The sequence below is a fragment of the Alternaria hordeiaustralica genome, assembly GCF_023758085.1.
Source record: "Alternaria hordeiaustralica strain BMP 2776 chromosome Unknown scaffold_26, whole genome shotgun sequence".
In the NCBI taxonomy this organism is placed as follows: Eukaryota; Fungi; Ascomycota; class Dothideomycetes; order Pleosporales; family Pleosporaceae; genus Alternaria; species Alternaria hordeiaustralica.
The window spans coordinates 164,456-387,674 of record NW_026056798.1 but is presented as its reverse complement, the minus strand read 5'-3'; the positions used below and the strand labels follow the sequence as shown (position 1 = coordinate 387,674).

General features: G+C 52.7%; 58 protein-coding genes and 2 non-coding genes across 60 annotated transcripts; 34 read left to right on the top strand and 26 right to left on the bottom strand.

Moving 5' to 3' along the window:
• Positions 1 to 1,977: 1,977 nt before the first annotated feature.
• Positions 1,978 to 2,220, top strand: J4E84_009202 (uncharacterized protein; the record flags this gene model as incomplete). Its single annotated transcript, XM_049391765.1, has 1 exon — positions 1,978 to 2,220. A coding segment is annotated over one exon (243 nt), but the record flags the coding sequence as incomplete, so codon positions are not given.
• A 2,941-nt stretch (positions 2,221 to 5,161) lies between these two features.
• Positions 5,162 to 6,519, bottom strand: J4E84_009201 (uncharacterized protein; the record flags this gene model as incomplete). The annotated part of the gene is made up of 7 exons (XM_049391764.1): positions 5,162 to 5,212; positions 5,275 to 5,350; positions 5,402 to 5,491; positions 5,538 to 5,629; positions 5,678 to 5,804; positions 6,151 to 6,242; positions 6,292 to 6,519. 7 exons carry the CDS (start codon positions 6,517 to 6,519, stop codon positions 5,162 to 5,164), a joined length of 756 nt encoding a protein of 251 aa, XP_049240629.1.
• Positions 6,520 to 10,215: 3,696 nt separating this feature from the next.
• J4E84_009200 (uncharacterized protein) lies at positions 10,216 to 12,070 on the top strand (the record flags this gene model as incomplete). Its single annotated transcript, XM_049391763.1, has 2 exons — positions 10,216 to 10,823; positions 10,870 to 12,070. 2 exons carry the CDS (start codon positions 10,216 to 10,218, stop codon positions 12,068 to 12,070), a joined length of 1,809 nt encoding a protein of 602 aa, XP_049240628.1.
• Positions 12,071 to 12,526: 456 nt separating this feature from the next.
• Positions 12,527 to 13,522, bottom strand: J4E84_009199 (uncharacterized protein; the record flags this gene model as incomplete). The annotated part of the gene is made up of 3 exons (XM_049391762.1): positions 12,527 to 12,806; positions 12,858 to 13,184; positions 13,245 to 13,522. 3 exons carry the CDS (start codon positions 13,520 to 13,522, stop codon positions 12,527 to 12,529), a joined length of 885 nt encoding a protein of 294 aa, XP_049240627.1.
• A 5,371-nt stretch (positions 13,523 to 18,893) lies between these two features.
• Positions 18,894 to 19,576, top strand: J4E84_009198 (uncharacterized protein; the record flags this gene model as incomplete). Its single annotated transcript, XM_049391761.1, has 2 exons — positions 18,894 to 19,002; positions 19,056 to 19,576. 2 exons carry the CDS (start codon positions 18,894 to 18,896, stop codon positions 19,574 to 19,576), a joined length of 630 nt encoding a protein of 209 aa, XP_049240626.1.
• Positions 19,577 to 19,886: 310 nt separating this feature from the next.
• On the bottom strand, positions 19,887 to 20,570 carry J4E84_009197 (uncharacterized protein; the record flags this gene model as incomplete). The annotated part of the gene is made up of 2 exons (XM_049391760.1): positions 19,887 to 20,055; positions 20,113 to 20,570. 2 exons carry the CDS (start codon positions 20,568 to 20,570, stop codon positions 19,887 to 19,889), a joined length of 627 nt encoding a protein of 208 aa, XP_049240625.1.
• Positions 20,571 to 22,831: 2,261 nt separating this feature from the next.
• On the top strand, positions 22,832 to 23,594 carry J4E84_009196 (uncharacterized protein; the record flags this gene model as incomplete). Its single annotated transcript, XM_049391759.1, has 2 exons — positions 22,832 to 22,913; positions 22,966 to 23,594. The coding sequence occupies 2 exons, from the start codon at positions 22,832 to 22,834 to the stop codon at positions 23,592 to 23,594; spliced, it is 711 nt and encodes a 236-aa protein (XP_049240624.1).
• Positions 23,595 to 29,429: 5,835 nt separating this feature from the next.
• J4E84_009195 (uncharacterized protein) lies at positions 29,430 to 32,246 on the top strand (the record flags this gene model as incomplete). The annotated part of the gene is made up of 3 exons (XM_049391758.1): positions 29,430 to 29,887; positions 30,583 to 31,564; positions 31,626 to 32,246. The coding sequence occupies 3 exons, from the start codon at positions 29,430 to 29,432 to the stop codon at positions 32,244 to 32,246; spliced, it is 2,061 nt and encodes a 686-aa protein (XP_049240623.1).
• Positions 32,247 to 32,865: 619 nt separating this feature from the next.
• On the top strand, positions 32,866 to 34,985 carry J4E84_009194 (uncharacterized protein; the record flags this gene model as incomplete). The annotated part of the gene is made up of 2 exons (XM_049391757.1): positions 32,866 to 34,540; positions 34,591 to 34,985. The coding sequence occupies 2 exons, from the start codon at positions 32,866 to 32,868 to the stop codon at positions 34,983 to 34,985; spliced, it is 2,070 nt and encodes a 689-aa protein (XP_049240622.1).
• Positions 34,986 to 35,448: 463 nt separating this feature from the next.
• Positions 35,449 to 36,744, top strand: J4E84_009193 (uncharacterized protein; the record flags this gene model as incomplete). Its single annotated transcript, XM_049391756.1, has 1 exon — positions 35,449 to 36,744. The coding sequence occupies one exon, from the start codon at positions 35,449 to 35,451 to the stop codon at positions 36,742 to 36,744; it is 1,296 nt and encodes a 431-aa protein (XP_049240621.1).
• A 2,191-nt stretch (positions 36,745 to 38,935) lies between these two features.
• J4E84_009192 (uncharacterized protein) lies at positions 38,936 to 39,524 on the bottom strand (the record flags this gene model as incomplete). The annotated part of the gene is made up of 2 exons (XM_049391755.1): positions 38,936 to 38,947; positions 39,111 to 39,524. The coding sequence occupies 2 exons, from the start codon at positions 39,522 to 39,524 to the stop codon at positions 38,936 to 38,938; spliced, it is 426 nt and encodes a 141-aa protein (XP_049240620.1).
• A 663-nt stretch (positions 39,525 to 40,187) lies between these two features.
• Positions 40,188 to 41,406, bottom strand: J4E84_009191 (uncharacterized protein; the record flags this gene model as incomplete). Its single annotated transcript, XM_049391754.1, has 3 exons — positions 40,188 to 40,496; positions 40,549 to 40,760; positions 40,812 to 41,406. 3 exons carry the CDS (start codon positions 41,404 to 41,406, stop codon positions 40,188 to 40,190), a joined length of 1,116 nt encoding a protein of 371 aa, XP_049240619.1.
• Positions 41,407 to 41,885: 479 nt separating this feature from the next.
• Positions 41,886 to 43,199, top strand: J4E84_009190 (uncharacterized protein; the record flags this gene model as incomplete). The annotated part of the gene is made up of 1 exon (XM_049391753.1): positions 41,886 to 43,199. The coding sequence occupies one exon, from the start codon at positions 41,886 to 41,888 to the stop codon at positions 43,197 to 43,199; it is 1,314 nt and encodes a 437-aa protein (XP_049240618.1).
• Positions 43,200 to 43,930: 731 nt separating this feature from the next.
• On the bottom strand, positions 43,931 to 65,829 carry J4E84_009189 (NRPS; the record flags this gene model as incomplete). The annotated part of the gene is made up of 6 exons (XM_049391752.1): positions 43,931 to 49,695; positions 49,745 to 53,896; positions 53,950 to 58,219; positions 58,267 to 61,479; positions 61,532 to 65,256; positions 65,352 to 65,829. The coding sequence occupies 6 exons, from the start codon at positions 65,827 to 65,829 to the stop codon at positions 43,931 to 43,933; spliced, it is 21,603 nt and encodes a 7,200-aa protein (XP_049240617.1).
• Positions 65,830 to 69,839: 4,010 nt separating this feature from the next.
• J4E84_009188 (uncharacterized protein) lies at positions 69,840 to 74,645 on the top strand (the record flags this gene model as incomplete). Its single annotated transcript, XM_049391751.1, has 7 exons — positions 69,840 to 70,052; positions 70,106 to 70,634; positions 70,693 to 70,919; positions 70,976 to 71,489; positions 71,540 to 72,321; positions 72,388 to 74,318; positions 74,372 to 74,645. The coding sequence occupies 7 exons, from the start codon at positions 69,840 to 69,842 to the stop codon at positions 74,643 to 74,645; spliced, it is 4,470 nt and encodes a 1,489-aa protein (XP_049240616.1).
• A 235-nt stretch (positions 74,646 to 74,880) lies between these two features.
• Positions 74,881 to 75,709, bottom strand: J4E84_009187 (uncharacterized protein; the record flags this gene model as incomplete). The annotated part of the gene is made up of 2 exons (XM_049391750.1): positions 74,881 to 75,539; positions 75,598 to 75,709. 2 exons carry the CDS (start codon positions 75,707 to 75,709, stop codon positions 74,881 to 74,883), a joined length of 771 nt encoding a protein of 256 aa, XP_049240615.1.
• A 1,178-nt stretch (positions 75,710 to 76,887) lies between these two features.
• Positions 76,888 to 78,531, top strand: J4E84_009186 (uncharacterized protein; the record flags this gene model as incomplete). Its single annotated transcript, XM_049391749.1, has 2 exons — positions 76,888 to 77,353; positions 77,402 to 78,531. The coding sequence occupies 2 exons, from the start codon at positions 76,888 to 76,890 to the stop codon at positions 78,529 to 78,531; spliced, it is 1,596 nt and encodes a 531-aa protein (XP_049240614.1).
• A 420-nt stretch (positions 78,532 to 78,951) lies between these two features.
• On the top strand, positions 78,952 to 82,779 carry J4E84_009185 (uncharacterized protein; the record flags this gene model as incomplete). Its single annotated transcript, XM_049391748.1, has 1 exon — positions 78,952 to 82,779. The coding sequence occupies one exon, from the start codon at positions 78,952 to 78,954 to the stop codon at positions 82,777 to 82,779; it is 3,828 nt and encodes a 1,275-aa protein (XP_049240613.1).
• A 340-nt stretch (positions 82,780 to 83,119) lies between these two features.
• Positions 83,120 to 85,376, bottom strand: J4E84_009184 (uncharacterized protein; the record flags this gene model as incomplete). The annotated part of the gene is made up of 3 exons (XM_049391747.1): positions 83,120 to 83,620; positions 83,676 to 85,022; positions 85,068 to 85,376. 3 exons carry the CDS (start codon positions 85,374 to 85,376, stop codon positions 83,120 to 83,122), a joined length of 2,157 nt encoding a protein of 718 aa, XP_049240612.1.
• Positions 85,377 to 85,604: 228 nt separating this feature from the next.
• Positions 85,605 to 86,972, top strand: J4E84_009183 (uncharacterized protein; the record flags this gene model as incomplete). The annotated part of the gene is made up of 3 exons (XM_049391746.1): positions 85,605 to 85,608; positions 85,831 to 86,529; positions 86,578 to 86,972. The coding sequence occupies 3 exons, from the start codon at positions 85,605 to 85,607 to the stop codon at positions 86,970 to 86,972; spliced, it is 1,098 nt and encodes a 365-aa protein (XP_049240611.1).
• A 1,162-nt stretch (positions 86,973 to 88,134) lies between these two features.
• J4E84_009182 (uncharacterized protein) lies at positions 88,135 to 89,854 on the top strand (the record flags this gene model as incomplete). The annotated part of the gene is made up of 2 exons (XM_049391745.1): positions 88,135 to 88,324; positions 88,374 to 89,854. 2 exons carry the CDS (start codon positions 88,135 to 88,137, stop codon positions 89,852 to 89,854), a joined length of 1,671 nt encoding a protein of 556 aa, XP_049240610.1.
• Positions 89,855 to 90,210: 356 nt separating this feature from the next.
• J4E84_009181 lies at positions 90,211 to 90,299 on the top strand. Its single transcript has one exon. It is a non-coding gene; the product is annotated as a tRNA-Asp (tRNA).
• Positions 90,300 to 92,976: 2,677 nt separating this feature from the next.
• J4E84_009180 (uncharacterized protein) lies at positions 92,977 to 95,135 on the bottom strand (the record flags this gene model as incomplete). The annotated part of the gene is made up of 3 exons (XM_049391744.1): positions 92,977 to 94,251; positions 94,304 to 94,805; positions 94,855 to 95,135. 3 exons carry the CDS (start codon positions 95,133 to 95,135, stop codon positions 92,977 to 92,979), a joined length of 2,058 nt encoding a protein of 685 aa, XP_049240609.1.
• A 764-nt stretch (positions 95,136 to 95,899) lies between these two features.
• On the top strand, positions 95,900 to 98,285 carry J4E84_009179 (uncharacterized protein; the record flags this gene model as incomplete). The annotated part of the gene is made up of 2 exons (XM_049391743.1): positions 95,900 to 97,057; positions 97,104 to 98,285. 2 exons carry the CDS (start codon positions 95,900 to 95,902, stop codon positions 98,283 to 98,285), a joined length of 2,340 nt encoding a protein of 779 aa, XP_049240608.1.
• Positions 98,286 to 98,662: 377 nt separating this feature from the next.
• Positions 98,663 to 100,299, top strand: J4E84_009178 (uncharacterized protein; the record flags this gene model as incomplete). Its single annotated transcript, XM_049391742.1, has 2 exons — positions 98,663 to 98,905; positions 98,962 to 100,299. The coding sequence occupies 2 exons, from the start codon at positions 98,663 to 98,665 to the stop codon at positions 100,297 to 100,299; spliced, it is 1,581 nt and encodes a 526-aa protein (XP_049240607.1).
• Positions 100,300 to 101,549: 1,250 nt separating this feature from the next.
• Positions 101,550 to 101,637, bottom strand: J4E84_009177. The gene has a single exon. It is a non-coding gene; the product is annotated as a tRNA-Val (tRNA).
• A 364-nt stretch (positions 101,638 to 102,001) lies between these two features.
• J4E84_009176 (uncharacterized protein) lies at positions 102,002 to 103,051 on the top strand (the record flags this gene model as incomplete). The annotated part of the gene is made up of 1 exon (XM_049391741.1): positions 102,002 to 103,051. One exon carries the CDS (start codon positions 102,002 to 102,004, stop codon positions 103,049 to 103,051), a length of 1,050 nt encoding a protein of 349 aa, XP_049240606.1.
• A 3,883-nt stretch (positions 103,052 to 106,934) lies between these two features.
• On the bottom strand, positions 106,935 to 109,783 carry J4E84_009175 (uncharacterized protein; the record flags this gene model as incomplete). The annotated part of the gene is made up of 5 exons (XM_049391740.1): positions 106,935 to 107,103; positions 107,724 to 108,508; positions 108,556 to 109,243; positions 109,290 to 109,542; positions 109,591 to 109,783. 5 exons carry the CDS (start codon positions 109,781 to 109,783, stop codon positions 106,935 to 106,937), a joined length of 2,088 nt encoding a protein of 695 aa, XP_049240605.1.
• A 2,850-nt stretch (positions 109,784 to 112,633) lies between these two features.
• J4E84_009174 (uncharacterized protein) lies at positions 112,634 to 114,748 on the bottom strand (the record flags this gene model as incomplete). Its single annotated transcript, XM_049391739.1, has 4 exons — positions 112,634 to 113,775; positions 113,824 to 114,135; positions 114,181 to 114,445; positions 114,530 to 114,748. 4 exons carry the CDS (start codon positions 114,746 to 114,748, stop codon positions 112,634 to 112,636), a joined length of 1,938 nt encoding a protein of 645 aa, XP_049240604.1.
• Positions 114,749 to 115,774: 1,026 nt separating this feature from the next.
• J4E84_009173 (uncharacterized protein) lies at positions 115,775 to 116,779 on the top strand (the record flags this gene model as incomplete). Its single annotated transcript, XM_049391738.1, has 1 exon — positions 115,775 to 116,779. One exon carries the CDS (start codon positions 115,775 to 115,777, stop codon positions 116,777 to 116,779), a length of 1,005 nt encoding a protein of 334 aa, XP_049240603.1.
• A 332-nt stretch (positions 116,780 to 117,111) lies between these two features.
• Positions 117,112 to 118,764, top strand: J4E84_009172 (uncharacterized protein; the record flags this gene model as incomplete). Its single annotated transcript, XM_049391737.1, has 2 exons — positions 117,112 to 117,135; positions 117,190 to 118,764. 2 exons carry the CDS (start codon positions 117,112 to 117,114, stop codon positions 118,762 to 118,764), a joined length of 1,599 nt encoding a protein of 532 aa, XP_049240602.1.
• A 442-nt stretch (positions 118,765 to 119,206) lies between these two features.
• J4E84_009171 (uncharacterized protein) lies at positions 119,207 to 120,666 on the bottom strand (the record flags this gene model as incomplete). The annotated part of the gene is made up of 2 exons (XM_049391736.1): positions 119,207 to 120,452; positions 120,569 to 120,666. 2 exons carry the CDS (start codon positions 120,664 to 120,666, stop codon positions 119,207 to 119,209), a joined length of 1,344 nt encoding a protein of 447 aa, XP_049240601.1.
• Positions 120,667 to 121,073: 407 nt separating this feature from the next.
• On the top strand, positions 121,074 to 122,016 carry J4E84_009170 (uncharacterized protein; the record flags this gene model as incomplete). Its single annotated transcript, XM_049391735.1, has 3 exons — positions 121,074 to 121,113; positions 121,169 to 121,425; positions 121,552 to 122,016. 3 exons carry the CDS (start codon positions 121,074 to 121,076, stop codon positions 122,014 to 122,016), a joined length of 762 nt encoding a protein of 253 aa, XP_049240600.1.
• Positions 122,017 to 122,305: 289 nt separating this feature from the next.
• Positions 122,306 to 123,233, top strand: J4E84_009169 (uncharacterized protein; the record flags this gene model as incomplete). Its single annotated transcript, XM_049391734.1, has 2 exons — positions 122,306 to 122,491; positions 122,559 to 123,233. The coding sequence occupies 2 exons, from the start codon at positions 122,306 to 122,308 to the stop codon at positions 123,231 to 123,233; spliced, it is 861 nt and encodes a 286-aa protein (XP_049240599.1).
• Positions 123,234 to 124,489: 1,256 nt separating this feature from the next.
• On the top strand, positions 124,490 to 125,285 carry J4E84_009168 (uncharacterized protein; the record flags this gene model as incomplete). The annotated part of the gene is made up of 2 exons (XM_049391733.1): positions 124,490 to 124,872; positions 124,931 to 125,285. 2 exons carry the CDS (start codon positions 124,490 to 124,492, stop codon positions 125,283 to 125,285), a joined length of 738 nt encoding a protein of 245 aa, XP_049240598.1.
• A 3,795-nt stretch (positions 125,286 to 129,080) lies between these two features.
• J4E84_009167 (uncharacterized protein) lies at positions 129,081 to 131,108 on the top strand (the record flags this gene model as incomplete). Its single annotated transcript, XM_049391732.1, has 8 exons — positions 129,081 to 129,254; positions 129,304 to 129,478; positions 129,526 to 129,748; positions 129,800 to 129,915; positions 129,963 to 130,092; positions 130,143 to 130,190; positions 130,244 to 130,558; positions 130,613 to 131,108. The coding sequence occupies 8 exons, from the start codon at positions 129,081 to 129,083 to the stop codon at positions 131,106 to 131,108; spliced, it is 1,677 nt and encodes a 558-aa protein (XP_049240597.1).
• Positions 131,109 to 134,329: 3,221 nt separating this feature from the next.
• J4E84_009166 (uncharacterized protein) lies at positions 134,330 to 134,657 on the bottom strand (the record flags this gene model as incomplete). Its single annotated transcript, XM_049391731.1, has 2 exons — positions 134,330 to 134,544; positions 134,630 to 134,657. 2 exons carry the CDS (start codon positions 134,655 to 134,657, stop codon positions 134,330 to 134,332), a joined length of 243 nt encoding a protein of 80 aa, XP_049240596.1.
• Positions 134,658 to 135,707: 1,050 nt separating this feature from the next.
• On the bottom strand, positions 135,708 to 138,691 carry J4E84_009165 (uncharacterized protein; the record flags this gene model as incomplete). Its single annotated transcript, XM_049391730.1, has 3 exons — positions 135,708 to 135,928; positions 135,977 to 136,258; positions 136,309 to 138,691. The coding sequence occupies 3 exons, from the start codon at positions 138,689 to 138,691 to the stop codon at positions 135,708 to 135,710; spliced, it is 2,886 nt and encodes a 961-aa protein (XP_049240595.1).
• A 927-nt stretch (positions 138,692 to 139,618) lies between these two features.
• J4E84_009164 (uncharacterized protein) lies at positions 139,619 to 141,625 on the top strand (the record flags this gene model as incomplete). Its single annotated transcript, XM_049391729.1, has 3 exons — positions 139,619 to 140,148; positions 140,201 to 140,945; positions 141,002 to 141,625. The coding sequence occupies 3 exons, from the start codon at positions 139,619 to 139,621 to the stop codon at positions 141,623 to 141,625; spliced, it is 1,899 nt and encodes a 632-aa protein (XP_049240594.1).
• Positions 141,626 to 141,952: 327 nt separating this feature from the next.
• UBC1_2 (Ubiquitin-conjugating enzyme E2 1) lies at positions 141,953 to 142,687 on the bottom strand (the record flags this gene model as incomplete). The annotated part of the gene is made up of 4 exons (XM_049391728.1): positions 141,953 to 142,092; positions 142,148 to 142,361; positions 142,441 to 142,486; positions 142,644 to 142,687. 4 exons carry the CDS (start codon positions 142,685 to 142,687, stop codon positions 141,953 to 141,955), a joined length of 444 nt encoding a protein of 147 aa, XP_049240593.1.
• A 961-nt stretch (positions 142,688 to 143,648) lies between these two features.
• On the bottom strand, positions 143,649 to 144,823 carry J4E84_009162 (uncharacterized protein; the record flags this gene model as incomplete). The annotated part of the gene is made up of 2 exons (XM_049391727.1): positions 143,649 to 144,568; positions 144,616 to 144,823. The coding sequence occupies 2 exons, from the start codon at positions 144,821 to 144,823 to the stop codon at positions 143,649 to 143,651; spliced, it is 1,128 nt and encodes a 375-aa protein (XP_049240592.1).
• Positions 144,824 to 145,302: 479 nt separating this feature from the next.
• Positions 145,303 to 146,637, top strand: FEN1 (Elongation of fatty acids protein 2; the record flags this gene model as incomplete). The annotated part of the gene is made up of 4 exons (XM_049391726.1): positions 145,303 to 145,401; positions 145,451 to 145,455; positions 145,505 to 146,066; positions 146,116 to 146,637. 4 exons carry the CDS (start codon positions 145,303 to 145,305, stop codon positions 146,635 to 146,637), a joined length of 1,188 nt encoding a protein of 395 aa, XP_049240591.1.
• Positions 146,638 to 149,367: 2,730 nt separating this feature from the next.
• J4E84_009160 (uncharacterized protein) lies at positions 149,368 to 150,446 on the bottom strand (the record flags this gene model as incomplete). The annotated part of the gene is made up of 2 exons (XM_049391725.1): positions 149,368 to 150,233; positions 150,443 to 150,446. 2 exons carry the CDS (start codon positions 150,444 to 150,446, stop codon positions 149,368 to 149,370), a joined length of 870 nt encoding a protein of 289 aa, XP_049240590.1.
• Positions 150,447 to 151,302: 856 nt separating this feature from the next.
• On the bottom strand, positions 151,303 to 152,683 carry J4E84_009159 (uncharacterized protein; the record flags this gene model as incomplete). The annotated part of the gene is made up of 2 exons (XM_049391724.1): positions 151,303 to 152,094; positions 152,144 to 152,683. 2 exons carry the CDS (start codon positions 152,681 to 152,683, stop codon positions 151,303 to 151,305), a joined length of 1,332 nt encoding a protein of 443 aa, XP_049240589.1.
• A 3,293-nt stretch (positions 152,684 to 155,976) lies between these two features.
• On the top strand, positions 155,977 to 157,089 carry J4E84_009158 (uncharacterized protein; the record flags this gene model as incomplete). The annotated part of the gene is made up of 2 exons (XM_049391723.1): positions 155,977 to 156,389; positions 156,543 to 157,089. 2 exons carry the CDS (start codon positions 155,977 to 155,979, stop codon positions 157,087 to 157,089), a joined length of 960 nt encoding a protein of 319 aa, XP_049240588.1.
• Positions 157,090 to 159,325: 2,236 nt separating this feature from the next.
• On the top strand, positions 159,326 to 160,569 carry J4E84_009157 (uncharacterized protein; the record flags this gene model as incomplete). The annotated part of the gene is made up of 3 exons (XM_049391722.1): positions 159,326 to 159,651; positions 159,701 to 159,786; positions 159,842 to 160,569. 3 exons carry the CDS (start codon positions 159,326 to 159,328, stop codon positions 160,567 to 160,569), a joined length of 1,140 nt encoding a protein of 379 aa, XP_049240587.1.
• Positions 160,570 to 164,936: 4,367 nt separating this feature from the next.
• Positions 164,937 to 167,462, top strand: AP1B1 (AP-1 complex subunit beta-1; the record flags this gene model as incomplete). Its single annotated transcript, XM_049391721.1, has 7 exons — positions 164,937 to 165,013; positions 165,066 to 165,086; positions 165,141 to 165,272; positions 165,323 to 165,960; positions 166,008 to 166,576; positions 166,624 to 166,800; positions 166,848 to 167,462. 7 exons carry the CDS (start codon positions 164,937 to 164,939, stop codon positions 167,460 to 167,462), a joined length of 2,229 nt encoding a protein of 742 aa, XP_049240586.1.
• Positions 167,463 to 167,790: 328 nt separating this feature from the next.
• Positions 167,791 to 169,490, bottom strand: J4E84_009155 (uncharacterized protein; the record flags this gene model as incomplete). The annotated part of the gene is made up of 2 exons (XM_049391720.1): positions 167,791 to 168,408; positions 168,462 to 169,490. 2 exons carry the CDS (start codon positions 169,488 to 169,490, stop codon positions 167,791 to 167,793), a joined length of 1,647 nt encoding a protein of 548 aa, XP_049240585.1.
• A 1,988-nt stretch (positions 169,491 to 171,478) lies between these two features.
• On the top strand, positions 171,479 to 173,135 carry J4E84_009154 (uncharacterized protein; the record flags this gene model as incomplete). The annotated part of the gene is made up of 5 exons (XM_049391719.1): positions 171,479 to 171,824; positions 171,874 to 171,926; positions 171,994 to 172,245; positions 172,304 to 172,952; positions 172,999 to 173,135. The coding sequence occupies 5 exons, from the start codon at positions 171,479 to 171,481 to the stop codon at positions 173,133 to 173,135; spliced, it is 1,437 nt and encodes a 478-aa protein (XP_049240584.1).
• A 319-nt stretch (positions 173,136 to 173,454) lies between these two features.
• Positions 173,455 to 174,519, bottom strand: J4E84_009153 (uncharacterized protein; the record flags this gene model as incomplete). The annotated part of the gene is made up of 3 exons (XM_049391718.1): positions 173,455 to 173,836; positions 173,912 to 174,236; positions 174,315 to 174,519. The coding sequence occupies 3 exons, from the start codon at positions 174,517 to 174,519 to the stop codon at positions 173,455 to 173,457; spliced, it is 912 nt and encodes a 303-aa protein (XP_049240583.1).
• Positions 174,520 to 175,621: 1,102 nt separating this feature from the next.
• On the top strand, positions 175,622 to 177,472 carry J4E84_009152 (uncharacterized protein; the record flags this gene model as incomplete). The annotated part of the gene is made up of 1 exon (XM_049391717.1): positions 175,622 to 177,472. One exon carries the CDS (start codon positions 175,622 to 175,624, stop codon positions 177,470 to 177,472), a length of 1,851 nt encoding a protein of 616 aa, XP_049240582.1.
• A 784-nt stretch (positions 177,473 to 178,256) lies between these two features.
• Positions 178,257 to 179,174, top strand: J4E84_009151 (uncharacterized protein; the record flags this gene model as incomplete). Its single annotated transcript, XM_049391716.1, has 1 exon — positions 178,257 to 179,174. One exon carries the CDS (start codon positions 178,257 to 178,259, stop codon positions 179,172 to 179,174), a length of 918 nt encoding a protein of 305 aa, XP_049240581.1.
• Positions 179,175 to 181,395: 2,221 nt separating this feature from the next.
• J4E84_009150 (uncharacterized protein) lies at positions 181,396 to 182,854 on the top strand (the record flags this gene model as incomplete). Its single annotated transcript, XM_049391715.1, has 3 exons — positions 181,396 to 181,832; positions 181,887 to 182,482; positions 182,532 to 182,854. The coding sequence occupies 3 exons, from the start codon at positions 181,396 to 181,398 to the stop codon at positions 182,852 to 182,854; spliced, it is 1,356 nt and encodes a 451-aa protein (XP_049240580.1).
• Positions 182,855 to 197,212: 14,358 nt separating this feature from the next.
• Positions 197,213 to 198,033, top strand: J4E84_009149 (uncharacterized protein; the record flags this gene model as incomplete). The annotated part of the gene is made up of 2 exons (XM_049391714.1): positions 197,213 to 197,530; positions 197,581 to 198,033. 2 exons carry the CDS (start codon positions 197,213 to 197,215, stop codon positions 198,031 to 198,033), a joined length of 771 nt encoding a protein of 256 aa, XP_049240579.1.
• Positions 198,034 to 199,193: 1,160 nt separating this feature from the next.
• Positions 199,194 to 201,089, bottom strand: J4E84_009148 (uncharacterized protein; the record flags this gene model as incomplete). The annotated part of the gene is made up of 2 exons (XM_049391713.1): positions 199,194 to 200,247; positions 200,299 to 201,089. The coding sequence occupies 2 exons, from the start codon at positions 201,087 to 201,089 to the stop codon at positions 199,194 to 199,196; spliced, it is 1,845 nt and encodes a 614-aa protein (XP_049240578.1).
• Positions 201,090 to 202,938: 1,849 nt separating this feature from the next.
• On the bottom strand, positions 202,939 to 210,912 carry J4E84_009147 (uncharacterized protein; the record flags this gene model as incomplete). The annotated part of the gene is made up of 4 exons (XM_049391712.1): positions 202,939 to 202,971; positions 203,027 to 207,315; positions 207,363 to 208,256; positions 208,302 to 210,912. The coding sequence occupies 4 exons, from the start codon at positions 210,910 to 210,912 to the stop codon at positions 202,939 to 202,941; spliced, it is 7,827 nt and encodes a 2,608-aa protein (XP_049240577.1).
• Positions 210,913 to 211,825: 913 nt separating this feature from the next.
• On the top strand, positions 211,826 to 213,611 carry J4E84_009146 (uncharacterized protein; the record flags this gene model as incomplete). Its single annotated transcript, XM_049391711.1, has 2 exons — positions 211,826 to 212,191; positions 212,376 to 213,611. The coding sequence occupies 2 exons, from the start codon at positions 211,826 to 211,828 to the stop codon at positions 213,609 to 213,611; spliced, it is 1,602 nt and encodes a 533-aa protein (XP_049240576.1).
• A 276-nt stretch (positions 213,612 to 213,887) lies between these two features.
• Positions 213,888 to 214,661, bottom strand: J4E84_009145 (uncharacterized protein; the record flags this gene model as incomplete). Its single annotated transcript, XM_049391710.1, has 2 exons — positions 213,888 to 214,550; positions 214,653 to 214,661. 2 exons carry the CDS (start codon positions 214,659 to 214,661, stop codon positions 213,888 to 213,890), a joined length of 672 nt encoding a protein of 223 aa, XP_049240575.1.
• A 667-nt stretch (positions 214,662 to 215,328) lies between these two features.
• On the bottom strand, positions 215,329 to 217,043 carry J4E84_009144 (uncharacterized protein; the record flags this gene model as incomplete). Its single annotated transcript, XM_049391709.1, has 3 exons — positions 215,329 to 216,361; positions 216,420 to 216,904; positions 216,954 to 217,043. The coding sequence occupies 3 exons, from the start codon at positions 217,041 to 217,043 to the stop codon at positions 215,329 to 215,331; spliced, it is 1,608 nt and encodes a 535-aa protein (XP_049240574.1).
• A 1,074-nt stretch (positions 217,044 to 218,117) lies between these two features.
• On the bottom strand, positions 218,118 to 218,689 carry J4E84_009143 (uncharacterized protein; the record flags this gene model as incomplete). Its single annotated transcript, XM_049391708.1, has 3 exons — positions 218,118 to 218,227; positions 218,331 to 218,415; positions 218,483 to 218,689. 3 exons carry the CDS (start codon positions 218,687 to 218,689, stop codon positions 218,118 to 218,120), a joined length of 402 nt encoding a protein of 133 aa, XP_049240573.1.
• Positions 218,690 to 223,219: the final 4,530 nt, after the last annotated feature.

Genomic DNA, 223,219 nt, shown 5'->3' with positions numbered 1-223,219 from the left:
ATAAAAAATACTTTATAATTAACTATATTTTACTTAGTATATTCTACTAAGTAAGATATAGTATATTATTCTTATTAATAATATAATAATAGTACTTATTTGCAAAGTATATAGTAGAGAGAGAGTTATAGAATATTTATTTGTTTTATTTGTACTATACATCTTTTTATACTAAATTAATTCTAAACTATTCTAGAAATAATTTACTTAGAAATAGTACCTAACTATCTACTAGAACTACTACTCTTAGAGGAAGTAGGTAAACGCTTAGAAGAAAAGTACAAGAAGAACTAGCAAGATTTGCACTTGTTCTCTTTATTCTAGAAGAAGGTATAATCTAAATCTATTAGAAATAATCCTAAATTGTTCTAGAAATAATCTAAATAAAACTTACCTTAAACATAGTCTATATCTAGGCTATTAATGTTGCACGCCTAGCAGAAGAGCTTATCTTTAGGCTAATTATTATAGTAGTCTCTAACTATGTTAGTTATAGTAGTAAAGTTAAGCTGTAAAAGTTAGAAACAATTTAAAAACGTTTAAGAAATAATTTACCTATTCTCTCTCTAAATTATTAACCTAGACAATGTCCTAGAGAGGGTGTTTCTAGTCTTTCTAGTCTTTCTTCTCTTCCTTATTATCTAGTGCAGCAGCAAAGTTCTTAAAATTGTTATAGTCTAAATTATTTGCTAATTAATCTAACTTATAGTCTAAATTATTTAATAAATAATCTAACTTAGATTTGTTATTAGATCTCTACTAGGCGGGAGCCTGTATAGGCGTAGAGTTAGCGGGAAGAGCAGAAGAGTTAGCAGAGAGAATAGCGGGAAGGCTAGTAATAGCGTTGTAAGTAGCTATAATCTAAACATAGAAACCTAGGTAGAATTAATTAAGAATTAATTAAGAAATAATTTAAATAAACTTACGCATCTTAGCTTAGATCTAGGCGTTAGTAGAATTTCTAACTTGCCTAGCAAACGCTATTCTTAGCTAGTAAGCTTAGCGCAGATAGTTTCTAAGCGCAGCGCAACTTATGTACTTTTACTAGAAGAAATATTAGAAACAATTAAGAAATAATCTAGAAACAATTTATACTCTATAAAGAATTCTGCCTTAGATCCTAATATAGTAGTATAGCTAACCTATATAGACAATAGGTTTACTCTGCGCGTTAGTAGAAAAAGGTAGGCACCTAAATAGGTGTTAGTTAAGCTAGAGAAATTGCTTGTAAGCAGGCTAAATTTATTAGAATTATTTGTAGATTAATCTAGAAATAGTTTATACGTTTTCTTAGAGTACACTCTAGATTTAGTAGGCTATTATAGGTAGCGTAGTTTAGTAGAGAGGTTTAGTAGAGTTGTGTTATTATTGTTTAGGTAGGATTGTTTCTAAAATAATCTGTAATTAATCTGCTAAGGCGCTACCTTAGCGTGCGCATTAACTGCGCACAGATGCCTTAGCATGCTATGTCTTAGCGCGCCCTTAGTTAGATGGCCTGCGTCCTGGGCACGCGTCTTCGCTCCACTTCAACGTCATTTCTCGTCACGTCTCTTGCCTTCGTACGATCCACACTGTGATCGCGTCCTTTTCTTCCGCGTACACTAATTTCCGATCCTCGAGCATGAGTTAGTGCAAGCCACCTGGGCAAAGCTGTACCACGTTTGTCTGCTACAGGCTCGTAAGGGTTGAAACGACGGCTATCGCATTGCCAGTAATCCAAGGCCACAGCCTTTGACACCGGACATACAGTTCATCCGTAAGCCCTTTCGCTTGTCTTCAAACCTTGCATAGATCGAGTAGGCGCGCGGTCCTCTGTATGCAAACATTAGGAGGGTTGCCAACTGAGAGACAAATACGGTGGTAACAAACTGATCGGACAGCGCGTGGCTGTGATATGGCCGTCGAGACACCAGCAGAAGAGCTAACGTGTTACTCAGCCTAGTCTCACATTACCCGTCCACGCGCCTCCACTCTTAGTGTTATGATCTCGACGTCGACATACTGGCTATCCTACTCCCGCGCGACCGCACTTGCACCTACGCTCTCAGCATGGCTCGCTTTGCCGACCTTCCTACTGAGCTCGAGCTCCAAATCGCGTCACATCTCTCCTCCAAAGATCTCGCCTCCTATGCGCGCATCGGCAAAGTCCAAGCCAAGGTCGCACGCGAGCATCTCTACTCCGCACCGACGATCGAACAACCAATGAGGGGCATCGGCTAATGATGCTGCTACGCACATTGTTCGCCCGCCCTGAGCTCCTCAAAAGCATACACTCGATATCGCTCGCTGTCGTGAACTGTACTATGCCTTTTGACATCGGTTCGACAGCAGGCGAGGCCGAAGCCAAACGTATCGATTGGGACACGACTCGCAATGCCCGTTATATTGAGGTCGATAGGATTGTCGACAGCCCTTATTGTTTGGAATACAAGGACGTGTATGAGCAACTCGTCTTCCGCCTCAAAAAAGTCATGGGCAATCATGACTCCGAGCGGTATTGGTTTTCGCATATTGTGCAATGGCGCTCTGCAGCTCTCTACGGTGGATTACTCCGAATCCTGCCTAATCTAGGGCGATTGGAGCTTGCATGCTACACCAAGCTACATGAAGGAATATACCTGCCTACAGATGAGAGAGATCCAAAGTTTTCGCAAAGGCTCTTTGCTTCCACGCCGTGGCGCACAGGCTCGGTGCGTTTCCCATTGTTGAGCGAGCTACATGTCAAGTGCGGACTCTTGATCAATAGCACTCATCTGTTACCCAACCTGAGGACCTTGAGAGCTGGTGAGCTCGCCGATGTCCCCCAACATAACGTTCCGTCCCAAGTACGCTTACACCATTTATCTGCTTGCATTTCCCTGTGGCGAAGAAAAGATCCGTGTTGGGCTACGCCTCAAATATATCACCTTGATGGTGGTGCCATGTTAGAAGTACAAAACATCAATTTACGCTTCCGGACACTGGCCGTCAGCAGTATTGAAGGTCCCTTCCGATACGGCCCTATCCGTTCTCTTGCTCAGATATTGGAACGTCTACATGTGTCTAAATCAGCTTTAGAGACGCTATCCGTAAAACCCATCGACCATAGCGAACTCCTACACTGTCGGTTTCCAGTTAATCCTGATGGGTTGATATCGGACTTCAGCATGTTCACCCGCCTACGAGAGCTTATTTTGCCCTTTCGACCATCTACAGATACTTTGGAGGATAAACTACCTCCAAGTCTGGAAAAGCTTAGTCTGCTGTGCACCAGAGCAGTTTCTCCAACCTCGGTCGAACATACCCTTCAACACCGGCTCAAGTACGGCAGCTTCTCGCGTCTCGATCTTTTCCTCTTGTCTGAGGCCCACGTGAACATCAATCACAAAGCCTGGGGTACGTTCAAGAAAGCTGGTGTGCCTGTGTATATCTGGGTGCGGCAGTCTGTGCTTCTGTGTGAAATGCCTGTGTAGGGTAGGAGGGCTTGGGGAACGGCATTGGCATTTCCGGATGAATCAACAGAAAACTAGGCAGATTGTATGAGGAGCGATCATATTGATGCAAAGCCGGACATGGCTGTGGGACCATGGCGGACGCCAAGAGACTAAGAGAGTAAACGCGTCTTCACGTGATCTGGGGCTGCTCTCCCTCTGGGCAGCACCTTCCAAGCCTGGGCCACACCACTCAGCAAACACTCCGACTCAGTGAGTGTCAACATATTCTGAGTCTCCGCGTCTTCCAACACCGCCATCATCGCAGCTCGCGGTTATTGCACGGCAGACTGCAGTGCCTCCAGCCAAGTCCCTGGTTGCGCTCTTCCACCTCCGGGTCACGACTAGCGCTCGAGAGTTTTCGTGTTACGACTTTCTCTCGCTATCATCTAGCTTTTAGGCAGCCCGGGTCCCACTTCAACGCCTACCTACTCACGAAACCCGTCGAGCTGGACGGCGCCTACTCCAACACATTTTCGCACAATCCGATACCACAGGCTTTGCCGTCAACATGTCGCTCTCCAGCTCCGCTGCTGTCTGCCAAGCTACTCCAGGTGACAAGCCGTTCAACTTCGTCGCTCTTCCCCTCGAAGTCAAGGAGCTTATATACAAGCACGCCCTGTTCGCTGGCGGCCATTTTAAGTACAAACTCTACGTTCACTCTAGAAACTTTGCCAATAGCGCACTTCAGAACTCTTTCCCAGCGATTTGTTTCACCAACAAGCTCGAGCGCATCATCGCTTCACGACTCTACCTGCGATACCAAACAATCTCCTAGGACGAAAGTGACTCACCAGTTCTTGAAGCTTTCCTATCACAGTTCGGACAAGCCAATGAGGGACTAGGGTGGTTGAAGCATGTTGAAATTGCCTGTTACGGAAACTTCTGTGATTTTAGCAAAGCTGTACCTTTGATCAAGGTGTGCACCGCCCTAAAGACAGTCATGTTCCTCATACTACCAGGAGATCTTTACAAATGGGATGAAGCCAAATTGGAAGGTAGACCTAGCACCGGTACTGAGATCTTCGAGCGCCTGCGTCTACATGGCTTAGCCGACTGTGGTCATTTGACCAAGGTTCGATTCTACGTATTCGAGGGTCGTCGTGCGGGAGTCGGGGGCTTGAAGGAGTTTATCCAGGACTTTTCATGCGACTTTCTGGCGCTGCACGGATCAACAGCTTTCAAAAAACTCGATATCGGTATCAGTGATGAGTGTGGTCTGATGTGGGTGTTGGAGCCGCAGGTATGAGAGAAGATGTACAGACATGGCGCGGTCAAGCAATTATCAGCGGGTCTTTTGCTGCATGCAATTATTACTTCACAAGAGCAGTGGGTGGGTGTAATAGTGAGCGCTGGGGTATACATTGATGTGCGTCACAATACAACCAACGCAGATGTGAGTTATTGAGGTCGACGCGAAGCTGGGTGAAGGTGAAGGCGAGGTACAATAAGATACCTCTCTTTTGTCGGCGCGATTCAGTACCCACCAGTGTGTAGGCCCTTGATTGCGAGTAATACGATGTTTAGGGTCTGAGCTTGAAGACAAATTATGTATCACTAGGAATCTCATTTCATCTTTCCTAGTGGCGAGTGCTTACACACTCTGCAGTGCATGCCCGTGTCGATTTGACAGTCATATGAAAGAACGCCTGGGGGGCTAAGGCTGAGAAAGACTAAGCTCGATACGCCACCTACTCGCCGTGCAGCGTGTCGAAGTAGCAGTCGACAGACTTGATCTTGTTCTGTCCATTGCCGTTAGTTTATATGTCCTTGTCAAAAGGGGCTAAATATCTAGTGCACTCACATCCAATCCGATAGTAGCAAGATTTGCAATGGATTCGCGGGCCGAGTACGACGGGTTACCTTGGCATTTGGAATTCCTAGCTTGGGTCAGCCTTGTATCACTTGTGAGCCTGCTTGATGAGACCTACTCGTATAATTTGCAGGTAAAAGGCCTGTCCCTATTGTTATAGCCGTCGGGACACGGAGTTAAAATGACCGAGGAAGCCCAAGGGTTGTCCCTACAATGTATCAGCAAATGTACATGGTGGAGTCTGGTGCGCTTACTCCCTGATTACCCTACAGCCACTATCGCCCTGGTGGCAGGAGTAGGCGACACTTCTGCTACCTTGGTAATCGGGTTGTTCAAATAGGGCAAGCTAAATAGCTATCAGCGAATTGATCAATAGGACGACGATGCGCCATACCAAGTGCGGATCTTCGGCGCTGGTGTCTGCGGTACCGATGTCTGCGGTGCTGGTGTCGGAGTGGCGCTCAGAACGAGCATCGACTCCAGCGACGTGAGCATCCTTATCCTGGAAGCACTGCATGGACCTAATCGTCTCCTGTTCATCATGGTCAGTAAAGGAACGCTTCTTTCACGACGTCCAGACTTATTGGTACTCACATCGAATCTCGGCGTCGACTTTGTGAGATCGTCGATAGACGTGCGCGTCAAAAGAAACCTAGAAGTATAGTCGCAGGTCGGTGTGCTAGCTAACGTTACTCTCGTACCGCAGATGAGCTTGCTGGATAAGACCTACGAGAAGAAGAAACATGCGAATGTCTTGTTCCCAGTTGGTGAGCCGTGGGGGCATGTTTGTAGAGTGAGCGAAGAAGCCCATGGCTCAGAGCTTGAATATGTTAGTCATGGTGAAGTGGACAGACTCGGTGCACTCACGCGCCGTCTGCGAGGCAACCATTCATTCCTGTAGCGCATAGGTAGGCTTTAGCTCGCCTGCCTTGCTTGTAAGGTCCTTCGTAGAGGTGTACCTAGAGGGCAGTTAGAGAAGATAAGTAAGAGGTAGTGGTGTGCACGTACAGCAGCCGGAAAAGGGTTAATGTCTGCAGTGCTGACGTCGGTAGCCTCGGAGATGCCGTCGAGCTTGACGCGGGACGCGCTAGCGAAGATATCCTGAGGCATGATCACGTCGCTGCCGTCGATGACCATAGGCTCATCGCCGACCTCGATCACGGTGCCATCGGTCTTTTGCAAAGTGAAGCCTGCTGCAACCGAAAGCAGCGTCAGAAAGAGGATGAGGAGACGCATAGCGGGCGAGAGATTACTGTAGGGGGACGAAGTGATGAGTCGAATTGGGAAGGAGTTGATTTGACTTGTTGGTGGAGGAAGAAGTAAGAGGTAAGGATTGCAGCGGGAGGGCAGGCTTATGTGTTGGGAAGAGTAAGTAAAGGCAGGCTAATTCCAGAGCCAGCAAGTGAGTGCCCGTTTGCCAACATTCCGATCTTTAGTGAAGCCGAGGCCTATGTCCGACTTCTGTGTCACGTATGAGAAGTCAGTCGATTGCACGTGCTTTCGCGCAAACGACGCCGCGAGAGAGCTGGTTAATAACACATGTTGGCCTTTCGCTTTCACTTATCAGTGATTGTTGTAGAGGCTCATGATATAGGGCACTAAATCAATGTACTCATTTGAGGTTAGGAAACGCTGAGGCAAGCCTCCGCTAGCCCTCCCAGGTACTCCCTCAGATGTTCGTGACACCCAGCTTTTCTTCCCTTTGGCCTACTATGGCGAAGCTGAAGGAATCTAAACTGCATCCTACAAGCGTGTTTCTCTCGTAAACCGAGTCGCATATTGATTCATCATCACCTGGACGGCCCGTCTGTATGCAGCCCTGCCTTCACCTCAAATCCGAAGTCGTACGAAGACGCGACACCTGGTGGTGACCTACCCAAATGTGTGCTCCATGAAGACGTTTGGAGAAACGACACCTGGCGCATCAACCATCAGTTGTGGCGATTCTTAGGTAGTCCGAGTATAGAGAGTGCGTCTGGTCAATGTTGAAGTTCAGAGCATGGCAGCGGGTGCTCATACGACAACCCCGCGGGTGATCGGCGCTAAGGCCTCTGAACTCTCATTGGCCCCCGCTATCGCCCACAGTTAGGCAGCGACTACCACCAGAGGACCCCGAGCCTCGTAGCCTTCGCCCTAGACCTGCCACAATGCATCAATCAAGTGTTGGCAATCTGCTTAACCTACTCCCTCGACCTCCATGGACGCAGCCACTCAATTGGGATCTAGGAATGAACTGGGGTGGCGAAAAACGCGTCTTCTTCCCTGCGTACGTAAGGCACCGTGACGGCAACAATACATCGCAACCATCGCCTACCGGGTTTTCTTCATTCCAAAGGCTTCCCACCGAACTTCAGCTCCGTATCCTCTCATGTTGTTCGATACCAACCCTGTGGCAGCTCATGCGAACGTCATCCATGCTACGCATCGAGTCATCAAAGCTATTTTGGGGACATCCCGATGCCTCTTTCCTCCTGTCTAGTTGTTGGATTAGTAGAGGCGGCTATTCTGGTCATACTTGCGTCGACCTTGCGTTCCTTGCCTACGTACAAAACGTAGAGATTGAGTACAGCTGCCTGCACTACTGGCTTTGGCCGAAACGAGAAGCAAAGGCATCATTCCGCCTAGAAGACGTGCAACAAGAGATTGTGGCTGGATTCTGGTCTACATTGAAGAAGAGATGCCCGGCAGCTAAGAGGGTAGTGTTCAATCAGAATTTGATGCTCTGCGACGTCATGGAGGAAGTCGAGAAGGTGCCACTATGCCTGGAAGTATTGTTACGAGCTTCTCCAAAAGACATCGTCGCTGAGGCAGTCATCATGCAGACGCGAGAGAAAGGTGAAAATTGGAAAACCGACTTGTACAACTATAGGGAGAAGCCGCAGTGGAGAAATGCATACTTTCGGCCTCTTGGAGATGGAGGCTGGGAATATCTTGATGCGACAACGCGTAACAACACAGTACTAGTGCCTGGACGGCTATTTCGCGGTATAGTCGGGCAGTTTGAGAAAGATAGCTTTATTTTGGATAGGATCATCTTTCAAGAACGCGCGTTCTGGCCTCTCGTCATAGAAGCCTTGGACCGACACCACTTCGATGATGGGAAAAGCAATGCTTTCGAATGCCCTAAGCCCGAATGCACAGTGAGATTTACAAAGGCTGGCGAATGGACGATACATGCAGCGACTACGTCACATGGCTACGCTCGAGCTGGGGATGATCTCTTTGATATACTGCCTACAGAACTGCGAGGGGAATTCGAGGACAGACACAATGTTCTGATGATGAAGAGACAGGAATTGAGGGAGGACTACACAAAGATCTTGAAAGATTGGAACGAAGAAGGCGGGGAAAAGAGAAAAAGAATGGAACAAGAATATCTTCAACAACTGGAAAACGATCCAGATTGGGCGACAGACCAGCCGGCGGCAGATCACCGGATCTGGAGGAATTTCACAAGCATGATGGACCTGACCTAGAATGGATAGTGAACAGGATTTGCGACCTGGCTGAGAGTGTATAATGACATTTCAGGGAACTAGTTCGGTCGCGACTCGGTAGTTTCAAAGGGTCGCATGCCGGTAGTCGGAAAATGCAGTGATCCATGCAAACTAGATCGTTTGGAGTCTCACGGGCGCGACATGAGCTTGATCAGGATCAGTAATGCTATCAAATGCCCAATTCGCGGTAGAGCCGGCTCGGTTTGTTCGCTTCCGTACAGTGTCTTCGGTACCAACTCAACCATGAGTTCGAGATCAGGTGCATCGGCAAATTATCAAGAGCTGAACGATCCGGTAATGTGTTTACTCAACAGGCTACGGATATCACCCCACTCCACCTCCGATGGGTCCAGCGCATGCACCGAGAAGCTCAGTCGGACACCGACTTTGCCATCTCGAACTATCGGGCCGTAAAAATTTCTCGCTCCTCATATACGCTACTAGGCGTGTCTATATGCAAATTTTGAGCCTCATGCTACCCACAACGCGTCTCGAAGCACGCGTGGGCCGTTCGGAGCTGTCGGAGCATCCAAAAACGGAAAGCCGACCGCCACTATAACGTGTTTTCGCGTGGCAGACCGTCTGGAAGTCAGCAAGTTGCAGGCCCCACGTGCAAATGTCGGGGCAGGTCGGAGGTGGATCGAGAAATCGATAGTGGAGATTCCGCGGAGGAGTGAATCGTGCACCAGCAGCCGGTGTGCCATGGGGGCGAGGCGCCAGGCGTTCGAGACGGTAGCCGAGCTGACGTCACGGGTCGCATTCTTAACTTCGATAAACAAGGCTAAGACGCGTGGCGCAGCTTGGCGCGGACGATCGGCGCAGCTTGGTCTGCCTTCTTTCGATGCTTAGAGGGCGGGCGGGGGCCTTGTGTTGGAGGCTTAAAAGCCAAGATCAGGTGTTGCGAAACCATCTGTGGTGTGGGGATCGTGCGAAGATAAGACTTGCAATGCAGTCAAGGATGACGTAGCCCACCTTCTACTAATTACTCGGTGTACACCCGACAGTGAGGAGATGGCAAGGCGTCCCGCGCGTCTGTCCAAAGCCAATACTACCTTCGCTTCGGTCGACGCGCACTTAAGTTTCGACCCATATTTAATGCTACATCGCCTGGTCTGAGAGGTCCCGGGGACAGTGTCCAACGGCCTCTAGCACCAACGCGCCATAGCGCTCAAGCCCTGTCAGCCGTGGAAGCTGTAATATGACGTTTCGAGGATTCGAGCGCGTGCCTTGTGATGCGCACAGTGTGCATTGGGCTCTTTGGAGCGTGCACCCGCGCCTCTGGATTCACTGCGCGTCTTATAAGTTGCTTCTTCCGCCTGCGTGACGTCTGGGTTTTCTCACCTTACCCCAGATTCTTCCACCCAGTCCCCGCAACTGGTTCCCGGGTTGACTACTTCCAACCAACAACCCGCCCAAGCGCATTGCTGTCGACAATATGGCGTCTGCAGCAGAGCGTAAGCCCGAAATCCACGACATGGACACCGTCAACAAGAACGAAGCTGGTGACGCTGAGAAGAAGAGCGCTTCCGACGGTGACCTTCATCACACTGAGAACCCGGCCGATCACGCCATCACCGCTGCCGATAAAGAACACTATGAGAAGTACGGCACCTACGATCGCTACGAAATCACCGAGGAAGACTGCTACGACGAGCTCGGGTTTTGCTTTCCAACATGGAAGAAATGGACCATTCTCAGCATCGTCTTCATGGTGCAGGTCAGCATGAACTTTAACACCTCGCTGTACAGCAACGCCGTCGGGGGTATCTCTGAGGAGTTCGGCGTCAGCAAGCAGGCAGCGCGTCTGGGTGCAGCCATCTTCCTCATCACGTACGCGTTCGGCTGTGAGCTTTGGGCTCCCTGGAGTGAAGAGCTAGGACGATGGCCCATCCTCCAGCTCAGTCTCTTCTTTGTCAACATCTGGCAAATTCCCGTGGGCATTGCGCCCAACTTCGGTACCATCCTTGGATTCCGTGCACTCGGCGGTCTCTCTACTGCAGGTGGTTCAGTCACTCTCGCCATGGTCGCGGACATGTGGGAACCGTAAGTACTTCGCGCCTTCATTCGAGTTTCATACTAACAGTGTTAGTGACAACCAACAATACGCCGTCGCATTCATCGTCTTCTCCTCGGTCGGCGGATCGGTCCTCGGACCCATCGTGGGTGGCTTCGTCGAACAATTCCTCGCCTGGAGGTGGAACATCTGGATTCAGTTGATCTTCGGTGGAGCCGTCCAAATCGCCCACGCCATCTTCGTCCCCGAAACCCGTACCACCGTCCTCATGGACCGGATCGCTAAGAAGCGCCGCACAGAAGGCGAGAAGAACGGCAAGCCCAACAACATCTGGGGACCCAACGAGCTCAAGACGTTCAAGGAACGTTTCAGTGTCCACGAGATTCTCGTTACCTGGGTCCGTCCCTTCCGCATGTTCGTCACGGAACCCATCGTGCTCGTTCTCTCCCTGCTATCCGGTTTCTCCGATGCTATCATCTTCATGTTTCTGCAGTCATACGCACTCGTATACGAGCAATGGAACTTCTCCGCCTACGCTATTGGACTGACCTTCATCGCTATCGGTATTGGCTACTTCATCGCATGGTTCTCGTTCTTCCCAGCTATCAAGCGGAACGAGCGCCTCCGTCGCGACCACCCCGATGATGAGAGGTCTCAATACGAGGCGCGTCTTTGGTGGTTGCTGTACACCGCGCCATGCCTTCCCATCGGTCTTATCATCTTCGCTTGGACAAGCACTGGCCCACCAATCCACTGGATTGGATCTCTGATTGGATCAGCAATCATTGGTATCGCCAACTACGCCATTTACATGGCAACCATCGACTACATGATCTGCGCGTACGGTCCTTACTCAGCTTCCGCGACTGGTGGCAACGGTTGGGCTCGTGACTTCCTCGCTGGTGTTCTTACACTCCCCGCCACGCCTTTCTTCTCCAATATTGGCGGAGAAAACCATCTCGCGTACGCGTCCACGATCCTCTTCGCTATATCTCTTCTTCTCGTAGTTTCGGTCTACGTCATCTACTGGAAGGGTCCTGAACTCAGGAAGCGCAGTCCCTTCGCACAGCAACTTAGTGCTGCTCGTGACGAGACTGGTGGCCGTCGCGTCAGCAGCCTTCCAGGCATGTACGGTTCTCGCGCAAACTCGTTCGCGCAGCAGGGCGGCTCGATGCCCAACTCTCGCAGGGGTAGTGTGGTGCGCGGTGTTCCGGGTGGCGAGAACAGGTACGCGATGCACCGCAGGCAGAGTGCGCGCAGCGCCGGAGGTGCTTGAGCGTCGCTTGTGTTTCTTAGTAATACAGACGATACGGCATAATGATATCTTAATGTTCATAAATTGATTATGTGTTGCTCTCGTGAAGATGTTGGTGACGGATGGCGATCCCAAGCCTTGTGATCTGTGCTGGCTCTTACATAATCGAATTTGCCTTGCTGTTGCCGTTGTTGCGCGACTTCCTCTCGAGACACCACGAACACTAAAATCCTCGTTATTTTTATACCAATACAATGACGCGACCGCTGGTGGGATAGCACGAGCAATCTTATGACGAAGAGCGCATGTGCCTTCATACTGCGGACGCCACCAAAGAACATCTCGCCGACCCAGCGGCCTAGCGAGGTTTGCGCCGAAAGCATTTCGCCCACACGCGAAATAACGGGACTGTATCCACCAGGTCCAACCAATACCTCTAAGAGACAAAGATAAGTTTGTCTTATCGCCATCGTGTTATTATACAACCGCATTCGGGACTGTCTTTGGTGTTATCTCCTCCGGGTTGACAGGGGTGTCCATATCATTTCCATGTGTGTGTGTACTCTCTTCGAGCCTGCTCTTTCTCGAGAAGAAGCGCAAGATCTTCTTCTCGACATCAATACCCTTAGCCTGCCAGGTTATTGCTTCCTCGAACTCATCGAACTTCACGCCAGCTTCTTTCGCGCGTTTACGGATCCCACGAGTTCGGAACAGCCAGACCCAGTGTGAGACGACCATACTCATCTCGATGGCACAGCTAAGCATCGTTAGTCTTATTCACTGATAACATGATTACCACAATACATACCATAATGCGTACATGGTCCCGAAGAGCACGTCAAACTCGTTCTGGGCTACGAGAGCCATCAGCGAGAAGAACGCGCCGTTCCAATCGATGGCCAAGAAGATGAAGTCTATACCTACGACACGGCCCCGTCTCTTGAGTAGCTCAAATGGGATAGGTATGTAGCCTGAGATGAGAGTGAGAAAGGCGACGATGCCGATCAATAGGACTGGCCACTCCAACCCGTCGGCGTATGGCTGTCGGATAGCATAAACAAGACCAACTTCTACCCCTGCGAATAAGACGAGAAGAGCGAAGAGCAGAAGGGATGCAGTCCAGGTTCGCCATTTCCTAATCCTGGTTAGCCGTCCGATCTTGCCAGGCAATGTCGTTTCATCTCGATGGACTCACCGGCTGTAAATAAGACACTGCGCCCAACTAACACCGCACAACACACAGAAGCACTGCGGCTGGACGATAAGCGGAATGTTGAATTGCTGCGCGATGGCGTACACTCCGAAGGGCACCCCACTAATTGACCATAGCAGCATCATGGACTCAGGCAGTCCATCTGTTTTCTTGGTTCTCCAGTTCCGGTATATTTGCGGTAGTAATTGGACGCACCAGAATACTGTTCCAATGGTCCCGAGTACGTTCGCAGCTAAAGGTATTGACGTCTGTGGCGCCATTGCACGTCGGCGGAATGAATTCGAGAATGAACAACACTGAGTATGATACCAAGGGTTGTGGAGTTGGAAGCTCTATCGCAACTCAGGTAAGAGATATTAGTGTGTCCTAAGCATCGGTGGCGAACTAGAAAGTGAAATTGCTGGCCCGCTATCTAGCTCATATGCCGACCAGTGAGAGCGCGGTGCAACAGCGGCTCAACCACGAAATCGCAACTTGGGAAACCCGTTATCCTTTCACTCTTTCTCCGCTTCCTAGATGGGCGAAGATTAAGCCAATCCTACTGGTGTATCCTGCGTTCGCTTGGTCCCGTGCTGCGGGTAGCTAGGATCACGCTATACGAGTCTAGAAGTTCGATAGCAAGTGGTGCATAAGCTTTCCCCACTCTTTTCTACGGATGCCGATCCGGGTTGTAGGCCCTCGGTATGCTGTCCGAGTCTTTTTGTCTGAGATGCTTCTTTCAGGATTCGCGCGCGGGCTTCAAGTCTTCACGTGAGGGACTTTGAGTGTGCATATTGGTCGGGTTAGTAAATCGATAACGGTGGTTTACCAGGGTTGTTCGTCGGAATGGTCGTTCCCATACTCAACCATGGTCTACAATACTTCTAGTTCGAGAGGAATATGTTATCCGATCCATCTTTCGTGTCTCTCGGGCTCTTTGTCAACTCCTTAGCTGTCTATTCATTTCCATTAGAACTGTCACTACTGTCGTCAATTCTGTTTTCTAACGATACTCTACCCCAATTGACTTGGGAAGCTTTAGACAAGTACCACAGTGAGTGGTATTAATGCCTGTGAGCTCTATGAAGAATGTATGACGGAATCGTTAATGCGTTAAGAAGACTGTAGATCCGAAAGAAAGATGGGTATAAGGAAGTAGCCGCATCGCTATTGCGTTATGCACGTAGTGAATATGCGGGTGCATACACGGCTGCCTATGGCTACCACTTCGCATATATATTCCGTGCTCTATTGACTGCATAACACAGAAGATCGTCCTATCAACCTACAACAAACCCTTCAACACATACCGCGTACCTTTCGCAAACTCACTACCTTTCGCAAACTCACTATGGCCGCCGCAACCCAGCCCGATGGCTTCTTGACTCTTCCCGCCGAGCTCCAAGTCAAGGTCTACAAATACGTTCTTGCCGCCGCTCCGAAAGCACCTGGCCCAGGTAATCTCGCACCATATGTCGGTCTCCTTCTGTCGTGCAAGAAGGTTGCCTCCGACTTCGAGTACGAATGGGCTAAATACTACAACGCGCGTCTCCAACATATCGTCAAGAACACTTGCTTTCGCCCATTGCCTGTCAAACAGTATGGGCATGCGGCGCATCTTCGTATCTTAGTCACACAGCCGGGGCCGGGCCCAGGGCCATACATTTACGATGTACGAGCACCACCAGACTTCATGGAAATGACGCGGTTCTACACCCTGAGGCTATCCTACCCAGCTCGCGATCTTACAGTAGATCAATTTCTCTCCTTAGGTCAAGCACTTCAACTCCAGGCCCTGCAGTCAGGAGTCGCATCAAGCGGAGTCTTCCCTCGGGTTGACTTCAGGGCGCAGGAAATACACTGTTCTTCTAAACCGATTTTTGAACGCCAACACTCCCAGAGTAGCCAGCATGGAAGCCAGAGCGATCATGTTCGGCGTCTGACCCTCGAATCCATACCAGCTGAGATTCGGGATCAGATTTTGTACCATGTGCTATCCGAGGGTCCGACTATGGAACAGATTTGCGATTTGTTGGATGTGTTCAATAACTCGCCTATGATCCAGGGCCATATTATGTACCGCGCCTTCGGAGACCGTTGGTTCAGGTTTCGGTGAATATAGCAAGCGGGGCACATGGAGGAGGTTTTGAAGGTGTCGATGATCCAGAAGCAAACGAGCCACGTAATGAGAGCACTGATGAGATCTTGATGTATGTAGCAGGGTCCAGGAAGGGAAAGCATCCAAACTCCAGTTTTCAATAGTTCGTTCATGAAGCCATCACCAAAATCGACAGTGTGTTAGTGAATCTTTTGTACTCGGCCTGGTGTAGCTTCCGTTGACGTCTTCTCATTTTGCGTGCCAAGTCGTACTAGCGTATCAGCAGATGTCCTCATCGTGTCTTCCGGGTCGAAAATCTCCTGCGCTACGTTGCGCCATTGTTTGAGCGAGATCTATGTATAGTGTGGGGATATCTGTCGACGGAATTGAGCGGAGCCCTGTCAGCCCATTTGGGTGATTATGTAAGACGAGCTAAGTGAGCGGCGCCGATCTTCATACGTCACAACCCCCTCACATCAGTCACCGCCAACTCCATCAGCACTACGTCGGGCATTTTTTTCGTGAATTTACCTATTTCCAGCTAAATCGCAGTCAGAGCTATCTGCCTTAACAATTTTCCGATACCGTGATGTACGGCAACGTCTTTCTCACGTAATGACGATGAAGCTAGAAATATGGCAAGTGCGCTCGGCCGGAGGCACTACCACTGAAAACCACCGAGATCCGCTACCCTAAACCACGCGGTGACCAGAGGGTCATAACGATCGCGATCAGCACTCATCTTGCAGCAAAGACATCGTTGGCTGCTGTTGAGGAGAAGCAAACCAAAGCCACCATCACATCTCATTCGCAACTCGCCCAATCAGCATATGCGGCCCAAGATCCCGACAGCCATCCAAGACACGATCGACGTCATTATAGACCGTTGTTCTGCTCGAGGCATCTCAAGCGATCCAATTCCGTTGTAAGAAGTGTTCGCATCGAGGTGTATCGTGATGTGCAGAGCTCAGGTGTCATTCCGATGGAACGCCTATCATGCACGCGCGTCGATGGCCTCTTGTCGTTACCGGATCTTTACATCCTGAACTTTGTGGGGTAGCGCCATCGGCTCCGCGATCCCCCAATAGTGCAAGCCACGGGCCGCTTCAAACAACGAAATTTTCTTAACAGCCTTGGTAGGCTCTACCTCATATCTCGCTATGCATCCCACGCCATCCGCAACGAATGCCTCCTAGGAATCCCCATGGGCGAAGAGATCGCTCCACCCCAAGATTTCGGTGCTTGGGGTCCGTTTGTTCGCGACAACTATCGCCCTATACGTGTGACCCGCGCGGACATAGCTGTAGCGGCTGCAGCATTCGGGTTGACCAACTTCTTCGCCATAACCGCAGCCTTCATCGCCATTAGGCAGACGAAAGCATGTCGGCGCCCGAGGACCAGTGTCTATATCTGGATGGTTTGGCTGGAAATCGCGGCTTCGGTAGCTCTCGCCATCGATTGCCTGTTGTATTTGTTGAGGATTATAGAACCTAGCTTTTACTTCTTCTTCTCAGTCCGCAAGTATACCGTGGCCTTGGCATCTGTACTTGGCTGACATCAGCAGTGCTTTGCTGGGTTTTTCAGATTCAGTTACTGCCTCAAATTATCATCAATCGCATTCGTATCATCCTTGGGGATCGGGTCAAAGGCCGGCGCCTCGTCGCAGGCGCCGCGATCTATGTGACCTTGATCAATATCAGCGTGTTCATTATCTGGATACCTGCGCGGCTGCAAATAAGCTCAAAGTACGCCTGCAATCCGTTTTTCACGAGTACGCCTACTAATGGACGCAGTTGGGTTCGAATTAACGCTATTTGGGATCGCACCGAGAAAGTATTATTTCTTCTCCTCGATGCATACCTCAATTGGTACTTCATCCGCGTCGTTAATGCGGATCTGGTTAAGAACGGCCTAAGCAAGTACAATCGCCTGGTTCGTTTCAACAAGCGCATCATCGTCGTGTCTCTCCTCTTGGACGTCTTGATCATTGGCGCAATGAGCATCCCCAATGGATTTGTGTGAGTTTGGCTTGTTCAAGTACACCCTCGCTCAACACGACTAACTTTTACAGCTACGCTATGTTCCATCCTCTTGCATACCTGGTCAAGCTCAACATAGAAATGTCAATGGCTCACCTTATCAAGACCATAGCCCTAGGCAGCCCGAACCCTGGTAACGACCCTTCACGACTCTTGACTTTCTCGTCTTCGCCCGGTGAAGACATGTTCAATGCAGATATGTTTGCGGAAGTACCACAGCAACGGCGTTCGCTCATTCGCGGTTTGTTCGGCAGCGACCATATCTCGTTCTCACAAGAAGATGTCCGTATGAGAAAACCGGGAGATTCCTCTACAGGTAGCACATCCGTGCCTGATTATGAATTGCCGTCTTGGAAACCTAGGGCGGAGAAGGAGCCTGATATGATTGGCAGCAATAATCTCAGCTCTGAAGCGAAGAACAACACGAGAACCCACCAAGAGAACTGTCGTCAGGAGAGCAAGGTGCCGAGCAGGACCAGAAGTCTGGATGGAGGACCAAACATCCCCATGCCGGCGGCAGTACATCTTCCTCATCGAGCAAACATGTCGGAAGTTGGTTGAACAATTCTTGCGAATCGCTACATTCATTACCTAGCAACTACTCAGACCTGGGGTACAATCCTCTTGACGCTAGTTCTATGTCTTGTTGCCGACTACGAATCGCAACGAGCCAGCTCAACGCGATCCGGGACCATTGACCTACCAAAGGGATGCGTAATGGGACCAGTGACGCTGCTGATTTGAAGCAAATCGCATTACCTCAGCAGATCGCCATTACATACGCCCCTTGATCGTCATGTAAGAGGTACGAGGCTGCATGCAGGCTTCTCATGTCACACAGCGTCTTCGTGTCGCTTGAGCGCACGATTTCCATATCCAACGGCATAAGAAAGTGGCGCATACACTTATCAATCCTCCGCATGAGTTTGCAGATGCGAGGGTAATGCCGCACAAGAACCGGAGATCAGACATGTTACTGATTGAACGACACACTATTCGGGCCAGGGCTGTTCCGATAGTATTGGGGGGTTGCTTCTACGACATTACCACACCAAACGTGTCACGGGCGGCTGCTTGTCCGTGTGCCCTTAGGAAGATTTCACACAGACTATTGGGATGAAGTGCAACAACGCATACGTGTCGCAATACCCCTGATCTAAACTGTTCTTTCGTTTGGCCGCCAATCATGAATAAATCCATTGGTCAGACTCGCTCGTACAAGCGCTATGGGTATTTACTGCTGTGAAACAAACATGCCGCGAGGGGAAACATGCGCGTGGTATACCTAGCCGATAACCGAAGACTATTGACTGAAAGAGATTGTCTTCCCGCTTGGTACTCTGTGTCATGATGTTGCCTGGTAAGAAATACGCGGCACATAGGTATCACGAGAGGACGAATCAAATGATTGTTTGATATCCAAATATAAGAACCAGCGTCACCCACCTGAACGTGTGACTTCTCAATCGATCAACTTCACCAATGTTCCATACAACAAACCCACTGCGTCTCAATATGAAGTACCATCTGTCTTTCGTGGCTTTCATCGCCATCGGCTTTGCCGCCGCAGAAGGCATTCGGGGCGAAGCTCGCATCGAGAAGAAAAGATCGGATTCAGATCTGTGTATGCACACCCCTTCCATCCAGTCATATAAATCCCAAGACTGACAACCTCAGATTCCGTTCCCGTCCCCGACTCAGTGCACATAGAGTCGTACCCTGCAATGCCACCGCCGGTAGAGCCTACCGACATCAGCTCCGACGACTCGTGCTCCACGGCCCTTACCACAATCACGACCACGCGTACCGTCTCCGTCATCACGCAAATCCCTTCCAGCCTCGCTAGTGTAACCGGTACCGTCGATATGAGCTCCTCCATGCCTTCTCAGTCAGCGCCTTCGACTAGTGAGACCGGCCTCATAGAACTCACTACTTGGCTTGCGCCACAGCCATCGAGCGATACGACGACGGATCTCATTCCCGCCCCGAGCAGTGTCGCTTCTGATGGTGAGGAGAGCAGTGCTGCGCCTCCGTATGCTCCTGCTCCTAGTGATACGACGACGGCGACCGCTATTATTGAACCGACTCCGTCCACGTCGAGTGCTTCGGAGCTGCCGGGGTTTACGGATGCTGCTGGGACGGTCGGGGTGCCGGTGATTGTTGCTGGGGTTCTTGGGTGGGCTGCTTTGGTGCTGTAGGAGTGAGGTAGATGTGGTGACTTGGTATTGGGAGGGGTGAGTAGATAGTAATGACACGTAGAGGTAGAATCCATATTCATTAACAGCTGATTTAAGGAGCGTGTTTGCGATACCGTACTAGCTTTCAGCAATCTGATTGAGCTCTTCAACCCGTCGTATTCTATTCAGAGCCATAGTGCAGGCTACCGAAGTGAAGATGGCAAAGCGACTGATCCTGATGATTACATCCAACATGCGAAACGATATGGGAACGACATCGCTATCTCTTGTCGCCCACAAAACGACTCGAATAGGATTCCATTAGAGCAGTCTATCCCTGCCAGTTGGGATCCTCAGCCTGAAGAGCGCGAGCAACAGCCTCGTCGTCAGCCTCCTCAGGGTTGATGCCAATGCGTGCCTCCTCGCCAGTGAGAGCAATGGAGCCCTGCTGTCTACCAGTCATGCAGCAAGAGTAGAACAAGCTAGCCCACAGGAAGACCCTAAGTACGCAATCTGATCAGTACAGACCCTTGTGGTATCGGAAAGTGATGACCTACCAATTGAAGAAGTTCAACCAAAGCAACAGTCCCTGCCATGTGTTGATCTTGACTCCGCTAATCCACAGTCCCCGCTCTCCAGCAAAGTGTGCATCTCCCTTTGCTGGTGTACTGGCAACATGTCCAATGAAGCCTATGATTGACATGCCAATCGCAGCTGCCATTTTGAAGCACTGGTACTTGATGTACCTCTGCTTGGAGAGGGTACCAGCGACGGCGCGCCTCTGTTCTCGGCGGACGAGGTAGACGGTAGTGATGGAGGTCAAGAGGGGAGTGTAGAGGAGGCTCAAAGTAAAGAACTTGCGCTCCGATGGGATTACGAGGGTGAAGAAGGCGGCGACTACGGCTAGGACTGCGATGCCCATCTGGCAGTTTTGAATGATGCGCAAGCGGGGAGAAGCATCGCGAGGAAGGGCGGAGAAGGGCCCGAAGCTCGTGGGTAGGTTCATGGACGGCATCTTGGGGGAAGGTACGCCGTTACCTTCGTGGTAGCAAGAAATGAGAGGAAGCAGATGTAAGCACACGATGCGGGCCTCGCAGCGTTCTTTATCGTGGGGCTGGCAGCTTCACCGGTTGCGCCTCAGGAACAACGGGATACATACCCCTGTCAGCCACAGACCTCAGAATCCCAAATTTGGCATCTTTCTATACTCAAATTCGCGCGCCCTGGTGGGGAGGTGGTGCGCGATTGGGCCGGGTGCCTGGAACTGGGGCGCGCGATACCGCAAGCGTGTCGCGTAGTTTAGGCGGCCAGCCTGGCGTAGGCGGACGTCGTGTCAAGCTGTCAGCACGCGATCTGGTTTTTGGCGAGCGAGGCTAGGAGCTTGTAGGTGTTGATGTATTGAATATGTAGCCCGGCGGTTGTCAAGATGGTGGTGAGAGATGCAAGCCATTCGCTGTTTGGAAACTGGGTATGTCTTGGGCCGTCAGCACTGCGCTCAAACTCGAATAATGCAATGAAGGTGTCAGCGGGCTGTGTGCCATCGCTATCACTCGAGGTGTTGAATTGGACATCGTCATAAGACTTGCTCGTCGTTCCTACTCTCGTAATATCTGCATTTACTTTTGCGATCTGAGTATGCGTTGTTTCCGCTAACGCGCCATGCTCTTTGCGCCTGAGGCAGTCATCAATACGAGAGATTGGATCATCGGTAGCATTAGCGACCTCAAACACCAGCATCAAAAGCCACCCGTTGTCGCTGGTCGCATGATCAGGTTTCGAGATCGATGAGGGATTCGACCAGATCCTCTCGCACGCGAAGCGGCTCATCTGCGCCAGACATGGCATGAACTGAACTGTCCTCTTCGTCGGGTGGTTGAGCGCATACAGGTACTCGGTAGATGCGAGATCTTGGACGCGTGAAGTCTCGTATAAGGCTAGATAGTTATCCAGGCCATCGCTGCGTTTCTGTGCGCGATAACGGCGCGCGCGTTGGAAGCCCGGGAGGCATACACGCTCGGGCAGGTGCTCGTTGGTCCACCAATCGTTCAGCGCATCTGGATCAACTGTGGCAGAGTCAACAGATCCCCATAGGATGAGGATACCGTTAGTCGTTTGCGACGCGATTGAGGGAGATGCCATCTCATGCCAAGGCGAGTTGGGCGGTGCGGGGTTCACTACGCTGGCCAACGTCTGGTTGCTGATAACACAACTAGCCGCACTTTCAGTTTGATACGAATTGTGCGTATGTCGCAAGTTGGCTCAGAAGACTCGAAGGGATTACTTTGCCCAGGCTGGTGTTATTGCACGCGCGCAGTGCTGCTCTTATCGGACCTTACGGTGATTTGCCAAGTGGGGCAGCTGCCGGTTGTTCCTGCAGTTCTCCGCGCAACGATCATCACACGCTTCTCCTTGCTACCAACCTGCCCTTGTCCAACATGCCCAGGGGGTGACAAAACGCTCTTCACCATGCGGCAAAGTCTGAAAAAGCCGATGATCGGCAATTCGCACGTTCGTCCGATGGTCGCGGCCTGAAACTGGTATTCCCAAGCCTCGGCCGGCGAGAATAACGTCTCAGTTTCTGCCGGTGCCATGAAATTCTCGAAGGCTATGCGCTTCGCCACGGCGCGGCGCATCGCCAGATGACCTGCTCCTCGAATCGTGCAGCAGCTTTTACGGCCGAGGAGAATTATAATCTCGCTCACTTGCATCCGAAAATCGATAACGCTCGCGCCAAAGGGATCGCTGCCTCCTAAGCATACATCGAATCGGTAGAAGACTCTGCCTTTGCAGACAAACTGGAACGAACAATCCCTTGCTCTTGATCCGCGATCTTCGCGCGTGGGAACCGGTGAACAACGTCTGGGAACCATGTCAAGCTCTTGTCAAATTCATCTACCGGCACTATGAGCATGACAACGCACCCTATGCCTGCTACGTTTGCAAGATTAATTGGCTGGATAGCTCCGCTGGATGGCATTGTCTAATTTCCCACAAGATAACCCACACGGCTAACGCAGATCGACACTAGCATTCAGCCTGTCTGCGGCAACTAGCCGAACAAGCCTTGTTACCAAGGTCAGGGGAAAATATTAAGTAGCAATGCGCCTCCTCGTACAGGCGTCTGCACGCCGTCAAGCCTCAGCTCCTCGTATCGTCAGTCGTTTTTGCGACCACACACTCATTTATACCCAATCCAGTCATTCTTTGTACTTGCGCAACTCCGACCGTTATACCCTAATCTAATCCTTGTTTTTTACGAGACCCACCAAGCCCACCATGCGTCAATCCATTGCTATCCTCTCCATCCTGGCAAGCGCGGCTTGTGCTGAAGACGTCGTCAGCTTCTTTTTCCCTGGTGGTACGTCACTCTAGTTCGAGGAACACCGCAGATCAAAGGCTAACAAGCGCAGGCTACGACGGCATCGACCCTGTCGCAACCATCAACACCGCCAACCCCTCCACTACCGAGTTCCACATCGCATGCCCCACGGGCGTCGACGATAGCGAGTGCGGCTGGGGCCCCGGCCTCGATGTCACCATCCTCTCGCAAACGCGCTTCCAAGCCCAAATGTCCACCGACACGATATCCATGAGTCTCGGATGCGACTATAACGAGAAGGCAGTCGAGATGACTTGCACGGTGAACCAGCTCGGTGGCAATGACGATACCGGCGGCAAACCCATCACTGCGACACTCTCCAGTGATGACGTGCAGTTCCTTTCTGCAACCGTCGTTGCTGGAAACAGCCTCTTGACTCCTGCTGCAAGTGCCGCGACCAGCATGACTGCCTCTGCGCAAGCTGGCAGCACTGTTGCTACTACTATGAGGAGTGCTAGCACAGGCGCGATGACACCCAGTGGATCCATCATGCCGACTAGCACCATGGTTTCCTCGGCTTCAGCGTCTACACCTACTGTCAGTGGATCTGGATCGGCGTCCGCGTCTCTGCCCGAGAGCACCGGTGCCGCTTCCAAGTACGGCATTGAGGGCTCGGCGCTACTGGCACTTGCTGGTGCTGCTGCGCTGAACCTCTGGTGAAAGCGCCAGTGAGTAGTTGGTAGATGATAAATAATAAACGTTAACGAAAACCGTCCTTGGCAACAAAGACGCGATTTATCAATTCGTCAGAACCCAACCGCAACCCATGTGTCAATTTGTGGCTTACTAACTACGATCTTCCAGCCATCCCGTTATCTCTAATCATCGAGCTGAAAGTTTTTGTTTGTTGATAGACGACCAGTACTCACTGGTGGACAGCCCGGCTCAGACCGCCACACAGTCCACGCATCCTCCCCAGTCACGGCATCCCGAGTCCGAACATTTTCCAGCACAACCGTAGCAGGCACAGGCCCTTCGATGAACCGATGCAGCTCAACAACACGCAACCTATCGAGGCGATAACCCAAAGCACAACCGCAAATCTTCTCAGCAAACTTGAAAGCCAAGGCGTCAGCTGGCTGAAAGACTATACGTTCCATCGTGTGGGGGGGTCTTTTCCTTGTAAGCAAGTACGCTGAGGAGTTGAAACGAAGCGTGTGTAGACTTTTGAGCCTTCTGCACAAGTACCTGAGCTTTTTAGCATTCTTAAGTTGTAATCTCCCCATTGGGTCGACATTATCGTTGCATTCCCAGAGGATAGTCAGGTCTGTGATAGGCGCGATGTCGCTCTCGAGGAAATTTGCAAATGGGTGCCGCCCGTTGTAGTCCAGGGTCAGATGTGTGAGACTGCTGATGTTGATACATGACCAATCAAGGTTGGTAGACAAAGTCAGACTTTTGATATCCGTCATGCCCAGACCTTGACTCAGTCGACGGATACCAGTTTCTTCCTCTCGCTTTAGAAACCAGCCAAGATTTCCAGATACGTTGTTGGAACTAGGAGCTGCTTTGGCGTAGATCTCGACGGCGCGCAGTTGGGGCAAAGCCGCCAGTATTAAACTAGCGACCATGAGTTCGCTCGGGCAGGAGAGGCTCTGTATCCATCGCGCGTGACCTGCGCCGGATCGCTGGGAGCCATCGGGAAGAGTGTATACGATGTCGGCCATATCTGCTGCTAAACTGCCCGGGGCATGGTCCGACGATTCGCTTAGGTATTGTAATGGCCGTATAGGCACGCCTTGCCATAACCAAATGGCTAGACTGCCCACATTTTTCACGAGATCGGGGCGCTCGATGATTGTACGCAAGAAATGCAGCATCGGTGATGCATAAAAGCCATCGTACGACGGTTCGCGGTCTTGTAATTAGCGCGGTAGCGATACATTTTTGAACAAGGATTCTTGCGCTATGGGTGCAAGCCGCTTGCATGTCAATGCTAGATTCACTAGTGGTTGCGCGCTTTCTCTATGTTTCTGCCGTGTCTCTGCGGCACTTTGAGGAAGTGTAGCTGTCGGCGGATCTTTGGGATGGAGAGGAAGCCGAGTGGGCAAGCCATAGCCAGCGTTTTTGTCGATTTTCACGTCGGGCTCTAGGTAGCTGGCAATCTGGAGCAAGAGCTCATTAGGTAGGTCAAGTAGTGAGGGTTTGCTAGTCATAGACATGCTGGTTTCGGATGCCTAGATATGGTGATCAGGATTCCTTGAGCTTGAGACGTGAACGAAGCATGACCGAATTATAAGCGGTCCATAGAGACCGTAGATATGAAGGTCGTAAAAAGACAAAAGAGGTGTTCATGATTCACAACGCCAATTACAAACAAACACTGTTCAGGATCGTTCTGGTGCATTCGTACTACGTGTCGAGCTATATGAATCTCATTCCCGCACTGTAAGAGTCAACATTCTAATTCAGTCGCCAACTCTTGCTTCGTGCTCCTTCCAGAGTTATGCACTTTGGATACTTCCTCTTGCCCGCGCATTCGCAGTTCGGACGACGAGAGTCGCCACAGTCAGGTATGCAAATATATCTAGAAACCCGAAGCTCATGATGACGCTAAACCCCAACACAGCGTACACCAGCCGTCCGTACACTAGGAACTTTAACATATTCCTGCTCGACCTTGGAAAGTGTGTTTCGTATGTCAAACGAGTAAACGCAAAGCCTGCAATTATGAAGAAAACGGCAGGTGCGACATCCTCGCCAGAACGCGCGCCAGAACGCGAGCGGTCATAGATTGCATGTCCAGTTGCAATGTCGCATATGAGTCGTAATTCAGGGAAGCGTTCCATTAAACCATACGAGTATGTGCCATATGCAACGTGCAAAGCTGGATCGTGGATAGCGACGTACGATGGAGGTGGATTCCCGAATCGCTGATAAGCCAGGCAGAAGACAGCGACAGGAGCGACGATGGCGAATATGGGAAGAGTGATGAATAGAAACGCGCGCGAGGCTTCGTCGTGCACGATAATAATGAATACGTCGAACCATGTCAGTACCTCGCCGTTGTACATTGTGATCTCGCTGCTTGATGCATCCATGTCTTCGACGCCGAACGGGGTCCATCCGAGTTTGCGGTCGTGCCACTGGAACCAGGGTGTTCGGCATACCCTGCCGAGAAGAGCAGTGGGTTTGGTGCGAGGGAGTAGTGGAAGGAGCTTCTGGCGACACAGGAGACATTGTTCTACATCGTTCGTGGCGCGCCGGTAGGTCTCGAAACAGTGCTGGCCAACAATGTGTCCGCATGGTAATCTTATGGGTAGGCATTCGGGTCTTGAGTCACTTCCCTCGTCGTCGTCTTCTTCTTGGCTAAAGTACGCGCGTAGGCATATCCAGCAGTCTTGTTCGATAAGATCCGTGGGATCGACGTAGGTAAACTGGTAGGCGTATCGTGTACTGAACAGAACATGAGAGAGTGACTTTTCCAGGGTGCTCATTGTGGAAAGTAAGATACGAGAGAGTGGTAGAGTATGGGGGCCACAACGAAAACGACAACAAGTTTACCGATATTGACTAACATATTTGCGGAGCCGACCTTCACGCATTTGAGCATGTTGAAGATATGGTCTACAAGACTTCCATTCGATCGGAATCAGTGTTGTAGAGTGGTGATTCAATTGTTGTAGTCGAATGTAGCAAGTCATGGAAGGTATATATCCTTGGAATTTGATCGTCGACTAGTATTATATGGGGATATTGACGCCAGGGTACACTGTTCACGCGAGTGCAGCTTCGTTAGGCGCTCCCAAGTCCTCCAGATCCGGTGAAGGAGCGGTAAATGGCGTGAAATTTGCGCTCATATGAGGTGTACTGTAGCCCACTGATGTTGCAGTCGAGGTAGAGTCAGTGTTATGATCCCGGCGAAGGACGAGTGCAAGGATGTAATTAAAAGGGTTCGCTGACCGCAATTTGCGCACGTGGCCTGAGACGGTACAACTCGGGCGAGAGGTCCGTAGAGGTTAGCAAGTTCCATAGTGAATCGCGTTACGATTGTGCAACTGCCAAGAGCTCTTTCCTCTCTCACCACCAGAAGCCTACCCGATGCAGTTAGCGTGGCTCGAGCGTGGCTCAAGGCCACAAGCAACATTGAACAATCCAGCCTTTTACACAATCAAAACCAACAGATCTGTACTTCCGGAATAGATTCAACTCACAACCCGCCGCCATGTCGCAATCCAGGACCGCGATACTGCGACTTCCCGATGAGCTCCTGGTCAGTATCACTGGCGGAGTCGAAATCGTAGATCTCCACGCTCTCTCGCTCACTTGTCGTCGTATGCGTCCAATAGCACAAGAAGGTCTTATCAAACGAGCGACTGTCGAGCCCGCAAACCTGTGGAAGCTGAACGCGATGTTGCGAATTCACCCAGATCTGGTCGCGTCCTTCACCCATCTTCGTCTCGGACCAATGACGATGGACGTAGCGCGTGTTTCATGCCGAAAATACTACACCGCATGGGAACTCAGCAGGGGTTGCTATGAGCATAGCATGACAGACGCGGAAAGATCGACAGTATGCTTTTTCGAGAGCATGACCGTTCTCTTTACTCTTGCGCATAGTCTGAAGGCTACATCCTTCAATGGGATGTCCGGCGCCATCTTCAATGAAGTCAACGGCGCATATCATGCGTTCGTCCGTCACAACAAGCCTGCAACCATATCAACGCATCAACCAATCCGACAAGCGAGATCGAATCTTCAAGAGCGACTCGAGGAGATCAATGTCGAAGTTAGTCTTGTCAGTGAATATCTGCACAACAGTCTGATCATGGGCCTGGACCCGGTAGACTTTTCAAGTCTCAAGCGGCTGGTGATCCCATACCAATACCTATTCGACAAGCTATGCATCCACGACAGGGTTACGTTCGGACATCGCATTCGTGATCCAGCAACGGCTGAGCTTCGCCACGTACTCCCTTCATCGCTCGAGTCTCTCCGTACGAGCATTAGCCATGAAAATTTATGGCCAGGCACACAGTGGCTCGATAATCTGATAGCTGACGATGTCAACTTTCCAAGATTGCGCGAAGTCCAGCTGCTGTATCCGTATAACATCGTCTCCATGGGCTGGCATTATAGATCCATTCCCTATTCCAACAACAAGGAGTTCCCGGCTGCGCTTCGGAGATGGCGGGCATCGCGTGTTGGCCTAACCACCGCTTTTGGCACTACTAAATTCCGCGAGATAGGATGGGAGGCACCGAGCGGTAACCTGACTACCGCCTGGGATACTAGGAAACTTTACGCGGACGCGAGACAGCCAGAAAGGCATTATACCCCCGGTGATCTCATCCCTGTCATCGAGAAGTGTCTGGCCACTACACATGATCAGCTAGAGAAGGAACCTGAGATGATGGCAGCACTTGGCTATGTGCTAAGGTCTTCTTGATGGCGCCGTCTTCGACAGTATCACGGGGCTGTCTAATAAGTGGGCCTGATATGTGAAGTATTAGTTGGAAGGGGTTATTGCGACAATTCGATATGGAAAGACGACCTGAGTCTGTGAAAATGGGTGACAGCAGACACGTAAGGTGGGCCTTGTCCAACGAAGCTGCGGTGGACTCGAAAGGCAGATCATTCAGCGAAAACAAAAAGACGAATAAAAAAGTTAAGGTTAATGTGAAGATTGTTGCAGTGATGTAGTGCCAGGCGTCGTGTTGGTGTTGTGAAGAAGCGATGGGTTGCTCGCCCCCGTCTGCTGTTGCGCACGCGCCCTGACATCATTACCGGTCCCACTCGCTCGTCGCTCCTGCCTCCCTCTCGCCATCTTCTGCCGCCCCCCACGACATCAAAATCTAGACCTTCTGGCTATTTCAGACGCCTGCCCCCGATACCCGCGCAGACGATCCCATGAAGCCTATTCCAGCTGCCAGCTTCACATATGACGACATGTTCGCGATGCTGCGCAGGGGGCTGTGTGGCCGCACGCGCTTGAGCTGAGGCGCACCCCTTCACGGCCACGATCCGCGACAGGGGCTCAGCAGCGCATTTGTCGCTCTTATGGTCTAGATTCACGTGCGACGCACTCGATATGACGTCGGTCGAAGCTCTGGATATACCAAAATTTCGGACAGAGCTGCAGTGCTCTAACGGGCTCGCATGCTGTAGAGCTGAAGACGGATAGAGGGCGCATCCACGGGTCCAGACCGCCATCGTCGTAACCGCAGGACCTGGGATGATGTCGTTGTGGTGTGTATAACGTCGATCAGGCTCACTTGTGCGCAAGGCATCTACTCTACGGTGTGCTTGTCGTGCCAGAGAGGGGGAGATGAGGGAGGTGGAGAGTTTATGATCTCGATGGGAGAGATCTGGACTCTTCAGACCATGGCTACGTCGCTAACGACGGCGTTGGGTATACTACGCGATGCGCTGACGTCCAGTGTACAAAGGATAAGCATTGTACACTGACTTGGAGAAAGCTATCACCACATCCACAGATACCACATATCCAGACCCACTACACAATCAGCCTCGCACCAGTCTCCTCACTTCCACATGCGCGAACCAAGACACACGTTGTCCAAATCGATCGAACCGAACGAGCAAATTCCCCCGAGCCTACCTCTGAACGCCGACCTTAGTATTACAATGACATTTGAGAGCAAACCCCGGCGCTCTACAAAGAGGTACCGCGCGGTCAAGCGGCCTGACGGTATCATTGTCGAGCATCCTCAGTATCGACCAGCAGGCACGTCGCAGAAGCCCACAAGAAATCCCGAACGGAACTTGGTCTCATTAGATCACGTCGGTACACAAGAAAAGCACACACAAGGAGCAGGTCCGAACAGTATGGAGCACGACCTCATGGGTATAGGCATGGGCATGGACATCTTTGTTCGCGCCGTGCCCGTCGATGCTATGGGCAGTGACAACTACACTAGACTGGGGAGAGGGAGGGGAGGATACAACGAGGTTGCGCGCGAGCTCACACCTGTTCATATCATGGCAAACGGGTGCAAACAGCAGTCCTATGCCGACTTTAATCCGATGGCTCGCTTCCTTAGCGAGCGAGGGCCCTGGAGCCCTCACTCTTCTCGAGAAGATTCAGGAAAAGACCATGGATCCCACTCAGCTGCAGCTTCCTCAGTGCCAGGATCAAAAAGGAAGGTGCTGTGGTGACTGTCGGATCCACCTTCTCGGGCTCTCGTCTATGCAAGCCATTGCAGACGAGGCATATTATCCGGTGGCCGTGTGCTTGGTGTGTCTCGTTTAGACACTTCCAATCGGAAACCGAGTGCCGAACCGATGGCCGATGGTTGTATGAATTGTGGCTGGAATGCCGGGAATCACGACTGCAGGACGGGCCGGGGAATGTATGGACCAGCGGCAAGCGACAACACATCTGCATCTTTGCAGACATACGCCCGTAGTAATACGAGCGAGCATGCCGATTGTGTCGCCACTGAGTATATCAGCCAATTCGTAACCCTGTTACTGTTTTACTCTAACACTTGCTTGTCATTGCCGTGCGCAGCGTCACTACCACGCTTGCCGCAGCACCGATGAGATATGACCCATGATGCGCCAGGCGTCGCCAATCCTGCAGCAGCGCCTTTCTGGAATGCGAGCTCCACATAAGAGCTGTGGCGCGCTCGGTTTGCGACTGCATTCATTATCTATATCAGGGTTGCCCTCAACCCCTTCTCAGCGCGGCGAAACCCAAGAAGGCCATAAACCCCTGCGCTACTCACTACAGTCACCAGTCGTATTTCTCCAGCAAGATGGCGGTACTTGATGTCTTCCAGCGGTTTTCAGATATCAAACCCCTCTTCTTCGCAATAGTCGGACTAGCCTTGACAGTGTGCGCTATTGGCGCACTATCCTACTCGCATCGCGTCCCTAAGAATGCGCCACCTCAAGTCAAAGACGATCTTCCAGTCGTCGGAGCTCTTGGTTTCTGGACCCGAAGATGGGAATGGTGGAGCGAGCGACGCGACCAGTCCAAGACGGGAACCTTCTCTTTCCATGCTGGACCGAACATGATTGTTGCGCTTTCAGGAGACAAAGGGCGCCAGCTGTTCTTCGAGTCGAAAGATCTGGGCTTCACCGAAGGATATGCTGTGTTGTTCGGTAACTCGCCCAAAGTTTCCAGGACCATTACTGCCGAGGATAATAATCTCAGCTTCAGCGCCATGTTTCATCGCCGTCTGAACTTCTTCTTGAAGAACGACCAATTCCGTCGCAAGCTGCCTATCTTGATATCCGACACAAAACAAGCTCTCGAAGCCATCAAGAATGAGCCCAGTGGCCGCACCAATCCCTTCGAGAGCCTGTACCGGATCGTCTTCCGTCTCACCATCCGCATGGTAGGCGCTACTGAGATTGCCGAAGACCCTCAGATGCTGGAGGAGGTTCTAAAGATGTTTGAGACGATTGAAAGCAGCTCTACCGCTACGTCAGTCTTGTTCCCGAAGCTCCCTTCACCGGCTCTCTTGAAACGAAACTGGGCAGGAGCGCAACTCTATATGATGATCGACAAAATCATCAAGAAGCGTGCGGCAAGCGACGAGAAGCACGATGATGCGCTGCAGTACTTGTTGGATCAGGGTGATCGCGCCGAGAGAGTCTCTCAGTTCGTCATTGGAGCGTTGTTCGCTGGTTTACTCAACAGCGGTATCAACGTAGCCTGGGTAAGTAAATCCAAGCCTCCCTATACCTTGCACCTATAGAATGTAAGCTAATGTTAATTAGGTTATGTCCTATCTCGCCACCTCACCCGAATGGCTCGCCAAAGCGAACGACGAAGTCCGCAGCAATGCGGCGAGGTACGCTAAGAACCCGAACGCGCCCTTGCTCCAGCAGCTCGACGACGTACCTGTAGAGGCATGGGAGGGCGAGTTCCCAGTCATCGACATGTGTCTACGAGACTCTCTACGCCTGAACCTGCTCGGCACGGCCTTCAGGCGGAACATCAGCGGCAAGAACATACCCACGGGTAACGGCGACGAGGTCATACCACCCGGCGCATTCGTCACATACGCCCCGGGCGACATACACTACGATCCAGAGATCTATCCCGACCCACAGAAGTGGGATCCGGCTCGATACATGCCAGATCGTGCGGAGGACAAGAAGAAGGCAGCACATGGCTTCCTTGGCTGGGGGTCAGGACGGCATCCGTGTTTGGGCATGCGCTTTGCGAAACTCGAGCAAAATGTTATCACGGCGTACTTTATTGCTACCTTTGACTTCAAACTTGAAGACGAGAGTGGCAACGTGCTTACTGTCGCCCCTTTGGTTGACCCTAATTGGCATTCTGCGCATAAGCCCAAGGAGCTGCAATTTCTTAGGGTTATAAGGAAGGAGATGTAGGTGGTATAAAGTCGGTAATTTGATGGATCAATGTGTTTTGGAAAGAGTACATCTCATCGCCACTGTCGGTCTTGGGCATGTGAGCCCTGTCTTTTAGTGTAGAAGTAACATGACGCAGGGATGCGACGCGATACTGCAGTATTTGGCAAGGTTTGAAGCGACACGAATTGAATATCCTTATACCCAAGTGTGCGCGTAGCTATCGTTTCTTATCTTAGTAGGGCATGCGTGTCAATGGAAAGAGCATTGGAACGAGTCACCTGCTTGTATACTAGCGGCTTGGCGCGGACGTGTCACACCCTCCTTGCACCTCAGTCAACGAGCAGCCACGGTACACATGTTGCGCTATACACTTTCTTTACCTTTAAGCTACGAGGCGAAGAGATTCTTTCACAGTCTAGGGAGGTCTTTCAAGTAATACCCCACTACATTCACTCGATTACGTCACCCGATAACTGACCATATGCAGGTACCGCGGTAGCCGCCCTTGTGACTGACCCACAGTACTCACATGCGCCAATGGATATTTGCCAGAATACCAGTATACCAGCGCGATAATCTGCGCTTCAACTCAACCACCCAAACCACATCTCACTCTCTTCATACCGCGATGGCGCCGATGACGCCACTCAGCTCTAGTCCCAGGAAGCGACGCGTAGCGAGTCCCGCAAACGGAGTCAAGACACCACCTCTCTCACGGGAAGCCGCGATACCAGAATTCAGTCCCGAGGACTCCCAAGATGGCGGCCAGCACGATACGTCTGCGCTGTTGGACGAAGTCGACACCCACCTTGTCCAAAACAACGGAATGCTGCGCCTTCCATCCGAACTCCTTGAAATGGTAGCTTCCAACATGCTCGGCACTACGCACATCTGTAATTTTGGACTGGTTAACAAACGTCTTGGAGAAATTGTTCAAAAGACCATCGTGCGAGAGCTGATCGTGTCGGGGAGGAACATCAAAGGCTTCTTGCGAATGCTTAGCTATCAGCCGGAACTCCTTAGCAAGGTACTCAGTATCAATCTTGGGGATTTCGGGTGCAGTCACCACGTAGGCTGTTTCTGCGCGAATGGAAACAGTCTCGACCTGGACATACTGGAAGGTCTTGGCGCAGCCATCTCTACGACTACTGGACATACCCTGGACTGGAGCCGGGTTTGGGAAAGCAACGCCTCAGTCGGTACCATATGGAAGAAGGAACCAGCGCTTTACCTTAATCTTCTCGCGATATCGTGTCCCAACATCAAATCGGTGACTGTTCAGCTACCGGAAGTGAGGCCATTTTTCTCCAGCCAACCGCCACGTTCGCTTCAGCGGGCACCTCTAGCCTTTCCAGCGCTGAATCTTGAGATGCTACCCGGTGCCCCATTCCAAGGACCAGCGTTACCACTGTTCCAGGCCAAGCTCGAAGCTCTCACAATCGCGGAGAACACCAGATGGAAAGGGCCGCCCACCATCGAGGTTCTTGAGTCGCACGATGCCAAATGGAGGAGTATGGGATCGCACATAATCACACTGGCGGATTTCGCAAGACTGAAGCGGCTTGATATACCCATGGGCATTCTTGGGCGCCCCGACGACATAGTCTTCTCTCTTGCGGCCAAACCTATTGCAGCACGTGTCAATGATGCGCTTCCGGCTAAAAAGACTTTAGCAGAGGCACGTTCCAAAGTCATACCACTCACTATCCAACGCCTTCACTTGCGCTCGTGTAACAAATGGATGTTTGCTTTCTTGCAAAGAATAAACGAAATCCCCGTGGGCGACCTGAGACTCAAGCACGTTGAGCTATCTTTCAACACGCCGTGTAAACAACTCATCATACTGTGCAACGCTTTCGATCTGGGTCGGCTGGATTACCTTGACCTACTTACAGATCTCGATCGCAAAGGTATCAAAGTGACCTTCCATAGTGGGTCCCAAGAGGTCTCCGGGGACATGCGCAAAGAACTCGAGGCGTTTTATCGTTTACGGCCTCTGGAAATGTGGCGCTGTTCAGGATCATCTGCGCCACTCTTCGAGTGGGCTCCAGAAGCAAGCAGACAACCCCAACTGGCCTTTGGCGTCAGAGTGTTCTTACGTCACGCTGACCACCACTCGCAACTCCTGAACAGCCCCACATTCGATTTGACGAGATGGGTACAGGGTGCATTCTTTCATGGTAACAGAAACAGCAAGTGGGATCCGCAGCTTCAAGAACCAAACAAGAAGCAAACGACAATCGACTCTAGTGGGTGGGCTGACAGGGCTTTGGGGAAGCGTGCGTTCAGGCGACGGCTTTCGCCATTACTGAGTGAGTTTGGTATTGGTGCGATACTGACATAAGACTAACGCGCATGGCAGATCTGGACACTTTCCAGTTCACTCTCCGCTTCGAGCAAAAACTTGCGCCCCTCGCTAAAGAGACCCTATTCCTTGGTGCAAGCTTTACCACCACGGAGAGTACGAACGCACAGTCTCCAGAACAATACAGAGACTCGACCAAGAAATTGTGTGCGAAAGAAGAGCAGACAAAGCGGTCCAAGAAAGCCGAATTTACCGAGCCTGCATCACACATTACCGATAAGGCGCAGGGCTTGGACGAGGACATAGAACGTCTGCAGCTGGAGTCTGTCAATATTCCCATGGCCGCCGAATTCAGTGAGACACTGTGGGCTAGCGTTGCCTGGAAGATATTGCTGCAACCGAAGAAAAGGTTATGCTACAAGGACTGTTCAGAATGTTTGGGTAGTACGTAATGACTAGATAAGATGGACAGTATACGCCATGGGCTAGGTTTCTGGGCCGACCTATCATTGCATATGTTCAGGGTGGATTATCAATCTGTGAAAGACTTTAGATAGTATTCGCAGTAGTCTGGGAAGAGCAGTAGGCATGAGATGGGTGGAAGTCATCAGCTGCATCTGCTCGCTACAAAGATTGGACGTGAAAGACACAAACACGTGACACAACCGTGCGCTTCTTCCAAACTTCCAAAATTTGGTCACCCCGCATTCGATGTGACCCAATCTTTACGATAACGCAAGCTTATGCTTATATTTTGGCAGCTTGTTATCCGTCGATGACACCCTATCGCAGCCTGTGCGCCAGTCAACCACTCATCACCGCTGCCTAATTCGACATCTCAGCCTCGCGCCTACCCCACCATATCACCGCCCGCACGACCCTTGCTTCAGCCCGAATTTCTCTAGCTTGCCCATAATGTCCCGACCATCCGGATTCTCACATTCACCTCGTACACCTAAGACCATCGGTGATCTTCCCGAAGAATTACTTCTCAACATCGGCGCACAGTTCACGACTTTGAGTCGCAACCGGGATCTTGCAAGTCTTGCACTCGTATCCAAGAGATGGCGACCTGTCGCGCAAGAATGGCTACTTAAAGAACCAAGGTTCAATCTCGCATTCATCGATCGGTACATGTCAGAACTGGGCTACCGGTCGCACCTGCTCGGCCAGGTCAAGAGCTTGGAGATTTGGAGTAAGAGTGAAGGCAGGACAACCAGAACTCAACATACTACTCGCACCGGGGTACAAGTGTATCTCACCCAACCCAAGTACAATGCGCTACCTGCTCCGGATTACATAAGGCAGGACGCTGAGTTTCTGGAAGCATGTGGGGTCATGATCAATCACTTCGCTACCAACAAACGACATGCGAAGGATTGGCTAGAAGCTATCAAAGATGACATCGTCCCCGCGCTATTTGGCGTCCTCATCTGTGCACTACCCAACCTACGCGAGCTAAAACTCGGCGACACATGGCTCATGGACTTCCCTCTCTTCGCCAGTGCGCGGTCTGCATCTGCTCGCGCGAGTTATACACTACCATACGAGTGGAAGCACAAGTTCTTGCTTGGAGCGCTGACAGCCAAGTTACCGCATTTGACAGTGCTTGAGATACCGAGCGACATGACAGCGATAAGGTACTCCCACAGCGTGACTACGGTCTTCGACCTCCGCCGCTTCGAGAGCCTGAGGGAAATCGGACTGACTATGAAGGCGATACAAGGCCATGGAATCATACGACAAGGACTGCCAATTACGGATCCCGCGGAGATCTTCCCAAAGACGCTGGAAGTCCTGCGCATCAGCGAGGCGACGCACATCACAGCCAACTTCCTGAATACGCTCTGTCTGGCTAAGATAAAGCTCTACCTACCCAACCTCACGCGCGTAGAAGCCTATCATATGGAACATTTAGACAACACCAGATTCAGCGCCGAACTAGACAACTGTCTAGATCCAATCGACGATGTACGCAAAATATGTCGGGACGCCGAGATTGCGGTGTATCTCTACTTCCCGCCGTGGACTATGTCGACGTGGGAGTCGAAGGGTGGTACGCCGTGGCGATTGAAGGCCGAGCCAGATGTGCTACATCGTGCGGAGTACGTGTGCTGGAAGAAAGCGATGGGACCTTTTGGTGTGCATCAAGATCCGATGGATAGGGTGGAGGTTGAGTGGGACGCTGATGGAGATGCTGTTATGATCTAGCGTGTTAGAGGATATGTGTACAGGGTGGCGGATGATGTGCGGTATATGTGCAGCTACCTAGGTACTTTTGTCAGTCGTCAGGGCCTTCGTGTTTGTATAGTACGGCAAAGTTGCAGTAGGGAACAAGCAGTCTTGCTCGCATGTAAAGATTTCGCGCAAAGCGATCCGATCTGAATAGAGCTACCAGCTGCCATGGCAATATGGTTGCACGCAATAGCTGCGAAGTGGAACAGAGAGATGTTGCGTGACGCTTGCCCTACCCCTATCTTTGTCTATGCCGAATCGGGTATAGCCTGCCCCAAATTGCGGCCCTGGAGGCCTAATGTCCCGCGGGGCCGAGTTCACAGCTCTGTTTCTGCCTGATTTGAGGACACACACACACATTGGTTTGTCACGAGCAACGGAGGAAAGAATCGCACACCCATTGGTGCGCTTGTCAAGTAGAGAAAGCGCTTGAAAATACCAACTTCTGTGCGAGCTGATCACGATCCCCACAGTCAGACCTGAAAATACATTCCCACTTCCATCCTCCACCCACTACGATCAAATGGCACCCGCGCGGAGGGATTGGTGCGACTCCGATGACTCCGACGACTCCATGGCTCAGTGTTTTGATTACCTGCGCATCGATTCATCCTCGGCTTCCGCCTCATCACCAACGCGAAAACCAAATGACAGCCAGCTTCTGCGTTTGCCCAACGAGCTGCTGTTGCGGATAGTAGGATACCTTGCGCCTACCAAGCGTCTACTCATGAGCCAAGGGTACGGTGACCGCACCTATGACCGCACATACGGGGAATACCCAGAAGTGGCACCAGAAACTGAGCAGGCGCGTTGGAGGTATGGGGCAGAAGTTCAGAGTATACTTTTCACGAGTCTGACATGCAAGCGGCTGCTCCCTATAGCCCAAGCCATTTTGTATCGCGACGTCTCCCTACCTCAGCCATACCGCTCGTATTTGCTGAAGAAAAGGGCCCCTTCTTTCTTGGCGCCCTTTCTACGTACGATAACCCATCGTCCAGAACTTGGCATCCGTGTGCGCAGCCTGGCTGTTTGGTTCTGGAACAAGTCGTCAGCTTGGATTCCAAAAGACTACGAAAAAGACAGGCTCTGCAATTGTTGTAGCTGTGAAAAGAATCTGGGTAACATTGCTGAGTCACTCCAGCTATCGGTTGAGGAGAAGAAGTCACTCATGAAGGACTTCATATCTCCTTCAGAGGCCGCAGTGTGCGGCCTCATTCTCGCGGCACTTCCCAAACTTCAGACCGCGGAACTGTACACAAGACGTTCTTTTGCGGAATCTCAAAATCCCAAACATTACTTCTGGGATTCAGCGTTCGACCTCACACCAATGAAACAGGGTTTGTCACCCGCCAGGATATCGTCACTCGCACTTTCAACGGGGTTTGAAGGTCTCAGCGCGATTCCTTTTTCCACTCTCACCAACCTCACTCTCGAGTACGATAGAAGTACAGCATTTCCAATAGTGCACGAAGGGTGCTGGGTTAACGTCAGTACCCTCAAAGTCATAGTCACAAACGGACTCTTCTTCAGGGGCGTTGGAAGGTTTGCACAGAACCTACTAGCCCTCATGAAGACTATCCCCAATCTGCGGATCCTCGAAGTCGAGTCTGGTCCAACCCTGAACCATTACCCTATCCTGGCTGGTGTGGATACCCTCGCGATTCATCAAGCGGATCATGATACCCTGGTCTCACTAGATGATTTTCTCAAGGGCAAATTCGCGCCTCTGAAGGATTTACGACGCCTAGAGGTGCATTGGCGCGGCGATTTGGCCCCGCCTGATCACATAGTGGTGAACTTTCCGAAGATGGCGAAGAGGGCGGGAATTCCGATTGTCACTCTAGCTGATGGTGAGGTCTGTGAGATCTTCGAATGAGTACTGAGACTGTCTTAGGCGAAGAGATTCCGTGGGTTACTGCCCCAGAAACAGGACTGAGTCCAACGAATATTAACGTCAAAAATCACTAGAGCGGAAGGCCCTGAGAAGCATTGGCAGAACATTAGTTCTAGACAGTGTATTGCATCTATCAAAGTCTGAATGAGCGACGTGTTAAAACAGCAAAACTACGTATCGATACAAACATTACCTCGACAGTCCCTTCTCCTCAGTAAAGAACGAATGCCCAGCTTTTGAACCACTCTTGTCCGCTTCGCCATTGACACAAATTTACTTAAGAACCTGGAGCCTGTACACAGTGATGATTGCCAATGCAATGCGTGCAGCACACCCTCGTCTCACCCGGAGGCGCATTCGTCCCGCAAGCAGACCAAGCGGGCAAGCACTGAGACGGCGGCGGCGGCGTGCAAAATGTTAGCTCCAAGTCCGTCTCAGCCCCACAGACCTTAATCTGACTACCCGCGGGTGGCTCGCCTGAAGCCCAGACAATGCTTTCGCAGGTAGCATCCGTTGGCTTGAGTGTCAAGGACTTGCCGGAAAAGCCATCACCGAAGATGTCGCTCATATCGTACCAGACCTGATTGACGTCGAGATTGTAGGCGAAGATGGTCTGGCTGACGTTGGGCTTGGAGATTCCGCCTTCGATAGGGGTGATCTTGAGGGAAATGCCACCGGATTTGGAATCAGTGCGGAGGGGCTCGCTGTACGATGATTCGGGGTAGATGATGTTCTGGTCGCTCATGCTGCTGCCAACAGACCAGAGGTAGATTGGATCGGTGCAGTGGTTGGTTACGATGGCGCGACCGGCGGCATTGACGCATGCGGCCAGTGCAGTGACGGTAAGTGCGTTGAAGAGCATTTTGAAGAATGTCGCCGATTGAAGACCGAGTTTGAGATTGAAGGTGGACAGTTGTTGCGAGGACAACTGTGACAGCTCTCTTATACTGTGACTACACTCCACGCATAGCGTGGCCGTGACTGATCCTCGTATCTGCAGCAACCCTTTCGCTACTTTTGTCTACATCCCACGAGGATCATTACACCGGTGCGACCGAGTAACCGACAGCAAACGAAGTTCTTTGTTAGAGTATTGGTGGCGATCATTCATGATTGGCCAGCTATTTTCGGTCTCCAATGATGCGCGCCGGCATGCAGATACCAATCACATGGTCCCACGTCTGGAGGTACGCTTATTGGTGTCAGCTGAGGCAGTCTCACGCTACATGAGGCGTACCAGCCGTTCGGGTATGCGGTTTGTACACTAAGACAGCTCGTATATTATGGTAAGCTAAAAAACAACGGCGTGTAGCAGTGAGTGAATAGCGGGTACCAGTAGGAAAGAGCGGGGAAGTGAAACCATATCGCTCTCTTCGCATCATCAGTAAGAAATGAGTTGTTGGATATACGAGCGTTACACGTTGGCTGTTGCAGAGCTTCTTGCCTGGACTGGGCGAGAGTGAAATGACTCTGCTCAGCTGAGCTGGAGACTTCGTCACACTGGTGTATATTAACGTTACGATGCTCATGGTATCTCATTGACACTGTTGACCGCCTTGGTTGGCGTAGCGTTCACAGCTTCACGCTTCTTCCTGCTCATCTCGTAGACCGTTTTCCTCAAACGGTTGATACTACCCAGTGGCTGATGTGCTACCAGTCCATCCCATGGGTTCAGTTTCATCATGTCCTCCCAGAAGACTCTTCGTTGGGCGCTCAACGCATCCTGAGGTGGGAATTCAACTGTTGCGATGGTCTGATATGGCGCCGTAGCTTCGTCCCATACCACTGAGCCGTCTTCGGTCGGGTGATGAGCAGGTGAAGTACCGAGCTGAATCTGCACTTGACATCAGCAAAAGCGACAACAATTAGGCGTTGTCAAGACGGACTTTGAACTCGTATTTGGCGCCATTATCAGCAAAGTACTCCAACAGCCAATCGCGAAGTGCCTCTCGCGAGTCACTACCTTTGACTTTCTCCTCTCGTTGCTTCATATCGTCGAGTACTGGGAAGAGCGCCATGTGGCCATACCATTCGCCAAAACGAAATGCACTCTGAGTGTAGAACGAGTGGCTGATTATGTTCGTATTCGGGAGCATACCTAGCGCAATGAGTCAAGACAAATAACATCCAGAAACAGCACGTAGCCTACCAGGCGCACTTTGCTTGATCGCATCTGTCCTTGGTTTTGTCGCTGCGGCCAGCTTCAAGGGACTGTCAAAGTACTTCTCCCTCAGTTCCATGATCTCAAGACAAGTATCGATATCGGTCAACTCGATCGACGGAGCGTTATTGAAGAACACATCCTGCGTACTGGCCTCAGGGTCAGAGCTTTGGAGCTGCTCACCCTGCACACCGAATACTCGCATTCCCAGACCGCGAGGCCCTGGCTGCTGGTCTGCTTGAAGAAAGACAGGTTCATTAGCATATCGTGCCGCGACATCGTAGATCTTGCCGGGTGTCTTGAAAAGGCCTTGTTGTAGGTGGGCCGGCAGGTCCGGAAGCACGGTCATTTTGCCTTTGACAATACCCTGCGTCTTGACGTGCGTCGCTCGAAAAGCATGTCGATGCTGATCGAAGTTGTGCTGCTGCATCCTGTTCATCGTCTCTCCAATCTTCTTAGCGGTCTCATCTTCGTTGGGTTTTGGCGTCTCCACCCCCGGCGCATCCCAGCGAAGGTACGAGTCGTTTGGCGGAGCTGAAGAAAGAGCGCGCTTTGCGCTATCGTACACATCAGAAAGCGACATCTCAAAATCTGGTAATTAATGAATGCCCAGGGCCAAGGGTTGGCTTTGCATGGGTCTGAGTCGCGATCGTGAATGCTGCACTAGCTGTAGCCGCGACGTCATAGATGCATCATCACCGCGGAGGTCCCTAGGGCTCCACAGAACGCGGATGGACGCTAAACATGGTAAAGTTCGGGGGATGGGCAATATTGGCATGGTGAAAACTTCCAGGATGGCTGTAACAGTTGCGTCTGGTGATCTGTGAGGCTCAAGCATCGACCGGCGGCAAGACCTCCTTCGCTCGACCTGTGCTGAGATCAGCACGCGCTAAACCTAACGCGGCTTCAGGCATGCTCATGCAGGCTTGGAAAAGGCATGACACCTTGACTTTCTCGCTTGGCATCGAGCCAAATCGCATCGAAGAAAGTGCCAAATTGACGTCAAGCAATATGGCATTTGCTTCGCTGTCAACGGCCATCCCCCGTCGTCGATAAGACACCATGTCCCCGTCGCGCCCATCATCCTCGCATCCCGAATCAACGACTTCGTTGGTTTCAGGCACCTCCTCTACCGACAACATGACTGCCCGTGCCAGACCCATCAAACGGCGCCCCCGGCCCGCGCAACGAGAAGACTACAACCCCACATGTTTGCCATGGAAGAAGCGCTTAGATCACTTTACTTGGTCGTGGTTTGAGTGCACTATGTCCACCGGCGCCATTGCGACACTTCTCGGGCAGCAGCCATACAGCTTCCACGGATTAAAGACCATTGGGAAGATATTCTTCATCTTGGATATCGTTCTGTTCCTTGCGTTTAGCGCATGCATCACCTACCGTTTCATCCACAACCGTGGATCCCTTAAGCTCAGTCTGCACCACCCACACGAAAGCTTCTTCTTCGGCGCATTCTTCGTATCCATCGCACTCATCATCTACTGTATTGAGCTTTACGGAGTGCCATCTTCAGGACCATGGCTCATCAAGACGTTGGAAATACTCTTCTGGTTATACGCGGCCATCGTCATCTTGGTCGCCGTGTTCCAATACCACGTCATTTTCGACCGACGTGAGCTTCCTGTTACCGATGCAATGCCCGCTTGGATCCTGCCGGTATACCCCTTCCTTGTTCTTGGAGTTCTGGGTGGTACACTGTTGAAGAGTCAGCCACCTGGGCCTGGCTTCAACATCTTCGTCGGCAGCGTTACCTTTCAGGGCTTGGGCTGGACTATCGCGTTCCTAATGTTGACCCTCTACTTCACGCGCTTGGTTAACAGCAATCTTCCCGAGATACCCAAACGCCCCGGCATGTATGTGGCTGTTGGTCCGGCTGCATACACTGCGAACGCATGCATTTCGCTTGGTATGCAGGCACCGAAGCACGTCCCCGAACATCTGCTGGGCATTACATCCTTCCCGGTTGGTGATGCTTTCAAGGCTTTCGGAGTTATCGTGGGAATCTTCTTGTGGCTAATCTCCTTCTGGTTCTCCGCCATCGCCACCATTAGCATTGTCATCAGTGCTAAGGAGTCTCACTTTACCTTGAATCATTGGGGATTCATCTTCCCAAACGCTGGAATGACCATCGCCCTCATCTACATCGCCAACGCACTGGACAGCCCGGGCATCAAAGGCGTGTGCAGCGCAATGACCATTATTTTGGTGATGCTGTGGATCTGGGTGGCGGTACTCAATGTGAAGGGTGTACTACAGAAGAAAGTCCTGTGGCCCGGTATGGATGAAGACATGGAGGACATTGAAGGGCACGGCCACAAGCCGGGCTCAGACCAAGAAGACGGAGACGGGCAAGTGTAGATAGCTGTCACCATCCTCAGCAATATTGTATTTAACGAATTGTATTATGATGCCACTGATGGAATGCTTGTATTGTCACTAGCCAGCTGTCTCTACGCAGAGCCAACGTGTTAGGTACGACCGCGGCCAGCACATGATTCCTTGCCCACAACCCATCTTCGCCACTACACAGTTAACCAAGATACCACCGCGCACCGTGCATGTAGAACAGAATGTCGTACTACAACATCTACCCCGACACAGTCATCGACTACATGATATGCACCACTTGCGGTACCGAAGCATTCGCATGGCTAGCCGATGCCTTTTGTTGTCCTGTATGCGGTAGCGACAAGTACAAACATCCAGAACATGCGCATCCTGAGATCGCTTCCAGTTGTGATGAAGCAGATATACAAAGACAGCTTGCGAAAGAGCATTGCGAAGAGATTCGGCGACATTTTGCTGACTTGCAAAAGAGACATGGACAGCTATGGGGTGGGGCTACAATGACGACGCGCGAAAGGAAGAGGAAGCGTTCGCTGAGCGATGACGGGCAGCGTCAAAGGCAATGAGCTAGGTCTGCACGAATCAGGCGAGGGTTGCGAAGGCGAGGTATCATGCATGTATATGTTGCTAAGCGACGCAAAGGGAACTTTTTGTGAAAGAACGCTGAACAAGAAACCAAATAATCAACACCGTACGCCCCTAGATACCCAAAATACTAATAATCAAACTCCAATTCAATGAAATCATCCTCCTAACTGGAAAATTGACTTCGAACTCTCCTTCCTCTTCAGTCCAATCCTCTTCGCCAACTGACCAAAACCACTACCCCTCCTCTCCTTCTCCTTCACTCCTTTCACCTCAACCTTTGTCTTGCTCTTCTCACCCCAAGGATTCTGCGCCTCTCGCTCAATCTGCTTCTTGCGCTCCACAGCAAGTATGCCCACTTGATCCACGAACACAGACTTGTCGAGCAAGTCTTCGACCCTGACTCTCAGACCATCTTGGTCAAGAATGGATGCGACTTGTGCCAAGCCCATGATGTCGCCGCCCAGCTGGAAGAAGTCTGAGCCGAGATCAATGGGTGTAGGAGAGCCACGCTCGTCGTGTAGAATTTGCTCCCAAGCCGATCGCAAGGTTGTAGCGAGGGTGTTTGTCTCGTGATTTGAGAGGCCTGTATCGGTGGGTAAAGTCATCGGCTGCTTCTCCACGGATCGCTTGCGCATCTTCTCTGAGTTGGCGGTAGTCGAGCTACCGGAGCTGACCTCTGTAAATAGTGGAAGCAGAGTGTGCGGGTCTTCCGAGAAAGCCATGACATTGGCGCAAAGAATATCGAATGCGTGCTGCGCAAATTCTGTGGTAATCGTGCTGTTCGGGACGTACGTCAAAGTGACATCCATCTCATTGCCACGGGAGGTAGTGTGGACGGAGAAGTCTGCGAAGTCTTCCTGGGAGCCGACGGCGCCGATGGTGTACTCGATGCCGCCTAGCTGCATAGTTGGCCGGTCATCCTGAATGTTCTGGTCATGTTGCAGAACGCTGGAGAAGTTCGTCCAGTCAGGCCATTCCGTGCAGTGTCGGGTGATCTCGCGGAAGCCGAGCGACTCAAATGGCATGTTCGCGATTTGTTGGTCTTGAACATACTTTAGAAGATCCATTACAGTCCAATCAGGTCGGTACACGATGCGAACAGGTACCATGTTCAAGCAAGGGCCGACGATGTTCTCGACATTGGCGACACCGCCGTTACGGCCTGAGATGACGTGACCGAAGACAATATCAGCCTTGCTCACAAGACGGGAGAGAGTCGAAGCCCAAGCGGCCTTGGCCACCGTTGCGCTGGTGATGTTGACGCCCTTGAGCTTGGGTGCACTGACTCTCTCTTCGAGTGTGATGGATTGGCCAGCTGAGCGCTGATAGTTGGGGCCGAATCGGTTGACAATCTCTGTCATCTTAGAGCCGCGAAGAATGTCTCTCCAGTGATCGTGGGCTCCCGATACGGTCTTGGCAGTTTCGCGTACAAAGTTGCCAAAGCTTGGGGCAGATGAGACCGGGAGACCATTGTATCCATCTTGGAGCGCACCGAGGATCTTGGACATGCAGACTCCATCGTATTGGGCGTGTGAAAGTCGCATGAAGATACGGTATCGCCCTGTTTGCTTTTGCTTTGCGACCACGAATTGGATGAACGCTTCGCCGAGTCGTGGACCGCCCTCTCGATCCTTCTGTTGCAGGTCCTTGGTGAAGGTGTCGATATCTTCGTCGGTTTGATGGTATATGAATTCTGGTTGAAGCTTCCGCAGTACGACCTGGAGGAAGCGGTCGCCATAGGGGACGAATACGGTGCGAAGAATATCGAAGGCTTGTACCATACGGTAAGCAGCTTGCTTGAGCCTGCGAAGATCGAGCGGCCCATCTCCATCCAGGTAGAAGTAGTTGAGCATCCATTTTGACTCCATGAGAGTACCCGTGATGGCGAGTGATTGAAAGTCTGTGACAGGGAAGACGTCCGAGATGCCTCCCTTGAATACTTGCACTTTCGAAATGACACTGTCGACATTGGGGTCTCCAAGCATCGAAACGGACCTGTTGAGAGAGCTCTCAACACCTTCCTGAATAGTATGCGTGGCCAACGGCCTTGAACTGATTTTGCGCGAGGCATTTGGCTTCGTCGGGCCGGTGGTGAGCCCTTGCAACCTCTTCAACATAGTTGAATCTCTGTGACTCAGCTCCGACTCGGCGGGCATCTCGCTGGGAGCTATGCTCTTGGTGTCGGCGTTTAGATCGAACATGTTGTCCTGGAAGTCGCTCCAGATTGATTGGGCTCTGCCGCGTTGGTGAGACCTGGACTGGCCTCCGACACTCCTGCCTGCCACTGAGCCGCCGCCAGCTCGGGACATAACTTCATCAATGACCTCGCCCGCAACACGTACTACACGAGCCATGTCGGCAAATGTGGGGTTCTTGAACACATCAGCCACGGTCATTGAAAGGCCCTCTTCCCTCGCGGCTCCGACGAGGCGCATAGCCATGATGCTATCACCCCCGAGATTGAAGAAACTATCTTCTTGCTCGATGGTGTCCTCCACCGTCTCGAGAAGCTCAGCCCACAGATTGAGTAGCTTCTTCTCAACAATGTCAGGTGTGACTTTGGTAGAGGTCTCGGTGGCAATGACACCAAGAGTGGCGACCATGTCAGCAGCGGTCTGGATTCTGTTCTCCGCATTACTGGCAATGCTCATGCGGCGCGAACGTATGGAGGCTGCTCGTGGTGAGGCTGGGTGTATAGACGCTCCATCGATACTCGGCCGTCCGCGTTGTGACATCGAATGCTTTCTCGTGAGCATACCCGCCATTTGATTAGTCATCTGATCGATCGTTGCAGATGTGGGTTCAGTTGTCAGCTTGTTCTGCGCTACGATCTGCTCGACGATCTGGGGCACCATCTCGCTGACGATGGATCGGATGAGGCTGCTCCAGTCAGGTGTCTCAGCTGGCTGCGGCGCCGCTGGAGTCAGATCAGGGAATGTGATCCTCGGTGTACGAGGAGGTGAGGTTGATCCGCCACTGGAAATGCTCGAGCTGGTTCTGAGAATAGGACGCGGCTTAGGTAAAGCAAGGTGACCGGGTGAAGACTGTGTTGGCTTGATCTTGATGACATTATCCAAGTCGGGAATGGTTTGCTGTGCGTTGTTGAGCGCCTGGGCCAGGACCTTTGCCATGAGAGCAGAAACGTTCTTAGCCTCGACATCGGTCACTGCATCACTCCAATACGTGAAGCGCACGGCTTCATCATCGCGGGTGGCATCGATGTTGACCGTGATAGCGAACTCGCTGGGATCGTGGCCATCAAGCTGCTCAAACTCAATACCAGAGTCATCTGCCGCGGGCTCGTCTGCGTTCGCGCGCCTCTGAATCGAGACGGCAGTGTTGAAAAGCGATTTTCCGGAAAGACCAAGATCATGCTGGAATTGAGCGAGCGAGCAATGTTGATGTGGCATGGAGTCGACAAAGTCGGACTGCACCTTCTCAACGACCTGGAGCAGTGAAGAAGTCGGTTTCAATTGAACTCGTGATACCAACATGTTGATGAACGCGCCAACTGCGCTGTCGATATTGTCGATTGGTACATTTCTTCCCGACGTGAGATATCCGTAGCACACATCGGAGGAGTTGGTGTAAGAGCGGAGCACCAGAGCCCATGCTGCGAGGAGGATATTGGCGAAAGTGACGTTGCTGCTCTCCGCTAGATCGTGAATCTCGTCAAATCGGGTAAAGCGCATGTCCAAAGACCGAAGCTCTCGCTGCTTACTGGGGTCTCGAGGCGTAGTCGGGAAATAACATGGGCTGACACCGCGAAGCTTGGCCTTCCAGTACAGTACCGCATCATCAACTGGCAGACCGCGCAGGTACTTGATATAGTCGCTGTATAGCGGTCCTTCCTCAGATAGCTCCCCTTGGTATGCTTCCTGGAGATCTTGCCCGATAATGCCGAGTGAGCCTCCGTCGATAACGGCATGGTTGACAATGACCTTAACAAAGATCTTGCCTGAAGGAGTCTGGACGACAGCAGCCTGATGGGGAAGGACAGGTTTCTTCTTGCCGTTGAGAGAGCCATGCTTGATGGACTCTAGCATCTTAGTCACTTCGCTGTCCTTGCAAGTGTACTTGACTATGCCAGAATCGGGGCCCTTGACGACAATCTGATCGAAGACGCCTCCTTTGCAGACACTGTCGATGAAGACGGTGCGCAACGCTGGATGACGGGCAACAACTTGCTTCCATCCATCGATGACTTTACTGGCATCGACTGGGCCTCGCTTCGATTTGACTTCAAACGCAGTTGACGACCAGTACGATTCCGGGGCCTTGATCTGACTCAAGATCATCCCGTCTTGGATAGGCGAGCAAGGGTACATATCTTCCACCTGATCGAAAGAATGGATACCGGCATGAGGAAGTGTCTTCAAGACCCGATCGAGGCGACTGTACGATTCCAATGGTAGTAGTGGGAAGTCGGTCATCGTTGGCTGTGGCGTATCGGTCTTGGCCAGTTCGGTGGCAATCTCCTCCAGTGTGCGTTGGCATTCGGCGATCCACCTGCGAATGCCTTTCTGGTTCTTGGAGTAGCGATTGTACATGAAGCTGAGTTGGATCTGGCCTTCCAAGACTGAAGCCGAAATTTCGAAGAGTGCCATACGCGTTGTCTTAGTACCCACGTCGGATGTCTCCTCGTCATCGCCGTCCAGCTGCAGCGGCTGTAGGAGCGAATCGCTAGACCCAGACTGTTCTTGTCGGCCTAGGTAGTTGAACAGCACTTCCATTGGGGCATGATTGGCAAAGCGTTGCTGCCCATCTTCTGTGAGATAGCGATAAGCAAAGTAAGGTCGGCCATTGCTTGTGATCTTGCGGCGGGTATCCTTGACTTGTCGGAGCGTATGCATGACCTCGTCTTCTTCGTCACCGATGGGAATGGTGACCGGATACATGGATGTGAACCATCCGACAGTCCGGGAAAGATCGAGATTGCTTGAGTCCCATGCTTCTCGTCCATGAGACTCGTTGAACAGGGTAGGAGCCCTGCGGTTGATGAACACGCGGGAGAAGGAGTGGACAATAGACGCGAGGAGGATGTCGACGAGGTCTGTCCTGTACACGTGGTGGTTTTCGAAAGCCATCGCAGATATTTCCTTATCGATGACGAACTCATCCCTCTCAGTATCACCGTACACGTTCGATCGAGCCTCCATCCCCCAGAAGGCGTAGTTCGCCGGTTCAACCGCGAGCGGCTGGGTTTGCACGTCGCGTTGTCGATCGATTTGCGAGGCGTTTGAGCTCTGCATCGCATTCCAGGTCTGGAAAGGTAGGCTCTTTGCAAGCTTTGTAGTTGGGCCAGAAGCGAGTAAGTCTTCCAGATCGCCAAGCAACACGCCCCAGCTCACTACATCTACGACAAGGTGGTGAGCAGCCATGAAAATCATCTGTTTGCCCTTGAGACTGAAGAGATTCACGGCAAAGACAGGACCGGCGCGAATGTCGAGGCTTTTCTGGGTAGCGGCAATGATGGCAGTCGCAGCAGAAGCGGTTGGAACCTCATGTGTCGTGAATGCGTAGGATCCGGAAATTTTCGAGATGACGAGCTGCTGCCATTTCCCAGCATCGTCCTTGGAGAAGCGAGCACGTAGCATCGAGTGACATGCGACGATGGAATCCATAGCGCGTTGAACAGTAGCCGGTTGCATGTATCGTGAGATGCGCAGTGATGATGATTGGTTGAAGTGTGTGCCGTTTTCGATCTTGCCGGTCTGGAAGTAGAAGCGCTGAATCGGAGAGAGGGCAAAAGGTTGGTCGCTTGTCTCTGTTCCGTGGTCCAGGATGACTACGGCCTTGATGTCGGCCGCCAGATGGGCCAGGGACTTGGCGCGCAGCACTTGGTTCAGAGTAAGGCTAATACCCTCGCTTCTGCACTTTGCGAGAAGCTTCATGGCAGAGATCGAATCGCCACCAAGCGCTATGAGTGGTTAGTAAACTTGACACTATTCTCCCAGGGGATCACTTACATAGCCAGGACTTGGAAGGCTTGACGTCTTCCACAGGACAGTCCAATACCTTCGCCCAGATGCCCCGAAGAACTGTAAGAGCGGTATCAACAGGTCCGTCGGCCACTTCAGGAAGCTCAGCGTTCACAACGCGCTGATGCGTGGCTTCATCCAGATCATGTAGCCACGACCCGACTTGCTTCTTGTCCAACTTGGTGGAAGCCAAGGCTGGGATACGGGGAACAGCGATCCAAATGGCAGGTACCATATATGATGGCACGAGATCAGACAATCTCTCCTTTGCACGATTGATTCGCGAGAGCGTTTCTTTGTCGGAGAGTACCGTGCGCCAGTCTGAACCAGCGTTGGTAGCGGCGGTTCCGGGGAAACTGACGACAACCGTGAGCTTCTTCGTGCAGGGGCCAATCTTGGGTAGCTGTACAACCACTTGATGGATGTTGTCGTCCGCCTGCATGACTGCCTCGATTTCATCAAGCTCGATTCGCTGACCCGCGAGCTTGATCTGGTTGTCTCTTCGCCCGATGTAGTGGATAGACCCATCAGCGGTGTACTGAACAAGGTCGCCGGTACGGTAGATACGCGATGTATTGCGGATCGAGAACATCTTCAAGAAGGCAGGGGCTTCGATGAAGGCTTCCGCAGTACGTTCAGGGTCGTTGAGGTAGCCTCGGGCGAGTAATGGTCCCTCGAGACAAAGCTCTGCGGTTGCGCCGATGGGTGCAAGCTCGTGAGGATTGTCAGAGTTAGTAAGCCAAGCACGTCCGCTCTTTAGGGCGCGACCAATGTTCGACGGGTCTCGTTGTGCAGAGACATGATCATTGACGATAGCAAACACAGTGCCTTCAGTAGGACCGTAGCCGTTCTGTAGTTTGACACCGTTGGCCCATTTGTCAACCACGTCAGATGTCATGGCCTCACCACCGGCTACCAGAGTCTCCAACGTCGGTACAGCACTTGGTCCTTCCAGCGTACCGGCAACTGATGGTGTGAAGAAAGCCCAGTTGGCTTTGAGATCTGTCACTGCAGCGGCGAGGTCCGTGGTGCGCTGTTCGTCTGATGGTACACAGATTGTGGCGCCCCGAAGAAGGACGGCGAGGGTTTCGCCAACGGAAACGTCAAAAAGGAAGGAGCAGAACTGGAACACTCGGGAAGTAGGCGTGACATGAAGCCCTTCACATATCGCAGCCGAGCTAGAAGCTATACTCTTGTGCTCTACAACGACTCCCTTGGGTTGTCCTGTGCTACCTGAAGTGAAGATGACGTAGCAGGTATTGTTGCCTTTGGCGCGCTGCGATAGCGGTCCGGAACAGGCTGGTAGTCGTCGAATGGTGGTCTCACTGACATTGAACACGTGATCGACCATGTCCGTGAAACGATGGGCGTACGGCGGTGAGCACAGGACGATCGAAGCTTTGCATGCCTCAACGATATGCAGATGTCGTGAAGGCGGGTCTGATGAAGATAATGGCACGTAGCCTGCGCCAGAGATGAGAATAGCCATGATAGCTACGATGGCCCATCGCGACTTGTCCACACAGATCGGGATCAGAGATTCAGGGCCAGCACCAAGCTTCACTAGCTGCTGTGCCAGTTGCGATGCAAGCGCGCCAAGCTCAGCGTAGGTGAGTTCGCCATCGAAAGCGGTCACGGCTGTGGCGGTGGGCTGAGATGCAGCCTTCTGGAAAAAGAGCGAGGGCACAGTGTCATCGATGAGATCAGGCTCATACGCGTTCCACTTTTGCACGAGCTGCTTGTCCTGTTCACTGAAGACAGCTACATGACGAACATGAGTAGCTGATTGGAGTTGGTTCAGCACCGACTCAAACTGGTATAGAAGGCGCTGAATATGCCAAAGCGAGATGACATTTGCATCGAAGTGAGCCAAGACATCGATCTTGGTCGATCCCATCTTGCACTCAATCACGAGTGGGTATGTGAAGAAATTGCCCTGATCTTCGTTCTCGTGGACGGTCCACATGGAGTCGGCGAGCTCCTCGTTCTCCGTTTGAACAACCAAAAGGTTCTGAAAGTCGCATGCGGCTGCCATGTCGTCGCCGAGTGCTTTGATAGCAGAAATCCCATGGTGTTGGTATGGGATACGGTCGGTGACATTCGTCGCTATCATCTTGAGCAAGTCGCTAACAGTAGCGCCGCGATCAATTTTGACCCTGGACGGAACAGTGGTCAATGTAGGACCACACACATCCGTAATTCCCGCGACGGCAATGTCTCGCCCAGCAAGAGTCTCACCAAACACCACATCATCACTTCCGGTGTAGGCAGCAAGCAGCAAAGCCCAGGCAGCTCGTATGACATTGGCTGGTGTGACGTCTGTGTTCTTGCGAGGTGCAAGCTTCACAGTGTGTTGGAACATCCGTCCGTCGGATGTTGCGTTTGAGGTGGCATGGGGTGGCTGAGGGAACTGGAAGGCGTTGAGACCCATCAAGCTGTTCTTCCAGTAAAGATTCGAAGCAGAGGCATCGGTGCCAGAAATGTACCCCACAAATTTGGAGTAAGGTGTCTGAGGGATGGTGGATGTGCCGCTCGAGTATATCTGCTGCACTCGCTGAAGCATCAGGTAGATACTCCAGCCATCGTACAAGGCATGATGCAGTGTCCATACAAAGTACCGCTCCCCTGATGTCGTAGTGACCAGTGAGTAGGCTGCGAGTTTGCCACCGAGATCCGAAGGAATGGTCATCGCTTCGCCTTCGGCACTCATGAGCGAGGCCTCTTCTTTCCAGACAACAGGATCCTTCTTCATGACAGCTTGCATGAACATACCGGATGGTAACTGGATGATGCGAGTACGAAGGATGTCAATCTCCTGAATGGCTGTGTCCCAGGCCGCCTTGAACTTCGTCATGTCCAAAGTTTTCGGTAGCGCCAATACGTGCTGCGCGACATAAGCTCCAGCTTGCTTGATAGAGAGCGTGAGAAGCGCATCCTGAAGTGGACTCGTCGGATAGGCGTCCTGAATGTTTTCCTTCGGAACTCGGCATTGCTGGACAGCTTCGCCCAGTACTTCAGCTCTCGGAGACGAAGCTGGCAGCAGGTCAAAAGGCTGCACTGCCTTCTGCGGCTGATTGAGTGTGTTAGAACGAGTACCAATCCTGGCTAACTCGGAGAGCTTCGGATTCTTGAAGATGTCGATAAAGGACAGCTCTAGCTGTTCGGTATGAGCCATCGCAACGAGACGCATGGACGAGATGGAGTCGCCACCAAGGCGGACAAAACTGTCGTCGATGCCTACTGCAGAAGGTGGCAAACTCAAGACGGAGCACACCGCTTTGTGGATCTTCTTCTCTGCCTCGGTCGTGGGCTGCTTCTTGTTCGCCATGCTTGTGAGTCGGTACAAAGCCATTGTCTCCCGACTGAGGTTTTGTACTAAGCTGCGGAGACGATTGCGGTCTAGCTTGCCCGCCGAAGTCCAGGGCAACTTCGTGACAGGGATGAAGATCGAAGGTATCATGTACGAGGGCAAAGAGCCGGCGAGCCCATTCTCAGTGTCTTTGCACATGTCTCGAAGCTCGTCGCTGAGCGGAAGAAGTAGTTCATCGGAGGCGGGCAGGTCGGTCGAGGGCGGCTGGACGTTTTGCGCTTCGTCTCCGGCTTGACCCTGAGTAACAGCAAAGAATACTGCCAAAGCCTTCGCAGAGCTGCGATTGGAGGGTGCGACTAGTTCCACTGCGGACTGTACGCTCTCGGGGAAGTTCTTTCCTACGTGAAACTCGATCTCACCCAGTTCAATTCTCTGACCGTTGAGCTTGATCTGGGTGTCCTTACGACCGATGTAGTTCACGGACCCATCTGTGTTGTAGCGGACAAGGTCACCTGTCTTGTACATGCGGGCTGTTCCAGAGATTTGGCTGCCGGAAGAGATAGTTTTCGCCCAGGCAGGATCAACGATGAAAGCCTTCGCGGTCTTGACTTCATCATTCAAATACCCACGGGCCACGGTGGGGCCTTCAATGACGAGTTCGCCGACGCTACCGATAGGCATGAGTTTGTCGTGGTTTCGTGGGTGTACGATCCATAGTCGACATCCGCTTCCGGTACCAATGGTGCCTGGCTCTGAAACAATGAGCTTGTGATCCAGTGTGGACTTGTATGCAGTAGCGGCTACGACTGAGCACTCGGTAGGGCCGTAAGCTGTTCGTTGTCAGTACGGAGCCGAACGGGGATTATAGGGTCTGTATACATACCGTTGATGAAGCAAGTGCTGTTGCCCCATTTCTTGAGGATGGGTCCGGGAAGCGCCTCGCCTCCAGAAACAAGCGTCTTCAAACCAGGAACACGCTCTGGCTCGACAGTTCCAAGAACCGACGGGGTCAACAGTGACCAATTGACTCTCAACTTGCGGATGGCGCCAGCTGCGTTGTTCATACGATCGTCATCTGTTGGCACGCATACCGTGGCGCCCACGGTCAAGGCTGAAAGAATCTCGATACAGCTTGCGTCGAATGTGTATGAAGCAAACTGGAAGGTGCGAGAGGTTGCATTGATATTCATGCGACGCGTGAAAGCAGCTGCACTTGTACAGAATGCTTGATGAGGAATGATTGTTCCCTTCGGCTTGCCGGTAGTACCTGAGGTGAACAAGCAGTACGCTGCGTTGTCGGGAGTTGCTGTGGAACGTGGCTTGCTGGCCACTGGAATTCCGAGCTTCTTGATGGATCGCTGGTCGACGATAACGGCTGTCTTTGCGACCTCGCTTGCTTTGTCGTGGTATCCGCGCGAGCACAACACCACCGGGGCGCCAACGTCTTCGATAAGCTCTCGAAGTCTGGTTTGCGGATGCTTCGGGTCTAGCGGCACGTACGCTCCACCAGCCTTCATGATTGCAATCATGCTGACGATAGCGTACGATGACTTCTCGAACAGAATTGGCACGAAAGTCTCAGTGGTCACACCGATAGCCTGTAGATGGACTGCAAGCTGATTGGTGATCTTGTCAAAGTCTTGGTAAGTGAATGACCCGTCCCATCCTTCCACAGCCTTTGTTGTTCGTGGTCTCGTCAGTGCCTGATCATGAATGACGTCGTGCACACAACGGCGGATAGGTGGCGGAAGTTGTGGGTTCCATTCGGTGATTTGTCGGAGGCTACTATCCGTGAACACGTCCAGCTTGCCAACAGTGAGCTCCGAAGCACAGCTTTCAACAATGCTGTCCAGAATCTTGCTGAAAGTATCGGCCATATTCTGTGCTTGAGAGGGGAGAATCCTGTCTTTCGAATAGCCAAAGTCGACAGTGATGTTGTCGTCGGTAACATCTGCATTGACTGTGACAATGTATTCGCCGGCATCTTCCGCTTCCATATCTTCGTAGGTGAGAGCCGTCTCCTCTGGATCGCTTGACAGACCGCGCCTTTGGAAGGTGAAAGCCGTGTTGAACAATGAAGGTAGTTGAAGGGCATGCTGTATGTCGGCAAGAGAGCAGCCCTGATGCGAAAGAGCCTCAGTAGAGCCTGTTTGGAGAGCCTCGAGGAGCTGGGCAATGGTTGTGTCATCCGAAAAAGATATGCGTGAGATGACCATATTGACGAAGCAGCCCACGGCCTCCTCGATGTTGGTGACCGGAATGTCTCGACCAGAAGCAATTAGGCCGAAGGAGACATCAGACGTGCCTACATAGTAATGGAGAGTGAGAGCCCACGTAAGCTGGAGCACGTTCGAAAGAGTCACACCATTGTGCTTGCAAAACGCCTGAACACGGGCAGTGCTACCGAGGTCTATGTCAACTGATCCTGACTCTGGAGAGCTTGGGATACCATCGTTGAGGGTGGGAAAGAAGCAGGGCTCCATCCCGGCAAGGTGCGTCTTCCAGTATGACAAGTCAGCATTGCTGGATTTGGAGAGCATGTATGCGATGTAGTCGGAATAGAGTGGTCCGGCATCAGCTCGTGTCAGCTTTCGTGCGTACGCACGAGCAAGATCAGTAAGTAGATTGGATACCGAGGTGCCGTCATTGATCGCATGACTGAGCTCGAGCTTGATCCATACTTTGCCAGTCTTTGTTTTGCAAATGCTCATGCGATGAGGTGGCACAGCCTCGCGGCAGTCAATGGGCGATTGATCTCGCAGAAGCTTGGCAACCTGATCGTCCTCGCAGTCGGCGAGGAGTTGAACTCTTCCGGCTCTCTCCTTGACCACGACCTGATCTTTCGACCCGTCCTTTGCAAGGCTATCGATGAAGATAGTTCGCAAGGCCTGATGACGGTGCACTACGACTTGCCACGCTTCGGTAAGACGGCGTGGATCCATTGGCTTGCCGTCCGTGGACTGTACTTGTGCCACGGTGTGATACGTGTAGAGCTCGGGATTGCGTGATTGCGTATGAAGAAGACCCTGCTGCATTGGAGATGCCGGGTATATATCCTCTACATCCGTGAGGTTGATACCGGCGGGCAGAACCGCGGAGAGCCTGGATGTACCGTTGTAAAGAAGTGGAAGATGCTTGAAGTTGCTAACGTTACGCTCCTGTCGAACTTCGAGAAGCTGTTCTACGGCATCGACGAGGGTCTGGCGACACTGTGCAACCCACGCACGGATCTCGTTCTGTCGTCGCATGTTGCGATTCCATCCAAAGGAGAGCTTGATAGCGCCCTGGGAAACCGCTGCCGTGATGTCAAAAAGCCCTAGGCGGGGAACATCCGCTCCAACTTCGCGAGAGTCGACCTCATCGAGCGAAGTGAACAGTCCCTCCTTGCCGTCTTGTGTTTGAAGCCTGCCAAGATAGTTGAAGACAGCTTCTGCAGGCCAGTGGCTGGCATATCGAGTCTGGCCTTCCTCTGTGAGATTCCGGTAGGCGAAGTAAGGCCGCCCTTTGTCTGGCGTACGGTTTCTGAAGTCTCTAACCCATCGGATAGTGCTGATCATGTCTGTGGCTTCATCCAGTGGGACAGGAAGATGGATAGGCGTCACTGTGGAAAACCAGCCCACTGTGCGCGAGAGGTCTTGGCGGCTATTAGAAGTTTCACGACCGTGGCCTTCATTGTGTATCGTGATGGTGGACCTGTCAGAGAAAACCTTGCGGAACGACTCAAATAAAGCAGCGATGAGAATGTCGAGAATCTCGGTAGCCAGAGCGTCCTGTGCACCAAGAAGGAGCATGGTGTCTCGAGTCGACAGCTGTACATCCTCTTCCACTACGTCTCCACTGAGATTGGGGCGGCCTTCCATGCCCCAGTAGTCGAAGTCTCCCGGTGCAATATCCCCGGCCGGAAAGACACTTCTGGCGTTCTCTTGCTTGGCCTGAATGGTCTGCTGTTGCAGCCAAAGGTGATAGGGTAAGCTCTGAGGTGCTGGCTGAAGGCCGTGAAGGAGACCCTGCAGATCTTCGAGGATGATTCCCCATGACACCACGTCGATGACAAGATGGTGAGCGACGAGTGCTATGGCCTGAGAGAAAGTTTGATCGATGTCAAAGAGCTCGATAGCAAAGGTCGGGCCGTTGGAAACGTCCAAGGTTGCCTGGCTGTCATCGATTATGGGTCGTAAATTGGCATCGTCTCCTGCTTGCACGTTGTGGCGACGAAGTCTAAATGACGTTGGTGCATCTTTTTCGACTCGCTGCTTCCAAGCTCCTGCTTCGTTCTTGGCAAAGCGTCCACGAAGCATTGGATGAGTTTTGACTAGAGTAGTCACCGCCGCCCGAAGCTCTGCAGTCTCGACATTCCGTGAGAGGCGGAAAAGCTCAGTCTGATTGAAGTGGTTGTGCGCATCGCCAACGGTGTCGAAGAAGACCTTTTGAATTGGCGAAAGATCGAAGGGCAAATCGTAGTCTACGGCTTCCGATACAACTTGTGACTTCTCGGAAACATTGGCTGCTGAGGCCATAGCCGAGATGGATTTTGCACGAATGATATCCTGTACGCTGATGGGAAAGCCCTGCGCACGACACTGCGATGAGACTTGCATAGCGGCAATTGAATCACCGCCAAGATGTAGGAAAGACTGATTGAGACGGATATCAGCGACTGAAAGGTTCAGAACCTTGGCGAAGATAGCTTGCAGCTTCTTCTCGATCGCGTTACCGTCGTTGGATTCGGTATCGTCCGATCCAATGGCCGAGATCAGACGATAAGTAGGCTGGTCCATCTCCTCCAGCCACTGGATCGCGCGTCTTCGATCCAATTTCCCGGAAGGCATCAACGGGAAGCGCTCGACAGCGACCCACAAGGAGGGTATCATGTAGGCGGGCAAGCGCTCGCATAGACTGTCCCGAATGGAAGCAATGTTCAGCGAGGCACTTTCTTGCGGCAACACCTTCAATCCGTTCCCCGTGCTCATCGTAGTCGTGCCCATGTTTTGGAGGGACACAATTGCGACAAGTCGCTTCGCACAAGGTCCAGCTTTAGGCACCGAAGCCAGAGCGGTTTGTACGTTGTGATCGTCCAATAGTTTGTGCTCAACTTCAGATAGCTCTAATCGTTGGCCGCGCACCTTGGTCTGGAAGTCCTTGCGACCGAGATACTATTGCAGTCAGTATGCGTCGAGCTAGAGTAATGGAAACGACTTACCAGCATTGTGCCATCCTCGTTGTATTTGACCAAGTCACCAGTCTTGTAGATGCGCAGGGATGCTGAGGAATCATTGCTCAGTAGACCTGAAGACCACTTGACATGCCCAACGAAAGACTGGGCTGTCTTTTCGGGGTTGTTGAGATATCCGGCTCCAACTGCACCTCCCTCCAACAAAAGCTCTCCTATGGCGCCAACTGGTGCAAGTACGTTGTGGTTGTTCCTTGAGACGATCCAGCCTCGTGCTGTGACAGCCTTGCCAAGATTGTTGGGCTTCATGTGAGATGTCATGATATTGGTGGTCGCAATAGCAGAGCATTCAGTCGGTCCGTAACCATTGCCGAGTGTGACCTTGTCCGCCCAAGTGATCAGGTCTTGCTGCGACATTGCTTCGCCAACAAGGAACAGAGTCTCTAACATAGGGACTTGCGATGGCGACATCATACGCACGACTGAGGGTGTGAGAGCAGCCCAGTTGACATTGAACTGGTTCATGACGCCAACAAGATCGTTCGTTCGGGTAGCCTGGTCTGGTACGCAGATAGTACCGCCCTGCATGAGAGTGCTGAGTATCTCAATTAAGCAAGCATCGAATGTGTACGAAGCGAATTGGAGTACTCTAGACGTATTAGAGATCTTCCAGCCAGCCACGAATGCAGTAGAACTGGTGACCCAGTGGTTGTGGTTCACTAGAGCCCCCTTGGGTTTGCCGGTCGACCCAGAAGTGTAGAAGGCGTATGCTGGAGAGTCACTGTGTACTGAAGGAAGACGCTGTAGACTATCATGAGGAGTCTCAGTTGCTTGCCGATCTACAACCAGGGTGCTGGACGGGATAGACTGGCAAAGCCCTTCATACTGTGGCGCGCAAAGGACCAGGTCGGCGCCAATGTCTGAGACAATTTCACGAAGGCGGAGAATAGGTGCCTCGAAGTCCAAGGGAACAAATGCTGCTCCAGATTTGAGTACAGCCAGCATGGCGACGATGGTCCAACCTGACTTGTCGAAGCAGAGCGGGACGAATTGATTTGGCTTAACCCCAAGTCGCATCAACCGGTGCGCGAGAGCAGAAGATCGGTCGTCGAGCTCGCGGTAAGTCATGACACCAGTATCCCAGGCATTGACAGCAGCAGCGGTGGGACGAGACGCGACCTGGTCCTCTTCGATAACACTGTGAATGCATCTACGGATTGATGGCACTGGCTCGCGATTCCAAGAGCCGATCAGATCACGGTCAGCAGGATTGACTAGATCCAGGTCATCCAACGTTCGCGTGATGTTGTCAGCACCATTCAACTGCGTGAGGATGAAGTCAAATTGCTGCACCATGCGCTGAGCGAGCCATTTTTCGACAACGCGATCATCGAACAACGCTTCTACCAGAACGCCAGTCGAACTGACCTTGCAGTTGAAGACGAACGCATAGCTGAAAAAGTCAGTTCCGATAGTGTTGGCACTGATCATGTTCCACAGAGGGCTCTCGGCGTCGAAGTCGTCTCCTGACTCGATACCCAGAAAGCTCTGGAAGTCACAGGCTATGGCTGTCTCGGAACTGAGTTTGCTGATGTGTTGTAGACCGGCGAACTGATATGGCAGCGAAAGCGAAGACTGTTTCTGGGTCTCTTTGAGATACTCGTGAACTGTGGAAGTGCGGTTGAGCCGCAGCCGGACGGGTGCAGTCGTAATAGTGGGGCCAATGATGGACTCTATGCCAGGAACGGAAGCCTCGCGACCACTGTTAGTTTCACCCCAAATGACGTCATCTAGTCCGGAGTAGGTGGCAAGGAGAATGCCCCATGCTGCGCGGATCATGGAAGGGACGGTGACCTCGAGGCCTGGGTTGCGTTTGAGCTGTACAGAGTGCAGCAGTTGGCCATTGGCTTCCACGCGGTGATCTGGGGATGGCAACTGGGGGAATTGTGACGCCGTTACGTTGTCGAGTTGCGAAAGCCAGAACGCATCGGACTGCTTCTGGTCCAAACTCGTAATGTACTTCACGAAGCGCGAGTAAGGCACAGTGAGGGCGATGTTTTGGGTTTCGTTGCGGTAGTGTGCTTCGACTTTGCGGAACAATGCTGTCCAGCTCCAACCATCGTAAACGGCATGGTGGGCAGTCCATACAAAGAAGACTGAGTCAGTCTTCTCACCAACGAGGGTGAAAGTTGTTAGAGGTGCGCCGTTCTTGGCGGGAAGCTGCCTGGTGGTCTCGTTGATATCTTGGATGTCGAGGAGAGACTGCCACTCAATCTCTTCGCGTAACACTACCTGCAGGAAGCCATGCTCCTCTGAGTAGACGATGCGCGTGCGCAAAGTGGCCTCGCTGGCAATGACGGCCTTCCAAGCCTCTTTGAAACGCGCCAGGTCGATGTCGGCTGGCAGGCGGTAGATGGGCTGCACGACGTACGTTCCTGGATCCTTGTTGGTGAGCATTACAAGACCCTCTTGGAGCTTGCTGCATGGGTATATGTCTTCGATGGAATCAGGGAAAACACCGCACTCAGCTGCAGCCAGTGCCATGATAGCCTGACGAGAAGACTGCGGGAGCAGCTCCATGGGCAAGGTATCTGCTTCCGGCTTTGCGGCATCATCGGAAGACAGCATCACCGCAGTAGCGGCCATGTCTAGCAGCTTAGGCTGCGCAAACACATTGGCGACATTGAGCATAACGCCATCCTTTCTCGCCGCAGTGACGAGCTTCATGGCGCTGATGGAGTCCCCACCAAGGCGGAAGAAGGAGTCTTCTGCGCCCACAGCGCTCGCGTCGAGCTTCAGCACCGAAGCCCAGAGACGCGCCAACGCGACCTCGGCTTTCCCAGCAGGTGCGCGGCCGCTCTTGCCTGCTAAGCGGAAAGGAGTCATGTGTGATTCAGGAAGGGCTGCCGCCAAGGCGCGTAGCACCTTCCGGTCAAGTTTGCCAGACGTCGTCATGGGCATGCGGGTGACTGGCATGAACATGGAAGGGACATAGTAAACAGGGAGCGCATTGGCGAGCGCGATTTCAACCTGCTTGGCCACTACGCGTGCCGACTCGCCCATCTCGCTGATGGCAGCTGGAGCCTCATCTTCATCTTCAGAGAGGCACATGAAGGCTACGAGCGCTTTTGTCTTGTTGCTGTCGCTGAACTTGACTAGCTCGACAGCCGACTTTGCGCCAGCCGGTAGGTTCAGCTTGAGGTGGTGCTCGATCTCCCCCAACTCAATACGTTGGCCATGCAGCTATGTAAAGTTAGTTGATGAACTCCAGATTGATATGTGATCAGACGCGTACCTTGACTTGAGAGTCTTTTCTGCCCAGATAGATCATGTCACCGTCGGAGGTGTATTGCACGAGATCGCCGGTACAGTAGAACCTACGTCCTGTGGGGCCCATGACACGAGCCCACTCAGGATCCATGAGGAATGCCGCCTTTGTCTTCTCGGCGTCATTGAGGTAACCGCGGCTGAGAATTGGTCCTTCAAGGATCAACTCTCCCTTGCAACCAATAGGCATCAGGCGGTCACGGTTCTCGGCGTCGACGACCCATCCAACGCAGCCGATTGCCTTGCCGATATTGGTAGCTTCGCCGCGGCCATCACTGAAATCTTTGAACGCCGAGTTGATGGATGCTTCGCTAGGTCCGTACATTCCAACAAGGTGGACATGTTGACTCCAGAGGTCGATGAGCGCCCTGGTAAGAGGCTCCGCACCAAGACAAAGGCTTTTGATTGAAGGGACTTGTGCAGGCGTGAGAAGTGCCGCCACCGTAGGTGTTAGATCCATCTTGTTCGCTCTCAGCCTAGCGATGGCACCAGGGAGATCGTTGACACGATCGGCTTCAGAGGGTACGCATACGCAGCCACCTCGCTGAAGAGTAGTGAACATCTCTTCTAGTGAGTTGTCAAACGTGTATGAAGCGAACTGAAGCATGCGCGAGTCCCGGTTGATGCCGAACTTGGAGCCGTGAGCCTCCGCACTGGTGGCTATTGCCGAATGCTCAAGTACAACACCCTTGGGTCGCCCGGTACTACCACTAGTGAAGATGACGAATACCGGGTTGTGGGGCTGCACGCTAGGGCAGGCAGGACCACCGACAAGAGGAAGACTCTGTAGAAGTGCATCATCTACTATGATGACATTGGCCACGAGACCGTCGAACTTGGATGCACGCGAAGCAGTGGTCAGTACCACTTGGGCACCAGCATCTTCGAGACGGGTTTGGAGCGCTGGGGCGGGATGCGCTGCATCGAGTGGGACAGCAGCGCCGCCTGCCTTGAGAACAGAGAGCATGGCAATAATTGCAAAGGCACTCTTGTCGAAACAAGTAGGCACGAACACCTCAGGTCCAACTCCAAGCTTGACGAGATGATGCGACAAGCGATCTGTGGCGGTCTTCAGCTGGTCGTATGTGTACTCTCCGTCGTGAGCACAGATCGCCTGTGCCTCTGGTTGAGAATCAGCCCATCGGGCGAATATGTTGTGTACACACTCGTTGATCGTGGCCGGCATGACATTCCAGTCCTGTAACTGTTGCAGGTGCCTCGGGCTGAGATGGTCCAGGGATGAGATGCGCCGTTTCGAGTTGAAGACAATGTTCTCGAGCGCACGCGCGAAAGTGTTGGCGACATTCCTAGCCTGTATGGCGGTGAGATGGTCTGTCCAATAGTCGAGATCCACAGCTGCTGTGTCATCGCCGACTTCGATATTGACACTGACTGGGTACTCGGTCGGATCGTAGATCGGGCGAACCTCGCGGAGAGTAACATCCTCTTTAGGAGAGTTCTGTTCCTGGGGTAGGCGACGGTAGGACAGCGCAGTATTGAAAAGGTTGGCGCCGGAGAGCTCAAGCACGTGCTGAACGTCGGCCAAAGCGATATGACGATGAGGCAAGGCTTCCATATAGTCTCTTTGTACGTCCTGGAGTATGTCCAAGAGACAACAAGAACCATCCGATAGATCCACGCGGCAAACGAGCGTATTGATCAGCGGTCCGACGATGCTTTCCACTCCATGAACTTCCTCCGCATCACGAGCGGAAGTGAGGTAGCCGAACGTGACGTCGTTACTTCCGATGTAGCAGCTGAGCGTCAGTGCCCATGCAGTATGAAAGACGTTGGATAGCGTAATGCCATTGGTGTTGCAGAAGTGCTGCAGATCGGCCAAACTTATACTGGTCAGATCGAGGCGGATGGTGACCAGTTCTTTGGCTACAGTATGGCCTAGGCCATCGTCAAGAGTCGGGAAAGAGCAAACCTCACTACCACCGAGGTAAGATTTCCAGAACTCGAGGCTGGACTCTTCAGGTTGTTTCGCAAGCCATGCGATGTATGCGCTGTAGGGAGTACCATCGAGAATGGTTCGCCCTGCGCATGCTTTCCTGAGTTCCTCAGCCAAAAGACTCATGGAGTGACCGTCCATGATGGCATGGCTGATATCCAGGGAGCAGTAAGTCTTCCCGTCGGCCGTAGTACAGATGGTGAAACGGTGGTTTGGGCATCGACCGTGGTTGTAAGTGACGGAACGCTGCTCCTCAATGAGTTTTATGGCATCCGACTCATCTAAGGCCTCGAAGTGTACGATGTTGGCGTCGATGTGTTTGAGAACCACTTGATTGTAGAGACCCTTCGCACCGACATTCTCGATGAAGATCGTGCGTAAAGCTGGATGTCGATCGACGACTTGTTGCCAAGCGTCAGCGACCTTCTCCCAAGAGATATCCCCGTGGATCGTGGTAACCTCGTGAAGAGTAGCCGCAGCGTAGAAACCGGCATGCTTGGTTTGTGACAAGAGCAGACCTTCCTGCATCCTTGAACATGGATACACATCTTCAGTGTCGGTATCCCGAATGCCAATTGCTGAGAGGCTATCGATCATGGCTGAGAAGCTCTCGTCCGTCAATGACAGTAGCGGGAAGTCGCTGAGTGTTGGCTTCGGGTCGAGAATGGTGAGACCTCGGATCATCTGCGAGATGGTTGACTGGCATTCCGATACCCATCGCTGAATGAGTGGCTGGTGCTTCATGTGCCGGTTGAACGTGAACGCGACCTTGAGATGACCTTTGAAGACGAAGGCGGAGATCTCAAAGAGACCCCACCTGCAGGTTTCGTGACCAAAGTCGGACGTGCCGCCAGCCTTGCCTGTCTCTCCGGCCATGGTGCCGGATGGCTGGAGAAGAGCGTCCGCTCTCTCGAGTTGCTGATATTGGCCGAGATAGTTGAACAAGATCTCCATGGGCCAGTGAGTTTCGAAAGTATCACGACCTTCTTCAGTGAGACAACGCCTAGCAAAATACGGCCGGCCATTACCAGGGATTCGTCGTTTGAAGTCCTTGATCTTGCGGACTGTATCTGTAGGATTGCGTGATGGCGATACAAGGATTGGAGATAGCGCGGTGAACCATCCAACAGTGCGGGTGATGTCAATGTCCGAGTCCCAGGGTTCACGCCCGTGCCCTTCGTTGAAGATGGCAGGCACAGGTCGGTCGGTAAAGACATGTGACCAAGACTGGATTAACGATGCAAGTAAGACCTCGACTGGCTCGGTCTTGTAAGCAGTATGGCAGTTGGTCAGGAAGGCGGCACTAAGCTCCTTGTCAAGTTCAAAGCTGGCATGACTAGCGTTGCCGTAGGTGTTGTCTTGATGCTGAATGCCCCAGTACGTGAAGTCCAGGGGAGGAACATCAACAGCTGGAAGGACGTCATCAAGCTCGAGCGACTCAGCGTGATCACGTTGCAGCTCCGCCCATTTCTGGAACGGAAGAGCAGGGGCAAGCAACTGCCCGCCTTTCAAGATCTCTTCAAGCTCTTCGAGCAATAACCTCCACGTGACCAGGTCAACAACTAAATGGTGACCGGTGAGGAATGCATACTGCTCGTCACCAAAATCGAAGAAGTCGGCAGCGAAAAGCGGGCCAGAGACGTGATCAAAACATTGCTGCGAGTCGGCGATCTGAGTGTCGATTTGAGCTTGTGATGTCACGTCAAGATGACGAAATCGGTAGGAGCCACTGATATCGTCTGCACTTAGAGTCAGCAATGTGCAAGGGACCCGCCCACGGAGCAGCAGTAATACACCAGGCCATGTAGGTTGGGGCACTAGTTGTCAGACTTACTTGTAAGACGCTGTTGCCAGCCATGCTCAGGTGAATGCGTGAACCGTGCTCGCAGCATAGAGTGGCGTGTTACAAGCTGTTCCACCGCAGACTGAAAATCGCCGGCGTCGGTCTTACGTGACACCCGGAGATAAAAAGATTGGTTGAAATGGCCATTTGTGTTTGGACGTTTGAAGAAGAGTGATTGGATGGGAGAGAGCTCGAAGTCCTCGTCGAAGAATTCCTGGTGGTCATAGGCCGAGTTGCCGACTTCTTTGACAGCGCCCGACAACTGGGTGATGGACTTGCTGCGCAACACTTCTTGGACGCCAAGACTCATGCCTTCCTTCCGACATTGGCCCACGACCTGCATGGCAGAGATGGAGTCTCCTCCAATCGAAAGAAAGGACTGGTCGAGAGGAACATGGGGCAGATTGAGGACATGAGCCCAGATAGCTTGGAGGCTCTCCTCGACATTAGTGACGACTGTTGATGACATATTGGGTCGTGTGTCGTTCCTGTTAGACACTGGGTGAGCAAATGATTGTGTTGAGGGGTCAATGTGATGCTACATGAGGGCATGGGCCATGTGAAGGGTTCTGTGCTAATCGCGCGGTACGCGTTTTGCTTGCATGGAGGGTATACTTACAAAGATCAGGTAGAGTGTGTCTGACGGATCTGATTGTCAGCAACAATGTGATTAATTCACGTACCGTGTATTACAACTTCTCGTTGAGTATGAGAAGGGTGGCGTAAGCAGATGCGTGCCTTTTGTCCTGCTAATAAAAACTTGGGTATAGCAATCCAAAGATTCTAGATTCAGTCACACGGGAATGTCTGTGATTGAGAAGATGGAAAAGCTCAGTACGGGCCTCGGGTTCTACTCTTGCATGCGCTGCGTGGGATCGTCACTCGGGGATAGTGAGATACTCCTGAATCCCTTGCCACCTGATACGGGGGTCTCGGCATGGCAGTGAAATCATCATAGGTTATTCTTGTCTGTTTCAAGCCACATAGACTGGAGAAGCATGGTATGCGAGCGCAAACAGCCGGGGCCTGCAGGCAGGCATCGTCTTCGAGAACGAAGAAGCATTAGCCGCAAAGACCCGCAGGCGCCCCAGGCCAGTTTAGAGATGTTTGTGATTGGAGGCGTTGCGCTGGATAGACGAAGGGGACGGACGAGCTGGGCATGAAGCGGTGGACACGCTGGCGAGTTCCTTTTCGAGTTCCACCAAGAGTAGTGCATACCAGATTGTGCGAGACCAAAAAGCAACGGGTGGCTCCTAGTGGGCGAGGGCCACGACCGCCGTGGCCATGACCGTCGCGTCTTCGCGAGGCTGGCTGTGACGTGCTTGGCTTTCGCGATGCTGTGAAGTCTCTGCGGAGGTCGCGACAGGTTAATAGGTACATATTGTGGCGTGCGTGGGAACACGAGACGGTCCGACGCGGAGATGGAAGGTGTCAAGAATGAGGTTTGACGCGTCGGTGGCCGGTTGGCTCCTGCTGGTTGAGGCAAGACGCGCGAAAACCAAGATGCGGGGCGCTTATGTAACGCGTCACGCGCTAGGCTGCAAAGAGGCTTGGTCTAGCTCCAAGCGCGATCGGATGCTCTTCTCCGCCTCAGCGCTGCCCCGGCGCGAGTTTCGCTGCCCGTACTTCAAGCCTCCCTACATTGGCATGCGTCTGCATACGGCACCCACGAGCTTGCCGCCAGCTGTCACCGGTCAGCTGCCCAACGGGGATCTCGCCTCACGCTGCCACGTTCAACAGTCTGCCACCATCAGCCTCAGTTCCCGAAGCTCCCGCCGCTTCCATGACACGGTGCCGCGACTACGACTCACGCTCCGCTGTCAGTTGCGCTACTGTATGGTTTTCTTTGTACGCCACCTTCCACTTTCTCATTTCCCATGTGTGCATATCGGGAACGGCTTTCGAACCCGCCGCCATCACGCTCCAAGAAGTCTCGCCTGCCGCTCCCGCGAAGCACGCCCTCAAGACCCACACTGTGATGGTGGGATGGATCCGTCTCTAAGGCGCACAGCACTTTCCAAGGTCCCGCTCCTGATAGTAAGACATTGTCCAGGTAGTCGACGTCGGATGACGATTACCCGGATCCTACCGCTGGTTACCAGGCAGCCGGTACTCCCACCCTAGGGCAGCTCAATCCTCATGTGCGGCTTCCCTGCAACTGATCATGCCTTTTCAGGACTGTCATCACACGTCGTACCATCTGTCGAAATGCCTTTGTGATCCGCGGATCTCGAGCACGTGAACAAACGCGCATCCACTGCATGCTGTCCCCACTATCCAACAGGCCTCGGCGAAACTCACCTGCCTAGCGGTCGTCAATTTGCTTGACAAGATCTCAGCCTCGTCGTATTCAGCTGCTATTGTGGGGTAGACAGCCGTCCAAGACATATGAACATGGCTGCAGGTACCCCAGAAATCTGATATTACCCGTACGAGCTGCGCAAGCCATGAACTTCACCTGTGGATACGCTTGCATTTCTAAGCTAGTAGTGGAATCTTCCGGTGCCCTTTGGAGTGTTGATCGCGAGCTGTACCGGCCGATCAAAACGTATGCGATCAGCGTTGCATCGATCATCACTCAAGTGCAATGAAGCTACCAAACAACATGGGGACCTATATCGGCACTGCCATGAACCTGGTGCCATTTTTGCGGTCACATCACACAAGCTCAGCCATCTGCCTTTCGCTCGTCGACACCAATCCCTTCAGCCTGTTTTCTTCACCTCCTCGGAAACCGATTGGGCTTTCCGCCGGCTTTCAAATCCGCAATCTTGACGAATCACTCGTCATAACAAAGAGGCTACTCCGTTATTCGGTCCACGAGGGATTAAGCTTCGCCTACGAACAGTCGATCACTGACAGATTTCATCGCGTCCTACTGTACCCATTTCAGGGCTTCGTTCTCGCGCCTGAAGTCTCCTAGGCTTCGCGATCGAGCTTGAAGTCTTCGTGTGAGCGACCATGAGCCTGTACATTGGCGGGTTGGCAAGTCTATAACAGTGTTTGGTACCGTAACCACCCCATGTCTCAGCACGTGAGCGTCTGTGTTTGAGGTGATCAACACCGTTTCCATCTGGATAATTGCCGCGTCACCAACCTAATTGTTGGATTGCACCATCCTTGATTGAGGGGTAATGCGAGATATCATCGCGGTCAGACCGGTCCGTGTTCACTATCACTCTCCTCACGGTGGCGGAGGTTTCGATCTTGGTCAATCAGACTGCACGAACGCGCTTTCATGCACAGGAAAATGTCTATGTGATGACGTGGGTTGCACCTGACTCCCGTACTTGAATTTATCCAGTACGCAGGTGCGCCTCGGACAGCCAGTGTTGTACATGACCCGGATACGAGGACCCAGGGATCAATGAGAGTGGACTGTTACATCACCTTTACACCTGGAGTAACGATGGCATTCTCGTCAAGGAATAGCTCCTCCGTCGTAAGCAATTCAGGCTACTTTGCACTTCACGATGACTAAAGGGCCGATGAACGGCCGTAAGCGATGTCTTCGCCTTTCTCGGAAGCCATATTTACTCGACCTTTGCATGTCCTATTTTGGCGCTCAACACAGCTAAAATAGGAAAAGACACCGCTGTCAAACGTTTTCAACACCCCTAGTTCAGAGCACGGTGAACCAACAGCAATGTCGCTGCGCTACCTGCTACGGCCTTTCGGGTGCGATCGTCGGCATGACAGCGCCGATCTCCAAGCCACAAGCCACAAAGCAGGCGCTACAGCGGTGCCAAGGTGACACCGTGGTAGAGTAATTAAGGTTAAGGATTCTCTTCCCGGGCCGCCGTCCACACTGTTTTGAACGCAGGGTGATGGGAGGGGCGCTTGTCGTTGCTGCTAATTCGGGTGGAACCCAGGGCTAATCCAAATCCAAACACCATGCGATACCCCTGTCCATTCAAACAGTGTACAACACGACGCATGCAACCTGCATGCACCAAATCCGTACCAGGTTATGAAATGCCAGTCACGCACTCTACTACCGGTATATTCTCCACCATCACTTTCCGGGTCTGCAAGCTATCTGCTTTAGTGCGAGATGACGATGATCTCAGCCAGCCAACTCAATCTCATGCCATCAAAATGGCGATTGAAAGCCGTGTTCAGCTCATAATTAATACGTAAGGCGCTACTAGTAGCTCTTGGGGATGAGAAAAGGTGTGTGTCTGTGTGGCATTGCGGAGCATTGGTCTGAAAAGATCTTCAAACATGCTACCGCCTTGTCCAAGCCGTCGCCGCGAGTAGTCAGAAACACTGACGCAGGGAAGCAAAGAAAAAATCACCCTGCCACCCGTCCACATGATCAACATAGGGACTGGAACTACTCAAGCGTTTGTGGGGTTCTCGGGGTTCTCGGGGTTCTCACAGTATCAAGAGTCCCTTCCCTATATGCTTCCCTCGATGCTCCATCTACATTGCTAAATAACGTCGACGAGTTGGTTCTCGCCCATAATGGCAACAAGTATGGATCGCAACTGCGCCTTGACGGACGACACCTTTGGTCCCTACGCCGGCGCTGAGTGCCGTGGCGGGTTCGACTTTACTCTCCTCTTTTCCGAGATCTTTCTCTCCATTATACCTTTGTCTTTGTTGATAGCTATTGTTCCCTTCAGGATCTACCAACTGTGGTGGAAGGAGACCAAGGTATCTAGGTCAACTCTATTATACACTAAGCTGGTATGTACTTCATCCCGAGCTTGACACTGAAGTGTCTAACAATTACACCACAGATAGCATGGGCCGTCTTCACTGGCTTCGAACTCGCCCTTCTCGTCGTTTGGTCGAACCGAACAGTCCGCAACAGTCGCGCTGAAATCCCTTCCGCTGCCATTAGCTTTGTCGGCGCATTGTTGCTGGGATGTCTTTCCTACGTGGAACATATGCGTACAATCCGCCCATCATTCCTCCTCACAGTATATCTCCTCTTCACAAGCATATTCGATATCGAACGTTCTCGCAGCTACGGACTCTCGCCAGAGCTCGAGCATGTTGCCACCGTCTTCGGACCACGTCTGGGGCTGAAGGTGTTCCTCGCTATAGTGGAAGCAAGAGACAAGCGCCGACACCTTCTGCCGGACTTCGCCAACAATCCCCCGGAGGCTACCAGTGGCATGTACAAGCGAGCGACTTTTTGGTGGCTGAACTCGCTGTTCAAAAAAGGATTCTCAACTACGTTGAGCATCGAAGACCTCTTTCAATTGGACAAACACCTACGAGCCGACTACTTGCATCATTTGCTTGGATCATCATGGGCAAGAGGTAGGTCATGATCACGTCTGAACATTTTTCGCTCACCCGCTAATGCCAGAGCTCATAGTCAAAAACATTGGTACCCACTCTCTCTTCGGAATGACACTGAGAAACCTGAAATGGTCTATATTGGCAGTCGTGCCACCCAGACTTTTCCTGATCGCCTTCAACTTTTGCCAACCCTTTTTGATCGAAAGGGCAGTCCTCTTCTCACAAGAAGAAGACACAGCGCAAACTTCAAACATCGGCTACGGACTGATCGGCGCATACATCGTTGTCTTCATCGGTATCGCAGTCAGTATATAACCGGGATAACATGTCGTGGACAGCTGCGCTAACCAACCCTGCAGGTTTCTACCGGCCAGTACATGCATCTAACGTTTCGATTTATCACCCAAATGCGAGGCGGTCTCATCTCGATGCTATACAACAAAGCGACAGAAGTCACATTGACGGACGTGGACGCTGCGTCTTCTATCACGCTCATGAGCGCTGATGTTGAGCGCATTGTTACCGGCATGGAGACTGGTCACGAGATATGGTCAAACACCCTAGAGATTACCCTTGCGATGTATCTTCTAGAACGACAGCTCGGCGCAGCATGCGCTATTCCTATTGGCGTTGCCGTCCTATCATTGCTCGGCTCGATAGCAGCCACCAGCTTGGTAATGCAACGTCAAGCACTTTGGCTTGAAGGTATAGAACGGCGTATCGCAGCGACTAACGCTATGCTCAACTCGATGAAGGGCGTCAAGATGGGCGGTCTCACTGAAGTGTTACGAGATGATCTTCAGAAGCTCCGAGTCGATGAGCTCAATATCTCCAAGAAGTTCAGGAAGCTCCTCATCTGGACTATGGGTTTCTGTAAGTCCTGTATCATGCACAAACTCCCCTCATTCACTGACTTTCGATAGCCTACATCTCGCCAATCGTGTCACCCATCTTGGCGTTTGCTGTCTTCTCAGTCATCGCACAAAACAGCGACGGCCAAAGCACACTGGACACCGCCACCGTCTTCACTTCCCTCTCGCTGTTCACACTCCTCACTGAGCCTCTAGGGTCTCTCATCATGGCACTTTCCTCGCTCATGGGAGGTGTGGGGTCGTTCAAGAGAATCCAGGATTTCTTGACACTAGCTCCGAGAGATGAGCAGCGCAGATTCCCTTCCATCTATGGTGGCAGCACAACGTCGTTGTTCGCAGGTGAGTCGATCAAGGGATCCGAAACTTCTCAAAAGAGCCGCGGCTCTGTTGAAGTGAAGGAGTTCAGCGCGCTCGGCTCTCAGGCTATCGTAATTGAGAACGGCTACTTCGGATGGGACCCGGTCAAGCAGCCCTCTGGTACCTTGCAGGACATCGACATGATCGTCCCACGCGGGAAGATTACCATGGTCGTGGGACCGGTAGGGTGTGGAAAGTCAACCCTGCTCAAAGCTGTGTTAGGAGAGCTGCCCGTCATGGGTGGCTCCCTGCAGGTGTCTTCCCTGCGGATCGCCTTGTGCGACCAAACCCCATGGCATGTGAACGGCACAGTGCAGGAGAGCATTATCGGTGCAGCAGTATTCGATCATCGGTGGTACTCATCGGTTGTTCGGAGCTGCGCGTTAGATGAAGACCTCCGGCAATTACCCCAGGGTGATCAAACCGAGATCGGCAGCAAGGGTATCGCATTGAGCGGAGGCCAGAGCCAACGAATTGTAAGACACACCAACACTCACCCCTCTTTTCATGATTGGACATTACTAACCACTGTACATTTCCAGGCGCTTGCCAGAGCAGTCTACGCCCAAAAAGACATCATCATCCTCGATGACTGCCTTAGTGGTCTCGATGGCCAGACCGAGAACCGCATCTGGCACAGCCTCTTCGGCTATGAGGGGCTATTGAAGCGATGCAGAACTACTGTTCTTGTTGCATCCTCATCAGCCAAACGTCTACCATACTGTGATCATATCGTCTCTCTCGACAACAACGGTAGCATCTCGGAACAAGGCCCCTTCGAGAAGCTAAGCAAGTCAGGAGGCTATGTATCAAGCTTTGATCTCGGACGCGTCGACTGGGACTACCGCCCAGAGAAGCATCTCTACGAAGAGCCGCCACGATACACTGAGCGTCAAGTCAGCGACACCCAGCTCACAGAGGACGACGTCCAAGCGGAAGCGAACCGCCGCACTGGAGACACAGCCATCTACCTCTACTACATCAGCACTGTGGGCTGGATCCCGACGATCATCTTCATCATCTCCATTGTCATCTTCATCTTCGGTATCTCGTTCCCAACAGTTTGGGTGAAGATGTGGGCGGAGTACAACGAGAACAACCCCAACGAGCGACTCGGCTACTGGCTGGGCATCTACGCTATGCTTGGTGGGCTTGCTCTCTTCTTCCTCATGGTCAGTTGCTGGCAGCTCATCATCACGATGGTGCCTCGTTCCGGTGTCACATTCCACAAGAAGCTGCTGGATACAGTGCTCGCATCGCCCATGTCCTTCTTCTCCACCACCGATACCGGAGTGACGCTCAATCGTTTCAGCCAAGATCTTATGTTGATCGACATGGAGCTGCCAGTCGCTGCACTGAACACCTTCGCCACTTTCGTTCTGGTCATCGGACAAATGGTTCTCATCGCCGTCGCGGCTCCCTACGCAGCGATCTCATTCCCTGTCGTCATTGTCGCAGTCTTCTTTGTACAGAAGTTCTACTTGCGCACGTCGCGTCAACTCCGCTTCCTCGATCTAGAAGCCAAGTCGCCGCTCTACACTCAGTTCAACGAGATACTGGAAGGCTTGGCGACTATTCGTGCCTTTGGATGGCAGAGTTTCGTCGAAGAGAAAGCCAAGGCGCTGCTTGACCGCAGCCAGCGTCCCTTCTACCTTCTCTTCGCGGCACAACGATGGCTGACGCTTGTCTTGGACCTCGTCGTTGCAGCTGTTGCCACCATTCTCATCGTCCTCGTCGTCACACTAAAGGGAAAGCTCAGCGCAGGATATGTCGGTGTTGCACTACTGAACGTCGTACTCTTCTCACAAAGCATCAAGCTGCTCATCTCTTTCTGGACTCAGCTAGAAACACATATCGGAAGTGTGGCTAGGATCAAGAACTTCACCACCGATGCCATCGCGGAAGACCATGAGAGCGAAGATCACATTCCCGCTCCCAACTGGCCAAGCGCAGGCAAGATCGAGTTCAGAAGCATCGAAGCATACCACCGACCCGGTGAGCCCGTCATCTCAAACTTCTCACTCTCCATCAACCCTGGTGAGAAGGTCGCCATCGTTGGTCGCACCGGTAGTGGAAAGTCGTCGCTAGTGCTATCACTCTTCCGCATGGTCGAGCTCTCGTCTGGCAGCATTACCATCGACTCCGTCCCTCTTACCCGCATTCCTCGTCAAACCATCCGCAGTCGCCTCATCGGCCTACCTCAGGACGCGTACCTACTGCCCGGCTCGATCCGCCTTAACGCCGATCCTTTGAGAGAGTCGAATGACAAGGCCATCATGGCCGCGCTGAAAGACGTCCAGCTCTGGGACATCATTGTGTCTAAGGGCGATGTCGACAAGTACGCGCATCCGCTAGATGTCGAGGTTGAAGACCTCCACTTCTCGCACGGACAGCGCCAGCTCTTCTGCTTAGCGCGCGCCATGCTCAAGAAGGACAAGTCCACCGTGGTCGTCATGGACGAGGCCACCAGCAAGTAAGTCATCGTACATCCCATCCCACCCTCTCAATACTAACAACGACGCTTAGTCTCGATGCTGCAAGCGACGCCCATGTCCAACGCCTTCTTCGCTCTCGCTTCCCACACCACACCCTCATTACCGTCGCGCACAAGCTCGACACCATCCTCGACTTCGACAAGGTCGTCGTCATGAACAAGGGCCAGCTCGTCGAGTACGGCTGCCCGCACAAGCTGTTGGACCGCCAAGGAAGCTGGTTCAAGAGCCTATACGAGGATACCGCACGAGGAGGAGACGTAGAGGACGACGATGATGATGACGCGATAAACAACGTGTCGCGATAGACACAAAACTGGACTTATACATAATGATAATGGGGTGATGAGTCTTTTCTTTGCACATATCTCTGCGGGTATACAAAACATTTCCTCCTGTCATCACATCGGAGCCAAAAGGCGTTGGGGCATAGCAGACTGTGTTTATTTATTTCCACCTCTATATTTATGAAGAAGTCAAGAGGTCTTCATGGTATCACACTTCCATAATATATACTATCATACACCAAATCCTCCACATGAATCAAGTCGCACGTGAAAGCTCCACCACAACCTCCTGGCCTTGGTTCCTGAAGCCTTGTATCAACCAATTCTTGATACCGGCGATGACATTCTCGGGGTTGCCATCGACAGTGTATGCCGCCACCATGTCGCTCTTGATGTACACCAGACGGAGGTGCTTCAGCGACTTGTTGTCCAAGATAGATTTCATCCCGTACTTTCGAACAATATCCGCAACCGACCTCGTCACCCTTCTCTTAGCCCTCTCAGGATCCACCCGTTCTAACTCTTGAAGCTGTCGCTCACCAAACATGGAATCTGTAACCATAGAGGTATGCAAGGTGAAATCCATCTCTTGTAGCTCAGGTAGACTTGAAGCGAGAGCGAGATACGGGTTCGAATGGCGGTTGTCGGTGATGCCGGAGAACCAGTGAAAGCCATTCATGTTGACCTTGAGGATGTTCTTGTCGAGATCGGGGAGAGACTTCAACATTTCGCCTATGAAGTAGGTGTCTGTGGTAGAGGCGACCGTGAACGTCAAGAGGCGGATGTAGGGAAGGACGGTGTTTTTCCATTCTCCTTCTTTGTCGGCGTTGAAAGTGATGCCTTTAAGGAACTGGGGGCGACCGGGATTGGCTTCTGGTGTACTAGACTCGGCGGCGATGTCGACGGTGAAAGGGCCTAAAGAGATGGCATGGTTAGAGTTGGTGGATACAATGAGAGGAGGGAAGTTCTTTACCATTGCAAAGGATCTGCCAGACGGCGACGTTGGCGTCATCGGGTACACGGACATGAGCTAATCCGTGGACTTGAAGGTTGCCAGTGATGTTGGGGTTGTTGGAGCTAGACATGATGATTGTGTGTGTAGCTTCTGGGTGGTGGTTCAGATATAGGAAGGAAGATGATAATATAGCGAGGTATGCCAGGCGGTGGAGTGTTGAAGTATAGGTAAGGAATCCAAGTCTAGTGGTGGTAAAGGATCCTTATATATGGCCATAGTTCGAGACGCTGCCATATTGTGCTCACCTGCCATGATGCCCGTGTGACACACGCGTTTGCTCGAGGTGAAGGAGAAGGCCAAGTCGAAAGCGAAGAGGAGACTGATGACGCGATCGATATATGACCAACGGAGCCATGTCGGGTGTAGTTGAGAGTGTGAGAGCGATGGTCCACTGGCAAACGCACACTTGAGCGCTCTTTATACCCGACTTGATCAGCAATTGCGTCCAGTGTGCTCATGAGGCTCTATCAGTGTATTAAAGAAGACGTCAGAAGCCACTTGCATGTGACAAAACTCTCTCATTACCGTTTGTATCCTCATTCACGTCAAGTCAGGGGACTACATCAGGCCCAGTTTGACGTAGGATCGGTGCGGCAGCGTTCCAAAGAAAATGATGCATGCGGCTGACTATAGCAAACGCCCTGAGAAAGCCAGGTATCCACTGATGTCCGAGTCTCGGTCGAGGCTCCGTCTGATATTACGACAAATCTTGCATTGAGAGGACTGTGATTTTGAGACATGGCAAAGTGAGGGATGTGTGCGAAAAATGATCCGAGTCGAATGCGTTCTTCGGGTGTCAATGTCGGTCCCTTCAAACGAACAATCGATAATTACCGAAACTATTTCAGCAATAAACTTTGGGCCGGACAGGATGTTGATGTATGGTGTTGTTCGCAGAGTAATCAAGACGGGCGGCGGGGCATTATCTGACCGGCTAAACTTCGCTGCTGACATAAACCCGGCCGTGTCTGTGACGCGACACGACACTCGGCGTTGGAAGGATCGTCGGAATGCCCAGAGTAATCGCGGACCCGTTTCACAGCCCCGGGGCCGTCGCATGTCCCAGGGCGCGCTCTACACACTCATGAACACCCTCACGATGATATCCAGCTAACGATAGGTATCACTGACTTTTGCAGCTTGCTCCTTGCGTCCTTTCTCTTTGTTACCGTCGCGCCATTGGCATGCGCGTCAGCCACATACCCGCCCCCCTTCGTTCCTCCCGCCGTACGTCCACGAGCTATCGCAATGGCATTACAATTGGGTTCGCCGCGAGAATCCCTAGAAGAAGATGAAGCCCTCTTGACCCCGACAGAACCGGCCTTCCTGCCACCACAAAAACCGACCAAGAAGCCATGGGTACTCCTCGTAGTGCTCATCTTCATCATCGTCGCAGTCGTCGATGTGGGTGCCTACCTTGCCGAGCCACCTCTGACACGTCTATTTGAGGAGAATCTATGTCTCAAGTACTACCGCGAACAAGACCCTTCGGTGATCGATGGCGACGGAAGCATACCAGAGCAGCTGTGCAAGGTGGATATGGTGCAGCAGAGACTCGCGACCATTTTTGGCTGGCAGGACATGTTCAGCGCGATACCGGGCATTCTTTTGGCTGTACCATATGGCACCTGGGCAGACAAAGTAGGGCGGAAGTGGATCGTCACAGCAAGCTTGGTCGGGTTGGACCTTGCCTTCGTCTGGGTGATGATAATAAGTAAGACGGCATTGCACGAATCTTGTATATATGCTAACGTATGGGTAGCCTACTTCAATTCTCTCCCTTTACAGCTGATGTGGTTCTCGAGCGCCTTCACGATCATCGGCGGCGGTCCAATCGTAGCCATGGCTATCGGTGTAACAATGATCTCCGACATTGTGCCTCCAGAAAAGCGAACGACGGTCTTCCTATACCTGACGGCCTGTGTCCTTGTTGCGGAAATGCTGGCACCGATAATGGCAGCGAGGCTGATGGAGAGCGGGAACTGGCTGCCTCTGCTATTGTCACTAGCGATACAGCTCATGGGGGTTGTTGTGGCTCTGTTCATCCCCGAGACGCTGCACCTGCGCGATCTGCCTGAACCCAAGGACAGCGGAGACCAGGTCTTCGAGCTACAGCCCACGCCTACAACCAGCCACTTTTCGCTGCGAGCACAACTCCGCAACTTCCAGGATGCAGTGCACTTCCTGAGAAGCGATTGGACCTTGAGCCTGGTCGTCCTTACGTTCTTGGCCAATAGACTGGGCAGACAGTGCATCTCGCTCTTGGTCCGTTATGCTTCGAAGCGTTACAACTGGGAGATCAAGAAAGCCGCCTACTTGCTCTCATTCCGCGCAGCCACCAACTTGGTGGCTGTCACTATCTTGATCCCACTAGCAAACTTCTTTCTCTTGAAGAAGCTGCGATTCCCTGCACACTGGGCCGATCTCTGGATCGCACGCGGATCCATAGCTTTTACTACCATTGCCTTCTTCGTCATGGGTATTGCCGCACATCCTTCACTTCTGATCATTGGGCTTCTCATTTACAACATGGGAACTGGTTACACCGCTGCAATGCGATCCGTTTCCATTCATGTTGTGGGCGGTCAGTCGAGTCCTGATATTGGCAAGCTCATGAGCACCATTGCGATTGCAGAAAGTATTGGCGCCATGATCGCGGGCCCACTGCTGAGCGAGCTGTTCCAGGTGGGTATTGGTCTCGGCGGCGCCTGGCTTGGTTTGCCTTTCTTGACCTCCGTTATGGTATTCGCGTTCATGACTGTTGTGACGAATTATATTGACGTGGGGGATAAAGAGCCGTCTTATGTGCCGGTGCATGACGAGGACGAGGAAGAGATACGCACGAGTGCGCTGGACCATGAGGAACTCGCCAGGCATAGAGACCTGCCATGATCTTGATATACAGACAGACTGCCTGGCCCATATTTAGACAATTCGACTTCTCATGCGCGATCGCGAAGGCTTTCTTTTCCATTTGGGGCGCATGTCATCTTATCAAGATAGTAAGATTTTCCCAGGAAGGCGCGTTCCAGAGACAGCGGTATCTCCTGCCATGCGAGGCCTCAAGTCGCCGCTGCTTCCTCAGCATAAGCAGTAACGCGCAAGACTGCAACTGCCGCAACAACATTTGGCTGTTGTGTCTCTCTTCCCTCGTGTTCGAATGCATCACCTCTCATACCATACCGTTGGTCGTGCTTCATTACCGCTGTTTCTGCTACATGCCGTCAACACGTCTTTAGCACTGCTTCGCTAAGTTGGCCACACCCTCTTACTCCACTACTCCAGCAACCACAGTTTTATCCTGCCACTCCGATGCTTGCTCGTGCGAATAGCGATGCAGGTACCCGACTCCGCCGGTCTAAGTCTGCCTCGACCGTCCACAAACGTCCCACTTCCATCGCCGAACCGCTGGATCTAGATGCGATCAAACAGCAGGCCCTGGCTGCAGCCACTGCTGCCTTTGCTCGTGCGCAGGCTCAAGATGCGGCAGACCGTAATGCAAAACGCAGTGTCGAGCTGGCGAGATCGAAGAGCAACGCCAGCCGCAAGTCTCTCACCTCCCAGGGCAGCCACTTTCCTCCTCGCGACTCGAGCTTCCGGTCTTTGCAGCGTCCGACGGCCGAGCAGACGAGAAGTGCTCAACGCCTGTCTCAAGCTTCAGCAGACTCTACGGAACAGAACACAGAGCAATTCCCGCCCTTCTATCCTACTCCCAGCGTTCATGGGTCGCTTTCCATACCGCGATATCTATCGACGCAGCCTTCGATAACGTTCAGCGAAAATGCTAGACCTAGTTCCCAACCGAAGTCATTCAGGCAGAGTGCTTCATCCTCAATTACCTCGCAGCAGATACGGAAGGCGCGTTCCATGTACTACGCAAGCAGTGTTCAGACGGGATCACCGATTGCTCGGCCGCCGTCCAAGTATCTTACAACACCACCTGTAGCAAGCATCAGCCCGGTATCAGAACCCTCGCCCATACCTCTACCCTCTCGAACGATTCGGCCGTCACCACTGGCAGGCCCGCGCATGCCGGTCACAGTCGGACCTGACACTACGCTTGACAAAGTACGAGATGAGTATCTACAAGACTTCCAGCAGAAGGCGGTGAAGCACAAGCCGTCGATGTTTCTAGCGCCCTTCAAGAAACGACAAGACAAAGGAAATGATAAGGGCAAGCGTGTCGCGTCGGAAGCGCAATCGTTCTCTACGAATTATCAGCAAACACCCGACGAGTCGACGGTGGATCTTGCTTTGAGCGACTTGGTGCCACCCCAGGGAATCAAGGAAAAGAGATCGTTTTCTGGCTCCCTCAAAAGCAAGATCAAGAAGGTCTTTCGGCGCACGTCGGGCAAGTCGACCATTCTTCCTGTTCAGCAGATCGATGCCAGCCGTGACTACTTCCATACTGCGCACTACAGTCCGCCCACTGCGAAAGAAGGACTCAGTATTCCCCCGCCTAACGAAGAAACATTGAAACGCATTCGTGCTCGGACACCGTCACTTGAAGGCGCTTACCCCGCATTTCTACGATCTGGATCCAGAAGCAACAGCACTGGAAGTGCACGGAGTAACCGGAGTCTTCACAGCGAAGCTAATGCTGCGAACGTATCAGCTTCTCGAGTTACAAGTTGGGGAACTACTACCACCAGCGACACGCTGACACAACGTGCCATGAAGCGAATGACCGTTATCCATGAGTCTAAAGATAGCATTGGGAGCGAGGCAGACCGTGCGGCATCTACAAGTGCTTCGAGAAGGAAGTCTCTGCCTCTCCCACCTCTCGCCGCTTTCCGCGATCCCATGCCCATGGAGATCCTCACTGAAGAGTCACTTACGCCTGTCGATCCCAAACGCGTCTTTTCTGCATTGATGAAAGAGATAGGATCGTCGAAATCACAAAAGTCTTCAAGCCCGGCCAAACGAACACCGGGCGCAGAAAGCGATGTTTTTGAGTCCAGCACTACCAAGCTGTTCTCTCATACACGAGAGTTGCATTCCAGTGGAAGTCGAAACCTTCGTAGCAGTATCGATCTAGAACAGCGACCACCATCACGACGACCGGCCACGTCCCAAAGCACTCAGAGCAAGACCAGCACGATCAGATCTTTTGGACGGGCGATCAGATCCACCATCCGCACAGTCACACCCATCGGACAACATTCATCTCCTGATCCAGGCCCTACCAGTCGTGTCGATGGCACGAAAGGAGTACATCGAAGAGAGGAAACGATGCCTTCGTCGGGCAGCACGCCTGAGTCTGATGATACACAGACCGATAGTGATGGAGCTGAGCGCAATTGCGCCGTCCAGATGTTTACTCCAACGACATCGCAAATTGAGAAGCGTGTAGAGAGAGCTAAAGACCGTTGGAAGACTCCTCTGGATGGGGCAGAGCACGTCCAGTTCCCGCGTGAAACTGGCAGAACTTACGATGTCGCATCGTTTGTTCAACGGACTGATAACTTCACAAAACCGGCTGTTCAAGATGACAAAGAAGCTGCATCGGGCGCTCGTGGCACGGTTGGTCAATTCCCACGGAGACTGCCCGTTTCGCCCAGAGTATCCGTGTCACCAGCTTCTCACACTTTCATGACGCCAATGTCTCCCAGCATCTATTCACGGAATACAGATGGCGTCAGCATCCTTCCTAATGACAGTGTCATATCTTTCGGAGGGCCTGGTGAGGTTGAGCAATCTCAGGACGGCGGCTCAGCAGTCGTTTCAACCAGTCGATCAATTAGGAGCTACGTGGTAGGCACGCCTTCTCCCCATCGGCGCGAACCTACTCGAACTAGTCGTGACTGGAGAGCTTGGCTGTCGCATGAGATCTCTGGTATGGAGCTCACCAGTCAAGAAGATCTGAGGATTCATGATCGGTATACCACTCCATCAAAGAAAGTCAGGCCAGATTCGAGCCGTACATCACATACAGAACACGAAGACACGACGGTTGTCCTTAGGAGATCGCTTGATATTTCCACGCCGCGACCGCATGCCGAGGATACAAATGAGAATACTGAATTGACTGTTACTCGCGCAGAAGATCTCAAGCGTCGCGATGACGATGGCGCACGTGCTGCGACGTCAGACGCGGAGAGGTCTTCGTCGCACATCAGCACTCGCGACGGCAATCATACCCCACTTCGACAGATTGGTGATACTAAGAAGCTCATCAAACACTCTCAGCCGGGATCAAGGCCTCTTCCGAACAGGCAACATCTACTGTCAACGCCCGAAGGCCACGCATCTAGATCGCGCCCGACTTTTGAAACGCCAGAACTGCCTTCAAGAAATGACCGGTTCTCTTTCCTTGATACTGATCGGCGCGCCAGTAGCAACGTCCTTGGATTGGCTACTGAGATCAATTTGCCGGGCAAATCCCAATCCTCGCCCAAGTCGACACCTGATCCAAAAGCTACTACCAATACATCTGCCCCAGCCACCAACGAAACAACACAGCGTGTACCAATCACCACCCTAAAGAGGAGCCCCGCGCGGAAGGAGAACGTCACTCCTCCATCCCTTCGTAATCAAAAAATTTCCACCATCTCCCCGCTAGGTCTATCAACGCGACCAAACTCCCAGCAGCTACTGTGTACGCCCCGCCGTAACTCACCGAGCACCAACGTTCACACCCTTGAAACACCCTCAGCAAAGAAGAATACCAGCTCAGCAGAAATAGTAACGCCCCTCCGTCCTCGTATCCGCGCAACGTTACGGCCCATGTCCCCTGAGAAACTCGCTCGTAGACCGCGAAGCGCCTTCGACCTCCGCGGCACCAACAACACAGGTCGCCCTACTGTCATAGACTTGGAAAACTACTCTCCACTTCCTGGCTCAGAGCTCCGCCGTCCAGCACTAACACTGAAAACTTCGACCAGCTCGTTGGCTATGAGTAAGGAACCGTATCCCGAGACCAGGGTTTCTGTTGGGAGGGGTATTGAGAGTGTGCTTGGTGGTGAAAGCCCTGGGAACGGAGGCAGGGATGGCAATGTAACGCCAGGTCAGCGGATGGCAGACAAGTTCCTCAGGCAGAGAAAGAGTGAGAACGCATTGTCGCCAGGTGGAAGCGCGGGAAAGCAGAGTCTGAGGGGCGGGTTGGTGTTGGTTAGGGAGGATACGCCAGCGTTCTTGTGACCATACTGTTATCTAGAGATATGTGTATCGCGACAGGGATATGGCGATGGGACTCTTTGGATACACGTAAGGGTGGATATGCATGACATGGGGGTGGGTAATTGGATGGTCTTGGATGGGATTGGGAGGCCTTTGGGCGGTGTTGTTGTTCGGTTAGCTACTTGGTATGGTATATGCCCGGTATCTTGTAGTTTTGCTGGTATCAATGCAGTTACATCTTTACTGTTTCACATGTACCTCCGCACATCTTGGGAATTACATATACACAATGACAGGGTATTTTACTACAAAGGAAAAACGCTGATGTTGAATCCACCTCTTCTCATTTCATCGCACACCATCACAACAACTCCCCCTCCTCATCCAACCCCCCTTCATCCTCTTCCTCCTCGAAATCCATATCCGCCGCCGCCTCGTCCGCCTTTCTCTGCACCTCCTTCAACCCACTCATCTCCTCAACCCAGCCCCTCTCATTCAACGCCCTAGCCACAAACTCCCACGGATCCTTATTATACGCCTCAAGCACCCTATCGCTACACGCTGAGCAGCAGTCGTAGGGTTTACCTTCGACTTGCAGGTTCGAGAAGGTGGATAGGTAGCCTCTTATTGTGTGGGGTATCGTACCGAGGGGATGTTGGAAGGGTGGTGGTAGGGCTGGGTGTGACGGTGCGGGTGCGGGGGGAGTGTTGTTTTTGGGTTGGACAGACGGGGGTGCTGCGCGGGCTTGGGAGGGGTGTTGGAGAATGGACATGAGGAGTTCGACGAGGAGGGAGGAGGCGAGGGGGGCGACGCCCGGGCGGGTTACGGTGCATTGTTGGTCGAGGGTTGCGTTGCTTAGGGACTGTTTTATTGGGGTTAGCGGTGTGAATCTAGTAGTATGGGATAAGGGAACTTACATCTGCGGGTGCGACAACGTCGTTGCAGAAGTAACATCCTAGTTCTACTTCTCCCCTTCCTTCTTGCGTTGTCTTCAGGCCGTGGCGCATGACTACGTAGGTGTCGAAGCCTAGTGCGGCGTTGAGGACGATCTTCCCGTAGGCTTTGCCCATGACCGTTGGCAGCCATCTACTCTCTCGTGTGTCCATGAGCAGGAAGATGGCGTCGTGTTCGCGGATGAGCTGCTGTAACTTCTCAAACTCGGCCTTTGTCTTTGCGCTATCGGTCATCGGGTGACCCAGCATCGGTACCTCCATGACATGCCCTTGAGCATCGACACCTGGATATATCTCCTGTAGAGCCTCTGCCGCTCTTTCGGCCTTCTTTGCGCCGCCTTGTAGACAGTCGTTGAAGTTGAAGAGAGGCTGTCGTACGGGGTTGGAGAAGCTGACTGTGGCGTTGTCGATGAATGTGATCTTCCTTACGCCCCAGCCCATCAGCGTTCTTGAGACGTAGGTGCCTAATGTTCCCGCTCCGAGCAACAGACACTTGCAGTTCTTGATGACGTCCAGGTCGATGGTGGGAGCTATCCGCCACTTGATCAGCTTGAGGTTGAGATCCACAGCCTGATCTGCTAGTTTGCGTTCGTCCATGTATTCAGAGAGGTCCACGTTGCGCGATGTCAGCTTGCCTGATTCTGTCCGTTCCCAGCCCGTTACCTTGGGTAACTTGGGTGTCTGTGGGCGAGTGTCTGGTGTTTCGGACGTCGGCGCTGCCTCGGGTATTGGGTCTGATCGTAGCTGTAGGATCAACGAGTTGGAGTGGTCACGTCGTGTGTGGGTGTCGCGATAACACATGATTTGAGCGTCGTTTAGGTGCCACCGATTTCGCATCAGCACGAGCAGGTTGCGAAGGGGCCAGCCGGGGTTGGTTTCGTATGTGGAGGGGTCGGCGAAACATATGAAGCGATCTTTGCTATCCACCTTGTCGAAGAAGCCCTTCTCGTAGGCCTCCAGTCTGCCTATAGACCATGTGTATCCAAATTCTTCCAAGGGTGAGACGGGCGTTTTTGGCCTCTCCTCTGGATCTCCGCCACCTTGTATGCGCTTGGCTAGAAAGAAGCCTCGTTGACGGACGTCTGAGCTGTATCGCCACGTCTGCACCGCGTCTACCAAGTATGTAGTCTCCCTAGAGTGTAGCCTTGTTGCCTCCCCAATCTGCTTCCACGGTGGATCTGACTGTATGGCGGGGAAGCCAAAGTGATATGTGAACTTGTACTTCTTGAGGTTGGCGAAGATGATGGCGGTGAAGGAGGAGAGGAGGGAGGGGCATTCGTATATCGAGCCGTCGTGGATGGCGTCCCATATCTATGCCGCGTCAGCTTTGATCGCAGGGGGAGATGATGGACGTACTGTTTGGGCGCATCGTTCGAGTATGGCGGCGCGATCGAGACTTTTGTAGTCTTCTATGGTGTTGCAGTTCTTGATGATGCCTTCGGCGCGGCAGAATGTGGGAGGGGTATCGTCCGATGTCAGCGCATTCGGATGTATCTGTACTCGCATCGATCGCGACGAGTGCTCTCCAGGACGGACTTCGTACAGCCCGAGCACCTTACGCGCGGAATCGTCGAGTTTGTCATGGTTGATTTTGATGTGTGCGAGTGCGGCATAGAACTGGACGTCGACATCACTCAGCCAGGGCGCAAACTTGAGGGTGGACATGGTGGTGGTATTGGAAGTGGTAATAGTAGGTGGTGGGGTCGCGATGAGACGGAGTGAGGATGCGTGGCGAGGCGGAGTTGTAGTATGCAGGGGATGTGTCCTAGCAGGCGATGATGATGGCAGTCATACGCAAAAGGAATACACGTGCAGCTGTCAAGGGCGCCCGCATGTGACAGTGAATGTCCCAGTGATGCTGAGGCAGCCGCACGCTTCACCCCGCGCGCCGTCATGGGTCCAGCCCGGGAGTCTTGGGCGAGGCCCCGCCACGCTAGACGCGTTCCTGCAGCCGACCACGCGCCTAGCCGCTGTTAGCAACCCGAGATTCGGTCCACGAGTCTGCCCTTGCTGTTCCCAGGTTACAGCACATTCGGACGACATCTATCGCTATGCTTATTGGATTGTGCGGAGGCAAGCACCGTCCGAGATTACACGAGACGAGGCTGACAGAGCACAGGAATATGCGCGGGCAAGTCGTCGATAGCTTCGTACCTCGTCGAGGAGCACCACTTCACCCGCCTACGCCTGGCCCGAACTGCTGAGACGCCTCCAGAGGAGAAATCAGCTTCCAACACACGTGTGCCTTCGCCGGTCAAGTCGTCCGTAGACGCACAGCATACCTTCCCGAACGTCGATTCGCTACTCGACTTCGTCACGCTGAGATGGAGAGAACGATTCGTTACAACGGACATATGGGACGAAACGGTGGTTGATGCCCTCCTCAGGCGTCCTTTCTTCCTCCTCGTCAGCGTCGACGCGCCTGTCAGTGTACGCTGGCAGCGGTTCAAGGCCCGATGTGCTGCCACGGACCACACACCGCCTACTCTCGAGGAGTTCGTTCTACGCAACGACAAACACTTGTTTGCTCCCAGAACAGGTCTAAGCGCCCTCTGCCAGAGAGCACAGCTGAAACTACTCAACTCGTCGTCCGACATGGCTTCCCTGCGTAGTGCCATACTCTTCCTGGACCTCATGGACGAGGCCCGTGTACGGCCAAGCTGGGATCAATACTTTATGCAGTTGGCAGACCTGGCAGCGCGCAGGAGCAACTGCATGAAGCGACGAGTCGGTTGCTGCATAGTACGCGAGAAGCGTGTGATTAGTACCGGGTACAACGGTACCCCACGTGGCATGACCAACTGCAACGAGGGCGGATGTACGCTCACACTCGGGAATCCCCACGACACAGACTAACAACATACAGGCCCCCGCTGCAACAACGCCGCACAGGGAGGTGTTGGCCTTTCCACCTGCCTCTGCCTGCACGCCGAAGAAAACGCCCTCCTCGAAGCCGGCCGCGACCGCATCGGCGAGAACGCCATCCTATACTGCAACACATGCCCCTGCTTGACCTGCAGCGTCAAGATAACACAAGTTGGTATCAGCGAGGTCGTTTATAACCAAGGCTACCTCGTGGACGACCAGACGGCCAAGATCTTTACTGAGAGCGGCGTCAAGCTGCGCCAGTTCTCGCCGCCTGCGGACGGACTGGTAGATCTGAGCATCGGCGTGGGCGCAGACAAGCAGGAAGAAGACAAGGCAGAGGATGCCAGAGAACTATTCGATGACATGAACTTCCTGCAACCTGTGGACAATTAAAACAAGCTGTCGGGACAGACAAGGCAGATAGAAACCAAATTGTCCGACCCGCATGTAGTCAGATGGGAACGGCTGTTGGCGCGTGGTGGCGCATGGCGGCGTTGCTCAAGACCAACGCCTCACGAGGTGCGACCGCATGTCAAAGGCCACTACATGTCTTGGGCAACGACATTATGCTAGTTCCGGCGCCTTCAGACCTTCTGTTGGTCGCCAATTGCGATGCGCATCGTTCCAACTTCGACAAGCTAGAGTTGGCGTTCGGGTACCGACGATGAAGGGATAGCTACAAGAAGGGCTGGCCATAGCACAGCCTTGCCGGGCAACACCGCCACGACCGCACACGCGACTGTCAGCAATGGTTCGGTTCGCCCGCGTGGCCCTTCTCATATTAACAACCTCAAAGACGCGCAATACTTAGACTTCGCATTCGGCCCATGACGTTTGACCTTGAGTTCCGTAACCCGTGTTGCTGACTTCTCATTTCCCCGCCTCAACAGTACCCTGAAGTTTAACAAGCTTCGGCCCGCTTGGTCGGGATGAACTTGGGCCTGATGACGCGCCCACGCGGCGCGGTACCAACACTGTCACTATCACAGTCACCGCCATGCGATAGCTACACAACTCTTTCGTAAAGCGCTTTACGAAGACGTACGGGAAAAATACCGCTTGTCGTCGTCCATATACCTACGGTAACCGTGCTATCGCCCGTCGCTCCACAAGCTTGACCAAGCCTCGACAAGCATCCGCTTCCGAGGCTTACACTCTGAGCTGGTCTGGGCACAATGAATGCACTAAACAGAGCCGCGGCGAATCAACGCCAAACATCATGCAAAAGTCTCGGTCTAATCTTCGTATAGTCCTGCTTCAGGAAGGTGCCTAAGGCTGTGCTTCTGTTTGCACTGCGTCATCTCGCATACCTCGTTGGTGCTCGCCCTTCGGCTACGAATCTCAACGCGATAGCATGCCCTGCACGACCCGGAAAGTGGCGTTTGCGAGGTTTATTACCGAGCCTTGCTGGTGCCTCCGCCAACCTCCTGCTCTTCCGGGGTAAGCGCAAGGGTCTGTATACCGCAATGCCGTCACGTAGCAAACGTTCAAATACTCGCTTTGGGCCCGGTTCTTCCGTGCCAGCTCACAGCCGCTTTCATCAGTCAATTCCAAGATGAAGCTCCTTTCAGTGGTTGGTTCTTTGCTGTGTGCTTCTACGGCTCTTGCTGGAAGCTCGCCACACAAGCGTGGTGTGTTTGAGAAGGTCAGGCCTGCTGTCGAGAGGCGTATGCCGGGAGAGGCTTTCAAGCATCCCGAGATCCAGAGGCGTGCCGAGAGCTTCTTCTTGACCAACAAGACTGAGTGTTAGTATTCATCGTCCTACTGTGATACATCAGACTAATAAGCCAATAGCCTTCGCCGTCAACGGTACTGGCATCCCAGAGGTTCCTTTCGACATTGGCGAGAGCTACGCTGGTCTGCTGCCCATCTCGGATGACCCGGAGGAGACGCGAAAGCTCTTCTTCTGGTTCTTCCCTTCGACCCAGGCTCAGACCCCCGAGGAAGTTGTCATCTGGCTCAACGGTGGCCCTGGATGCTCTTCGCTCAGCGGTTTCCTCACGGAGAACGGCCCGTTCACCTGGGAATCCGGAACTCTCGCCCCGGTCCAGAACCCTTACTCATGGACCAACCTCACCAACATGCTCTGGGTTGAGCAGCCCGTAGGTGTTGGCTACTCGCAAGGTACCCCCAACATCACCGACGAGGTTGAGCTTGGCAACCAGTTCCGTGGTTTCTACAAGAGCTTCGTTGACCTCTTCGGACTCTACAACTGGAAGACATACATCACCGGAGAGTCTTACGCTGGTTACTACGTCCCCTACATTGCCGACAGCTTCATCACTGCCGATGATGACAAGTACTTCAACCTTGCCGGTATCTCCATCAACGACCCCATCATCGGTGACGAGACCATCCAGCAGCAGGTTGTCCTCCTTCCCTTCGTCAACTTCTGGCAGAACCTGCTCTTCCTGAACGACACCTTCATGGAGCAGATCACCCAGCACCACAAGGAGTGCGGTTACACCGACTACATGGACAAGTATTTCACTTTCCCCCCACCACAGGGCGCTTTCCCCGTTCTCCCCGACCCATACAGCTCGGAGAACTACACCTGCGACCAGTTCGACAACTTCTACTCCGCTATCCTCGAGGTGAACCCCTGCTTCAACATCTACCACATCACCGAGACATGCCCGCACCCGTACTCCCAGCTCGGTATAGTCAACACTGGCGACTACTCTCCCCCAGGCGCCGAGATCTACTTCAACCGCACCGACGTCAAGATGGCACTCCACGCCAACGTCAGCACCGAGTGGCTCCAGTGCACCAACACCAACGTCTTCGGCAACGGCGATGACGAAGGTTCCGACCAATCCCCTGGCCCCGCCAACAACGGCGTCCTCCAGCGCGTCATCGAGTACACCAACAACACCATCATCGGCTCCGGCGACCTCGACATGCTCCTCAGCACCAACGGAACCCTCTTCGCCATCCAGAACATGACCTGGAACGGCGCCCAGGGTCTCTCCGAGTACCCCACCACCCCTCTGTACGCTCCTTACCACCCAGAGTACAACGGCGGTGCGCTTGCCGGCGCCGGCTACCAGGGCTACTGGACCGCCGAGCGTGGCATGATGTTCTACACTGCCCGTCTTGCTGGCCACGAGCTGCCCGGCTACACTCCTGGTGTTGCATACCGCATGTTGGAGATTCTCCTCGGACACATCAAGGACTTTAGCAGCACTGAGAACTTTGTTACTCAGACTGGTAACTTCACCGGTACTGGAACGATTTACAGGAGGGGTCTTGGTATAGGCAGCATGGAGTTTTAGATGCGCGCCCTGAGAATGCGGTGATATAAAGGCAGAATAGATATAAATCTAAGTGTTGAACAAACAATCTATGTGCATGCCATGCGTACAGTGTGATGAGTCTGTTATTGTGAAGATACGTGATAACCTGCTCTTGCATGGGTCAATCGCTGACTCGGATCCAATCGCCGCTGCAACCCGAATACCCCACCATACAGATTTTCACTGCCTAACCAACATCTCCAACAAACCTCAACCCAATACATAGCCAGGACAATACCAGCAGTTTGGGGCATTGAAGCCACAATTGCTACATTATATACGCACAAATTTTGAAGTTTGCCATCAACCACCTACTCAACTATCAAGTTGATCAATCTTCAGTAGTATAGTGGTCAGTATTTCCGCTTGTCATCTTGCAAAAGACAACTCGCGGGAGACCGGGGTTCAATTCCCCGCTGGAGAGCTTTCCTTTTTGCAGTTCCTACCTCCCCGTAACTACCTACCCACGGTCCTGGTGGATGGCATGGCATGGCATGGATACGTGATTAGTGATCAGATACATGCTTTTTGCACGTCGCAGAAGCTAGGCATAGTGGATAGTGTTGGAGTAGTCTTGGGATGCATGCGAAGTGTATGCAAGATGTTAAAATGTTGTTTTTGCAATAAAGTCGTCTTGGTGGCTCGGTTGGGTCTGCGGATTTGAAAATAGACCGCGGAAGCTAGGGGTAGTAGATGCAGAGGGGTTGTAATCTAAGGGTGCATAAGAAGTGTATTATGTACATGGGGACCTGTATGTTGTTTTTGTTGGAAGGGTGTTTGGAGGATTTAGGTCCGTGGTTTTGGGGTGGCAGCGACCCGTGGACCGCGCAAGTGTGTTATGCGAGGCGGATGATGCTAGACGCTAGGGACACGCGGTTTAGATTGTACTTTTAGGGACTAATTAAGTGTGTTTCTTAGGGTATACGTGTGCTTCTTCAATCTGGATTTGTGCGGATGCTTCGTGAGGTTTATCGGGGCGGGCTGGGTGCGCGGCTGCGCGATGTTGCGGAAGGTGCGGGAGGTGTCCCGCCCCGCCTGGCTGGTTGCGCCTTGTGAATCTACAGGAAGCGGTCCCGCTGCGTTTGTAGAGATGCGTTATGCTAGGATGAACGTGTTGCGCGCCGCAAGTGCGAACAACCACGCTGCGTCACCACACCGCGCGCATCCTACTCTTGTGTACAGGCTACCTCGGCAGCTTCTCGCTGTCTTCGCATATTGGACTTTTCGCTCATTCTGATGTCGGCCCCTCGATGCCTGCGTGAGCATAGACTGCAATATCGCGGATTTGCATGTGATCGCTGACGTAGGCACCTGGGCATACATGGGTGCGGGTGTCCTTTAGAGATATCGCATGCGTGAGTGGGCAAGGCTTTTGAATTTGCATCGAGGGTAGAAGAGAAGGAAGTGGCACAGCCATTCATTTTTGCAAAGACCCTTTTGGTCTTTGAGAGAGTTGAACTGGGCACAGTGCAGCAAACATGTTCACGCCGTAACGGCATTTTGGTGAAATGAAATTCTCGGGTATTCAAGGAGGGAACAAGTATAGCGGAAAGATGAGGGGTTATATACAGCCCCAGCATCAGAGAAGACATCTTCACTTTTCATCTCCGCGATCAAGAAGAGAGAAAAGAAGCGAGGGACAGTCATGATCATTCTGTTAGAACGTTTTAAATTCCTTTTTTTAAGAACTCTCAACAGCACAGGAAACATATCAGCATCCATTCACAGTTTTGGTACAATAACTCCGTCGAGTAGATAAGGAAGGAAGAAGAGCACCAGAAAATTAAGACTCTAACATCGCACTCGCACACATATGGTAGTTTTCATCGCTTTTCTGAGAATGAGAGAAAGACGTGGGACCTTGTCGTTCAAGAGATAAGACCGCCAAACTCTCGAAGCGGACCATGTATACTTTGAAAGAAGTTTTGGAGCGACGTTCAAAGTCCCAGATGGGAGATGTAAGTTTGAAAAGGGTACCAAGAGCGCCCGCACATGGCTCTGGTACGTCGTGTTTTGTTTCAGCGAGAGTTTCCAGTCATCGACAGTGACTCTATGGTTTTGAGAGGAGCACAGCAGCGCGGACATGTCTTCACTCCATTGAACTTTTGGAAAAGAGGAAGAGCGCTCAGACATGTAGATGATCATGTAGATTTTGGTAATAAACACAGAAATGTGTGGATGAAGAAGAAGAAAGGTCGAAGTCGCGACGAGGTTTTTATACACCACTGCTCACTGCCCACTGTCCATACGCAGCATCTACCCTCAATTTGGAAATTGATCGAGAGTAGAAGCCAAGGTACAATCCAAGTCCATTTCCAGAAACATCATCGCATTGAGAAACGCATTTTTGAGGATGTGAAATCCGCTTTCGAGACGGAGGTTGCGAAATCTTCGGAGACGCAGAACATCACATTGGGCGAGTTGGTTTTTGTGTGAGCGCAGCGCCAGACACATGGCACGATCGGCGTATCATTTCTGGGAAGAAGACCAGAGCTGGCAGAAAAGTCATGTGCTCTTGCTATGTATTTTTTGGTGTATGCTCATGCAGTCATGTTGTTTTGGTTTTTGGAGTAAGACGCCAGGATGTCGCCAACAAAACATGAGATTGACTTTGGGTGTTTTGGCAGGAAGAGAGAGCCAGGAGACATGGCAGCGCTTTCGATGTCTTGTGGCAAAAGTGAAGATTTGTTTTGTAGGAAGGTAAAGAAGAGTAAAGGCAGGAGACATTCATATACCCACACCCAAGCGCCGAACGCTCGGACACTGTAAGAAATCGGGTGGTCAAAAGTGATGGTGATCATTATGATGTATATATATTTCACGACCATATTGTTTTGGCCGTTTCCTTCTGCTATCTACGTATACACTCACCTAGCGTCTTCGTGCACATGAAAGTACTCATTCAACGTCCAGGAAATCAGTCATCTTCGCCATACACTGGCCCGTTTATCGCGCCAGTCCGCACTGCAGAAAGCGCCGACGCTCAATATATACCAACAGCGCCCAACAGACAATACACTAAACTATGCAAAACGACATTCAAGAAGCCAAGTAGGAGATACAACGCGAAGGACTGACAGAAAAAGTCATCATCCTAGCCGCTATAAGTACGGGCCCCCACCACCCTTCTCAAACTCCTTAGGATCTCTCGGACTGAGTTCCGAGCCATCAGTATCCACCCTTCTTATCGCCGGCTTATTCTGTACTCTCTCGGGCTCAAACCCAGGACTAGAAGTCCGCGGCATATCCCAGTCATCCGAGTAGCCTGGCGGTCCGACCGGCTCATCATCATCATCACGGCTAGCTATCGGAAGGAGGTTCGTTGAATCGCCTTTCACAAGACCCAGTCGTTCTTCCTCGGTAGCGGTAGCTGCGGCTTTACCCTCTCTACTGCTCTTTCGACTATGCCTACTAGTCGGGCGTACTTTGCTACTTGACGCTTCGCCAGTGGATTCTGAGCGGTGTCGAGAGAATACGTTTTGGAAAGAGAATTGGCGTTTGGCGATGTGAGGGTTTGGTCGTGGGGGAGCGAGGGAATCGTTCGAATCGGTGCGGCTGTGACGGTATTGCGGATCGGGGAGCGCGGCGAACTGGATGTGCGTGTCGATTGGCTTGTAGGATGTGTCTTGTGTCATTATAGTTTGCTTGTAGGATCCGGCGTCTGATTCGCGGTCCGATGCGCCGTCGGCTTGTGGGATGGACGGCAGTGTCTGCATGCCCATGCCAGAAGTCCCTGGAGCGTGAGAGCTGCCGCGACTACTAGTCGATTTGCCTCGGGAGCGCAGTCGTTGGAAGAAGCCGGGGTGGAAGCTAGCGTTATCGTCGTCGTCGTCGGATTCGTCGGTCGGGAATTGTGACATCCCAAGAGGGGGGTGGATGGTTCGTGTTTGGACAATGGTGCCGCTGCGCGTCGGTGGCCGATTGGGGTCGAGAACCGTTTTACGTCTTCGGAGACCGTCGAACTCCACCTGCTCGCCCTCACCAATCGGTTCCATGTGCTCTTCTTGAATCTTCTTTGCCTCAGCAAGTTCCTTGTGCGACCTAGCCTTTGACAGTGATCTGAGGATTGCCGCGCCGCCGCGAAGGGTGTCGGCTCGGGGCTCGTATTCTGGTTCTTCCATCTCTGCGACGGTTCGCACTTGGTCGAGATCGCCCTTGAAGACGGCGGAGTCGGGGACGTCCTTGGCCGACTTGGAGAGTTGTAGTAGCACGACACCGGAACAAATCTGCAAGAAGCCCATGATGACGGTAACGATCTGAAGCGGTGTGCCTTTGAAACCCTGGAAGAGGACGGCCGAGGTGACGATAGTCGCGGAAGTGAAGAAGACGTAGTAGGTTGGTGTTACCAAAGCAGCATTGAACAGATTCAAGGCTTTCTGGGCAAAGCTTAGCATACTCCACATGGCCAAGAAAGAGTGAGGGACTTACGTTGAGGTAGATGATTTCCGTCAACAATGTGACGACCACAAAGACGAGCAGCACGTAGAGGAACCATTCCTTAAACTGTCCACCGTATGTGCCGGAAGCCTGCGCTACAACAGCAGCACCGAGACCTTGGGTTGCGACAACACTCAGTCCTCCGATCAGACTGCAGATGGTGATGTAGACCATCATGGTCTTCTTTCCGTACTTTGGGCCGAGCCAGAGAGCAATGACAACACATGCGACGATGACGACACCGGCATAGCTGAGAAAGCCGGGCGCAATGACCCATTTCTTCATGTCTTGGATGCGCGCCACAGACGACTGCTCTGGCGCGTTTACTGCAATGACAACAGATCCGATGATGCAGTTGAAGCAGCCCACCTTTCCAACAAAGCTCAAGCGTTCCTTCAAGAATATAGTCGACAGTATAGCGCAGATAACGACGGAGAGTGCGCCCATGGGGGTTACGAGAATAGCGTCGGTGAAAGCGTATGCGACAAGATTACTGCCAGGTATTAGTAGGATGTTCAGACGTGATGCCTCGCAGTCTGTACCATATCTCTCCAACAATCATGAGTGTCATGCCGAGCCACCACCAAGCGTTCTTGAGGTATCCGTAGCCTTCTCCCGCCTCTTCATTGTACTTCTTGTTCGCCTGTAACAGACCATGCTTCTTGATAACAAACGACGTGCCGATGAAGACTCCCGATGCAATCGCCAGGACGAGACCAATGATTTTGTACGAGCCTGGACGGGTTCCAGTGTCGCCGCCCATGCCACCAGCGCGGGCATCCAGCTGGGCGGCGGCATGGAGGACGTGTGCTGTTGCGTCCATGGTTTGGTTGGGTCGCAGCGTGTGCTACCAAGTGCTAGTGCACCAGCGACTCGGCCTGGGGGTGTAATTGATTTTGAGGCTGTTTTACCGCGGAAGCATGGATAAAACTGCTGGCGACTTCAATGCCGTGTGTGAAGGTGCACGAGGCTGCACGTGGAGGAACGTTGGATCGCGGAGGCAGGCACGCTTCGGGAAGTCTGTTTGGACAGGGTCCAGGGCGCCACGGAGATGAGAGAGGAAGGCGCGGAGCGGTCGCAGAGGAAGTCGCAAAAATCGAAGAGGAAGGCGCGAGTGGTAGGGGCTTTCTGTTGGTGAAGTACGAGGAAGGCGCAGTCTTCGGTGCAGATGCGGGCCGTTGGTGCGTAATCGTGGTGCGTACAGCTGAAGGGTCTAGATGCGTAGGTGATTGGTGCGCGGGTCGTCGTGGTGTTTACACGGCTGTTGGGGGCTAAAGCGTGGCGCAGAGGGGCTGCCAAACGCTGTTATACAAAAAGTCGCGGCGGAGATTGCTTGAGTAAACAGACATGCGACAGCAGAGGCCGTCCCGCCGCCGTCAACATGTAATCTTGCTGCAGGGGCAACGGCGCATGGATCGTGGGTGTCCGGGGGGCTCTGAGACGTCACCGGCCAAGAGATCGGCGCCCGCCCACCAACGCTTGACAGCTGCCGCGCCAGAAATAGATGATCAACACTCGCCAGCCAGTACGCGACGTCTGATATTCCTCACAGCTGCACCTCGAGCGGCATGATTGCAGTGTCTGAACATGGCAGTTGAAATCGACGACCACCAGGACATCTTCGCCGCCGCCAGCGTGGCTCAGATCCATGAAGCCCTCGGCCAATTGCATGAGCAGGAGGCCAGCGTCACCCAGCGCCTAAACGCCCTCATCGCCTCGCAGAAGGATCTCTCGCGCGAACTCGGTCGCCTCGATCTGCTGCGCGCCCACCTCGGCACCCAAGCGGTCAACACGCGCGCCATTAGCAGTGGCATGCTCTCCGACGCCGCCTCGACTGCGAACCGAATCTCCAGCGCCGTCAAGCGATTAGACCAGGAACAGTCCAACGTCAAGGCGACACTCGAGGTGGTGGAGCAGGTGGCGGAACTGAAGGCATGCGTGCTGGGCGTACATGGGTCTATGGGAGCTCCCCAGGACTGGGAGACGGCCGCGGGCTACCTCAGTCGCGCCGCCAAGATACCCGACGACGTCGTAAATGGCAGCTTCGCAGAGGAGATTGTACCTACGGCCGAGGTGCCTGATCCGCCACGCGTGACACTAGATGCAGCAGCAGAGTCGCTATGTGGTCTCTTCCTGCGCGAGTTTGAAAAGGCCGCCCAAGAGGGTGATGGTTCCAAGGTGACGAGGTTCTTCAAGCTGTTTCCCCTGATCGGACGGACAAATGTAGGACTGGATGCATATGGCCGCTATGTCTGCCAGGGAGTAGCTTCACGCGCGCGCACAAACTTCAACTCGGCTGCGCCTGCCCAGAGGAATGAGGGCTTCTTCTACGGCAACACCATCACAAAGCTGTTCGAGCACATTGCCCAAATCGTCGACGGTCATGAGCCGCTGGTAGAGCGCCACTATGGACCAGGCATGATGCAAAAGGTCATTGAACGTTTGCAGATTGAGGCTGATGTTCAAGGTGGTATCGTGCTTGACACATGGCATGAGGAACGCCACATTGATCGCAAACTTACCGATATCAAATCATATGCCTTTTCCTTCCTTGTCCAAAGTTTCCTGCCTTCCCAGAAACCTGCCGCCGGAACACCGCGCTCTAGCTCTCCAGCCAACAGTGCTGGCCGTGCAAGCGAGGATGAAGGAGTGGACATGAAAGAGATTGACGGCTTGCTCGGAGAGGGCGCGCTGATGCTGGGACGCTATGCCTTGTATGCCCGTTTCCTCTCAGATAAGTGTGCAGTAAGTGCGGACACATGTGTGTATCTTCATCAGCTTACCCTAGCAGCCCTCTGAACCTGAAGACCGCATCGACTACGGCTTGGTGATGCCCAACTTCCTAGCTACCAGTAACCTCCACAAGAAAGTCAACAGCCATCTCATCGAGCCCGTTAATGCAATGACAACCTTCTTCTTCCGACGATCGGTGGAGAAAGCTTTCCAGCTGGACGAACCACCAGCAGATCTCACACTGAACCCTACCAAGCCTCTTGGGTCCAACCCACCCTTCATTACCTCCGCTGTAGACGATGTCATGTACATTGTCAATCAGGTCATTCAGCGGACACTAGCAACTTCGCAACGTGCTGTCGTCTCTAGCGTCGTACCTGCGGTCAGCCACATCCTAGGCGCCGAGTTCATCGGCATGATACAACGGAAGATGCGCGACGAAAGCTACCCCAAGCCTGTTATCCAGGGTGGTCTTCCTCCAGAGGACAAGGTCATTGCGTTCCTGGTGCTCATCAACAATCTCGATATCGCGAACGACTACGTCAAGCGCATAGTCCAGCAGCAACTGGGCCGTCACTCACAAGGCGGCGAAGACGACGTGAAGTCGCCACTGCACGACCTCTTCCCATTCGGACATGACGCGGTCTTCGTGGAGAACACTTTGAAAGCAATGGAGAAAGCCTTCGCATCCAAGAGTGGAGATTTGCTCAACGATGGCATCACCGTACTGTTCTCCAACGTCCTAAAGCCTCGCATTCGACCCATCCTGGCTGAAGCATTCCGAGATGTCAAATACGATCCCGAGGATGGCGAGAACGAAGACGAAGAGGAGGAGGACGTCGATGTGGTAAAGTCACGTTTCGATCGCGGCTGGGGAGTCGTGATCCGTCCCATCAAGCGCATCTTGACCTCAGCGAACTTCGACCGACTCCTGGCTTTAGGTCTGAACTCTCTTGCGTCGTCACTTGAGAAGCGCATCAAGAGCTACTACGGTAGAGTGAATGAACTGGGTGCTGTCAGGCTCGAGCGCGACATCTCCGGCGTCATCACAGCGGCTACAAGTGGCGGCGCCTACTCACTCCGCGACGTCTTCCAAAAGAGTACGCAGATGACGCTTATTCTCAACATGGAAGATGATGAGTTCGCAGAAGTGGCGGAAGATACATCAGGCGACTCGGGCATACCCTGGGTGTTGGACGTTGAAGAGAGGAAGCGAGTAAGAGCCATCGTCAAAGGCTGATCAGATGGTGCCTGGAATTGTCCTTCCGGAGCGGGGTTCGTAGACGGAGGAGCATTCTTGGCACGCAATCTATACAAATGAACCACTGCGATCCGCCTCGGTAGTGGACTATTGTCCGCAAATGATTTTTTCTGTCTCCTCGTATCGCGACTGCTCGTGGCACCTTATTAGTACCACGCTGCGATCCGTTGCAACCGAGTGACATGTGGCTCGTGCCGGCTTGGCTTAACTCTCACACCTCTGACGGGGAACATCACACACGCTCAACTCCATCTTAACTCATCGGCGATATCCTCTAATCGCTATTTCATTCTCGCATCGGATCGTACCATACTCTTACGTTGCCAGGCGACTATCGGCCCGTCGCGCACGCCACGATGAGGCTGTCACCCACAAAGATCCTTATCCCTTGCATCTCGCTTCTCCTGCCATCCCTGTCTACGGCCCAATGTCCGCTCTACCAAAACTACGCCGCGCAATACCACGAACCCTTCACACAGGGTACTTGGAATCTGAGTTATGCTAGACCGATTGTGCCGTGTCGGACGTATCGGTCGGAAGAGGTGGAGAGGACGATTGAACGATTACGCGGTGTTATTAAGGATCCGGATCTTTTTCGTGTATGCGACTTCACTGCTGCAGTGTTGTAGAGATGAAGATGTTGATGTGATGACAGATTTTCGAGAATACATGGCCGAGTACACTGGATACAACTATCGCGTGGCGAGGATGGTCAAATACGACTAGCGACCCGGACTCGCTGGAAGGACCGCTGATGAGCATGAAGCCTGAAGAACTAACTTTTGTCATCACTGGCGATATCGAAGCAATGTGGCTGCGCGACTCTGCAAACCAACTCCAGGCATACATCTCAGTTTTGAAACAAGACGACAGTCATGACAGTCTAGCCGGTCTATTTCGAGGGGCTATAAATCTACAAGCACGCTACATTCTCGAAAACGCCTTTTGCAACGCTTTCCAAGCACCGGATGAGAGCGGTGTTGAACATAAGAGCAGCATGAACAGCGACCGCATCACCCCGTCATTCGACTACTACAAAGTCTTCTCCTGCCAATGGGAACTAGACTCCCTAGCTTCTTTCCTGCAACTGTCCGTCGACTACGTAACAGCAACAAAAGATTACGACTTCTTCGAAAAAAGCAGCAACTGGACCAAAGCCGTTGAACAAGTTTTGAACACAACAGAAAGCATGACAATAGATTCCTACACCGAGGACGGAGAGTGGCAACACACACCATACACCTACTGCGCTCCCTACGGCGGCACCCCGATCAACAACTGCAACGGCAGTCCACACAAAGGCAACATCGGCCTCATACGCTCTTTCCACCGTCCCAGTGACGACGCATGTACATACCAATACCTCATCCCCTCCAACATGATGTTCTCCTCCGCCCTCAACACCTCCTCAACCATAATGTCGCGCATCACCTCCCGCGAGAACCCGCTAGCCGCACGCATGCAAACCCTCAGCACAGCGATAAACCGGGGCGTGGAGAAATACGGTATTGTCAACGATCCCAACTTCGGCAAGGTGTACGCGTATGAAGTCGACGGGTATGGCTCGGTGAATATCATGGATGATCCGAATGTGCCTTCGTTGCTTTCGGCGCCGTTTCTGGGATACACGACACTGCGCGATCCTATATATCAGAATACACGGCGGAAGATCTTGTCGAGGGATAATCCGTATTACGCCGTTGGACCTGTGATTACTGGTGTGGCGAGTCCGCATACCTTGCCCGGACGACCCTGGCCCATGGCGCTTATCATGACTATCCTGACGAGTGAGGATGATGATGAGATTGTTCGGAATTTGATGTGGCTGGTGCAGAGTACGGATGGGCTGGGGCTGATGCATGAGAGTGTTCATGCGAGGGATAAGGGGGTGTGGAGTCGGCAGTGGTTTAGTTGGGCGAATGGCTTGTTTGGGCAGATGATCTTGGATTTGGAGAGGAGGAAGCCCTGGGTTTTGGGTATGAGCTTTCAATAGCGGCTGTGGATGATTCCCATTCTTGGATGCTTTGTTGGATGCAGTATCAAGGTAATGCACGAATTCGAACAGATGTTCTCGAGCGACTGATTACTAGGATACCTACATAGAGTTTGAAATATTTGACCTTTGCTAGGATATAGTATTAAAGTGTCTACATAAGGGTGAGGAAGCTTAGTCTTTCACGTTATGGACTACCGGGATATCAACATAGGCTTAGAGGAACGTAATTCTTTACTGTCATAAGTATTTGTGAGGATTGCGACAGCCCTTCTGGCAAGGAGTATAACCTGACAAGCAATACCAAGAGCCATGCGCATGAGCTTCAGATCAAACCATCGCATAGTCTCACCAGTCTGAAGAACCTCACCAGCGACACCCAGAAGACATTCAAAGAAGCTTAATGAGTAGGAACGGATGCATTACCTATGCTCGGGCCTTCGCCGTAGCCCTGGACTACGGTGAAGATACCAGCGCGATAACCAGTAGTCCATGCAAGGAGCATGGCAGCTCAGTGCTGCTTGAGATTAGCGACACCGTAGTCTTGCTGCATGATAAATCTGAAGATGAGAACAAGCTCAGGATCGGAAAGGCTTTTCTTGGCGTACGACGCTGAAGTTATGTCGTACTTCGTAGCGACGAAATGAATATGACGGCGGACTTCCTCGTGCCACTTCTGCCAGATGGTGTTGTAGTTCGGCAATAAGGTAGAAGCCTATCAATAGAGACCATGCTTGAGCTGTTACGGACCACCAGCTTTGATCTTGTCGCCTGGACGACCAGTGCTGAGATTAGTCATTGCACCGAGAAACTTCTTTGTGCGCGGGATTAAAGTCGCAGAGTTCCAGATGTCTTCGGTATCCGACCACTGGTCGGGGTAGACAGCCTGGACAAACTCTTCAAAGGCGGTACGGGCGCGAGTGCGTCTTGCTTCTGATCAAGTTAGCATATGAAGCTCACCAAGCTAGCTGAAGATGTAAAAGGGGCATGTTTTTCGTGGGAGCTTTATTGGTCGATGGAGCTGATGGGTTGAATCACTTGTAGACGTCAGACCTATCTATGATCTTATAATCCTCTTGAGTAGAAACAAATGTATTCCTGAACGCTAGCTAGCCGATCCGCAATTTCTCCCTGTAGCTGCTATGCCAGATTCTGAGCTGTCTTCAAGATCAAATTCTGGGCAAAAAAAAATGCCGCTACGTCGATCTACCTCACGCCGAGACCGTCGAGACAGCAAAAAGACAGCTGGATGATTCAAGCGAGGCTCGAACTCGCGACCTTTCGCGTATACACACACAGTTGTGAGGCGAACGTGATAACCAACTACACCATCGAACCAACTTTGATGCCAGAATGGAAAAAATGTTGGAATATATTGCGCGAGATTGCGAAGCAGCGAGCTTGAAAGGCGAAGTTGGGGCTGGATGCGGGGCAAGGAACATGCGTGGCATGGCTCGCATCTCCACTGAGAACTTCCACCAAATCAAGTTGGGCGTAAGTTGCGTGCTGACTTCTGCTGACACGATGCACCGCTTGTAACCGCATGGAGCTGGTGGTAAAGTCGAGTGCCCAACATGGCATCGGATGTCTGACGAAGGGCGTTGCTTACTCCTACACTTATTAGTACAGCCTTTAGTGAGGTCTCTCTTACCGACAGCTTGTCTCGGTCTTCAACATCTCCTGGATCTGGTCCTCGCCCGTCATGTCTACTCTCAAAGAGCAGCTGCCATGGACGTTGTCACCACTCATCGTCAACGCGCCCATGGCGGGCTTCGCAGGCGGTAAGCTCGCGTCTGCTGTGACACTCGCTGGTGGCCTCGGTATGATCGGGAGTCTACGCAGCATGGACGACTTGCGAAAAGAGTTGGATATCGCGACCGAAGCTTTCAAGGACAGTCCCGAATTATCGGCGTCGCGTGTTCTCCCAGTTGGCGTCGGCTTCCTTCCCTTTGTGCTCAAACTCGAAGACATTCTTCCGGTGTTCGATGGCTACAAGCCCGCGGTCATCTGGTTGTTCGTGCCGAAAGATCTGGACGACTACGCGGAATGGGTACCAGCAATACGCAAGGCTTCACCCGAGAGCAAGATCTGGATTCAACTCGGTAGCGTCGCAGCGGCTCTTCACGTTGCGAGGATAGCGCGACCAGACGTGCTGTGTCTCCAGGGCGCAGACGCCGGTGGCCACGGCTTCGAGAAAGGCGCAAGCATCGTGTCGCTACTACCGGAGGTGACCGACGCGCTTGCTGCGGAAGGCTGTTCACATATACCTCTCGTCGCCTCAGGTGGTATCGTCGACGGACGCGGCGTGGCTGCAGCACTCACCCTCGGTGCCGAAGGCGTCGTGATGGGAACGCGTTTCCTCGCGTCTAAAGAGGTGAACGTCCATCCGGTGTACCAAGCCGCAGTTCTGGAGGCGCAAGACGGTGGTCAGGTGACGACGCGTTCGAAGCTTTTTGATCAGCTGCGCGGTCCCAACATCTGGCCGGAGCTGTATGATGGGCGCGGGTTGGTGGCGCAGAGCCATAAGGACTTTGCCAACGGCATGAGCCTGGAACAGATACAAAAGCTGCACAATGAGGCCGCTGCGGGTGAAGACAAAGGATACAACACGGGCTTGCAAGGGCGTGCAGCAATCTGGGCGGGTACTGGTGTGGGGTTGGTGAAGGAAGTGCAAAGCGCGGGCGAGATTGTGCAGGAGGTGCGGGAAGGTGCGAAAGACGTTATGGTTAGGGCCGCAGCGAGACTGAAGTGAGTAATAATATTGTTTACGTTGCATCACGCCAAGAAAGTGAAAGTGAACGCGACTTTACGGCAGGAAGCAGCGATTGTTGACCACGGGAAGCCATGACGTCACGTGTTTAGGCGCAAACTTTGGGATCTTGAAACTGCCCAGGTGAAGGGGAAACAGACATTCATTTTGATGCGTTGCAAGAGCGTCGTATCAGTTCTGCCACTGGTCATCGCGTCGACTCGTCTCCTTGCTCAGCTGGTCATGTTATTTCTTCTTTCCTAGATTGCGGCGTCGCACCTCCCTACACGTAGTAGATTAAATACCCAACCCCTGGCGCATCCTGTTCATCCAGCACCTCTGCTCACTTCAAAACTGACAAAGCTTTCTCATCCCTCTCCACCATGTCAACTTCTAAGGATATCCCAACGTTCGATAGCCTCCGCTCTTCTGGCACCATCGTTCTGTCCTCTATGGACATGCTGCTAGTGCGCTTGTCGCTCTTTGGGTCTTTGGAGTCTTCAGTCGAAGTTGCGGACACTCACGACCCAGACTCTAAATGTGAACCATTCACTACCGACGGTCATTCCTTTCACAAGATCTCCACCTCGCCCGCAACGGAACCACCGGTCTCGTCGATCAGCAGCATACACATAGACGATCTAGACACATGGGGATACAGATGGGAAGGAGAGCATCGGTGGGATAACGAGGACAATCAAGAGTGGGTCGAAACCGAGAACGATGAGGATCGGGCGCTTTTGCGCTGCTGCGGCATGGCTTGCCCACCACCTCCACCGTCCCTCGAGGTGCTGCCTACTACGCATTCCTTCGTTACCGTGCACGATTACATCACTCAAGTCCATGCTTGGATCCAAGCTCTCAAACCAAGCATTCTGGAGGCCCTGTGCGAGTCACGCTCTCCTTCATCGAGGTTTTACATCAGCTTGATGTCCCTGAAAGTATTGATTTATGAGGAGGACTTTCGGGCGGACGAACTGTGGAAATCAGTTGAGCAACATGTACGACGACGCAGAGACGGCACGATGTTTTCTCGAGTACACTATAACAACACACTAGCTGCAAGCCGATAGTACTCACATTCACGGTGCCCAGTATCCAGTCTCAGATCTAGGAGACTGCGCATCTACGCGGAGTGCAACAGTCTCCTCTACTTTCGCGTAAGCTCTGTTGACAATTCTATCAAACTAGCTTGAAAATCTGTCTTTCCAATCGACTCATCTCATCCATGAATCGACCTTTCCACTTCTTCCGTCTCTGATTCTTCTTTTCGTCCAGCGGAGCAAATTCATGATCCCGCTGGTCCGATGATCTTTTGCCTTCATCCAGTGTCTCTATCTGGATTTTGCGACTCACGTCAAGGAATTCCTCCAACAACCCAAGCCTACCTACTCCAGCTCTTCTGTATACACCAGGACTTTCCATCGCCACTATCAATGCATTGTAGCCCTGCGTATGTCCCTCGCCAAATTTTGGTGCAGTCAGCGGTATAGCGAGAATCGGTGGAAGTAGGGTATTGTGGTGGCTGCCAACTTGGTCCCGGGCCTGTTCTGCTTTATCTAGGTCATGATCATCCCAAAAATTAGCCACTAATGCTGTGACACGATCAGAAACTCCTTCTACGCCCTTCCAATAATTCTTAAGCTCTTCGCAGTGGTCTTTGTACAGCTTGATAATGGGTGCCCGAAGTACAAGCGAAGCTTCAACAATGTCGCCAAGAAGTGGGGGGCCTCGTGTGTTGTAGGTAATTTGAACGACTTCTGTACACGGAACGTACTGCCATAAGCCTCGCTCAGGTTCTAACCAATACACGGGACGTTTAGCCGACGCCCATGACCAGCTTGGTATGATTCCTGGTTCAATTGGATAAGGCGATTCGTAATCGGGACCATGTCTAGAGCAGTACCACAGAAGATCGAATAGTAATGTGTCCTCCCACAGTCCAGCTACATATCTCTTTCCTGAGTTCATGGTTTGAACTTGGCTCGCGAATGCTGCTATCGCGGGAAACTTGTCCTTTTCAAATGTGAGATTCCGCCAGGAATAGCCTCCTACGATCCGGTACCATAGTGCTTGTAAAGAGCTATTATATCTCGACATATTGATTGCAATATGTTCTGGTAAAGCGAGGGTTCCCTTTGGCTCGCCCTCGCTGACTGTTACCTCTCGACAAGACCACGTGACTTCTTGGGCGCCGAAATGAAGCACCCGTCGTGATAGATTGAGTTCTTGGAATGTCCATCCACGCTTGTACAACGCTTCTCCACCTTTCATCTGTTTGAGCCAATTTAACTCGCTAGCATACCGCCCTGGTGGATCAAGCTGCTGTCGAACGTGTGCCCAGGGATAATCTGGCAAATGGGAGCCAATGCGAGACTCTGGGCTAGAATTGAAGAGTCCTTGTGATGCATCTTCCGCTTCGACTGCTGCAATGGTGACGTATGCAAGTATATAGATATCTGCCATGCGAGAAGCTTGCCCACGCCAGTCACAATCATCGTCTTGCACAATGCAAAGGCTGTCGATCCATATATAATGAATGTCGAGCTCTTTGCAGACTACTAGCGCATCTCGATACGTCTCCGGAAGGCTCTCAATCTCCACACCCGTCTTGATATGTTCGCTTCGGTTGTGAGTGGTAGTCCTGATGAGGTTCTCGGCATTACCCCAGCAGTGACTCAAGCACGCATATCGGTCTGGCTCCACATCTTCAGTCAGAGCAACAGAATTGTTGCCGATGCGCAGAAATCTGATGCCTTCAAGCTTGTCCATGCGTCGTGTAGTGCCACTCCGGCACTTTGAGTGGCCCGAGGAACACTCGCCGATCCAAGTCCTGATAGTATCGAAAGTCGCGTTGGATGAAGTTTTTCCAGTGATGAGAGAAAATTCTCCCTCTCCATTCAGCTGTGTGATCATGGTGGGATTGTCTGGAATTCTGTTAGCTTCTTGTGGAATATGTGTGGACCAAAGCACAAACCAACGCAACGGTGAAGGACGACAACACACCTGAGCTTTTGAGTAGGCATTCAAACTTTTCCCAAACAAAACCTCCGCTCCTCGCCTCCGCGGGGTAAAACATCATGAATTCTCCAGTCTTCCAGAGTGTGACATTCAATGTCTGTACTTGCGACCTGACAACAATCCAGTCCAGGCAGGCTTTCGCCAATGCATACCACAAACAGCCATCGTGAGATAGCTCACTACGGTCGCCGACAGATGAACGATCTACCGGGTACTTGAAGCCGCAGCGCTTGTTGACACAGTGTTCGCACTTATGCCCCAGCAGATCGGAGTAGGAGAACATGATCACCGTGGCCTGGGTTCGTCATAGGATTTTCCGTGAATTCTGTAAATGTTGAGGTAGATGGAGATGGAGGACGAATAGGCCAGAGAGAGCTTCAGTAGGCACCCGTGGAGATGCACAGCCGCCGCTAATACCAACCGAGGCTAGCGTGGGCTCTTGTCAACTGGTGCATGCCGCCAAAAGGCGTTTACACAGAGCCTGTGGCCTCCCAATCGGCCAGTCTTCTAAGACTACGTCGCTATGATCTTTGTCATCGAGCCTGATAAGCAATTTGATTCATCTCCAAAGGAAAATAAGATCATCATCAATACCACTATGTCTTCACCAGATATTTCGATTGTTGCTGAAGATTGTAAAGGTGGAATAAAACAGGGAAACGGCTTGCAAAATGACACTGAAGCGATGAACAAGGGTGTGTATTTATGAGCGGAAGAGAATTTAGATTACAACAACGCTCCAAGCAATGCGAAGCCCACTACACCCACCAACCAGTGCAACATACCCCTCACCTTGGGTGCATGTCTGACCGCAGCACCGGTGAACTCCAGAGGAGCCGTCTGCTGTACAGGCGCAGCGCTGGCGTTACTCGGCACCAAAAAGCCAGCCGCCATAGTAACCACCGGTGCCGGCGGCGGCAGGTTCTCTGTCGCAACAGCCGGTGCGGATGCGATCGGGGTTGTTGAAGGGACCGGAGAAGACATTACGAGAGAGGTTGCGGATGCGCTCGACGAGGCTGAAGAGGCCGGGCTTGCTGAACTCGATATGTTGAAGGTGGGAATGAACGATGAAGATGGCGATGCAGAGATCGATGATTCCGCCGAAGACATGGTGACGACAACCGAAGATTGGCTAGCCGTGCTCGAAGCCACAGATGTTGCGTTGCTCGTCACAGCCTCTGATGTAAGAGGCGCAGAGCTCGAAGTCTCAGCAGCTGACGACGTGCTCTCGGAAGCAGTCACAGTGATCTCTGCTGTTACCTTGGAAGTAACGTAAGCTGTGCTCGTGACCTCTACAGTCGAAGTGCTGTCGGCTGCGGTTGTTGTAGTGTTGAGCCACGACGTTGCTGACGGGGTGTACTCAACAGCCGGGGCTGTTGTAGTAGCAGCGGATGAAGTCGTGGAGACAGCATAGCTCATTAGAGCCGAAGTGGAGTTCAGCAGAGAACTAGTGCATGGCGTAGAGATTGCCTCGCTTGTCATCGTCGAAGTAGTGTTCAAAAGCGACGTCGCGTCTGCTGTGCTGCTTGCCAAGGTGGACGTAGTGTTCAGAGCAGCAGTTGTAGACACCAAGCTACTCATTGCCGTGGAAGTGGTGTTCAGGAGCAAAGTCGTAGACATGGCGCTACTCATCGGTGTCGACGTAGCAATCGACTCTTCAGAGGACGGGACCACGTCGCTGGCGAATATGAAGGTGACGTTTGGCATCAAAGTGGGAGCCGCGGCCATCTCACTAGCAATACTCGCTGTAGTCTTCGCTGTAGTATCTGCAATTGGCGTTCCAGATACGGTCGCGCTGAACAAAGATGTCATGTTGGCTTCTAGCTTCGGCGCCGCGGTCATGTTGGCTTCCAACTTCGGCGCTGTGGATGTAGCTTCAACCATCATCGGCGGAGGTGGAGGCACGATGATGCCTGTAATGTTGTCGAAAGCATTTTCAGGCGCTGCACAGCCGGAGAGTAGAGGAAAGACTGCTGTAAAAATGTTCTCCTGGACACCGACTGCATTGAAGGGTGGTGGAAGGATTGGTATCGAAACATCGAGAGCGATATCAATCGAAAGGGAAACATTTGCTTCGACCAAAGCAAGAGGGCCCAGACTGAGGAGCTCGGGTGGGAATTCTGCTGTCTGGTTGGCGAATGGCGCATTCGGTGCTGTAGCATTGCTGCTGTTGCTGGCACCACAGTTCTCCGGGATGTTGCTCGACAGCTTCGCGTCCAGACGGGGTAAGTTCAACGATGGTGTGACTTCAGCTTTCAGCTGATCCAGAAAGTCGAAACCAATCGGTATGGCAGGGACGAACGCGAGACCAAGCAAGATCTCTGCGTCGGTGATGTTAACCTTGACGGGCAGCGGAGTGAGACTCATTTCCTGGAAGCCAGTAACGCGGCTGCTGGCAAGATCAGCAAGCTCCACTCGGATACTGGAACCATCAGGGACCTGAGAGCGTTAGTATCTCCATAATAACCATGTGGGAAGATATGTACCGTAAGCTGGAGTCCGTAGTTGACTTCAAGTGTACCGCTGATGTTAAAGTCAAAGGCGAGCCTGGGCTCAAAGATAGCTCCAGCCTTCCCAATCCCCGGAATTGTAAAACCAGCAATAGGAAGTTGGAACAAAGCGACCTCGAACTTCCCAGAGCTGGGCGGTCTAGCGAACAAGTCCAGTGTTGCACCAACGCCCGTCGCCACAAGCTCTACAAAACCACCACTGATGACATGCGAGATTTCCTTGCCGTCGTCGCCGCCTTCAAAAGTGTCCGGAATGAGGTCGATCTGGGAAAGATCGATGTTGAAGGCACCCTGTGAAAGGGCAATCTGCCCACTTGTTGCGCATCGCTTGCATCCAATCTCGATCGGCAACGGTACATCAGGTGCTCCAATAAGGCCAGCAATGCCCGATAGAAATGCTTCGACCGGGAAAGTGGTGTCGAGAAGCTCCGATGACAGATCAAAGGAAACAGTGTTGACATCGTCGGGGGTATCTGCCGGTATGTCGACCTTGTTCTGTCGCTTATTTCGGATTCTCGCGAAGTCGGAATGGCGTCGGTAAATATGATCGTCGGTCGTGTGGCCGAACGATATGTCGACATGATCAAATGCTGCTCGCCATGTCGTCTTTGAAACGGACAGCTCAAGGGCTTCACCGTCCTCAGCGAACGACACGTCATTGACCCTGTGATCGTCAGATGAAATCACCGAAACAGCCGTGGTAAGCTTACCGATATACTGATCGCTCGCCGTCATCATTACAGCCCTCGTGGGATGTGATGATCAAACCACCATCCGCGTCATGACAGGCCGCTCGGGCGTCTCGTGCTGAAGAAGTATCCACGAAGTGCAGCTTCATCGTGTCATCCCCACATTGCACATCCTTGAGGTGATGTTCATGCTCTTCCAAGTTGAGTAATGGTCTCTGTCCGCTGACTTTGACCTGCGAAGCAAATGTAGACTCGTCATTCCAGACGTTCTCATCTAGGGCATCGTCAGTAGTGGTATGTCTTCATCATTGCTTCAACATACTGTCCACATAGGCCAACTCAGACTCGAATCTCTTGGTGATCCTCACACCCCTCCGGTACAGGTCTGTTCGTTTTGTAGCTGCTCGCAGCAGCCGATGCGTCTCGAGGTCACCACTCGATATCGCAGCAACATCCGCGCCAAAGTATGCGATTAAGAGAACGGCAAATGCGCCGCGGAGGCTGCAAAAATGCATGTCGCGCGCGTATTAATCGAAAAAGATGATTTGAAGAAATGTTCGTGCTCTTGTGAAGGCCAAGCAGCGTACGAACGACGACCCGATTATTAAAAGAATGTAAAGAAAACGAGCGAATGTAAAGAGCGTATACCTCACTTCGAAAAGTAATCTCGCCAGCGAGTGTAGACGACAAAGATATATAGAAAAGAGCCCACCCACGAAGAGAATCCACACACACCGAGAAGGAAACGGAAGATACCTACCCCTACGAAGATCGGACGAGAACCAAGCCTAATAGAAAGCCCGACTCATTGCAAACCCCAGCACAGCCAAGCCAGCCAGCTATGGAGATCATACACTGCACGGTACCTGCATTTTTTGGCACTGCACAGGTTGTCTTTCGCAGCGAGGGCTGCACCACGCGTGGTAAGGCCCAAGATCCTCGGCCCGTGGTTCGCGTCGCATGTTCTCGCGTGTGGTCTAGTCTATCGCGACCGTGGCGTGAATGGCATGCGCTACAGCTGTCATAGGCTCGGAAAGTAATAGGACAGCGGAGTAATGGTACGGGGGTGGGTTCTCAAACGGGGATTGTGTGAGAAAGGGTTCTGTTTGCCTCAGGTTCTTGTCCAAGCGGGTGGGGCAGCCTAGTGTCGCTAGCGCAGCACTATTCTGCTTTTCATCTCTTGCTGCGACAACCCCTGAGGCTTTTCTATCGCTATCTTCAATTGCAGGACTTTCGGAACTTTCGGCAGGTAAAAAGGGCCTTTGGTGTATTGGTAAGGGCTTCAGAAAGGTGAAGTTATGCCGAACGGTGTATTGGATGCTTTCAGACAAGTACCTAGGTAAGGTGCATAGCACGAAGGAACTCGTCGACGTGGGATTTGACTCTTCTTCATGAGTAGCGCACGATAAATCCACTGAAGGATTCAAATGCTGTGTTACCATAAGCCCGAAAAAGCCCCAATAGTGCTCAGGTGGTGGCGCAGGCTCTAGGCGGCAGCCTTGGCCTTTGCTGCATCTCGAGAACGCTGACAAGTGTAGCACCGTCCACGATACTCTCTATTACCCTCTCGTGGTTTCCACTCGGCCCACAGAATGCCGCCGTCGGAAAGCCCGTATGTCGATGTGCCGCTCAATCTCGGAAGGAAACACATCAGGCTGGTCACCCTGGAGCATGGCGACGTGTCGGGGCCCATCAAATGCATTCTGCAAAGCCATGCGCTGGACGAGTGTCCAGCTTACGTCGCTCTTTCATACGCTTGGGGCACTAAACAGCGGTATGACAAGATCCGGGTCAATGGCTCGTCTTTCCCAGTCGGTCGCAATCTCTGGCACTTCCTCCACCAAATGCGAACGCAGCGTCAACAGGTGCTCTTCTGGATTGACGCCATCAGTATCGATCAAGCGAACGTCCTCGAGCAGAATCACCAAGTGCAGATGATGAGGGAGATCTATACACAAGCTTGCTCCGTGTGGATCTGGCTTGGCGAAGCGGATCGCTCCACGTCCAGCGATCTCGCAATGCGGTACTTGAGTAAGCGCACGGCTTGGAGTGGCAAAGATGTCGACTTGAGAAGGTTCTGGACTGCGCACAAAGCAAACGCTGTACTAGAGCTGTGTGAGAGGGGGTATTGGAGAAGAATCTGGATCGTGCAGGAAGTCTTGCTGGCGAAGCACGTACAGATCTTATGCGGCGGCTATTGCGTGGAATGGGCCAAATTGCAGCAACTATTAGAAGATTTCCAAGCTATGTCGGATAGAGGCCGATCTCCTCACGTTTTCGGCGTACCAGCTGTCCTCGAGAGCTTGGCTGCGATCATTATCAGGGCGAAAGCGCAATGGAATGGTGTTCCTCAACCGTTCACTTTACTACTCGAACAGTATCATAGACAGTATTCGACCGACGTCAGAGATAAAGTGTACGCCCTCCATGGACTGGCAAGCGATAGCGGTTGGATAACCATCAACTACCGGATCGATCCAAAGCAACTCGTAGCCCAGATGATCTGCCATGCCTGCTCGCCACTAGCGCCCAAGACAGGAATGAAGCGATCACGCACTGCTCTACTTGGTTTTGCAAAGTTGATGCAAGCATCACTCAAGGTCTGCGATCAAGAAGAGCTAGTTCGTTATATGACAGTGGCTTGGTGGAATCGCATTGTATTCTGCAACTTTAGTTCCTCAAGCAGGATATGGTACGAGTGGCCACTTCACTCTCTGATACAAGACAAAGGACTTAGACAAAATACCAACGACATGACTCGGTATAGAGATAAGTCCCTACATTTGCGGCCATCAGATTCACCAGAGCAGGAAGCGGTCGTAGGGATTGTCGCAGAGTGGGGGTTGTATCACTGCAGCGTAAGAGGATGTCGCACAAATATTGGTGAACGATCGGAACTCATCCGTCATGCGCGGATGTGGCATGATGAATTTGATTATTGTGTCGTGGACGGCTGCATTCACCGCTTCGATTGCAAGCGCCAACTGTGGGATCATATCTGGCAATCTCATCGAAACGTGTTGCAGTCACATTCTCTCTCAGCAAAGATGTTTGAGTTTCTTCATCGCGGAAGCAGGCTGAAGCGCAAACTCACAGTGGCGTGCCATTTGAGACTCCAACACAAAGTCAACCCTTACACAGTGGTACACTGGGATTGGAGATGGTATTCGTTAAGGATTGCGCAGTTGGACGATCCGACATACGTCTACGACCCGTTGCGCAGAGATTTCCATGCTTTGCATTGGGAGTGCAGACTTAGTGAATGCTATTGTAAATACCCTTCAAGATGATAGTCATATGTAAAAGGCTAATGACCTCTCCACGAAGAATGCAGTCTATATATCTTCGCAAACCTGTCACCCTCCTCACGACGCAGCACCAATCCCCTCACCCACCGGACAATTCGGCACATTCTCCTGCCAAGCAACCTTCGCATACGCCGGCAAATAGCTATTAGTAGTAAAGCTTTCATCGATATAATACTTCACCTGGCTGAGCGAAAAGTCACCACCAACATCAGGCTGGTTCAAAGCGTCGACGATGTAACTAGCGATAAAGTCCAGGAACACCAGATCAACAGTCTTTGGCATCGATCCATCGAGCGGGAAGGAAGCGTTCGCCTGGAGATCGTTGGGTTGAGAGAAGTTGGGGATGGCTGAGTGAACGGTGTCGTCTCCGTCGGTGCCGAAGTCGTCTTTGGTCGTGTAGCCTGGGTTTGGGGCGGTGGATTGACGGCGGATGAGACGGCCGCCTTGCTTTGAGCGGCGCGTAACGCCTTCGTAGTGGTGTGTGAGTGGCGGGTCGAGGCACGTGTCTCTGTCTGCGAGGATGGGGCTGAAGCCGAAGTCGGCGGTCTCAAGGTCGCGCTTCTTCTTCTGGAAGGGACCGGCGTTTAGTATGCCGAGGACTTGGGAGGCTTGCTCGTAGGGTACGTTGGGGATAAATTGAAAGACGTCTTTGAATGGGGAGACGATGAAAGAGTCGTCGTAGGTGAAGGGGCCTTTGGCGAGGTCGAAGCGGACTGATCCGGTGTTGATGATGATGAGTCTGGGAATGTCCTTGCGCGTCTCGTTTACGACGACGGTGGCCAACGCGGTTTGAAGGAGTCCGAAGATGTTGCCTTCGGCTAGGAATGGCTTGCAGTATTGGCAGTATGTTGCTGGCGCGCAACCATACAAATCAGTCAAGTTGAGCTTCCCTCGCGCAGAAGTGATCTCTTCAGTGACGCTGACACCGGCAGATGTGTCGAACGCGGTGTAGCGTTGACTTCCTTTGGCATGGTAGGCAAATGTATTACGGTTCCAATCAAGGTATCTTCGGGCGTAGCGGAGAGTGGAGTTGGAAGTAGATGTAGGCAGATGTGCACTAGCAGATGCAGTTCCAGTGCTTGCCGGTACTACCGCGGTGCGTGTCGGATTCGGTACACCTTTAGGGTTGTGCTGCGCCTTGCAAGTCTTCGATTCGATGCCAGACATGGCGACCCAGCCTAATGTCTCACAGTAACGGCCTAGGATCATGTTAGCCAGTCGTTTCAAAGCTCGACCAAAGTACATACCAGACTCAATTCCTGTAGCTTTGTCGTCGTATACGGCAAAGTCTCGGATGTGGGTATGTCCACCAAAAGCTTGAATGGGTACATCTGGCTTGATGCTGCGAATGGCTTTGAAGACAGTGCCCATTGTACTGCTCGAAACGCTGGTGCGTACCGGGTTATGGCCAGTGATTACGAACAAATCGATTGGCTCGGTATAGTTGACAGCCTGCTGGAACCATGACTGCTTCACCATGTCGGCTGCTTTGATGACCTTGGAGACGTTGCTGTTGCCTGTGAAGTCGAAGAGGACGCCAAAAGCCATGATGCGGAGCCCTAATTCTATCAGCATATTGTCAATTTCATGATGGATCGACTTACCCTGCTCTGTGGTGAAGTAGCGGTAACGAGACCCAATGTACTCGAACTGGCCAGTAGCGGGGTTTTTGATCTGCACATTGCTAGTGAGATACTTGTCGCCATAAACCTTGGAGAAGTTGTTGAAGGTCTCGTAGGCGATCTCGGTAACATAAAGCTCGTGGTTTCCAATGGTCAACAAGTCGTAATCAATGTTTTCGAAAATGGCGTTCGAGGCGTTGCCATTGGGAGTCGTCGCATCGCTGAGTCCAGCACCATCGTGCAAATCCTATCGCACGTTAGTCGAAGTGCTACTTTCTTCAACCACGTGCGCAGCCCTACTCGTCCCCAGGGCTTGATGGCAGACACTAACCCCTGTGTCTACCAGAAGCAGATCGACGCCTAGGTTCCGAGCTTTCTGCTTCATGTGCTTGGTGAAGCTAGCGTAATCACCCCAATCGGCCCCATAGTTTTGCTCCTTGATATGACCTTCGAGCCATCCGTGGGTATCTGTGGTATGCAGGAAGTTGATCTGACCCCATTCCAGTGGCGCTTTCGGTGTTGTGGTCGCATTCTGCGCGTCCGGCTGCATGCGACGAACGTTTCTGGTCAACACGACATCGTCTTTCAACGGCCCGTAGCAGCTGTTATGGCCTTCGCAGGCTAGCGCCGGTGCTACTGTCGCGATGAAAGCGCCAATTGCAAAAGACCGCATAATGAGGACCGGGTGAATGACAGCGCGCGAGGATAAGCGTTCAGGGCGTCATCTTCTTATGTAGCCTCATGGCCGGTACGCGTACGTGCATCGCCGCTTCGGCTGTCTTACCCATGCCGGCAACCAAAGATGCCCCTAGGGGCGGAAGCGGCAAAATCGCACGTGTAACGGTCATTGGAGAAGGAGATAAGCTTCGGCATGGTCGTGGACAAGCCATGCCAAAAGGCTTGATCGAGGCCTTCTCCTTCCTGTTGGGTGACAAGCGCGACTTTAGCGTTCCGAGGACCGGGGCGTGGCATCGCACCTCTCCGATGGTCCTTCCCAGCCATCTCCCGTATCTCCACGTTATCATTCGCCGACTGGCTTTCACCATCCTGTTCGGAACGCGGCTCGTACCTGATACTCTTGAGAAGCTGCTCGATCGCGACGATTACTCAACCTGATCAATGCGTGTGATACGTCACAAGTCCTGGTATCTCGCTGGAAGACAAGAAAACTTTCCTCTTTTAGATTACTCCCATCACGGATCTCGTCTTCGACCATCTCTTCCGAGCTGGCTTTCAATCACCATACGATAACATCAGCACATGGCATGGCTCTGAACTACATTACGGAGATCGCGGTGTGCCGCTTCCATGACTTATCCCCAAGCTCCAACACTGACTCAGGCTTCGTTTATTAGCGAGATCATTCCCGCAGCGGAATGAAAAGCCCAGTAGACGACCTTTCACCCCCTCCTCATTTCTGGAAAGGCATCGTTGTGGCTAAACAATGATCAGCTGTGTGAAAGTACACAGCGGTGCTGCATCAACTACAAAGCAAGGTACCTCCTGTACTATTTCACGCTTCAACCCGACTTATCGTTATAATTCTCAATATAGCGGCTAGATCAACTTCGCAGTCATGACCAACCCACGGTGTGCCACTTGCGGGACAGTCGCCGTCCGTCCGGATCCAGAACAGCCTCACCTCAACGCCAGATGGTACAAGAACCAGCTATTAGCTGACATTACCATCAAATACGGCGACCATGGTGAGAAGGAGTTCGTCGGTCATCGTCTCGTCTTTTGCTCAGTGAGTGAGTGGTTCAAGAAGGCATCCAAAAACTTCAAGGAAGCCAATGATCAGGTGATAACTCTAAAAGGCGACCATCCGGAAGGTCTAGAGGCTCTATTCGAGTACGCGTACAAAGAGGAGTATCTAGAAACGGTCGATATTCCTGATGAGTTGACAGAGCTACGACAGCGGTTTATGCATCGTCTGCGTGTATTCGCAGTAGCCGACAAGTATCAAGTAGAAGGCCTAACAGCTCTAGCCTATCGCCAACTCAAGCAGCTCGTGGATCTCTTCACTGAACCAAGACGGACCTACGGTGATGAAGACGAAACGACAGCACCGGAGTTCTTCCGGTTCATGGTGAGGCAAGTGTACGAGCATGGCGAACGCTACTTTCCAGCTCTGCGTGGCGACCTGAACCAGGCTGATCAGACCGCGGAAGGCACATTCTCGACAGGCTCGTCTGGAACTGAGTGCCCCAACTACATGCCTACTGAGAACGCTCCTGTAAGCGCTACATCTCAGCGGCACAACTCCGCGCGGGCGACAACATTCAACCCACCGAATCCACATTCAACCGAAGGTAGAAGTTCAAACCACCCTCTCGATCGCGTCCAGGATCTTCTTGTGGAAGGGGCTATGAATGCCTGGGTCAACGCGCATCCAGACTTCAATCGTCAGCATCTTGTGCCTCTTGCGCAGATGTTCCCGGATTTCGGCACAGATCTCATTGTTGCAGCGCTGAAGTCGTCGCGCATAGAAGGCTTGCCCGAGTATCTTTATGAAGACGAGGACTACGAGGGCTACGATGACGGCAGTGATAATGAATGGCTGAGGGCACAGATCTTGTGAAATCTGGCTAACTTGCAATGGAGATGGAGACGGGTATGTAGGCGCGTAGCGTAATGACGCAATACTTGTACTGTTGGAATGTATACGAATTCGCGATATTGTTCTTGTGATGCGACACATTTGTCTCAGATTTCGTGCATCGAATGCGCCGCGGTGATATCAGCGCGCGTTTCGAAAGTGATGGAGTGAAAATGAAGTTGGTCGAACCTTCTCGATGACGAGCTGGTCCGAACGCGACATCCCACTTGAGCCCCGCAGTGCTGCGGACAAGGTGCAACCTCGAAGCACAACACAAACACTCGCCGTAGCACACGACTCAGACCTCGGCCACGATGGTAATCAACTACAGCAAGTGGGTGAGTCATGCGCTTCTACCATTGTTATAGAGACAGCTTCTAACAATCTCCCAGGACGCCTTAGAGCTCTCGGACGACAGCGACATCGAAGTGCACCCCAATGTCGACAAGAAATCCTTCATTCGCGCCAAACAAGCCCAGATTCATCAGGAGCGCGACCACCGCCGCCACCAAATAAAGACGCTCAAGTACGAGCGCATCATCAACGATGGCCTCACCGAACGCGTCGACCGCCTGCTCACAGCGCTGAAGTCGCACAAGGACAAGCAAGCCGAGGGAAATGGCCAGAACGATGACCAGCTCGTCTTCCAGGCGATGATGGAGAGCATGATGGACATGAAGATTGACAAAGACGGGGGTTCAGACAGGCCGCCGCCACCGCCAGAGGGCGTACACGAGCACATCAAGGACAAGCCCACATACCCGCAGATGATGGCGAGCTTAGTAGACGCCGTGAAGAAGGACATTGACGAGCAGAAGAGCGAGGAGCCGCGATACACACTATTCATCCAGGGTCTAGAGAAGGAGAAGGCGCGCATACAAGATCTGCAGCAACAACTCTTAGCCAAACTGGACGAGCTGGAAAAGGAAGACAAGAAGCACATCACGAGCGACGACATCCACGAAGGCTTCAGCTACTCCAACGTCAAGAAAGCCGAAGAAGAGAAGAAAAAAGCCGCCTCATCCTCCTCCTCATCGAAGAAAGAGCCCGCCGTCGAACTCCTCAACAACCCCTCCCGCCCCTCCGCCACCCGAACAGACACAGGCCAGTCCTCCGGCGCAGACGGCGACATAGAAGAAGGCAGCGTCGTCGAGCCCACCGGCGCCGATTCCGACAACGAAGACGACATCACCGCCTCACCCCTCGCACAGCAATTCGCTAAAATAAAAGCCGGAGACTGGTACGCGTGTCTCCAATTCCTCATGGCACACCCCGAGATCCTCGCCGAGAAAGAAACCGACGGCCTGCTCGTCGAAGCCTTCAACTCTGAACTCGACGGCAAGCCCAAGCACGCGCGGCAATGCGTCCATCAAGGCCTGTTGCTACAATACTGTCGGCAGCTGGGAGGCAGACAAGGCGTAGAGCTCTTCTTCAAACGCATACAAATAAAAGACCACCAAGCCGGCAAAATGTTCAACGACGACGTCGACTCCACATACCACCGCATCAAGACACGCGCCGCGGAGATCCTCAAAGAACGCGCCGAGAACCCTTCATCCGAAGGCGCAGGCGTCGAGCAAATCCAACTCCACGCCGTAGACCCCGGCACCACCATCAACATCTCGGTGCCCCCCAAAGAATCCAGCGCCACCGACCCCGCCGAGAAAGAAGCAGAAGAGCAAGCGAGACAGATCTTCGAGTCGTTCCCGCCGGGTCTGCAGCGTGCGCTGGAGAGTGGGAAGCTAGATGAAGTGAACAAGGTGCTGGCGAAGATGAGTGTGGATGAGGCGGAGGAGGTGGTGGAGAAGTTGGGGCAGGGGGGCATGTTGAGTTTGGAGGAGGGGGTCATTGATGCGACGACAGAGGAGGGACAGAGAGTTATGGGCGAGATTGAGAAGAATAGGAAGATGCCGGGTCAGGGCCAGGCGCAGGAGCAGGGGGCTAGTAGGATTGAGGAGGTAGACTAGGGAGGGGATGGGTGAGAGTGATGGGCATGGTATTATGAATTATGGGAATGGAAATGGAAATGGTCTGGCATGGTATGGGATGGTGGGTCCTGTAATTGTACATTATGATTGATGATGGTATCTGAAAATAACTGGTTTCGATCAAAAATCTTAGTTGTGTGTCTCCTACTCGATATCCTATAGCTTTGCCTTGGATCCAGTCCACCATCTCCCATGTTAAACCTGCAAAATTCCCACTTCGCCTATGCTGAGAACCCCGTCAATATCGTACATAGACCCTTGAATCCTAGACGCCCTGTGCAGACTAAATTGCAAGCCATGCCGTAGTAAATGCCACTCCCGCGCTACAACATATCCATTTTAAAACTACCACTCCATCCATTGCCGGCTCTAGCAGTTTCCTTAAAGAATATGACACGAATCCTAGCTACCCCCAGTGCCCTCAAATCAGCTCAGCAAAGTTATCGTCAATGCCAGCCATATCCCGGTCTCCAGCAAACGCCGCAAAGTCATCCTCACCAGCATTCCTGCTCATTTTCCTCTTCTTATGCGCATTCTCATACGCATGATGTTGTCCGTACACCCCACCTTCAGCAGCACCCAGTGGCGCATGTTGCAGGCTCTTGAGAAGATCGGCGGCTATGTGCTGGTTCGGCTCGCCGATAGCGGTCGCGTACTCGGGCTGGGTGGTGTGCTGCGCGGGCGCAGGAGCGGTCTCTGGTACGACGGGGTGGGCGGCTGGTTGCGGCATTTCGTCGTCGCGAATAGCGGGCACAGGGTCGTTCTGGGGCGCGGGTGCGAGGTGTGGTGAGCCGACGGGTGTGAAAGATTCCATGGGTGGGGGCGTGAGTTCCTCGACTTCTGGTCTTTCTTGCGCGCCTGAGAAGGTCGCTGCGACAGGGGAGGTTGTAGCGACGGGGAGGGGTGCGGTAGAGATTCTGTTCTGCTCTGCTGCTGACAGGCCTTTGAGGATGGCTTCCTCGACTGCGCGCTTTCGGCTTTCTATAGCGTCTTTGCGCGTCTTGAGGTCTGCTTCCTGCGCCTCTTCGTCGATGAGCTTCTTCCTGTTCGCCTCGAGGAGGTGCTCTAGACCGGTGAGGAGAGCCTTGCGCGCCTTGATGCTCTCGGCTACAGCGCCTTCGGCCAGCGCAAGCTTCTTGCAGAGTGCAGCGAGCCCTGCTGCGTGCATTGGCGGGGATGGGATCGCGGCATTCGGGTTGGTGAGCTTCTCGTAGTCTTGGTTGGCGGTGGTGACGGCGGGTTTCGTCGCGGCATCGGCCTTCTGGAGGGCGGTCGCAAGAGGCGCGACGGGTGTGAGCTCAGGCGGGACCGACGAGCTCGAGAAGAGCGATCCACCCAGAGCAGGTTTGCGCGTAGATTTGGAGCGATCGACCTCGTCTATTGACCTCTCCACCGCCTGCTGCACGGTCAAGTTGAAGATGTTGCGCTGCCTCCAGACCTCGACGACCCTCCGGATCTTGTTCTGTATCTCGTGGGGAGAGCCCTTGTATGCTACCGTCGTCGCTTCGGCGAGAATGGGTTCGTATGCGCGCAGGAACTCCTCCTTCTTGCGCATCTTGGAGGTTTGTGTGATTTCGTTGGCGAGATAGATGAGCACCAGTTTCTTATTCGGAGGCGACTCCTTCATGCGCTGTAGCCATACATGAGCGATGCGCTCGGCATGTCGTCTGTACACGTGACGTTAGTATATGGTTCCAAAGTGCATGACAAAACTCGCAATCCATGGATTCAACGCGTGATGCATGCATCAAACTGGGGTCTTGGCAGAGATGAGATGCTTTACCTGTGGAAGAGGATCCATTGGCCGACAGTGGAGATGGCCTCTTGGGTCTCATTGAGTGATGAGAGCTTGGCCTTGAGGCTGTCCTCGGTGAAAGCCATGATGGCCCTGGAGGTCTTCACGAATATATGCGACAGCTATCGAAGAATGATGCGCACGCGAGCAGAAGACAATCACCCAGCGGGAGTGCGCGTGAGGGCAACAGATGGGATGTAACCTTCAGCGTGCGATATGCGCTCTGCAAATGTTCGCGACTACAGTGTCCAGATGATGACGTGTGTTGGAGATGGAATGGGTGGAAGAGTTCCAGGTGAGGGAGCACTTGAGAGCTAGAGACGCTAGGTGGTATGCGGCTAAACGTGGCTCCGCCGCGCCAAGCAGCTCCCTGGCTGGCCGTCACCAACGGTAACTATCCAAGACGCAACAACAAGACACTTGTACGCAAACTGCTGCCGCCAAACTTATCTCCGCGCCTCCCACCACATCTCACACACCCTCCACACGCACAATGGCAGACCGATTCCCCTCATTAGACGAGATTGACGCCGGTGAGCTCAGCTATGGTCCCCGAAGCACCTCCGCACCGCATACTAAACCAAGCAGGCCAGACCGAAGCGCGCGGCGATGCGGCAGACTTCGACATTGGCGGCGGCGACAACGATGCCAGTAACTTCCTCGACCGTGAACGCGCGCTTCTTGGCGACGATGCCGACCAGTTTGCTTCGGAAAACGACAGGGCAGCGACGGTCGAGGACGGCGAGGATGACTTGCTTGGGGGAGACTTCAGCCAGGCCAACGTCGGCGGCCAGGAGATGAGCGGCTTCGAGAGCTCCTTCCCCGCCATTGACACGACCAACGACGTAAGCACGCCTGCTTCTTTAGCCAAGCCATGGTTGCGATCTGGCATGTTCAAAAGTGACGCGCCAGTCGAGACCTGAGTTGAGCATGGGATGAACAACGTCACGACGGTATACTGACTCCAGCAGCACATGGCTCCCGGCGGCACCATCACAGGATCAGGCCTGCCCTTCCTCCCCGGCCAACCAGCCCCGTCCTTCACCCCACAGCGCTCAGACTCCCCCGAGCCCGACGTCATCCGCGAATGGCGCGAGCGCCGCGACCTCCAGATTCAGCACCGCGACGAGGTATCCCACGACCGCAAACAGAAAACCATCCAGGAGGCGCAGCAAAACATTGACGACTTCTACGAGAACTACAACAACAAGAAAGACAAGGAGATCGCCAAGACACGGAAGGAGGCTGAGGAGTTTCTTGCAAACCGCGACGACACCACTGCGGGCGGTACGAGCTGGGAGCGCATCGCCAAGCTGGTCGATCTAAGCGGAAAGGGTACCAAGGGCGGCGCGTCAGGCAGCGAGAAGGCCCGCTTCAGGGAACTGTTGCTCAGTCTGAAGAAGGACGAGAAGGCACCGGGTGCGACTGGATACTAGACGGAACGACGACATGGGTAGATGGCTATCTTTTTTGGAGCTCAGGGCAATGGTTTGGCATACGAATGAGCGTGTCTACGGCCATAAAACTTGGAGTTCACGGATTAGGTTGCAGGGTACTTCATGCAGCTGTGTTAATACTTACTCTCTGATTGCCTACCATTGCTTGTGGTTTTCGGTCATCAGTCATCAGCACGAGGATCATCGAGCAAGCACTTGATATTTGCTAATGTGGTATATAGGCATTGAGATGTTGAGCCTGGACATCTAGCATCTAGCAGTATCGACCATGGACATGATCATGAACTCCCCACTAGAAGTTGAGCTAACTGCTGCTCTCAAGGGCCATATGACCCCCAATGTCATGATCCAGTACGGACACCCAAACAATCCCAAATACCGCTTCCGCACTCACAAAGATGTTCTCTTCAACTGCTCAGCGACCTTCAAGGGAAAGTTCAACTCCAGGGAACTAGTAAGTCAACTTAACCATCACTTCCTGTTTTGGTACATGTGAGATCCTTGCTTTCTAACTTGTCAAGGACATTGGATCTACCATCACCATTTCTCATGAAAATGTCGAAGCCATAGAAGATATGCTACGCTACTTCTACCTCCAGACCTACGCTCCGGTTCTTCTCCCTGCGGCCCCAATGTCTAGCATGCAACAGCGTAGGAGGCTCGCCGCTCGTAACGCTGCCGTTTACGATCTGGCACGTCAGAAGGTGTGTGGTGTCAGTGGCCTGGCTGAGCTCGTTGTTGGGCAGTTCCAGCAAGGCGCTGATGACGCTCTAACATCGTTGGACCAGCCAGGCAACAATACGGCAAAGAACGCTGTGAAACTGCTCCGCATGTATGTCAATTTGATCTACGAGAACGGCGACGATACTTGGGAGACGTTTGAGGGTCAAGATATACCTGACATGATCAAGTTTTGGCCTCTAAGAGGTTTGGTATGCGAAACTGCAGCTAGGATCTGGTTGAGAGCGCAGCGATGGAACGCAACGCCGGCTGCTGGTCAGAATGGAGTCCAGGCACAAGGCGAAGAGGAGGTTGAGATTGATCATGGCGACACAGGTGAGGATGTCGTGAAGAAAGAGCTCGCAAAGTTGTGTTGGAAGTATGCGCATTTCGCACAGGACTTTGCGAGGTGGACGTTGATCAAGGGAGAGGCGAGTATCACATTGGGCCACAATGTCATGGGAAGGACTAGATAGATGGTAGAGGTAGGCGGATATTGGCTTCGAGGTCCTACACCTAGGTAGAGTAGCAGCACCTAGACACTCGACGCAACAATGACCATCTGATACAAATCCAAACAAGCAAACAAACCCGTGACTTTCGCAGGATTCCCATCACCACGGTCCAGCCAAAGCCAAGCCCTTGACCAGCCCATCGCAATCTAACCACAGCGCCATCACCAAACCCTCCCCAACCCCGCGGGCCGCATCGCAACAGTCCCGCAGCACCAGCAATCTAAACGTCGTTCGACAATGCCATGTAAAGTGACCATCGTGACACGACGTCGACCGGCAACCCGGCTTTCCTCTATATAACGACTATATTAATTTCTCCGAAGATGCAGGATGGGGCCTGCCCTGGTACAGCACTTGGGTAAACGAACATCCGCAGATGCCCAGGTGTAATATCGAATCTGAGACAACCACCAAGAAACATCTAGCTGGTGTCCACCAATTGCGTGAATCGCAAGCGTAGGTTGATTATTGAACATGTTCTGTGCGTCATGTTTCACAAAAAAAAAGGTCGAGACGCTTTTTAACTTTTCCAACGCGGACGAACCCGTGCCCTGCGACGCCGCATCACCAACGCCAGAACGAGACTGTTCTCCCTCACGAACAACATATGATGGCATTCGATAGAAATATGACGTCTGACAAGAGAATCCACCATCAACTCATTTCGCTTACCTCCTCGAAGTTCCCTCAACGGGCCCAACGGCTCCTTCCAGCCTGATCCAGCCACGCCTCACAGCCTCATAGGGGAAACAGTGGAGCCGCCCAGAGCCTCGCTAGCGCGCCTTGATTAATCTACGCACCCTCCTTTCATGATCGCCCTCCAGCATGTGGCCATCGCCATGGCAAGCCAGTGCAAGTTTCAAACAATCATCTCGATGCTTGGTGCCTTGGATCGAATCCCATGGTGACGCAACTGCGCTCCTGTGTCGTGGAGTAATTACCACCCGGGAACTACTATAAGACATGCAGCTACCTCTGTCAATCTATATTTTCGGCATCTAGGTCACTCAGTACCGGTCGTCTGTCTAACTCCACCGTCGTCTATTCACTCGTTTTTTTGTGTTGTTCAAACTTATAAGTCGTTCTCTTCTTTCTCTCCATCTTCGGATTATCAGCACGCTCGATACGCAGGACCGTATCTTCACAGCAGCAACATCTCCAATCTACCTTTCTTTGATACCCCGAGTTTATCGAATCGACTCTACCATCCCTTCAAAATGAAGTACATCACCTCCGCCCTCGCCTTCGCGACCGCCGTCGCAGCCCACGGCTACGTCAACAATGCCACCATCGGCGGCAAAGAATACATTTTCTACCAACCCTACCAGGACCCCTACATGACGGACGTGAAGCGCATCTCACGACCGATCCAAGGCAACGGCCCCGTCGAGGACGTAGCCATCTCCGATATCCAATGCGGCGGCTACGCAGCCGGCGGTATCAACGGCTCCAAGCCCGCTGCTCTCCACGCCGAAGCCGCAGCAGGTTCAGACGTCGAGCTCTACTGGACGCTCTGGCCCGAGAGCCACATGGGTCCTACCATCACGTACATGGCCAAGTGCCCCGATGCTGGATGCAACGACTGGATGCCTGAGTCAGCGTAAGTCACCCATCTGACCGATCCTTCCCACAACAATGATACTAACACCCACCAACAGTGCAGTCTGGTTCAAAGTCCAAGAAGACGGCCGCCAAGGCACATCCGACGTCTGGGGTTCCGACGCACTCCAAGTCCCCGGCGGCTCCGTCACATACACCATCCCCAAGTGCATCACCCCAGGCTACTACCTCGTGCGCCATGAAATTGTTGCTCTGCACGCTGCGTACCAGTACCCTGGTGCGCAATTCTATCCTGGTTGCCATCAGCTCAAGGTTACTGGAGGTGGATCAACGAAGCCGAGTGGGCTTGTTGGCTTCCCTGGTGCGTACAAGGGCAGCGACGCCGGTATTACTTATGATGCTTACAAGGCGGCTACTTATACTGTTCCTGGGCCTAAGAAGTTTACTTGTTAGATTGGGGGACTCTGAGATAGGAACCCTGGAATGGGAATCCTCAGATAAGTACAGTGCCCTGAGACGGGTAACAAAACGCTTCTTTGTATATATTTGCAGTCGTATATAGCTGTCGTCATGAATGGATCTCTGCATCACACTTGGAAATGCTTGCATCCGTTTGTTCTGCATCGTCTCGTGCCGCGTAGTGGGTTCGTGTCGTAACGCTGTTTGCGAAATCATCACCTCGTTCAAAAAGGTCCAATGTCATCGACACTTGGGCAAACGCTTCATCAATCGTAGGGGATAGCTGATCGTTGCAGAATTGTTTGCATGCATGACTTTCGCTGTTGCACTGCGATGCCTACGATGGCCGTGTGGTTGCTTGATGTGCTGGTAGATGAAGCGTCGCAAAACGCACATTATCGCATCGAATGTGTCGAATTCCAAGGGTACAGTGAAATCAGCGTTTGTATTCCTGCAATGAATATCCTGGTGTTGGATTGCAGTCACGCCGCTGCTGAGTAAATATTGCGTTCGATGGCCGCGACTTAGGTACTTCTCCTATCCCCTCTGCCTACATAATATGCCATCGAAAATGCTGACGAGCGTACCAGGCAGATTTTCGACATCCGTGGTGCATCCCTACTGCGGTATCTCTATGACTGCCTTCGAATTTCGTTACAAATATCTCATCTCGACATTTGTGCCGCGGAAGTCGAACAACTCTTTCTTTTTGCTGACGGCGACAACTTCCCTGATTTCATCTCGTCCACTCCGCGGAGGCAGGGCACTTCCTTTTATCCTGGTTGTGGGCTCAGAAATCTGGTCAGATGAACAATCATCTCGGGCCTTCTCTGGTGCTTTTGCGCGTGGAGGGGAGGCGTTCTCACTTCCCCGTCAGCCGTATATCCGCCACCCTTACGTGTCGGAGCCTGATTCGCACTAATGGTTCTGCGTCTTTCATCTGATTGTCAGGCACCTCGGTTGTGCATATTTATCAGATGCGTGTACCAGAGTGAGTGCGATCACGCTTACCACGGTACTGACGGGTGCAAAGCCTATCTGGGCTACCAGTACCCGATGCTCTTGGATTGGCTGCTTCGTTTTGGTTCTGCGTTGTCGACGTCGGCCTTACCTCGTACTATGAATTCGAGGGTGTGAGCAGGAGCGGTTGTAGATGACTGAAAGCGGTAGCGCCCTGTACGATCGGTGAGGTTCGATCAGCGCTGTGTGCTGTCGCATCTGCGAAGACGCATCAAGGTCAGCGAAAACCTGAAGGTCGCATCTTGGTGTTGAACGTGGCTAGTGACTCTAGAAGGATATGGGGAAGAGCGCCACTTTCCGGTCAGTCTAGAAGGATGTATTCAGCTACTATATCGAAAATGGTACACCGTCTGGAGGTGGAAGCAGCCCAGCGTGGGCTTGCGCCAGTCTAAGTGCCAGGCTGATCGCCGGCCCTAACGGACGGGTCCGCACATGGCTTCGGCACTATTTTGAAACCGCCGAAAGGAAGAGGTACCTTCTGGAAAAGATCAGAGATGTCAGGTTCGCTTGGAGAAGCGAGACGAGTCAGCAATTGCCCGGACAAGAGGCGCATGGCGTAGGTGAAGCAGGAACTTCTGACGTCCTTGCTGCGTAGTGTCGGCGATGCTTTGAAAAGGCAATGGCTAATGCGATTGCGGTTGGAATCGCGGTCAAGGTGATGTGAAGAGCAAGCGGTAGTCCAAGGGCTTGCGCTGCAGCTAGCAATGCGATGATGCCCACAGTGGGCCCTAGACGCCGGTTCTGCTCCTTCCCCGACTCACATCTGCGCCGTCCAAGCTAACCTTCGAGTGCTAACACGCCCGACAGCCCGAAACAGAATGACGATGCACCCATGTCGTCTGTGATGATCGATGAGGCAGCTGCAAGCGATATCGGTATATTTCATCGCAGAGCCTTGGAGGATCTTCATCTTACGACGCATCGTCTGCCGTCGTAGCCGTGAACGCTTGACAAACGTTAACGATCAGGGATTCTGGTAATTTGTCCAACGACTCTGCTTCGTGCTCAACTCCGTGCCAGGCGGACTTAGTCGAACAGGAAGACCCTGGAATTAGTCGATGGGTGAATAGCCGCGAGCTTCCACCGCTCTTTCGGATCTTGCCAACACTCCTAGATGTCTAGCGAGTATTCCATATCCTGGCCTTGGTACCATCATCATGATCACCTGGCCATGTGCATACTTAGGCGACGCTCCTGATCCATGCTTCGTCGTGGCTGGTTGCAGAAAGACGATCCGTGCTGCTGTTTAAATCGGGCCCTTGAAGATATGTGGCGCGCACCAAGGCGCGCGACTAAGGCACAGTTTGAGAGGTGCAAGAGGCCCAGCGCAATGGTAATGAAAAGCAAATCTCCGTGGGCGATCTGGTCAGGTTCGTGTTACATGTGCATTGGTTGTTGCATGTGCGCCGTCGCAGGCATGTCTACGGGTGTCGCTTATGCTACTCGTCTAGGCAAGATGACACAGCGCGGGACTGATTTCTGATAAGCTGTCGACGAGACTCTCGTTCTCAAAGTATATTGTCGAGTATACGAATCCCGAGTAAATCATGGCCGACGTTTCAGTTGAGGGTCAGGGATCAAGGTTTCGGATGAAAGCTCCCGCCGCGGTTCATGGAGCGACTCCGAAGTCTGCGTTCCGTGAGAGCCCAGCCAGAAGCTTACAAAATTCCCTGATATCATGCTCGTCAGATCTGTCCCTCGGCGAAGGTACGTCGTATCAAAATAGCCGCGCGGACCAATAGAGATCTTCCTCCTCACCGCCTGGACGAAGTTTTCTTACGAACAGTCAGGGGGTACCGGTTACAGGTAGACCGTAGTAACACCCGAGTCGTACCGCTCGTGAGCTCACGCAAGGCAAGCCGCACTTCCATCTGCGTGCGTCATAGCTCCAAAGAATGTGTTAGACCGCGGCAGTTTCCTGCCCGGACATTGAGTAAGGGCTCCTCGCTGAGGCGCGTTGACGCCGTTGAGTAATCTACCGTGCCTCGCGACACATCGGCTAAACATCGACAGTCAGCTATCGAGAGGCTCATCCATGCCGCTTCGACAGGCGTCACAAGCGTCTCATGAGGTGGGTTACATATTGTTCCCAGGGCTGAGTATACCCCAGTCAGAAATGCAGAGTAAACGGCCCGCCACCTTGGGTCGCCGAAGCGGCACCACTCTTCTTGGCCCCAGCACGCTACTTCCTTCAAACGTTCGGCACCAGTCTTCGTGCGCAAATGACAGTACCGTAAACCCACAATCGCTCCAGCGACTCCAGGATCTGCCCGTCTGCGCAAAGAGGCTGAGTGTTTGCGATTGGCTGCGTTTTCGCACCCTGTCGTCCCACTCCTTACTTGCTCTTTCCCACGTTCACGCCTCTAGCAACACACTCCGCACGTGTCATCATGGCAAACGCTGTAAAATTACTACCCTGAATGTAGGTCGCATCTCGCAACTTGATACTACTGGACCGTTTTGGGCACCCGTTGGTCGCACGGTTGGCTTTTCCTTTAGTCAGGTTATTCATATAGCCACTACCCGTGGACATGTCTCCCATGCCCCTACATCATTCACCCGACCACGTACCCTTTCCACATCCAGTATCGACTCCCTGGTAGCTGGGTTTGTGGATCCACGCCGTGGCTGTCAATCCTCCTAGTGTGTCTCCGCTGACGGCCCACCGTCTTTTACACCCTTCTAAATTCCTTCTACGCTTCCGTCGCCGAGACCCTTCTTGTTTCTCTTCAACTTCTCATGCTCGTTCGTTGATCACCGGTATTAACCATGGGCTTCAATCCAGACTCCAAAGAATTGGGACCGAGTGAGCCACGAGCGCTCCAACCTACCGTCTCCAGTCAATCGAAAGCAGCAGAAGCAGGGCATCACCAGAACCGAAGCATCATGGCAACCATCGCAGACGACGACGACCGCCTACTTGTGCGCATTGGATACACTCCTGTAAGCGCTCCAAGTCATTCACTCGAGCATCTTCCAACAGTCTCCGCAGGTTCTACAAAGACATTTCTCGAGATGGTCTACAGTTTCATATGCCATCTCGATTCTAGGAGTACTGGGCTCAGTGCCCGCCACCTTTGGTGCACCAATGAGCTCGGGTGGTCCAGCAACAGCAGTATGGGCTTGGTTCATTGGCAGTATCATGGCATACTGCATAGCAAGTTCAGGTACGTTTGTAACATACATGCGAGAGCTCTAGCTAACTCTCGTTAAGTTGCCGAACTGGTCTCAGCATATCCGACAGCGGGAGGCATGTACTATGTCACAAAACACGTTGTACCACCTGAACACGTTGCAGCCTGGGCGTGGATCATCGGTTGGTGCAACTTCCTTGGACAAGCCGCCGGCGTTGCAAGTCTGGCGTATACAATCTCCCAGATGATATTGGCGACGGTTGTCATGCACACGCTAGACAATGGAGAGTCTGCTTTTACGCCGTAAGAATCACCCCACTTGGATCACCTGCAGCAGCTTACCGATCAATGCAGGCAAGCATATCAGACCGTCCTTCTCGCTATTTTCGTGTTGTGCATGTTTGGCACAATCTGCTCATTCCCCACGAATTGGCTTCATCGCATCATCTTGTGGTTCGCCCCTATCAACAGTACGTCGACGAAGGATTCGTGTTGAGCGCCGTCTGACAGCAAATAGTCATCGCATCAATCTGCATCTGCATCGCTCTTCTCATTCTCACACCGAACAAGCAAAGCCCACAATGGGTGTTCACAACAGTCATGGACGGCTCAGGCTGGGGAAGCAAGGGTTTTTCATTCCTCCTTGGGTAGGACCAAACCAACATTTGCATAGCGCCAGACCACTGACTAGTCCCAGCTTCCTTTCCGTTGCATGGACGATGACTGACTACGACGGCACGACACAGTAAGTCAGCCCTACGACTCCACACATGAGCCAATCTAATCAGCGTTACACAGCATGTCGGAAGAGACCCACGATGCCGCTATTCGCGGCCCTGTAGCGATCCGCGCTGCAATCCTCGTCTCTGGCGTCGTCGGATGGATGCTAACCGTCACCTTCTGCTTCTGCATGTCAGACTACGATGCGATTATGGCCACGCCGACCGGTCTGCCCGTGGCCCAGATCTTCTTCAACGCTGGCGGCAAAACCGGTGGAACCATCATGTGGTTCTTCGTCATGTTGGTCCAGTTCTTCACCGGCTGCTCAGCCATGTTGGCAAATGCTAGAATGGCTTGGGCCTTCTCCCGCGACGCAGCCTTCCCATTTTCGGGGTGAGTTTCCGCGTCCAATCGACGCTAGTATTGAGGGGTGCTGACTTTGCACAGTTTCTGGAGCAAGATCAATTCCTACACGCACACTCCGGTCAATGCGGTATGGCTTGTTGTGCTGTTCTGCAGCTGCCTCGACCTAATCGGTATCGGAAGCACCCTCACCATCACGGCTATATTCAACATCACCGCCCCGGCCTTGGACATCAGTTACATCGCAGTCATCATTGCCCACCGATGGTACGAGAACACTGTCACTTTCCACCCTGGACCATACACAATGGGCAGATGGAGCAAGCCGGTCAATGCGATTGCAGTGACATGGGTCATCTTCATCAGTGTTGTGTTGTTCTTCCCGACTGTCAAGCCAGTCAGGGCCGACAACATGAACTACGCTATCTGTGTGGCAGCCTTCATTGGCCTGTTTAGCACGGCTTGGTGGTATGCGGGTGCAAGGAAGAAGTACACCGGCCCGCGTACAAGCGACACCATCGACATGCTTCCACCGGAGGACCCAGAGGATATTCTCAGCGACTACGACAACAATGTCTAGTGCACAGCTCCGCATCGCATTCGCCTATTCCTATTCGAGAGCGCATGGCCGCCTCGAACTTTACGATTCTCACGATTTCACATTCAACGGAGTTTTACATGGTGGTGGGCATCTGTTATTCCGGCGTTGGTCAACCTTTGGACTTCTTTTCCTTTCGTCTTTTCTTTCAAACAAACGGAGTCACCACCTAGAAGGGAAGAGACCAGGGGACGCCCCATTCACTTGCGCAAGATACCTATAGATCGGATGATACCCCCCAAGCAGCCAGCCACACGCGTACTCGATAGCAAAACCACGTCAACGTCATTATTTAGCGCAATATACTCCATCAATACTACAAATCTACTTTCAGTAATTTCCTCCATCTTCCTCGGTTCGCATGGTCGCTGGGTGGGTGTCAATGGTCACAGGTCTGCCTCTGCCACTAGCGTTGCAGCTTCATGCAATGCAGGTCATATTTGGTCCGCCCGTCCGCGATTAGTCGTACACCACCAATGGCAACAAATGCACCATATTTTGCTTTTTCAGATCCTCTTGTATGGATTGATCGGTATTCAGAGGGCGTAGTTCGCCTGCTTACGTGACCCTGCACTGCTAGGACACTGTACATATGCAGGCTTAGCGGGATCGAGGCTATCATCGGCAACTTCGCATTATGGCACCCCTTTGGATCCTTGGCCGGTCGGTTAGAATTACGGGAAGAATGCTATGCGGGAGGGTTACTGAATGGGTGACAGGGCTACGAAGAGATCTGTGGCTACGACGCTGCAGGATCTGAGGTGGTGGAGTGACGTATACTCGCACGTTACACGGGCGTAATCTTATACGAGCAGTACAGAATCTGGAACAGTCATCCTAAATCGCGTGCATGTGCATATGATTGGTCAGAAAGACATGCTCGTTGCTCCACCAAAATCGGAGACCTCTACAACAAATGGTACCACAACGCATTCATCCCACTAACCAGCGAACTCAGCCCACAGAAAACAACAAGTCCACCATAACCACTTCCATAGCCCCCAATTGCCTCTCCTTTCCAAGGCATGCCGCCAACAAGTGCCTCACTCATCGGCCCAGCAACAATATTCCCAATTCCCCTAGCAAGACAGAACAGCGAGAATATGAGGATGGTATCCACATGTCCCATCCCCCTCGACTCGCCCTTCTTCGCCATCTCCCTCATAACAGCCGGCCATGCTGCTGGAAATCCCCCTGCAAACAATCCGAACAAGATGCAGAAGATGTATAGAACAGCGATGTGTGTAGCCAAGCCCCAGAAAAGAAAGACAGAGAGAGTAGCGCCCGTAGCGGAGACCGCAATGCAGACGCGCGAGTTGAACCGATCGGTCATGTACCCCATGATGGTAAGACCTACCATAGCGGACACGTTGAGCAACATGAGTGAGGCCGTAGACAACCAATCCGAAGCACCAAACACCTCGCGAGTGAAAGAAGGAAGGTAGATACCAGGGAGATAGTACCCCGCGCCCTGAACAAAATTAGCAAGTTGATGTAACAAGAAAGACTTTGAAAGAATGAGTTTCCAGTTCCAGAACCTCTTATCCCCAGTATCGCCGTTCGTAACTGGGAGTCTCGGTCTAACAAACCACGCCAACGGCATCCCTAGTCCAAACATTATACCAGCCAAAATCCTCATCGTATTATGATATCCCAGCTGGTTCAGTAATGCGTTGATCAGAAGAGGTAGGACTAACCCCCCGCATCCACCACCCGCACCAATAACCCCAAAAGCCAATCCCCGCCTCTTATCGAACCACTGTTCTGCAAAGACCAATAGCGGGCAAAAAGCCACACTCCCACTTACACCCTGCAGTACGCCTTGCGAGAATATGAGCTGCGTTATGGTAGTACAGAACGAACTCGCTATGTTGGACACAATACAACCGAGAAGACCCACTGTGGCCATCCAGCGTGCCCATGTGGGTTTCTGGCGCGCCAGATACAGGACGAGGGGTAGGAAGATGAGGATGAGAGATTGGTTCAGGACGCCGATTACCGCGGCGAAAGAGGAGGAGGATTGGGAGGCGAAGGGGGCGTGTGTGGTGTAGTGGGATTGGAAGCGGCCGTAGGAGAAGGATTGGCCTGTGGGTTAGTGTCAGTATCAGGAGTGCGTGTGTTGTTTGTTCAGGGACGAGGGACAGGACGGACCGATGGTTAGGAATTCGATGGCGAAGGCTGCGGTGAGGAAGAGCCAGGCGTGTATTCCTTTGTCCATGGGTGGAAGGTTGGAAGGGAGTACGGAAGGGGACTCATGGAGCTGTGACTTGTGTTTCTCTTCGATGGCGCTTCGTGGGGGTAGATCTTGGTCGATTGGTTTAGCAACAGTTGTTGGTAGTGTGCTTTCGATGGGATCGGTGGACATGTTCCCGGTTGCCAGTACGTCGACTAGATGTAAGGGGAGAATGTGATGAGGGTGTTAATTGACTGTACTTGATGATGTCTTGATGGATATTGCTATCGTGAGGGTACTGTCGCAACAGGTAGTGTCCGCGTCGACTAGAGGTGAATGTACAACTCCCATATTCGCGATATACTACCTCATCCGCACACGCCTTGCGCCCACACGCCTTACGCCTACAGTCCCTCCCATTCCCAACCACTCTCATGCGCAGTCTGGTCCGCACGCCCTACGCATCTGCAGGGTGACCTTGGCAACCATTCAATTCATCCGCAACACCTTCACACAACACATGATCCAACACAACCAATTGCATATAAACTTGTATTGATGCAGATCCAGGTCTATTCTGGAAGCCAATGGGGTATTGTAACTGTGTCGCAAACATGACTTATAAATCTCGATAGATGATGGCAAGAGAAAAGGAAAATGTGGGTGTAAAGAATGAAGAACCTTGACATGATGGAAGATACTTTTGGTCCGTTATTTCCCTTTCGTCGATGGTTGTTCTGGCGTAAATGTCGTTGCGTTAATGATTATGTTTTGCGCTTGCGCAGTGTTTGCGAGGTGTGTCTCGTCACCTCTTTCTTTTCTGCTTGCACGTGGTATGTGTTTTTCTTGTGCGACGTCCTCCAAGGGCTTGACACGTCGTGTGCTGCGATGCCGTGTAAGGTGTCATGTATGGCACATTGTTCCTTGGTAGGCTATTACGCTGTCTTGTCTGTTGGTCCGACCAGATAGGTGTCCATCCATCGATAGTCGTCGACCCGTAGGTACAAGAGCAGCTTGGCCCGAGGAGCGTTTATGACCGTCCAGTTCCCATACGGCTCAGTTCCTTTATCCGTATAGTAGAAGGCATCTTGCTGAAGCGCTTGCTACTCGATGTGGTGGACGAGTTTGCCGAGGAAGGAGCCGAGGCATAGACGTACTCGCCGTCAACGTATTGCGCTTCGCTGATAAAGGTCGTGCGCTTCTCGCGACGTGTGTAACGCTGTTCGAGGCGGTAGAGCTCGAGGCCTGGATTGGGTTCTTGTTAGTCTACTGTCGCAGGTGTGAAGGTTCGGGGCTAAGGTAAGATGGGACGAAGCGAGGTAAGACATACGAGCTTGCATCTTCTCAATGAGACCCATTGTGTATTGTGTGAAGTTTGTTGTGCCGTGCGCCGAGAGATATTGTGTTTGTGTCTGTGTCGAAGAAGGAATACCAAGGAGAGGCGGATCGCAGATACGGCACGGTTGTGATGTCGCAATGTGTTCGCCGGCTAGTTCCCTGCTGCGCTGTTGCAGATGCCGTATCGGATTGAGGTCGGACCAGGTACTCGAATTATGTTATAATAATGCGCTTCACGCCCGTAAGATTGATGCTCAGATTATGCGAGGGTAGATAGCGGGTAAACGAGTGTAGAGATGCGGCGCGGGAGGGGAACGATGTGATGAAAAAGGAACGGATGGCTGGTAAAAGACGGGATTAACGACTACGGTACGCGAGTTCCAAGAGGAAGGAGGGCCTTCCCTCGGATAGGTTGTTGGGGCGGGACAGTTGCTAGGCGTTCCAGGTTTCATGCGCGGGCAGTTCTCGAATCCCAAGTTGCATGATTTGGGGTTAGTAGAGCCGAAAGCCAAAACATACCAGGCCTAGAAAAGCCATCGTGTCCGTGTCGCGGAATCGTGAGTCGTGCACCGCTTTCGCCATTGCGCGGCTTGCTTGCATCGATATCCTTTATTGCGGGGTGTAGCGGCTTACTTGCTTGACAGCTGGGCAATCTGTAAGCATAGCCGTCGCGGAAACCTCTCCGAAGGCTCCAAAACCCTGGATTTCGTAGAGTTCGCATCCAGAGGTTCCCGGTTCTCGAGTCAGGGTCTCACGTGGTAATCAGGGGTCTTGGGCGAGACCCCAGAACGTGCCGGCGCCACCGCCTTGGCAACCGACGCTCGTTCCAGGGGCGCATTGCTAATCCTCGTGCAGCACAATTCATCCGCCGGGTAGCAATCGGCATGGCCGATCACAGAACAGATACGTTTCTTTTCGTAGGACAACGAGAACCACCATGACATAGGATCTGATTGCTTCTCCAAAACTTGATGCCCAAAAAATTCCGGGATCGCCATGCCGCATACCGTAGATCTATAGCCTCACCATGCTCCGTGCTCCATTACAGTTGAAATTGTCCGACCATGACCTCATGCGATTACTCGAGACTCCGGGACCGTGCCATCGACCACAGCAATCGCGCCAACATTGCCTGCATCTGCGGATCCGTTCAACAACGAAATGACAGAGATGACATCCGAAGGCTCAAGCAGATGCCAGCTCGCGAGCGTCTGCTTCGAGCTGGCGCCAACCGTGACCGAGAAGACGTGATCAGTGGGCAGTTTGGACTGGCGCAGCGATCGGAACATGTCTGTTGATGTTAGCGGGTCGACAGCGCAGCCACAAGTGCAACACATACCTTCATCTGTGAAGTCGTCGCCCATGCAAAGAACAAACTCAGGCGCATTGCCGCTACCTTCGCCGTAGTTCTCTACAAGCGTCTTCGCGATCTCGCCCTTGTTCACGAACCTCGGACGAACTTCAAGATTGGCTTTACCCGTCATGACCTCGACGTCGTGCTTCTTTGCGACAGTCCTCTCGAGATGCTTCTGGCACTCACGCGCCTGGAACGCACCGTATTCGGGATCCGCTCTCCGGTAGTGCCACGTCAGGGCAATCTTCTTGCGTTCGATGAATGAGCCTGATCATCTGTTAGTGCTAGACCATTTAGTTTAGAGTGTAAGAGCTCACCTTGGGTCCTCTCAGTGTAGTGCTGGAATACGTCAATAACCTCCTGCTGCCAGCTCATGTCGGTCGTCTCGGTGAGGTTGTGCCATTCCTGACTGCGTGGATGCCTCATAAAGCTGCCATGCTCAGCACTCAGACCCAGCTCGGGAATGTGCCCCATCCATTCGTCCAGGAAAGCCTGATCTCTGCCGCTGATGATCCAGACGGCATTTGCAGGGTCCGCTGCTAGGGTCTTGAGGGTCCGAATGACACGATCGGATGGAATAGCTGCTTGCGGGTCTTTGACAATGGGCGTCAGAGTACCGTCGTAGTCGAACATGAAGAGTCGCTTCTTGGCTTCACGGTACTGGAAGAGTAGTTTAGCCCGGTCCAGTGCTGGCGTGGCGAACGCTTGATCGAAAGCTGACAGGTTCGTCATCAATCGCTTCAGGTAGTTGTTCGACCAAGCCTGGACATTGTTTTGCACAACATGATTGTAGAGTTGAGCGTGCGTCTCGGCACGAACTTCGTCACTCTGGTTCAGAGCGTCGTTGATCGCATCGGCAACTCCGCCCATGTCCCAGGGGTTGATGTGGCTTGCGTTGTGCAAGGAACTCGCTGTGCCAGAGAACTCCGAAAGAATGAGCGGTCCGTGATTATCCTTTTGGCAAATGATGTATTCCATACTTGTCGTGTTCATACCGTCTCGCACGCTGGTGATGAGGCCGATATCTGCAAGTCGAAGCAGAGCAAAGTATTCCTCCCGGGAAAGGTATTGTGGGAAGTGACGGACCGGGGTGAAGTCTAGGGTTCCGTAGGTGCCGTTGATCTTGGCCGCAAGGTCCGAGATCTTGTTGACCACCTTTTCTTGTGCGCCATCACTTCTATCGGTATGGACTCCGCTAGGACTTGTGACCTGGATGAGGACTACTTTGCCTACCCACTCGGGATACTTCTGAAGGAAGAGCTGGAACGCCTGGAGCTTCTGGACCACTCCGCGAACCGCATCTAGCCTGTCACGACCCACAATGAGCTTCTTGCCAGCATACATCTCGCTGATGTCTTTGAGTTTATGTTCAATCTCCGGGTCGCCAAAAGCCTGTCGCTGTGTGGAGACTGCGTTAATTCCGATGGGGAACACGTCGACTGCTACATGCGCGCCGTATGCATCGACTCCAGTGGAAGACGAATCGAAACCCAGTATCCTAGTACAGCAAGACGAAAAGTGCCGCGAGTAGCTGTATGACTGGAAGCCGATCATGTTGGCACCCAACACGCCCTCCAGGATCTCTTTCCGTCTGCTCAGGCAGCGGTAGAACTCGCTACTTGGGAAAGGGATGTGCAGGTAAAAGCCAATGTAGATGTTGGGTAGACGTTGGCGAAGGAGACTTGGTAAGAGCATCAGGTAGAAATCGTGTACCATGACGATGTCGCCTGGCTTGTAGACCTCGAGGATCCTGTCTGCGAAAAGCTTGTTCATGCGGTAATAGTCAGCCCACGATTTCCGGGCAGCGCGCCCATCAGCTGGCTCATTCTGCTTGTAGTGGAACAGGGTGTAGAGCTCGTGCTCGGCATATGTCCTCCAATGACTCTGGTTCTTCAGGATGTATTCATCTTTGCCATCATCTACCTCGTCGACAAGCCACACTGGTACAATCCTGCCTCCGTGATCGCGTTCAAGCTGTTTATCCAATCGTGCTCGATCGTCTGGGCCTATCCTGAAGCTGTTTGGAGCTTGAGGTACTTGTGTCGGTTTCTTTGGATCGACGGGAATGGGCGCGGCGGCCTTGTTCATGGGCGCTTGCGTAGCTGTGACGGATGCTGTCTTTGCGTGCGCGATCTCACCAGTCCAGCCTACGAGCACGTGGTTCCATGGAGAAGAACTGGAGGCCAGGTAAGAGAAGGAGTCGAAAAGGGCCGAGGTTCCGCGTCGCGGGTTCAGTTCCCAGTCGTTGCCCTGTGAGTAACCAATTGAATAGGGTATGGCAAAGGTGGCACTGATAACGCGACCGCTGAGGTTCAAGCCAGGGTGTGCGGCGCGAGGATCTACGTCTGCAAGGTCGTGCTTGGCATTCGGGTCGGGTACCTCGCTCGTTTTGCTCTTGACGTCTCCATCAGTTTGTGCGCCGGCTGCCTGTTCAGTCTGAGTGCTAGCCTGGCCGTCTTTTTGCTGGCCAGAGAAGTATGAGTTGGCGCTCCATTGGGGGCCTGGTGTGGCAGTCTCGGGATTGAAGGGAAGGTTGCTCGTCTTCTCGGTGGTAGACTCGTCGAAGTAGGCAGTTTTGCCGGAGAGATGTACGCCGGGTGTGACGGGCACGTTGGTAATTGCGGGGTTTAGCGCAGGATGTGTGCTGTCTTGGGAGTCGAGCGGAGGCCGCTGTGGCTTCTCATCTGTGGGAGGGGCCATGGTGGATGTAAGCGTAGGCGGTGCTCTGCATGGAACTGTCAGGTACTTGTAGGCGAGAAGATGAGAGGTGGGAGGATTATAGGTGAGGAATATGCCGAGCAGTGGACAGGCAGTGCAATGTTTACGTGCATGCAGTGGTGAGGCGCGACTAAAAATAATTATGAAATGTGAATTACCTGGTGCTTGCGTCGCTGTCTTGGACGAGTCTCACAGGAAAGAGCTCCGCAATGGGTCTGGGCTGGGGCTGTCACGGAACGAGGGGAATTTAGAGGTCTCAAACGAAGGGTGGTGTGAGAAGGATGTCAGAGAGAAGACACCACGTGTGTCGAGAAGCTCACAGAAGGTCGACGAGTGTAATGAGGGAAGAAAAGCTGGCCGTGGTGGGATGGTTCAACGCCCCACTAACATAGCTGTGACGTTGGAACCGACCAGCTCGGGCCTCACTGTCTCTGCTGCAAGCAAGGCATCATTACTCCTCGCGCCTGCACGCGCTCCGCTCGCTGACCGCTCTGCGAAGTTTTGTTGGGCGTGTCAATATGATGTCAGGCAGCTTTCATATCGGACGAGGGTGTGGGCCGGCGCAAGTGCTGCAAGTGGACCGACGACGGAGACGCTTTGGGGCCTCTGCAGTGCCTGTGGGGTATTGGGGGCAGTCTGGCCGCTTTCACAAATGCCCTCCGTATATCATGGGACATGGCAGACGCAGGGCTAGCAATAAACGTGTCCAACGGCTGGGTGCATACGAGAGCGACTGGTAATGCAGCATGCCCGCGGGAGTGCCTGGCATCCTCCGCCGTCGACTCGACGGCCCAAAGCGGACTAGATGCTTGGCATAGTGCACGCGAAGATGCATGCAAAAGATTCGTGTAGAGTGAGCACAACCACCACCTTGCCGCATTGCGAGTCGTCGTTATCTCCCCGGGCCTAATGCAACTCTCGCGCACCCGGCTGATATGTCGCGCCCATAATCGCTTCAATCCGTCCATTGCGCTATGGCAGCACTTTGTCCAACCTGGCTCGCCAGGACCCCGCGACCGGCGCCAACTTTCTACTGCGACGGAAGCTGCACAAGATGGCGCGAGTTCAAGTAGCAAGGGTGATAATACTCAGGCTCGCGATGCCCAAGCTAGGGAAGTAGTCACCGACAATGCGGCAGAACCGCCGAATGCAGAGGCAAAGCAATTGCCCGTGAGGAGAATGACCACGGTCAAAGGGCGCTGGCTATCCAGCAAGGTCGAGGTTTCGATCGCTAAAAACAAACACCTGAAGCGGACAACCCCCACTCCCTCGAACGTCGAGGACCAGGATCAGCTGGTTATTGCCAAGGACGCGTTCGCAAAATCGCAAGACTACGAGGGCGTCGTTGTGCGGCCCATCGTGGTCGGGAAGGTCAGAGAAAGCGCGCTTCCATGGTGTGTGAACATGGAGGGAGAGCCAACAATGACAGGCATGGATCGGTACAGCCCCAAGCCATCCTCACTCGTAATGCCATGCTAAGTCGAGATGCAGTCTGCAATCAGAAATCGAGAGATTCTACAAATACACACAACCCGATCGATACGAAACGGCCGCGCGGAAGCACCTCATCGAACAGGTGCAGAGACAGGTCAAACAATTCCTTCCAAAATACAATACCGAGGTCTTTGGTTCTGAGCGGACTGGCATAGCTATGCCTCTGTCAGACATAGACTTCAGGCTTGTGTTAAAGTCGCAACCGTTGGACCCCGCGCAGGTACCAAAATTCCCGCCAGATACGAAAGAGCGGAAAAAGGGAACACGTCTTCTGAGTAAGTTATATTGGAGGATTTTCAACAAGAACGGAGCATACCTACTGGCCGCGATTCGTCACGCGCGCTATCCTCTCGTCGCCGCGCAGGACCGCAAATCGGGCCTGGATGTGCAGGTTGTGCTCTCAAACGATACATCCATCTCGAGGGTCACTATGCAGGAGTACATGGAAAAGATACCCTACCTGCGAGAGCTGTACTGGGTAGTCAAGACCATGTTCGACACACGAGGCCTTTCGGACGTATTCCGGGGCGGTTTTGGGTCCTACTCGCTCTTCATGATGGTCGTCGCCAGCATAAAGCATGCACCAAAGCCACCGAGAGACTCTGCGCGTGCCCTCCTCCACTTCCTCGACTTCTGGGGTAACTTCGATACGACGAAGCACGGCGTGTCTATCGAACCTGCTCACCTCTTCGACAAGGCGAAGCACCCTGTCCTCACGGATACCCAGAGGGCTCGGCTACAGGTCTGCACTCACCCATTCTCCTCTTTACATCTCCCATCATGCTGACCCCCACACAGAGCGGAGAAACCAAGCCCCTCCCCCCGTACATGCTCTCCCTCCGCGACCCCGCCGACGAAACCAACGACCTCGGCCGCAAAGGCATAGCCATCAAGCACGTCCAAGCCACCTTCCGCGATCTCCACAAGAACCTCCTCCTCGACATCAAATTCAACAAGCGAGCCTCCATACTCTGCCCTCTCGTAGGTACATCCTACATGCTGCAACTCGAGCGTCGCAGGAAACTACAAAACTACGGTCGCGAGTGGGTGGAGAGGGAACAAAAGGACCTTGCTCAATTGGCAAAGGAGGTTAGAGAGGGTGGATGGCAAAGTGTGGTAGACGCAGTAGACGAAGAGGTGCTGAAGGACTCTGTGGAGGAGGATGTGGAGGAGAATACGCTGAAGATGATGGAAGAGGAGGAGGCCAGGCTGCGAGTGGCCAAGGAAGAGCGGGATAGGGAGTGGAAGAGGCTGGCCGAGGTGCAGACTCGGCGGTTGAAGGAAGAAGCGCAGAATACGTCGATACTAGACCATGATGATGCCATGTCTTCGATCCTGGGTATGGGTATGCCGGCAGTGGAGGATCCGCAGACAAGTAAAGATAGTGTAGACGGACAAGGTGATGAGGCGAAGAAGGCCTAGTCGCTTACCAATGTTGTAAAATATCATCACATGCAATCTTCACACATGCGCGTCTCCAGCCCATCAGTAATCACAAACAAGTACGCAATCCAAGTCGAACATCAGAGAAGAAATCGAGCCTGTTGTGGTAAGAGTGATAATAGCCAGATGCTATGAACCCCAGTCCAGCATGCATGCCGTAGTACAAGTGTAAAACCCCCCATCAGTCACTACCATGAAAGTCTGCCCCTAACCATCATCCTAGCCTCCCTTTCGCAGATGCTAACGACAAAAGACACGCTCTCCGCCGCACCCAGTCTTGACGCTCCTTTGTTGCGCTTCGAGAGCCTAGATGGCGTACTTTCGGGTCCACTCGCGCGCCGTCGATTCGTAGCGGGACCGGTCGGTCTTGTAGACGTGTGCGATCTCGGGGACGAGCGGGTCGTCGGGGTTTGGGTCTGTCAGCATCGAGCAGATACTCAGCAGCACTGTGATTTTTGTTAGTATGTATTCTACTCGACGTAGGGGACTCGGGTAACGCACCCTTTGAGATGGTCAGAGCAGGGCTCCATTGGTCTCGCAGAATGTCCAAGCAGATGCTGCCGTTGGAGTTGATGTTGGGGTGGTAGATGCGGGTGGTGAAGTTGACCTTCGGGGGCTTGAAGGGGTAGTCGGTTGGGAAGTGGATTGCTAGGAAGAAGACACCGCCGGAATATGGTGAGTCGCCGGGACCCATGATGGTTGCTTGCCAGTGGAACTGCGTGTTGTTAGTGTCATGTCCAGTGTAGTTTATCGTTCACCCAGCCGCGTGGCTGTCTTGCAGAAGAGTGACGTACCAGATCATCTCCGATGGGGCCAGCTGAACAGGAAGAGGGAGGGTCACTAGGGGTGTCATGTCAGCTAAATGTTCTTCTCATCGTGTTCTCGCAGGGAGACGGCGTTGCGGCCTTGCTTGAGGGCCCCGCATGCGGTCGTGGCCGTGCAAGCAAAACAGCGAGCCTCGCCGCCAGCCACGAGGGCCGGGAGATAGGTCACGTACCGGCCGAGATCGGTCAACTCCTTGTTGATGCGCTTGAGAGCCATGGCTGCGGTGTGTGTGTGGTGTGTGGTGTGTGGAGTGGTGGTGACGGGTATCGCGGGTGTCGGGGTCGAGCGAGTTGGTGTTGAAGAGTTGAAGTGGGATGTCTGCGCAGGCAAGGCGGTTAGTTAGCGGCGGGGATCCAAAGAAAGCAAGTGCGGCGTGTCAGCGCGGGAACCTCATCCGCCACTCTTTAACTCACTCACCTCTGACTCTATGTGAGGACAAAGACGGTCACGCTGTGCGAGCACGATGTTTTGCACGATGGGGCTGGAGCAGGGGCGTTTGTATTTATCATGTGTGAGGAGCCAACCGCACGAGGCGAGACAAGCTGACCGCCCAACTGTCGCTGCCCACATTTCCACCGAGCGTTTCTACCCTGCAACCGCGCTGGGTGGCAACCTATCGAAGCCTGGAGAAGATGCCTCAAGGCTGACATGGACATTCACGCTGCTTCTGACTTCACTTAGTCACCACGCATTGGGCGGTAGCGAGGCCTTTACTCGGGTGGCGAACGGCACTGTGAATACGAGCAATCAGATGTGATACTTGCCGCGTTCGAGGCAAGAGTCGCCGGGTTTGATATGCATTTACTTCTAAATAAACATTGCCTGCATGCGTACCACCGCTAGGCGCCTACAGCTGACAAGTTGCCTGTGATTGGGTGCGCTTCTACGTATTCTTGTTGGTAGTACAGCAACAACCCGAGTATATTTCACCATTAGCAGAATGCTTGTAGACCTGTGATTGCACGACCGAGGATCAAAGCTGATGCAGGTTAGTCAGAGTCGAGACACGTTTCGATTGTACTCACAGTGGATGTCGCTTTGGCCCTCATATGTCTGCGTCACAAACAAGTTGGCGACATGTCTTCCGATCCCGTACTCGTCGGATACTGCGTTTCCGCCAAACACTTCTTGCAGTCTGCTCACAGTCAGTACATCTCGAAGAAGCGCTTGGTGCTACTTACGTTCGCGCGTTGATCAACGCCCGGTCACAGTTCTGTCTCTTGATCATGGAGATCATCTCAGGTGCAGCTTTGCCCTCGTCCTTAAGCCTTCCGACTTGGTGGGCGGCCAGGATACCGTATGCAGCATCCGTCGTCGCGTCAGCTAGCTTCTTCTGCACAAGCTGGTACTTGGCAATCGGGTTATTCTTGAATTGTTTCCTCTCGAGGGCGTACTCTCGGGTTCTTGCAATGCAGTCCTCGAGAGCACCGATAGTCCCCCAGGCAATGCCATACCTGGCCGAGTTGAGACAGCTGAAGGGTCCCTTCAAGCCCTCAACCTCTGGAAACATGTTTGCTTCGGACACGGGACACTCATCAAGCTGGATCATGCCGGTAATGGACGCCCGCAGACCGTTCTTGTGCTTGATTGGCGGGGTCTCGAGAGTACCCGGTGGACATTGGTCGCGCTCAATGACAAAGCCACGGATCTTGCCAGTCTCCTGCAGCTTCGCCCAGACAAGGAGAACATCGGCAATGGGCGAGTTTGTGATCCACGTCTTTGATCCAGACAGTGAGTAGTAGCCCTTCTTAGTCGGATGTGGCTTAGCAGTTGTCTCCAGAGAGCCTGGATCGGATCCGTGGTTGGGCTCAGTCAGACCAAAGCAGCCCAGCAGTTGACCCTTGGCCATCTTGGGTAGGAGGCGCTCCTTCAGTTCTTCAGATCCAAACTCCTCGATACCACCCATGGCAAGTGAGCTTTGGACTGAGTAGCCGGAACGATATCCAGAATCGACTCTCTCCACAGCTCTGGTAATCAGACCTGCGGCAACACTGCTGACTCCGGCACACTCATAGCCCTGAATGCTTGCACCCAGTAGCCCTAATTCGCCCATTTCCGTGATGATCTCCCTATCAAAGTCCTCATTGCGGTATGCATCTGTAACACGTCAGCTAGCTCTGGACTCCCCACAACGGTCTATGTACCTAGCACTCTCGGGAGCATGCGCTCTTGGCAATATGACTCTGCTGTCTCCGAGATGGCTTGCTCTTCCTCTGTGAACAAGTTGCTCGTGTTCAATGGATCTTGCCAGTCAAACTTGACGGGAGCATGTAGGTACCGCTTGCCGAGGGCCGCAGACCGGAGTGGGGTGCGCAATTGCCTGGTGGCATGTCTGTAGGTTGGTCGCAGCATTTTGGAGTCGTTATCAGAAATGTGGAAAGTGTCTCAGCTACACAAAAGTGACAGTTATACCCGGTTTCTCACGAGAATCTGCGTAATTGGATGAAGTTGGCCTCGGAAGTCCCACCGTTGAAAGAACCGCGGCAGGCGGTTCGGAAGCACTCCGCGGTGGCAAGAAAGCTAGCATCATCACTCCAGACACGCGGCAATTGAAGAATCTGGCGAGATCACGAGTTGCAGATAGCAGATCCGAGATGCACCGCCTGGAATGCATGCAGAGCCTCACTAAGCGATGACAGGCAAATGTGGGGTAGCGACGCCAAGAAATGTAGACCGTGATTGCGCGCGGTGAGACGCGAACGCGTCGTGACGATCGTTGGCGTCACTTTCTCCAGCCACCACGCAGTCGCCTACGCTTCTGCACGACACTCTGGGCCAACAGCACCTCAAACCTATCTGATTAATACAACTGCCAGAGGAGATCAGTCGCCATGGGTATCAAACACCTGTACCAGCTCATTGAGGAGCATGCGCCAGAGGCAGTCAAGAAGGGCGAGATCAAGAACCAGTTTGGACGCAAAGTCGCCATAGTATGTCGGCTATCGTCTCACATATGCGGTCAATCACTAACACGTTCAGGATGCGTATGCATATTCTAACCCCTCTATGGCTCTCCAATCTAATACTGTGTAGATCTATGAGCATCTACAGTTTCCTCATCGCAGTCCGCTCCGATGGCCAGCAGCTCATGAGCGAGACGGGCGAAACCACTTCACATCTCATGGGTCTCTTCTACCGCACAATGCGCATGGTCGACAACGGCATCAAGCCCCTGTATGTCTTCGATGGCGCTCCACCCAAGCTCAAGTCCGGCGAGCTCGCGAAGCGTTTCCAGCGCAAGACAGAGGCACACGCGGCGGCTGAGGAGGCTAAGGAGACTGGTACAGCAGAGGACGTTGAGAAGTTCTCGCGGCGGACGGTCAGGGTCACGAGGGAGCACAACGAGGAGTGCCAGCGCTTGCTCAAGCTCATGGGCATCCCGTACATTGTCGCACCCACCGAGGCTGAAGCTCAGTGTGCTACGTTGGCGAGAGGAGGCAAGGTGTACGCCGCTGCTTCAGAGGACATGGACACGCTTACTTTCGATTCACCCATCCTGCTGCGCCACTTGACCTTCAGCGAGCAGCGCAAAGAGCCCATTCTGGAAATCCACCTGGACAAGGTGCTCGAAGGCCTGAACATGGAGCGGAAGCAGGTACGAATAGATCACTACCTCAAACATATCATATACTAACCACTGTCAGTTCATCGACCTCTGTATCCTCCTCGGCTGCGATTACCTCGACCCCATCAAAGGCATCGGTCCAAGCACCGCCCTTAAGCTCATCCGCGAGCATACCGACCTCGAAGGCGTCGTCGAACACATCAAGTCCCAATCCTCCAAGAAGCTCACCATCCCCGACGACTGGCCGTTCGCCGATGCGCGCCTCCTCTTCCTCGAGCCCGACGTGCGCCCCGCCGACGACCCAGAATGCGACTTCAAGTGGGAAGCTCCAGATGTAGAAGGCCTCGTCAAGTTCCTGGTCGAGGAGAAGCACTTCAACGAAGACAGGGTACGCAACGGAGCAGCCAAGCTACAGAAGAACATGAAGACAGCGCAGCAGAGTAGGCTGGAAGGCTTCTTCAAGCCGATTGAGAAGACCGCTGAGGAGAAGGCTAGTCTCAAGCGCAAGGCCGAGGAGAAGCTCGAGGAAAAGAAGAAGAAGCAAAAGGCTGATGCGAAGGCGAAGAAGCAGGCCAAGGCTAAGCCGAGGACTGCTGGTTAGGGAGATGGAGTTACGGGAGACAGCGTCGGGGTTTGCGCGAAAAGGGCGTTTATGGGATAGTGATACCGGGGGAGCTTACGGCGTTTTCAAGGCATACGCATATGGTTCGTTATACCATGTCTACTTCATGGTGTCTCGACATGTAGCTTTGTTCTATATCAAAGCAAGAAATTTAACAGCATTGCAACATGCACGATTCATAACTTAGACGCTTGAGTATCTTCATACCTCCCGGCTCGATACTTGTTGTCTTATTTATTCGCACAGTATATCCAAGGTTAAGTCTCAGTATGCACCTCAACATCGTGTAAAGCATTCAGATCCACGTCATATCATACTGTTTCCACATCTACGGGCCTATGGTGCACTCCAGAAGTTATCAAAAGATGATATCAAAAAACCTTTTCGACAAATCTATCAGAGTTTTCACCGACACGAAAACGTGGTAATGATCTGAGGAGAATTGTGTCCACATCTGCCGAACTCCTAATCTTATTCTATAACTTTGACATTTCCATGACTGACCGCAACGACGCGCATTACGCTGATTTCTCTCTGTAGACTGGCACAACATGAACGGATCAAATTACAATACTCGTCATCACAATACTCAAAACTATAGAATTCGCCGACTTTTAGTAGATTCTCCTCTGACATCACTTCCAATACCCGCCATCCCTTTTCTACTACTCTCGCGCATCAACCCAAACCTACAACCATCACCATCGTCATCCCAAGACGGAATGCAAGTAACCCGGCGAACCAAACGCTATGTCTCCAACGTCTCCAACCAAAGTATCACAACACACTACCCTAGCGCCACAACTGCCCGGGCAAGGGAAACTAGCAATCCCATCACTCACCAGAAAACCACATCACATTCGCAGTTCATTGTTTCAGAGAGTGACCAAGCAACCATCATCCCTTTCCATGCCGCCGAGTCAACACACAAAGAATCCGTAACGATATCCCCAGCACGGAACCATGTATTCAACCTCGCAACGAGTCACGCCCAGCACGAAACACGTCTCAGCAAACGATAAAAAACGGGCGAACGACAACGCGGAACTTACCTGCACCTGACGCGGCATCTCACACCCCAGGGTCCAGCAGCACTGCACTTGCCCTCGCGCATCCGGCTTATCCCACCACCGCCGCTGTAGGAGCCACACATGCGCACGCACTACCACATCGAACCAAGGCCCAGCTAGCAGTCGTTGAACCGGCCAAACCAACCACTCAACCTTAATCCCCTTCCTTTCCGAGCGACTTTGGTTCGAAACAGGCGGAAGAACTTCGGTACCCAAGTATCCTTCTCCAAGCTTCCGTCGAGGCCGAAACGAGGCGTGGGAGCTAGAATGTTTGGGTGGGGGATGTTACGTTCTGACGCTGCTGGCGTTGACGTGGATGTGACATGACATCTGACTGACGGATGGATAGAGCAGAAAGAGTTCACGCCAGTGCTGTTTGCAGCCCGCAGCGGTCGCGCCAGCCAGCGTTGACAATCCACGGATGCCTGCTTCTACGCTATTGACGGATGCATCCGCGTTAGAGTGGTTCATAATTGCGTTTGTTAAGGGAGTAGACTGGTCGGCTGGCCTGCCTGATGTTGTTCGGTTGTAACGTGAGCCGCAGAGTTTTGGAGAACAGGTTTTTGGTTTGGTCTTTGTTCATTTGGTATGCATGTCCACGGGTAGGTAGATATGAGAGATGTTCACGGACTACATTGCGCTAGCACAGAACGAGCCAGTTTCTAGCCATCTACTCCTCCGTCACAATCAGATAAAGAACGCATCAAACGTAACCAACTCAGCACATCAGCGATGCCCTCCCACGGAAAACCCACGGCAGGTATAGCGCAAGCCGAACGCAACCCTAACGAACTGACTAGCCCCGAATAATCGCGCCACGTTATCGCGCCACGTTATCGCGCCACTTAGAGTTTTCAAAGGTCCAGGGTCTTGCACGACAGACAGCGTTGGTGGTTTGGTCGAAAGCAAAAACATGTTGTTGATTGATCGACACATGCGCGAACGCGGGTCCCGGACGAACTTCCCCACAGACAACGTTTCAGTTGCTGCAGCTGCAAGTGTGGATCTACACCGGCCGGTGAATATACTCGCGTGGCATGTACATTAGCACTTATCATGTGAAATGATGCGCGGTTTTCGGGACGCTGAAAAAGGGAAGGTTTGCTGTGCGGTAGGCGTGTTTCAAGGGTCCTTGGACAGGCTTTTTACTGCTTTGGGATGTGGGTATCTTTGGTATCTATTCATGTTCGCGGGTTTACTCATCGTTGTGTGTATTGCGTCCAGGGATATTACACAAGTCAGGCGAGTTGCCCAACGGGGTAATATGTCGTCGATCCGGCGAGAGTTGCGTGGTTGCTGGTACAAGGGAAAGCGAGGTTGGGTGCTCATCCCTGCTGCTGCTCTTGCTGCGACTTCGAACTCGTAGCACCAATGCGCATCATACCCAGTACGCTACTTTGAGACTGGTGCGCTAGCTTCAGCGGGGAATAGCGAGACTCTGGGAGGCGGCGGCCGGCTTTGATGCTGTCTAGAACCCTGTTCAACGTGTCAGTCAATCGAAGTCCTAGACAATGTCTTGACAGAGGGCATGTATATGTTATGCATAAACCCAATCACATGCGCAATCGCGTGTGAAACAGCCGGACAAGCTGTGACGGACGGGAGATGCGCAAGCCCAAAGGCTTACTTTGCTGGCGACTTACCATTCCGCATTGATGAACTTGACAGCCTTGCCACCTGTACGAGTAATCTCCTTCTGCATCTTGCTTGCTGCTAGGCCGCCGCCTGCACCACCCCCACTGCCAATGCAGTTTACTCGACCAAGTATGACGTGCGTTACGGTTCGGCGGCCGAGCGATATCGAATGGCTAGCGCCATGGGCAGCGCAGAGCTGCTTGAGCTTGTGGTCTGAGACTAGAGGGGCGGTGGAGCCGTTGAGGTAGAAACAGAGGCCGGTGAAGATCTGCTTTTCGGAAGGTTTTGACGAGGCTGAGGAGACGTCGCTCTGGGGATGCGTGTCTGAGTCTGTCCCCACGTCTGGCGCATGCTTAGAGACAGTCGCAATACCGTCGTCTTTCTCCTGTGATGGCTTTCTGCTGCTGCCAGCCTTGCTGGCAGCCCATACCTCGGCCAGGCTCTTCTGTCCGCCGGTCCTCAGACCCTTTGCGCCCTTCTCCCAGCTGCCGTTGTCCTTGCGGCCATCCTTGCCAAAGTCCTCACTCCCTGCACCCACCGTATCCGCGACTCTCTTGCCACCGCCTCTGCCTGCCCTGAACTGCTCGCCTAGCTTGAGACTCCGTGAGGCGCGCCATGAAGTGGAGCCTCCGAGGCGGTTCTCCGCGCGCTGATGGCCGGTACTGGAGCTGTTCCAGGGGTCGAAGAAGGTGCGTCTGGGCGGTGCGGCGGCGACGGGGGACGTCGGACGCGGACGGGGTGTCGCTACACGCGTCGCGGATGAGGCTGCTTCAGGCGCGTCTGACGCGTGCGCAGGTGACGGGCGGTCGGCATGGCGGGCGTCGTCAGAAGTCGGGTCCGCGTTCGGGATGCGTGTTGCCATATCGGGTGCTGATCTTGCGACGACGGTTAGCTTCGGGGCCCTTCCAAGCCGGGGGGATGTGATGCGAGTGCATTCTCGCCTGCCCGCCGAACATGCACGTGAAGGATTCCACGTCCTGTCCAGTGTCCACTGGCGTTGCAACGGGCACCCGAACCCGGGCTGCATGCGGCAAGGCGTGGCGGGGGCGACTTACCCTGTTGTTGTTGTGCGTGCAGACGCATGTGGGAACAGCTGCGGGCACAGTGGGCAGTGTGATTAAAAACAAAGTTTACGTACGCCAGGGTCCTGAGTCGAGTTCCATTGATTTTGCAAAACAAACTTTGCTAATCCCATGCTGCGACGTCTACGCGAGGGCAAGGCAATCCTTTGCGTGAAACCATGAGGTTCAATACGGAAGGTCAGCAACGGCAGCCTCGTTCCTGCGCGGCCTCGCTCCTCACCTGAGGGCAAGGCCGCCAATAACACGAATGCGATACATGCGCCATGCTCAAACAAGCGGATTGTGTGAAGTGTGTGTATTATCCATTACTCGTCCATGTCTGAGATGACACAATTACGCTAAGTATCTCGGATATCGATGCGTGTTCCGCAGCAACGCAGTCGCGTGCCTTTTCGTATGTACAGCCGAAGAAAAGAAACATGCTTCCAAAAACAATTCGTTGTAGTACGCCATTTGCCATGCACCCTGTTTCCTGAACGCCATGCTTTATCCGTCATAGATCACATGAACTGAATGTACTAACATGAAAATAGAAATTTTGACCCGCGAAGGTATTGCTTCTGACAACGCCCGCTAAGAAAGGTCATACAACTGACGGCGGCAGCGAGACGTCGGGACATCTTCGCAATGCCGGAAAAGAAAACAATGGGGTACTTTAATAAAACGACTCGGAACGCCTGCATGCTTTTGCGGCGATGGCAGGTCTCCATGTTGTCTAGGCATCGCGTTGCCCATCGGTCCGAATAGCGCGGTATGAGCCGTGGAGTCGTGAGCGCATGTGAACATACTACATTGACTCGTGGTGATACGAGTCGTCGTGAAGTCGTAAAGGCCGTCGTGAACAGCTGCTCCGCCGTCTACGCATGGGCGTGGGTGCTCTTGCTGACCGAGGCCTCGTATATCGCGCGATGCTTCTTCATCTCGTCGGCGTCGAATGCCAGAGCATCGCTGCCCTTTCTGCTAGCCAATGACGCCGAGCTGCCGTTGCCGAACTTGAGGCTGGCGAGAGATCGGGCCTTTTTGAGCGACTTCTTTCCAGCATTCGCACCTGTCTGGGGAATGTGGTCAGCGGCGGCCCGCTGATTGAATTGCGTTATCTCTTCGACTTCGGGCCGGGGCTTGACTCGCATGCGCTTGAACTCGCGAGTAATCCTCTCAAGCTTGCTGAGACCCTTGATGGACGGGGTGTAGCTGAGCATGGGCTCGGGCGACTGCCTCTCGTGCACGCTAGATTGTACGCTGGGCCGGCGCTCGGAACCAAAACTGACACCGGAGTCATGCTTCTTCTCTTTGCCAGGTCCGTTCATGTAGCGATCAAACGACTCTGGGCCGTGAGTAGCGATGCAGTCTTGAATCATGTTCTGTGCGACGCGAAGGTACTTGTCGACGATCCTCTGGACGGTGGGCCAGCCAGTCTGGTCTTCCGGGCGCTTGTCCCGGTTGATGAGAGGAAGTAAGACATCGGGTCCCCTCCTCTGCACTTGGCTGATCAGTTCGAAGAAGATCTGGCGTTCTTCTTTCAGAGCTTCGTGGTTCAGGAACTGCGAGGGGAGCTTGGTCTGGGCATGGACAGGAGGAAAGAGGGTGTTGAGATAGCTAATGCAGTTGAGCTTGTTGAACTCTTCGTCAGAGAGATGGTTGATCATGATCTGCTTCATGTTAGTTGAGATCACGTGAGAAGGAAGATAGATAACATACCCATCGGCGGAGCCCGACCCATAGCTGAGCGTAGTACGACTCAGCTTTCCGGTTCTTGCCTTCGAGGTTGTTGATCCAGAGTGCGATGCCAGGTGCCTTTTCAGCGACACGGGCCATGTCGGCGTCCCATGTGTCCCTGTGGACGTCAAGGGCCTCGAACGTGGTAGCCATCTCTCTGCGTCGTCGTGTCTCCAAATCTTTCAGGTAGTCGAGCGCAGTCAAAGCTTGGCTCCAGTCGACATCAGCTGGCTCGGGCATGAAGGTGCGGGTCACAAAATTTACGATGAAGGCGGGTGGCAGTGCGCTGGTCCGTGTGGGTAACGCTTTGAGCTGGTTCATCAACGACGAGGTGAAGCTCATGGTCGCAGCTTCTGTGGTGTTCCATGCGAATGAGCTGGAAATTGGTGATGTGTTGCCAGACTTGGTATAGTTCTTGGGGATGGGTTGGGCGCGGTCCACGCGGTTGAGCTCGTACATGGTCTTGAGGGGGATGTCGTAGCTGCCAGGGTACTGTAATACGTGTTCGAGAATGTATGCCATTGAGTTGTGGTTCTCATCCGACGCGCTCCGGGAATGATTTGATGCCATTTTGAAGAGCACGTGAAAAGTGTGGCGTATGGATGCGAAGGGTCCCGGCGATGGCGCAGCGCTAGAGTTGCGCGTATCGCAGAAAAGCAAAGAGCGGAATGCGATCCCCGAGAAGCGAAAGCGAGGTTGGAGTTGAGGGTGTTGACGAGGAGAAAAGGCGGCCCGGGGGAGATGGGCTAGCGGGCGGCGCGTGGGGTTTGGTGGGGTGGTCGTAGCTTTGACGAGAAGAAAGGAAGGCGCGACCGGAGAGGCAGGATATCAAGCACAGCAGACAGTGCGGACGTGCAGGCAGATGGTGATACGTCGAGTCGCTCCAGGCAAGGTTGATGGTGGAATGTCCAGTGTGGTCGGCGTTGCAGTGTGCGACGGGGCAGGCGGTTATGAGCACGGTAAGCAAAAAGGACAAACACAGCGGTGCAGGGTCAAGTGGCAGTGGTGGTGTAGGACGGGGTTATGAGGAGCAGACGATCGCAGAGGGCTGGAACGGGCAGACGTCGGGTAGGTATACAGAAAGGGTTTTGCGTTTGCTCTAGTCAACGCTTCTTCTCATGATCCCTGAGCGAGGGCCCGTGATGGTCGCTTTCGCACTTGCATGAGTGGCGTCAGTGACAGGGGCTTCCAGCTTCCCCGAGAACCACGACCAAGACGGCCTAGCCATCTCACAGCAACGCCTTCCAGCTCGAGTGCGTCAGGCTTGCCGACCCCGCCCCGAGTCAGGCACAGCTGGCACAGTTGCTCCCAATCGTCGCCTCGCGCTATGCTCACAGTCGCGCTGGTACGACGTGCATCTCCGGCCGTCCCCTGAGGACCCTGAGACGTCACTCTCAGGGCGCCAACAGCAGTACCATGGTCGAACCAAAACATGGAGAAGCACCAGAGCACAGGCTGATCCTGGCCGCAAAGGGTCCGCCGCTGTCGACATTCCGAGGTCTGCTCTGGTGGCTTCTGAATCGTGCTGCGTCTGCCCAACCGCACGCGAACTCTGCGCCGCCCTAACTCAATTCACCGACGATGCAGTCTCCACTTGGGACTCGACCGCATCATCCTGGGTGCCGATGCATGTCCCCTCGAGAGCACTTGGACCTTGCAGAATGCACATGCACATGCAACCCCATTTTCGATTCTTCCGCACTACCAATAAGGACGTCGCCGTAGCTGCAACTGTCAGAGGACAGGGTTGGGCCTGCATCGGCATTTTGACCTCAATGCGAAAACCCAATCTTCAGGCACAGAAACATGGCAAAGTTGGATATTCACGAACCTTACCCAAATCCTCATGATCCGCGTCATCTCGATAATATTGTGGCAATGTGTAGCGATGAGGATGCGGCGCGGCAGGCCCGTTGACGATGAAACCTCTGAACTTGGCTCTTGTAGCCTAGATTCACGACTCGTATCCTTGAGCCAGCACATTCGCAAACGCGATGTACCTTGCAGACTCGGAGCTGCAGCCATGCGAACTTATCACCGCTCACGGCCCCTGCCCCCGTTGTGCAAGCCTGCAGCCGAGTGGGGTGTTTGCAGCTCCGATAAAAGATTGCTCATATCACAAAAAGCACCATAACAGCGCCTGCTATCGCATGTCAACAAACAACGCGACGCGCTTGACATGTCAAAATCTTGCTTCCGCACACTATGATTTAGGAGATGGGTGGAAATCTCGCCCGCTGCCGTCGGACAGATTCCGATGCATGTGATTGAGGCCCCTCGAGTATACCTAAGGTACCAACAGGTGTAGACTGCATGCTCATGGCCTTGGGCCGCGGTGCAGCAGCATGTACGCGTTCGAGATCGGACTCGTAAAGGTAACGCAAAGGATCGTCCTGACTCCTAGCAGTCTTGTGTACTAGCATCAGTGCTCCTCCTCGCTTGCAGACCACACACTGCGAGGCCGAGGGCAACCCCATCGTTACACGAGCCGAGATTACTCATTTCATCGATCGAAGCTGTGCGATCGTACTGCACATCGCCAGATTGACGAGCTGTTGGTCCCTTTGCGCTGACCTTTGACGCCATACCGTCTGACAATCTCCTCACAGGCCACTCAGCCGCGGGTACAAACGCCGGTGGTTCTCCTCAACAACCCACAGCCGCGCAGGAACAAACGCAGCTAGCACAACAATGCCAGGATGCGTTTGTACGAATCGATAAAGACCGTTGAAAATAATCTCCGCGTCGATCTGCTCGCACCTGGGCAGACCGTGGCCAGCATGCCCCGTTTCGTCTCCACACCTAACGTTGCAGTGTCTCATTCGTTGCGGCCCAAAATTGCTTCCCCTTTGGGAAGCAACACCATCGTTGCAACAGCATTCATGCGCATTGAAGATCGACTTCACGCCGCCACGCACACGGGGGGCAGCTGAAGCAAACAGGGTGTGGAATTTCAAATCAGTCCCTTGCTATGGCCAGCCATGTAGTCATGCCTTCTCCTGGTGGCGTAGTCGGCCTCTGATCTGGAATCGAAGATGCAAGCCATTCTGGTGTTCTCAAGTTTGGTTCAACCCCCAAGACTCTGCGATCATCTCATCAGGTTTCCTGCGGAGGTTTCCACTCTCGCTGTTCTCCGTGACACGGTCGTCGCGCGGACAGCTAGTGCGTAGTCGCCGAGGGAAGTACCACAACTCAGCTTCCTCATTGCCCCATGTGGCAACTTCAAAACTCCTGACATGACAGCTTGGAGATACTACTATAGCCAGGTACACTGCTGTATCATAGCATGCATAAGGTAGGGTTGACCTTACAGTCCTCTCGGCCACGCCTCAGGTACTTCTTCGGGCAAGCCGGAAGGACACGTAACGGCGAGCTAGTGATCCTTGGATGGTGTTCGCGCAGCGACTGCACCGCCTCACGACCGCAGCCTCACCTTCGGACATAGAAAATACTGCCAAGACCGATACAAAGGGCTGTGCTCCTGAGCATGGCAGGTACCGACGCCATCGCACCTCACGTGGCCTTCTAGATGCACAACCTCGGTCTGCTTGGCAGGCTGTCCCTGGTACCATTCTTTCAAGCTGCACCAAGACCTCCATCAGAATGAACGGCGAACACACACGGCGAGAGGGATTTGAAATCACATATGAGGGATCGGAATTGGAATGCAGAATCGATGTGACATGTAGGGCGTGGTAGCGAAATCCTGCGGTGTAGCATGCAGGTTCATTGATGAGTCATCTCGCCCACGTATTTACAAAGCCAAAGCAATACTGAACACCAAACATCAATCTGTCATTTCAGATACTTTGACCATGGCATCCCCCTCGCAGCTCGACTTCGTAACCGTGGATGTCTTCACCTCGCAGCCATACGGCGGAAATCCGCTGGCCATTGTGCGCATCCCGCCTGGCCGGACCCTAAACCAGGAACAAAAGCAAACAATCGCGCGAGAGTTCAACCTATCGGAGACGACCTTCTTGCACGAACACGCGGATGGTGCGGCAGAGGACCAATGGACCGTCGACATCTTCATGACCTCGCGAGAACTGCCGTTCGCCGGACACCCTACCGTGGGCACGGCCTGCTATGTCTTGGGAAGGACGGCTCGGGAGCGTGGCGTCAGCAGCGGTGTCATGGAAGCGAGCTTCAACCTGAAAGCTGGGCGTGTTGGGTTGCGGTACGATTGCGGCAAGAAGACGGCGAAGGCTTCGATCCCTCATGACGTGTATGTTCCTGCATTTGACATTGTCCCCCCTCGGCCTGTCTAGAGTGTCTGCATCACGATGGTTAGTTCGGGCTGTTCCAGACCCACGGTCTGAGAGCGATTCGGCGACCTGTGATGCTGCAGGTGTGTATACATGTAAGCTAACCAATGCAGTCATATCCACAATAAGAGGTACACCAAGGACGACTTGTTCGCTCTCCAGCCGCAATTGGCTGAAGCCCATCGGCAAGGCAAAGTTAAAGTCAAAGATGACCATGCCATCGTCTCGATAGTCAAAGGCATGACATTTGTTCTGGTCGAACTGGAATCTGAAGAGGCACTGAGCATGGTGTCGCTAGCTGGCCAGTCTCTCTCCGTCGAGGGCCTGGATCAGGGCTGGGACGAGACGTTCATTGGGACATATTTCTTTGTTCGGGCGGGAACGAGCGACCATGGCGTGACGAAGCTAAGGACGAGGATGATCGAGGGTCCGTTGGAAGATCCAGCTACCGGTAGCGCCGCCAGCGATTTGGCCGCATATTTGTCGCAGACAGCAGGAGAGGCATCCAAGACGTTCAAGTACGAGATTATCCAGGGCGTAGAGATGGGGAGACGAAGCGAGATCTTCATCGAGGTCGAGATGAACGAGGACAGGAGTGTTGCGCAGCTTTTCTTGGAAGGCAGCGCAGTACAGGTCATGGAGGGGCGGTTGACTGTCTAAGTCTGTCGTACTTGCGATGGTTCTCGTTCGAGAGTAGGTTCCCGTGTGGTCATCGTAGGCGTTGCAGAGGTTGAGAGTGGCCTGTATGGCATAGTCATCGCAGCAATAGTAAATGAGATGGGTGGCAGAGAGAGTACGACATCGCGCACCATTGGATCGTTATGAGTATGCAAGACCACAGACCCGAAAGAAGGCGTATGTACAGTCGATACCTGTAGACCTGCTTAATCTTGTTAACATGAGAAAAGCCCCAGATTCATTGTAGTCCCTCGTCGATGGCTGCGCGGCACAGCCGATGGTGGGATGACTGATCATCATCACCGTCGAGCTGTGGATTGGCGGTCGTGATGATTGTGATAGAGCCTGGGGGTTGACTGTATGGAAGTATGGAAGACAATAGTTCCGACAGAACACATATGCGCAGTCGCACCCGTTAACCTGCCCGGACTTGTCAACGTAGAGGAGGTTCCGACTGCCTCGTACTTCTTCTTTGAAGGCCACACAGTACGGACGATAGTGGGGTGGCTGATCATCTGGAATGGAGAGCAGTACTGTCTGTCTCAGAGAGCTGTTCGGGTTCTCATGATCGTCATGAAGCTGTGCGTTGACGGTCGTGATGATTGTGGTCGGGTTCAGGAGTTGACCATCTGAGGGTAGCGAAGTTGATACATTCGAAAGAACGCGTGTGTATAGTCGCCGCTCGTAAGCCTCCTTGTGACAGTTGAGATGAAGTAGGACCGAAGGTGTCGCGACAACTCCTCGAAGATGGCGCGGTACAGTTCATGGAAGAGACAGATCCGAAAAAGAGAATGCACGTAAGCCTGCTTGAGATTGTTAATCAGAGAATCCCAACCTCGAGGATTTGCGTCACAGAGACTGGAACCTGAGGAGTTTCTGCGGGTGTTGGTTACAGATGTAGATCCTCCGTGCCTGAAGACACCTCCTGCCTCAGGCAAGCCGAGCGACCCGTGGACACCAAGCCATAGACGGCAACCCTGATTCCGTAATCCTTCACGACGTTGAAGGAGCGAACGTGTAGCGGGGTTTGACAGGAGGTGTCTCAGTTTCTTTTGCCGCGAGCACGGTTATTGAGTGTGGGTCAAGCGCAGCATCATCGCTTGCAGATTCGATGGAGCAGCGTGCAGATCTTCGAGAATGGGTATACAAACTCTTGTTAATGGTGGAGAAGTACGTCGGTACGTCGCCATGTTGTCTGGGCGCCGCGTCCACAGTGGAGTTGGTGAGTGGGCGTGACAACTTGGCACGGCAACATCCCAAACAGCAAACATCGATCTTTATCGATCTCGGATTAAGAATTGCCGCCATCGCATGTTGTCGCAGAGAGGACCGATTGCCTCTGGCATACAACAGAGTGCGTGCAGATGCAGGATGCGGACTTGCTACTCCGTGGTCCTTCAACTGTCACCTGTCACATCCGTCAAATCGAGACAATGACAGCACGAACCAACCTTGCTCGAGTACGTCGCACATCGCGTCCGACAACTCAGTGAGGCTCATGGAGGAGGCGTGGGTCGCAAAGTGGGCCGCAGCGAGTAAACCAAATTTCCCCGCTGGCGTTGCGGTGGTGCCGAACGGATATCGGAAGTCAGTCACACAGTCCTGCCGTGCATTCGGTTGCTGTTATGGCGCATGGGAAGGCATCATAGGAGTTTGAGCGTGTCCTCCTCAAAATTTAGAAGATGCCTGGCTCGAGCCTGAAAGGCGGCTAGCGCATCTCGTTTGGGTTAGCGCCATTGGGGTTCTTGCACACCTCTAACACGAACCGTTTCTCGGACCTCCTCTTCAATGCCTGGCGCATTCTCGTTCCGGAGAGGCTGCCATGCCAGCCTCAGTCAGTGGCAGGGCGCCAGTTGATGCCAGCGCCCCGTGCGCGACGTTATCGATGTCGGTATGGGTGGGTTTGAGACGTCTCTGCCTTCATCGTGGGTTTCATGCCCGAGGAACCACGAGCCGCCTTACCAGGTTGCTCTTTGCCTTGTATTCGCTCGCCAAGGACTTAAGGCAATGCGATTCCTCAGATATCTTGCTTTCCTCACTATCATCAGTCGCTTGTTCCATTACAAACTCCGGTTCTGCAGTTGAGGGTTACATTCCTTTCTCTTCCTCTTAATTCTTCATTCAGATTACGTTGAACGTATCTGCCTTTTTTGTAATCCACCGCTAGCCGGACTCCACTCTTTTATCAATCTTAACTTCTTTTCCTGAAGCTATCATCATGCGCTTCTCAACCCTCATCCCTATGCTGCTTGCAGCCGGTGTTGCCAATGCCCAGTTTGGCGGCCAAGGTGGAAACAACGGTCAGAACAACGGTCAGAACGGCGGCAACAACGGACAAAACAACGGCCAGAACGGAGGCAACAACGGTCAGAACAACGGTCAGAACAACGGTCAGAACAACGGTCAGAACAACGGCGGCAACAACGGTGGTAACAACGGCGGTGGTGGTGGTAACCTGGCCCTCAACCCTGATGTTGTTCAAACCGCCAGTCAGTCCGATGGATTCGACCAGGGCCAGGAAGATGGACAAGCCGCGTCCCTCACGTATGTTGGCACGCACGTCTTTGTACAGACCCCTTGCTAACTTGACCAGTGACCAAGCCAACTTCATCAACTTCTGCCAGGGCAAGACCCTCACCAACGGTCTCCAGGTCAAGGAGGGATCCTGCAACGGTATCGGTAAGCTTCAGCCAGTCCAGCCTGCTTCAGAAGATAGGTGCTAACTTTCAGATAGTCATGGGAGATATTCCTGCCGTTGGTAACATGATCTCTGCGGTCTTCACCAGCCCCCAGAACAACGAACAAGGCATCCAGGAAAACCAGAAGATTGACTTCTCCGTAAAGATCACCAACTTGGAGGCCGGTTCTTTCACCAACCCTGACAACACCTACTACGCTGCCCCGCAGACGCTTCAGGGAGGCAACGTCATTGGCCACACCCATATCTCCGTCCAGGACATGGGTAACGACGCCAACAACCCTCCTGATGCTCAGAACTTTGCTTTCTTCAAGGGTATCAACGACGCTGGTGACGGCAATGGTCTTCTCACTGCCACGCTCGAGGCTGGTCTCCCTGCCGGTAACTACCGTGCTTGCTCTATCACCTCTGCCTCCAACCATCAGCCTGTTGTCATGCCTGTCGCTCAACGTGGTCCTCAGGATGACTGTGTGAGGTTCACTGTTGGCGGTGGCGGCGGTGGCGGCAACAACGGTGGCAACAACGGCGGCAACAATGGCCAGAACAACGGTCAGAACAACGGTCAGCAAGGTGGTCAACAGGGAGGCCAGCAGGGCGGCCAGCAAGGTGGACAGCAGGGCGGTCAACAAGGAGGCCAGCAAGGAGGCCAGCAGGGCGGTCAAGGCGGCCAGCAAGGACAGGGCGGCTTCGGCGGCTTCGGTCGTGGACGTGGACGCGGACGCTTCAACCGCCGCAGCTTTGCCGCACGTGACTTCGTCGCCTAGGCACTTCATGAAGACCGAGAGAACAGGAGAGTTGACGGTAAGGTTTGGGGTTGACAAGGTTTGAGGTTTGAAGCAGTGGACGCTATAATGGTACTTTCCTCTTTGACGACAATTGCAAGATAGATCGTACTTCTGTTCCCTAGAGGGGCACGGAAGGTCACTCTACGGAGGTTGAAGCGAAGCGCTTCATTGGACTGGTTCTGAGGGCGCTATTTCCTTCTCTGGCGCCTACTTAGTATTGATGAAATGTAAAACTATTCTATTGTATTTCTGCTCGTTCATGTTACCTCGCCTGCTTCTCTGTTAAATCTTGTGTCGTAAGCAGTCTGGCACTTGATTACTTACGCATGAATGCATTGAAGGTGTCGAAACCTGGATGTCTCAGGACACCATGTGACGATCAGGCACGAGCATGCCGCAACACGGCATCTTGTAACATCGGCGACGTCATCCGAAGATGCTCTCGCCCCCACTAAGGCTTGGTTGTAACAACACCAAGCGAACTTGATGCTTTCCACGACCGATGAAGCACCAGCTGACCAAGAGTAATTTTCTGGAACGAGTATGACTTTAATCAGTGATACTGTTGGGTGCTACGAACACATATTACATTGCAAGGCCAGGATATAACGGGACCTCGAAGCTATCGCAACTACTCCGTATACCAAAGTACACCTTCAGTGACTAGCGATAACAAAGACCTAACCCTATTCTGAGTCAAAGGCGTATTATCCTCTGCGTAGAGTATAACAAGAGCCTTGGGGTGGCGTATGCACTCGCTAAGTCGGCCGCATCATCGGATAGGCCACCAACGATGACTCATAGATCGCCCAACTCATATCGATAGACGCAGGAAGCCTGTTGGAAACATCACATCTGGTGACGCTTCTTTCGACTCTACAATTTAGGAAAAATTCATTCCATATGAATCAAAGCATCAGCGACTTTCGATCAACACCCCCCGCACTACCTACAGAGCTTTGGTTGCAGATCTTGGAACACGCCGACCACCGTGATGCTTCCCATCTCTGGGGCAGCGTGCGTCTAGTCTCTTCGCACTTCAAGGACTATGTTGAACGCCATTTCATGTCCACCTATCTTCCGGATATCACAATATTCCTTGCGCTTCCTCGTCGCGATCCCGCAACAGGTACACTGAAGTGGCCTGGCGACCCTATTCCGCGATCTAGGATCATCTTTTCGTTCGATAGCATCACTGCTGATCGGAAACGCGCAGTTCTTGTGTCGTCGGAGACACTTGGGCCACTGGGAGAGATGAAGAGCGTCGATGAGCTTAGGCGTGCGGGTAGCTTACCAGTGGCGCGACTACAACAAGCGCCGCCCTGGGTCAATATTGGGAAGAACCATTTGACTGGTGTATCAGTGGGCGTGAAGGGTAAATTTTGTTGGGACGAGGACAGGAAGATATGGACTTGGGAGGTGAACTGGAGGAACCTGGTGACCCATTTCTACCAAGCGAAGGTACTCAAGCGGGAGTCTGCATCAACCGGCAAACTTCGAAGAGAGCGTTGATGAATGCGGCACATCGCTCATGTGGCAATCAAGCGCGCATCGCCTTTCCGAGATGAGAGACTCACCTTCAGCCCTTTGGAGATTGCTTCAGTCTGACTCGAGGAAAGTTCTGGGTCGATACGCTTCTGAGTTTCTTCAGACAGTCCATGCAATAAAGTAGCCAGCGCTGAGGATTTCCACACAGGAGCCTGAGTCCGACGTCCTTCCAGTATGGTCGCACAGATCAAGACTAGACTTCCGACAAGCGAAATGGCCGGCAGCGTAATCCACTCCCAACGTATCTCAACGATCTTCTCCGTCGTCCACGCTATACCTGCGATAGGAACGGTGCCAACCCCACGCGATTTCAAGTTGTTTGTTATTGCTTTGCTGAGATTGGCAAGAGGTCCCTCGAAGTCGTACGGTGGGACTTGGTGGAAATTCCACGCACCCGTGTCAGGAGCAAAAGGATATGCCGGATTTTGGTCAAGTGTGGGAGGCAGATCGGAAAATATCCAGTCACGCAGGAGCTCCGTAGTCTGGTTCACAATGCTAAAGGTCTCATTTCCAAGGGCAGCAACGACCGGCGATGATGCGCTATACCTGTCCGGCTGTATTGTGATGGAGTTGGTGACCGATTCTTCGAGGACGCCGTTGTTGACTTGAGCTTGGAGAGTTTTCACGCACCAAGTAAGTAGGCATTCCATCAGCACCGGCGTTTCGTTTCTCATTACGGCAGCTGGGCCGCCAGGAGTGTATCCAACATAAAAATCCGCGATGGGGAAAGTGACGTCTGCAAATCTGGTGGTGTTCAAGAAGGGGTCGAATCGGGAGTCAACATTTGACGTATTAACAATCAGTGTTGTCAAACTAGTCACTTGACGTTGACCAACAAGACCCGTAGAACCAACCAGGAACGTGTTATTGACCTTGAATCCACAAGGGTCTAAGGCTTCTCTGAAGCCTGTCGCACGATCCAGGTGTGTATTGTTCTTGCACTGGTATTCGAGCATGGACGACACATCATGGCACTCGTGGCAGACACCAAGCGTTGAATAGGAGGGCCAGGTGCAGTTGCCGGTGGGACATGTGGCTGTGGATGACCTGATACCAGTCTCTGGAGAATTGAACGCGGTATCAATCACTGCGACCATGGTCGGATCTGAACGAGGGTCGGTTGCGAACTTGCGCAGTATAGGTAGATATCCGGGCACAAAACTCCTTGCAGCCCAAGTTGTGCTCTGCTGGGTAGCGATCATTTTCTCCGGGTAGGCCACGATCTGCTGGAAGAACGGCTCAAAAGCAAGCGCAAGAACAGTGATCAGTGCACCAAGAGACACCAAATGTCTGCATCTAGATCAGCGATTTAAAAAACATGGTCTTGATTGGGGTACACTAACCTGCACCTTGTCTTGATAAGAAGCAGAGCCGCACCCCAAGGTCCACGACTAGCGGCGTCATAGACCTGAAAATCCCATAACGCTGCCTCTTTCTGAAACCAAATCCACTTCAACTGTCCAATGGCTTCTGATACCGGTAGTATCAATGCTGCTTTAGAGACCGCAGCGAAGACGGCAACGTATGCGTTGAGCGTGATGCCTGTCACTAAGTACTCTGGCTGCCGTTTGCCATCATAATACCAGAGCACACCTATGATAGCCGCCATACAGCCGAAGCTGACGACCCAGCTAAGTAGCTCCCACCACCACCAGTCAGTGACGATGCGGTCGTAGAATGTTGTTGACGCTCGAATGAGGGGCTGGTGTTTTGTATCATTGTCTTGAGCTAGGGGGGCTGTGGGCGCGGAACGAAACATGTCTGTGAAATTGAAGAACGACAACTCTCCAGGAGCATGGATTGAAAAGCAAGAAGCATCATGACCTCTTATTGCTATGGTGTGTAGCTACTGTGCCGCATCTCAGGGTTACATGCAGGTGAGTCGGAAACTAGTAGGGCGCATAGTATCACTTCGCGCTTCACCTACTTGTAACGGGCATTTAATTCATCCGACACTAAATTGATTGGCGGATGGTTGGCTTGAAATCATGAAATGGCTGCCTCAAGCGCCGAGGTGGATTGTTGTTCAAGTAAGCGCCGGCCGCCAGGTCTATCCACAATAAAGCGCAACGGGAACAGCGCGTTCTTGCACTCTTAGGTAAAGAGCCGTGGTTCTCTTTCCTGTCTCATGAATTGATCATGAAATTGATAATGTAGTGGTGTTCTTCTCAAGTCATGATCCGATAGCCTTTGCGGAAGCCATTCGCTGTGCGACCAAGCTGAAGACAGCGATAGACGACATGAATATGGCAAGATTATAGAACTGTGATCGTGTCAGCCCACCAGATCCGAATTGATACTGATAGAGAAAGCATACGGCCTTCCTCGAGTACGCGCTCTCCTCCGCCTCGCTGCGCGCTTCCACAAAGAGTCGACGCAGATTAGGTAAATTGGAAGGCTGCGATCCGAAGTCAGATCTCAGCGTCATGCAGTTCGTGTCGTTGGTTGCATTCGACTTACCATGCTGCTACGCCGATGATGAGGGCGGGAGGAGCGTAGAAGCATTTCAGGGCTGGGCTAGATGCGATGCATGGCTGCGGGCCCGGGGCGGCGCACAGACCGCATCATCAAGGTGGCAGTCTGGCAATCGCGAAGCTCCACCAACATTAACCCAACCCGCACTTCACCTTCACCCACGCCCCTCGATTCAGAGACGCCGACTTCTCGACACCCAGGATCAATCGCCAAAGAAGTTTGTGCTTCCCAATACCTCGGCCTTGTAGGGAGTAGGCTCCAGATTCCACGAGCCGGAGTAGGAGGGGTTTGGTTGAGCGATTAGCCTGTACGGTCCTACAAAGATGGCCGTTAATAGGATAAGAGGCGCATTTGCGCCCCCGCGCAAAGGAGAGACGTTCGAACTGAGGGCTGGTCTGGTGTATGGATCCCCCCAAGCCAGTGTAACGATACCCAGCTGACCATTGCACCAGATCTCAATATGCCTACGAACGGTGAGCGCCTGGAATTGCGAGGACTACACTGGGGGCATACTAAGACTGTGGCAGGAAAGAAGCCATTCAGAAGACTATCATGTCCATGACGCTGGGCAAAGATGTCTCGGCCCTCTTCCCTGACGTTCTGAAGAACATTGCGACTGCCGACCTTGACCAGAAGAAGCTGGTATATCTGTACCTCATGTAGGTCAAGTTCTGGTTGCGATTCGGGTGGAAATTAACAAAATACTTAGGAACTACGCAAAGTCACACCCCGACCTCTGCATTCTCGCCGTAAACACTTTCGTACAAGACTCCGAAGACGCAAACCCGCTCATACGAGCATTGGCGATCCGAACCATGGGCTGCATCCGCGTCGATAAAATGACAGACTATATGGAGGAACCGTTGCGGAAGACACTCAGAGACGAATCTCCATACGTACGGAAAACAGCAGCACTTTGTGTCGCTAAGCTTTTCGACCTCGCACCCTCCATGTGCATTGAGAATGGCTTCCTGGAGCAGCTGCAGGAACTGGTTGGCGACCCGAACCCCATGGTCGTCGCAAACTCGGTCACTGCACTGGTGGAGATTCAGGAGGCAGCACCGGAAACCAAGGCCCTGGTTATATCGTCACAACAGCTGAAGAAGATGCTTCTGGCGCTGAATGAGTGTACAGAGTGGGGTAGAGTCACTCTGCTCACCACTTTGGCAGACTACAAGCCGGCAGATGTCAAGGAGGCGGAGCACATTTGCGAGCGAGTCGTTCCACAGTTCCAGCACGTCAACCCGAGTGTGGTGCTGGCCGCTGTCAAGGTCGTCTTCCTGCACATGCGAAACATCTCTCCCGAGATGATGAAGTCGTATGCAAAGAAGATGGCTCCCCCACTAGGTATGTTGCCGACGGAGGTTTACAGGGGTGTCGCTAACATGCTATAGTCACGCTTGTATCGTCCGCTCCTGAAGTACAGTACGTTGCGCTCCGGAACATCGACCTACTCCTCCAGAAGCAATCGGATATCCTCAGCAAAGAGATGCGCGTCTTCTTCTGCAAATACAACGACCCGCCGTATCTGAAGATGCAGAAGCTGGAAATCATGGTGCGGATAGCGAACGACAAGAACGTCGACCAGCTACTGGCCGAGCTGAAGGAGTACGCTATGGAGGTGGACATGGATTTCGTGCGACGAGCCGTGAAGGCTATCGGACAGGTCGCCATCAAGATCGAAAGCGCAAGCGAGAAGTGCGTCAACACACTACTGGACCTTATCAACACCAAAGTCAACTACGTCGTCCAGGAAGCGATCGTAGTGATCAAGGATATTTTCCGCAAATACCCCGGTTACGAAGGCATAATACCGACCCTCTGCCAGTGCATAGACGAGCTGGATGAGCCCAACGCGAGAGCCTCACTGATCTGGATTGTCGGAGAGTACGCTGAGAAGATCAACAACGCGGGTGAGATTTTGTCGAACTTCGTGGACACATTTGCCGAGGAGTTCACTCAAGTACGTCTGCCCTCCAAGATGGATTCACGGAAACTAACAGCCACCAGACACAACTTCAAATACTCACAGCCGTCGTCAAGCTTTTCCTGAAGAAGCCAGATCAAGCACAAGGCTTGGTAACAAAGGTTTTGCAGGCCGCTACCGCAGACAACGACAACCCAGATATCCGCGATCGAGCATACGTGTATTGGCGACTGCTTTCTAGTGATCCCCAGATCACCAAGGTACGTTAGTCTACCATGCCGCGCAACATGATATTAACTCTGAATAGGATATTGTGCTCTCCGACAAACCCCCGATCACATCCACAATACGGTCACTGCCTCCTCAACTACTAGAGACGCTACTCACAGAACTATCAACTCTGGCTTCAGTCTACCACAAGCCACCAGAGGCCTTCCTTGGACAGGGCAGATTTGGTGCAGAGGCCATGCAACGGGCTGCCATTGAAGAGCAACAGGAAGAAGCAAGGGAGAACCCAATCGCGGCAGCAGCAGCAGCAGCTGCCGTCAGCGGACAAGCGCCTTCAAACGTGGAGAACCTTTTGGATATCGATTTCGACGGCTCCGCACCTGCTTCAATGCAAAAAACACCCACACATGGTTCATCGGGTCTCGAAGGACTCGCTGGCACCCCGCAACGCGTCGCATCCCCAGCCACAAACGCGCCTGCTCCACAACAATCGAACATGGACGACTTGCTAGGCTTGTTTGGGGACGGAGGCGGTGCCACACCCCCAGCACAGGCCGCACAGATGAGCAACGACGATATCATGAATGGATTCGCAAGCATGAGCATGGATACCAACCAACCGCCACCACCGGCACAGCAACTAGGCGGCGAGCAGAGCAAGAAGAGCAACCAGGATTTGCTCGACTTGTTCTAGATAGACGATCTCGAGGCCGTTGCTCCGGTTTGGGTGTTTGTATGTTAGCGAAAACGTATATCTAGTGAGCATCTACTGGCGCTGGAAAAGTGTGCCCTGATACGATCGCATGTGTGCAAATCGAGAAATACTGGTATGAAGCACCAATATGCTTGCTGTTACCTGTGATGAGCACATGTTCGAGTCACTGCCATACCACCAAACGATTTATACTCTCTCCTCTCTGTAGCATCACGGGTTTGACATTACAGCTTTGCTTCTTTAAGGCATACAGCCGGTGCGGCACAGTACAGTATACAGGCTAACATAACAGTGAGATCCTCTTCGCTCATAGTCTAGCCTTGACTACCACACCCAAAGGCGCATCATCCTTACTCCTCTCCTTGAGCACTCGTCTCAATATCTTCCCACTCGCACTCTTCGGCACCTCATCAATGAACACCACGCCCCCTCTCAACCTCTTATGATTCGCAACCTTCTTATCCATCCACTGAACTATAGCTTTCGCTTCCGCCTCCCCAGCACCAGCCTTCGAAGCAACGATATACGCCCTCGGCACCTCGGTATGCTGCTCATCATCGTTCACCCCAATAACGGCCGCATCATCAATGAGTTCGCTCTCCAAGAGCTTCCCCTCCAACTCCGCAGGCGGAACTTGGAAACCCTTGTATTTAATCAATTCCTTGACGCGGTCCGTGATGTAGAAGTTGTGTTGTTCGTCTTGGAAGCCGATGTCGCCTGTTTTGAAGAAGCCGTCTGGAGTTATGGCGTCGGCGGTTGCGGACTCGTTCTTCCAGTATCCTTTGAAGATGTTGGGGCCGCTGAGCCAGAGTTCGCCTGCTTCGCCGGGGCCGAGTTCGGCGCCGGAGGCGGATATGTATTTTGCGGTCATGTTGGGGAACATTTTTCCGACGCTGCCGACGGAGGTGTACCATTCGTTCCATGGCTGGAGGGGGGTGTTAGCATATCTCGCTCGGTGTTGTGGAGATGGGAACGTACCTGAGTGTGTGTCATGGGACTTGTTTCGCTGAGCCCGTACGCTTGATTGATCTTGAGGTTCAGTCTCTTGCGCACAGTATCGACTAGCTCTTTCGTAAGGGGAGCTGCGCCACTGGTTATCATCTTGACTGACGAGAGATCGTACTTGTCCACCATCTTATCTCTTGACAAGCGTACAATGACTGGAGGTGCAACATAGATGAATGTAATCTTGTGTTCTTGTATCGTCCACAGAAACGTCTCCATATCGAAAGCCGGCATTACCACGAGCTCAATGCCGCGATGCAGTGTCTGATGTACCAGACCAGTAAGTCCGTAGATGTGGAAGAATGGTAAAACTCCCAGGAACTTGTCGTTTGCGGATGAGTACCAGTTTCCCACTGCGCCCTGGCAAAGAAGCAGGTCGGCGACGATGTTGCGATGACTGAGCATAACGCCTTTCGGTAATCCTGTGGTTCCAGAACTATACGCCAGGAATGACAGGTCTTCAGGATCCGCCCGTCTCCTGCGATACCGTAATGCGCCTGATGTCTTCCTGATGCTAGTCCAGTGTTTGCATCGATGTGTCTCGTCTTTCTCGGTACCCAGTAAGATCACCCTATCACTTGCGATTCCAACCTTCTCCGCAGCCTTCAACGCAGTGTCCAGGAAAGCCTTTGTTGTAACAAGCGCCTTAGCTCCCGAGTTCTCAAGCTGGTAAGCTAGCTCATCATTTGAATACCCTGGATTCGCGGGCGTAACAATTCCACCCGCAAAGAAGGTTCCATAGATGACCGGTGGTATGTCGATGTCGTTTGGCGCATATAGAGCGAGCACGTCATTCTTTTGCCAGTCCCAGAGGTTCCGGAGTCCTTCGCCGAATAATGTCGCGTCGCTTTTCACATCGGCGAATGTGTACTTTCGGTCGGAGTTGATGGCGCGATATATGACTTTGTTGTCGGGGAAGTCGCGGTCTTTGCGGTCGAACATTAGACCCCAGAGGTCAACGGCCGGAATCTCCACATCGGGAAATGATGATTTGGTAGGCATAATGACTTCGATAGCAGGAATGCTGTGGTCACGAGACCTTCAAGCAATGTTTCCTTTGGGCTGCTGTTATATTGGATACGTAAGGATGCAGAGTAAACATGCAGCTTGATCAAAGGATGAACTTGAGATGCATCGAGATGTCAGTCTGTGGGGAACCTCGGCTTTGGTCCCGATGACGTCGCCTACCCGTTGGCCCTATTACCGAATCGCATTGTAGTGTGTTCAATGCGTTTGTGGAAAACTCCCTTATTCAATTCGCGTCAGAGCTGTAAGCGTATTTTAAGTATGCACATCCATATCTGGAATAGGTTAAAGAGCTTGGCCAGCTCATGTCGTTCCGCGGAGAGGTGGAGGAAGAGAGAGACCTCCGCACCTGTCCGCGACTAGCAAGCAGATTGCGTGTTGAAGGCGATTGATTGCTCGTGTTGAGAAGCAGATAAGGCAAGCTGACGAACATGGTGTTTCTAAAGTGGCAGCAGGTGGCCATTTGCACTCTAATTGACCGGCCAGCTTACGTGTCTCTGAAGTATACGTATATGCCTCAACGAAAACCAGGGTGCAGTTAATCGAAGTCCAGGCCCGCAATGTGCAACCAGCGATGATGTACAGACCGGGAGAACCGGTCATACAAGGACGGGTAGAGAGTGCATGTTGGTGTTACGATTTGGGCCAAATCGATGATGAGATCTGACGATGTAACAGTGCACACGGCTAGGGGTCCAGGCCTGTGGTGGCCTAACTGTGCTTACTGGCAGCCGTACCACCGGCTATCGCTGATCGGCTCGCGATTGAATAGAGGAGGTGATGTGGATTTCTGGAGCGTTTGAACAGCGAAGCCACGCGGAGTAAATAGTGGAATGGAAGACAGAAGCCGCGGCTAAGGAACCCGCTCCCGCAGGAGCGCACGGCCTCCGAGATGGTGGGGGAAGGCACGACCAGCGACCGAACGACTCCACAGACCCACCCACAGCCCTCCATCACAATCAATCCACCCATCAAGGTGTTTGCTTGCATGACATCTGCCGCGCTTTTCCTTGCCCACGAAACCGAAAAAAACCCAGACTCATCAGGTGGGATAGCGTGACATCGACCACAGCTGGCAGTTCACGACAGGTTCAGCTATATCCCAGGCTTACCGACGCGCTCCCGATCGGTCTTGCAACCTCAACCTCCGTCGACCAACCCAGCCGGCCGGGACGTCCCTCAGGCTTTCGGTGGGCGCCTCTGCAACGCGATTGGCTGCGTGGGTGCTGTGCCGTGGGGAGGCTTGCACTGTCGAGGACCCATACAGCGTCATCATTGAGGCGTGGACGGAAGAAGGGCAATTTCTCTGCAGCGTGATATCTGCACCACTTGGCCCTCGAGCTGGCAGGGAAGCCGGCCTTTTAGCAAGTGTCACCGGTAGCTACTTCTAATACACAGGATGGGTAAGTGGGCCCCTCTTATATACGCAGCCGTAACTTCCCCTCCCTGGCTTCCCAAAGCTTTTGCCATCCTCCGCGCCATCACGGTTCTGCTTTCTCTCACGACCCGACACGTTGCCTGCTGACCTCTCCCTACCAGACTCTGCAGGAGACAACTATCGTCCAAGCGACCGAGTAAGTGCTCATGTTTCTTCTTTCTGTTTCCGCCTCCGGGCGCAGGTCAGGTGAACGGCGAGGCTGTTGCAGTGCTGGATGGGTCTCTGTAAGCGTGGGCGATGGTGAGGGGACCGGTGTTAGCTACCTATGAGCCCCTCCAAGGCAGCCAGCACCCTTCATTTCCTCGCTCATTGCTCACGCCTGGGTGGTGGTCCGTCACGTGACTGTCGCTGCCGGCAACTGCCGCCCGGGCGGATTGTCGTTGCCCAAGCTCCGAGCTGCTTGCCCTCACCCGCTCGCGCAACCTCTCCTCAACCCCATCACCCACGCGAGCCCGCACCTGCTCGCCATCGCCGAACCTCCCAGAACCTCTCCGTCGCCTCGACACATTGCGTGTACTTTGCAATCATGTCGTACGAAACTGACAACTATGACCAGCGCGACCGCTCTCCCCGTCGACGATCTCGCTCACCGCGACGCTCCAGACGCTCCTACTCGCCCCGTAGCCGCTCACGCAGTCGCGAGGACTACCGCCGCACTGAACGCCGCTCGCGCTCCCCCCAAAGTGGTGCGCAAGGTGCAGGAGGCTACCAATCGTACGGTGCTGGCCGAGGAGCTTCATCGCGACCCGTCGAGAACAAGGGTGAAATGATGCAGAGTATTAGGGATTCTTCGCAACAAGATCGCCGTGTCTACGTCGGCAACCTGTCCTACGATGTCAAGTGGCACCACCTGAAGGACTTTATGCGCCAAGGTACGGCATGCGCTGCGCCGCGTCAAGAGCTGGGCTAATGCGGAAATAGCTGGCGAGGTCCTCTTCGCAGACGTCTTGCTGCTGCCGAACGGAATGTCAAAGGTAAAGGATGATGGCTTGTCTTGATCGTGAGAAGGATGGAGGTTGACTGGCTTTTGCTTGGGTGTAGGGCTGTGGCATCGTGGAATATGCCACTCGGGAGCAGGCGCAGAACGCTGTTGCATCGCTCAGCAACCAGAACCTCATGGGCCGACTCGTATACGTTCGCGAAGACCGAGAGGCCGAGCCTCGATTCAGCGCCCCCGGCGGCGGACGCGGTGACTTTGGCGGCGGAATGCCTCGCGGCGGCGGCTTTGGAGGTGGCTTCGGCGGCAACCCTGCTGCCGGAGGTGGTGCAGGACGACAGGTCTATGTCGCCAACGTTCGTACCCTTTTCTCTTCTTTGCTTACCTCGATAGCGTGTACTGACCCAGTTCTAGCTTCCTTACAACGTCGGCTGGCAGGATCTGAAGGACCTTTTCCGCCAGGCTGCTAACAACGGCCAAGTCCTCCGCGCTGACGTCCACATCGCCCCCGATGGCCGTCCCAAGGGCTCCGGTGTTGTTGCTTTCGAGACTCCCGAGGATGCTCGCAACGCCATTACCCAATTCAACGGCTACGATTGGCAAGGTCGCAACCTAGAGGTCCGTGAAGACCGCTTCGCTGGCGCTCCTGGTGGCTTTGGTGGTCGCGGTGGTGGATTCGGCGGACGCGGTGCCTTTGGCGGAGGCTTTGGCGGCCGTGGAGGCTTCGGTGGCCGTGGCGGATTTGGTGGTGGCTTTGGAGGTCGTGGAGGCTACGCTGGTGGAGGTGGCTTCGGCGGTCCCCCTGGTGGCCCTGCTTTCGACCCCAACGCTGCTCCTGCCGCGCCCAACCCATTCACAGACTACGCTACTGCAGGCGGAGAGCCCAGCAACACCATCTACGTTCGCAACCTCCCCTGGTCGACTAGTAACGAGGATCTTGTCGAGCTCTTCACCACGATTGGCAAGGTCGAGCGTGCCGAGATTCAGTATGAGCCCAACGGTCGCTCTCGCGGAACCGGTGTCGTTGAGTTCGCCCAGGCTGGAGATGCCGAGACATCTATCGGTAAGTTTTCTCATACGCTATGTTCTTCATCACTAACAATGCATAGCCAAGTTCACTGGTTACCAGTACGGTGGCAGGCCATTGGGTCTCGCCTACGTCAAGTACACCAACATGGGCAACGGCGGCGATGCCATGGAGGGTACCGAGAATACTGGTGGTTTGACCCAGGATCAGATCATGTAAAGTGATCCTTGCTTTGCGGTATTTCTTCGACGCGCAAGCATCAGAGGCTGATGCATACGGGTTCCCATCTGCTCTGGTTATGAGCATTGTCATGTTAGGAACACCTTTTTCTCTCTCATTTCACATGTATACACATGACGGAGCTTTGGAGAGATTATGTTACGGGTCTTGATCACGGGCATGTCTGTAGTGGACCAAAATTTCCTTGTCGACAAAAGGGCTAGCTTTCGAAATGTAATGAGGAGATCGAATAGTAACCTAGCGGTTTCAAGCTGTGCTTTGCTGTAGTCTACGCATTGGTGATGTCTGAAATGGCGTGTTATTGCTGCAGCAATTTCATCATCCACTCGTAGACGGCCCATTGTACGGCGTTCACGACGAATGCTCGTATGCTACATATGCCCAAGCCACGGAAGAAGACGCCCGCGCCTTCTGTCTTGTAGGCATGTCTGGCAACCTCGACAGCGCTCAATCGCGCTCTGGGCGTCTCTGACCCTAGCAGCGCACTTCCCTCCCCATGCCGCATTGGCGCATGTAGTATCTGCGTCTGCACTCTCGTCTTAATAACATCCAGCGGGAATATCGACGCCCATGTTATGACACCAGCCAGGCCTCCACATAACAGCACTTTCATGGCTGTTTCGCGATCGGAGTCGTCTGGCGAGGACCAGGCCTGTTTCGAGAGTTCGTAGGACCAGAAGCTGCGTGTGCGGTCAGCCAACGTCCTCGATCATCGTGCTTCTCCATTCAGGAGAACGGACAGGCAAACAACTCACTAAAACCCATACCCCACCGCGTCCCTCACACTGGTAATCCCACCTCCATAGTACAGACCCCTGATCCCCTCTGCCTTCCAAACATCTCTCGCTACACTCCAACTAGTTGTCGTCGCGTTGGTTGCTACCTGCGCGCGGCACTTTACGAGTTCGGTAGGTGCGCTCACGATGAAGGATGCGAGGCCGCCTGTTGCACCTGCCAGGAAGACTTTCGAGTAGTTTGTAGGCGATGCAGGAGAATCGTGGAGGAGGGTGAGGGTGCGGTTGTAGGTCATGAATAAGAGGGCGTTCAACGCGCCGTAGGTCAGGATGGGTGCTGTTGCGCCTGTACTGGAGGAGTTGAGTCAGTCAATCGTATCCCACTTTCATTTATACCGTTTCGAGTGTCTATTTGCTTGCTCACCTCTTACGAGTGTCCCCGCATTCTCAAATTGTCCTTTGAACCCTCGTGGTGTTGCTGCCGTCGCGCCCGTACTAGCTGGAGATGTAGCTTCGACATTTTGGGACGAGGGACCGGCTTGGAGACGCGTTTTTATCAGGTCGAGGGGGTTGCCGATTATTATTCCTGCTGCGCCGGATACGTAGCCTGCCCAGAAATCTGCAGACATGGCTTTTTGGGAGGTGAGGGAGGGTTGGAGAGGGGAAGGTGAAGGGAGGGGTACTTGGGGAACGGTTGCTGAAGGTACATGCTGCGGGTTGTGGGGCAAGGGACGCGAGGGTTGTGCCGAGGCTTGGAAGACGTTATCTACGTAGAGCTGGGAGGTTTTGATTGTGCAATTTGAAGATGGGCGTTTCGGTCAGTATCAGGAAATGTCCATGTTACAATTACTATCGTCTCGGTACCTATGCTCATTGTGTAGTTCGATGGTGTAGGCGTCAGGTCTTAAGCCAAGATCATAGGCTAAGTAAATCGAGACTTTGTCCAAAGTACATGTGAATTTGTAGCTAGAAGCTAGACTAGAAGCACCCTGCAGCGAAGCATGCCGGACCATGTTTACTTGGGCGACGATCCAGCTCGTCTCGTTCGGGACGCTTGACGCTGTCGGACCACCGACAGTATCTCGAATGAGCAATGCGTGTGAAGCACCGGGCTGCGATGCTGCAATTTTCGGAGAATCTAGCTCGACGTAAAGAGTGGCTTGAAGCCCAGTCGAGGTTGGCGCAGAGAAAACCCAATGGCATGCATCTCGTGTGTGTCATTCGCCACCGCGTTGGCCTCGCGACCCGACCCGAATGAATCATGGAGCACTGACCATATGAGGCTGAGACACGCCTGACTACCTGCTGCCGATCTCCCTCACCCCGCCGCCACCCAGACTCACTCACTTACATTTACCCTCGCGCAAGCTCATTCTTTGTCACTGCTCATTTCTTTCCTTTCACTCGTGTCTGTGGATTGCGACTCGGTCTGAAGACACTCTTTCCATTGAACCTGTCGCGATAGACCATGAGCGTGCGACTAAGACGATTGTTTCGAGATCAGTTACACGGTATGTTTGACACTTATTGCGGTACAGGCGGCGCAGTATATATCCAGACTGTGAAGGCTGTTCAGGCTTCAATACGCGCGAGCTGTAGCCTCGGGACCGCTTACCATGGTTCATCGTTCTCCTTACTGACGACTCCAGTATCTTCTACGCATTAGCACCAATTCCTTACGACAAGCATACACCAAGTCAATACGCCGATTCGCAAGCCTACAACGATCAAATGCCTTCACAACCGCTCGATTCCGGCTGGGACTTCAGCACCGCCATCGGCCTGATAGATTCGGGCACCCAAGAGATTAGCTCCCCTCCGCTTCGGTCGGTGGCGACACCTCAGGCTTCTACACTGAAAGATGGAGGAATACGTCTCGGCAGCTTTTCGAAGCTGTTCGAAAACCTCGGGTTCGCCGATGACACCTCCGCGCCGTTGCCGCCACTCGATCCTGAGTCCGAACTCAGCAATTCCGACGACGCTTTATTACCTTCCCCTGTCCTCGAATCGACCAAGACACCTGCCAAACTTAACGAGAGCTCAGACGAGCAGGGAATAGACAACGCAGGTCTGACTAAGACCCAACGGAAGAAGGCTCGCAGACGCGCCGAGAAGGAGCTCGAAGAGGAGCGGTGCCGTCACCAAGCTGTTCAGGACACCTTGGCCCAGCTTGCGGAAGAACGCGAGCAGAGGAAGCAACAGGCACAGCAGGCGTTACTGCGGAAACAACTAGATGAAATCGCCAGCATAACTACCAAGGATGTCAAGGTGGCGGAAACGCCAACCAAGCCGTCCCGAGCACATTCACGATCCAACGTGGGCGCTAAGATCAGGCCTGCGACGCCTACCCCAGTGCATGCACAAGACACAACCGAGGCTCCTCAGACACAACAGAAGCAGCTCAGGACACCCAAGGCCCGCCCCAGCATACTGAAGCGGCCTTCCGCGGCACAGCCTGTGACTCCTCAGCCTCCTCAAGAAGTCCCCGTAGTCGTTCCCTCTACTGCACCGGCCCCGACTCAGACCCAAAACATAACATTCGATGCACTCGCACCTGCCCCGTCTCAGGACCTTTTACTCGAACCTCAGCAAGTGCCTCGTGCCACCACACCGGTACACCATGGACTTGTTCCCCGAACCGTTCGACCGGTCACCGTACCAAGAACCTGTTCACAACCAGCCGTCGTTCAACAACCACCCACTACCCCAACGCCGCAACGTAAGTCGTTTAGCGGACAGCGCCCAGCTCTCACGATTAGATCACAGGTAGAGCGTCATTATCACTTGTTTAACAAGTTGATGGAGACTTTCCCTGATGATCGAAAGTGGCTGGTGGCCCCTATGCAAATGCTTAACGAGCGCAACTCAGCGCATGGATTGCACGTCTTTGTCGATGCCTCCAACATCATGATAGGCCTGAAAGACATGCTCCGCTACCACGGCCTGCACCACAACGCATACGACATGTCCTTTGACAGTCTAGCGCTACTGATGGAGCGCCGCCGACCGGTAGCAAAGCGCTTCTTCGCCGGCTCCCACCGCGAAGCCAATCCCCTTCCCCACGTGGCGAAACTAGTCGAGACATCCAAAGCCGTCGGCTACGACAGCGTCATGCAAGAGCAAGTGCTGATCGTACGCGAAGACTCTGAGAAGAAGAAATTCTTCAACGACGTCAAGAAGATGGGCTGGCACAAGGCTACTCAAATACGCTCTTCTGGCAGCGGCAGCGACTCTGAAACGGGTCCATCTGCTGTTACTCCGAAGACGCCCTCGGCCCCGAAATGGGTCGAGCAAGGTGTCGACGAGATTCTTCACTTGAAGATGTGTCAGAGCATTATTGATACCGAAGTACCTAGCACTATGGTTCTCGCGACGGGTGATGGTGCCGTGGCGGAGATGTCGGATGGCTTTCTCGCACATGTTGAGCGCGCGTTGAAGAAGGGGTGGAAAGTTGAGTTGATCAGTTGGGGTCAGCAGATTAATGGAGGGTATAGGAGGAGGCAGTTTAGGGCTAAGTGGGCCGAGCAGTTCACGATCATTGAACTCGATGAGTTCTTGGAGGATCTTATTGATACGCCTTAGGATGGTGGGTTTACGTGGTTGGATGTGTTGGTACGGGATGCATTGTTTTGGTGTTAGTTCGCATATGGTATGAGGCATGAGCGAGCATGGCGTTGTTCGTTGTCATTCTCGGTGGAATTCTTCTGGTTGTACATAGCTTCGGCTTATTTCGTGGTGGTTCTTGTATTTCATTGCATTTTTCTGCGCGAAGGGCATTCAGCGTTGGCATTATGTAGCATGGCTCAGCGTATCTGATGGTACATGGAGTCCTTACCTCGTATGTAGAGGAAGAAAGTTTACTTGCTCATCTTCATCCATCCGATCCGAAGTTTTCATGCACGAAAACGTCTAGTTGCATCGCCAAGCGACATGATGAAAGGCTCAGCCTGATGGCGCTGTTCAGCCACCGCCATACATGATTCTACATGGTATCGATCGCGATCAGCGAGAGTGCATCCATGTACGTTGGCGCTGTGCACATGATGCTCTCCTATGGCTCTTGTGATCGACAGGTAGGCTGTGATGTCGCTCAATCAAAACCTGTTTACTGTCCAAGGACCTCAGCTGTGTCTGCCTGGCGCCACCAAAGCCGAACGGCATGCCGCAGTTGCTGTATCGGAACCCGAAGGCTCATGGCTGAAGGGCCAAGGCTGAAATCATAGTCCGGCCTTAGATGGCATAAAGCCTGCCGCGCTGTGTCTTGTTGTTTCTCACTCAGCTACTCTTTCGAACATCGGAAGTTTCAATTCCACAACCACACGATCGATCTTTGAGCGTAGCGCCGCCCGTAGACGAAATACACAATATGCCTCGTGACCCAACCTATCACGATGTGGAGAAGATGAGACGCCATGCTCTCAAGCCGTACGATAGAGACGCCAGCGACAGTGAGGTGGTGATTGGTGATGACGACAACAGTGACGTTGAAGCAGCTGGCGACGACGAAGGATCTGGCGGCGATGATGATGCCGGCAGTGCTGAGGTTTCCAGCGACGATGAAGAGGCTAGCAGCGCGGAGAGTTCTAGCGACGACGACGAAGAGGCCACCAACAATGAACATGACAACGAGGATGAAGAAGCCAATAGCGATCAAAATTCTGACAGCGAAGAGGATGTGAGCGACGTTGAAGATGCCATTGACGACGACGACGAAGACGACGACGAAGAAGTCGACTATGATGAAGAGGAAGACACGGAAAAGCCCACCAAAATCTTCAACCCAAGTGGCTCCAGCGTAAACTGCACCGATATGGGCGAATCCTACGCCTCAGGACTTCCCAACGAATACAGTCCGCCCCCTATCGACTCTGGAGGCAGGGACCTGGACGAATGGAAGGAGCGTCTTGAAGAAAATGGCTTCAAGGTATCCGACAATCCACCCGACGAAGAATACCTCAGCGGCCCTCGCGAAGCCGCCGTTGCATACCGCCATGCTGGTGGCGGTGGGCACGTCGTTGCGATGGATGGTGGTTACAATGATGCGACGTATACATACTCTGATCACCAGGGTCGTGTCGATGAGGATGTCACGGAGGAAGTGAATAAAGCAAGGCGCGAGGACCGCATTGCAGGCTACATCACGAGGCCGGACTTTGACGATCGCGAGAGGGAACAGCAGCAGGAGGATGACTATGAGGATGACGAGGAAGAAGAGGGAGGTGATGAGGACTATGGTGATGATGGAGACTATGAAATGGATAATGGGTGGAACAAATACCGGTGATACTGCCATGGGCCTAGAATTGATAAACGTAGCATTCAGTCATCCACTTTGAAGTTGCCATCATATTGCCAAACCCCCGTCGACTCATGATCCTTCCTCCACAACACCGTACCTGACGATCCCATCCCAAACCGCACACTTCCAGTGGAGTATCCCCTGAGATCCCCCTCCCCTACTCCTCCCACCGCATCCGCGTTCCGACTCTTCCGAGATCATCCACCACAGATCATCGCAACAACCCTTCACCGTCCGCCGGCGTGCCGAACGGCAGGACGACGGTCTCGGCAAAAGTAGTCAGCAAATGGCAATTACCCGACTCCCGCTTTTGCAGCAGGGACGACGGCGGCGGAGCGACGGTTTGACCGCGCTCGGACCCCCTCGCGGTGCGCGAGACATGCGCGCAGAGACGGGAGAGAGAGGCTGGGATACGCGGGATACGAAAACGAGACTACTAGGTTGTTGCGCGACATTTTCGCGTTCGCGTAGCACGATTGTACCTGAATTCTGCTTTAGTGAAACAACGGGGCATGTTGTGCTTCTTTTCTTTTCTGCGGTGTGGATGCAGGACAGCAAACGAGCGGAGAAAGGGACGGGCAGCGGATGCGGGTGGGTTTTGTTTGTTTGGGCAGCATGTTGTTGGGGGAGTGACAGTGACAGCGAGTCAAGGCATGAACATGGTAATGTTAGTGTTGAAAGGGATGTACATGGCATTTGTTGGAGAAGGGTGTCAGAGTCAGGGCAAAAGGAGGAGGGAAATTGCGATGGTCGCGATGTCGAATCTCGACTCTTCTTTTGTGATTTAGCCTACAAATCGAGTGAAGTCTGCGTGATCGAGTTTTTTATTGAATTGAGTTTTTTTCCTTTGGCTGTGACTCGGTAAAGAGATTGTTTGATTAGTTAGTGAAGTTAGTCTAGTTTGGCGACGGCGAATGTCGTGACAGGAAAGCGCGGTGGAGGTTGTGTTCGTCCGAGCCTCCGCCTACAATGTCCGAGAGAGCGAGACCGAGATGGCCATCGGCGATTGGGCAGTGGGTGGATCGGACAGGAAAAAAGAAATTGCGCATCGGGCGTGAAAAGCACAGGGTTGCGGGTGGAACCATGGCAGTGGAAAAACGGGTGAGGATGTGTCTACGCCAAGAGGGCGAGGACTGCACGGGTTGCGGATCTTGCGAGGTGCCGAGGGCGCCTATTCAGACGTCGCGACGGACGGTAGGAATGGCGCGGGTACAGTCAGCGGTGGCTTTTCTGGTGCGGTGAGAGTTGTGTCGGGGCGTGATTGGTAAGTAGCGTGCAAGAGGTGAGAAAGTTTGGGCAATGCAGTGGAGCGCGGTGCATGTTTCGTGTGTCTTTGAGGCTGGGGTGGGTGGCCGCACGCCTTGTGAGACAACGCCGACAGCGAACGAGGCTGACCAGCACATGCCCGTATCTCGTACAGGCGACGGACCGGGATGCGGAAGTCGATGGAAGACGATTTGGCATGCGTTGGTTGCCATGGCTTGACGGCACGATGCGGTCACCTGTATGTTGATGTCATGACAGGCTAACCAAGGGTCTAACGCACCGCTGCATCACTCTGGCATGGCGCATCACTCTGGCGCGAGGCCAGCAGCAGTTTTGCTAGACGGGACCCGTACCAAGATGACAAAGCCATGTGTGAGTGCGACGGACAACGTGATAGGGAAGTCGACGGGTGTGCTGCAAGGGTCACATGCCTGCAGATGCAGAGGCCCTGGGAACGTTATCAGTGCCACGGTTGGGGTCGCATGCTACCATGAGAGCCCACGGTGAAAGAGAAAGCGTCAACCACGGGCACTCGCATTCTTTGCCAACGCGGTCGAAACAATGATGCGAATCCTGGCGGCCGTCACAGCGTCCTGGTGTAAACGAAATTGAGCGCCCTCGCAGACTAGCCGGGTCCGTCGTAGCCGCTCACGTCGCGGACCTAATTTGACCCCCCGGCAGCGCGCTGTGCAAGCCTCAGCCATCCGGAGCTTCCAGTGTCCACTAAGTCACGGCTGCCTTTCATAATCCCTAGTCCGCCCTCTTCCGCCTTCTTTCCCTCTTGTCCGCTCGCCCACCTCCTGCACGACGTCCAACTTCGACGTGCTTTCACCCGCCTCTGGTCGCGTGTCTGCTGTTGCACCTACCTGGAACTGCGCCACACAGACAACCCCCGAGCGACCGAGCCCTGAACCGCCATTCCTCCAGCGCCATCTTCACCATGACGAACAAGAGCTACCTCGCATTCCTCGACAACAGCACCGCCGCCGACATGCTGTCGCGCACAAAGGTCCCGGGCCTCTCCGCCCTGCCCAGTCTTATCCCCCACCGCGTGCGCAGGAAGTGGAGGGCCACCAAGTCGCGCATACGCAGTCGCCAGGCGCCCACGTCATCCATCGCCGGCCTCGAGACGTCCTTCTCGCCCTCGGATACCCTGCGCTCCCTGCGCACCCATTCTTGGAGCATATACGATGCCCAGTATCTCTTCCTCGCCATCCTCGCCATCTTCTCCCTCTCCGTGAGCGAGGCGCCGGGGCCTTTTGCCAAGACATTCATAGCCACGCTGCTCATGACGGGCCTATGTATGCCCATCACACGACAATTCCTCCTCCCATTGCTCCCTACTCTTACATGGCTATTCCTCTTCTCTAGCTGCAAGTACGTAATCCGCTTCCTCAAACGTGTGGCAAGATCCATACTAACATGCCCCAGATACATCTCCCCAGACTACCGCCCTGCCATTTGGGTCCGCGTCCTCCCCGCCCTCGAGAACATCCTCTACGGCGCCAACCTTAGCAACATCCTCTCCGCGCACAAGCACACAGTCCTGGACATCCTTGCCTGGTTGCCCTACGGTGTCGTACACTATGTATCGCCTGTCATTGTCAGCGCATGCATGTTCATCTGGGCGCCTCCTGGCACCCTTCCAATCTGGGCGCGCGCTTTTGGCTACATGAACATCACAGCTGTTCTGATCCAGATGGTCTTCCCCTGCTCGCCCCCCTGGTACGAGAACACATACGGATTGGCCCCCGCCAACTACAGCATCCCTGGTGACGCCGCGGGACTCAAGGCAATCGACAAGCTGACTGGCATTGATCTCTACACTTCGGGCTTCCACGCTTCGCCCTTGGTCTTTGGCGCGTTCCCCTCGCTGCACTCCGGATGGGCTACTCTCGAGACGCTGTTTATGGGACACGTCTTCCCCAAGCTCTTCCCCGTCTACGTTTTCTACACCATGTGGCTTTGGTGGTCGACCATGTACTTCTCCCACCACTACGCCATTGACCTGGTAGCTGGCAGTCTGCGTAAGTTTGAAATCTCTGCCCCACTATTTTCTTCTGCTAACTTCCCCAGTTGCCGGTGTCTGCTACTTCTTCGGCCGCGCCAAGTTCCTCCCCCGCCCGCAATCCGACAAGGAGTTCCGCTGGGACTACGACTACGTCGAGATTGGCGACCCCATGGACGGTGCTGGCTACAGCATGCTCGACATCTACGAGGAATTTCCATCCCACGCCCACTCCGACTCGGACGACTGGGCTAGCGGCTCCTCTTCATCCTACTCCACCGGTGGCAGGAGTCCCATCGGCGCACGATCACCAACCGACGACTCTCAAAGCCTCTGGGAAGGCGAGACCATCGGATCCGACACGGAGCCCACCACCCTCCGCAAAGACTAACACCTACGACCCATCTACGTCTCTCTCGCCACAGACTTATACTCATCCCTACGTTTCGCACTATCACCTTACCTCCCCGGGTGACGGCCTCTAACGACCTATGCATTGGAGCGGAGTTTTTTCTTGTTTGCGAAGCATTTCAGCGATCCATTATCTACACCATGGATTTGACGGCATAGAATCACTAGCGTCGGCTGCAACAGCAGTGACGCTGCAGCCCTGCATGCATCGGGGAACCACAACCATTCTTCTCGTGGGCATCCCTTGTAGCGCTATTACGCGCGGTTTATTGTACCCCTTTTTTGATACCCAAGTCGGTCGCTTACCTTTTGGACTTTCCACGACACAGTTGTGTCTGTGTGTTGTTGTATACATTCGCTTCAGCGCCCGGCCGCCACACTTTCCGCATTCTACTTTTTGAGCGGCTGGATGTCTGCACATAGGGGGTTTTGATGATGTTGTGGTATGAATGGCATGGACGGCAGATGCTATGTCCATGTTGGATTGGGAATAGGTGGTAATGATGGGCTCGGCTGGAGCCTACCACCGCAGAAAGAAAGGGACTATTATTATCTAGTGTAATGCTTAATGGAATGGAAACGGTTAATGAACCAAACAATCATGGATCTTGTTAAGGATGGTGCCTACAGTCTACTCATACTCGTCGAACCAAGGTTCTGTCCTTCCGCTACCCAACTGTCAACCATAATTCAAGTTTGCAAATGCCATGCGGACTATCCGCCCGTTCCTTTCGCTTTGTCGCATTCAACTTCTCCCTGAATCTCCCAACATCAGCTCGACCTCAAGATCCACCTACAAGTCGCTATCACCACACCAGCCATGGACTACCTCGAACTAGACGACGCCGCTACGCAGGCTTTTGAGGAGCTGGGCGGCGACTTCGACCTACCACACATCCCATCGAAACCTTTTGGGTCTACGAATTCTCCTCGCACCTCACCACCGAAACGTCCCCGTCGCCGGGTAGAAGCATCTTATCTCTTCCGCCTTCAGCATCCTCTTTCTACACCTCGCGATGTAGCCAACGCTCTCGGCCTTTCTCGTGTACCACAACTTGAGAGCGGCGTTGGAGAAGACGGCGAAGCGGGGTTTTGTCGGCTGTCTCAATCATTAATGAACGCTCTTGATATTTGGATCGAGAAGCACTGTCCGAAACAGAGGTTTACAAAAATCCGCATTGGACTTGCGCATAAAGATAGTGGGGTGCTGCCATTGCTTGGTCGCGATCCAACACTTCCTCAATACCGGCCCAATAACCCAGCCAGGCCTATAGAACGACGTTTACCAGAATTCCCTATTCACTACTTCTTCTACGGCACTTTAGCGGATCCGGAGCGGCTTTCACGACTGTTTGGTGTGCCTGCTGATGAGCTGCCGGCTTTGCGACCTACTATCTTGCTAGGTGGACGTATTAGGATTTGGGCGGGGAGGTATAAAGCCTTAGTCGATGAGCCGGGCTCTGTGGTGGCTGGGTTCGCGTTCTCTTGCGGGTCGGTTGATCAGGAAGAGGCACTGAGGGGTTATGAGGGCGATGCGTATGAGGTTGTTGCTGCGCGATTGATTGTGGATGGGAAGGAGGTGGTTGGGAGGACGTTTCGGTTTGCGGGGTTTGATGATGAGTTGGGTGATTGATGTGGTGGTGGGGTTTAGCTTGTACGACTGTGGCGTTCGTTGTCTGGCGTTCGTAGTTAACCCGATTTGAATGTTGAGTGAGGTTTTTCTCAAGTAACGGCTGAACTGTCGCGTTAGAGGGATCGCAGCACAATACGATCTTGATCATCATTACGTTGCCGTATCGATGGTTCACCTCATCCTGTTCTTGATAAATTTCCGGTTTGCTGGAAAGCGAAGAGGTGTATCATCTTATGACTTGTAAGGTATTGCTAATCAAGACTACCACTGATCATGGTGAGCTGATTCATGTCTTAGTGAAGTCTGATCTGGGGTGACTGCCATATGCTGGTTGTGGAAGGTTTCTAGTCTTGATCGTGAGATTCTATAACATTGTATCTTAGAGGCCTGATACTTGCGTAGCCGTCGAACAGGAGGAAGATCGCTTGAGGGTATTACTATGGCTGCGGGAAAGTCGCTGTATCATAATCGCTGTGACGAGTTGATGGTGCTGGACGGTGAGCGGCGCAACGTGGTGTAGCAACGCTGTACATAGAATCGCAACGTAGTTGTATATGTCAGACACCTATATGCCCGTTACGCCGCTACAAATATACTCATTTGGATGCTATTAGTGGGTTCGCTGGCTCAGTATCCGTGCTAATGACTGCAGAAGCGCGTAGCTAAACGTAAAAGCGGTGAGGCTGAACGGGGCATCATGAGTCTCAAAGTGCGACAGGGCTGAGACTTTGAAGTTTCATGCGTATCGACGGGTTCTCGGTCTTATGGCTGTAGTTCGATTCGTGAAGGTGCATGGCTGAGTCTGGCTGATCATACGTACCTTTATGGCTTCCTGCGCTTGACGTTGTGCCAAAGTATGTATGGATCCGACAACAAGCAATTCTGCAGTGATGCCTTAGGTGTCACTTGGCCCACCGTTCAATGTGGGGTCCTGTCCATTCTCGTACCATGGTTGAGCTTCACAAGGGTCGTAGAAGATGTACCTTGCCGGTATCGAGAGTGCTAAGGAGGCGTGGTTGCCTGCGCAGTGATCAACTAAATCCGACTGAAGCAGGGCGCCCTTTGATCGAGTAATGCGCAACGCAACATAACAAGCAGGTACGTTTTCTCTGGCTACTCGAGTTGCTTCTATCGTGTGCAGAAACAAAAAATGCGTCGACTTGCGCTTGTGATCAGAAGTCGTGACCGTCATAGCCATTAGGTGCACTCATTGTGCTCTTCGAACTTACTCGCCAGGGCGCACCTGCCACCATGAGGTCAGCTGCTGCCTTCTTTCTGGCCATACATTGGGTTCGTTGAACAAAAAGGCTGAACGCTCCAAGCGCAACACCGGTGTATCCTGAGGTACGGCATCATGCGACGAGTCGTAATCTTGAAGCTTAACGATCGTGTTGCTGCTTGTATGTTTGCCACGTGGTGCCATCCTTCGTATGCATGGAGCTGTCCTCTTCTAGGGGCTCGTCCTTATCGTTCCGGCCTTGACAGCTCACTTACATCCTGTGAAGATCGCAGTCGCGATGATCCTAAGGCTGGCGCAGCTAAGGATACATGTGCTATGATGAATTTGGCCCGAATTTGGCTCTTTGACTACAGGACGCACGGTGGCTTGGCTCCGGTAAGTTAGGCCCCCTTCTGATTGGCTCAAAAGCGCCTTCCCGTCTGAGGCAGGCTGTGCTGCTCTAGGTATATGACGGACCGTTTTCCAATGATTTTCACAGCCCCCTCGCAAATGTTCTCAATCTTCACGTTGCCACTGATACCTAGGTATCCACGCGACAGGCGCTTAGAGCTTGTCGACGGAACCGCAGATGTATGTTGTCCAACATGCAGCTCTCTGGGATACCTATACACGCGCGATCACGACGAAACTCATCGTCGTAGCCTTATTGTTGTGTCTAACCGCTCCTTTGATGACTTTCGCACATCGGCCGTGCAGGGGTGTTTCTTTTGTGATCTTGTTCTGCAGAGCTTTCTGCTCTTGCAATATGTAACTGCAGAGATGCGGGTTGAACTTCTACTTTACCCAGACTCGCCGGCTGAGCTACACTCTTCAGGTGAACAAGGCTTTCATGAGATTGTGGAGATCTATCCATGTTCGAGTAAGTGTCTGTCCTCTGGAGGAACTTCTATGAATGCTCGTCGCTAAGCAATCACTATGTAGCAAACACAATACCCAACTATCCAACAGTGGGCAACGATGTTCCAAGGGAATCGACTGTCGCAGCGTCAGTGAACTTTCTAAAGCAAAATTACTACACCTGCGTGACTGAGCATGTGGAGCAGTGTGGTCGGGGACCAAGCTGGCTTCCAAAACGAATCGTCGATATTTCCAGGAGCCGATACCGTGTGATCGAGCCACCTGCGGGTACGGAGGGCACATATGCTACTTTATCGTATTCTTGGGGTAGCAGTGGATTTGCTATGACTACTTCAGGGAACTATCAAGAGATGAAGCTTGGATTCGACCGAAACAGGCTTCCTTTAGCTTTCCAAGATGCGGCAGACATGGCACAAAGTCTTAGCATTTGCTATCTCTGGATTGATACTCTATGCATAGTACAAGATAGCCCTACAGATTGGGAAGAGCAAGCTGCAAGAATGGGCCAGATTTATGAAGGAGCTGCCATCACTATAGCAGCCTCTTTGTCGACGGACCCGCACCACTCTTTGTTCCAGAGACGAAACCCAATATACGAAGAAATCGAATTGTTCAGCGAACTCAAAGGAGGCCCAAAGGATGTGGTATTCAAAGCAAGGAGAAAGATTGCTCGAGGTATACATGCCAAGACTGGACGGTCAAAAGACATCGATCCACTAGATACACGAGCATGGGGTCTGCAAGAGAAGATGCTCTCAACGCGACTTATAGCCTTTACTGGGGCAGAGTTACAGTGGACCTGTAGAACATCAAAAGAGTGCGAGTGCCACCATATCAAAATACCGGCGCAACCACTCTTCCCTGTACTCACTGGAACAACGACTACGGAAAGGATTCTAAGCATCTCTAAGAGCTGGAGTCAAATAATCGAAGAGTACTCAACTCGGGAACTGAAAGTTCCTGAGGACAGGCTCCCAGCTCTGAGTGGCCTGGCCAACAAATTCGGAGCAGAAACCTGCTATACGTATATTGCGGGTGGATGGAAGGAGACATTGCTTTATGACCTAGTCTGGCAACGCGATATTGATCCGACTTCAAGAGCATCAACATGGCTTGCTCCGAGTTGGTCGTGGGTCTCGTCGCCTGGTGCTGTAAACTTTCGACTTGCGCGCCACTCATATCCCGGCTCTCGAATTGAGCACACGACGATGATCAAGTATCACTACAAGACTGCTGGTGACGGCCCATATAACAGAGCTTTGGCATGTTCATTGACTCTGCAAGGCCATACTGTAGCAGCTCTTTTGCGGCGGTCTTCTCACGATTTCGAAACCTTTACAATGTGCGTCGACGGTGCAATTTATTCGCCAAACACCGATAAACGGGCCGCATGTGAATTCTCTATTGATGCATCCGTACCACCCTACAATGCAAACGAAACCCAAGGCACTTCAGATCAATCGCAAAGTAGAACGTATGACGACGCTCTCGACCAAGAACGAGAGGAGCCGATTATGCTTCTGAGCCTCTACTCCATCTACCACCGCAGATACCTATATCACAACTTCTTAATCCTTGCAAGATCGGGCCATGACTCCAACACCTACCGACGCATCGGTATAGGGTCGGGTAAGATGTATCGTGGAAGCGGTTGCGAGCATGATTTCCCAAGCGAGGCGCAACATGTCAGACCATTTGAGTGGTTGTCTGTTGGTAGCAAAGAGAGTGGCCGAAAGTTCGGAGATATCGTGGAACAAGTCGTGCGCATCCGATAGTTCTGCGGTATGCTACAGTACAGTCAGCATTGTCGGCTTACTCATGCTTAGCAATATTCGTACATCGTTCTTTGAGTACTCCATACGTGAGGGCAGTCTACATGATGGCCTTGCTGTTTGTCCAGACACCCATGGCAGAAGTCTTCCCCCGTCGCTGCCCACTCGTTACAATTACTAGTGCTGCACCTCGCGGAAGGCATCGGCAACGACTACTTTCTCGGGCGAAGTGGCTTGAATTTTGCGATTTGCAGTTTCCTTCGAGATGAAAGCGAAGACGAGAAAATTAACACGTTAGGTTGGTGGCGGATACGGGAGTTGACACCCTAGTGAGGAGAGAAGGAGGGGGTAGAATGTCATGTGGCAGCCATTTACACAGCCCGACTGACCCCGCATTAGCACCGCCTCATGTCTGACGATATTGGTGCCCTTGTATATTGTTTACCGCGGCAGCCTCTCGCTAATGAGAAGACACGCGATTATTGAAAGATCGTTTTAGTGGGGTTCTTGTACATCGGATATACAGCTTAAGCCATTTCCAGGAAGAAGACCATTTATTCCGCGCGCTTGTACTATGTTCCCTGCAGCCCACCCCAGGCTCGGTACTTGAGGTTGCGACAGATGTGTGCAGTATCCTCAACGACTGTAACTTAGACTCTGGCACTTGAAGTGGGTGAAAATCATCGTATGCTGCCAGAAATAGGAGCCATCAAAACACAATAGTATGCTCATACATGGTTACATTCCAGCTGTATTGCTGCTTCAGTATTAATGGGGTGATCGGCTCTGATGTGCTGCAGTTGACGTGATAACCGCCCAGATACTTAAGCTCACAAGCGAGAAGGCACGACTACGGATCATACTAGCGTACAGGATCTAGTCTCTCCTCTCAGGCATCTTCCTGGTACATAACCTGCTCCGACCCGTTCGTATAGCACGGTACCATCCGCGTGGGGAATCGCCTTTGGCCTGACCACGAGTATGTAATGCTTCTTGTCTTCAATCTCCATCAACCCTTTCTCGATGCCTAGCACAATTGCCATTGAGTGCAGAACCTCCGAATCCAGTGTATTGTCGAATATAACATCATCCTCGTTCACCTTTGCAGCCGTGATATCAAAGACTTGTGCTGTTCCATGGAAAGCGTTGGGAGCTCTGACAGGGGAAGGTGACCACGGGGGTTGTATTACTTGCCAGTCATATTTACGCCATGTTAAGGCGAAGTAGTCAATTCCACCCGAAACTGACATCCAGGACCAAGACGGCACGCTTTCTCGATCGCTTGGAAATTCGATTGATTTCAGTTGTTTGAAATCCTCTCCACGATGCCACAGGAGACTACGGTGAAGGAAGCCGCTCTTGTCTGGGTCGTCCAAGATGCCGAATCCGCCACGCACACCCATCGTGCGGAGAAGACGCTGTTGCAAGCCGCCAATGGCTGCCGGTCGGTCGTAATCTGCTGAAAGATCCAACCGAGAATACTGTCGATACAGCTCCTGAAACCTGAGAATGCGCTCACCGTATTTCGCAGGGTCGAAAATTCTGGGGAAGTCTGGGTCCCCGAGCAAAGCAGCGGATTCACTAACGACACAATTAGCTTCTATCGGCCAACGGCTTACGCCAAATGAATTAGGAATCCATCACCCACTTTTTCATTTTTACCATAGTTTCGCATCGAACGCCATGACCACATTCCCAATAGGTTTGATGCTCGGTGAAGAACACCGTACGTCTGGCCAAGGCATGCTCTTGCAACACCCATCCACGCCCGTGCAGTGCGCCCTGTAGTACGTGACCACGGAAATCTTCAATCGTACTGCAAATGTAGATCGTATCACTACTGCCATCTTTCTCGCAGTTCAGGGCGACATGCTCTCGTTTTGCTCGAGGGAGCAAGAACCCTGACCTCTGATCGGTGGCGCAGCTGGCGGCTAACACGCAGTAGGCACCACTGTACACATCTTCCATCCGCTTGGACTCAGAACTAAAGTCACCGTCTTCGCCTTGTACAATGCAGATAGAGTCGATCCATAGGTATTCCTTTCCAAGAGCGCGAGTTACCTTAATTGCATCTTGGAACGTGCAAGGTAACGCCGACAGCGCCATGCCCTTGATATGACGAGTGAGGCTTAGTCGAGTGGTAGAGAAGGGTGGGAAGTCGCCCCAGCGATAAGAAAGCGCGATCCAGTCACCGATATTTCCAGTCTGCCCGTGCATCTCCTGGAGCTTGACATCGTGATCGCCATCGCTGCCAACGTGAATCAGACGAGTCGGCAGTCTGATACTTGTATCCTTCGCCAGCTTTGTACCCCCGGGAGGCTTACAAACAGGCTCGAAGTGCTTTTCATCGCAATCATCAAGCCAACCCCGTATCAAGCGAAGATGCAAATTCGTACCTGCCCCTGAGAGCTCAGGAAATCCGATTTGAATATCATGCGCGCGGCCGCCAACAGCTACATTGAAGACATCAGTGAGCAAAAGATAGTCGTTTCAAAGTTAGAGCGGTGACTTACCATCGCTCCGTAATACGGTAAGTACCGGATGCTTCAAGCCTCTTATTCGTATAGCAGAACCCGCCCTTTGTAAATGCACACTTTCGCATCCCCCATTCAATTTGTCGCGGCAATTTTGCCATAGCAAATAGCACAGATCACAGCTCTTGGCCTCCGAATTTATTCGGAGTATTTTTGTAGCATAGGAGATTGCAAAATCGGCGTCCAGTAGCCTTCCCTGAAAGTCTCTGCAAATGGTGCACAGCTTCGCTGACTGCGGAGTTTCATGCAGAGATATTCCCATGATACTCCTTAACCGAGACGACAGGGTCGCAGCAAAGTTGTTATCGAGTTCGAACTCCCATTCCTCTGGATCTAATGATGGATGCGCATAATCGACCATGTCAATTGCAGGGGTGGTGAGGTCATCAGGTTGCGCTCTGTGGCCAGTAGGTACCGGTAGATGAGGCATGCCAATGATGTCCCCTGGCGCTGATCTTGGCCCCTGGTTTCGATACCAGTAGTGTTCACCTCCTCCGAGTTGAGCTATTCGGAGCAATTCCGTCTCAAGCTTATCGGCAGGAAATCTGGTCCGCGGGTTTGATGACGAATCATGGATGATCTCATGAGTTGTGGAATCTGGCGTGGTGATGCTGATCAATGGGCTGTCATCATGCGGAAAGGAAGGCATCCCGTTATCAGCTGAACGGGCCAGACCACTTTCTTCGGGGAGCTTAACGACCAAAAGACCTGTACGAACAATTTGGAGGAGAATTCCGAGAGCCGTTTCACCTGAACGGCATCGTCCGTCCTTCGCCATGTGCTCCATCCAGTGTTCCACAACGCGATGGATTCGTACAACTCTCTCGTGACTAATCTCGTAGAACATGTCAGAAGAACCGAAGTATCCTTGATTACTGTTGTTGAATCTACTGAGCTCTTCATGGTCGTACAACAGCCAGATGATAAACTCGAGGATGATACAGCCCATACCCCAGAGGTCGTATAAGCGGGACCTTACATGCGGAGTCCCCTTCGGCAGAAGCGGATGCAGGCCAGTCTCTGGTGGTTCGTATCTTCTTGTGCCGTACTTCGCAGTTGTGTCCACGCGACCGTGGCGCAATGCAGTAACTTGATTGTGAATCTTTGCCTCACCCCAGTCACCGATCTTGAGCGTGCCATATCCATCGCTGTCAGGGAACCAGAGGATGTTGCCGGGTTTCAAATCACCGTGGCGGTAACATGCCCCATTTGGCATATAATGGGCTGCTCTGAGCGCTCTTGAAAGTCCACAAAGTTGCTCGATTACCCACTTGACTAACGAGGCCGTTCGCTTTGGTGTTTGTGGTTGATGCCAAAAGTCGCTGAGGTTCCCGCCGTCCGCCCACTCGAACAAAACATAGTGTTCCAGATCCTCTTGTGTACCGCGCTGAAAGGACGTGATGAACCGGACAATATGCTTTTGTCCGAGTTGGTTCATCTTGGCCAACGCGTCGACTTCTCTTTTCACATCGCCAGCCACGTTCTTGCCGCCGGTCCGAAAGGCCTTGACAGCGACCACGGAGGGCTCGGTCTCGTACTGCGATCCGCCGTTAGCCCGCATATCCAAGTTGGTCTTGGACTATGACGTGAATTACCTGATGAAGTGAATTCTTGTAATGCGCAGGGTGGATAGTATACTTGTATACAATGCCATGTGCGCCGCTTCTTTGCTGTGTGTTCTTCGTAGTAAACGGTATTGGACAGCGGTTGTCAAAACTGCGATTCTGATCATGTGCTGAAATGGTCGGTGTGAGGAAAATCCACTGGTCGTCCTGGAATAAACTGATGGAATGAACACGCCATATGCGCTTTGTACTCTTGCTTTTGTCTTTCTCCTTCTCCATCAGCACGAATGGATGACTCTTTAGTTCACACTTCAACTTGTCCCCTTTCCATTCTTTAATCGGCAACCTCTCATCTGTGAACCTAGCATCTTTGAATAGATTCATTGCGGCGTGGAGTTGGTCTAATTGTATGTAAACTGCGATGAGGAAAACCTTCTGTGCGCTTCCCAGGATGTAATCTGCGAGTGCGATGTCTTCCTCGCTAGGCCTGTTTAGTTCTCTGCCCATAACTCGAAGCACAAAATTGCGTCTGTCCCTCTGAGTTGATGCGGTTCTCGCCAAGATCTCATCGAAAGTGCTTCTTGGAATGAACTTTTTTCCCTCTGTCCTTTCGAACATGCTTTCCTGCGTGGCGACAAAGAGCTTATCCCACAGCGACGCAGCGGGGTTGGAATCGGTGTCGGATCCCGACGTAGACATGTCGTCAGTTTCCATCACCTGCTCACCACTCGAAGACACAGCTGGCTGTCTTCTATCGTAAGTATGTTCGTTAGTAGACAAGTGTAAGGCCGGCAGTAGGGTTCGAGGAGCCGATAGACCAGATCTTCAGCCGCCGACGATAGGCATATAAGCACCATCAGACCTCGCAAATAGCTCTTGCGGCTCTTCGGCTCACTGGTCCTCGTTTTGCTAAGAGCTGACGTCGCATCTGTGGATTCGTAGAAGACCGATGGCCGCCGCCGCCCGCTGCGGTCATTTTACTTGGAAGGATAGCCATCGCCATGCCAGTATCATCGGAGATGAGGCTCTGCTCAGCAAATCAGCGGACAAAGATAAGACTCTCACTGGATCCCAGTCTGCTGCATGCAGACATTCGTGATCAGATGCGCATGTTCGATATTGTGGCTGGACTTGGTGTGCAGCTGTAACGTCTGAATGGGTGTTGTGGGGGATCCGAAAAGAAGGCAGCGGCAAGGCAAATTGGTGAGGCGGCCTGAAGCGGGACGGCATGCCCTGTGCGGTGACTGCGGGGTCGAGGCTGGAGGTCCTCCTCCCACCATGCATGCGACATGCTGCTGACGCGCATCACAGCTGAAAAGCCATGGGCATTATAAGTGGGTGGCAGCGCTTGATCTTTCGGCATCATGCAGCCTATCCATCCAGGAATGCAGAAGATATGTCAATAGTACCTAGGTAGATGCACCAAATGAACGGATACTTCGAACGGGCGCGTGCATAATCCATTCACGCGATACGCTTCATTACAGGGTAAGCGAATCATAGCATTATGAGATATTCCATTCGATGGTTGACATCTGACGACAGGTTACACAGCGCGATGCAGAGCGACATGGCGCAACCTGCGAGAGCAGCCTCACCAGCCGACACAACCGACGAGGGCAAAACCCTATTATATCGTCAGATACCTAACATAAACGGTTTGAGCGCTTTGATCCAAGAAACTGCCACGAAAGGCCACAGAAAGGTTTTTTCTGAAGATGGGTCGCTGGCTATGACTCCCAGAGGCCGACGGGCAGAAGTGAGTCCACGGAGAACTCGCTCAGCGGTCCTTCCACCTACACTAGATGTCACAGAGAACGAAAACACGAAACTGGAAGAAAGACCAGTAACTACGCGGATGAAGCGCCAACAGAGGACAGAAAACTTGACTCTCGGCAGCCTTGTTCTCGATGAGAATCACCTTGGTGAACAACTTCGAATAGCCTTGAAATGCGAGTCTTGGACCAATCGAAAGTTTCTGCCGAAAGGGCGTTTGGATGAGCTTATCACGTCGCGGTCAGTGGAACGTGAACTGTCAAGGATAGCATATCTTCCTACAAGGATTCTGAAGCACCCCTGGCATTCATCCGTCAAGTTAAGAATTGAGATGCATCCCAAAGATGAGGCCGTTGGACATGGGCAGACTGGGCAGGGTCATGGTGATGACACCACTCAACCTGACGGGCCATATTACAAGCTGATTTTCGCGATTTTGCTGCTGATCGATCGACCTAAGAGAATATGGTCTTTCGTAAGAGAACAGGTCTGCGATGCTGATCTTCCTCTCGAGGAGAGTATGCTCAAATTGCGGCATGGTGGGAAAGTGGTAACGGCACTGAAGTGTCTCAAAAGCTCTTACAATGTGCATCGCTTTCTGGAATGCCAGTGGTACGTACTCGCACCTGTCTTTCGCAAGCCGAACAGTAAGACAGATGCACACCTTGAAGTCTCTGAGAGTTATATCCTACCATTTATAGCTTGGACAGATGAAGGTCGTCAAGGCGGGTTTGCGCAAGTATACAGAGCTGAGGTTCACCCTGATCATCATGAGTTTGACGCAAGCGAGGTAAGCAAGCACCGCGAAAAAGCTTCTTATAAACTGACAACGTGCCAGGTTCCTCGCGACGTCGTTGCGGTGAAGAAGCTTCTACTCAAGAATCGCAATGATGTCAAGCGTGAAATGAAAGTGCTGCAAAACCTGAGCAAGACGCTTCACGCTCACCATCATTTAGTTAAATTGCTCGCGACTTACCAGCAACGTGACTACCTTTGTCTAATCTTCCCTTGGGCTGATGCTGATCTCGACCAGTATTGGGCATGGAATCATCCTCGATCCTTGGGTGATGATGAGAAGCTTTCTGCCTGGCTGACGCACCAGTGTTATGGCCTAGCCGAGGCGGTGTCTCAAATACATCGCTACAAGACACTATCCAACACCTCAATGCCTTACAACAACACCTCTGGAGCACCACAACCTGCTCCACGATCCCGCCCACAATCGTCCCAATCGCCAGGGCAACGGAATCCGAAAAGTTTGTTCGGTCGGCACGGTGATATCAAGCCCAGTAACATCTTGTGGTATCCTCCTGTATCTTCTGCTGGAACAACCGATTACATGTTTGGTATTTTGAAGCTTTCGGACTTCGGGACAACGCAGTTCAGCGACAACGAACAAATTTCCGTCAAAGACAGGAAGACCGTCCCACGCTCGACATCCTATCAGTCACCCGAGTGTCAATTAGACGGTGGTGAGCTCAGTAGTCAATGCGATGTTTGGGCTCTCGGGTGTGTGTTCCTGGAGTTCATGTGCTGGTACTTTGGCGGATACGAGCGTCTCAGAGATTTTGAAACCGACCGCAATCGCATCCATCAGAATACTTCTTACTTCTTCATACCTTGGAACCATCGGCAGTCGAATTTCGCAGAGCTCAAGCCACCCGTAATTGAGGTTAGTGCGAGTGCAACAACATTATGGACTGAGGTTGACGACTGCTTTCAAGATGATCGAGAGACTGCGAAAAGAGATTGACACCAACCGCGAATTGCTGCATGTCCTAAATGCCGTTGATAAAGACATGCTCCTGATCCTCGATGACGATGCTCACGCAGGGCCTAGCACTAGCGGTGCTGACGTTTCTATCAATTCAGATTTTCTTGGAGTAGCGCAACAAGCCAGGCGTGGGCGAAGAAAGAGTGTAGGAAATATCGCTCGTAATCTGGGCTCAATTTTGTCAACTACGCGAGAGTAGCTATGTATATTAATTTGAAATCTTCTTCGTTCGCGAACCAACATCTAAAGCGCGTTGCTGCGAAGTTCGGGTCTGGACAATGGGGCGAGACGACCACGACTATGTTGCGAGTCTCTCCTGGCAGTATCGTGAGCAAAACTCACAAAGATCGCGCTACTCGTACCATGTCTTCTCCGCTGCCACAGACCTCAGTGCCAACCTAAAGAGTGTGGCTAAAGACGAGAGACAGCTGCAAAGGGTCTGACCGACCAGCTTGCTACTTAAGTAGTAGCATATGAGAATCGTATCATGAGTGCGTTGCAGGCTGGGAGTTTGATGGCTTCGATTCGTGCCAGCGTTTGGTAGCTGGAAAGGTGCTCGGTTAAAACAAGTGAAACAGCAGTTCCGCGTCTTTTCAAGGTTGACGGTGACTGCTTTTATGTATCCAGCGTTGTCGCGTCGAGTCTGGTATCTACAGACATTACTAGATGCGCCTTTGGTATCAGGACGATTGCGGGGGGCGGGCTAGCTCTACTCCGAGCACCCGAGTTAGCGCCTGGGCAGGGCTGTGCAGGCGCTTCGTTACCATTTTGCAATTTGCCACCTATTGTCTTCCACCCACCACCCACCATTTATCATTTCGGTAGCCAAAGTGTTTCAATTTGCTATCAGGTCGCGATGCACGGTGATATGTGCATGGCACACCGTTGAGATGTTGTTATTGGCGAAATCGCTGGTTGGGTATTGCGCGGTCCACGATTGATCCGAGTGAGCCTTGACTATCTAGGTGCTACTAAACAACGTGCATCGGAGGCATACCAGATCACTAAAGAGGTGGGATTGATCGTGTGAGCTGCGAACGTATCCTTGGTATTCAAGCTGACAAGATGCGCAAACTTGACGCCAGGGCGCAGGCGCCGAGCATGCACGCCTGACGCTCAGCCTCGTCCATAGATAGGCGTTTGGGGGCCGCTTACGCCTACGTTAGATGCAGCTCCACCCTGTTGCATGGGAACCCTCACCCACGATCTGTCACACATCAACATCGTCATGAAGCTCGTTTCCTTTGTCGTAACACTCTACCAACTCTTCCTCATCGCCGAAGCTGCTCCGCTAGAGCTTAGGGACGATGAATGCACGCAGCTCCACAGCTCAGAGGCGACCTGGGATCCCGTCGACAAATACACCATCGAGTTATTCCAAGCGGAAGCGACATTGCGACCAGAACCTAACCTCTGTCTATTCTACACGCGCGGGTTGAGCGAGACGGCGCGCCGTTACGCGAAAACGAGACCAAATGGGGAGTCTCCTATGACAACGATCTGGGTATTTGCATATTCGCTGCATAGTCTCTGGCTTCTGCTAAACAAGCACAGGATGTCTGGCCAAAAAAGTACTACAACAGCGAAGCCCGAACTACCAATCCACTACGCTGTATCATGAACAACGAGACCTGGCGGACACAGTATTACACCAACATGTCCAAAGCCTTCGCGTCGCTATGCAAAGTATTTGCGACAGTCATGGACGCCAGTATTGGACCAGGCGCAGATACTCCAGGCTATGTCAACAAGGGAGGCCTTTGGTTCCAAGCAGAGTTCCCAGTCTTGCAAGAGCAGAACAAAGTCCTCATGATAGAAGCCATATCGCCAGATGGACAGACCGCCTTCACGTATTGGACCCAAACGAACGTCGCTCAGAATAGTATACATGACAAACATGTATACCAACGTGGTATGGATATGGGAAGCGAAGCATGGCTGGACATCTTCTCAGTAGCCGACTACTCGTTTCGTGAACACTGGCATATGGGCTTGCATGGCAAGTGAATTTTAGATATATCTAACAAGCAAAGCATTACGTACAAAACAACGTTATCGCATCCAAGTTCTTCCCGGTGCTCCATCCAGTACCCTCTCAGCCTGGATTCAGCGTCCGGTTCAGTCCGCGTTCTTCCTCGTGTATGTCCGAATCTTGCGAACGTACTCGAGAAAATACCAAAAAGACCTCGAAAAAGCGATTGTAATGCATACAATGCTCACTACGTAGCATTTCCGTGTAACTGGGGGCGCGTCGTCTAGACAGTTATATCGGGTCACCACGGCGACGACGCCCAAAGCCGAAGCTGCGACAGTGATAGCAGACTCAACTAGCGGAATAGCGCGAACATTGTTTGATGGGACTGCATGTCCTTCCACGAGATAGTCGGGGCCATTACCCAATGCGCCGTCGTTCTGCTTAATCGACCCCATGGCATTCTTGTCGGCATCAGCGCGGGCGATCTCCGATCCAGGACGCTCATCCTTGAGTATATACCAGAACGTACAGATCAGGATACCGTATACTAGTAGCTGATGTCCCAGCACGTAGAACAGGAACGAGGATATCCTCCGAGGTTTGGGGAGCTCGTGCGGGCGCGCTCGATCCAGATGTACCGCATACGCGAGGCTGAGTGAACCAAGCATGAAGAGGAAGGCCCCGGGTATGTAAAGATAGCGCCAATAGTGCCAGCTTTTTTGTACGAAGTTGTTGAGGGCAGCCTGTTTTGCGCTCAATGAGCTGGTTGATGGTGTGGTGGTACTCATGTTCAGGTGCGTGCCATGGTGGTGCAAGTCGGTGTGTCTGAGTCTGGTAGATATAAATGCATTTACCAAGAGTCTTGGTGGAGCGGAAAACTACCACATACCCGGCTTCTGAGCTTGGCGGTTACCATGCATTTCGGTGTTCGTTAGTTGTACCACTGTTGGATCATGCTGTACGGGTAAGCGGCACCTTCCTGTCCAAATCACGATGTTAGTGGACTAGTTACCCACTATGGCCAGTCAAAGTACGTTTAGAAGGTTAATATTGCTCCTGAAGAGGAAACATTCTAGTAATGAACCAAGATGGCCGATAACCTACCGCGTCGGTTTTAACGGAAGAGAGAGGTATACCATAGAAAGACCGTGCCCAAACGCCCAGCAGGTAACTTTCACAATACAATACTCACTTACATGATGGAGAAATTATTTGCCCAGCCTAGCGGACCAAAGCCCTCGAACCCAGTAGACTGCGCATTCTCGTCATCACTTGCTTCCCATCCGAAGAAATTCTGGAGGTCGTCCAGGTTGAACATGGGCTGCTCGAAAGCAGTTGGCGCGCTGGGAGAGGAGTACATGGTTCCTACCGCGTTCTCAGATGGTGTCGTCATGGCCTGGCCGGATGTTACAGTAGAAGAACCGTGACCAGTGGTAGGCGCTGAGAAAGGATAGCGAGTAGTAGCCGTACGAAGAGTTGAGGGTGAAGTTGCCGAGAGTATCTCCTCGACAGGAGGAATAACTGAGATGGCCGCATTTCGCTGCCTAGGAGTGCCAGCCATCGGTGCAGGCGCGCCGACAATGCGCCGTGCTTCATTTTCTGATGGATCCTGAGGCGCAATGTAGTCAGCAGAGTGACCACGAGCCAGACTGTCGCGTACAGTCTCCAACCAGCGCTCGGAGGTGATACATAACGATTCAGCAAGTGGGTACATGAATGCCATCTCCCGCAACGCCTGGTTGTTGTACTGCACTAGCTCGACTGTACGACCAATGACAGTTCCTGCGTCGGGCTTCGATACGTCCAGAATCCGAGCGATGTAGTAGAGCATGATGCGACTACTGTTGTAAACAAAAGACGGCAGTATGGAGTCCGCAAAGTGTTTGACCCCGTGTTGGAGTATGTGTGAGACTAGGACCGACATACGCTGCGCATGCTCAAAGCAGACATCTTGCAGATGACTTACGAACGCCTGTCGATCAGTAGGGAAGACGAACGGCTCTTGGTTTTTGAACAGGTCAGGGAGAGCGATCCTGTGGACGTCGCACATAACGTGATGGTACATGCAGTGGATGAGGAGGAGGGCACCTAGCTGATGTGTCTCGCGCCGAATGTAGATGTTGTCCGCGGAGAAGTCTAGCCAGGATGGCAGGCTTTGTTTCCACGACTGTATGTCCTCAATGAGGACGGCGAATCCTGACTCTGGAAGCCACGGCGGTTGTTCTTCGTCCATGTGTTTCACAAACCTAATCCAAGTCAGCAATCAAGACTCGCGAGCTAGTCCTAGCCACACTCACCGAAGAACACGTCGCCAGATACTGACAATGCGCACATAGTACGCAGCCATGCCCAGGTTATCCGCCGGCTTCTCTGGAATGTCCTCTGGAGACATGAGTTCCAGTAGTGTGCCCCTCTCGAGCCGCTCCGTAATACACGGGATCTGTAGTGAGAACTGACGCTCGTTGCACGGAAGCTGAATCTTGAGGTCTCTTTCATTGAGTATAGTGAGGTGGTCGACGCCACTACCAGCCCAGACATCAATCATATAGCACGCCCACATAAGTCTTCTACGCGACTCTCGCACAGAAACCTCGTTTGGACTTCCTCCTAATTCCTTACAAAGCACATCTGGTGACACTTCATTGTTGAGCTGTAAGGCATGCGCCATACGTATGACAAGGCCGGTAAGAAGAAAAGACCCAGCATAGTTGCCATTGCGAGCTTCCTGGTCGTGAAGCAAGACCAAGACCTTCAGTTTGGTAATTGAGATGGTGCTGTAATCAGCGAAGAACATCTCTTCCGCGACTTTAGCCCACTGGCTTCCGGCTGACTGGATCAGATCTTTCGTCAAGGGCGAGAACGACTCACTGTAGTCGAGAGCGTAGAATCGAGCACCCAATGCACACATGATGTGCAAGAGGGCTTGATCGGAGGCATCCACGAGCTGTCCTTCGTCTAGCATTCGAATGAACGAGGGCTTGTGCTCGAACGCGAACACGCGGATGGGGTGGACGTTGTTGAAGTAAGCATCTAACAACGCATGAAGTTTGATTCTGGGTGGCAGCTGCTGGGAAAACAACCTGTGCATATTCGTAAGTTGGATGCACGCCAGTAAGATCGTGAAGCATACCATAGTAGGCCCGGCGGACACCCAGCTACAGCAGGCTCGCTATTCGACAGTGAGCCGAGTAGCCTTGGAGGCTCTCGAGAATCCCGGGGAGTGTGTGGCGGTATCATCACGGAGTCGGCGTGTGTGTCTGAGGCAGGAGTCGCAATGCTCTGTACCCAGGCTGGCTCCACCTGCTCAGCATCGTATACACATGAGGTTCTGCGCTGCTGGCATCTTATGCAGTTCGGCCGTTCGCCGGAGCATTTGACTTTGGAGTCTCGACAGGGAATGCAGGATCGAAATGTCCGTTTACGCTTGATGCCTACAACAGGCTCGTACGCCGTGCTTGGTCTCTTCGCAGCAGTGGAAACACCGCCATTCTGCACACAGTCTAGCTGTAGCCTTTCGCAGTTCAGGCAGCCGTTTGGGCGTTCATCGCACTTGACCTAGATGGTTGTCAGCTACGTTGGGCCCTGATTTATGGTTTTCCGGATATCCAAGGCCCCGACGCCAGAACTACGACCATCACGACAACCTGATGGTCGCTCGTCGGATACCCATTGCCTTGGTATGGGTATGTAAAGAGAGGAATGATATACAAGAAGCCATGAGATCCTACCTTTCTCGCACGGCAAGTGGCGCAGGCTGTCGAAACTCTGTTAGTACACCTATCGCCATATGAAGAGGCCATGTCGCGTACCGTTGACTGGTCTTCTGCGCTTCTTAGCAGCAGTCTCTGGGACGGCGGGCGTTTCCGGCGACTCCATGTATCGTTCGGTTTGTCGCTCGGGATGTCGCGTCGTTCTGGAGTTGCGAAAGAGCGACGGCGGCGCGACGACGACCCAGACTTAAGGCGAAAAATGACGTGCTAATCCGTTGGGATTGGCTCAAAGCACGCGGCCTAATAGTGGGGTCATGCTGTGTTCGGGCAGGTGCGGATCGCATTCCCCCACGCGCTAGCTGTTTGCGGGCCTAGCTCATGTGTATCCTTTCTCTGAACCCCGCAATTAAGGAAGGCCAACTCTCAAAGCAGACGATATTTGGCTTATTTCCAGTGATCTAGAAGGGGCACGAGACCCTTATAGTGTTTGCGGCTCAACTTGAGTGTGATACTCCAGGACTTGGCATGACTTGGCGTCATTGCAACGAGCCCTCAACATTGAACCCTTCACACCCAACACACACGCACCAACCTATGTCAAGACGGGATAATGGCTCTTCCAAGAACATGCACAGATACGTCATCTCAAGCACCCTTGTGCTGAATAATCAATCCCCGATAAGGCACACCGGATATGGCGACTGTCTAGCAACAGATGCACCAACAATATCATACTAGCTTCGATACCTCAAGATGCAAGGCCTCCAGCATCACGACCTCGCCAGCCACGTAGGTTTATCTAGTCAGAAATGTAATGCAAGGGAGATCAGGTCGCCAGCAAATTCCTCTAGCCAAACAAGCAACGCCAAGCAAACGCCAGATAAGCACGATCACAAGACCAAAACGACACGCCAGCGAGCGCAACACGCGTACTGCCTCTGCACCTGCATCATTTGATCAATCATCAGGCTAGCGAGCGGAGATTTTATCCGAAAGCCGTAAATAGTTCCGCTAGACTCAAGATGGTGTGTTGGATGGAACGAGACTGCGTTGCATCGACAATGGTAAGAGGATGTATCGAAAACTTTGTCTATTCAGTAACCGCAATACACCTTTCAATGCCACATATCAAGCTATTTACGCCAATGCGAAAAGCATCCAAAACACCATGCCATGTCTATACCAAAAGCCACTTACTCACATGTTCGTGAGTTTGCTTAGTGAGGATCAATGATGTCGGTGCACGCAATCCCATTCGTACTGCAGAGACGTTAGCGGAACGTGCGTACGAAGGATGAAAAGGTTCTTGACTTACCACTCTGCCCTCCTCATCGCCGGTATAGACATGGTGAGGCATCGGCAATATACACGTGATGGGTGCCGCAGACGAGGGAGACGTTGGATCACTGTGATTGAGCACATTGATGAGGTTCGCAGACCATTTGCTGGGTACTGAGGTTGGAGTGGTGATGGTCGGGGGTGTTGGCGTTAGATGGAAGATTTTGACGACACCCCTACGATGTCCAGTGAAGATGAGTTCGCGCTCACACCACTCATTGCCCACACCCTCATACACAGCGACAGCTGTGATACTATCTGCGTCGTCTTCGCTGTCGCAGATATCCTCGTCAAGCAGCACTGCGCCGTTGAGTGTTGTGACGATGAGTCGGCTTCCGCAAGCGAGTACAATATGTCCTGTGACACTGTTGATCCTGGCCGCTTGGATTGGTACTGGGTTGCGCTTCTGCCGTGGACCAAGATCGAGCTCGCGAACAAACTCGTTTCGATTCAAGTCCCAGAGGAACACACGTCCGTCGAGTGATGCGGATAAGAATGCAGAGAAGGCGCGGCTTGCGGCGAGTGTGATGACGGATGACTTGTGGCCGAATAGCGTTGTGGCGTTCTGCAGGTCGATGTGGCCTCTTTCAGCTTTGCTCATGTTCCAAATCGCGAGTGTACAGTCTGTTCCTGCAGTGATGAGGGTTCTACCGTCAACGAAGAGGGAAGTTGTCAGCTGGCCAGAGTGTAGATGCTCGAACAGCCCGATGAGCTTCTTGGAGTGTGAATCATAGAAACGCACGCTGCCATCCGTGAAACCCCACTCCATGTAACGATCATGATGCGGCGGTATGTTGTGCCGAAATGGTGCTGAGCAAAGGAGCTTGTCGCTCTTGCTGATGTAGTTGAGAGACGAGATGCGATCGTTAGACTCCAGTAGCGTACCGGGAACCCGATGTAAGCTCTCCGCCGACGTGTCGAGCTTGGTGGGTTTCGTGACGTTTTCTTTCTGTGGGTGCGGTCGCTGGAAAACCTGTGGAGGCGTCTGTCCAAAGTTGTTGATAACACTAATCTTCTGTGCGCGCTCCTTCTCGTCAGTAATCGAATCGAGATCGATTGCACCCTGGTATGTCATGTAGTGGAAGACATTTGCAGCCTCGATTGCTGCTTCGCCTCGCTGCTTGTAACCGAAGATGAGGTCAATCCAATGATGCAGGTTCTGGCTGACGTAAGGACTTTCCAAAGCTTCACGCTGTTTGGCGATGAAGATGGCTGGGTCGCCCTTGGCCCACGGAGGTAATTGAACGTTATCGATCTTCGAGCCATCGGATCGCAAACCGAAGTTGTATCCATTAACGTTGATCAAGAAGTCAGGGAGAAAGTAGAACTCTGGGGTAAGCTCGCGTACGTCGGCCATGTTCTTCGCGGACACCGAGTCCCAGACATTTTGGATCGAGTAGAACATTCGGTCGGCGTGATCCCATGTACCACCCTGAATGAGGAAGAAGGCTGCGCTGAAGGGTTGAAGTCGCATCAGATACGACGCGACGGTCATGGCGGACGAATAATGAGTCCCGTAGTGGAAGGCGTGACTAGCGTCTCCCATCTCGGCAAACGAGCTAAACCTCTCTCTAATGAGGTGCTCTTGCTTAGGATCCTGAATACCAATAGGTTTGCGGAGGTCTCGAAAGTTGCTCGGGTCGCTCAAATCCAATTCTTCGCTGTGGTAGTTCGATAGCACCCACGGGAAGACCGGGTACTGGGTCAGATCGTTGAACGTCCTTCCAGCGAGTGTATTGACGAACATTAGATAATGGAAGTTGGACATCTCTCCTTTCAGCCACTTCTTGGTCGCCGGATGAGCGGAAGCAGAACCAAATGCTGATGCGAAGCGCGATCCAAATGTCTGTGGTGTTTCTTCCGGGTTGCGCAGAGAGTCAAGGCGCCAGGATATCTCAGAGTTGGCATGCTTGTCCGGATTCGCGACATGCGAAGCTCGTTGTAGGACCCTGGAGTGGATGTCGTTTCGAGCCTGGGCAGAGACAGCTGTGAGAAGGTAGCTGCGGCCATCGTCAAAGAAGACTTCGATTCCAACATCGCGGTGAAGGAAGCGCCGCTTGGAAATACTAATAACCTCAGTCCACTTCCAATTTCTCACTGCATCTTCTTGGCTCCTTGGTGGTGGGCGACGGGTAGTGACAGCTTCTTTTCCAGCTATGACTTGAACGTAGGGGTCGCGCTCATCGGGCGGCGCCTGCCACACGCGTACGATCTCGCCGTCTGACCTTTGGAAGAAGTCGTCCAGCAAGTAGAGACAGTCTTTTCCTACGATGAGGAGGCCCTCTATTGCTTCCAGTCCGACTACCCGAGAGATGTTGCAAACGTATTGCACCTGATCGCCGCGGTTAAGGCTCCGCATGACCTTGCGGTTCTTGTCTTCGAAGCCATCTTCATCTTCATACATCGCTTCGACCATCTCAAAGTCATCGTCGCTAGCAGATTCGGGTTCTTCCGTCGGATCACCCGATGCACTCACGGAAGAGGCAGACCTAGTTGATCGTGCCTTGACAGGGGTGGCACCAACAGCTTCCTTCGCTGAAATTGCTGGCACTGTGGTATCCAGCCTGGGGCGCTCTCTTGGATCTGTGTCTTTGCGTTTGGGTTGATATGACTGCTCTCTGCTAGTGTTATCGACGACGATTCGTAGACGCTTTCGATCACGGCCCTCGGTTTCGTCGAGCCGCCATCTGGCAGGTGGACTGTCTTCGAATAGGCTACATGGGCCTTTCAGTTGGTGGTCAAGCTTGGCCAAAACTGTTGCCATATAAGTAGCATTATCCTGCTGGTCTTGAAGGACGCGCTGATGCTTGATGCGTTCAGAAGCGTGTATGTTGGATCTCCAGTGGTTTGTAGAGTTTTCATGGTGATTCCAGACATTGTCCGCGGCAAGCTCATCAGATTGCCACTGCTTCAGCTTCTCCTTGCGCTTGGCGATTCGCTTCTGGGAAGTCTCTTCGGTCTTCTTGTTTTGGCTTTGCGCAAAGTCTTCCCACGATTTAGTCATTGAGCCATAGAAGAACTTATCCATCTCGGTCTTGTTCTTATCGAGCCACTCTAGGAATGTTTCATTATCAAGTTCGACAAGCTTCTGAAAGCCATCGTAGAGATCTTTCGTGTCCCCGTGGATGGCATCGGCCAAGATCATAGAAGTTTCGTGTGGTTTTTGCACCATGAGCGACCTCCAGAAGTTCGCTGCCGCAAGGCGCACGTCCGTGTGTTCAGACGACAACTGTGTGTAGAGAAGATAGCAAATCATCTTCAACGAGAATGTTTCGTTGTTGACAGAAGAAAGAATGATAGGCTGCCAATACATCATCTTCTCGATAACTGCTGTGGTAGTTGCACCACTTTCCGACTCATCAGACTCCGCCAAACGAAGCAGAGCAACTCTCAAGAAGGTGTTACGAATTGATGAGATAGGCTGCGTGCACAGTCTGACGGACTTAATAGTCGCAATATCCGGACGTTCAAGGTATTCCAAGAGGAAGCCAGCGAAGTCGAGCAAGGACTCTGCCCCTTCAAGAAACCATCCCTCGAAGACCGCTTCGGACACGTGGATCACAAAGCGCTGCAGATTGAGGAGAACGCGCGGTTCGTGCAATAATTGCTGATCAAACTGAAGCGCATTCTTGACTGACGAGAGGGTTTGCCGAAGAATGTATGACTCAAAGTATGCTTGATGTTCTTGAAAGCCGGGAGGCGTCTTGAGGAAGAGACCTAAGCCAGGAAACTCTTTGCGTGTGAATATCTGGTCCTTGAACACGTCCAGAACAACTTCCAAAGTCGCTTCCACCACGGAGCTACCGACCTTTAGTGCCAAGGGAGCAGCGTACTTTGGTGATAGTATTGGGTTGAGAGAAGGTTGCTGAGCGGCCTTCTTCTTATCCGCCGAGACGAGCACAAATGATGACGCTCTGCGGAAAGGTAATACGCGTCGAGACGCAGGGGAAGGTGATACGTCAACGTTGGTCGTGCGAACCACAGGCGCTTCGTGCCCGTTGGCTCGGGAAAGTGGTCGGATCACAACGTCTTGGCCCTCGAAGGTCAGTGCGGACCCTCTTGAAAGTAATTCCGTCTCAGCGCTGACACTGTCAGATGTGACAATGACTGGATAGAGGACGAAGAGCAGTTCTTGGACGTAGTTGGAAGAGTGAGTGTAGTCGCGGAACCCTTCCGATCGTGAATGTAGCTCAGACAGGAACTGGATAGCAGAGTTCAGAACAACGGCAAAGTCATTCAGTCGATCTGTCTGAGGAGCCCGGGTATCTAGAATCATTAGCATGGTTGTTACATAGTGGCTGAACTTAACTCACCAACTGTTGGCTGCTTGGCATTTAGCGACATTGTTCTACGTCGTCCTCGAGTGACTGTGCCTTCGCCAGTCTCTTGCTTTGGTGTGCCATCATCGGCTCGGGCGAGGTCACGGTCGCGGACAATCGCTCGCAGGCCAGTCTCCAACATCGCGGTGATTACTGGGAATATTTCAGGGTACCAAATCCTGAGCTGAGACTGGGGTGAATGCGCGATAAAAATGTCGACCAGATTGAAGACGTCAAAGTCGCGCTCGAAGTCAATGGTTGCGACATCGCGACCAAAAAGGATCGCGAAACAGATAGTCCAGATGCCTGGTGTATTCCACCAGTGGCGCAATCTGTTCTTCATTAAGATGAAGCCTCCTGTCTTATCCCCAAACTTCTTGACGTAGTGTGAACCATTGATCACTAGCAGTCGAGCTAAGATCTTTGCCCCAAGAACAACGACTCGCTGTTCAGGTTCGGCAAGGAGATAGAGCAGCCACTTTCCGGTGACATTTTTCGCAAAACGAACGATTTCGTGCGGGTTCTGAGGATCGCAGAGAAGTTCCGCCAGAAGAGTGAGGATGGCGATGCCCAAATCTGGTAGGGATAGTGGTGGCGAACTGCCGCCGCTTTGTGCCGGGCTGTTCGAGCGTGGTGTAGACTCTGGTGTCAATGTCGGTGGTGTGCCTTTGCGAAGACGAGCAATGCTCGCTTTCGGTCGCAGTGCTCGTTTCGCATATGATGCGCGGCTGTCGTGAAGCGCATATGTGACGAAAAGTGATAGCGACCTCGCATTTTCCCCGTTGAAGTTGATGATAAGTAGCGCTTTGAAGGCGGCGAGAAACAGCTTGAACGTTGCTGGAGTGAAGTTTTCACCTTTGAGAGCATCTGTGAGACGCTTGACAACACCTGTAATGGTCAGTTAAAGTTGACTCGCCATGTCGGCATACTTACGTATCCTATGGAATCGCTTAGCGTTGTAGTGATGGTGCTTGCTGCCCTTGGCAAAGTGCGCAAATTGCAAGTAATACAGCTTCTGCGTTTCCAACGAGGTAGCTCTACGCCAGATCTCCAGATCAACCAGAAGTACTCTATACGCAAGTGGGTTAATGATGAGTGACTCGGTTGGCTCGTTTTCATCGTATCCAACGAATCGGAGGATGATTCGCAAGAGCTGCATAACAAAGTCTTCGCAGTCTTCTGGTGTCACATCTAATGAGGATGGGTTGCGCGGCACCAATCCCCCCATGGCGAATCCAATCTTCTGGCGCAGAACCTCAGCCAAGACAGCAAACCCGTTGCGCTGCTCCATGGCCTCACAATTGCGCCAATTGCCCCCAACAGCTTCAAGCAGAATGTTGACAGAGCGAAGCATGCTGTCTAAAGTCTGGGCGGATTGCACCAGCTTCAAGCCGACAGCCACACACCCGCCAATGCGCCAAATGGCATCGTCGAGTGATTGTGGAACGACAACGACAGGGTCACCAGATAGACGTCCAAATCCTCGTGGCTGAGACAGTGCATCATTGACCGAAGGTACGGCAGCATTGATGATGATCGGAGTACTATGAAGTCTGGTATACTTATGCAGAGTTTTAGCTGATTCGCGTGACAGTGATCGGATTAGTTGGGATTCATCGATGGCATTTCTGTCATCGTCGTCCATTACGGAACTGGGAGAGAAGCTCAGTATTATCTTCGATTCAGGCATGAGATGGCTTGCATTGGCCCGAATAGCTGCTACGATGTCGGATCGTTCTTCTCTCCCAGGATGTAATATCTCGTTGTGAACATGAAGCTCAGCAGAGGTACGGTAGGTTTGAAACGACCCGAGCCTATCTTGGAAGTTTCCACAATAACGCGGACCAAGTTTATGATATACAGCGATCAGCTCATCTGACAGCGGTTCAGAGAATAGATGGAAGGAGGCGACTGAGAGCTTGGAGGCAATGACGTTTCTACCCAGCCGAGGCGCCAAGTTCCGCGGTGTTCCCAAGAACGCGAGTATGTGGTGTTTGGACACGCTAGAAGACATGGAGGCAAAGCTATCCTGGCTGCTATCCAGTAACGGAGGATGCGAAGGGTAGTGGGCTTTCATAGTCTCGGTGAACTCACCATCGACGAAAAGAGATGCCTTAGCAGCGCCGATACCGATAGTCTTGGCTCTCCGATGAACCACAGCGATGTGATACCACCGACCTGCTTCGAAACGAGGAGCTTTCTTGAATCTGACACTGGGTATAACACCAGTAGAATGACCCATGTAAGTCTGCAGGATAAAGCAACGCGTATCTCTTTCCAGATATGCCATGAGGAAACACGTTTGTGTATCGTCGTATGCGCCGAAGAGGGTGGTGTGGCAGTCGGCGTCGAACCTGTCGACCCTTACCCAAGCAGCAAATGTATATCCGCCTCCTGGGGACATGGGTGGGAATGGACGACCAATGTCTGGAAGTTCAACAGCGCTGAAGCCGTGCAAAGATAGATCGAATTGTATGAAGGGCGGGTCGCGGGAGGAGCGCATACCACGCAAGAGAAACTCAGCAGCTGACTCAGAAGACGCTGCTTTGCGGAAGAGGTAGTATGCATCGTCCAGCTTGTTGATGCCGTACTGAATCAGGTCGTCTGCCAGCTCTTGCAAGAGGCTAGCTTCTATAGGAGCGCACTTGTTCTCAAAGAGCAGGGGTAGGACACTGCTCAAGACGCCAGTGACGTGCAGCGCAGCTTTGTTGTAAGATGAGATGGAAGTGATTTCCAGGATGGCAAGCAGCACCGATATGGAAAGAGCCTTGGAGCGCGTGCCCGGGGCATCTTCACCAGAAAGACCCCGCCAGAAGTGGAAGATGGTCGGAATGATGTCTGGATTCTGCAGTATCTCATTGCCGCTGAATATAGCCCGCACCTGGCTGCGTAGTGGGTCAAGATCGAGATCGGTATCGCTGTACACGGACCGCGGGCTAGAGACTACGATCTCAGTAGGCTGCGAGTCGCCGCTGGCTGCTGCGTCCTCGTCCTGCTTGGGTTGTGCGACTTCGACCTTCTTATCAATATCCCTGAAGATGCGTGTCATGGTCTCCTCGCCCAAGGCAAAGGCGAACAGGGTGCCGAAAAGCTGCTCTTGGCCGGCATCGTCACGCTTGCTCTGCGACTGTCCGCCAAAAATGCCAGTGCTGGCCAAGGCTTGTTCCAGAGCACTCCAGCCGCCGTGCTCGACGCGCTTGGCGAAGAAGCGCCTGTTACCGGCATGCTCGTTCAGCGCGTCTGACAGGACATCGAGTGTTCCCTTGATCACCTCGAAGAAGTCGATGCGGTCGGGCGTGGGCAGCTCGGCGGGTTTGTAGAAGCCAGAGAGGGAGCGCAGGGTAATGAGGAGGGTCTCGAAGCCGCGGACATGGCGGAACGCGTCTTTGGTATGGGTTTGGTCGTTGGACTCGATCAGCAGCTGGCGCATGCGGCGGAGGGCGTTGCTCTGGTTGTGGAGGACGTCGGAGGTCGGTGGTGTGGTCTCGGAAGCCCTGATCAATTCATCCGCTAGGCTTCGGAGTTCGGCTATCTGGTTATTCATCGGCGGCAGTCGTGAGGCGGCCGTGGAGGACCTGTGCGGCCGCGTCGTCGCCATGTTCAGGCGAGACCGCTGCTGCGGAGTTTGGGCGGAGGTGATGGCTGCACGGGTAGCACCTTCATATCTCCCGAGCCCCAAGCCCGCACATGAGACCTCAACTTGCGGGGAGTACTAGTCGTGTCGTTTGGTGGTGGGCGGGCGCACAATGAGGGCTGATTACGGCGGGCGGGCTCCGCGCTCGTCGTAGTTGCTGCTAAGCTGGTCATCGAAGCTGATCCCTGTCAGTCAGTCGAGCTCAGCCAGGCTCCCACGCTGCACGCGCCGAGCAACGTCAAGTCGCCGCAAAGCAAGCTACTGATAAACAGTGCACCAGCACTAGGAGCTGTGCATATCGCCTACCAACATAGTTATGATAAACACGCGTTCTGTCTCACGCGGGCCGCATAGTGCGCTCCTGACTATTGCCTCTCACGTGAGCACGCATTGCCCAGGTGTGGCTGGCACGGCTGCTCTGGCATATCGATAACTACCTCAGTACATGTCAGACCAACGTTGGCTCTCAGTAACCCATATGTGAAGACACGCTCCACCAACACAGCCAGCCTCTGCATCCCAGGGCACTCGGGTGTCCTGATACCATCCATGTATCATTCATCTGATACTCATGGCGCGTGCGCTAGCTCACCCCAGCCTCACTCGCGCGGGCGCGGATAGGTCATGCGTCATCCACCTAGCGCGCCCGGGCCATGCACCGAGGTCCTGATAAGAAGCTCCATCGCCAGAGCTACCCCAGCTGCATCCCCATCTCTCCTCCACAACACTCTCCTCCCTCCCATCACCCCTTCCTTCATCTATCACGCTTCTTGCACCCCTTTACCCTTGTGTTTCTAGTTCTCGCTGTGCGAGCTCCGCCATCATGAAGTACAGCCTGGTCTTCGCGCTACCGGCTTTGGCCGCCGCGTCGCCTACCTTCAACGTAGAGACCATTCACAAGAACGCCGCCCCAGTGCTGTCGTCGACCTCTGCCAAGGAGGTGCCCAACAGCTACATGGTCGTCTTCAAGAAGCACGTCAAGGATGCCTCGAAGCACCACGACTGGGTCCAGAGCGTCCACACCAAGAACAACGAGGAGCGCATGGAGCTGCGAAAGCGCTCCTCGCAGTTCCCCGTTACCACTGAGGTCTTCGATGGTCTCAAGCACGTCTACGAGATGGCCGGCATGAAGGGCTACTCTGGCCACTTCGACGACGAGACCATCGAGGCCATCAGGAACCACCCCGATGTAAGTTCTGTCCCCAGCTGTTACCAGCTTGCATCATCCCAGATGGCGTCAGCGCGTTGGTGGCCTAGAGTGAGCGCAGCCTAGGCGGCCTTATCTCCGCAGGCAGCTCCGGCTCCGCATCAGCACACGTGACGCCATCTAGGTACCTGTACCTGCATAAGACTTGGCGCTAACACCTTGATAGGTCGACTACATCGAGCGCGACTCAGAGGTCCACACTCTCGGCCACGACGAACCTGAAGTCGAGAAGAACTCCCCCTGGGGTCTCGCCCGTATCTCGCACCGCGACTCCCTGAGCTTCGGCACCTGGAACAAGTACCTCTACGCCGCCGACGGTGGTGAGGGCGTTGACGTTTACGTCATCGACACCGGCACAAACACCAAGCACGTTGACTTTGAGGGTCGTGCCAAGTGGGGCAAGACCATCCCCAACGGCGATGCTGACGAGGATGGCAACGGCCACGGCACCCACTGCTCCGGCACTGTCGCCGGTAAGAAGTACGGTGTCGCCAAGAAGGCGCACGTCTACGCCGTCAAGGTTCTCCGCTCCAACGGCTCCGGCACCATGTCCGACGTCGTCAAGGGTGTTGAGTACGCTGCCAAGTCTCACTCTGAGACCGTCAAGGCCGCCAAGGACGGCAAGAAGAAGGGCTTCAAGGGAAGCGCCGCCAACATGAGCTTGGGAGGTGGCAAGTCCACCACCCTCGACCTCGCTGTCAACGCTGCCGTTGACGCTGGTATCCACTTTGCCGTCGCTGCCGGTAACGACAACGCCGACTCCTGCAACTACTCCCCAGCTGCTGCTGAGAAGGCCGTCACCGTCGGTGCCTCCACTCTCCTCGATGAGCGTGCCTACTTCTCCAACTACGGAAAGTGCAACGACATCTTCGCCCCTGGTCTCAACATCCTCTCCACCTGGATCGGCTCTGAGCACGCCACCAACACCATCTCTGGAACCTCAATGGCCTCTCCCCACATTGCTGGTCTCCTCGCCTATATGCTGTCTCTTCAGCCTAGCAAGGACTCTGCCTACGCTGTCGCCGACATCACCCCCAAGAAGCTCAAGGAGAACCTCATCTCCGTCGCCACCGTCGGTGCACTCTCTGATGTCCCAAGCAACACCAAGAACGTCCTCGCCTGGAACGGTGGTGGCTCTTCCAACTACACCGAGATTGTTGAGAAGGGTGGCTACTCTGTCAAGAAGGCTGCCGAGAAGGAGGAGGAGTCCGAGTTCACCATCACCATCCCTTCTCTCTCCGAGATCGAGGGTGACTTTGAGAGCGCTAAGGAGTCTGCCAGCCGCACCGCTCACCGCGCCGGAGGCAAGCTCCAGCACCTCGAGCAAGAGATCGAGGACTTCATCGCCGAGGAGATGGAGTCCATGTTCGAGAAGGTCAAGGAGCGCGTCGCTAGCCAGTAAATGTGATATGAAATGATCGTTAATATGACCCAAGAGGGTCTACTGATATATGGAATGGGATGGGTTCGGTGTCGGCGTCTGGTTTCCTACATGGAGCATGTGTCTCCCATCTCATTGGGCACAAGTTGATGTACTGTACGTTACTCTTGATATGGAACGCAATGTGAGGTAGATTAGATATCTGGAATGGATCTATCTTTCCTCCACCAACCTTCCCTCCCCTTGTGCATGTGCCTGTCTTGAGGCGAGTTGGGTCGTTTACGACCACCCACTCGTTCAACCCGCCGTCTTGGCTCTCGGCTTCAGGCCTGCCTTGTCTTCAGCTAGGCGTCTGAGCACACCGCGTGCGAAGACGCCATGCTTAGAGAGCAAGGTCTCGATGGCTGATTTGTTGAGCAGCTCGATGTGTGCTACGATGGTTTGATAGAGCAGCTCGCGCAGTCCGACATCACTGTCGGGTGTTGTAGTGAGGGCATGCTCAGCAGCTGTGGCGAACTGCTCGGTATCCCAGAAAGCCTGACACGAGCGGGAGAACTTCTCCTTCGCCAGCAACTTCAATCCAGCGACGTCGTATTTATCCGCGCTTTGATACATGGATGCATGGAGAAGGAGCTGAGTAGCGTCATCTTCGGGTGGTTGAGTCTTGGTGCATTCCTTGCAAATGAATCTGACGCACTGCTCCATACAAGTGTCGGACAGGCACATATGATGGTGACATACTTTATGATTCGGAGATGGGCACTTAGGCGCACATGTATGAGGGAACTCATAGCGGAAGCCGTTCTCTTTAGGCACAGTTACAATCGCCTGTCCATCTGCGTCGAATCCTGCGGATGGAGGCAACTCTGGGCTGTATTCGCTTTCGTAAAAGTATTGCACGAGCAGTTTGACTACGTGTGGATCGTCCTCGGGTAGATTCATGTTGCCTTCTGCGGCTTCCTGTATGAGCGCAAGTTAGTAGATATCCAAGTTCTATAAATCCGCCGGCCACCTCGGCTTAGGAAGGGTGAGGCATGCCCGGGTGCTTGCAGGCCCACTTACCTTGCCCATGGTGAATGAGAACGCCTTCTTGAAGAAGGAAGATTGAGAGCACACGACAGCTTTGTGTACTTTGTAGGTATCGGTACCACAAGTGATGGTGATATCTGAGTAATCTCCTGAAGAGAGCAAACTGATCGCGAGAGTTAGCAGCAGTCAATAGTTGTTAGCTGGAAGATTTCTCTCACGCTTTCAGTGAAGCCTGAGGCTCGTTTCTAGCATGTTCGTCCATCTTGTCCGTTGAGCGACAGTCGATATCGCGTTGACTGTTGGGAGTGTGGGTCTGTAGAGAAGCTCACGTACCGAGTTGGAAATCAGAAAGGATTGCATAGACGAGAGAAAACACTGACGTCATGTTTTAGCGAGCTTGAAAGTGAAAGTGAAAGTAAAAGTGAAGACATTACGCTCTAGGAAAACTAAGTACAAATGCTAAAGCGAGTACTGAGCCTATTATCGCGACACTATATGCAGATGCAGCTCTTGTACTAGCACTTCGCTTCAGGAAGGAGCTTGCTTCTTACAGCCGTAACCATGCTTTACTTGGTGCATATAAAATGTAGTACATTCTTCGCTATGTTGCTAAGGATGACACGCGTGTCATGAGGATTTAACATTGTTCATTGGTCAAGTCACAACTTGCGATATACGGACCTTGCTCCTTGGACTCTCCTCGACCTCCTCACGCTCGCAGCGTAACCCTAACCGGCAACCCATCCACCGGATGAGCTCCACCCCCACCCATCTCAGCCTGATACGCTCGATTCCCATCAACAGTCTTGATACCCTTCCTGGGATGCATTTCATCCCACTCCCCATAAGCCGGAGTGATATCAAACATCCTTACCGTCATGACCAAAGCAATTTTGAGTTCCAACTGCGCAAGCGTCTGCCCGATGCACGCACGGGGACCCCACTCAAACGCTCTCCACGAAGCTTTCTTTGGGTACAACGGATCTTCACGATCAACTAGCCAGCGATCAGGAATGAAGTCTTCTGGCTGCACAAATACTTCGGGGTTATGATGCAAAGCTAAGGTGAGGGTCCAGATGTTACAGCCGTCTGTGGGGTATTGATGGCCTTGCTCATCTGATAGGAACACATCTGGACGGCCGTCGCGCATGCTGCCGGCAGGAGGGAAGATGCGTAGGACTTCTTTGATGACGGCCAAGGTATAAGGTAACTGGTTCAGTAGTGAGGGGTCGTCCGCGATAGTCCGGGTGATGGTGTCGAGCGAGAAGTCTGATCCGAACACCTTGTCATGTTCTGCGCGGACTTTAGACAAGGCCTCTGGGTGACGCGATAGGAGTATGTAGCTATACAGTAGTGTGCTACTCGTAGTATCGTGTCCAGCGTAAAGGAATAAACGAAGTTGAGGTTTCGCGAGCTGCTTGAAGACCGATTCTGATATCGCATCTTTGTCTTCTACATCTTCAAGATACTTGTCCATGGCTAGCGCAATGATAGATCTCGTCTGTTTCCGGGATCCAACAGATGAGTCTTTGCGGGAGCTGGCCAACTCTTCAAAGCGCTTGTCGATTTCTTCATCGAGGTATCGGTTCATACGGTAATTGTTGTACTTTTGAACAAACGGACGAGGACTGAGATAGCGACGGAACGGGTTGAATGTTGTGCCGAATGAAGTCCAGTATACTTGTCTTCGGAGACAATCTGCGAGCGCGCTTCCTTGGGTTTGGTAGTATAGACGTGAGCCACTGTGTCCGATGTTCAGCAGTTGCCCCATGTTGCAAGCGTACTGAATGGTGAACTTACAGGGTAACACGTGCAATAATGTCGAATGTTAGCCGAAGAGTGTGCTCTTCCAAAAGAAAGACTTCATCTTTCTTGGCGCGTTCTTGGAGAAGCTGGCAGAAAATTGAGACTTCCTCGGCGATAGCAGGTGAAAGTCCTGTGATATAGCCAGCAGCAAATCCTGGATTAAAGAGCGCTCGCCATTTCTTCCACGTGCTTCCCTCCATTGTCAGTAGAGATGGACCACCGTTGATGACCTCCAAGGTAGCATTTATGTTGGGTGGCTTGTTGAGGAAAGCAGCTTCTACTTGCGATGCAACATAAGGATTCGCGACCACCATGAGAGGAGCGTTGAAAGGCCATAGGTTGAGATAGAAGACGCCGCCGGGGAATGACTCTGCTATCCGCCGTACTACCACATGCATTACAGTGTTGCGAGGTAAGTCCTGGATGGTTTCTTTCAACACGATGAGATGACCGAACAGAGGATGGTGTTTTGGCATAGGCTGGCTATTATTAGAAGTACGTCCGCGGTATATCGAAGAGTCGACTTACTGCACCTGACTTTTGTAGCCTCTTGATGTGTTGCCGATTAGCCATTAAGCTGGCTACAAACATGACCAAGGCTCCGGCGGCAACAGCCATAACGGCTGGCATGCTGACCCGCGTCATGCTTACTCACGTTTCGTGCAATAAAGATTGCCGAGGGCGGCACAAAAGCACGAGTAGATGAGCTCGATTTCGCGAGTGTTGATGTTGAAATGCCGCCGAAGGTGCAAGGCGCACGAGGAAGTAGCCTTGGGGGCGGCACGGGTAGGGCGCTAGCCCTATTTGGGCATCATGCATGTCAGCACTATCTATAGCACAAACACCGCAGTCTTGTACTACAATGCCATGCACCCCGACAGCTGGAGTGATTTTACCCATGCCGGGTAATAACATGCTACCGAGTCGTCGGTTTCTTAGGGATGTTGTGATTCGTGCTTCATTACCCGACGCCGACCGGTCATAGCCCCCACACGCAACAGCTCCGGCTGTCACCACCATCCAGCACACGAAGCCGCGACTCCAATGATTAGCGCAAGAGATGAGCAGGCAATTATCTGTTCTGAATGCAATTACTATTTTCAAGTTTTCTCAGCCCCAAGCCTCTATGCAGTCGCCTGTGATCCCACATCGCAAGATGTGCTTATTATGTCTCGACGTCCCGCCTGAAGTTCTGTAGCTATATCGTTCAGTCTTCTCACCAAGATCTCATCATACCAAAGCATTTATCCAGTCATGTCGATTGATCCATCGAAGCTGCCACCCGCGCAATACGTGCCTGGCAGACAGTACGCCATCGAACATGCTGGTAGAATCGACAAGGTACCATTCGTGGTATGCACTCCCCATGCTGGCCGATATTCTCAATACTGACGAATATTTCAGATCTCAACTGGACTCCTTTTTGGACTTGCCATTCTTTCCGTATTCGTGCGCTTCGCGATTCGCATCTTTGGAGGCCGAAAAATACGATGGGACGATGGACTCGTCTTGGTGTCGTCGCTGTGCTTAACAGTAGCGTTCGCCTGCGTCCACAAAGCTCTTAATCCTTTCTATCTCGTCGAAGCCATAAACCAAAGGAAGACAATCCCATTCCGAGAGGACATTCCTGCGATCTTGGACATCCCCAAGTGGGCGTTCATATTCTCCATCTTCGGATGGAATTCCATCTATCTAGTCAAATTTGCTTTCATGTACTTCTTCCATGGCCTGACCCTTGGACTGTCGGTCAGAGTCGTACGATTTTTCTGGATCACCGTTGGCTTTCTTGTCATTGCTTGGATCTATGCCGTAGTCAACTTTGTTGTCATATGTGCACACTTTGGTGCAGACGCAGGTCAGTCAATGTTTTGTCCATTCTTAAGACCCGGAGTACTGAGTTCATACAGCTAAATGCGGCGATGCCCAGATGCATAAGAGAAGTGTCGCGGGCAATGTCATCGTTGGCGTCCTTGACATCATAGGCGATATTCTCAGTAAGTCATACAGCTAGAAACTTCATTACCCCGGTTCACAGGCTCATTATTTCTAGTCGTTACCGTTCCCATTGTCGTCGTAAACCAGTCGATGATGTCATTTTCTCGGAAACTATCAATCGTGGCCTTGATGGGTCTCTCGGCAGTAATGGTTGTTTGCGCATTGATACGGGTCGTTGGCTCGTTGACCGAAACAACGGCGGCAGCGTTCGGAACTGCACCGGTGTGGGCTGCGTATTGGTTCATGGTAGAGTCCTGCGTTGCGCTCATTATGGCATCTGTCATTGTTATCCGCGGGGTCTTCATCACCAATCCTGTCGATGACGACCGACAAAAGCAGGATAGTGTATTTCAGCGATTTGGGCACCGTCTCCTGTCGGTGCTAAGGCTCTCCAGATCCTCAAGAAGCAGCGGGCGGAGTCCCCAGCGAAGCGACGCGCTCCATGGCAAGCACGAGGATCCGAGCGCGCCGAGGATCGCCACCCAGAGACCGCTAGGAGGAACGTTGAATACCGTCAGAACATTCATCTGGGGTGGTAAGAGGCAAAGTCCACCTGCATCGCAAGATGATCCGCTGGTGTCAGTAAACACAACCTCTGATCTTGGGGATATGGACTACCACAACATCCGGAAGGCAGAGGTGGCGAGACATAAGCCAGAGATGGCCTTTGTTTGATGAGCGATGGTGGTTGGAAGCGGAAGGCACGTCTGTTGCGCATAACAAATTGTAAAGCTGTATTGAGGTATGCGCCACTAGGTGTCTATTGAGTTGTCCGAGATGCAATCAATGGTTGTGTGTTGAGATCTCCTCCGCGGGATTTGTCGTGACTTGGATCGGGAAGGGCCGATCTGAGGATGTTAGCGTTGGCGCCACCGCGTCGTTCTCAACATCTGTTCCTCTTCTCCCGAGTCGCGTTCAACTGCATTTACGCGTCGCAAGCGGCATGGGGAGCTCACTGATTACCTATGGCAATCTAGGCTTATTGCGATGCATTCACGTCCAATCACAACCAGGTAATCCTGCATACCCAGGTAGCATCTGCAGGGCTGGTGGCAGAGCTGCCGCACTGCTCGCGCGCTGACATCTGTGCCGCATGCGATACACAGTTCGCTACTCCCGGAACCACTACCACCACCGCGATGTGTACAATCGTACACGAGAGCGCAAGCAATATCCTGTCCCCAATCGTGGTGGTATACAAATGCAGCAGACTCGCGTGAGGCATTACCTGATCGAGAACGCTGTGTGATGGGCGCCCGTGCTAGGAAATTCGAACCTGACACCTTCTGGAAGGAGGCGGTGCTGCAGTCAGCAGAAGGATTGTTAAGCAATTTACGCCTGGTCTGCCTACAGCTGGTATGTATGAAGGAACGCGCGTCCTTGTTGTGTCTTGTCTTTATTAGCAACCTGCTTCCCAATGCTATTGACAGTCTTATACCTGTATCGAATGCACAAACTTTCATATGATGCTCCATGAAAGTCGGGCGCTTACCTTTCCGCTTCTGCAATGACACCCAAACCCTCTCGAATCCAATCTACGCTCGTCACAGGACTATCACGCTTTGCAACGGCCTGTCGCGAAAGTCATCAGCAGGCAGCTAGAGACATTCGTAAACGATGGCGCCGCTGTGGGTTGTGGCTACTTTTCGTAGTCTGGGTTGCCATGCTCTTACTCTGTCTGACATGGATGTCATTCCTCGATTCCAGGCCTGTCTTGGAATTAGAGGCCTGTTTACCGGATGGTTCCTTCACCATAGATCCCTCAAGTTTTCGATATCTGAGTAGCTCGGGCTTCTTCCAGATTACTTTGGCATGGGGTCACATGAACTTCACGCAAGTGAAGACTATAGACATCAGCTGGGACATAGTGAGCTCCAACTCTCTTTGAACCAGGTAGCTAATTTTATGCTCCATGGTCCTGAAAGCTAACAGCTGTGAAGGTAGTTGGTCGAGGTGGTCAAGCACTTATCGCATACATATCGTGGCGCGTTTTCGCCAAATACGTAACAACGTCAATGGAAGTTACACCTATCACATTCGGAACATACCGGACCATCTTTCTGCCAAACGGCGGTCTCTTCCTTGCTATTCTCTACATGATTCGAGATTTCGTTAAACGTCACGGCCTGTATTCCAGACTGGCCATGGTTTTCATGGTATATACTATGATCTTCACCTTTCTGTATCCGACTCTCGCCAGCGCAATGACTGGTTATAGTGCGAATCTTGCAGCTTTCGTTAATACCACTGAAGGTGACCTTGTCCCTTTCGGCTCCTTTGGAATCGCATATTTCATTATTCACGACGGGTGGCGCATCCCGGGTCTAGATGGCGACTACATTGTGACAGCTCCTGGAAAAAACTCTGGCAAGTGTTCCAACTCTACTATCGGGTAACTCTCTTTAATCTGACTCGTCCGATAGGACTTCCTGGAAACCAGCCAGTGGCTTCATCATATCAAGCTTTTGATACGGAGCTTCACCGTTGCTACTTCGCTTACAACTATGGGGGGGACATTGGAACTTGCGATATGCAACTCAATGTGTCTAGGTGTAAGTTACACTACCCAGAAGAGTACAGCTGTTGCTAATAGGCACGTGGACGCCTTGACATATGGTCTCAACGGAGAGAACAGTACAGAGTCGACATTCGGAGGACAATCTCTGGGACCTCCCGTACTCAACATCTCGGCTCCCTCCTTGTATATCGGCCAGCCTAATTTCGGCGCTATTGGCGATATTCCGGTACACAATGAGTCTTGGCGCGATGAGGGCTACTTTGATAAGATGTTCTTTGTGGACGAATTGTCGCCGTTGTTATGGGGATACGCCAACGAGACTTATCATTTAGATGACATTCAGAAAAACGGGAGCTGCCAGGCTGTGTCGGTAAGTGAAATCTGCGCGACAACCGTTCCTTGACTAAACAAAACAGGACTATAAATGGGGTTTCTCTTGTGCTCAGCTTTTCACAATGGTAGTACTCCACGTGATCTGGACTTTTGGTCTTTACAGTATGTGGCTTAGGGTCTACACGATTATGAGAAGGCGAGGGAGAGGGAAAGAAGATGTGGCTGGTGATCATAGAGCTATCTTCGAGCTTGCAGCCGCCATGCGAGAGCAGATGACTGATCCTACAAGCGAAAACGGCGATGACTTGACTGCGCTTACTGAAGCTGAGCTGCGTCAATGTGTCACGAAAGATCTGCGTGGAGGATCTATCTCGTACACTGCCCCTCTACTTCCGAACGAGCAAAGCCGTCAGGAATGGGATGCCAAAGCCTGGGTCCAAGACCACAAGCTGTCTATCCTTGCGACGTTTCTATGCACCTTCGGAGCAGTGTCCAGTATAACGAACCGGGTCACGGATGCCTTCTTCCTCATTCCTTTACCTTTGGAGTTATTTCTCGCTGTATATATTGGGTCGACGAGGGGTGGTCGAATTGTTCTTTTCGTCTGGTCATTCGTGATCATCACCATTCCAACACAGACCGCTCTATCCATAGCACGTCCGCAGACATACTTCCCATATTTCATTCGCGAAAACTAAAGCTCTACATTACATTTCTTCAAACTCCGGTTTCGCCTCATCCTGTCATCGACTTCATTCTTCCATTTTCGCACACTCTTCGCGATGTCATCATACTCCGCTACCTTTCGCTTTATCAAATACTCCGAACGCGCACGAATCGACTCTTCCAGAATCTCAATAGGGAAAGGAGGCAAACACCATCCCGTGTACAAGTAAGCGCCCTCTGCCACTTCACAGTCAGAAAGGAGACAGGCGTGCTTGTGACAAAGTCTTAGGTCAAGATTCACAAGAGCTTCCATGTGCCGTCGTAGGGCATCTAGACCATGTTCAAGCGTGTATCTGTGAAGGATACGAAGTAGGTGATCTGAACGTTTGCCTGGGATAGATGTGATGAACCATTCTAGTAGAGCTTGTTGCTACTTGTGGTTAGCATTTGTGTTAAGTTCCGTCTCCTTGAAGGTAGACTGCAGCGGCGGAGTGTGACTTCGTGATGATAGCGGTGGGGAGCTTTGCGTGATTGAAGACATGGTGATGAGGCTGATCTACAGCTGAACATGGGCGCGCCACTGAGCCATTTGTATTGCTACAGCCATCTGATAGTAGTACTTGGGATCAAGATGTCTCTCATGAGTACAAGAAGTATATCGAAGGCGGACGAGACATCTCAACGAAATCCAGTAATGTCTCGGCTTTCTGATCGTCGGGTACAGCAGGTTACCGCGCGCATCAGTGGCGACATCTCATGATAGTCGTTCGTCCAGAGTAAGTTTGTATTGAATGTCTCAAATGTTTACCGCGCCTCAGAAATATCACAACCCATCACTCCGGGCCAGCGCATCGCTGTCCCAAGATCCGCCAACTCACCCGATTTTGTCGCAACACCTCATACTCCGGTCACCATCCTTCATGCATTCATCATGTCGCCCACGTATAAAAGCACAGAGCTATCCTGCACCTTTACCACATCAACAAAGCCAACTCATTCTCCACTACATCTTTTATCCAATCACCACAACACAAAGCACCAAAGCACCATCAGCCAGTAAATTCACCCCAGCTCAACTTTCCAGCAGAAGCAACCATGTACCCGCGCTTCACCCCTGGAGAATGGGCCCAACATAACCCCTACGCATACAGGCGTGGCATCTCCCCACCGCGCAACCGCTACGAAGAACCACGTCAAGGTTACCGCGCAGGCGACTACCGCAGTGTGAGCCCTCCTTACTCAACGGAGCTACGGAGGAGACCGCGCGTTAACTCTAACCGCG